We start from the raw sequence: 288,358 nt of genomic DNA on the forward strand, positions 1-288,358 counted from the left end.
TGGTGCGGGAGGAGTGTCCTGGCAGAGACTAGGGCGGGCCGGGGTCTGGGGAAGCCAACCGCGGGCTGGGGGCACCCGGCAGCAGCTTCCAACAGGTTATTCCGGGATAAGCCCGGCGCTGGGGCGGGCCGGGCTTCGCTGGGGGCCGGGCGGCGCGGGGCGGGCCTGCAGGAGAGCACGCCCCCGCCCGCCCCGGGCCCGCCCCGCGCCGCCCGCCAGCCTGCCGGGGAGCCGCTGTCCCGGGCCTGGCGAGTGCGCGTCCGCCGGCTGAACCTGGGCACCGCCGCTCGCCTGGGCACGGGACTGGGCGGGGGCGCTGACCTCGGCCTAGGAGGCCTGGGATCCCGGAGCCGCCCGCGCCCGCGGGGACCTGCGAGTTGCACGCCCTCTCCCAGCCTGTGCTGCTCGCGGCTACTCGGCGGGGCGAGGCCAGGTGCCCCCCTCTTCCCCTTCCTTCCCTCCCTCCCCCACTCCGGTGTCCGCGGGAGATCCCGCCCGTCCGCCCCCCTCCCGCAGAGGTGTAGCCCGCTGCGGAGCTGACAGCGGCCCCGCAGCCACCCTGTCCAAACTCTCCGGAAGCGGCCGGAGCAGACCCGGGGCTCAGGCCGCCGCAGCTCCGGCGGACCCACTGTTGGACCGGAGGCACCCGCCCTCCTCCCGCGCCCAAACTTGGAGCACTTGACCTTTGGCTGTCGGAGGAGGCAGGCCGGCGGCTGGCTGGACAGCTGCGGCGCCTCGAGGGCATCTTGCCTGGGGTTCCAGGACTGTCGGCTATACTTCTGGGCTCCCGGCTTTGCCTCTGGGATCCCGAGGTGTCCACATCAGGCGCATGTTGACTGAGACCTAGAGTCATGGATGTGTGCGCCCGTGTTGCCCTGTGGCTCCTCTGGGGGCTCCTCCTGCATCACGGCCAGAGCCTCAGCCATAGCCACAGCGAGAAGGGTACAGGAACCGGCTCAGGGGCTAGTTCTGAGGAGTCCACTGCAGCAGGTAAGGCCTTGCCACGGGCTGGACTGGGCTGGGGGCGTTGACTCAGAACTGAGGTGCCTGAGTGGGCAGGTGGAACCTTAGGTTTCTACATATGAAGTTGATGGAGGACCCACACATGGCACTGTCTGTTCTCAGTAACCCAAGGAGTTCTTTCTGTTCAGAAGCCACGGCTAATGTTTCTGTCTCTCGTGAACAACTTTCCTCCTCCCTCCCCAGGATGTCTTTTGTCGGTAACCAGAAGAGGCTGGCCTTTGGGGCACCTTGGCCTTTCGGTTTATCAAGCCAGGACCCTTTCTCAGGACTACTTGTCAGGAAGAATGGTTTGGGCAGATGATAAGTCTATTGCTCTTGGCCAGTTTCAGCACTTGGCAGCACAGGGGAGGTTGAGGCCACTTGGGTTGGGCAGGGAAAGTCAGGGCTGGGCCAGCCCTCTTGCCCTATAGCTTGGTGTTGAGGTGTGTCTTTCTGCTCCAACAAGCGTGGGAAACTTAGTCCCACCCTTCCCTTAGGTAATCTTCTGTCTTTAGCTATCCCATTTGAAATATCCACATAGTTCCTTAGAATCCCACTTACCACGAGGGAGTTAAATGGCTTTTTCTTATCATAGGTATGGTATGATTTCTGGGACCACTTGTTGATGTATTCTGTTTCTTCTGACTGATCAGGGTAGGGATTCTATAACATGTTTGATCTGTTTTTCCTTATGCAAATCATGGAGACTTGTCAGATATCGGGAGTTTTGGTGTTCTGTTGCAGAAGGAAAGAGTACTTTTGTAAAATTCATTTGTTTTACACAAGGCTTAGAAGGAATTCCGTTTTCTTTCCCCATTTCTCGCACTCTGTTATTGTGATCTATCCAAAGTAGTGGGGTGCAGAGTGGGGAGGGTTTATAGCTGAGTTCTTGATGAAGATAGGCAAGCTTAAATGAGGGGACTGCTCAATGGATACCCATTGATACAAGGAGGAAAAGGAAACATAGGTCATGGTGGCTGGGAAGTTTCATGGATGGATCCAGATGATGGCTTTGGTGATAGATTCTTTGTTGGAAAACTCCCTTTTTTAACTTCTTTGATTCGGGTGAGTGTGATTCCAGATATCTGAAGGGCTGGGTTCCATTTGAGGTCAGGATTGTCCTGTGTCCAAGCATAGCACCTAGGCTGTTATTTTGAAGATAGGTCTTTCTCACATATTAAACCTCTTTCTCCATATGCTATCTCCTTGGCCCCTGAAATGTAGCTCAAAGCTTGGTTTTTGCTGGGTTTATGAAGGGAAAGACTAGTAGGCAGATGTAGATCAAACTGGAGCATCTCTGCTGTTTCAGTGACATTCCTGTTTATAACTGATAAAATGGTCCTTTTCTCACCCTAAAATATGAGTGCCTGGCATAAAATGAGTTTTTTTTTTTGGGGGGGGTGTTTTATATCTTAGACACAGGCTAAAGGGATAAAGTTTTGAATTTTAGGCATTAGCTTGCTATCAAGATTTGTGTGTATGTGCACGTGTGTGATCACACCTGCCTAAAGTAAGAGGCATTCTAGCATCCCTCAGAACTACCCCATGACTTGGGCTTAGGGGGACAGCCCTCTTTACAACATATCTTAGAGGACTGGCTATGCTGATTATATCACTTAGGCCTCTTGTTTGGTTTGGTTCCTCTCAGTTCAGAAATTAGTTTCTGTTAGGGGCGCCTGGGTGGCTCAGTCAGTTGGGTGTCCAACTCTGGATTGCGGCTTGTGTCATGCTTGTGTGGTTCATGAGTTTGAGCTCCGTATTGGGCTCTGCACTGATGGCACAGAACGTGCTTGGGATTCTATCTCTGCTTCTCTCCCGCTCTCTCTCAAAAATTAATGAACAATAGAGGTGCCTGGTGACTCAGTTGGTTAAGTGTCCGACTTTGGCTCAGGTCATGATCTCATTGTTCTTGAGATCGAGACCCATGTTGGGTTTTGTGCTAATGGTATGGAACCTGCCTGGGATTCTCTCTCTCTCTCTCTCTCTCTCCTTCTCTCTCAAAATAAATAAATAAACTTAAAATACATAAATAAACATTAAAAAAATAAATTAGTTTCTGTTGTCACAATAATACTGAATACTAAGGAGGGAAGTCTCAGACAGATACCCTAGGTGCTGGGCATGGTTATAGTTTGTGGGAGCCTGGGGACCCAGCACTATTGTTCTAGGAGTTTATCCCCTTGGGCCTGGCCTGTCTGGGACTTTGACTCAGGGACTCATTTTTTTGCAAAGAGGTGGTTCATAGACAGGACTCTGCTAAAGGATTTGAGGAGAAGCTTTCTATCCAGCCAGGCACTCTCCTAGCTTTTCCAGCCCCCATGTATTCTTAGAACACAGGAATTTTACTTGTCTGTAAGCTTGCCATTTCTCTAATCAGATTCAGCATACCTAGTCAATTTATGTGTTCTCTACAGTTTATTTTTATTTATTTTTTTAGAATGTTTATTTATTTATTTTGAGAGAGAGTGAGAATGAGCGGGGGAGGGTCAGAGAGAAGGGGAGAGAGAGTATCCTAAGCAGGCTCTGTGATGTCAGTGCAGAGCCTGACGTGGGGCTGAATCTTACAAACGTTGAGATCACGACCTGAGTCAAAATCAAGAGTTGGATGCTTAACTGACTGAGCCACCCAGGTGCCCCAAATTTATATATATATATGTATGTATGTATATATATATATACATATATATATATATATATTTTAATTGATTAACTTATTCATTAAATTTTTTTTAATGTGTATTCATTTTTGAGAGATGGAAAGATAGCATGAGTCGGGGATGGGCTGAGAGAGAGGGAGACACAGAATCTGAAGCAGGCTCCAGGCTCTGAGCTGTCAGCACAGAGCCTAATGTGAGGCTTGAACCCATGGACCGTTAGATTGTAACCTGAGCCAAAGTCGGATGCTTAACCGACTGAGCCACCTAGGCACCCCAAGATTTTTTTAATTTTTAAGTAATCTATATACCCAATGTAGGACTTGAACCTAAGAGTCCGAGATCAAGAGTCATATGTCTACTGACTGAGCCAGCCAAGTGTCCCTTGCTCTCTACAGTTTATATTTTACAATTACACAGCTATTTTTCCTGTAAAAGTCTCATAATAGCCTACTAGAATGCATGGCAGGTGGTATTATCCCCTATTTTATAGATGAAGAAACTGGTTCTGTGCAGTCTTTAGACAAGTTTTAGATTTCTTCCATCTTCTTTGGCTCTGCTTTGTTAAAGGAGTGCTAGGCAGGGCTGAGAGACTGTTACTTTCTTCCTGGTGAATTATTTAGGCAGGCCCTGGTGACTGTAGCTGAGATCCAGATCTTTTGCAGGGGCCAGAGAATTGGATTTTTTTCTCTTGTTGGATGTATATGTTTATCTGAAAGTCCTATTCCTTCAGTGAAGGCAGGTGCTCTGCTATGAGGCTCTCTCATTGGACAGTAGGGAGGCCATTCTTGTCACCTCTGACTCTCTGATGCCTGCACACCCAGCTGTGCTAAGTCACTTTCTCAGTAAAGATATGTGCATCAGAGTGCTACCCTGGGGACTGCATTTCTGAAGCTGTCCTGGAACTGATGCTTGGAACTTCCCATACACTCTGGGCTCATTGCTTCCAGAAACTCAAAATGTTTTCTGTAGAATGTTTGTGGGGGGATCCCAGGTGAGTCAGGTTGTGACTGCCAGTATTGGAGATACTGAGGGTCTCTGATCAGGAACTGTGGTGTGACTCATTATAGCCACAACAGGGCCTTGCAGGATAGGCATCTAGGCAGTTTGTGGACTGCAGGCTGGTTTCTCAATCAATTCCTGATGGTAGTGGGAAGGCAGAACTCTGCCTGCCCACCCGGCTAGTTGCTGCTGCCTCCGAGGCTATAAATGGCCTGGCCATCTTGGTGGCTATGCTAATTTTAGCTGAGGGTAGCTCCCGGAACTGGACTGGGGCCAAGAGCAGGTGGGTGGGACTTGGCTGAGGCTAATATTGGGGCTGAGAGAGGGTCACATTAATCCTGGGGCAGCTAGGACATCATCTGCATCCATACCTTGGCTTTGACAATCACCTCTTAGCTAGGTTAATTTATTTAGCAAACCTCAAACAGTGGCAGGTCGTGTGCTATTTATTCAACAAATATTTGAGTGTCTTCTCTGGACCACACACTATGTTTGGTGGTGGGAATTTAAGGACGAACAAAACAGACATGTTCTCTGCCCTCAAGGAGTTTACAGTCAGTCTAGTGGGGAAATAGGAAATAAATCCATAAATAAATATATTGTGTGGTGGGTGCTGCAAGAGAAAGCATAAGCAGAGTGCTGTTTGGAGAATAGGAGGAGGACAGAGATCCAGCTGAAGTAGCAACTCAGTGCCTAGTAAGACATTAATAACAGCAGCAATAATAGCAACTAGCCTTTGTGAGTTCTTAGTGTGTGGCAGGCATCATTCCAAACACTTTGTTTCATTTATTTCTTACGTGATCTGCTGTGCTAAGTATTAGCCCTGTTTTATATTTGAGGAAATGGAATCATAGAGAGGTTAAGTAACTTGCCCAAGGTTATACAGCGAGTGGGAAGTAGATCCAGTATTTGAATCCAGGCAGCCTGACTCTTCTCCCTGCCTTCACCTCAGCCCTTAGGTTACACACTCTCTCACAACTTGTGATAAATGCTGTGATAGAGGTATTGTATATACACACAAAAGAGTGTGGGAAGCCCAGAGGAGCAAGTGACTAACAGTGCCTGGGAGAGCTGGGGGAGGCATTTCGGTTTCCCCCATAATTTTTTCTCAGATCTTGGGAGATAAAAAGTGGTTGCCTAATTCAGAAGTTAAGAGGTGGAAACATCAGTTAGTTCAACCCACTTATTTTTACAAACGAGGAAACTGACATCCAGAGAAGCATCAAACCAAAGTTTCACAGTGGGTTACTGGTGGAACTAGATGAAGACAATCGAGTCAAGGACCCTGACTTAATTGGTTATTCAATCTGCAAGCCCATACCGAGTGCTTACTGCTTGCTTTGCACTATAAAAGAGACAGGGCTACCAAAGAAGTCTAAGTCTGGGGGGTAGGGGTGGGAATATTTATTTAGAGAATATTAAATGTAGCATAAAGCACAGGCTTAATGAAGCAAAAATCCAGGCAGTGTAGACACTGTAGGCTAAGGATTAAGAGAGCTGTGTGTGGGTTGGGCTAGGCTGAGGTGGCTGGGGAGGGCTTCCTGGAAGGAAGAGTTGGGTAGAGGCAGAAGGGAACGAGGAGGGAGTAGTGGTCTTGACTTGGGGAAGGCTGGAGGAAAGGGGGCATTGTAGATGTCTGGGTCACCAGGGTGAGCACATGGAGTCTCACTGTTTGGCGGCTGGCTGAACAATAACTGGGCAGAGTTGCTTCATACTTGGCCAGTTACCTCGCATGAGGGCCTGTAGACAGAAGATTGCGCTCAGATGTAATCTAGCGGCAGAGCTAAGAACTACCATAATTTTGAAATAATGATGAGTGTAAATAATATTTTGAGATGCCTACAACAGTGTAATGTAATGTGAAAGTGTCTATCATTTCTTTTGGTGACAAAATCATAGGTCCTGTTGGTAATACTGTGGTTGGTTGCCCATAATATATAATAGAAGGAAATATTAACTTTCAGTAAAAGAATATTGGAAATAAAGATGTAATTTCCTTCTCATCCAAATTCACAGTCCCCTCTGAATTCTGTCCATGGTCTCCTTAGGAATGTGGGGCCTTCATGTTAAGAACGCCTGTTCTCTGGCAAGGAAGGGACAAGGTCTTGTTGAGGGGAATGGTTTCCTAGGGCTCCACAGGACTTGGGTTTTGAGCACAAAGAGGCCCCTCATTTCCTGCTGAGTAACTTGGAGATACGTTGCTTAATGACTTCACGGGCATGCTGTGGTACGTTTCCCTTTATGGGAAATGATACTCCAGGAAACCCAGCAGCTCTGGCTGTTAGACTTCTAGGGAGATAGAAAGACACCAAACTGGGCTTCCAACACAACTTTCCCTCCCTTCCTTCCTTCCTTCCTTCCTTCCTTCCTTCCTTCCTTCCTTCCTTCCTCTCTCTCTCTCTCTCTCTCTGGTTACTGCTGATAAAAAATATGAAATATTTTGGGGCACCTGGGTGACTCAGTTGGTTGAATATCCAACTTCAGCTCAGGTCAGGATCTCGTGGTTTGTGGGTTCAAGACCTGTGTTGGGCTCTGTGCTGACAGCTTGAAGCCTGGAGCCTGTATCCCCTCCCTCTCCTTGCCCCTCCCCTGCTTGCGCTTTGTCTGTCTCTCTCTCAAAAATAAATAAACATTAAAAAATATGAAATATTTAAGATATATAACAAACTATAAAGAATAATACATTACATACCATGTGCCCAGGACACAGTTTAAGAAATAAAGTAATAACAATACAGAACTTTCTTTATTACCCCCAGGACACTTTGTATAAATTTCTAATGTAGCACATAACACATTGTATATGTTTGCTCTCTCCCAAGTGTATGCTCTGTGGAAGAAGGGAGGAGGGGTTGTCCTTTATTCATCTCTGTTTTTATTGTGCCTAGCCCTAAAACCTATTTTAAAGTTTGTTGGAAAAAGTGGAATCTGAGCCTGTTTGAATGGCTCCTAATTTCTCTCTTCCTTTCAAACCATCACATTCTTGGCTTTTCCTCAATCTTTGGGGGTGCTGCTCACCCAGGGTACTTGATATTTTCATCCATGCTCAGAACTGTTCATTCCTTTATAATCTATTTTATTTTATCCTCAACTTTGGAAGTTGGTAGGACTGTTTTTATTATTATGCCCTTTTTAAAGGTGACAAATTTACAGCTGAGAAACTTGTGTTCTTGGTCCTATATAGTTCTGACAGGATCAGAAGTATAACTCTGGGGATCTGTGTTCTAAGCCTTTACTGTTTTCTTTCTTTCTTTCTTTCTTTCTTTCTTTCTTTCTTTCTTTCTTTCATCAGAACATAATACCTGTTGATGTGTTCCTCACTGATCTGACACTCAGAGCCCTTTTAGCCTAAGTGGTCTGGTGATAGCTGTATCAACATGGGTGTTTGAATAGTCTAGTCATATATCAGAAAGTACTGCTGTGGAAGCTGGTGGAGTCTACAATCTTAAGAACCATGCTATGCTGTTGGAGTCCTCTGTGTATGTGCTTGCCTTCCTCAGTATACCATAAGCTCCTCGGGGCTTAGGACAGCAAGTTCCTAGCATGTTGCTTGGCATGTAGTATACTTTGTGTTTTATAAAGTTTGTAGAACTAAACTGAAGGGGATTTGTTTTCTGATTCTGATTCTCCTGTAGTTCACTAAGCTGGTTAGAAGTTGAAAAAATTTTCCTTGGAAAGGGTTAGCTAACATTGAAGAAATAAGCTTCACTTACTTAGAAAGTTCACTGTTTTAGAATATCTCACTCTTTGTCTCTGTTAGGAAAAATCATCTAGATCAGTTTGGGTCCAGTAATAGCCTCATTTCACCTGGAAGAACTTTGTGTAGGATTTTAAAGGCACCAGACTCTTATCATTGCAGTCCTTAACAAGAGAATGCAGTTAAGAGTAGCTGGGAAACTGTCTAACTCCACAAGAACCCATGTGGAGTGGGGAGGAGAGGGTTGGCAAGTGAGTGGGTGGGGCTGGATAGAAGCCTAGATGTAGAGTGAGAGGATTGTCTCGGCTTTGCAGAAGGGTCTGAGTTGGCCACAGCCATCAGACATAAATATCTGGATTTAGGGGGACTTTAGAATTCCAGCTCCTTTCCTTGCTAGCTGTGGATCTAGTGGAGGGCAGGTCATCTCATCTCTTTCAGCCTTAGTTTTTTCATTTGTAGAAAGAGAATAAATAACCTTAGTGAACAGATTTCTAGTGAGGATCAAGTGAGATGACTTCTATAGTGAAAAGGCTTCATAAACTCTAAAGTACTACGTAAGTAGGGATAGTTGGGGACTGAAAAGCCTCAGTTAGAATCCAGGTATCTACTCATGGTGTCGCCTCTCTAAGGGTAGTCGCTACCCTGAACCTGCTGGAGATCCATTGTTTACCCTGAGGTGTACCCATCAAATGCGTATAGGCTCAGGGTGTGGCCAAACTAGTCTTTTATTCAGGGTTTATTCTAGGCTGAGGGAAGCTGTTGATAGAATCTGGATGCTGGTATTTGACTTTATTTCCGGCCCATACCCCCTTCCTTTTATTGGGTGTAACCACTTCCCCAGCCCCACCTGCAGACTTGAAATGGCTGACCAGATGGGTCTGGTCCCCACCTGTAATGGTGCATAACAAATTATCCCCAAAGTTAGAGGCTTAAAATAGTAAACATTTATTATCTCATGGTTTCTGTGGGTTCGGAATGTGGGTGTCACTTAGCTGGGTGCCTCTGGCTTAAGGTCTCTCATGAGGTTGCATCAAATTGTTGGGCTGCGGCTGACGGTTCATTTGGGGGGAGAGCATTTGCAAGTTAATTTACGTGTTTGCAGACCTTGGTCCCTTGCTACAGGGACCTTTCCATTGAGCTGCTTCATGACGTGGCAGTTGGTTTCCCCCAGGACAAGTGATCCAAGAGGGAGTGACGAAGATGGAAATGACAGTTTTCTTACTGCCTAATCTTGCAGTTGATGTTTCATGGCTTCTGCCATATTCTATTTGTTAGAAGCAAGTCAGTAAGTCTAGTCCATACTCAAGGTGAAGGGCCTGCACAAGGGCATGAATACCAGAAGGATGGGATCACTGGGGCCATCTTAGAGGATGCCTGTGGTATCACCCTAGGGCCATCATCTTGGGAACAATGGCTTCTGGGTGCTATGCCCTCTTAGCTTTTCTTCGACTTCCTTTGCTTGTCTCCTAGAGTTTTGTGGAGTCTCTCTGTACTTCCTTTGATATTATGTCTTCTTGGTTCACGCATAACTTCTTTGCTTTGACATGTAGAGTTGGCATGGCCCCTTCCTCTATATTCCTCCTATGCCTTAGGCCCAATCCTAAAGTAGCTTTTTATCCTAGGTTCTAGCCCTGCCTCCCACCTCCTTGTTTGATATCTTCAGTTCTGAAGCCCATTTTACATCTACTGACCTTGGAGCCTTTACTGCCCCAGCTTGGCCTCAGAGAGCTAGACTTACAAGTGGCATTGAATTGGGACTTATACAATGACAGATGGAAAACTCACTCTGACCTTTTAGGACATTGGTGTTAGGTGCCAGGACTTAACATCCTATTGTGTCAAAGCTGAAGGGCTTTTAAGGACTATCTCTCCCCAACTCCTCATTTTACATATGAGAGGAATAAACTTGCCAAAGGTCGTAGCCAAGGCTAGAATCTAATTATGTCTGATTCTCCTTCACGTGCTGTTTCTACTCTGTTGTGGAGTCTTCCTACCCTAGTGCAGCCAGTTTGGATTGTTAGAGGTCTGAGACCTACACAGAGGAAAACCAGAAAGTGGTTCACAATATTGTATTTTGTTTACAGAAATTGGGCTGGGCAGAATTGGGAGTATTCAAAAGTCAATGTCAAGCACTGCTTCTGAGGAGTTTCCCCGTACAGCTAGAGAGCTTTCACATAAGGCAAGGAAAGGAGCCAGTAATACCTGTGGCATTTGGTGACTAATATCTGCATTCTGTACCACTCCCTTGGCATCTCAGTTCAGAGCAAGAGAAATCTCTGTCTCTTGGGATGTACAGAGCAGGCTCCCTGAAGGGGGAGCATCAGAGAGCTTTAGTGCATGTCTCACCATTGTTTGGCCCAGCTACTTTCATAATGTATGGACTTGGGGCCTCCACAGCCAGGGTAAATGTATCTAAAACTTTGTGTGGTTACTTGTGGCCACCTGGAAAGTGCCAAGGGCACTCTTTGGGCACTGAGAATTTGACAAAATCTTGCCTATGTTGGCGCAGCTTGCTGGGGCAAGCAGACTTGTGCAGAGATGGCTATGGCCCTGTAATGTTTGTCAGAGTGGAGCAGATTTATTTCATGAGAGGCCGCGCAAAGAAAAATCTCAAACCAGCCATCAGCGTTGTACTTTTGTTTTCTGCTGGGGAGCTTGGAATAGAGATGGTGTAGGCTCTGAAGATCTTCTGTGGGTGGTGGTCTCCTTCCTGACCTAGGGTTCTGGCCCCAGGACATTTTGCCTACTTCGTCTTCCTCTGTTCCTCTCTCTGTCTCTTGGCCCAGCCACACTTTTTCCTTTATCCTGGTCTGCAGGACACACCTTCTACTGCCTCTCTTTCACTTTCCCTTCTGCCCTTGTACTCTCTTCTCAGACTGCCCCTCCCTCTCCTCCTTTCTTCCTACCTAGCCTCTCAGTCCTCTGTGAAGTGTTCCTTGACATTAGTGCTAGCCACGAGTTCCTTCTCATCTCTGATCAAGCTGGTAGCACTTGCTATCTGCAGTACTCTGTGCACTTCACACCCTGCTCATGCCTCTTAAAGCAAGAGATAGCCTGATGTAGAAGCAAGAGCACTGGGCTCTGGCTTAAGTCCTTACTGGCTGTGTGACCCAAACTACTTGAGAAATGAGGTTAAAAGAGAGTTAATTTATACGAAAGGGTTGTATAGATTTTAAAGCCATTTTTTTTGTTTTTGATTTTTTTGTTTTGTTTTGTTTTGCATATTTTCCTCTCTCTTGAGGACAAGAGCCATGTCTATTTTGTTGACCGTAGTACCTATCCTTAGTATCTATCACCGTGCTGGTCAGAGAGTACGTGTCCAATAGACATTTGTTGAATAAATGAATGGATAACAATGAGTTGATCCTTGGGTTGAGTAGGCACGAAGGGAGAGTTCTGAGTAAACTGACATCAGTTTCTGTGAAAAGTTTAGACAAGAGTGCTCTGGGATGAGGGCTAGAATTCACATGGTGGGTTTTCTGAGGAGTTCTGTGAGCGTTATTTCTTTGCAGACTAGTACTTTATCCCTATTTATTGAGCACCTACTGAAGCTGTGCTCAATGACAGCTATTAGTTACTCTGGGAGATGGTTTGGCCCTTGACTGTGGATAGCAGTTTTTATTTGCCACGTCAGGGGCTACCCTGAGCAGCTGGCTGTGGGGGGAGTGCATATGGGCTGCGCTCAGACAGGGCCAACAAGAGACCTGTGGACAAGGCTTCCTGGGGTCCTGCTGTCCCTGTCTTTTGGTTCCACGTAGGTTTACCTCAGTTCAAACTTGAGGCAGCCACATGAACAGAATAACTTTAATTGCTTTTCTTAGCCTGCTTGTGGAATTGAGGAGGGAGACTTCTTTCCTGCTGGGCTTGTTGCATAGCAGGGAGGTAGGATAGTCTGGTGAAGATGACTGGCTTTTTAAATGTTATCTCTGATTCTGGAGTTCCCTGGGCCTCTGAGAACTCCAGCCTGAGCAGACATCACACCGGCTTTCCTTCAGGGCATTTGGGAAGGGCCTCTAGGGACACTTGGTGGAGGAAGCAGAGGTGTAAAAGAGACAGCTGTGCTGCCAGCATGGCCCAGTGAGGACACATCTGTCCCTTGCCTCTGTTAGCCACATACACTGAGCTCCTGGCTGCGTTGTGTGGAGTTCTGGCCTAGGTGATGATCAGAAATCTCACGGGCAGGGAGGCAGGCAAGCTTCCAAATCTCATATGCTTCTGATTCTCTCTCTCCAGGGTGATTTGGTAGCTCTGCTCCTGCTCGGCCTCTCTGGGTTATCTCAGGCCTCTCAGGAAGCTCTCAGAACTCTCATCACTACAGTGTATGTTAAAACAAATGTGTCCATGTTTGCCAAGTTCCCAGAGCCAGCATCTAAAATGTAGTGGCCAGGGTGACGGGTGCCCTTCAGGTAGAATACATACACAGGTTAGAATGCAGTCTGTGTGTGTGTGTGTGTGTGTGTGTGTGTGTGTGTGAGCATGGGTGTTGGCCGGGTAGCCAAGCTTGTGGAGGTTTGTTTTAAGTAACTTTTGCTGACAAGGGCAAAGTTCACTGGAACTCATACTTCATATTGCGGAAGAGATAAATATGTAATTAAGACAACTCAAATAACTTCAATGATAAGAATGATGATGATAGCTACTATTCATTGAGCACCTGTTGTGTTCTGGGCTCTGGGCTAAGTGTTTTACATCTGCACAATACTTAAAGGTGAATATTTTTCTCATTTTGTAGATAGGGAGACTGTAGCTCTGAGAATTTAAGTGATTTTCCCAAGGTTATTAAGCCAGGATTTGAATTTAGGTTTATCTGACCCAAAGGCCAATGATGTTTCTATTTTAGTTTAATAACTTGTGGGGAGGGGAAGAAACTGCTATATGAATTGAGATAGGTGCATTTGGATTTACAAATGTATAGTTTCCCAGATGGTTAGTGGCATAAGTTTGTTCCGTCATCTAAGTGCCCTGGAAGAAACGGGATTAGGAATTTGGAGGTGAGGAAGGGAATGAGAGGGTGTATTTCACTTATAAATCCTGAATGGGAATATCACCCTGGTGAAGTATACTGCTACCGAGTGGTGTGTATTCAGTCTGTATCTTCCCAAACTAGCATTATGGTTGAGATCTTCTGGATATAAGCTTTGGGACAAAGTCTGTATCTTTGTAGTCTTCTTTACTTCTTCAGGCAACATTTAACATGTATGTCATATGGTATATGACAGTTCCTGCCAGTAGAAGTACTGTGTATAATAGGGAAGTTAAGATATGCATTGATACTTTTCCTTATTATAATAAGAGCTCCTATTTATTGAGTACCTACTCTGTACTAGGACTGGGCTATATACTTTCAAGTACGGGATCTTGTTTAATCCTCACAATGGGTCCCCCATTTTATAGTTTATTGTGCAAGGTAATCCAGGTTCAGTGCCCTGTGAATGATACTGATGGTCCTTTTGGAAAGTGAGATAAAGGAAGCTTTGTGGAGGTGGGAGCAGCTTAGTGACTCTTTGGGTACTTTAGGCAGAAATATAAGGTAGGTTGAGGCAAGCATTCCATGTGTAAAGGCATGGAGTGGAAAAAGTAGTGTTTTTTTTTTTTTTTTAAGGGGGGGTGCAGGTGAGTGAGGGAGAGAGAATCCCAGGAGGGGCAGAGAGAGAGAGAGAGAGAGAGAGGAGTGGGGTTCACCTGAAGTGGGGCTCGGTGGGACTCAGACTCATAAACCATGAGATCATGACCTGAGCCGAAGTCAGATGCTTAACGACTGAGCCACCCAGGTGCTCCAGAAAAAAGTAGTCTTTAGGGGACATTAGTTAGTCCAGATTGGCTGGAGAGTAGCATCTATGAAGGAGAGTACTATAAAATTAGGCATAAAAGATTGAGGAAAGATGAGGGAAGGCCTCAATGCCAGGCTAAAAAATTTAGACTTCACTTTGTAGTCAATAAGTTGTTCTTGCAGGTTTTGACCAAGGGAGGACATGACCTGAGCTTTGCTTCAGGAAGATTAATCTCACAGTGTGTACACAATGTACTGATAGGGGTGAGGTTGGACGCAGGGAGCCCAGATAGAGGAGACTTTGCAATTGTTCACGAGAAGGGATTAGGGTCTGCATTGTGGATGTAGAATCAATAGGACTTACAGTTTAGAGGGAGGGAGGGAAGGAAAGAGAAAAGTCAGAGGTATGTCCATGTTTTGAGTGTGGGTAATGAGGAGCCTGGTGGTGCCATTATCATTAAATATATGGCAGTCAGAAGGAGGGTCAGTGCTAGGGGGTGATGGATGACGGGGGTAGTTGACTCTATTTCAAGTGCTGGGCAAGGCGCTACGCTTCACAGTACTCCAGGAACCAAAGACTTCTTTTCTCTACACACTTGTTTCAGATCTGTCCATTTTATAGATGAACTCTCTGGTGCCTAAAGAAATAAAATGATTTGCCTAAGGTTACACAGTGACTCCTTGGTGGATTCCGAGTCTGAGAACCTAAGTTTCTTGTTTTTTAGCTATTAAGCATCCTAACAAAGCTGGGCTTTCACTGTAGGAAAAGTAGAGAGTCTTGGAGATAGAAAAATCTGGGTTCAACTCCAGGCTTTGCCATTTTCTGCTTATAAAATCTTGAAAAGTTTCCCTTTTCTCTCTGAGCCTTAGTTTCCAAATTTGCAAAAAAAAAAAAGGAATATTAATCTCTACCTTATGGAAGCTACGGAAGATAAGATACTTAGTAAAACTCTTAAGTGCTGTGTGAGGGTACTATTCCAGGATAATGGCTGGGGTGGAGCCCATGTATATATTGAGTATTTTGGCCAAATAAGAGCAGACTTAAACTCACAGTTTTTCATGGAAGGTCTTCTTTCACTTTAGGCTGTCCTAGGCTGCCCACTTGTATTTGGGGCTTTCTGGTCTGGGAACGTGCCAAGTTTTCTATAGTCCTGTATCTCCACTTTTCTAGTGGGAAATAAATTTATTACTGAAAGAACACTGAGTGATCACATCCTATCAGCTGTTCTTGGTCTGAGAGAAGATGAATACGACCCACTTTGCCCCAGGGTCTTCTGCCAACCTTCTGCTTCTGCTGGCTTAAGATGTTGGGGCAGAGTGATAGCTGAATTTTAGGCTATGCTTTGGGAGAGACTCCTGCTAGACCAGGGTAAGCCCTGGGAACAGAGGTACTAGGGTGTAGCTACTGCTCAAAGCTAGTGCTTGGAGTCCTCTTGTGGTCATCTTTTTGGTTTAGTTTATATGTTCCCGAGTCCTCTTGAGAAGGGGGAGTAAGCTGCTTGTGTACTGTCAGGTAGCAGGTCTGTGGTTATGAAGCTCTCTGTCATGGAAGCGGGCCTGAAACTGGCCATCTTGTCTGATGTCTCTCCCTCTGAGAGAGTAGAGGGAGAACGTGAGATTTTCTGATTAATAAAATGGCTGCTTCTTGTTTTGTAGCTTTGTCTTTAAAAAAAATTTTTTTTTAATGTTTATTTAATTTTGAGAGAGAGAGAGAGACAGACAGAGCATGAGCAGGGGAGGGGCAGAGAGAGAGAGGGAGACAGAGAATCCAAAGCAGGCTCCAGGCTCTGAGCTGTTAGCACAGAGCCCTATGTGGGGCTCGAACTCACGAACTGGGAGATCATGCCCTGAGCTGAAGTCAGCCACTTAACCAACTAAGCCACTCAGGTGCCCCTTTGTAGCTTTGTTTTAAAGTATTTTCTTTTCACTTATTTCCCTTGAACCTTTATTTCTTTTTCTTCCCTCTTCCTAGCTTGGTTCTCTTGAGTCTCCACAGTTTTCTTTATGGAATATGTACTTTAATAAAAAAGAACACCAGGGGCACCCAGGTGGCTCTGTTGGTTGAACATCTGACTCTTAATTTTGGCTCAGGTCATGATTTCACAGTTTGTGGGTTCAAGCCCCACGTCATGCTCAGCGCTGTCAGCTTGGGATTCTCTCTCTCTGCCCCCCCCCCCAAATAAATAAATACAACTTAAAAAAAAAAAGAACACTAGACTAGGAATTAAGTAGTCATAATTAACATGGGTTGTGATACTCTTGACCATTCTAGGCCTCTGTTTCCCCATACCAGGTATTTTGGGGTTAATAGACCCTATCTCACAAGGTTGATGTGTACAGATCTTATGAAATAATGTGACAAGTCTTACACAAATGTGAGCAATTTATTATTAGTTTTCCTTTGAATTGTCTGGTCATCTGTATAATTCCCATCTCCTTACTACCCTATGTCCCCTAGGTTCTCACTTTTCCTTATGACCTTGCTTTTTCACTCTCAGTGACAACAGGAAAACTTGCAAGGGAGAAGAGCCAGAGCCTTTGGGAAACGTAAAGTTTGTTGTTTTTCAAGTGTAACATCTTGTCATTAACTTGAACTTTACCCCTTCGTGCCTCAGTTTTCGTATTTGCCTCCTGGTTTACCATGTAGCTCAATTCTTTGGAGTCTTGAAGTCATTTCCATTTTGGAGAATCTCCTTTAAAATACAAGCATGACTGGGGTGAGGTTACCCCAGAACTGAGAATCAAAACTAGCCTTTGCTAGCTTTTTGGGTGTGGATCAGCTAGGGTATAGCTACTGGGAGAATGAGTCACAGTAGGACACTGGGGTGGAGGATTGGAGCCTGGCAAGAAGGCAAGGCTTAGTTTACTGATGCTGGAAGGGTGTCAGGGCCTCAGGGCATACTTGATACTGCCTCTCTCACAACCCACACCCAACTGCTCTTCCTGAGCTGAGTGAGTGCCTATACACTCAGCCAGGAGTTAGAGCTTGGTGAGGCCCGATTCCCCCAAGAATTCAGGGCTGGAAATTAGGGCACTTGAGCAGATCTAATTGGCTGAACCGGGTGAAGGGCAGAGGCTTTCCCTGGGGGCTCCTTTTAATCTCCTGTGGTTATAGACTTTTAAGGTTGGACTAATTAAAATGTTGGCAGCTGGACTCAATCCTTTCCTTGCACTAGTACCAGAAGTTGGCACAGGGCTGTCTTTGCGGGGAGCTGAGGAGTGGGTTTCCATTTCCTCATCTAACTAGATGCACAACCATGTGGTGTTTGTCCAGAATGGGTTGCCACATGTCTTGTGGTGGAGAGAGATATAGGCTGAGACCTGGATCCGGGTATGCTTGGATTTGTTACTCTCTTGACTCCTGAGATGTCCTTTCAGGTTGACTCTCTGTTCTGTTAACCCCCAAAAGGCTTTGCTCTGTTAGCTGGAAAGTAATTTTCATTGTCTTGGGGCATCCCTCCCTGATGTGTGTTCCTGTTCTAACCAGAAAAAGGGAGAAAGAAAGGATAGTTATTAGTTCCCACCATGCACCAGGTTGGAGCTAGTGTTTTACACAGCTGTCTTTTGAAATGTACATCATGTCCATTTTACAGATGAAGAGATACTCATGAAAGGAAAATAATTTGCCTGATTGTCATTATAGCCTGTAAGCACCTGCACCAGAATTCAAATCCAGGTCTCTCCCAAAGCCACTGGTTACCTTCCTAAAGAGGCACATATGATTTTATACCCTCCTATGCTTCCACGCTGAGCTGATTTCCTACCTCCAGAAAGACTTCTTCAGTTTCTGTAGTCACAATTATTTTCTTGGCCTGCATTTCCAGAGCCTTCTGCCTCTCTCTCTAATCTGGCTAATATTCATGAGGCATGGATACAGACACACACACACACACACACACACACACACACACACACCTACCCATTTGACTACTACCACTTCTGCAAGGGGTAGCACTCAGGATGTGTTTGTTAGAGAACTGAATGAAGTTATAGTGTTAGAATTTTAGGCATTATGACAAACTGGTAAAGGGAAAGGTTTTGGGCAGTCTTGGCTAGATCTCTGAAACAGGCCAAGCCTGAGTCTGAGTCTTCTTGATTTGCTCAGAGTGTGCTATGTTCTACCAGATGTGGCAGAGCCTTTTACGTAGGATGTCTTTTGGGTTCCCGGAGTGCAGGCATCTGTTCCCTTCGGTAATTTTCTTTGGCATCTGGCTTTAGAGTTTGTTTCTTTCTTGTAGTTTCCTTGCAATGGATAAAGTTAGAACAACGCTACCTGGAGTAAGCAGAATGACAAAGCCCTCAGCCTGGCCTTAGTTGCTGGAATATACCTATTGGCTGTGAGAGGGGTGGGAGTAGGGGATGGAGGTATGGGGTTGGGTTATTTTTGCAAAGAACATACTCAGTTATTAACCTGCATTTGAGGCTTCTGCTTTCTGCAACCTTTACCTAATGGTATGTGTCACTTCAGAGGCTAAAGTCTTTCCTGAAACAGGCAAGCCTGTAAAAGCATTTTCATAAGTTGAATTATGTCTCTAATTTGAAAAAATTATAAAAGTATTTTCAGGTCTTTTTCTATACATATAGCATATATGCTTAGTGTTTCATACCAAAGGTCCTTTGGGGGATAAATGGCAAATTAGAACATAACAAAATACAGTTAAAACACCTTTAATGGGAAAAGTAACAAGGTATTAGTAACAATCAAAAATAAATACCATGATAGGATGAAATGCAATGGTTTTTCTTTATCTCTTCTGTTTTGATAATATGGGGAACCTGAAATCGCTTATTCAAATAGAATGGTCTAGATAGTAACATGACATCCTTTTGTTTTCTCCAGTGTTGAGAATAGATTATAAGATGTTCTTAGGCGAAGGGGAGGAGAACACACTCGGGACCAGGGAGAACTGTGCTTTAGCTCAGCTACAGTTCTCAATTGTGTATAAGGACCCAAGAAACTAGTAACTAAACTTTCTGATGTCTGTTTGTGAAATGGGAACAATATGTATCTTGTTTAAGTTTATGAGGATTAAATAAGATAATGTACGTAAAGTGTTTTGTAAACTCTGAAGTTCTACTCGTGTCAACTCATTGCCACCACTATAAGGAAGCCTTTGGTTTAAGCCTTTGGTTTAAGCCATAGGTGTGAAGAAGGATGTGGAACTGATGAATAAATAACAATGCTGTTTGGGCAGCCTCTGAGAGGAATTCTTGTGAGGTGAGGGCAAAGACCACATTCATTCCTTTAATACATACCTGTCAAGTCCTGCCTGGCAGAGGGGAAGAAATACAGAGATCTGTTATCTGCTTATTAAATATGTGGTGTGCTAAATATGGAGGCAGCTTTGTTCAGGAATGAAATCTCTATAAAGACAGGGGTTCTCGCCTGTCTTATACACTGCTGTATATTCACCCAAGACTAGTGCGTGGCACATAGTAAGCTCTCAATAAGTAATTGTCGAAAGAATTTTGACAATTTTGGAATCGGGCAGACTAGGTTCATATGTGGGCTCTGCCCTTTACCAGCCCCTTTCCTGATTAACTTGTCTGATCTTTCTGGTGCTCAGTTTCTTCATTTATAAAATGGGATGATGATTAGCTATCATACAGGACTATTGGGAGGATTAAAAACATTGAAAAATTTGGGGAGTGTGGGTGGCTCAGTCGGTTAAGCATCTGACTCTTGACTTTGGCTCATGTCATGATCTGATGGTTTGGGAGTTCGAGCCCTGCATCTGGCTCTGTGCTGACAGCACAGAGCCTGCTTGGGATTCTCTCTCTTCCTCTCTCTCTGCCCCTCCCCTGCTCCTGCTCTCTCTCTCTCTCTCAAAAATGAATAAACATTAAAAAAAATTTAAAAATTTAACAAATTTTGTAGAAATTCTAGTAAGTGCTCTATGAAAGATGATTTTCCCTTCCTGATTTACAAAGTGTGATGGAAGCACAGGGGTAAAAGCACATCTTCTTGGGGAAGCGTAGCCAGTGGCTTCAGACGTTTGGTGTGACCGTATCTTCCTAATGCATAAGATGAGAGTTACTGGTGTTATTTCTTCACAAAAGGCATTCCCTGGGATTGAGCAAGGATGTTAGAATTAATATGTTTTGCTTCTCTGCATTTCCCATGGTCTTGGTGGGAAGGCTGGCTCTTATCTCTCAAGGCAAGGTAACTTTGGTGCTACAGGTTTATGCAGAGGCTGTTTGCAGAAAAAGCAGCTTCCACTGGAGAGTCTGGACTCACCTGATTTGGATTAGGCTTTTATAGCCAGCCATCACCCCCTCCGCCATGCCCCACCTCGAAAATTGTTAGTTATAGCTTTGAAAGCGTGTACTCAGCTTGACTTCTGTTCTGGATCAGTTGTAAATTCTCCCAGGACTTGGAGCAGAGCATGTTTGCTTGGGTTAATCAGGTATTTATGAGTTGACCTTTACTAGTGAAAACCTAATTTTTTCCTCATGCCTGAGTGACTCCAGCAGGCTGAGGGCCTTGTTCTGAGACATTCCCGGGACCTTTGGAAATTGCCACAGGTTTGCCTTCTCTTGTCATACGTGCACAATGCCCGTGGGATCTATCTGCCCCTAGGTAAGGGTGCCCAGCATGCTCCCTTTTATCGTATGGTTTTAAGACACTGCAAATACCACTCTCCTGTCTTTCATCATCATTTTAGACTTCAGGGCTTTCTCTTCTGGTTTGGTTTCTTGGGAGAAATTGTCAGGCCATCAGGTAGAAAGGGCTCCTTGCTTGTGAATTGGAGCCACTTGGCAAGAAGTGGGTAAAGAGTATCTTCCCGGATGGGAGTGGTCAGGCACTGGGTAAGTTAGTTTGGGGGTTCAGTGAGCCTGCTGACTTCTAGAGTCAGCACGTGCCCTAGCTATGTCCTTAGTGCCCTCCTTCTGGAGCTGAGCATTGTCACAAGGGAGATCTCAAATGTGGGCCTGAGAAAAGGGAAAGGGGGGAGGGTTAAGGAAAGGAGATAAGGGAAGAAAAGGGAACTTTGCTGAGCTGATGCCTCCTGCTAGGTGCTTTAGATCAGTTATTTCCTTTAATCTTCACAACAAGCTTGTGAAGTTTACTGATGAGGGAAAGTGAAGCCCAGAGAGGGTAAGCAACTTTTCAAGGTCACAGTGGCAGTAAATGATAATGGTAATAGATATCATCTGTTGTACGTTGGGAAGGCACACACCAATTCTCTTTCTTTAATGTACTTTATATAATTTAGTACTCACTACCATCCTATGAAAGATTCTTATTATTTCTGTATTGCAAATGAGGAAAGTGGAAATTAGCTTTGGTTACTTCGTGAACGCCACTCATCTAGCAATAGCAGTGCAGGGATTTGAATCCAGACTCCTGTGATTATAAAGCTTGTTCCTTGATGTTCACGTCACTGCAGACAGAAGAGCTAGGACACCAGTGCACAGTCATGAAAGCACGGTTCATGTCTTTATCTCTCCCAGTATCTCCATAAGGTATGATAGTGCCTGCCACATTGTTAGTGCTCAGTAAGTGTTTGCTGTGAAATCCAGCTCTACTCTCTCCTATTGCTCCCTGTGGCCAGCTGCATCCTGCCCTTGGCCTGACTGTCTTCTCTCCACAGTCTGGCCTTACCTAACTACCCACTGTGTCCTCCCTGCCCTCCCAGCACACAGCATCTGATCCAGCACCGCTGCTGTCCTGCTGCTTCACCCCCTTTGCCCTGGCTACACACTTATTCTGCCATCATCCTTCAGTCCTGTCCATTCTTTTCTATACAGTTTCTCTGAAGAATCCCAGAGACTTCCCCTTTCGAGACTATAATCTTCCAGATCTGTATCCTATAATTAGGCACCTAATTATCTGCTGTTTCACCTTATAATTGTTTCATGGACATTAATCTTCTCTCCAACCAGCTAGTGGTAATCATATCATCATGACTCCGCAGTTGGTTTGTGCTTTGCACTTTACAAAGCACCCTTCTGTTGAAGATGCATCTTTTTGCTCATCACACCCATAGCAAATCTGTGAGATGTGATAGTAGGGGATTATTATTTCTGTACTATAGCAGAAAAAACAAATGCAAAGAAGGCAGGTAACTTCTCAAGGTCATATAACTAATTAGGGGCAGAACTGAGACTATGTCTCAGGTCTACTGATTTCTGGCTTAGTGTTTTATTTGCCATGCCTTCCACATTAGTATTTTTCCCTCGCATTTCCTGGAACCCTACCTTCAAGGGCCATCTAAGGCAGAACATCTACATTTGGGTTTTCAGGAGGCTTGCTTGGTGACCTGGAGAATGATGGAGTAGGCCAGATAGCAGTCTCAGGTACTTCTCAGTGGTGTCTCAGAGGTTGCTACTGTCTGAGAGAGGTTTTGACCCTGTGGCTGCCAGGATTAATGTTAAACGGAGAAGAACTGGTTTATTTTGAGTGGTCAGAACATTCTCTCATAGACATTCAAGAAATAGGGAAGGATGTATGATGCTGGACAATTTCATGTTGTGACAATGGCATGAACTTTGGGAGCAGGCAGATTAGAGTTTAAAATCTGGCTTTGCTATTGTTTATTAGCCTCATGGCCCTGGAGAAACCATTAATCTTTATGAGCTTTATGGCTATTGTGAGAATGTATTTAAGGGCCACATAATGGCCCTTAGTAGTACCACATAATGTACCATATGGGCCATTCATCTTTGTTTTTTCTTTTTAATTGAGGTGAAATTCACATAACATAAAATTAACCATACACATCTACAACTCAGTGGCATTTAGCCCATTTACAATGGTGTGTAACCACCATCTCTGTCTAGTTCCAAACCATTTTCATGCCCCAAAGGGATCCCATACTTGTGAAGCAGTTGCTCTACTTCACCTGGTGGCTGCCAATCTGCATTCTTTCTGTATGGATTTACCTGGTCTGGATATTTCATATGAATGGAATCATGATAAATGTTACCTTTTGTGTCTGGCTTTTTTTCGCTTAGCATAATATTCTGGAGGTTCATTTGTGTTATAGCATGTAGCATGTATAATGAAGCAGTACTCCATTCCTTTTTATGGGTAGCTAAGATTCCATTGTATGTATGTACCACAGTTTGTTTACTCATCTCTCGGTGGATACCTGTTACCGTCTTTTTTTTTTTTTTTTTGGTGTCTATTTATTTTTGAGAAAGAGAGCATGAGTGGAGATGAGGCAGAGAAAGAGGGAGACACAGAATCTGAAGCAGGCTCCAGGCTTTGAGCTGTTAACACAGAGCCCGACGCGGGGCTCAAACTCACAAACAGCCAGATTGTGACCTGAGCTGAAGGGAGACACTTAACCCACTGAGCCACCCAGGCACCCTGACTGGCTGTTTCCGTCTTTTGGCTGTTGTCAGTAGTGCTGCTGTGAACATGTGTATACATGTAGTTGTTTAAGTACCTGTTTTCAATTCTTTGGGGTATATTCTAGGAGTAGAATTGCTGGGTCATATGGTAATTTCATGTTTAAGTTTTTGAGGAACTGCCAAACTGTTTTCCAAAGTAGCTGTACTGCTTTACACTCCCTCCAGCAATGTGCAAGGGGTCCAATTTCTCCACATTTTCACATTTGTTATTTTCTAGCTTTTTTTTTTTTATTATTATAGCCATCCAGGTGGGTGTCAAGTGGTATCTTACTGTGGTTTTGATTTGCATTTGTCTGATGACTAATGATGTTGTCTTTTCCTCTGCTTCTTGGCTATTTGTATATCATCTTTGGAGAAATGCCTATTCAAATTCCTTGTCCATTTTTTAATTGGGTTTTGTCTTTGGTCGAATTGTGTAATGGTTAATTTTATGTGGGCTGGACTAAAAGATGCCGAGATAGCTGATGCAACATTATTTCTGGGTGTGTCTGTGAGGATGTCTTCAGAAGAGATTGTGGATCAGTAGACTGAGTAAAGGAGACCATTCTCACCAGTATCAGTGGGCATCATCCAATCTTCTGAGGGCCTGAATAGAACAAAAAGGGGAGGAGGATGAACTTGTTCTCATTGCTGGAGCTGAGATATCCATTGTCTCCTACTTTTGTACATCGGACCTGCTCATTCTCAGGCACTTAGACTTGGGCTAGGACTTATACCATCACCCTGTCACTCTGCCCAGGCCTCTGGACTTGGTCTGAATCACACCAGCAGCTTTCCTGATTCTCTGCAGATGGCAGATGGTGGGACTTTTTGGCCTCCATAACCATGTGAACCAATTCCTGTAATAAATTTCCTCTGGTATCTATCTATCTGTGTGTGTGTGTGTGTGTGTGTGTATGTGTGTGTGTGTGTGTATCTCACTCTTGCTCTCTCTCTGTACCTATTAGTTATGTTTCTCTGGAGAACCCTAACTAATACAAATTATAAGAGTTCTTGTTATATTCTGAACACTGGACATCCATTTTTTTAAAAAGCATTATTTTGTGGGGCGCCTGGGTGGCTCAGTCAGTTAAATGTCCAACTTCAGCTTGGGTCATGATCTCACGGTCCATGGGGTTGAACCCTGCATCAGGCTCTGTGCTGACAGCTCAGAGCCTGGAGCCTGCTTCAGATTCTGTGTCTCCTTCTCTTTCTGCCCCTCCCTTGCTCGTGCTCTGTGTCTCTCTCTCTCTCTCAAAAATAAAATAATTAAAAAATTAAGAAATGTTCTTTTTTGTTGTTGTTTTTTATTGTTTTATTGTTGTTGTTGTTTTATGTTTATTTATTTTTGTGAGAGAGAGAGAGCACACGGGTGAGTGAGCAGGGAGGGGAAGAGAGAGGGAGACACAGAATTTGAAGTAGGCTCCAGGCTCTGAGCTGTCAGCATAGAGCCTGACATGGGGCTTGAACTCACAAACTGTGAGATCATGACCTGAGCCGAGGTTGGATGCTTAACTGACTGTGCTACCCAGACACCCCAAGAAACATTCTTTTGGGGCAAACCTTCCTTGACTCAAAAATCACTCACTTGGCTTTACATCCAGATGGCCAACTGACACATGAGAAAATGCTCAACATCACTCCTCATCAGGGAAATACAAATCAAAACTACAATGAGATACCACCTCACACCTGTCAGAATGGCTAACATTAACAACTCAGACAACAACAGATGCTGGCGAGGATGCAGACACAGAGGATCTTTTGCACTGCTGGTGGGAATGCAAACTGCTGCAGCCACTCTGGAAAACAGTACGGAGGTTCCTCAAAAGATTAAAAATAGAACTACCCTATGACCCAGCAATTGCATTACTAGGTGTTTATCTAAGGGATACAGGTATGCTGTGTCAAAGGGGCACATGCACCCAACGTTTATAGCAGCGCTATGGACAATAGCCAAAGTATGGAAAGAGCCCAAATGTCCATCGATGGATGAATAGATAAAGAAGATGTGGTATATATATACAATGGAGTATTACTCAGCAATCAAAAAGAACGAAATCTTGCCATTCGCAACTACATGGATGGAACTAGAGGGTGTTATGCTAAGCGAAATTAGCCAGTCAGAGAAAGACAAATATATGACTTCACCCATGTGAGGACTTTAAGATACAAAACAGTTGAACATACGGGAAGGATAGCAAAAACAGTATAAAAACAGGGAGGGGGACAAAACATAAGAGACTCTTAAATAAGAATAAACAGAAGGTTGCTGGAGGGGTTGTGGTTGGGGGGATGGGCTAAATGGGTAAGGGGTATTAAGAAATCTACTCCTGAAATCATTGTTGCACTATACGCTAACTATGTTTCGAAGGAGCACATGCCCCTTAACTAACCTGGATGTAAATTAAAAAATAATAAAAAAAATGTATATATAAAAATCACTCGCTCATCTTTATATATACCTAGATCTTTTATGTCTCTCAGCCTGTGATCATACTTTTTCTTTTGTCTGGAATATCCTTCCCTTATTCTGGTGGCTGAAATTATAATTGTTCTTCCAGGCTCAGATCAACTGGTACCTCCTCTGAGAAGCTATATTAACCCCTTTCTCCTCCTTATTCCACTAGTTAGGTGCTCTTGACTATGAATATCTCTATAATGGTATACTTTTTTTATTGTTTGCTTCAAACCACTAGGTTGTATTTCTAGAGTCAGGGATTATATTTTGATTTATTTCTGTCCTTATCATCTAAATGGCTTGGCGTATAGTGGATGTTAATAAATGCTGAATGAAACAAGCATAGACTGGAGTTTTGAGTGTAGAGTGGAGGTTTGCTTGGCAGAAATGGTATAGAGGGGATGAGTTGGGAGCTGTACCATTTATTCATTCATATAGTATTAAGACCTTACTCTGTGCCAGGTACTCTGTTAGGTACTTGATATGCAGTGGACAATAAGAATAATAGTTTCTGTTGTCTTATATTCAAGTAGGAGGATAGGCAATAAATAAGTAGACATGTAATATAGTTTCATGTAATAGTAAGTTCTAGAAAACAAAATAAAACAGGACAACGTGTTACAGAGTGATGGGGGTGCTATCTTAGGTAGGATGGTCAAAGAAAGCTTCTCTTTTTAATGTTTTTTTAAAAAAATTTGTTAAAGTTTATTTCTTTATTTTGAGAGAGAGAGAGTGCGCGAGAGCACATGAATGGGGGAGGGGCAGAGAGAGGGAGAGAGGGAGAATCCCAAGTAGTCTTGGCCATCAGTGCACAGAGCCCGATACGGGGCTCGAACCCACGAAACTGTAAGATCATGACCTGAACTGAAATCAAGAGACAGACACTTAACTGACTGAACTACCCAGGCACCCAAAAAATGCTTTCTTAAATGGTGAGTAGCATGATGCTTGGCTCTACGTTTTCTAAGTCAAGAGAATGAATGAGCAGTATGGGAGCCAGCCAGATGTTTTCAACACCTGGAAGTCCCTAGGTATTGTACATGAATGTTCATAGTAGCATTATTTATGGTAGCCAAAAAGTGGAGACAACTCAAATGTCCACTGAGTGATGAATAAACAAAATGTGATATATCCATATGGTGGAATATTATTCAGCCATAAAATGGAACAAAGTACTGATACATGCTACAACATGGATAAACCTTGAAAATTTATGCTAAGTGAAAGGCAACATATTATGTGATTCCATTTATGAAAATGTCCAGAATACGCAAATCTGTAGAGACAGAAAGTAGATTCATAGTTGCCAGGGGTTGGGGGAAGGGGTTATGTGGAGTGACTGCTAATGGGTATGGGGTTTATTTTTAGGGTGATGAAAATGTTCTGAAATTAGATTGTGGTGATGGCTGTATAACTTTGTGGATATGCTAAAAGCCACTGAATTGTACACTTTAAAAGGGTGAATTGTATGGTATGCAAATTATATCTCAATAAAAACAAAACTTAGATTTGCTAAAAGCTGTTGTTTTTAACATGGTTGTAGAAAGTTATCATTTATTTTCTTTCTGATTGGAAGTCTTTCCCCAGGACTTCAGCCCAAAGGTGAGGATTTAGGAGCCCATTCCCAGTTTTAAATGTGAGCCTGAACATGATTTTAGGCATGGACCCACCAGTGGCTAGGTAGAGGATACAACATTGTCCTGCTTTGGTTCAAGGGACTTTTCGTGTCTTTAGCTGGGGTAAGTATGGATGAATCACTCCCTATAGTCTGAAAGATGTGGGATGTGAAGAATGAGCTGTCATCTCTGTTCTGATGACATCTTGAGTATCACACAGTTGTAGATCCAAATATAGGTGCTGAACCATTTGCCCTGAATGCTTCATGGATAATTCCCTGGGAACCAGTAGAGGATAGGGAGAGAGATAATCTAAGCCTGTGGGAGCAAACCAGGTAAAACCAGGTAAGAGATGCCAGTGACATTTTTTTTTTCTCATCTTTTTTAAAGATGATCTATCAAAAGCTCAAGGGAAGTTGATTTTTTTTTTTTTTAACTCTGTAAACACTTATTGGTGGACTCTCAGGTGGCTGGTCCATTGACCTTGTCCTGAAGAAGTTCCCAAATACACCCGGGAGGTGAAACAGACATCTAGGCTACCAAAGGTCCACGGAGTGGTTCCGATAGGATGTGCACAGTCAGAGGAGGGAGAGATGGCTGTAAACTTGGTGATAAGAGGAAGCCTGGGAAATCCAGCTTAGGCCCAAGTCCAGAGGGCAGCATGTACTTGGTGTGGGACAACAGGGAGAGTAAGGCAGGATACATTTTTTCTGTGTTGTTTCTGTACCTGCTCACTTTCACTCTGCAACAAACAGACCTTTGAGGACCTGCTCTAAAGCTGCCCTGGTACCGGACAAAGCTGGAGACATAGGCATTATGAGACTTGGGCCCTGCCTTTAGAAGTGCTTAATGTTTTGGGGTACACAGAGCTGGAAACAGTTGACTCTAATGGTATGGATCAGGGTGTGCAATAGATAGGGATGGACTCGGTGTGTAAGACTGCAGACCGACGGACTCTGATTTGGGATTAGGTAAGGCTACCCTTGAGCAGGCATTGAGATAGGGCCTTGATAGAGGAACCTCTTTAGGTCATTGCCAGAAGGGGAAGTAGAGGTACAGAATGCTTCTTTGTCAGATGTGGGCCTCTCATTTTGCCCTCAGGTTTGAGGAGGAATAAAGGGTCTATGTCCAGGAATAGCGCTTTCCCTGCCACCCTTTGAAGCAATGCTAGGCTGACTGTGGAAGGCCCTTCCCTGTCTTGCACTTGTTCTACTGCTGTTTTGGAAAGATGAAGCCTGAGAGGTGCCAGAGCAATGCCAGTTGCTATGGGGCCGGAAACAGGTGAGGCTTGTAGCCCTGCTCGAGTTAAGGAGTGAGGGGTTTGTCCTCTTCAGCCAGCTTAAAGCCTGCCTTTGCTATGAAACTGGATAAGTAGTCTGCACAGCTTGTTTTTCATTTGGGGCTATTTTCAGCCCTGGAGCCCAGCAAGGTGGAATGATTGAGATGCTTTTGTAGGGTTCAAGCTTTTGCCAGATCCTATTTGCCAGGATATGGACCCAGCCATTTCCTGGGAGGTCAGCTTTTCCAAACGCTCAATGTTAAAAGGAAGAAGCATTTTCATTTCCTCTCAATGGGGAGTGTAGGACATGTGAAGGTGGGTGTTCAGTTTAATATTACAACCCAGGTCCTAAATGGAGATGCGGTATAGTTTGGAACATTGCCATATGGTCTCTAAAGCAGTTTTGAGGAACTCATCTGGATCCTTCTTGTATTTTTATGGTTATTGAGATGGCCAGGCCCTACTACAGGAGGGTCTCTCTAAATGTATATACCTGATGCTGGCCAAGGACTTGATGTCTTCTGTGCCTGCCTGTCTCTAGGGCTAACAGAACAGATAGCTCAGCCTTGCTTACTGGCAAGTGACCCATGGTGGTCCATGTCTGGTAGTCTTCTCGAGAGTTCCCTATTTAGTGAGTGCTTATTGTGTGCCAGGCAGCTATGGTGAGCACCATGCTAGATGGTGAGGTTTTATCAGAGATACCTAAGACAATACCATCGTCTTACTCCTAGGACTTAACACAGCACCCTGCATATAAATAAATACTTATGATTTAATAAATGTTGGTCCAAGGACAAACAAAACCAAAATCAAAATAGTTTTTATAGGAACTCAGAAGTCTTGTGAGAAGGGAGACTACTATGTGCCAGATACTGTATAAGTGCTCTCATAGACATTTAATTTTTCATACATCCTTCTGAGATGATTGTTGTCGATATCTTATAGTACAAATAGGAGGTTAATTACTTGGCAAAAGTCACTTTATTATTATTTTTTTAATGTCTATTATTTTGGGGGGGTGGTGGAGAGAGAGAGAGAGAGGCAGAGAAAGAGGGAGAGAGAGAATTCCAAGCAGGCTCTATGCTGTGAGCACAGAGCTATATGAGGGGCTGAATCCCATAAACCGTGAGATCGTGACCTGAGCTGAAATCAAGAGTCAGACACCTCGGGGCGCCTGGGTGGCTCAGTCGGTTAAGCATCTGGTTTCGGCTCAGGTCATGATCTCACAGTCCGTGAGTTCAAGCCCCGTGTCGGGCTCTGTGCTGACAGCGCAGAGCCTGGAGCCTGCTTTGGATTCTGTGTCTCCCTCTCTCTCTGCCCCTCCCCTGCTCATGCTCTGCCTCTCTCTGTCTCAAAAATAAATAAAAACATTAAAAAAAATTTAAAGAGTCAGACACCTTAACCAACTGAGCCACCCAGGTGCCCCCAGAGTGACTTTCTATTAGCATTGTCTAGACTCTTTCTTGAGGCGCTCCATCTTGGCATGGAAGATACCTAATAGACCACACGTTGCCTTGTTTTGAGTATTGTGTGGGTGAGCAGGGCTAGTCTGAGTCTTTTTGAAGTCGGCAGGAGGTGCATCTGTATGCCTAAGTAGGGAGCTGATAACACAGATAAGGATAGGAAACTGGGCATAACCTTGAGGAACTACCATCTAATGGGGGCGATAGGTAAGTCGATATTATAGGATCTACATAAAAAGGAGCCATAAATTGAGGAAGGACCTTTTACTTTGTGAGGGGTATGGTGACCAGGAACTGCTACCAGGAGGCCTTCTGTACCTCAGCTCTTGTTCTTCTTTTCCATACCTGCAGCTCCTCATGGTAATCTTCCTTACTACCTGGACATGCATTTTGACGGTTTTATGAGTCTTACCTTGTTGTCAAGATTGTTATTCCTTGAGACTAGGTGCTCATGTTTTTCTTGCCACCACTTAGACTTGGGTCACTTACTCAGTCCGAACCTCAGCTGTGTTATCTGTAAAATGAGGCCAATGATAGGTAGGTAGATTACAGTCTGAAAGCCGGGACCAATCCAGGTGTTGATCTCTGGAGATTCACCTTATTCTCCCAATTCTGTGATTTCTGTGATCAGACCTAATATAAGGCTGGGCATCTAGGAGGCTTTGAATTAAGGTTATCACAGAGAGTATTTTATGGCACCTCAAAATTCTAAAACTTTTCTCTGTCACCACTGTTAGATCCAGCAGTGACAGAAGCTCTTGGCTTCTGTTGGCCAGGCTCTTGGACTAAATGAGCATTTCCAGCCTGACAGTAAGGCTTTGGCTGAAGTCTCATAAGCTCAAGAAGATATTGTATTCCCCCCCCCTTTTTTTAAATTTATTTATTTTGAGAGAGAGGGAGTGCAAGTAGATGAGGGGCAGAGAGAGAATGAGAGAAACAATCCCAACCTGGCTCTGTACTGGCAGCACGGAGCCCAATGTGGGGCCCGAACTCATGAACTGCGACAAGATCGACAAGATCATAGCCTGAGCTGGTCAACTTACTGAGCCACCCAGGTGCCCCTAGAGGATATTGTATTTAAATATATTTCCTAGTGTGGTGTCTTTCATTGTCAGCTACGTCAGTTAGAGATAGTGGTTTCCTGATTTGCTTCTGGATGGCCTGGCTTAAGCAATGGGATCAGGACCCCACCCTTAAGATATTCACCTTTTTAGGCATTGGGCCAGACATCTAAAGCTCCATGAAACACTCTGTTCATGTACAGTACCCTCTTGAGCTCTAAAACTTGTAAAATAGTCAACTTTGGTATAAAACTTGGGCTGGGGTGGGGTCCTAAGGAACCTAGCAGGAGGTCACAGGAACTCTGAGCTACAGCTAAGTCCACCACTGACTAATCAGACAGTTAATAAAAATCATAATGTTAATTGTTATGATAAAAATGTACTTTGAGTACTTTTGTGCTATGTACAATTATGTATTTACCTTATTTAATCCTCACAGTAGCCAGTGAGATAGATAGATATTGTTATTCTCATTTTATAAATGAGGAATCTAAGGTCACATATCTAGTAATTGGTGTAAGTGGGACTCAACCTAATTAGAAATTTCATGTTCTAATTCTAAGACTTAAGTTTTTAAACATTGCACTATGCTGCCTCCCCAGTGATCTGGATATATGCTTATATTTCTATGGGCCAGGCTGCCTCTTTGGGAGTGGGGGGGATATGGTAACAGGTTGTTTCTTCCTTAGCACCTGAAAGAGTTATTTATTTTTGGAATGCATGCTGAGTGCCAGGTACTGTGTACATACCACAGATACTAATTTTATTAAGTAATATTTTTATTTATTCAATTAAAAAAAAGTTGCATGGCATAAAGTAAAGCACATTGAGCTAGATCCAGAATCCTGGCTCCATTTTTTGCTAGCTTTGTGACCTTTGAACAGCTCTCTCAACTTCTCTTAAATCAATTAATATGTTTAAAGCTCTTAGAACAGTGCCTAAGACGGAGTAAGTGCTCCATAAATGTTAGCTATTATTAATACTGTTTCTAAATTGGGGGCTAATAAATGTATCAGGCTGTGGGAAGACAGTGGTAAACAAGATAATCTCAACCCTGACCTTACAGAGTTTACAGTACAGTGAAGGAGATAGGTTTTTTATTGTTGTTTATTTTTTAAATTTATATCCAAGTTAGATACAATGCAACAATGATTTCAGGAGTAGCTTCCTTAATGCCCCTTACCCATTTAGCCCATCCCCCTCCCACAACCCCTCCAGCAACCCTCTGTTTATTCTCCATATTTAAGAGTCTCTTATGTTTTGTCCCCCTCCCTGTTTTTATACTGTTTTTGCTATCCTTCCCGTATGTTCAACTGTTTTGTATCTTAAAGTCCTCGTATGAGTGAAGTTATATATTTGTCTTTCTCTGACTGGCTAATTTCGCTTAGCATAATAACACCCTCTAGTTCCATCCACGTAGTTTCGAATGGCAAGATTTCATTCTTTTTGATTGCCGAGTAACACTCCATTGTATATATATACCACATCTTCTTTATCTATTCATCCATCGATGGACATTTGGGCTCTTTCCATACTTTGGCTATTGTCCATAGCGCTGCTATAAACGTTGGTGTGCATGTGCCCCTTTGACACAGCATACGTGTATCCCTTGGATAAATACCTAGTAGTGCAATTGCTGGGTCGTAGGGTAGTTCTATTTTTAATTTTGTGAGGAACCTCCGTACTGTTTTCCAGGGTGGCTGCAGCAGTTTGCATTCCCACCAGCAGTGCAAAAGATCCTCTGTGTCTGCATCCTTGCCAGCATCTGTTGTTGTCTGAGTTGTTAATGTTAGCCATTCTGACAGGTGTGAGGTGGTATCTCATTGTAGTTTTGATTTGTATTTCCCTAATGAGGAGTGATGTTGAGCATTATTTTATGTGTCGGTTGGCTATCTGGATGTATTATATGAGAAGTCTCTATTCATGTCTTTTGCCCATTTCTTTGCTGGATTATTTGTTTTTTGGGTCCTGAGTTTGATAAGTTCTTTATAGATTTTGGATACTAACCCTTTATCTGATATGTCATTTGCAAATATCTTCTCCCATTCTGTTGGTTGCTTTTTAGTTTTGCTGATTGTTTCCTTCACTGTGCAGAAGCTTTTTATTTTGATGAGATTGCAATAGTTCATTTTTGCTTTTGTTTCCCTTATCTCTGGAGACATGTTGAGTAAGAAGTTACTGTGGCTAAGGTCAAAGAGGTTTTACCTGCTTTCTCCTCGAGGATTTTGATGGCTTCCTGTCTTACGTTTAGGGCTTTCATCCATTTTGACTTTATTTTTGTGTATGGTGTAAATAAGTGGTCCAGGCTCATTCTTCTCCATGTCGCTGTCCAGTTTTCCCAGCACCACTTGCCGAAGAGACTGTCTTTATTCCACTGGATATTCTTTCCTGCTTTGTCAAAGATTAGTTGGCCATACATTTGTGGGTCCCTTTCTGGGTTCTCTATTCTGTTCCATTGATCTGAGTGTCTGTTTTTGTGCCAGTACCATACTGCCTTGATGATTATAGCTTTGTAATACAGCCTGAAGTCTGAGGAGATAGATTTTTAAACAAATGATTGGAAATATGATGAGTGCTGTGAAGAAGTGCAGAGTGGTATGGCTCCCAGTACGGAGGGACCTAACACCATTTGAGGGCTTGGGAGTCTCTGAGGAAATGTCAAAGTGGGCCCTGGGATGGAATAGGAATAGCACAAACTCTGGGACCGACTGCCCTGCCACTTATCATATCAGTGCCACTTTGGGCAAGTTACTTAATTTGCCTGTGCCTTTTATCTGAATAATGAGGATAATAATAGTATCTCTCTCACAATGTAGTTGTAAGGATTACTAAGCAATATTTGTAAAGTGCTTAGGAGTAGTGCCTGGCACATGGTAAGTACGTATAGGTTAAATGAAATAAATAGATGAAGTACACTCTTCTTAAAGCATGTATCTTGGTATTCCTGTCTTTAAAATCTTGTATTAACTTGTCCTATCTGGTAGGTTAAAGTCCAAGTTCTTTAATATGGCAAATATCATATTTTCTTGGGATGGTCCTTGTTTACAATTATTTTTTCTGTCTCTCTTTTACCTTCAGTAACCCTGTTTAGACCATAAATTACATGGCTACTCATCTGTGGTGACCTTCCTCATGAGGCCTTCCATGGTCTGACCCCTTTGTCTGGCTCCAGTCTCATCTTTTGACATTGATCCACTAGCACCTTACCTAAGTGTTTCTGTGAGCTACTTGCCATTTCCCAAAGCCATGTTGTGTTTTATTGTTTTGGGGTTTTGTTGTTGTTGTTTTTGCATTTCTGAGCCTTTGTATATGCTGTTCTCTCTGCTTGGAATGACCTCTCCTTTTCACCTCCATCCTTCTTCCCCTAGTGCTGCCCTCTTGGCATATATATACTCATCCTTCAAGATATACCTCAATTATCTTCTATGAAGACTTGGCCTTACATACCTAGTTAGGCTATTTTCTCTTTGGGGCCATTACTGTAATTAGTGTAACTCTTCATTGTGCTTCTTATCCCTGTTGTACTGCAATTGTTTACTTTCATGGCTTTCTACCACATTGTGAGTTGCTACAGGGCAGGGACTGAGTACTCTTTGTTTCATTAAAAAAATATTGAGTTATGGCATAAATATGATTAAATGAATTAAATGCTTGAGGAATTTTTACATATGTGTATACCCTTGTAACTATCACCTAGATCAAGATACAGATATATTTCTGCATATTCAGAGTCTGGCATAGTGATCGGCAAACCTTTTCTTTAAGGGACCAGCTAGTAAATATTTTAGGCTTGATGGGCTGTATGTTTTTTTTGTTGAAGCGGCAAGTTGTGCAGGAAAGCAGCCATAGACAGCATGTAAATGAACATGCATGACCGTGTTCCAGTAAACTGTTTGCAGACATGTGTTGGGCCAGATTTGGCCCGAGAACCACAGTTTGCTCATCCGTTATGTAGCACAGTGCCCAAAGATAAAACAGAAATTGAGTAAATGTCTGTTGAGTTGTAGACAAAGATCTTGATCTTAGAAACCATTTTCTTGAGTTTTCCAGTAGTGGAACAGCTTGCACCTACAGATAGGGCCTGTGCTTTTGGGGAGTACATCTTGAAGCAGGTTGCCTTTTCACAAGTTGTTTGTGTTCATAAGGGAATAAAAATGTCACCTCTTCCAGCACAGTTTTGGTGGCCTGTGGTCACTGGCAACTTTGGGGTCCATGAGTGTATTTGTGTAATCCCTTGAGGCCAGGGACTATGTCTTATTCATTTTGTCCTTAGTGTCTACCATAGGGTATTGGACAGGGACACTTAGTAAATTTTGAATGAATAAATGAATTGAAGTTGGCTTTCAGTAGTAAGCCTAATGGAAATTGTACATTTACTTACGATAAAAGTGTCTTTGCTTTTGGTTTTAATTAACACTAGTTTTCTCTTGCTGGTGGGTGCTTTGGCTGGCAGTTGATGGCATCATAGGACATAAACCTGTCCAGTGAGTGAATGACCTTGAACACAAGTATACAGCCAAAATAAGCAACTGGTCCCACGGCCCAGTGCTTGAATGTCTACATGTTTACTTTCACTTTCTTGCTCATTAGTATCAAAGCCAGGACAGTGAGGTGTGTGATCTCAAGATATTGTTATGAAGCCTCGATTATTGTATATGGTTGGTTGAAATCTGGATTAGCATTTTGAAAAGAAAAAGTGGTGATAATAAACACAGCTGAAAACATTGAATTATTTCTCAATAGGTGCACTTTGTTTATAGGCAAAATCATTCAAAACATGAGGGATTGTGGAAGGAAAATAGAATCTAGGTGTTGATAAAAAGGATGGATTTCATTATTTCTGAGTCAGAAATAGGCAGTTAAACTGTCATTAACATAATACTTTTTTTCTCCAGTGGTTGGCCTTCTTCACAAGTATCTTGTACTTTATTTTTTGTCATTTGCGAACACGGTATTTAGAGACCTGGAGCCTAAACTGAGGGTAAATTTTCAGTAATCTCTAGGGAACTTTCTTATTACTGCCCTCCCCCTACATTCTCTCCCCTACACACACACACACACACACACACACACACACACACACACACACACTATAGCTGGCCAGGCACACAGTGGTTGCCCACAGAGTTGAACCTTAATTCCTGCTGCCTCTCATGTCTTCACAGAATTTTATATGTGTTTTCTGAAGATTGGAAGGGATTGGCATGAAGGTTGGGGTGGGATGGGGGTTGAGTAACTTCAGTGTCAGGAATAAAAGGCAAGTTATCTCCTAAGTGGTCCTAATGATGATCATATATACTTTTAGAATACAAAGAATTTAAATTTCTTATTTTATTTGATCCTTGTTGCTATCCTGGGAAGTAGCCCTATTTGCACAAGGGTAAGAAGAAGCTCAGAGGTAACTCTTTAAAGGTGTCACGCTGCTATTAAGGCTCAGAGCCAAGACTTGAAGCCAGTTCTTTTACTCAGGTATCTGTATTCCGTATAATGCAGCCTTAGTTTCAAACTGTGTTCTAGGTATTCTAAGGCTTCCCAAACCGCCTCAGGGATCACTGTGGAAGAAGTGAGTCATTGGGAAGAACTCTAGGCTTTTCTCACATGTCTCAACCATAGCCCCTCCATATTGAGCTTATTTTTTAACTTAAAAAGATCTTTTTTAGTGTTAACTTTTTTTTTTAATTTTTTTTTTCAACGTTTACTTATTTTTGGGACAGAGAGAGACAGAGCATGAACGGGGGAGGGGCAGAGAGAGAGGGAGACACAGAATCGGAAACAGGCTCCAGGCTCTGAGCCATCAGCCCAGAGCCTGACGCGGGGCTCGAACTCACAGACCGCGAGATCGTGACCTGAAGTCGGACGCTTAACCGACTGCGCCACCCAGGCACCCCTTTAGTGTTAACTTTTAACCATATACAGAACTAGAGAGGGCAGTGTAATGAACCCCCATGTGCCCATTACTCCCCATTTACAATTATGTACTCAAGGCCAATCTTATTAATCCTGTTTCATCTTTACCCTCCCATCCTTTTGGATTATTTAAAAAAATGTTTAAAAAATATATATTTTAAATGTTTATTTTTGAGAGAGAGACAGACAGACAGAGTGTGAGCAGTAGAGGGGCAGAGAGAGAGAGGGAGACACAGAATCTGAAGCAGGCTCCAGGCTCTGACCTGTCAGCACAGAGCCGGACGTGGGGCTTGACTCACAAACCGCAAGATCATGAACTGAGCCAAAGTTGGACGCTCAACCGGCTGAGCCAACCAGGCATCCCCTTTTGGATTATTTTGAAGCAAATTCTAGGCATATTATTTCATTCGTGAACATTATTATGTATTTCATAAAGAAATAATAATACATTTGAAAACATTACCAAAATATAATGATCACACTTAAAAATATAACATAATTCTTTAATATCATCAACTAGTAAGTGTTTAAGTTGATTTGTTCACATCAGTGTCCAATGAAGATCTATACATTGGTTGATCTAAATCTTTTTTTTAATCCTTTTTTTAGTTTGATGTAGTTCCATTTTTTAATTTTTCCTTTTGTTGCCCTTTCCTGAGGAGACAGAACCCTCCTGAAAATTGCTCAGATGAATGCCCAAGAGCTTATGCCTCTGTATTCTTCTAGTTTTATGGGTTCTGGTCTTATATTTAAGTCTTTAAACCTTTTGAGCTTATTTTTGTATATGGTGTGGGAAAGTGTTCCAGTTTCATTCTTTTCCATGTAGTTGTCCAATATTCCCAACACCACGTATTAAAGAGACTGTCTTTTTTATGTTGTATGTCCTTGCCTCCTTTGTTGAAGCTCAATTGACTGTATAAATGTAGGTTTAATTCTGGACTGTCTATTCCATTGATCTATGTGCCTATTTTTGTGCCATTACAATACTGTTTTGATTACTATAGCTTTGTAGTATAGTTTGATATCAGGGAATATGATACCTTCAGCTTTGTTCTTCTTTCTCAAGATTGCTTTGGCTATTTGGAATCTTTTGTGGTTCCATACAAATTAAAAACATTTGTTTTAATGTTAATTTATTTTTGAGAGAGAGAGACAGAGTGTGAGTGGGTGAGAGGCAGAGAGAGAAGGAGACAGAGAATCTGAAGCAGGCTTCAGGCCCTGAGCTGTCAGCACAGAGCCCGACGTGGGGCTCGAACTCACGAACTGTGAGATCATGACCTGAGCAGAGTCAGACGATTAACCAACTGAGTCACCTAGGTGCCCCGGTTCCATACAAATTTTAAGAGTATTTGTTCTAGTTCTGTGAAACATGCCTTGGGTATTTTGATAGGGGTTGCACTGAATCTGTAGATTGCTTTGGGTAGTATGCACACTTTAATTGTATATCTTTCCATTTGTATGGAATAATATGGTATATTTTCCCATTTATTCGTGTCTTCTTTTCTTTTTTTTTTTAATTGTTTTTAGTGTTTGTTTTTGAGACCGAGAGACAGAGTGTGAGTAGGGGAGGGGCAGAGAGCGAGGGAGACAGAATGTGAAGTGGGCTCCAGGCTTTGAGCTGTCAGCACAGAGCCAGAAGTGGGGCCTGAACTCACGAGCTGTGAGATCATGACCTCAGCCACAGTCAGATGCTTAACCCACTGAGCCCCCCAGGCGCTCCTATTTGTGTCTTCTTTAGTTTCTTTCATCAATGTCTTACAGTTTTCCATTTTTTAAATCAACAATTTTAATTTCTTTCATCAGTGGCTTACAGTACAGGTCTTTTACCTCCTTGGTAAATTTATTTTTAAATTTATTCCTAGGTATTTTATTCTTTTTGATACAATTATAAATGGGATTTTTTCTTAATTTTTTTCCTGGTAGTTCATTATTAACATATAGAAATACAATAGATACAAATAGGCAACTTTACCTATTCATTTATTAGTTCTAATAGTTTTCTGGTGGAGCCTTTAGTGTTTTATGTGTGTAATATTATGTCACCAGCAAATAGTGACAGTTTTATATCTTTTCCAGTTTGGATGTCTTTCGTTTCTTTTTTCTGGTTGGTCTAAGTCTTGAGTTTCTTCTAATTCATAGCTTCCCTCCCTCTCCCCATTTTATTTCTTTTCCCTGCAATTCTCTATTGAAGAAAGTGAATAATTTGTCCTGAAAATTTTCCCAGTTTCTGGGTTTTGCTGATTCTTTCTCTATAGTGGCATTTAACATGTTCCTGTGTCCTCTGTATTGTACTATAAGTTGGCAGTTGGATCTTGAGCCTTGATCAGATTCAGGTTTGCTTTATTTTCTCTTTCTTTCTTTCTTTCTTTCTTTCTTTCTTTCTTTCTTTCTTTCTTTTTAAAAGTGTTTATTTTTGAGAGAAAGAGTGCATATGAGTGGGGGAGGGGTGGAGAGAGAGAACACAGAGAATCCTAAGTAGGCTCCTTGCTGTCAGTGTAGAGCCTGACATGGGGCTTGAACCCATGATCTGTGAGATCAGGACCTGAGCCAAGATCAAGAGTCGGATGCTTAACCAACTGAGCCCCCCCCAGACACCCTCTTTCTTTTTAAAAAATGTTTATTATAACTGGGCACCTGTGTGGCTCAGTTGGTTGAGCGTCTGACTCTTGGTTTCAGATCAGGTCTTGATCTTACGGTTCATGATTTGAGCCCCTCATCTGGCTCCGTGCTGGCAGCACGGAGCCTACTTGGGATTCTCTCTCTCTGTGCCCCTCCCCTGCTTGCACTGTCTCTGTCTCAAAATAAATAAATAAAACTTTTTTAAAAAGTTTTATTTATTTATTTATTTATTTATTTATTTATTTATTTATTTATTTATTTTGAGAGAGAGAGAGAGCGCACAAGCAGGGGAGGGGCAGAGACAGAGAGAGGGAGAGAATCCCAAGCAGGCTCTGCTCTGTCAGTGCAGAGCCTGACATGGGGCTCCATCTCATAAACTGCAAGATTATGTCCTGAGCAAAAATCAAGAGTCCAATGCTTAGCTGACTGAGTTACCCAGGTGCCCCTCTTTTCTTTTTGAAGGATGTCCAACTACATCTGGTTTTCTCTCTTCTTGTAATGTTAAGATTGCTGAGTGGGTTCAGATATTGTCAATTTGATCTATTTGTTAAAATATTTCCCATCAACTTTTCCCTGATGATTTTAGGAGCCATTGATGTTTTCTACCTAGATCTATTATTTCGTTAGAGATCTAATTAGATATGGAGACTCCTAATTAGATTTAATTTGAACTGCATTTGAAAGAGAGAGTTACACTGTTCAAAAATAAAGTTTAAAAGTTATTGGATTGTAACTGGTCTCTAAGAGCACCAATTACAACAGGAACCAGGAACTGAAGTGGGGACAGTGCCTGTAACAACTTATAATACTTTTTAAACCGTCTTTACTTCCTCGTGTGTGCTGTTTTTGGCCTACATTCTTTCTCAGCTCAACAGTTAAACCCTCACAACAAAAAGAGCCCACATGTTTTAACTTTTAAAGAGTAAAATGGATGGACTGTCTTACTCTAGAGCCAGACCTGGGGGAGGGAGTCCTAAGGGGTGGAATGAGAGTTTTGCTTTAATGAACAAAGGAGGTGGTTAAGTCCCTGGGGCCTGTGTAGCCAGAAGAAGAGCCTGAAAATGGCCTTGGCAGCATCTAAGACTAGATACTTCTAGTTGAGAATGGGAGGAACAGTCCCTTATCCTTATTCCTTATTCCATACCATGAGGGGACTCTTTGATCTAACCAAAGGGCCTGCCTGCTTAGGCTTCATTTCTGTCCCATCTGACGTGTTCCAGGCCCAGGGTCTTGGTAGCTGTGTTTAAGGCTGACTCTAAGGAATCCTAAACTGATAACCGCAGGACAGCCTAATGGCTCCTTGTTTTTGGCTCTGTTCTAAGGAAGGCCAAGGGCAGGAACCTCTTTGCAATAGCTTTGGCTGATCCTTGGCCGGCAATAACTTATGTCATTCTGGCCAAGAGCAGAGCTGCTGTGGAGCACTTGGTGTTCTCTAGCCTTTGCAGAGGTCACAGGCAGACAGGGCAGGGGAGCAAGGCCTTAATTAGCTAGGGACTGCTAAAGCAAAGCCATTTGGCAGTGTCTTACCTCAGCTCCTCAGATCCTCAGTGGGACTGGCTCCTTCTCCTGGTGACAGTGCAAATACTCCCTCCTTTTATAGCTTTTAGGTCTCTGAGAGACCTCTCTTCTTCCATGAGCTTCAACACACTTCTATGTAGTGCTGTTAAAGGCTGATATTAAAAGCTAGTTAGGTGGAATGATAAAAATTCCTTCCATCTGAGCAGTGCTTTTTAACCACTCAAGCACGTTTTACTTCATTTGTTCTGAACCAATAGTCTGTGAATTGTAGATGAGGAAATTGAAGCTCAGAAAGGAGAAATACTCAATTAAGATGATAGCTAATTTTACTCTGGATTCCCAGACTAGAGGTCTTTCTACCAGTCATATGAAGGACAAAGGGAAAGGTGGAGGATGGTAAGTAATATTGGGTAGCTTTATGTGCCAGGCACTGTGGAGGGTGCTTAGCTTAGTTTTCTCACAACATTATATGGTAAACAATTTTACCACTCTGAACTCCAGACTGGTGAAGTGACTTGGCCAAGGTTATAGGTAAAAAGTGGCAGTGCCTGGAATCAAGTCTAAGTCTGTTTGGCTTTAGAGCCTTTGTCTTTCTATCATTATACTATATTCCTTGCCAGTTTATTTGAAAAAATATTTATTGAGCCACAGATGTAGTGCTAGGTATAAGGGATATTAAAAAGTGTAATATTCAGTAATCTCCTCATGGAACTCATAATTTTGGTGATTGTTCACTGCTACATTATTGGGAATGGGGGCAAGAAGTAGATAGAGGGATAGGAGGCAGTGGGAGCTCGGGGGCCTCTAATTTTTCATGGTAGAGGATTCGTCAGAGGAGGCTTCCTAGAGAAGTATGTACCTCAGCTAGTCTAGTGATGAAGAACGTAGGCCCTGGGTCAGTCTGCCTGGTCCCATCACTTGCTAGTAATACTTGGGTCAAGTTGCTTAACCTCTCTGAGCCTGCTACCTTATCTATAACATGGAGATAATCATATTATCTACCTCAAAGGGCTGTTGTGAAGATTAAGATGAGATAATTCATGTTAAACATTTAACAGATTGCCTGACACATAATAAGCTCTCATTAATTGTCAACCATTATGGTTATCATTGTCTAACCTGTGTTTCTCCTGTATTCAGCTCAAGTGGAGACAAATTAAGCCAGGTTATCTTAGGACCTCTTATTATCAATAAAGTGGGGTTTATTTAAGTCATTTCAGAATATTCCATTGAAGCCTAAGATTCTGTCAAAGTAAAAACTGCCATTTAATTGTTTCCAGGAGAGCAGCTGTTTGTATCTGATGGTAACCCAACCTGGCTTGTGCTCCCTAAAGCATCTCTGTTCAGTCCCAGGACATCCAATAAAGACCCCTCTTTCCTCTCCTACCTCTTCATTGGATAGGCCAGAAGCAGGCCTCCTTTAGAAACTAGGTCTATTCCCCTAGAGCCCCTTTTCTTTATCACTAGACTAGCTGAAGTACCCACTTGGAAGCCTTTCCTGGCAACTTCCCCGACCATATTAGCATGCTCCTCAAGCTTCCATCACCTCCTTTCCCTCTAGCTATTCCTATGTTCCCATTCCCTCTATCATAGCAATGAGCCTTACCAAATTATGAGTTCTATGAGGGCAGAGATTACTAAATCTCATACTTCCTTGTATCCCTTGTACCTAGCATTGCATCTGCAGCCCAGTAAGGATTCTTTTTTTAGAATAAACAACTGTCAAGGAATATAATAGTATAATGATAGAAAGACACAGGCTTTAAAGTTAGCAGACAGATCTGAATCTAGGTTAACTTTCTCCCAAAGCTTATTGTGCTGGAGAAAGTAATGTGATTTTAGTACTCCAAGTAGTACAGGCACTCTTTCCTACTTTAGGGTCCTGTCCATTTGGGGAACAGTACCTGTATACATTTGCAATATACCTGTTTGCAATAACAGTACCTGTATACATTTGTATAGATAAGTGCTCATTATAAAATGTACATTTTCAAATAAGTGTTCTTCACGGGCACCTGGGTGGCTCAGTTAGTTAAGCGTCTGACTCCTGATTTCAGCTCAGGTCATGATCTCACCGTGGTGGGATGGAGCCCCTCATCAGATTCCATGCTGGGTGTGGAGCCTGCTTAAGATTCTCTTTGCTCCCTGCCCTCCCACTTCCCATCTCCCTCTGCCCCTCCCCTGCATGTGTGCACGTGCTTTCTTTCTCTCTCAAAAAATAAAATAAGCGTTCTTCAAAAAAAAACGTAAAAAATAAAGTAAATGTTCTTCAGAATATCACTATTGTATGAAAAGAAAATAGGTATTCTGAAAGACCTTTGAGATCAAATTTGGAAAAGCTGGAGGCTTTAATATGATAAGGAAAGGTATGCAGGGTTTCCTACATTTTTTTTAAGCTTAAACTCATGACCCTGGATCAAAAGTCATATGCTCTATGGACTGAGCCAGCCAGGTGCCCTTCCTACATTTTTTTTTTGGTTACAGAATCTCGACCCCCTCCCCACTACTGGCCTCCCTCCCCCCTCAAAACCCCCATCTATTGACATTACACAACACACTAGTGTTCTACGGAACACTTCTAATCAAGTACACAAAGTGGCTTCCTGTTTTTCTGTTAGTAGGGCTTGGAAAAGTAGAATGGCAACCTGTCCTTTGGTCTTAGAGCTACCCTTCTTTTCACAGACTGGGTTGTTGCTACAGAGAGCTGGATCTTGGGTAATCCACCAGTCCTTGGTTATGTCCCAGAATCAATGGGAGATTTAGCTAATCGAGCCTCTACAGATGGCATAGTCTTTTGCTTCTGGAGGGGAAGATAAATGCTCTTCTTTGAGGGAACAACGCTCAGTTCAATCAGGGAACTATCTATCTGCTCTTTTGTGAATTGCAGCTGGCCCAGAAGAGGGTTGGGGGTGGATTGCATTCAGTAATTTCAGTCTTATAGAGTTCTGGGTTCCAGTCCTCACTGTGCTTTGACTGAGGTACTTCGATTTTCTCAACCCTAGTTTTCTAATTTAAGGATGAAGAAGTTGCATTAGATTAAGTACATTTAGTAAATATTTATTAAACATTTAATATATCACTGTTCTAGGATAATGGACATGTAGTGATGGAAAGCCAGACACTGCCTTGTGAAACTTCATCTAGTAGAGATGATGTGAGTGGGGAAGTACATGTTACAGATTAAGACTTTAGTAGTTGAGGATCACTGTAGTTTAGCAGGCTTCCTGGAAATGGTGTGACTTAACTAGTCTCTAAAGCTCTGTTTAAGGTTTACATACTGCACAAGTTCAGGGAGGCACTTGGATTGTAAAAATGACCTGAGTGTCGGTAGGAGTGAGCATAGATAAGAGTGCTCAGGTGAAGGTGTTATCCTGTATTGCTCTTAGGTGTGGCGTCACCCACGGCCACTCTGCTGAGGGAGTGTTTTCCGGGCAGCTGCAGGTAGCACTGCCAGAGAGAATTTGCAGCTAAGGACAGAGGGAGGGCCTGGGGAGATGGAGATTGATATTGTGGGTAGAGGCAAAGAATCATAAGTGATGAAGTCAGAAGTTAAAAGAATTGGGAATTGGTGAGTTGTAGCATATAAAATGGGTCAGGGCAACAGTTCTTGTCTTGGGCTATGAATGACAGTGGGACTTGAAACCTGAATATGTTTATATATAGTTTACCAAGTTCTTACCACAAGCCAGACACTGTTTATTTATTTATTTTTAATATTGCATTTATTTTTTAAAATTTACTTACTTATTTTGAGAGAGAGAGAGAGAGAGAGAGCGAGCGCGCGTGCATGAGCAGGGAAGGGGCAGAGAGGGAGGGGGAGAGAGAACCCCAAGCAGGCTCTGTGCTGTCAGTGCAAAGCCCGAGGTGGGGCTAGATTTCACGAACTGTGAGATCATGACCTGAGCCAAAACCAAGAGTTGGATGCTTACCCACCCAGGTCCCCAAACCAGGCACTGTTATTAGCATTTCTAATGGTAAGCTTATTTAAATTTTTATTATTTAATTATTATTATTAGGGTATTTAATCTCTATACCAATCCTAAGAGGGTAGGTACTATTGTTTTCTTATTATAAAGGTGAGAAAACAGAGGCCCAGAGAACTTAAATAACTTGCTCACACTCACATGGTTAATAAGCAGTGGGGTTAGGATTCAGGCCTGGATGATATGTTTCCAGGGTCCTTGTTCTTAATCACCATGCTCTGCAGCTTTAGGCAGTGAGAAGCCATCATAGATTTCTGGCTAGTGAAGCCACTTGTTGCAAGTAGTGTGGTGCAAGGCAGTTTCCCAAGGAGGGGTGGAACTGAAGGCAAGAAGGTTAGCCATAGGTTGTTGTAGTACTTACCTTACTTACTTTTGGAAGTATGTAAAGGTCTTGAAGATATTTCACACATGACTTCCTGAGGTGAATCTGGCAGTGGCCAGCCCTACTTGTAATGAGCCCATTTTAGAAATCATTTTGTAAAGAATTTTAATCTACAGGAAACTCTCCTATCCCTATTGAACAGGCTGTTCCAGGCAGAAGGGCCCCGGGATCAGGTCAGAAATACCTCCTTTGGGGTCAGAGTCCAAGCAGCATCTGGAAGCATTTGCAAAAGGGGAAATATTAAGACTTCCTGTTGCCACTAGAGTCTGCACTCCTGATAGGGGGATAGTCATGGTTGATATCAGTCTGCTTGTTTATCTTGAGAGACTGGGCAAGTGGGCTGAGTTACAGAGATGTGACAGACATAGTCCTAGTCCTTGAGCAATCCACAGATTACTGAGAAGATAAGCATATAAGCAAGTACACTCCATACAGTGTCACAGGTGCTACAGTAGAGGAACATAGATGATGTAGTGGGAGAAAGGAAGGAGAGTCTAAATGCTTAGCAAGAGGGAGTCAGGGAAGGGTTCAGAGATGTTTAAGGTGGATCTTTAAGAATGACCAGAAATGTACTAGGCAGTGTGAGGAAGTACATTGAGTGTTCAGGGAATGGTGAGTTGTTGGGCTGCTTGGGAGGGATTCTGAATGGCAAAGAGCTTACATCCTACTGGAGTTGAGCTTTACCATAGATGTTTAAGATGCAGAGTGACATGGTCAGAGTGGTGTTCTAGAAAAAGCTCTTTGATACCTGTGCTCAGGAGGCTGAGAATGGATAAACTAGAGGCAAAGAAGCAGTTGCAAATGGTGAGGCTGGAACAAGGGCAGCGGTCATGGGGATTGAAATTTTGTGAGTGAAGGGCAAGGAAATGTTAGGTGATTGGGTATTAGTGTGATGCCATTCACACATGGAAATACAGGCTGGAGAGTGGTGTGGGGAGTTAATGTTGGTTTTGAGATGCCTGTGGGTGACACTGGCTACCAGGGAGAGAAGATGGGAGTTTTGGAGCTCCTGCAAGAGGTAGAAACATAGCTATGAGAATGACTTCTAAGTGAGAGTGGAAGCCATCAGAAAGAGATGAAATCACCTGATAAAATACATAAAGTGGGGAAAAGATGGAGGTTGAGGATAGAGCCCTGGGGAACTCTGATATGTGTAGACAGAAACACCAGGGAAGGAGTCTGAGGAGTAGGAATCAGAGAGGTAGGAGAAAGTTCTGTCTGGGAAGCCAGGAATGGAAAGATTTCTAAAAGAGGGTAAGTGTCTATCAAAGCAGAGAACAAGGAGGGTGAGTCCTGAAATGAAGCTACTGAGTCATTGGTGACCTGGTGACGGCAGTTTCAGTAGTGGGGTGGGGACGGAAGCTAGACGCTAGACCGCCCGTGGCTTGGGGAGGGAGTAGGAGGTGAAGATACAGAGGCAGCAAGTATTGACTTTTTGTTTGAGAAATATAGTGGTAAGGGAAGGAAGGAAAGAAGATGATGAGGAACCAGGGAAGGCAGGTTCAAAGATTTTGTTTTTTCAAAGTTGGCAGAGTAGAGTGGGGAGCTGAGCTGGTGCAGGTTGAGGGAGGAGAGAGAGAAATGCAGCCAGTGAAGGTGCCGTGCCTCTCTCAGAGCTTCAAGTTACTGTGGGAACCCTATACTGTGGTACTGTGTTGAAGCCTGCATCACAAGAAAGAGTGTGGGATAGACACGGGGGACCTTGATGTTAATAATAATTAACGTAGCACCATATATTGAGTAACCTTTGGACGCTAGGCATTTTTCTAGAAACATCGAACAGAATTCTAACGCTAACCACAACTCCCAGAAGTAAGTACAGTATAGTCACCATTTTCCATGTGAAAATAGACAAGTTAAACATTCAGGCAGTTAGAGGTGGAGCCAGTGTTTCGGCTGAGGTCTGTGAACCTACAAGGTGTGTTCTTTCCACTCTGCTGTGCTGTTTTTTTCATTAGAAGTCTAATCCTGAAGACTCTAAAGGGGGCCTTGGAAGGGGGTGCGGAGGGATGGATGGCCCAGAGAGATAAAGGTAGAGCTCTGTAACTGGCCCTACCCTGGAAGGAATGTGACTTGATCTCTGGAGTGAAGGAGAAAGGTCTTGGTCCTGCCTTGCTCTGTTTTCTCTCTGCTAAGCCTTTGGCTTTCACTTTATTTTTCTCCATCTTTCTATAATTTCCTACCATGGCCTGTTGTTGACAATTTACAGAGCCAAAAAGATCAACTTCTAAGCCTAAGCCATTCTTTTTGACAAACTGCCTGTGAGGATTTGCTGAGCTGTAGGATGCCACTCTCTTTGGCACAGGGCACATGATAGGCTTCTTCCTGGTAAGTATTTTTATTGGAATGGAATAATTTTGGATCAGTGGAAAGAGCAAAGCACTGAAAATTAGAAGACATGATTTCTAGTATAAGTGAGCAGCTAGGTTAGCCCAGGCAGGTCACTTCCCTTGCATATTTACTTGACGTAAGGCAGGGACTGTGTTTCACTCATCCCTGTATCCCACATACCTGGCTCGCAGCCTGATTGAACAGGTGTCCTGAGTAAGTTTATTCTGCTCATCTGTTAAAGGAGGGGATTGGACCTTTTGATTTCTAAGTCACCCCAATTCTAAAAGCGTATTGTTCTATGAGGATTTGTATACTTTAATTTAAAAATAATAAGTGTGGTAATTTGCTTAGGGCCTACTACTTGCCAGGCACTGTGTGATGCTCTTTACATATTTATTTTTTTAGATTATTTTTAAAAGTTTAACATTTTGCCTTGGTTGTTTAGAAATATTATAGTCCCTTGGGCTGTCAGCTCCATGAGGACAATGGTACCTCTGCCTGTTTACCATTGTAGCCCTAGTGCTAAACACAGTGCTGGGCATGTTATGGGATGCTCGGTGAGTATCTGTTGAACACATGAATGAATGGATGTATTATTATTACAACAGTCCTAAAACACAGGTACCATTAGAGCCATCTTACTAAGAAAATTCTAGTTCAAAGGTCATGGATCTAGTACGTGGCTAAGAAAGAGGATTCAAACCTGTATAACTATAGAATTAGTGCCTTTACCACTTAATACCACAATGCCTCCACTTATCAGATTTTTTTTTTTTTAAGTAATCTCTATACCGAATGTGGGGCTTGAACTCAGGATCCTGAGATTAAGAGTTGCATGCTCTTACAACGTGCTGTTCAGGTGCCCCTACTTATCTGATGTTTTTTTTTTTTTAAGTTTATTTATTTTGAGAGAGCGAGAGAGAGAGCATGAGCACATGAGTGGGGGAGGGGCAGAGAAAGAGGGAGAGAGGGAATCCCAAGCAGGCTCCATGCTGCCAGTGCAGAGCCTGATGTGGGGCCTGATCTCATGATCCCGAGATTAAGAGTTGCATGTTCTTCCAACATACTCTTCCAGGTGCCCCCATTTATCTGATTTTTTTTAAGTTTGTTTTTTCTGAGAGAGAGAGAGAGAGAGTATGTGTGTGTGTGAGCAGGGAGAGGGGCTGAGGGAGAAGGAGAGAGAATCCCAAGCAGGCTCCATGCTGTCAGTGCAGAGCCTGACATGGGGCTCGAACCCATGAACTGCGAGATCATGACCTGAGCTGAAATCCAGAGTCAGAAGCTCAACCAACTGAGCCACCCAGGTGCCCTTATCTGATGGTTTAAAAAAAAAAAAAAATTTTTTTTTTTAACATTTGTTCATTTTTGAAAGGCAGAGAGAGACAGAGCACAAGTGGGGGAGGGGCAGAGAGAGAGAGAGAGAGGGAGACACAGAATCTGAAGCAGGCTCCAGGCTCCAAGCTGTCAGCACAGAGCCCGACGCGGGGCTCGAACCCAGAAACGGTGAGATCATGACCTGAGCCGAAGTCAGACGCTTAACCGAATGAGTCACCCAGGTGCCCCCCTTATCTGATGTTTTAATCAAAAATTTGAAAGGATGGAAGAGAATGAGGAAAAATGCAGAGCAGAAAGTCAAATTTTCGTGAGGGATTGGTGATGGGGTTAGATGTTGGGCACCAAAGTTTTATTCATGCTAAAAGTTGTTGAGTATCTCTAGCACCTTAAGAAAACAAAGGGTTTGTAAAAGCAGTTATTATTCATTGGGTATTTCATTCTTGTGTAATAAATAAATGACATTTAGAAGCCATTTCCTTTGTTTTAACTATCATCTGTTCATTGAACACTCTCGAAGTTGTGTTTCCAGCTCAGACTTCTCTGAACTTTAGACTTGTGTATCTAACCTCTTAATTGACATTTTGGATGCCTGATCAGCATTTTAAACTTACCAAGTTTACGTTTATGTTCAGTCTGTCAGCAGATCCTATTGTTTTTACCTTTAAAACATATCCGAAATTCAGACATTTTTTATAGTCTCTGCTACTACCACCTTGATCTGAACTCCTGTATTCTCTTGCCTGGAGAGGTAATAGGCTTTTAGTTGGTTTCCCCAATTTTGCCCTTGCCTGCCGACAGTTTGTTTTATATAAAGCAGTCATAGTAATCCTTGCAAAATGTAAGTGTAATCACATAGCTCTTCTGTTCAGAACCATATCTTTCAGGGAAAAAGCCAGAGTCCCCCTTTCTCAGTTCCCTGGTTTATCTTCATCTCCCCTCCACCTGCTCACCCTGCCCCATCGGCCTCCTCACTTTTCCTGGAACAAGACAGATATGCTCTTGCCTCAAGCCCTCTGCATTTGTTCTTCCTCTCTCTCCTGTTTCTGCGTGGCTCCTTAGTTCATTTCTTTCAGATCTTTTGGTCAAATGCCATCTTCGCAGTGAGGATTTCTTTAATCATTCTATTTAAAAATAGCAACTCCTTCCCCATAGCACACTGCAACCTCTTTTTCTATTTTTCCCCATGGCATTTATCATCCTCTGATATATTTATTTCTCAGACCTTCCACCTTGTCCCCGCCCCCACCCCCCACCGTCAGTTCCATAGCAGCAGGGAGTTTTGTTCACTGCTGAGTCCTCAGTGCCTAGAACACTGATGGGTGTATAACATATGCTTTGTAAATATTTGTTGAATAAAATATTTTGGGGCAGGTACATTGCTAGATGCTTTGTATATATTTGTTTACTTTTCTTCACATCCCAGCACGGTACCGCTATTATTCCCATTTTACAAGTAAGGAAAATGATTTGCCCAAGATTGCATAGCTGGAAGGTTGTAAAGCCTAGGTCTGTTCCACTTAATACACTATTAGGCCCAAATAAAATATTATAGAAGGATGGAGTCTAAGTATTATTGCTTTGCTGCTGAATGAAGTGTGTAAACCTTATAGGCCTAGATACCGGAAGAAAGGCAAAGTGTGAATGTCCTGAATTGGGCATTGTTCATTTTGTCACATGGGAACACGCTGCTATTTGTGATGCTGCTACAGCTGGAAACCTAAAACATCCTGGAAAAAGGCCTCTGTGGGAGATCTGCCTGTGTGCCATTTGACACACCTTTGGCTTGTGCACACAGAAAGCTAGAAAGGTTTTGTAACGATTTGGAAAATTTTCTCCCCCACTCTCTGGGAAAGACCTTCTTTCCATAGTTTGGAATAACATTAGAGTTACTTCAGGCCAATTGCTTCACATCACTCTTCTTTCCTGAGGCTTAATGTCAGCCAAAGTCAGAGTGTCAGCCGTTTCCAGGGTATACTGGAGTGTGGCTTTCTATGGTATGGTGGTTAGAAAGACCTAGAATGAGATGAGGCTAGAGTCTGAAATATCTTTAGGGTAAACTGTGGCTGAATTCAAATGAGATCCTAATAGAGGTGGGGCATTGTGTCAGAAAAGAAGGTGAGGGACAATGAGATCAAGATTCAACCCCCCCCCCCCCCCCGCTGGCTGGGATTTATCTATCTCCTGAGTCTAGGGTACCCATAACACCCCCCTCCTCATTTTTTTTATTGTGGTAAAAGACGTATCAGATTTACCATTTTAACCATTTTTAAGTGTGCAGTTCAGTGGCATGAAATACATTCATATTGTTGAGAAACCATCACCACTGTCCATCTCCAGAACGCTTTTCATCTTCTAAAACTGAAACTTATACCCATTAAACACTCACTCCATTTTCCTGGCCCCCCTTCCGCCCCCCGCCCCAAGTCCCCGGCAATCACTATTCTACTTTCTGTCTCTGTGATTTTGACTACTCTAAATAAAACCCAGGGACCAGTAACTTTGAGGTGAGAGACCTGGTGAAGCCTTGGACTTATGAGAGACCCAGACAGAGGGATCAAATGTATTCAGGGTAGGCTGTTCTCAGTGACATGACAGGAGTAGAAGAGGAGGAAGTGGAAAAAAGTCATCCTGGCATCACTTGGTCAATGACAAGTCCAGAAAATAGTTAATTAGTGAAGTGCGGATCAGAGTGATCCCCAGAGTAAAATGAGACTGGGATCAGAGCTGTACACAGGGATTAATGAAAATCAGATGAGAACATTCCCCAGAGTAAGATAAGCCTGGAGGAAAAAGGTATGGGGGTGATAACACCATGCCCAGGGTGAGAGAAAGAAGATAGCATGTTTGAGCAGTTACAAGTAGTAAAGGAAATGTAGTGAGAAGAAAGAATTTTAGGACAATGTGTTTAGGAGATGAGGCTAGGGAGACAATCAGATGTCAGATTGTAGAGAGCCTTGTATGTCATGTTAAGGATTTGAGACTTTATTCTTTTGGCAATGCAGAGCCCTTGAAAAGTTTTTTTTTAAATTTTTTTAATGTTTGTTTATTTTTGAGAGAAAGACAGAATACTAGTGGGAGAGGGGCAGAGAGAGAGGGAGATACAGAATCCCACGCAGGCTCCAGGCTCCGAGCTGTTAGCACAGAGCCCGATGCAGGGCTCGAACCCACAAACCATGAGATCATGACCTGAGCTGACGTTGGACGCTTAATCAACTGAGCCACCCAGGTGCCCCTGCCCTTGAAAAATTTTAAATAAGAGATAGATATGGTCAAATTTTGTGTCTGGTTACTGTGCCCTGTATTCCCAGGAGAGCTGAGGTCAGGAGAGGCTAGAAAAGACCATGGCAACCTAGGGACTGCAGGCAGATGTTTGCTGGAAACCATAAGGATCTTGCTTACTGTCTGAGCTGGGATGCCTGAGGAGGAGCTGGGGTCTGACCTCAGGGAAGTCCTCACTCTAGGAGGCTTTCCTGGACTTTGTCAAAGACTAAGAACCTCAGCAGTAACACAGCATTGTGAATGAGCTAAATGCCATTGAATTGTTCACTTTAATAAAAATGGTCAGTTTTGTGTGATGTGAATTGGATTTTTTTTCAATAAAAAAATCAAAGGGAGTCAGGGATGGGACTAGGCATTGCAGGATGCCAAAGCCTGTCCTCTTTTGGTCCATCCTTCCTATCATCTGCCAGAGTCCTCTAACAAGTCTGTCTAACCATGACCCTTCCCTGATCAGAAGTCTGTTGCTTTCTCATTCCCCACAGATTATAGAAGCCAAGCTTTTGATGGAATCTGGTGTTCATGACATTCCGTTATCTAGCTCCTGCTTATTGCCTTTTCAGCAAGCATCTTTGTGTTCATTCCCGCTCTCCATTTTGCTTGAATGCCTTCCTTCCTTGTCTGGCAACTCCTCATCCTTCAGTGGTCAGCTCCAGTGTCACCACTGTTTTAGAAGCCACCTCTGATTTCCCTGCCCATGGGTAGGCAGCCCATTTCACAGTTATTTTTTTATTATACTTGATGTGTCTCTGTTAGTTACCTCACTGTATTGTGATTGGGAGTTTTTTTAAAGACAGGGGCCCTACTTCATTTTTTTTTTTTTTCTGTACCCTGAGCCCAGTATTGCACAGAGATGGCTGTCACTGATTATATTAAAGAAACTCTTGGGGCACCTGGGTGGCTCAGTCGGTTGGGCATCTGACTTCGGCTTAGATCATGATCTCGTGGTTCGTGAGTTCGAGCCCCGCGTCAGGCTCTGTGCTGACAGCTCAGAGCCTAGAGCCTGCTTCGGATTCTGTGTCTCCCTGTCTCTCTGCCCCTCCCCTGCTTATGCGCTCTCTCTCTCTCTCTCTCTCTCTCTCAAAAATAAATAAATATTTAAAAAAAAAGAAAGAAAGAAAATTTTATTTCTACACCCTAAATACCCAATCACAAAAGGCAAATAATAGGCTATGTTGGTATTGGTCAGTGTGGTGAGGCTAATAGGAGGCAACAATCCATAGTTGTCTTGTATCTCTTTTCTTTCCACCCTAGCCAGCGGGTTCCATGGAACAAGAACTGCAGCTACCTCAAGGTAGCTGGGCTTAGAAATTAGTTCTTTGTTTCATCAGAAAAATAGTAATAATAAAAAATAAAGAATAGCTGAAGTGAGTATAGATGGCAGAGACTGTTAGTTGTCTTTGCAAATATTGTCTCTTTCTTTCTTTTTTTTAAATGATAAGAGCACCTGAATTTTAGCAGGACAGATAGCAGCTTTTTATAACTCTTTTGCAACCAAGTGTGGCCACATGCCCAGGTTGGGACTAGTGGGATCTAAGTGGAAGTGGCGTATCTACCGCTTTTAGGTCATGTGCTTAAAAAGAGTGGCTAAGTGTTTCTCTTGCCCTTTTTCCTTCCTGCCAGCTGGGGCATAATGAGAGCTATGGCACTTTCTGGTTCCAGCGATGAAGTGTCACATTGAGTGAGGATGGCAAAGTTCCACTCTCTGCCCTAGACTGCTCACTGCTAACATACTATATGAGACAGAAATAAACTCCCCATGGCTTAATCTACTCTAAATGGGGGTCTTTCAATGACAACAGCTTTACCTGCACTCTCACCGATGCAGGGAGGCCTCTGGTACTGCAGGCTCAAGTTGCTTCCTGTTGCTGCTCCTGGATGTTTCTTGGTGTAGTCACTGGGTTCTTACCATTTCTTGCCCTGCCTCTTAGTCTAATTCCTGTTGTTAAGATGATTCTCTGAATTCTGTCATCTACTTAAATAATTTATTGAGGTGAAGGTTATATCATTATAAAATTAACCATTGTAAATTGAACAATTCAGTGGCATTTAGTACATTGACAATTTTATGCAATCACCACCTCTGTCTAGTTCCAAAACATTTCTGTTACTTTGGAGTAAAACACCTTATCGACTAATCAGTTTCTTCCCATTTTCCCTTCCCTCCTGGCAGCCATCAGTTTGCACTCTCTTTGTGGATTTAATTATTCTGGATATTTCATGTAAGTGGAATCATACAATATGTAGTCTTTTGTGTCTAACTTCTTTAATTTAGCATAATATTTTGGGAGTTTGTCCACATTGAAGCATTTGTCAGTACATCATTCTTTTTTTTTTTTTAAGTTTTTTTGATTGTGATAAAATATATAACAAAATATGCCATTTTAACCATTTTCAAGTATATAATTCTGTGGCAATATTTACACTCACAGTGTTATACAACCATCACCACTACCTGATTTCAAAACTTTTTCATCATCCCAAACAGAAACTTTGTACCCATTAAGCAATAACTCTTCATTCTCCTCTTCCCCTTAGCTCCTGATAAATTCTAATCTACTTTCTGTCTCTATGAGTTTGCTTATTCTAGACATTTTATATTGCCTGTGTTTCATATAGGATCATACAATAATTTTCCTTTTGTGTGTGGTTTATTTCACTTTGCATAATGTTCATAAGGTTTATCCACGTATGTATCAGAAAACCTCATTTCTTTTTATGGCTGGTATTATATTATATTAGAACACACACACACGCACATGCACACACACACACACACACACACACACACACACTCCACAATTGTTTATCTATTCATCTGGTGATAGACGCTAAACACTTGGGCTGTTTCCACCTTTTGGCTCTTTTGAGTAGTGTGGCTATAGACATGTATGTACATGTCCTTGTTTGACTACCAGTTTTTTTTGTTTTTTTTTTTTAAGTAGGCTCTATGCCCAACATGGGGCTCAAACTCACGACCCTGAGATCAAGAGTTGCGTGCTCCACCGACTGAGCCAGCTGGGTGCCCCTGAGTGCCAGTTTTTAATTCCATTGGCTACATACAGGACCTAGAAGGAGAATTATGATTAAATTATAATTCTGTGTTTAATTGTTTTAAGAACCACCAAACTGTTTTCCACAACAGCTGTACCATTTTATATTCTTACCAGCAATGTATAAGGGTTCCATTTTGCCATATCTTTGCCAATACTAGTTATTTTTCATTTTGTTGGTTTTAGTTACAGCTATCATAGTGAGTGTGATGTGATATCTCATTCTATTATTTTTTTCTAAAGGATTTTATTTCATTTTAATGTTTATTTTTGAGAGAGAGACAGACAGAGCATGAGCGGGGGAGGGGCAGAGAGAGAGGGAGACACAGAATCAGAAATAGGCTGCAGGCTCTGAGCTGTCAGCACAGAGCCCAACATGGGGCTCAAACTCACGAGCCGTGAGATCATGACTTGAGCAGAAGTCGGATGCTTAACTGACTGAGCCAGCTAGGCACCCGTCATTGTGGTTTTGATTTGCATTTCCCTAACGATTAATGATGTTGAGCATCTTTTCATGTACTTAGTGACCATATGTATATCTTTTAAAAAAATTTTTATTTTAGGGGCACCTGGGTGCCTCAGTCGGTTGAATGTCTGACTTCGGCTCAGGTCATGATCTCACAGCTCGTGAGTTGGAGCCCTGCATTGGGCTCTGTGCTGACAGCTCGGAGCCTGGATCCTGCTTCAGATCTGTGTCTCTCTCTGTCTCTGCCCCTTATCGACTCGCATTCTGTCTCTGTCTCTTTCAAAAGTAAATAAACATTAAAAAATTTTTTTTTATTTTAAGTAGTCTCCATGCCCAGTATGGGGCTTGAATTCATGACTCGTAGGTTAAGAGCCACATGCTCTACTGACTGAGCCAGCCAGGCACCCCCTTCTGTATATCTTCTTTGGAAAAGTGTCTGTTCAATTCCTTTGTCCATTTAAAATTAGGTTATTAAGTGGCATCTGGGTGGCTTAGTTGGTTAAGTGTCCAACTTCGGCTCAGGTCGTGATCTCACAGTTTGTGAGTTCAAGCCCCACATTGGGCTCTGTGCTGACAGCTCAAAGCCTGGAGCCTGCTTCAGATTCTGTGTCTCCCTCTCTCTCTGCCCTCCCCTGCTCAATGCTCTTTCTCTCTCAAAAATAAATATTAAAAAGAAATTTTTTTTTAATTAGGTTGTTTGTCTTTTTATTGTTGAGCTGTTAGAATTCTTTATATATTCTGGATACTAGACCCTTACCAGATATATATGATTTGCAAATAAATATTCCTTCCATACCGTAGGTTGACTTTTCATACTCTTGATAATATCTTTTGATACACAGTCATTTTTAATTTTCATGGAGTCCCATTTATCTATTTTTTCTTTTGTTGCTGATGCTTTTGGTGTCATATCTAAGAATCATTGCCAAATCTAAGGTAATAAAGATTGCCCCTGTGTTTTCTTCTAAGAGTTTTATGGTTTTAGCTCTTACATTTAGGTTGTTGATTCATCTTGAGTTAATATTTGTATAAGATGTGAGTCTAACACACTTTTAAATCCTTGAATGTATGCTGTTGGGATTTTCCCAGTCAGTAACGATTTTTGGGTCTTCAGATCCCGAGAGATACAGAAGTTGTGTTAGCTACTATTGGCCGAAGTGCTCCTTTTCACCAGAGGTGTATCTTAGAACACATTTCCTCCTCTTCAGATGCTATCCACTGATGTGCATTTGATAGGTCCAGGGCTGCTTCGAGAGTAAGGCCACTGACGTTTAGTGCTACCAGCCAGTTGATTAACACACATTTTTGTATATGCAGTGAGATGCTGTGCCATGGGCTTGTCTGTATCTTAGGCTTTGCAGAAAGGGAGGAGAGCGAGGCTTGCATGAAGCAAGGCCAAGCTGCCAGGGGTCAGGGAAACAATGCTGTCAGGTTGCAAGTCTGTACTGAGCCCAGTCAGGTTCCTAGTCCTGCTTATGGCTTGTTGAGAACTACGTAAAACAGTAATGAGTAGCAGAAAGATATAATTTGGAGACAGAAGCCTTGATTTCAAATTGGATGATGTCTGGTTAGTCACTTCTGTCTGAATTTCAGTGTCTTCACATATACAGCTTGAATGTTAACTTCATAGGGTTGTTTTGTTTTTGAAGATCAGATGAGATTATCAATGGGAAAGTGATTTGGAAACTGTAAAATGCTGTGCACATTTAGGAATGTAATGAAGTCAAGGGGAAAACTAAGTCTTCTGTGAGTTGTTGTTGTTGCTATTGTTTTAATATTCTCCCCCCACCTATGATTTACAGCAAAGGCTTGAGGCTTATTGGCCAGATGCATGTTTTTCATTTTTTTTTTTTTGAATATTTTTACATTTGTTGTGACTCTTTTTGCAAGTGTGTCTTTTTGCAAGTGACAGAAATATAACTCAGACTGACTTAAGCAAGAGAGGAACTTATTGACTGTAGTAACTAAAAGGCTAAATGTATATTTACCTTCAGAAACAGCAAGATCCCTGGAATTGAATGATGTCATTGGGCTTAATCTCTTTTCCTTTGGCTCTGCTTTTCTTTGTTTTGGTGTCATTCTTAAAAGACTCCACCCATGCAGTGGCAAAGATCAATATCAGCTTTGGGTGTGCATTCTACTAGCTAAGCAACCACTATCAAAAGATAATACCTCTTTCTTGATGGTGCTGGCAGTCCTGGGTATGATTTCGGCTTGGGTCATGTGTCTACTGTAAAGTAATCACAGAAGAATGCTGGACTTTTATTGGCCAACAGAGTTACATTGTTTCTACTCAGGGAACCCAGGGGTCAGGGTCTGCTTCCCTGATACCCTGTGGGCTGAGAGCAGGGAGGAGTGGTCCCCTCAGGGGAGATCAAGATGCTTTTACTTAAGGGCTTGGGAGGTGGGGAGCTAGTTAAATCAGCAAAATTCGTAGACCTTCACTACCAAAAAAAAAAAAAGTGTGTTTCCAGTACTTGAAGCTCAACCAAATACAGCTACTCTGCTTGACGAAGTAAGATATTGCCAAGGAACCTGGGTGAGAGGAGAGGTGTGTAGAGCAAGATTTAAAACTTCTAGACAGTTTATTCAGTACATATTTGTCTAAGGTGTGATAGTCCTTGAATCCTTTCTTCCTATCTATCTGGCCTTTTATAGAAGAGATTGCATTTTTCCTCCAAGTGAGGTAAGTAGCTGAGCCAGTTATTACCTAGAGCTGAAGATGTCAAGGGCCTTGCTTAGCCCTGACACCACACTGCTTTCATTGAAGAAGCCACAAGCCTTTCAAATTTAAATAGGGAGTCAGAGAACAAGAAGTCACTTTACAATGTATTGGTTAACCAGAGGATGAAATATATTTATATCCTCAACATTTGCAAGGGCTTAGTATGCTAGAGTGTATAGAGCTGTGAGCTGGATTCTGTTTTGTAAATTGAGTGAGAGTAAAACCACTCTTATATATCAGCCAGGTGATCATGCAGCCAATAGCCATTCAGTATTGTGTTGTGTTGTGTTTTTTTTTTTTTTTTTGAGATAAAATACATTTAACATAAAAGTTGCCATTTTAGAGTGTACAGTTCAGTGATTTTTTTTTTTTAACAGTTTTGTGCAACCATCATCACTATCTAATTGCACAACATTTTCATCATCCCCAAAAGAAACCCCATTACCCATTAAGCAGTCACTCCCTATTCTCTAAACCTTGGCAACTATAATCTACTTTCTGTCTCTGTGGATTTGCCTATTTGGACATTTTATATAAATGGAATCATGTCTGGCTTCTTTTACTTGGCATAATGCTAATATATATTTATCTTACTACTTTCTTATGATACTTTCTAGAAGTAGAATCATCCCATACATCTACCAAGTAGTCATTTCTTCTATCCTCAAACGTATAATTAGGATGGACATACCTAACAATTGGAGTAGCACCCACATCAGATCCTTGACCTGTCAAATAAGAGCTATCACAGTGGGGAAGGCCAAGTGGAAGCCTTTGAAACTGCTGCATGCTCCCCTGGTCAAGATAGTGAATCAAAACCAATATCACATTCTGTGAGGGATGGTGGAGGTTAGGGCTAGCCTTAAGTATCTTAAAAATGCAGGGGTGATGGTCCCTGTTCTGTCTACATGTAATTCATTAGCCTGTCTTCTTGCAAAACTGGGTGGATCCTGGAGAATGTAGACTCCAGCAGTTTAACCGAATAGCCCTAATTATGGCTGCTGGGATGCATGTGGTATCTTTGCTAGAGCATGTGAATATGTGGCCATTAGTTTGGTGAATGCATTCTTTTCTCAGTCAGAAAAAAGGATCAAAACCAGTTTGTATTCAAGTGGCACAGCTATCAGTATACCTTTATAGTTTTTCCCAGGTCTATATAAACACTTACACTCTTGTACTCTTTGTCATGATCTGGTCAGAAGAGACCTGGACCATCTGGCCATTTCATAGAACATCACTTTGATCTATTACACTGACAACGTCATGCTATAATCAGCATGAGCAAGAGCCCTGGATAAGATATATGCTGTTCCACATGGATTCTGTCCCATTCTTTGCCAAAATGAATGTATTTGGTTTTAAAATATGTCCACAAATTGTTTGATACCTGTCCCATCAAGAGCCTAATTCCCCTCCCCTTGACCAAGCCAGTCCCTGGTGACTTGAATCTAACAAATAGAATAAAGTAAAAGTGATGGTGTATGACTTCAGAGACTAGGTCATAGAGGTAGTGCAGTTTCTTTGTCTCTCTGTCTTTGGGATCACTCATTCTGGGGAAGCCCACTACTGTATTGTGAGGATACTCAAACTGCCTATGGAAAAGCCCACATGGAGAAGAACTGAGGCTTCTTGGTAACACCCAGCACTGATTAGCTAGGAACACCAGTGAGCCATCTTGGAAGCAAATCCTTGAGGCCTAGTTAAGTCTTCAGGGACGATAGCCCTTTATAAACCTTTATGAGAGACCTGAGCCAGTTAAGTCACTGTCTGATCCCTAACTCTCCATAAATGTTTATTGTTTTAAGCAACTTAATTTTGGGGTAATTTCTTATGCAGCAGTAGATATTAATACACAGCCCCACGAGCTATGTATGAGAGTTCCAGTTGTCTGACATCCTTTCCAACACCTAATATTTACCTGTTTTTTTCATTTTAGCCATTCAGGTTAGTGTGTAGTATTACTGCATTGTGGTTTTATTTTTTAGTTTAATTTTTAAAGTTTATTTATTGAGAGAGAGAACTTGAGCAGGGGAGGGGCAGAGAGGGAGGGAGAATCCCAAGCAGGCTCCGTGGTGTCAGTGTGTAGCCTCATGTGGGACTTGATCTCATGAACTGTGAGATCATGACCTGAGCTGAAATCAAGAGTGAGACGCTTAAGCGACTGAGCCACCCAGGTGCCCCACTGCATTGTGATTTTAATTTGTATTTCCCCTGTGACTAATGAATCTTTTTATTCATAAATATATGAATAATATATACATATGATAAATATGTACATATACATATATGTATACATATGTATATATGATATATATGACAAGTCCAGACAGTGTGTGCAGATTATATATCATATATATATTTTAAGCAGTGTATATTTATGATATATATACACACACACATTTATCATATCTATATCTACACATACACATATACACTGTCTGGATTTATTATTTTGTTAATTTTGTTATTTTTTTGTTAATTTTGTTATTTTTTATTTTGTTGCTTGTTATTTTATTACTGGTTTGTTGGAGTTCTTTATGTATTCTGGATACAAGTTCTATATATTGTGAATATTTTTTCTCAGTTTATCAATTTTTTCCTTCATGTTTAGCCCTTTTTGTGTTCTTTTATTTTATTTATTTAAAAAATTTTTATTAACTTTTTTTTTTTATTTCTTAAAATTTACATCCAAATTAGTCAGCATATAGTGCAACAATGATTTCAGGAATAGATTCCTTAGTGTCCCTTACCCATTTAGCCCATCCCCCCCCCCACACCCCCTTCCATAACCCTCAGTTTGTTCTCCATATTTATAAGTTTTGTCTGTTTTGTCCCCTTCCCTGTTTTTATATTATTTGTGTTTCCTTTCTCTTATGTTCATCTGTTTTGTCTCTTAAAGTCCTCATATGAGTGAAGTCATATGATTTTTGTCTGTCCCTGACTAATTTCACTTAGCATAATACCCTCCAGTTCCATCCACATAATTGCAAATGGCAAGGTTTCATTCTTTTTGATTGCCGAGTAATACTCCATTGTGTGTGTGTGTGTGTGTGTGTGTGTGTGTGTGTGTGTGTATACAGATGTATATATATATCTGTATATATATATCTCATATCTTCTTTATCCATTCATCCATCGATGGACATTTGGCCTCTTTCCATACTTTGGCTATTGTTGATAGTGCTGCTATAAACGTGGGGGTGCATGTGTCCCTTCAAAACAGCACTCCTGTATCCCTTGGATAATTAATTTTTTAAATGTTTACTTATTTTTGAGACAATGCAAGAGACAGAGTGCAAGCAGTGGAGGGGCAAACAGAGGGAGACACAGAATCTGAAGTGGGCTCCAGGCTCTGAGCTGTCAGCCCAGAGCCTGATGCGGGGCTTGAACTCACGAACCGTGAGATCATGACCTGAGCCAAAGTCGGACACTTAACTGACTGAGCCACTCAGGTGCCCCAATTTTTGTGTTCTTTTAAAGAAAACTTTTGCCTACTCCAAGTTCAAGAAGCTATTCTCCTATTTTCTCACTTTTAAGCCTTATTATTTCATACCTTATGCATAGTTCTGCAGTGATCTGGAATTACTTTTTTGTGTGTATGGTGTGATGTGGTCAAGGTACATCCCTCCCACCCTATCCCTGTATGGATATCTAGTTGATCTAATAACATTTATTGAAGAGATTACTTTCCCTTCTGTACTATAGTGCCACCTTTGTCATAAGTCAAGTGATCATTATGTGTGGGTCTGTTTTGGAATCTGTATTCTGTTCCATTGCTCATTTTTTTTTTAATTTAAAAATTTTTTTTAAATGTTTTTATTTATTTTTGAGACAGAGAGAGACAGAGCATGAGCAGAGGAGGGGCAGAGAGAGAGGGAGGCACAGAATCTGAAGCAGGCTCCAAGCTGTCAGCACAGAGCCCGGTGCGGGGCTCAAACTCACAGACTGTGAGATCATGACCTGAGCTGAAGTTGGATGTCTAACTGACTGAGCCACCCAGGCACCCCTCCATTGCTCATTTTGTATCCTTGCAGTAATACCATACTGTCTTAATTGTTACTATAATAAGTCTTGATATTTGGTAGTGTAAGTCTGTCAGCTTGTTCTTCAGGACTGCCTTGGCTGTTCTTGGTCCTTTGTATTGCTATATGATTTTTAGAATCAGTTTGTCAATTTCTGCTAAGGAAAAAACCTATTAGGAAGGAAGGAAATTTGACTGGGTTTGCATTGAATCTATATATTAATTTGGGAGGACTGGCAGCTTAACTAGATGTAGTCTTCCAATTCATGAATGTGATCTGTCTTTCCATTTATTTAGATCTTTAAAATTATTTTTTCTATAATAGTCTGTAGGTTTCCTTTTGGTGGTCCTATCTATCTTCCACACCCCTGCCCCCACTGCCACCCTGGGATTTGATGTATTTTTGACACAATAGTAAATGGTACTACTAAAATTTTAAAGTCTTATTTTTCTTTTATAAAATAAACCATTTCAGTGTAATCTTAGCATTCAACACTTCCATCTTCAGTTTCTCTGCTACAGTGCCTTGCTTAAGAATGACTCAGGAGAGGGGTGCCTGGGCGTTCAGTCCGTTAAGCAGCCCACTTCGGCTTAGGCCATGATCTCGAGATTTGTGGGTTTGAGCCTTGCATGAGATTCTCAAGCCCTGCTTGAGATTCTCTCTCCCTCCCTCTCTCTCTGCCCCTCTCCCACTTGTGCATGTACGTGTTTTTTCTCTCTCTCTCTCTCTCTCTCTCTCAAAATAAATAAATAAACTTTAAAAAGAAAAAGAAGAATGACTCAGGAAAGAATTCCATGTATACTGCTATTTCTTTACCCTCACCCAGAAGCCTTTTAAATAAGGATTATTGTTAAATTCAGTTAAATCAGCTGCTTTATCTGTGAGTATACATAAGTTGTTTTTCAAAAATCTTATTTTTAATTTATAAAACTTTATTTTAATAAAAGAAATCTTAGACGATAGAGGATATTTTTTCTCTTGTACATTTTCCCTTTAGTGGTCCTTAAAAGGCAGTTCTTTTGTATTTCATTGTTTAACAGAATGTAGCAAATCCTTTAACTGGCACGTGAAAGAAAACTTACATTCTACCATATAGCAAATCGCCTATGCTCCATAATTTGTAATATTTTTTTAAATCTTAGGAAATATTTTGTATATGTTCAAAAAGCATTTGCTAACAAATGAATGCAATTTGAGAAATAGAAAAATATTGCTTTTCATGTACTATTTAATCTCATTTTTTACTGCAGCGAGAAGGAAATAGTGTTTCACCAATGATATGTGCCTTTTGTTTTTCTCTATTAAGTAAGAAACCCATAAAGAGATTTCTTAACTGGATTGAATATCTCTGGACTTTAAACATCACAGAAAATATATAGAGGCTTATCTTTAGATTTAATTTTTAGATATGTTTTTAATCCTGATAGCTTTATTTCATTAAAAATTTTTTTTTTTTAAATTTTAGAGACAGAGTGCATGAGCAGGGAAGAGGGGTAGAGGAAGAGAGAGAGACTCTCAATCAGGCTCCACACTCAGCACGGAGCCTGACAGGGGCCTCAATCCCACGACCCTGGGATCATGATGAAATCAAGAGTCAGACGCTCAATTGACTGAGCCACCCAGGTGCCCGTATTCATTATTTAATATAAGGGTCAGCAAGCTATGCCTACTTCTATAAATAAAGTTTTATTAGAACACAGCCACATTCATTTGTTCACTTATTATCAATGGTACTTTTTTTTTTTTTTTTAAGTAATCTCTACACCCAACATGGGGCTAGAACTCACAACCCTAAGATTAAGAGTCACATGCTCAACCAACTGAACCAGCCAGGTGCCCCATCTATGGCTACTTTTATACCCTAATGGCAAAGTTATTTAGTTACAATAGAAAACATATGGCCTATGAGCCTAAAATAGTTACTATCTGACCCTTTGCTGAAAATATTTGCTGACTCTGATTTAATACACCAAGGCACAGTATATACCAAGGATACAACTCATTGTTAATAATAGATGTAAATCCATATTTTAAGTAGTCTCTTGATAATTTTGATTTTGGGGGGGACTGATTTATTATTTGAAGCAATTAGATTGTTTTTACCCTGTAATGTAGCTTATAGAAAAGTAATACTAGGAATAGAGGGGTCAGCTGTCACTTTCCTATTATTTATTTTTGTTTGTAATTTTAATAGTTTCTTCAATCCCTGCGTATTGTTTTTTTATTTTTCTTTACTTATTTGCAAGAATTCTTATTTGTCTATGTGGTAAGGGTTGGTTTGGTTGGGAAAAAGGTAGAAGCCATAATACATAAGCTCATTTAATCAGATATGTATTAACTGCAGTATGTCATAGTATCCTAAAAACAAATTAGTGACTGCAAGCACTGATGTTCTCCCTCAGACACCATGGAGCTCCCGCTCTATCCTCAAGACATCTTGCGTGTGGTAGGTGATGTGGAAACATCTGACATACAGACCCAGAGAGGGCAGCATCGTTGGTCTGTACAGTTCATATTAGTAAAGCAGAATTCTTATATTTTAAGATTAATTTTTTTCTTTTTTTCAACGTTTTTTATTTATTTTTGGGACAGAGAGAGACAGAGCATGAACGGGGGAGGGGCAGAGAGAGAGGGAGACACAGAATCGGAAGCAGGCTCCAGGCTCTGAGCCATCAGCCCAGAGCCCGACGTGGGGCTCGAACTCACGGACCGCGAGATCGTGACCTGGCTGAAGTCCGACGCTTAACCGACTGCGCCACCCAGGCACCCCTATATTTTAAGATTAAAAACAAATATAAAATAATTCTTTATGTACTTTCATTGGAAAGTCTTATGCATCCCATTTTGGAGATGACTGTCTTAATATGTATATTGTTTGTGTAAGTTCTTTCTGAATGTAGACATGATTACTGAATATAAATAAAAGTTTGTAGCATAATACAACTCTAAGTCCAATAAAGACTACCTTGTGTAGTTGGCAGCTGCAGTTACAGAATCTGGAAGCCAAGCCAAGCCTCGTTGAGATGCTTCATCTGTCCTTATCCTGTGTGGGCAGCTCTATTCCACTAAGATTTTGTGCCTGCAGCTAATTAAATCAAGGATTTAACCTTAGAATGGATAATATAGGATGGTGACTTCTTGCCAGTCTGCAAGCCACCAGAAACGCCACAGCGAGTAAGACCACCACCTAGCAGGCCTCATTAGTTGGGGATTTGCTTTGTGGAGTTGACAGAAGTTTAAGTATGGAGTCACACTACCTGGGTTCAAAATCTGGACTTCTTGTTTTATTAGCTGCATATTCTTAGACAATTTTACTCTCATCTCTGTAGGTCTCAGTTTCCTCTTATGTTAAGTGGGGAGAATGATACCCAATTTGTAGGGCTGTTATGAAAAATCGGTTACTCCATATAAAGTGCTTAGAATAGTATCTGGCACATGTTAAAGAAATGCTCAGTGAGTATTTATTAGTTCACCTTTTGAAGGTTCAGATTTTGTCAGTACATTGAGAATATTTATCTCTGTAAGCAGATTGTCTTAACCAAGTTCACAAGGCTGGTATATAAAATGAGAATGCCAATTTTTAATTTCACCTCAAGAAATAGAACTATCCCAAGTACTGGAATCCCTGTTTTGGTAGGACCATGTCTCTTCTCCCTTTGGGTAGCACCATGGAACACCAAATCCTCATCAGAAAGGTTATGGTGAACATAGAATCTGAATTAGGGGCATTAGTTAGATGAATCCAGTGTTTTGCATATAATGCCAAAGTGGCTAAAATGGATATTTATTACCCTTTTAAGAATTTCTTCACTTAAAATTTCAGATGTTTACTTCCAGCCTCTTTTGTTGCTTCTTTCATTCTGATCCACTCACCATGAACTTGGACTCTGAAGAGCCGGTGTTGTGAGGAAGCAGACCACAGTGGTGGTGGTATTTGGAGCAAGGTGGAGCTCCTGGAACAGCAGAGGTAGTGGTGTTCCAGGGGCCATGTTACAGATGCTAGGAAGAGTGGAGGTTGGCAGTGGAATGTGAGGTGTGCTGACAGACTCGTTCTGCCACGTGATTTTAGGCATTGTTCTTGGCATCCACCTCTGGTTTTCCACTTTTCCAGGTGGTCTGAGCTTCTCTTTAAGATGTTATTTTTCTGTTTAGACTAGTCAGAATCAATTGAGGTTGTTGAACTTGTAAACTAAGTTGTTCTTGCAACTGGGAACCCTGGCTGATACAGTGGCTACAGTTACCTGATGCAGTGGTCTCACAGTAGGGAAGGAAAGGTCATGGGAAAGCAACTGCAATGTTTGAACTTTGTTGGCTCCCTCTCTCCTTGAGAGTGTTGGGATCACTGTATTCCCAGGGCCTAGAATTGTGCCTGGCATATAGCAGGTGCTCAGCAAACCTTTGTGGAATGAATGAATGATGGGCACATTCTGCCAGTGAACCCAGTTGTGTGTCTGTCAATGTGTGTTTGTGACTTTGCTCTTTCTCAGCTTCTATGGCTGATCAACCTCCCTGATCAGCCTCTGGCCTCTTGGGTCTCTGTTGTATCAGGTCCAGTGCAAGGGTTTAGCATTTAGGAGGAAATAACACCCTTGTGCCCTGGGTGGGATTTTTTTTTTTTTTTTTTTTAATAAACCTATGTTGGACCCTCAGTAAATGAAAGGCATTGTACTAGGCTCTTTACCTGTGTTATCTCTATCTTCCTACAACCTTGTGAGATGGGTATTGTTCTTATTTTACAGAGATTACTAAAACTCAAAGATTTACTAAGTAACCTACTGTCACACAGCTCATGACTTGAATCCAGGCCTTCTGACCTTGTCCTTTCTAAATGACAGCTTCCGTTTACAACTTTCTTTAGTAAGTTTAGTAAGTAGTAAAAGATACATTTTTTTTTAGATATGTTACTACACTTGTTATCATATATAACAGTTAAATTTTACTGGCTTGGAAGCTATTCTGTCTTTTAAACTCACTTGGCTTGTCTGTGCTCTGTGGATTAAAAAAAAATTTTTTTTTTTCAACGTTTATTTTTTTTATTTTTGGGACAGAGAGAGACAGAGCATGAATGGGGGAGGGGCAGAGAGAGAGGGAGACACAGAATCAGAAACAGGCTCCAGGCTCTGAGCCATCAGCCCAGAGCCCGACGCGGGGCTCGAACTCACGGACCGCGAGATCGTGACCTGGCTGAAGTCGGACGCTTAACCGACTGCGCCACCCAGGCGCCCCCCAAAAAATTTTTTTTTATTAATTTTATTTTTGAGAGGCAGAGACAGAGCGCAAGTGGGGGAGGGGCAGAGAGAGAGGAAGCCACGGAATCCGAAGCAGGCTCCAGGCTCTGAGCTGTCAGCACAGAGCCTGACGCGGGACTCGAACTCACAAACCACGAGATCATGACCCGAGCCGAAGTCGGATGCTAATCCACTGAGCCACCCAGGTGCCCCTCTCTGTGAATTTTTTAGTTTAGCTTTAGGATTGGGATTGGGATTGGGGCGTGTGTGTGTGTGTGTGTGTGTGTGTGTATGTATAGAAGGGCATCTCACAGATCCCCCAAAGTACTCACAAGAACTTGAATCCCTTTTTGGTATCACAGCTTTCTTGACATGCTGGAAGCCATAACTTCTTGAGTCTTCTTCATGAGGCTTGTTGGTAGAATAAAGAAAAGACCATGTACCCATAGACTTTTACACACACACACACACACACACACACACACACACACACACAAATACTGAACTGTATTTGAATCTCAGATTTGCCACCTAATAACTTATGATGCTTGGTAAATTTCATATAGATGTCTTGCTTTGCTTTTCCTCTGATGCTGTCTCTGAGATTAGGAAAAACAGAAATACATGCCCTTTATCTCCACTTTTCCTTTTTGGTTTTAAGGCAGGCAGACCTCTGCTTCAGGTCTGCCCTTTAAGGAACCGTATGGGAATTGGCAATTAGCACCCACATTCTGGCGTAGTGAGGTCATTTGCTTCTAATTACTGAGCCCCTTCCTGGGTGTTATGAGATGATGGCCTTCTGAGGATTTTGAGAAGTTGTTCCCGATTCATTCAGTTTCTTGCCTCTCTTCTTGGTAGAGATGCTGAGGGTAGTACACCTGATATCTGTCTCTCCTCATCTCTAGAACACAGTGTTTTAGACTTTGGGTTCTCATAAATCAGAGCTGGGACTTTGAGATGAAGTTCTGTAAGCATGCTAATCAAGACTTAGGGATCATTTATTCTAGGCTTCTTGTATTTCAGGCATAGACACAAGCCTAGAGAGCAGTGTCTTGTTCAAGATGACACAGTCGGTCAGGGATAGAGTGAATATCTGAAGATATTTCCAAGGGCAAATGGAAATCCCTGCAAAGGCTAAGCCCCCTGAGGCCTACGGAAACATAAAGCTAGGAGGGTTGGGGAGGGTGAGGGATTTGTTCTGTGATTTCCTTCCCTGCATCTTGTTAAGAGTGAACACCTCACCTCTGGTTGCTTTGGTTTGCTCCCACGTATCATTACTTAGAGTGGACCTCAGTCTGTAGTGGGTGATCTGAAACACACCCCAGTCCTAAATTGTATGCTTGGGGTTGTAGGTTACCAAGTTTACAGACAACAGTCTTGTGCCTCTGTGGACACGTGATCAGGCTATGAATAGATCTGAAGTTCTGGGAGAGCCTCAGCTCTTCCCCCACCTCTCCATTCCCAGCAGCCTGTCTGCTGGTAATTTCCTCAGTGCTCAGACAGCTAGACAGAGAATGGAAACAGGGCAATCTGCCCATCCCCTTTTAGGAGGCAATGCAGGCCCAAGTCTCTGTGAGTAGCCTCTGGCCTCTTGGGTCTCTGCTGTATCAGGTCCAGTGCAAGGGTTTAGCATTTAGGAGGAAATAATACCCTTATGCCCTGGGTGGGATTTTTTTTTTTTTTTAAATAAACCTATGTTGGACCCTCAGTAAATGAAAGGCACTGTACTAGGCTCTTTACACGTGTTATCTCTATTTTCCTACAACCTGTGAGATGGGTATTTATTACTCTTATTTTACAGAGATTACTAAAACTCAGAAAGATTTACTAAGTAACCTACTGTCACACAGCTCATGACTTGAATCCAGGCCTTCTGACCTTTGTCCTTTCTAAATGACAGCTTCCCTGTTTATAACTTTCTTTAGTAAAAATTGGGCTAGGATAATTTGGTTGGACTATCCTTGGAGCCACGTGTGTTGTTGAATGATCCCATATAACTCGGAGAAATGGGGTGAACCTGAAGGAACAGGAAGAAGACCTGTCAGTCTGTGAGCAGCAAAGGGAGCTAAGTGGATGGCTATATCAGGATGGTACCTGCCAAACACCCATGTGACTTTAGTGAACCAGGTCAGACAGTGGCTGTCCTGCAGGCTACTAACCATATTCCTCAATATGGCATTCAAGGCACTCAGAGGTGGTGTTTCTGTTTTGAAGCCCCTATTTTACCTCTCCTTACCTTCTGTCACACAGACTGTTCTTCATTCTATTGTTCATCAAATCTGCTGTCACCTTCCACGCATGGGCATTTATAGGCTCTATTATGATTCTAGTCAGAAAATAACTGTTGACCACTAGGGCTGAGCAGACAGTTTTGAATACTCAGTCATCCCATAGTCATTTTTTTTTTTTTCAACGTTTATTTATTTTTGGGACAGAGAGAGACAGAGCATGAACGGGGGAGGGGCAGAGCGAGAGGGAGACACAGAATCGGAAACAGGCTCCAGGCTCTGAGCCATCAGCCCAGAGCCTGACGCGGGGCTCGAACTCACGGACCGCGAGATTGTGACCTGGCTGAAGTCGGACGCTTAACCGACTGCGCCACCCAGGCGCCCCATCCCATAGTCATTTTTTAAAAAAAATGTTTATTTATTTATTTTGAGACAGAGAGAGAAAGCGAGCACGTGTGAGCAGTGGGGAGAAGCAGAGAGGAGAGAGAGAGAGAGTCCCAAACTGATGGTGTGGAGCTGATGGCATGGAGCCTGATGTAGGGCTTGATTCTATGAACCATGAGATCATAACCTGAGCTGAAATCAAGAGTCCGATGCCTAACCAGCTGAGCCACCCAGGCGCCCCAACCCGTAGTCATTTTGGTCTGGAGCTCTCTCATTCATTCTTTCATTCATTTGTGTATTCAGCCATTCTAACGTACTGGGCACTCCTTCTATTCCAGGTACTGTGTGAGGCCCTGGGAATCAGTATAATGAAAAGACAGACAGGGTTTGGGTTCTCCTAGAGCTTACAGTGTAGCACGGAAGGCAAAAATGAAGCAGATAATTATAATGAAGTCTGATGAGTGTCATAAAGTGGAAATAAGGGATGTGATGAGAGGGTACATACTGCAAAGGAACCTAATATTGTTTAGAGTGTCAGGAAAGACCTCACATTACCTGAGGAGATGACGTTTAAGTGAGACCTGAGGACTGAGAAAAATTAGCTAAGTAAATGGGGTTAAGAAAGGTGCTTTTTAGATGGCAGGCTGAGTATATGCAAAGACCTGGAAGCCAGGTGGTAGGAAATAAGGCCAGGTTCATGTTGCTTCATTTATTAAGCAACCATTTACAGAAGATGGGTTATATCATGTGCACTGTGCTGGGGGCTAGGGACATAAAAAACAATCAGATGGCCCCTTCCTGCCTGGAGAAATTCAGTCAGGAGCAGTGGCATCACTTCTTGGTAACCAGTATGCTAAGGTCACCTTAGATCTTGGACTCAGTCTCCTTGGTCCCATGTGACAGGACTTAGCACCTTTAGAGAAATGGTCTGCCCTTGAGCATTTGGCCCATCTGTCAAGCAGAGAGGATATGGACCTCAGTTGGACACTTGCAGCATTTGCTCTCATCCCTGGCTTCACACTCACCAGATCCTTGATTGATGGGGTTCGTCTACGGACTCGAGGTTGATGGAGGCCCAGAGATTGATTTTTTACCCCAGCAGGAACATAGTAGAGGCTTTCTGGCTGAGACGAAGTTGCCTTGGTTTTCAGAGCTTTTTATCCCTGGTCTCATACTTGTTATTCGGATTGAGTGGTATCAGACCCATCCATTTTCTTGAATACATTTCTGTTGTTCTGACTTGTGGCACTGCTTATGGACAGAAGTCTTAGGGGCAGTTTGTCTTGACTGTGCACTACATGACTGCAGGGTGCACAACAGACTGTTGTGAATGGGGCTGCCCCTCCCTAATTATGCAACAATGCATCCCTGTGGCTCTGGTTGAAGGGAAGTTATTTAAACACTGACTGTGTGCCTCAGGCTAGGTGGTTTATATTCTTGACTTCACTTAAGAGTCTCAGTAATGCTCTGAGGTAAATACTACTATTATCCTCATTTACATATGAGACACTTGAAGGCCCAGGGAAGCTAGCTAGCTGTGGCTAGGGTTAGAGCTCTGGTTGGACCAAAGTCCCTGCTTCTCTGCACTCCCAGCCATTTCCCAGTGTGGTTACAGACTTTACGTCTTGCTTGTCATCTTGTTGCCATGGCTTCCTTGGCCTTGTCTACTTTGACTTATCTGTCTGTCCTCTGTGTCAGTACTCCATGGATTCTCAGCATCGCTGAGGCTCAGGAATGTGTCTTGTTTGGGAGATACCCTAGAGTATCTAAATTTCTTTTCCCATCTAAATTTTTGTGTGTGTGTGTTTAGCATGAGGCAACATTATATCTGTAGGTAAAGTCACTTTCGAAAAGTAAGTCAGCTCTGGATTTGTCAGGCTGCCTTTCTTGCTCCAGCTTCCCCAGCACTGTCAGTAGGAGGGAAGCTGGGGATGATGGCTCATGAGAGAGGAGTTTGAGTGAAAAAGGCATTGGACCTGGGTGTGGGTGGTAGGATGAGATCCTCTCATTTGTAAATGAGTAGTCCCCTTTCAAGGGGCTTATGGTTCTCCTTTCTGTCTTTTAATGGAGGATCAGCCTCTACACCTGGGGATTCTGGAGCTACTGACCTTAGCATGGGAGGGCTTTTTTTTTTTTTTTTCCTTCTCTGAGCTGTCAGGGTGTAGGGGTGCACATGTGCTATGGGAGAGGGAGGTGTGTGGGGCAGAGTCTGGGGAAAGGGGGCAGGAGGAGGGATGTGTATTCACCGCCTCACCTGCTTCTCTGCACTCTTTCTTCTCCCCTTCTCCCCGTCCCCTCATGGAGGCTTTGCGGTCTCAGTCTTGTTTGAGAAGTAGGGTCCTAAAGAACACGCGTCTCCTGCACTCATCTATCTTGTGTTCCAGATCCACCCGACTGTTTGGAGTTCTTGAAGCATGGCAAGCTTTTTCATATCTCAGGTCTTCGTACATTCTGTTCCCTCTGTCAGGAATGTCCTCATCTTCTCTACCCCAAGTATACCCACTGAGCCTTCAAGACCCAGTTTAGATGTCACCTTTTCAGTGACACTGCCTTTCATCTCTTCTGTCTGTGGAGGTAGGCACACTCACTTTTGTGCCTCCACAGCGCTTGGTACAGGCCTCTGTTGTGCTGTGATTATTCGCTTTACTGTCTGCCTCCCTCCCCATGTATTGAGCCTCTTGAGAATAAGGAACAGAGTCGGTTTCATCTCTTGTTAGCAGGCACAGGGCCTGGGGGACATCAGAGTGTCAATAATTGTTGCTGTGAACTACGCTAACGCCTGACCTAGAAGTAGATGGTTGTGTACAACTCTCTTGTGTGCCTCCATAAACTAAAAAAGGATTCTCTTCCATAATTCAGTGTATTGCACATCTTCCACATTCCCTAGCCCTCCAAACATGCACTGCAGTGGCTGACTTCCAGAGAGAACAGTGCCGTGCTCCACAGATGTTCTCTTTGTCTGCTTTGCCTTACCTTGCTCTTCATCTCACAGTGCTCTTCGAAGCACCTGGGCCTGACCCAGGGAATGAGTGGGGAGTAAATGCCAGAAATGAGCCACTCTTGGCATCCTGAATCCTTGATTTGCAGGTTTGGCCCTGTGGGGCAGTGCGAAGTGAGAAAATGGAAATGAACCCGTTCCCTGTCATAGCAGCCCAAAGGGCTCTCCTCCAGATTGTGAGTACTATCACCAGCTGCAGCAATGAGGCACTCCCCTTATTGCATTCTGGATCTAAGACAATCAATTCTTCTTCTAAGTTGGCTCACTTGGCTCACCCTGAGCTTTCTCACAGGGCTGAGAGCCTGAAACACGTCCTATCACAATTGTTTTTCCACCATCATCAGGCCACAGACTGGGAGATTGTTTATTCTTCTCCCTTCATTTTATAGAGGAGGAAACCAGGGTCCACAGGGGGCATGGGACCAGCGCAAGGTCATATGACTGGTGGCAGCCGAGGCTAGACACTGGTCTTCCCACTCCTGGCAGAGTGCTGCTCCCTTTGCTATACCTCGCTGCCTCTGATATCGGTTTTATTTTTCTGTTTGTAATTCCTGTACACTGTGAACTTGGTGAGGGTGAGGCAGCTGGGAAACTAGGTGTCTTTTTCTTCGGTTACTCCCTCACTCCTATACTGGCTGGACACAGGAGACATTCAGGAAAGACTTGGTGAAGGACTGAATAAAAACCCAAGTTGGTCCAGGAAGACCTCATGAGCTAAGGTAGAAGAAGGCTAAAGTAAGCACATCCCTCCCAGTTTCACTGGAATATCTTTGGTTTTGATGATGATTCCTGTGGTTTGGCTTTCCCAGTGTTAAACACAACCTTGGCTGGAGCATGGAGGAGGTGTGGTTTGTAACACTGGTGTTTTATCCTTATGAAAGCCAGATCTGTAATGAAACTTCTGGGAAAATACCACATCTGGGCTAGCCAAGGATGCCTTTGGGTTTTCAGACCCCTCCCTTGCTCCCCAGCAGCAATCAGAGGACACAGATTGTGTGCAGCATCGCAAATTCCATTACAAATAGATAACATTTGTCCAGTGCTTACTATGATTTCTGGAACTATTTTAGGTATTTTATAATTCTCTTAATCCTTACAATCCTCCATGAGTAGTTACTGCAATTTTTTTAGCATTTCTAATCGACTTTATTGAGATATAACTTACAGAGAGTAAAATGCACTTGTTTTAAGTGTTCGGTTTTAGTGTTGACAAATATATATGACCTGTATGATCTCTCCCTGGTAATCAAGGTATAGAACATTTCCACCAATAAGCACTATTAATTATCCTCGTTCTGTATGGCAGAAAAGTGAGGTATAGGAGGAGTTAAGTGACATTGAAGGGGTGTCCAGGGTCTCATAGCTTGTAAATGATAGGACCAGGATTTGAACTCCAGAGCCCATATTCTTAACTACTGTATTGCTTTCCATCTCTTCTTTTGTGGTCTAGCCATTGCCTTTCTTGCCCTGGTAGATAAGACACTATGGAGTAAGATGACTTAGGCTAAAAGTCTAAGCACTAAAGGGGTCTTGGGCAAGAAGCCCAGAAGTAGGCAGTGGGGAGGATTGAAACAGCGATCTCAGTACTAGAATCCCAGGACCCAAGCAAGCAGAGCTACCTGCTTTTTGTCCAGCCTTTGCCTCTCCACTCCTGGACCAGGGAGCCTCCTAACAAGGTATAAGGTAGTACCTGAAAAAGGGACACGCTTCTCTGCTTACACAACTGAGATAGTGAAATAGAAGAAAAGTCTCATTTGCTCTGAGAGTGCCATCTGTGGTATACTGCATCCAGTTCTGCGCTAGGCACTCTAAGGGCCAAATGGACAGGCCACTCTAAGGGAGGCAAGGTGGAGAGAGGTCCTGAAATCTAGTCCTTTGAAGAGGGGCTAGAGGAACCAGGTTTGGAAGCCCTTAAGAGAAAATGTAGTCATTGCCTTCATATCCTTGAAAGGCTGTTCTTTGGACGAGAGCATCAACTTGTTTTTCTCTGTGGCTTCAGAAGGCATAATTAGAGAGTCCTGTGGGTGGGACAGTATAGCATATTTTGGAAAAATTGAGGTACAGTAGATATGACATACCTCATCAGCTTGTCATCAGCTTGGAGTATGAATAAGGTCAGGTCTCTTTTCAATAGTAAGATTGGTCTCTTGAACGAAGATGAAATTATCTGCAAGTTTAGTATGTTTCTCCTGGGGCCTTTCCTCTTCCCTCTTTCTCTTTATGAAGTATTATTGAAGAACTTCATAGGCTTATTTAGTACAAAAGAGTCAGGCTTAGTTCAAAACAGAGAACTAGAGGATCTTATTGGTGTGTTAGTGGGCCCTGTTTTCAACTTCTATCATTGGCACACAGTGTGGCTTTTATGAACGCATTTCTCACAGTGTGCTCTTTCCTTATTTAGTGTAGCCATAAGGACTTGGTTCTATACAAGGCACAGTGGTTCTCTGACGGAAGATGACAGCACTGCTTCAGTGTCACACTTGGCCTAGACCTAGGTCTATGCTTAAGCTCTCAAAGTGAATGCTCTTCAGTTCATATATGTATAAGCTCATCCATTGGAGGAGGGAACCCCTATAGTCGTCATTTGGCAGGTCTAGAAGTGTTTCTAGATTTAGCCACATTTCAGTTCCAGAACCAGCCTTCTTCTACAATTATTTTGGTTACTGTATTAAGCTTGAAACACCCATTCAGACGTTCTGTTTCCTTGGTGTGAGTGAGCACTTACTGTAGGCTCTTAACATCCCTTTCTACCTTTAATTTGACTTAGGATCTCAGTCTGTCGGGGAAATTCTAACAGCATTGACTCTACAAGAAAGGGGTGAAGGCTTCAGTCTTTGGTCCTGAAAGGGCTTTGATCCTGTACATATTTGTGTTCATTCACTTGTGTTCTGTTCCCCTCGCATACTAAGGGGTGTTGGGAACAGTTTTGCCAAGTCACAAAAGATCACACTGTTTTCTTTTCCCCATGGGTATTGTGTGTTCTTTTGTTTTATATTTATATGGTTAAAAGGGGATTTCCCTCAAGAACAAGGGTCTGCTCCAAGGTGACTTGATGTTTCTAAGGCAGAGGGGGCTGACAACTTTAAAATGGCAGTTTCCATAACTGAACTAGTTTGAATTGTTGTTTAATCTGGTCTCCTGCTATACAAGGAAGATTTTTCAAACTACTAGAACTCCCTACCATTGGAGTGGGCCACCCAGAGATATGAGTGCTTTGACATTACAGCTGTTAAACAGACTACCTGCTTAGGGCCATTGTGAGGAAATGCTGAATTTCTTTAAAAAAAATTTTTTTTTTAATGTTTATTTATTTGAGAGACAGAGAGACAGAGCCTGAGTGAGGGAGGGGCAGAGAGACAGGAAGACACAGAATCCGAAGATAGGCTCCAGGTTCTAAGCTGTCAGCACAGAGCCTGACGTGGGGCTCGAACCCACAAACCATGAGATCATGACCTGAGCTGAAGTCGGACACTTAATCGACTGAGCCACCCAGGCACCCCAGAAATGCTGAATTTCTTAATAAGACCACCATCCAGAATGAGTAAGGTTAGCATCAGAAGATGTGAAAAGGGACAATTGGACCATGTAGGCTGAACCTGGATTGTGAAACTCTTTCCTCCATGGAGCGACCCTTACTAATTATCTCCACTATATCATACTAGCTTCAGCAGGGTAATGCTCTCCTTTTATGTTTGTGTCCAAGTTGGGCACAGGAACTTTTCTTTAGTACTATATAACTGTGCCCTGCATAGAATGTTTGGACAAGACTCAGGGACAGCAAGAGGGAAATAAACACAGTCATTGAAACTAGTTAATCTGGCTTATAAAATGTTGCTTGATGTCTGGGACACCCAGAGGATATACACATAAGCAGTGCCATCATGATTATTGGGTGATGAGCTGGAAACAAGATGAGTGATGAATATGAGTGAATGAGTTGGCCTCTGAAGGGCCGTCTATCTCTGAGATTATATGATTCTTCTAGGCCTTCAATCTTGAAAATTCTAGAACTGACTTTGTGCTGTGATTCCTAGAAATCTTATAGACCCAACAGTGGGTCAGGAAAGTGGGTGACTATAATGCAGTTGAGGTTACCACTGATCTCATTTCCACATTTCTCCCAACCACTGCTCTCCCCTTAGGCCAGAGAAATACGGAATAAAAGACAGCCTCTTATATTATATATGCCTGATCACAGTGAAAAAAGAAAATAGCCTTATTCTTTGTCCTTGATGTTAATCTGTCCTTTCTCATTAGACCCTCTCAACACCTTGTGATATGGGCAAGAAAGCGCTTACTAAGCTCTTTTTAGAGGTGAATAAACTGAGGCCCAGAGGAGTTAAGTAATTTACCTGTCCATATTATACACTGGATTGACTGGTATCCTAAGTGCTCTCAAGAACTAGTTGTTAAATAAATGAAGCCCAGATTCTGTCTGTCCTTGGCCAGTATTTTGCTACCACATAATTCTGAACCCCGTAGGGGCTTCCTGTGAGCATCTGCAGGATTGGCTGGTTTTTGCTGACCTTCCCTTTGGGATTCCCTCATTCTGTAGCTGAAGCTGTGTGCACTCTTTAGAGAGCATCAGCCCAATTGTGTTCCCTACAGAGTGGGCTGGGAAAAAACATTCCACCCACTGTGATTCTTTTTTTGTTGCTTGTTTTCTGGGATCTTCATATCATTGCCGACAAGAGTGACTCATAGACTTCACTATATGATTTTCTTGGTTAAGAGGACTTTTTTCTTAGCTCTAGAAGAAATGAATTATAGTTATATGGTTGTATGGTTATGGTGCCGATATTCGGCGGCTTTACCCAAAACACTACAGATCTCTCTTCTAACTAAGAAGAAGTTAGAAGTTACTTTGGCTCGGTAACACTGTGCAGCCACTGCGTGCCCAGCCATGTGTTAGGTGTCTAGAGGAAGCTCTTGGGTTGAAGGGCTTATAGTCCAGTTGGAAAGATAAGACGCACACATAAATAGGAAAACAGTTTGACACAATTTTAAATAAAACACAAAATCAAATGGTATACATGTAAACATTTAAATGTGGGGAGTAGGTCATAAGGGGCTTAGAAGGTATTGTGGAAAGAGTGTAGTTTAGAACTGTGGGCCACTGACAAGTTAACTCCCTGCACTACTTTTTCTTTATCTGTGAAATGGGTATAGTAATAGCAGCCTCCCGGGGTTGTGAGGATTAAATGCGGTAACGTGTCTAAAGCACCAGCATAGTGACTGATGCTTGGTAGGCATGAAGCCAGTGGTGATTCCCGCCCTCCCACCCCCTTTTCTAGGAGCTTTCCTAGAGGAGCTAAGCCCGACAGGTTGATTAGGATTATGAGGAGGGAAGGAAGGAGGATGGCAAGCCAAGAATGAGGGGCAGGTCCTGTGAGTATGTCAGTCTGGTGGGAATGGAGGGTACATGGGAGAAGCAGCGAGAAGTAAAGCTAAAGAGACAGAAGTTTGGACTTAACTGAAAAGAGATGTTACGATGGGAGGTATATTTAAGCCCTGTACACATGTGTATGTATGTATATAAAGGTCCTTATCGCACTCTGCAGCATAGCATAGTAGCTAAGAGCTTGGACTCTAGAGCCAGGCTGCCTGTCTCTAGCTGCTACCACTTAGTTTACTTCTCTGGGCCTTCGTTTCTTGATTTGAAAAATGGAGTTGATGATAATGATACCTTGTAGGGTTTTCATGAGGGTGAATGAGATAAATATGAAGTGCTTAGAGTAGTGCCTGACACATAGTGCTGCCTAAATGTTAGCTGCTATTATCATAATTATTTAAATGGTACAAAACTTTTATAAAAAGTGTGTGCCCTTACTGATGAACTCTAACAATAAACAAAAAAAACTGATCCATTAGCTGAGGGATGTCAGTTGACTGGCGTTTACAGTTTGAAGGCCTCTGCTATAGGTTACAGGGTCATCAACACGGGGAGTGAGGTGAGGCCTGTGTGAAGTGGTGGTAAACAAGATCTGACAGGAAGGTGCAGGATGAATTGGGGGGTACGTTTGGCAGGGGGCTCTTGACATGGGGCATGTCCGTGTTGAATCATCTGGTATAGTACATTTGTTGCATGTGGAGGTGATTCCTGGTAGGTCTTAGGCAGCCTCGTCAAAGGACTTGAGTTCCACTGAGGGGTGTGTGCCACACTACCACGGTAAACAGTGCTGCCATAGAAAAAGCATTACTACATACTTTTTGAGTGGATACATGTTTTTCAAATAAAATAGAGTCATCATTGAGGAGGAGGCCGAAAGTTCCCCACGGGGTGGAAAGTACGAGGATTGGACTTAACAGTAGGACAGGATTTGGTCATTGGGAGGAAGGCATGGGGATGAGAATGGGTTTAGTGGATGATCAAGTTAGTAGCCAGACTTTTAAACCCAGTTTTTCTGTTCTAGCGAGTTCTGCAGAACGGTGTTCCTTAAACGGCCATATAATATCTAGACTGTACGTGGCAATTTCATCATGTGGCCTGCAAAAGTAGCCCCCTTTTCCTGGGAAGAGTGGTCTTTGTTTCCCCAGGTGGCACACTGCCAGCTTCTTTACTGATTTGCAAGTCCCACAAGGGCCAGGCTGAGCTGGTGTTCTATGGGGTTGGGGTTGGGGTTGGGGATGGGAAGCTACTCTCTTCCATTTTGATAGTGCTTCAGGAAAGGCTCCCCTACCCTTCTTTGCAGTGCTGCTTGTGCTCTGTGCCTAGGCTGAGCCTAGCTGGGACATGGGTTTAGTGATGGGTGGGTAGGGTGGCAGGGACTGTTGGATTTTCGGCTTCCACTAAATGAACTCCAGTTTCTCATGATCTACTTGCTTTGCTCTCTATTTGTATAGCATTAAAGGATTTTTGTCTTCATCTTGGCCAGCTCAAAGTTAAACCATGAGAGGTTTTCATTTTAACCGAGCTATTTCTCATTTTAGCTGGCTTTAGGTTTTAAGTCTTAAGACCATTAATGGTGGTATCCCCCAGCAGAGCTCTTTGTGAGATAAGGTGGCTCTGGCTGCTGGGAGCCAGTTTGCAAGGCAAGAAGCAAGTGTGTGAGTGCCAGATAGAGGAGTCTCTTGTAGAGTCTCTAGCTTATGCTCAGTACTTTGGGTCTGTTTGAGTGCAGAGCAGATTTAGGTGCACTACAGAGTTTGATGGATTTTACCTGGAGCAGATGCCCCAGGGGTATAATAAATATGATTTTTGAGGCAACTAGGGCTATAGCATATTTCTTTTATCCTAAGGCAGCTCTCGTGCTAGGAACCTGGGACTCTTTAGTCTGCCTTTAGAGACCTCTCCAACCCTGTCTCTGTGGGCTCAGCATTCTAGCATCCAGATGTTCCATATTCCCTAAGACTAAGCCAATGGCATTTTCTCTGGGAAGCCTTTCCCTGACCCTTAAGAGAGAAGTAGTCATCTTGCTTCCAGGGAAGTTGGTATATCCCTTGACTGTAGCTCTTTCCTTGTATCCTGATTACCTGTCTTCTCTACTAGAAGGTAAGCTTCCCTTCCTGCCCCCCCCCCAACCCGTAAAGCTATTGTGCTGTAATAAACAAAGATTATTTACTGCCAAACATAGCTGTTACCAAAAGATCCACAGGCCAATTCAGGTTTCTAAAAAACCCAAAACTTCCTGAATAGAGGAGAGAACAAACACAGTTTTCCTTCTTTCCCCTTTCCACCTGTCTCCCACAGTCACATGACTAAGACTTGAAGAAAATGAATTGTCACATATATATATGCAAGGTTCCACATAAGTGATAGAAACAAATGAATTAGTGTAAAAAAAAAAAAAGTCTTCATCTACAACCAGAAGTGCAAATTAAAATGTAAGCTTTTTGAAGGCAGAGTTGTTTTTTGTTTTTAAAGTGTGTGGCTCTAGTACCTAACATAAATTGTATACAGAATAAACATCAGTAGCCAAGAATGATGAATGAATGAGTTAATGTGGGAATTTAGTACTTTTCCTTCTTATCAGGAGTTTAAGACCCCAGCTGGGTTGATTTGGTGGGTGGACCTCAGGCTGGTTCAAATTAGCTGTCTTGTGTGCAGACTTAAGAGCGTGTGAAATGTGCTCCTGCTGGGGTGTTTCCCCCTGGCCTTTCCTTTTTGAGCACTCCTCTCTTCTCTGATTGCCATTTAAAGATCTGCGTGCTGAGGACGAGCTGCTGGAGGGAATGTTTCCCTGAGGACATGGGGTCTAATGGCAGCCAAGGCTTTGTGGTTGATTAACTCCCTGATTGAATCACTGATTTTGAGGCACCCAGGGAGGGAGCATGGGTATGTGTAGACCAGATTAAGAACTCTGCAAGTATGATGAGGGTGGACGGGGGGGAGTGGGGACTGGGTGGCGGTGGGATGAAAACAGGATGGCCAGAGAGTTTTAAACTCTTCCTCAGTCCCACGTTTTAGATTTCCCTTTTTGTGGTGGAGTCAGAGCAGTCTAGTAGAAAGAACAGAAGCCAAGGGGCTTGACTTTTTTCTGCCACCAAATCACCGATGTGTTGGTCTCATTTCCTTCATTTGTCGAGTGGGGTGAGGAAACTCTGCCCTGCCTGACTGCCTTGACTGTAGTGAGGTCTGGTGAAGTGTTGGATGAGAAAGCTCTGACCAGAGTGGGAGAAGAGTACAGTGACACTGGTCACTGGCCCATCTTTTCTCACCAGAGTCCTCCTGTCTCTGGAGGAATCAGCCATCTGAACTTTCTGTTCTTTCCAGCCTCTAGGTCATCACTCTTTATTCAATAATGTGGGTGACCCAGAAAGCATTGACAGTTCCCTGACTGGAATTCCTGTAGACCAGGGGCCATGTTATTTCTCCGTGTATTCCTCCGTGTCTCCTTGGGACAGGTTTGGAAGAGCAGGCACTTGCTAAACAATTTCTTGAAAGAGAGTTTAAGTTTGAATACTGGATCTGCCATATACAGTACTAACTTTATGACTGTGACCAAGAGACTTGGCTTCCCTAAACCCTAGTTTCCTTTATCTGTTAAATGGGAATCATAATCCTTGTCTTTCAGGGTGAGAATTGAATATATACGAAATTCCAGGTGTACGTGGGGCCCAGTAATCTGCTAACTACTATACTATAGTACCTCCATAGTGACCTGCTGAGCCCAGAGTTGCTCCTGAGGTGATGTTTTCTGGATATTTAGGTCTCAGACAGAAGAAGAAAGCAGAACCTTGGGGTTTCCCTTAGCATTTCCGCCCTTTTCTATCTGCCTGCCCTGCTTGCTTGTTCTTCCTTGGATTCTGTTCCTAGAATAGCCAGAATATTTTTCTGCCTCTTCATTTTCCGAAGCGTCTTCACCAGCCAGAGCACTTTTGTTTTGGCTCTTCCAGGCTTGCTCTGTTTGGTCTTTGTTATTCTTCATTAGCTGTTACTATTCCCGCTTATTTTCAGTTTCCCGACTTGTTGTGCTTTGTCCACAGCTAACACAGCATCTGAGGAAAGTCACTTGGTTGGGCTCCCTCTAGCCACACAGGTCTGTGAGGTGGAAGAGCTGAGTTCCTGTGCTGGCTGTGCTATCTCTAGCTGTGTGACCTTGGCCGAAGATCTTGCCCTCTCTGGGTCTCACACCTCTCATCATTAACATGAAGGATTTGAACCAAATAAGTGGTTTGTAAGGGTCCTTAAATTCTGAGTGTGAGTTTGGACAAGGCATTTTTCTTTTTGGGGGGTTCTTAGCTTCCTCATCTGGAAAACCAAGTAGGCTGGACTAGATAATTTATACTCACTTCTAGGCCTAAATATTTTCTCCTCGTTCTTTTTTTAGTTTTTTTCTTCTTTTTCTGCCTTGTATTGCTTTCTGGAGCATTTCTGTGACAGTTAACAGCTGTGGACAGGAAACCCTTGAACACTTCTAACTTGGCAAAGGTTGCTGCTCCCTCTGAACCTCATCCCAGCCCATTTCCTGTGTTTACAGCGTTTGGGTTTTTTGCTTAGTGACAGGCCTGACAGGTCATACTCCAGTTCTCCTCCATGGCTTTGTGTGGGGTAGACCAAAATGAGCACCGATTTGGGAGTTTGGGAGACAAGGTTTCAGTCTCCGCTCAGTTGTATGACCTTATGTAAGGTACCTGCCTTCTCAGAGTTCATTGTCCTCATCCGTAAAGCCAGAGAGTTTAACTAGCTCTGATACTATAGGATGTTAATATTTGCCTCCCTTTTATTCTCCCCGCAGGGACCTCTGTTTATCCTGTTTCTTCCACATACTCCAGTGTGGAAGGGACCCAGGGTAGCTGCCTTTGCATTTCCTGTGTGGGACAAAATAATAGGAAGAAAGGAAGTGAAATAGCTATCTCAGGCCCAGATTGGCAGCAGAGAAAAGTTGAGGTACGGAGCTGGTGTGATCAAATTGCCCAACATATCAGCTATATAGTTGGTAACCAGGTGGACACCAGTCTGCATTTATTCTTATCAACACTCTGGAGAGAGACAGTATCCCAGTTCCAGCCTTACTTTTACCATTTATGTGACTTGAGCAAGTCATTTAGCAGATCTGGGCCTCAGTTTCCTCATTTTATATTAGGGATAATACAAGTACTGACTTTAGGGTGCCTGGATGGCTCAGTCAGTTGAGTGTCTGACTCTTTTTATTCTTTTGTTTTTTTTATTTTTGAGAGAGAGTGGCAGAGTGTAAGCGGGGGAGGGGCAGAGAGAGGGAGACACAGAATCCGAAGCAGGCTCCAAGCTCTGCGCTGTCAGCACAGAGCCCAACACGGGGCTCGAACCCACGAACCGTGAGATCATGACCTGAGCCGAAGTCGGACCTTTAACCTGCTGAGTCCCCCAGGCACCCCTGAGTGTCTGACTCTTGATTTTAGCTCAGGTCATGATCCCAGGGTTGTGGGATTGAGCCCTGAGTCGGGCAGAGTCCTGAGCATGGGGCCTGCTTGAGATTCTCTCTCTTTCTCTGCCCCTCCCCCACTCATGTGCATGCATGCGCGTGCACACACACACAGGTGCGTGCGCACACACTCTTTCTCTCTAAAATAAAAAATAAAAGGACTGACTTGACAAAGTTGTAAGAGAGTACAACTTTTTATGTACAAGTCCCAACACAGTTCCAGACATATTTGTCCCTCCTTTCTCCCTGAGACAATAACAATGTACTTAATTCTGTTCTTGTGTAGATAACAGGAGGACACTCAGGTCCCACCGCAGAGTCCCTAACATGCCAGCTGGGGACAGAGTCCAATTGTGGTTGGAAGAAACCTTGTGAGTTTGTGCTTGAACCAGACTGAGCTCAGTGCTGTGACCTCAGAGGGGAGACTCATAGGGCCTAAAGTGGTTAAAGAAGGCAGGTGGGCATAGGACTTTTCCTGGACCTTGAAGGGCCACCAAGTCTTGCCCATGAGGAGCTGGAGGGAGAGTGGCTCCAGGTGCCCGTTCACCCTTGCTCAAGCTGGTGCTTAGTATTCATGTGTATTGGCATTTACGTCTTCCCTTCCCTCCCTCTTCATCGGGGAAGTTACTATCCAAAGGACTTCTCCTTTTTCCTCTTACATTTTTGAGAGAAAGAAAATTTGAAGGCACAAGGATGGCATAACATTTATTCAGAGCAAACTAGTTTTACTTTAATCAATGGGCTAGATAGTTTGCTTGCATAATCTTAAATACTTAGAAAATTACAGTATTATGCCACGTTTTACAGCTGAAGTAACAGTGCCTCCAAAAGGTTAAGCAGTTTTTTCAGCTCAAAATTAACAAGTTATAATGACGAATCAAAAGAGCTCTGCACAATAATTCAGTACGACTTCAGCCAGTTTATTCACCCAGGTTCTTAGTAATCTGTAATAGTCGTCTTGTGCTTATCTTTTTGAGATGGCTATCTTATTCCTGGCTCCTACTATACTTAGCTCTTGTTCTTAGCAATAATTCTCTATTCTGTAGATCTCTAGTTCTACCGTTGACTTAGATTCCACCTCATTATGCCAACATTAGCTCCCTCAATTCTTTTTCCAGATATTTACCAAGCACCTAACTATAGGCCAGACCAGAGGTGGATACAAATACCAGTTCCTGCTTGGATCTTTCAGTGTGATGGTTAGACAAATGATTACAGTAAAAACAACTTGGTAGTAATTGAATACTTACTGTGTGCCATGCTTTATTTGAAGTACTTTATATATTTTCATTTCATTCTTAAAACTCTATCAGGTAGATACCGTTTTCTTCTTATTTTATAGATAATGAAATCCAGGCATACAGAGGTTAATTGGTCTAAGTTGTGATAGAGAGAAGCACAGGCACCATGTGGGCACAGAAGAGGGGCTCCTAATCTAACCCAAAGAGTCAGTGTAGAGAATACTTCCTAGAGGAATTAGAAAAAGCCTGAGTAGAATCTTGAAACTTGAGTAGGAATTAGTCAGGTGTAAAATGGGGCAAGGATATTGTAGGCAGAGGGAACATTGTGTACAAAGCCACAAAGTGAGTCTTGCGTATTTATGGAACTCCAAGTAGTTTAGTGTGGTGGCAGGGTAAGGTGTGTGTCAGTGACTGGTATGGGGTAAGGCTGGAGAACCTGGTAGGGACCACCTCCTGAAAAGCCTGTATCCTTTGCTACATTATATTTGTTATACCTGCTAGTGGTTCCCAACTTGAGGATTTAGAACTCTGAAAGGGGCCCTTGAAGGGTGTCTCGTGAATCCATATTATTTTCTTAGTTGTTTTTCAATCTGTGGATACTAAAAGTATAACTATTATTAATGGAGCTTTTGGAATTCCTCACTGAGAAAAAGTTAGGAATCACTGTTGTAAGAGTTGGGGAGCTTTGCAAAAGATTTTTTTCTTTAAATTAGAATATTTATTGAGACAATTCTAGACTTACATGCAATTTTTAAAAAATGCAGCATGGCGCTCGGGTCTCAGTCTATTAAGTGTCTGACTTGATCTCAGCCCAGGTCTTGATCTCAGGGTCATGAGATCTCAGGCTCCAGCATGGAGCCTACTTAGAACAATAATAATAATACAGAGAGATCATTGGGAAACTTTGCAGTTTTCCCCACAGGAACATTTTGACAAACTGCAGTATAATATTATAACCAGAATATTGACATTAATAAAACCTACCAATCTTGTTTAGATTTCCCCAGTTTACTTGTACTCGTGTGTTTAAGTTCTGTTCCAACACTGTAAGTATCCTTTATTTGCCCTTTTATAACCACACCTTTCTCTCCCACCCCCTTCCCTGTTCCTAACCCCACTGTTCTCCATTTCTAAAATTTTATGACCTTTCAAAAATGTTGTATAAATGGAATCAGAGTTTGTAACCTTTTGGAATTGGCTTCTTTCTTCAGCCATAATTCCCTGGAAAATCATCCAAGTGATTGTATGTATCATGACTTTGTTCCTTTTTATTGCTAAATAGTGTTCCATTGTGTATAATGTATATAACCATTCCCTGAAAGATGTATGGACTGATCCCAGTTTTGGGTTATTAAACATAAAGCTTCTATGAACATTTGTATACAGATTTTTTTTAAGTTTATGTATTTATTTTGAGAAAGAGGGCATGTGGCCAGGGGAGGGGCAGAGAGAGGGAGAGAGAGAATCCCAAGCAGCCTCTGTGCTGTCAGTGCAGAGCTTGATGTGGGGCTCAAACTCACAAACTGTGAGATCATGACCTGAGTTGAAACCAAGAGTCGGACGCTTAACCAACTGAGCCACCTAGGCGCCCCTATAAACAGGTTTTTATGTGAACCTGTGAAGGATTTTATTCAGGAGCATGGAGAGTGGTCTAGTCAGATTGGAGTTTTAGAAAAATTGTACTGACTGCTTTAGTAGAAGATGGGTTTGAGAGAAACGAGCAGAGACAGGAAGACCAGTGAGGAGACTGTAGTAACCCAGGCAAAGTACATGGAGATCTGAGCTCAGATCTCTGTGAGCTGGAGCATAGAGGCCTTTCCTCAGAAATCATACCTGGCTCGTTCCCATGTGGGAGCAGGACCAGGGAGCCTGGGCTGTCAGGAGGCTCAGGCACACTCCATTCTGGATAGTTAGCCACCCTTCTGGGGAGATGTTGTCTGGATCCATAGCTGAGAACTGCATCAGGTGAGGAAGGGCTGCAAACCGAGTCCTTGGAATGACCATCCTGACTGCAGGGTTTTTCAGTAGATGTTCTTGGTTATCTAATCTCAAGAAAAGAAGAAAGGGGGTCAGTTATCTTCTTTGTATTGTTTGAATGGAGGCTTATTTGGGGCAGAAAGATGGTGAGAAGCTCTTGCCTGGTTCTGGTCTCTGGGAGCCCAGGCATGTGTTCTCTGGTAGGCCATCCAACAGTGGCCTGGGTGACCTGAGGATGAACTCCTGCTGCAATGGTCCCTGGAATCAACATTGTTTTTACCCCGTGTGTGTGCCTGGCTCCCCAGTGTTTATATCTTCCAGGCATTTATCACTGTGCTCTTGGGGTCACTGTGATCAGGACTGATTGTTGAGAGCCAGCTCCACTCCTGAACCAAAGGGTATAATCCTAGAGGGTCCACTAATGGATTGGACACCTCCCCTGGGCACTGTGCAATGTCCTTATCTGGACAAGTCCTTGGATGCCCACTCAAACACTTTTAGAAAACTTTTCCCAGCAGAAATCTGTTTTGAGTTGTTTGTAATTATTTTTTTGGCCATCTCAGACCCTGACAAGTGCTGGCCAGGATGCAGGAATGTTTGGGTCGGGTGCCAGGTCAGAGAATTTGGGGCAACTTTTGAACAAGCGTGTGTTGATTTAATTTCTCTGGGGTTGTCATGCTTCTTGGCACAGATACCTTTAGAATGTAAAGACCTGTGGTATGTGGGACCCCAAAGCTGAGAAAGCAAATCTTCAAAATCTGTAAGCAGCTCTCAGTTGTCCCTAGACCGGGTCTTGTGTTGTCCAGTGCCATGCCTGACACAGGGGAACACCAGAAAAATCAGACTCGTGTATAGTTGGGAAGATGAGACTCAGATAAAGCAGAGAATAGAGGACCAACAAGCAAATGACTAACACTTACAGGGCTTCACTGTTTTTCAAAGGACTTTATGGATTTTTCTGATAAGAGAATTAATCCTTAGGAATAGTCAGAGTATAGGAAAGTTGAAATTTAAGTACCTGCACCTACCACTTCTGTGATTCAGTATATATTTTAATTGAGAAGAAGGGGTGGGGGGACCCTGGAGAGCAGAGAAGTGTATCTTACCTCTTTTTGTATCCCTAGTGCCTTTGGCTAGTTCAGCCAGCTAGTTCAAGGTCAGCAAATAGGTGATTGAAAATCAGAAATGAGTGTTGAAATGGTAGCATGTGAACACTGAACAGGGGGCCAGAAATTTTTAATTTAGTTAAAAAGGTGATAGAAATAAAAGGGCAGGCAGATAGGCTGTTAAGCAGATGGACAAGTGTCCAGAGCCCTGTAGATGTGGGAGGAGGCATGGGCAGTCAGAACAGCTAGAAGTCCCCTGCATCAGAAGCCTGCGTTATTGAGGTCATGGCCTGCTTGGTGGGGACTAACTTTAGGAATTAGCCACCTTCTTCTGGAGGGAAGCTTTTTGTGAAATCAGTATTTGAAGAAAAAAATACTGAGAGGAGGAAGAAGGTAGAAATGGGGTGGCTGAGTGGAGAGAGGAGTGAGGGCTGAAGATTTCATTTCTTCTAGCAGGTGATTATGTTTCATATGCTTAAATAGAAGCATATTCTTTTGCTCTTTTTGTTCCTCCCTGCAGAGCATGCTAGGGACTCAGTACTCTGTCTCTAGTGTCTTTTTAACTTTGTTTCTAAGTCTTGATAAGGAAGGTGTCTCTGGCTAGTGCTGGACCTGAAGAAGTTAAGGCAAAACCAGGAAATTCTGTTTTACCCTGCTTGGGGAACGGCACAAGACCAGTTATGACTTCTGTGTTGGCCCTTAATAGGCAAGCAGAACCTAATTAAACTTGCCCCTATTCGTGACTCTTGGAGGGTAAGGGTTAGAAGTTTTAGGGAGCCCTCTTGAACACTCATCTGGATCTCCCAACCATATAGCCTTGCCATAGGAAGTTAGTGAGACTTCTAATCTGGTTCTGCCACTAGTTTGCTGGCCAACCTAGTGCAAAACAACCCCCTTTCATAGTCTCAGTTTCCTTCTCTAGTTGTAAGGTAGGCAGTGATCCTTGATGCCCCCCAAAGCCCTTCCAACTTTGCCACTTAGAGTTTGAGTACAATGGGGATCTCAGCCTCCACTATTCCCATTCTGCGCCAGGAATTTTGTAAGATTGGTGAAAAGTACATTTTGACTTTGAGTTCTTTTACAAATCAATCTGTGTGAGATGCTGTGCCCCTTCCTCTTGGGCTTGCTTTGTTAGGTTGCCCTGCCTTCCACCCCTACTGTCTTTTACCTGTTTTCAGACTTGTATCTCCTGCTGCTCTGGTCTCTTGTGTCATACTGTATTCTATGTTGTGTCTTTGTCGTTCATACACTGTGTTCATTCTTGTACTTTTTGTGGGCCAGGATTATGTTGCTTCATCTCTGTTTGAATTTGCTCTTTCATGCAGCTAAGTTCTTCTGGGCATTCATTTGTTCAGTCAGTGAATATTGATTGGAGCCCAAGTGTTGTGCTAGGGACTTCGCTAGGTCCTGGGTGTTGGTTCAAAGCCAGGATTCAGCCATGAAGGCAGCCATGGCTCCTGCCACTGTGGTGCTTACAGTTTAGTGGAGAAGAAAGATATTAAGCAAATTATCACACAGATAATTATAATTGTGAAAAGTGTTATCAATGTTGGAGAATGTATAATGTGGGCCTAAACCAGTTTGGCAGGGAAGACGATCAAGGAAGATTCTTTGAAGAAAAAGTATTTAAGTTCAGACCAACAGCATGTGTCAGAATCTGCAGGTCAAGAAAGAATGAAGAAGCTTCCATACAAAAGGAATTCTAGGTCATTCTCAACCTGGGTTGCACATTAACATCACCAGGTATAAGAGAGTATATGAAGCAGCTAGACTGGTGCTTCATACTGGTGCTTACTGGTGAGAGTATAAAGCAATGCAACTACTTTGGAAAACAGTTTGGCACTTAAAAGTTAAACATAACCCTGTCATATAACCCAGAAGTTCCACTCCTACTGGAACTCCAGATGAAAAACTTATTTTCACTCAAGAAAAATGAAAACCTATGTCCACACAAAGACTTGTACATGAATGTCCATAGCACTTTATTTGTGCTAGCTAAAAACTGGTGGATGGATAAACACATTGTGGTATATACATTCAGTGGAATACTACTCAGTGAGAAAATGGAGAAAAACTACTGATTCATGTGATACCATGGTTGAATCTTTTGAATGCTGAGCAAAAGAAGCCAGTCACAAAAGAGTACATACTGGTGATTATATTTCTTTGAAGTTCTAAAGCAGGCAAAACTAATTTATAATGATAGAAATCAGATCAATGCTTGTGTGAGGAGGGCAGTGCGGTTTGGCAGTGAAGTACCAAGTGGGAACACTTTGGGGTGATGAAAATGTTCTATATCTTAATTGGGTGGTGGTTACACAAGTGCGTATGTTTGTCAGACACACTGAACTATGCACTTAAAATGGAGACATTTTATTGCGTGCAACTCTGCCTTAAAAAATATCCATGCTCTATTTTTATAAATGTCAAGGAAAGGCAAAACTCATCTATGGCGATAAAAGTCAGAAGAACAGTTATCACTGTGGGGTGGGGTGAGGTGTAGTGGTCGTGATAGTATTGATTGGAAAGGGGCAAGAGGGAGGAAGTCTTCCTGGAGTATTTCTTGATTTTGGTGGTAGTTACTTAGATATATACATATGTAAAAGTTAACTGATCTATATATTTATATACTTTGCTGTATATATGGTATGTCTCAAAGAAAAACAGAAAACCAAAACTCCCCTAAAACCAAACCCGTGCCTAAGTTCCATCCATTGAGATACTGATTTAATTGGTCTGGGACGGGGCTTGGGCCTCAGCAGCATAAGTGCTCCCTAAGTGAATCTAATATGTAGCCAGAGTTGAGAACCAACGTGCTATGTGAAAGGAAGGGAGAAACTTGGAACATGAAAGAAGGATTGCACAAAGCTAAGGGAGTTGTTGGATAAGAGACCAGAAAGGTGGCAGCTGGCAAATCATTCTGGGCCTTACAGGCCACTTTAAGAAATTTGAACTTCATCTTAAGAGTAATGAAAAGCTTTTGAAGGGTTTTAAGTAGGGAGATGACTTGGACAGATAATCAGCTGGTGTGCAGTAGCATTGCCTATAGTTAGCATTCCTGTCAATTGCTTGTTAAGTATTCAGAATATCTCTCCTGTGAGGAGAAGAAGGTTTGGAATAGTTGAGGAGTCTTGAAGGACTGGTGCTTGATTAGAGGTGGGGAGTGAGGGAGAATGAGATGTCAAGGTTTCTGACACCAGCAACTGGAGAAGTGGGAACTTTGGCAGGGGGTGGGGGCGGGGAACTAATGAGTTTAGATTTAGACATTATGCATCCGTTGATGTTCCTGTCAGACATCTATGTGGAGATATTTAGTAGGTAGTTGGATTCTGTGTGTATCTGAGGGTCAGAAGGGAAGCTTGAAGCAGAACCATCATCTTACTTTTTTGGGGGGAGATGGCAATAGTTTTTTTGGGGGGAGATGGCATTTTTTTAAATGATAATTGAAGCTGTGAGAAGAGGTCAGATCCCTCCTGGAGAGAGTCGTCTGAAGAGAAGAAAGCCCGGGACCAAACCCAGATTCTTTAAAACTCCAACATTTAAAAGTCATGTCTGGAGGAGAAACCTGCTTTGTACACTCAGAAAAGCGAAGATTTATTCATTCATTCAGCAGATCTATATTGAATACCTACTGTGTGCCAGGCACTACATGAGTCCCTGGGGATACCACAGGGAACAAAAAAGTTCCTGCTTTTGTGAGCCTTACTTCCACTGGGGGGAGATGGGCAGTAAACAAATCAACAAATAAGTGCATCATATGCAAGGTGGTGGTAGGTGCTATGAAAAAATGAAAAAGATATGACCTCTGTCCTCAGATACCCTCAAATAACTACAGTTGTAAGCTGACTGAAGTGAGGCCAGAAGAGGTACAAAGTCAGAAATGCTGGTGGAACTCAGAGGTGTATCTCATTATGTTGCATATTGGAGCTTTATACGTAGTCAATGCTGTGAATTTTTGTTTCCACTGAGGGCTTTCTTTAATTTTATTTCATGTGAATTAAAAAAATATTCAGATCACAGGTTAGAGCGAAAATATAATTATCTAGCATTATAATAAAGATATAATATTTTTTAATGTTTACTTTTGAGAGAGAGAGCGAGTGGGGGTGGGCCGGTGCAGGGGGACAGAAGATCTGAAGTGGGCTCTGTGCTGACAACAGTGAGCTCTATGTGGGGCTTGAACCCACAACACATAATATTTTTATTTTTATTTATTTTTTTAATGTTTATTTACTTTTGAGAGAAAGAGAGAGAGAGAGAGAGGGGCAGTGTGCAAGCAGGGAGAGGGGCAGAGAAAGAGGGAGACACAGAATCCAAAGCAGACTCCAGGTCTGAACTGTCAGCACAGAGCCTGACGCAGGGCTCAAACTCACAAACCAGAAGATCGTGACCTGAGCTGAAGTTGGATGCCTGACCAACTGAGCCACCCAGGTGCCCCACAACATATAATATTTTAAAGCATGGTGGTAAGAATTATAAAAGCCTTTACTGACCACACACATATTGTAGGCCAGGCTTTTTTTTTTTTTTTTAAACTTTATTTTTAGAGCAGTTTTAGGTTTACAACAAAATTCAGAAGGAGGTACAGAGATTTCCCACATATCCTCTGCCTCCACACATGCATAGCCAACCCCATTACCAGGGTTACTTACCAGAGTGGTACATTTTTTACCAAGGATGAGGCTACATGAATACGTTATAATACCCAAAGTTCATAGTGTGTTACCTTAAGGTTCACTCTTGGTGTTATATGGGATGTTATTATTACTTTTTTCACATGTTCTCCCTGGGAGGGGAGACATGGGAAGTCTTTGGGGTAGTCTTTTGTTGCCTGTGTAGCTGAAACCAGTGCCTGCTTCGTCCACAAGGAAAACTCTTCTGAATTCCTGCCCCTGCTGAGAAGAGTCGGACCTCTTCTTGGATATGAAGACATGATGTTCCAACAGGGGCAGGACCATCCCTCAGGAGGCTGGATTTCACTCAGTGTGGGAATCTGACTCCTCTTTCCTCTGTGGCTAGACCTACAGTGTGCTGTATTCCACGTGGGACCTTTCTTGCCAGAACTTCCTAGGTCCAGGGAACTAGTTTAGTTCCCTTTCTCATTCTTTACCCTTTTGTGTAGAGGGTACTTTCCCCTCCCACACACCCCTTCCCTAGACCCCCCCCCCCCCCCCCCCCCCCCCCCGCTCAGCCTCATTCTGCATTCTGTGCTGTTTTATCTCTGGAATCTAAAGGCCCTTGGTCCTCCATCTTCCCAGGGCTGGTACTCTCAGTCTTAACAGTCTTTTGAGTCCTTTCTAAGGGTAAGGGTGGATTCTGATCCCATCTAGAGTCACTGCAGAGCTTGCTGGTTGTGCTTGGGGGGTGGGAGGTCAAGTGGGAGAAATTAACAATCAACAAATGAGACCCCTGCTGGCAAAATTTATCAGTTTTCAGATTCCCCTCAGGTGCCAGCCAAGTGGTAGGGAACAGTCTGACCAGCACCTTTCTTTACTCCTCATCTGTACCTTCTTCTTTGACTGCTGTTTGTCCCACTTCTTTACCTTTGGGTTTGTGTCTCACATCAGACAATCCATGGTCAGGCTCAACTGCAGTGACTCTGCTTTGCATGCCTATAAATACGTGTTCTCAGGGGGATAAGTTACTGTTTGGTGACGAGAACGTGGCTGGAGGAGAATAGGCATCAGGTAGATGATGGATATTGGTGGTGGGAACTGGTGGGTTGTACTCAGGAATTCTCTTGTCTTTGGGGGAGATATGGTTATGAATCCATTCATGCACTCATTCATTCATTCAGCCAGTATTTGCTGATTACATATTTGACAGGGTGGATGTAGGCCCTGAGGGTTAGAGTGAGTCAAACTTAGTCCTTGCCCTTTTCTGGATATGGCATGCAAACAACTTAGAGCATGAGAATTAATACAACAGAGTTATGTATAAAGTGCTTTGGAGCATAGAGCAGTAAATGATTAGCTCTGCCTGGAGAAAGGAGAGGAGATTCAGACGCAAAGGAAAGACTTTGTGGTGTTGGCTGCTAGTGGTTAACAAAGTGTGGTCTGCAGACCGTTGGGGGTCACCAAGATCTTTTCAGGGGTCCAAAAGGTCAAAGACATCTTAATAATAATGCTACGATGTTATTTGTCTTTTTCTGCTGTGTCTACATTTGCAATGATGGCACAAAAGCACTTAGGTAAAGCTGCTGGCACCTTAGCAAGAGTCAGAGCAGTGGCACAGAACAGCACTGGTGGTCGTGGTATTCCTCATCAACATGCATTCTGTTTTAAAAAATTTATTTTTAATTTTTTAATTATTAAAAATTTTTAAAAATAAATATAAAATGTATTAATTCTATTAAATTGTGTCCTGTTGAATACATATCTCTTTAGTATTCTGTGTGATGAAACAGGAAGTGTGCATAAACCACTTCTGTGTGTAGAAGTTTAATGCTTATTTCTTTCTCTAAATTTTTTAAATTTTTATTGAAAATTTTTTTAATGTTTATTTTTAGAGAGAGAGAGAGAGAGAGAGAGACAGAGCACGAGCGGGGGAGGGGCAGAGAGAGAGGGAGACACAGAATCCGAAGCAGGTTCCAGTCTCTGAGCTGTCAGCACAGAGCCCGTCATAGGGCTCAAACCCACGAACCTTAAGATCATGACCTGAGCTGAAGTTGGATACTTAACCCAGTGAGCCATCTGGGCGCCTCTGATGTTTATTTCAAGAGAGAGCATTCGTACCACTGAGCTGCAAGTTGAACTGCCTTTTTTCAGGGAACACCATTTTTATGTGAAAGAATAACTGACAGGTAAACTATACTTACTCAGACTCACGTATTTGGCACGTATTTTCTTAAAAATGAATGAAGTGAGTCTGCTATTAAAGGAAAACAACTGGTAGTATTTATTGCCAACAATAAAATTCTAGTTTTCATTTAAAACTTAGAATTTTGAAAAACTTGGATCTGCCACTGTGAGCTTGACAGCTGCCCCAGATTTAAATCTTTTCTGATGTAATTAGTGGTGATATTAATAACTGATTATTTTGATATGGTAGAGATGAAATGGGTCAAATTTGGAAGTTTCCATGTGACCAGTGCATCATGTTACAAAATCACTCCTGGATAAAAGATCAAAGTGCAAGATAGACCAATAGATTTTAATATAATAGAGTACAAACAGTTCATTTATATAGTTTCAGATTTCACATTGCAACTAATCTTTAATAAACCTACTACTTGTCGATTTTGATGTAATATCAGAGAAGAATGTTCACAGGTATCTGGAAGATTATTAAAATATTCCTGTCCTTTCCAACTACATATCTGTTTTGCTCTGTGATCAAAACAACACATTGAATGTGGAAACAGATACAATAAGACTACAGCTGTCTTCTATTAAGCCAGACTTAAAGAGATTTGCAAAAATGCAAAAACAATCCCACTCTTCTCAGAAAACATTTTTTTCCAGGGATGCTTGGATGGCTGATTTGGTTAAGCATCTGACTCTTGATTTCGGCTCAGGTCATGATTTTACAGTTTGTGAGATTGAGCCCCACATTGGGCTCTGTGCTGACAGTGCTGAGCCTGCTTGGGATTCTCCCTTCCTCTCTCTCTGCCCCTCCCCACTCGCACGTGCATGTGCACACACATGCTCTCTCTCTCTCAAAATAAACTTTATTATTATTAATTTTTTTTTAATGTTTAGGTTTGAGAGAGAGAGAGAGAGACAGAGCATGAGCAGGGGAAGGGCAGAGAGAGGGGGACACAGAATCTGAAGCAGGCTCCAGGCTCCGAGCTGTCAGCACAGAGCCCGACACAGGGCTCGAACCCATGAACTGTGATATCATGACCTGAGCTGAAGTTGGATGCTTAACCGAGCCACCCAGGCGCTTCTCAAAATAAATAAACTTAAAAATTTTTTTTCCAGAAAACAATTATTTTTCATAAAAAATCCTATTAAATTAATGTATAGGAGATTTATTTGTCTAAAATGAATTAATTGCTATTATTAGAATTTGCGTTTTAATTTCTAATATGGTAGTGGGGTGCCTGGGTGCCTCAGTCAGTTGAGCGTCCGACTTCGGCTCAGGTCATGATCTCACAGTTCGTGGGTTTGAGCCCCTCATCAGGCTCTGTGCTGACTGCTTGCCCAGAGCCTGGAGCCTGCTTCAGATTCTGTGTCTCTTTCTCTCTCTGCCCCTCCCTGCTCATGCTTTGTCTCACTCTATTTCTCAAAATAAATAAATAAATAAATAAATAAATAAATAAATAAATAAATAAATGTAAAAAAAATTAATTTCTAATATGGTAGATATTAGTTTTGGGATTTTCAATTTTTATGTATATAAAGGGGCCCTGGCACCAAAATATTTAAAAACCTACTCCTGTGCTACTCTTTTTACTTACAGTTCTCTTTTCTGCCTGAAGAAATCCTACACATAATTGTTATTTAGTTATTTGTTCAAAAAACGTTGAGCATCTATCAAGAACCTGGCTTTTGCTTGCTGCTGGGGACATGGTCCCAAGCCCTTATGGACATTGTTTGATAGGGAAGACAAATGAAACAGAGAACTGAAACACAGTATGATAAATGTTATTGGTGATAGACACATAAATGCTGTGGGAATACAGGCTATTGTCGGAATCACTTGCTAACTCATCTAGAACATGTGACTGATTGATTTTTCAAACACAGTAGGGAGAGTGACTGAAGTTAGCAGGAAACTGTTCACATGTTGCTCTGGGAGGAAAGAAGGAAACTACAAATGTATTGATTGTCATCTTTTTGCATGCCCTATGCTATGCTAGGCGTTGGAACAAATGTGGTCTTAATTTTCATAAAAACCCTGTCAGCAGAGATAATTATCCTCATTTTGCAAATGAGATATTGGGGGCTCAGAGAAGTTGAACATCCTGTCCAACATCATATAGATGTAACTAATGGAGCTGGGATTTTGACATATGTGTTCTGACTCCAAGTCCAGGGCTCTTTTATTAATAATGCATTGCTAAACGGGTGGATCTTCTAAGGTATTTCCAGGTGGCTCTGGGAAACCTTGCCAGATTGGAACGAAGGTATAAGAGAAGATAGAAGAGGTGTCAGGAAGGAGAGAGACAACCTAGGAAATGCTTGGTAGAAGGAGTCATTTGTGAATTTTGACTAACATGGTTTTTCTGGATAGGATTCTATGGCCTTAGGAGACATCAAGGTTTTATACTCCTTTATTCTCAATCCCTTAAATCCTTCTCTATGCCAGATGATGCCAACAGCAAAGGTCACCTGTCTGTCTGATCAGTTTACAAACCAGGGCCTAGCATTTGAAGCCTAAACTTCTTGCACCAGCTATAGGCTTTTGGGAGAGAGGCTGGCTGACCTTAGGCCACTTGTGCCCAGCCTGGAGGCCCCCAGTCCCTAGAGCTCAGCATTTAAACTTTTTCCAGTATTTAAAAAAGTTTATTAGAGGCTTCTGGGTGGCTCAGTCGGTTAAGCGTCTGACTTGGGCTCAGGTCAGAATCTTGAGGTTCGTGAATTTGAGCCCTGTGTTTGGCTCTGTGCTGACCCTTCAGAACCTGGAGCCTGTTTCAGATTCTGTGGCTCCCTCTCTCTATGCCCCTCCCTTGCTCACACTCTGTCTCTCTCTCTCTCTCAAAAATAAATAAACTTAAAAAAAAAGCTCATTAGAAGTTGTGCTTTATGATAAACCTGTTTGTGGATACAGGCTAATGAAAAGATTGTATTTCTTTGCTTTGAGTCAGAAATCTGTCAACTTAATGTGGTTCAGGTGTGCTACCTAAGGTTTTCTAGAACAATGGTCAGCAAACTATAGCCCTGGGGTCAAATCCAGCCCACTGCATGTTTTTTTGAATAAAGTTTTATTAGAACACAACTAAGCTCATTTACTCATATTTTGTCTGTGGCAGCTTTTGTGCTCTAAGACAGAGTTAAGTAGTTGTAACAGAGACTATATGGCTCATAAATCCTAAATTATTTATTTTCTGGCCTTTTACAGAAAAAGTTTGCTGACCCCTAGGGTAATCCTGATTCTTTCTGTCATGGTACTTAGCACATGGTGTTTTAATTGCCTCTGTCCCCTACTTTTAATAATATATATATTTAAGTTTATTAACTTATTTTTAGAGAGAGAGAGGGAGAGCGCATGTGTGTGCGCAGGTGTGCATGCATGTGCAAGAAGGGGAGATGCAGAGAGAGAGGCAAAAAGAGAGAGAATCCCAAGCAGGCTCCGTGCTGCCAGGGCTCGATGCGGGGCTCAATCTCATGAACTATGAGATCATGACTTGAGCTGAAATCAAGAGTCAGATGTTTAACCACCTGAGCCTCCCAGGAGCCCCTCTTCCCTACTTTTAAAACTAAGCTCCTTAAAAGCAGGGGTGAGATCTGACTCATCTCTCTTTATGCCCCATTCTGATTACAGATCCTGACATATTAAGAGTACACAATAAATGTTGTTTAAATGGGCACATCATGTGCTGATTAAAAAGCTCTGATGGGCAATTTTTTTTTTCTCATTCTGATAGGCAATTATATGTGCCTCTGATTAAGACAAAAACAGGGGGTGCCTGGGTGGCTCAGTCGGTTAAGCGTCCGACTTCAGCTCAGGTCACGATCTTGCGGTATATGAGTTCAAGCCCCACATCGGGCTCTGTGCTGACTGCTCAGAGCCTGGAGCCTGTTTCAGATTCTGTGTCTCCCTCTCTCTCTGCCCCTCCTCCGTTCATGCTCTGTCTCTCTCTGTCTCAAAAATAAATAAACGTTAAAAAAAAATTAAAAAAAAAAAGACAAAAACAGAACTAAGGGAAGGAAAACATTATGTTGGTTATGCTAATCCCAGTGCTGTGTGCCTCACCTATGAACCAGTCATTACTTACTGCAATTTTTTTTCGATAGGTAAACGACACAATCATGCCAAGAGCTCTTGTTGGTGAGGAAGTTGAGAAACAATGCCTTAATCTTTGGCTGCATTCTACCACCACCGCTTTACCCCACCCTCCGCTCCCCACTCCCAACTTAGCAGGACAAATGTAGTAGAATATACAGTTACATGGAGATATTTCTTCTTCATATATTGTATTCTTCTTACTTGTCTTTTTTTAAATGTTTATTTTTGAGAGTGAGAGCGCGTGCGTGTGTGTGAGTGGGGGAGGGGCAGAGAGAGAGGGTAACAGAGGATCTGAAGTGGGCTCTGTGCTGACAGAAAAGAGTCCAGTGTAGGGCTCAAACTCCCTGAACCTCGAGATCATGACCTGGGCCAAAGTCGGACACTTAACTGACGGAGCCACCCAGGCACTGCTTACTTTTTGTCTTCTATAAAGCCATTTCTTCAGTGTGCTTCTTACCATCTGTGACTAACGGAAGATGAAACCACACTAAAGCTGTTTGGTCACCTTGGCATAAAGATAGGTGAAGTACCCACATGGGAGTCAGTAAACCTGGGCCCTTGCTGTGACTCTTCAGCTGTCTTTGATTTGGGGCACATCAGTTAACATCTGTGAGCTCCAGTATCCAACATGTTTTTATTGAGTCACATCTGGGACACTTGACACATTTAATATTTACATCTCTCCCTCATTTTGAAAAGGATTTGAGCAACTCGTGAGTGACAGAGAGTTGACTTGTCCTGTCTGTTCCCTGTCTCTGACCAGAAGTCAGCTGAATGATTAAAAGGATTGGAGTGTTTTGGGACTTTGATCAGTGCCTCGGAGAAGGCCTCACAGCCACAACAGCCTCTTTACCCTGTCCTTGTTTTCTCTCCTGTGACAACTTCTTCCTTGGGAGTAATCTGAGGAGTTTTTGCTGGAGAGAAGGAATCAAGATCAGGGTCAAAGGGAAAGAGGAATTTTAGAAGCTAAGAATTGGAAGACATACTAGAAACTTTACTTAAAATATCTTTTTCAGATAGTGAACTTGAGGCCTGGAGAAGGGACGTGACCTCACTTGGTAGAGCTAAGACTAGATGCCAGGTCTGCCTGCTGTGTGTGCGCGCGGTGTTTTCCAGGGTTCTAAGAGAGGAGTAGGTGGCCTCGGCTCTCGTGCTGGTTTTTGTGTCACATTAACGACTGTGTCGGTGGGTGGGGGAAGCTGTACTGCAGACCTGCCACGCTGTTGCACCCGGTGTGCCCAGGACCTTAGATGTCTGAGAGCTATTTGCTGACCGTAGCTGTCAGTGGACGGGCATAGCATGTGAAGGGTTTCTCCAGTTAGTTTGTGACTGGCATTATGTTATTATTACCAGCGGTGACAAAGTGAACCAAAAGGAAAACTACATATTATCTTGGCATTGCAATGAATGGGCTGTCTTCCTGTTTCTGGAAAGATTGTATTCACGTGCATTTATTTATTGACTGATGAAAAATGGTATTTCACTTGAATATGTATTTCTTTGCTTACTGGTAAGGCAAAAGTTTTTTTTCTGTGTTCATTGGCTATTTATATTTTCTCTCATTTATATTTTTTCTTGTGAGTTACCTATTCACGTTCTTTGTCTAGATCTCAGGGTATTCCCAGCCTTATGCTTGACTTCCCTGCCAGGGAGCCATCAGGATAATAGGACATTGTCCCTAAATGGGGGAACTCAGCACATCCTGGGGGGAGAGAGTTGAAGACTGGATGAAACACTTTTCTCACTGTACAAATAGCTATTTAAGTGGCTACACGAGGCTTGAGGTGCTAGAGGCTAAGGACACTGAGACAGGTGGGTAGCAGAGGCCAGCAGTGCCCACAGCAATGTTGTCTCTTGCTTTTCCTGTACAGAGTTTTGCCGGATTGACAAGCCCCTGTGCCACAGTGAGGATGAGAAGCTCAGCTTTGATGCAGTCCGCAGCATCCACAAGCTGATGGACGATGATGCCAATGGTGACGTGGATGTAGAAGAAAGCGATGAGGTGAGCTCTCTCCCCCTGCCGTGGCTCCCTTCTCTTCCTGTTTGGACAGTCCCTGAAGGCTGCCTAGACACTCTTCCCTTTGGAGAGATGTTCTTGGTATTGGCTTGTTCTCTAGGAGCTCCTTCCTGTCAAAGGGAGTGATTCTCAGCAGAACAGCCCTGTAGGAGCCAGCCTGTCCGAGTGCAGGCCTGCTGTCTGTATGCCTGGACTGGCTCCCATCTGCCTACTGGCTAGAAGTACAACACTGACTGAGCTGTGCTGTTTGAGAGGGAGAGAGAGTCCCGAGGTTGGTTTCTATAGTTCCCCTGAACCCATATTGTAATCCTGCTGCAGATGGAGGGCATCAGTCTGTACTTGCTATGTACTCAGCCCTGTGTTGGCATGTAGGAGAGACATCAAAACAGTCATTATCTTGCCCTTTGGGAGTTTATAGTCTGTTCAGGAGGAAGAAACACATGTTCCTAGAAAGATTATTCTGAATTCCAGGCTGCGGTTGCTGGGAGCTGGTTGAGTGGTCCAGATAATAGGAGCGAGAGGAAACTCTAGATGGAAAAAGCTCTGTTATTGTTTCACCTTTTGGCATTACTACAGTTCCAATTCCACAGAGCCCAGAGTGCAAAGTCATCATGTGTGCAAAGATTGAAAGGTTTTAGTTGATTTCAAGCTCAACGTGGGCCGGCAGTTTGGTGAAGCTGCCAAGTTATGCCAAATCTTTAATAGTGATATGGTGCGTGTCATGAGATAGAGGTAAGCCTAGTTTTGAGTTCAGTCTTGGATCTCACATTGTCCAAGGTATTTGGAACAGTGCGAGCCTCTACAGAAAAGGGTGACCTGAATGCTGAAGGGTATGGACACTATGAAATGGAGAGCATTCAGTAGAACTTAGTATTTATAGGTATTTATTATGTATGTGCCAGGCACTATTGTAGACATGGGGATGTGGCAGTAAATAGGACACACACATCTGTCCTCCTGTCATTTACAGTCTAGTGAAGAAACTTGAGCCTGGAAAAGAACAGATCCGGGTAATATAATTTATATCTCACATACATTAGAAGTGGAGGAATTAGATTTTTAAATAACGACGGTGATGGCGATGAAAACTGCAGCACCAGCTCTCCTTTATTGGATTCTTATTCTATGCCAGGCATGGTGTTAAGCTCATGGTGTTAAGGTAGTTACTCTTTTACCTTTCATAACAGCCTTTTGAAGTTGGTATTATTGTCAAGGACTGGAGCCTTGGAAAGATGAAGCATTTTGTTCAAGGACACATTGGATATGAGCACAGATCTGATTTCAAAGCTTGTGCTATTAAGTACCGCTATATTGTTTCTCTTAAACTAAAGGCAGGACCAGGACCAATGTGGGAAAAGTAAAATATGGCCATATTCTTCTAGAATGAAGAATCGTCTAATAGTGCCATCTTGTCTTAGGAGAGGCTTCCTTGGTAGGTATGTAGTAAACTCCCCATCACGGAAGATGGGCAAGTAGAATACAGAGCTCTATTGATTGGTTAGCAGAGGGGATCCTCGCATTAGGTTGAACTGGGTAATGTCTAAGTAATTTATAAGAGGAGAAAAATAGACTTCCTGGAGCAGAAGCAGACATTTGGGTGGAGTGGAAGGGGTGGGGCTGCCTGAGTGGTAAGTAGGGAGCCAGTGTGAACACAGATGTGGCGGGTGGGGGGGGGCTCTGACTAGAGCAGGGTGGGTGGGTTTGGTTGGATGGAGTGACTGTGGTGGAGGACTGCAGGACAAAAACCTGGAAAGGAAAGTGGGGCCCAGGCGACTAGGCTGAGAGATGAGTACTTATTGAACCTGGCAATTGTAGGTTCTTGAGCAAGGGCAACAGGCGTGATGAAAGTTTTGGTCGCATCTTGAAGTGGCACTGGCCCTCAAAGGACCCAGATTTTATTTGTCCACGATGGGAAAAGGACCATGTTCTTGGACGCAAATGAGGACTAGAGGTTTCCCTCTCTCAGGGGGCCTGGCCACAGGACTGGGGGATAGGTGGCACACCAATTAAGAAGGTGATATGATCTAAGATCCACAAATTCCTGGATATCCTTGTCACCCGCTCCTCCTTCTTTTTTCACTTTCTGCTGAATTGCTTTGTCAATGAGGGGAGGAAGAAAATGTTCTTTTTAGAGGAATGTTACCACAACAAAAAGCTCATCAGCACAAACTGTTCTAAAATAACACAAAAGCTGTCACCCTGCTCTTCTCTGTGCCAGTGGTGAGCTGTTCTTTTTCAGTGTAGCTTCTGCCTTGCTTTGGCTTCAACTTCTCTCCCGGCAGGCTCAGGCCTCTGGTGGTGAGAGGGGCCTGCCAGTCTGGGTTTTCACCATCGGTCACAAGCTATTGTCTTTGAAAGAGAAGGTAATGGTGGCAAAGTATGTGTGCTTAAGTCAGTCTAAACATGTATGAGACAACCTTGGAGTTCAGGTTCTAACTAGCATGTTGGGTGGACTGCTCAGAGCTTAGAATATTGGCTCACGGGTACTGAGCAGAGATGAGACCCTGGTTGTGCTGGCTATGATGGACCTGAGCTTTTTATGACCATTCGAAAGCACCACTGATTCCCCAAGGATTTTAGAGGAAGTCTGAAGGGATATCTTCAGGCTTCATTTGTTCAGCCTCATATCAGCAAGCTTTCCAGGTGACTGAACTATATAACCTCAGTTCTGGATCTTGTAAAATTTTAGCCATTTTTGAAATAAGTCTTTCTTTTTATAGATTATTGTGAACAGAGTGTTAACTTTCTTTGGATCATTCAGAACATGTCATCAGGCCTCTTCTATAACTACCCCAGGGCTTAGATTCCTATGTGCATTGTTGTGATTTCTTCTTATAATTTCCCTGTCTCTTCTTTGATTCATCCCCATTTCTAATTTCTGTTTACTTCTCTGTGAGCTATGAAATTAGACGTATGGTAAACTGAGACTCAGCAGGCATTGTATAGGAAATATGTAATCATTGGCATGTGGGGCAGCCAGTTTGGCTGCTCCAGTACTGTCTTTGTTTGCTTCTGTCCTAGTTAGCGGAGCTATGGATTGTGGGCCCTTCAGATGAGCAAGGTGGCATTATTGGTGATGGTGCCCTTCTTGGCAAAGCTGGGAGGGAGTTCTACCAGGCCAACAGCATGGAAATTCATGACCTGTGTTGTACTGAGACTTCTGGTGGGGACACTGCCTGTGGGCAATGGATTTGCTACAGTGGGATGGTCCTGTCAGGTTGTTATGACAGTCTGAGGTGGACAGACAGAGGCTGTCTAAACCTGCTGTCCCTTCATGAGCACTGGGTGTTGTATGTAAGCGATAAACCACAGTAATCTACCCCAAAAACCAAGAGCACTTTACACACTGTGTGTTAGCCAATTTGATAATAAGTTATATTAAAACAAACAAACAAACAAACAAACAAACAAAACCATTGTCCCTTCAACTGGATCCCTACAAGGAAAATCAAGGGCATTTATCCAGCCATTAAACAAATTTTTGTTGAATACCTGTTGTAGGACTATGGATTCCGTAACAAACAAAATGGATACGACTTTAGTTTTTATAGAGCTTGCATTCTAGTGGTCTGTATGTCACAGGCAATTAAATGAGAAGGAAAATTCTGAAATTAGGAAGAACTGTGATTATAGTAGTTTAGTGACTTCCCCTTTAATTTTCTCAGGTAAAATGGTGGTTAATGATTCCTACCCTTGCAGGGCTATTGTCAGAATTCAGGGAGAAAAGTGCTGGTAAAGTTTCCAGCACAAATAACTCCCAAACTCTACAGAAACCAAACAAGTCAACACAACATGGGAAAAAATTTGAACAGACACTTCATCAAAGAAGATATATGGATGACAATTAAACACATGGAAAGATGCTCAATATCACTAGCCATTAGGGAAGTACAAATTAAGACCACAGCATGATAGCACCACACATCCATCAGAATGTCTGAAATTAAAAAATGGACAACACCAAGTGCCAGGCGAGGAGGTAGAGCCCCAGAACTTTTGCTTATAGAGTTTCTTAGAAAGTTAAACACAATTCACTACATGCTCCAGCAATTCTGCTTCTTGGTATTTATCCCTATAGATAAATGAAAATTTATATTCACACTAAGACTTGTACACAAATGTTCATAGCAGCTTTATTCATAAGCACCAAAAACTGGACAAAAGCAAATGTCCTTCAATGTGTGAATGGATAAACAAACTATGGAAAACTGCTCAGCAATGAAAAGGAATGAACTATTGATGCACACAACATAGATGGATCTCAAAGGCCTTATATTGAGGGAAAGAAAGCAGACTCAAAAAGTTAACGTGCTGTATGATTCCATCTACATGACATTCTGAGAAAGTAGGGATGGGAGCTAGGCCAGTGGTTACTAGGGGTTAGGAATGTGGGGAGGGTTTCATTATCAAGGGGCAGAATGACAGAATTTTGGGGGGGTAATAGAATTTTCCTGTGTCTGGGTTGTAGGACAGTTAGAAGAATCTAAATATGTTTCAAAACTCATATGACTATATACCCCTGACCCCCCCCCCCCCAAAGTTAATTTCATCATGTGTTAGTTAAGAAAAAAGTTGCCAGTATAGTACCAGACACACAATTCAAGCTCAGTGAATGCTGGTTATTTTCCCCTTTCTGTTTCTTCTGTATTTCCCAGAAAGTTACCTGTATCTGACAGTTGTATTTTAATGTTTGTTTAACTGATGTGTTTCTCTCACCAGACTGTGAGACTTTTCAGGGCAGGGACTGGCCTTATTTGGTTATTTTGCCTTTGTTTCCCCAATGCCCAGCAGAGCCCTGTACAGAATATGTGCTTAATTTAATCATTGGGTGGAATGACTGGCTGATATCTGGGTAGCAGCATATAGTGTCTGGCTGAGAAGGGAGGCTTGAGCAAGGGTGTGATCACACATTTTGAGGGGGGAGTGGATGGTTAGGTAGCAGTATGAGCCCAGGAAGCTGCAAAATCAACTTATGCTTTTGTTAGTGTCTGTGCAGTGTGGCGTAGCAGCATAGCACAGGGTTGAGAAGTGGTGCTCTGGAGCCACACAGACCTAGGTTTAAACCTGGCTCTGCCTTCAGCAGCCATGGAAACTTGAAGAAGTTACTTCATCTCCTTGAGCCTCAGTTTCTTCATTGGAAGTGGAGTGATAAGAGTAGGCATCCCATGAGTTTGTTGCTAAGATTAAATGAAATAATGCATACAGAAGGAAGAGGCTCAGTAATGGTTAGTTTTTGCTATTATTATTATTGTTATTGTTTTCATCAGAAAGCACACACATTTTAATTCAGACAGGCCTGTATTCAAAACTTGGCTTTGCCACTTACTATGTGACAAAAAAGCAAGTAACTTCACCTCTCCAAGCCTCAGTTTACTCAGCTGATTGAGGAGATCTTTGCAGGGTTGTTGTAAGAATTTAATGCACGCAAAGGGCTGACGCAGGATTTCATGGTTTTTCCTCCCTCGGGGTGGTGGTACAGATAGTGAGGGCTGGCCTATATGGCAAGACTTCCAGATCAGCTCTCTCATCCCACGGCACCGGCACCACAGTGTTCAGCTCTGGGAGCCACCCCCAGCAGCTTGGCTGACTTGACTAGGACCAGAGCGCCACAGGAGGCAGTTCTATGTGCGCCCGAGTAGCTGCTATGAAGGGGGTGGGGCATGACAGAGCAGGGCCACACTTTTCTAGGGGCTGCAACTCCTCTAGCCGCTCCCCCTAGCCTCCTGTCTGTATGCCTGTGTGCTTTAAAAAAGATTTATGTGAGAACTTCTCATTTCCCCCCACCCATGTGGAAGGCTAGAGGAGTTTCGAACAACAAAGCCGTATTATAGTACTGTCACCAGATCTGTTTGACTTTAGCAGGGTAGGAGTTGACTTGCTTTCCACCTTTTTCACTGCCCCACCAAGAGGCGTGCTTGGTTGTGGGAGGCTCTGTGAGTCGGGAAGGATGGAACCTCGCACTAAGTGGAATCAGGGCTGGGGGAACTCAACTTTGAGAGGAGCGCCTCCACTTACAAACCCCAGAGGCCAGCAGGAATTGGACTTGGTGGAAGGTGGTATATAAGGAGGGAGGGAGAAGCCCTCTGTGCTTCTTGCATATAAGCAGTGCTGTGGCCAGGCTGGGCTAATTTGGATGAGGGCGAGTAACTGAGTTATGCCCAGAAGTTATCAGCATGGTTAATAATAATTGCTTTCCCTCCTCTGCCTTTGGGCCTCATTTCCTTACATCCAGATAGCTGTAGACACCTCCAAGTGCTCTCTTGCCTCTAGCATCCCTTTACCAGCCCGTGTTGTTCATGCTGCCAGCGGTCTTCCTAAGTTACGTTTTGGTTTCATGTGTCCTGCATGATTTTCTTTTCTTATTCCTTCTATCTGTGTCTAGCACTCCATCCCTTCAAATCTGGCCTTGGTCTTTCTTAAGACTCTCTGCACCTACCTCCTACCACTCTGGTCTGACCCTGGTCCTCACTGTCTCGTAGCTGTTCCATGCTTATTGCAGGCCCCTTTCTCTGCTCAGCTAGTTCTCCCTAGCTGGAGTTAACTTCTTATATCCCTCCCTTCAACCCTTGGCCCTGTCCGTATCTGTCTTAGGTGTCCTCTGGAATGCTCCAGACTCACTTTTCGTGTGTGAACTTTCCCTGATTTTCCCACCCCCACTGATTTCTCTCATCCCCGTACCAATTCCCATAGCACACATTCTATATCAACTCAATTTAGCACGTAATTAGAATGTCTTGCTTTGTGCCCTAATGATTTTGATTGTATTATCTTACCTATAAGTTTGTCTTTTTTGCACTATTACTGGAATTACTGAAGTACAACTCTGATCATTACTTCTCCCTTGTAAAGGGAATGCAATGGAAGAGGACCATCCTTACCACGTGTCAAGCCATGTTCCAGCTGATGGCTCATACAGTGTCATTTAATGCTCAACCACTCTATGAGCTAGGTGTTATTAATCGTCTTTTAGAGGCCATTTAACTATAAGAGTGGCCTGCCTTTACTTACTAAATTAGTCTTCACTATCTAAACCTGCCTGTCGGTGCTCCCACAATCTGCCTTTAGCTCTCCTGACTAGTTCATGTTACACTGCATTCCCCTACTTTATCCTGCAACCACTTCCAATATGTTCTCTCTATCCTATCACTGTGCCTTTGCTTTAGATACATTTTCATCTCAGCATCTCTCTGCCTCTCCTCTTGCCTGTAAAAATTCACTCATCCACCAAAGCCTAGATCAGGGTGTCTCAACCTCAGCATTAGTGGCATTTTGGGCTAGATGATTCTTGGTTGTAGGGAGCTATCTTGTACACTGTGGGATGTTTCGCAGCATCCCTAACCTTTATACACTAGATGTTGTAGCAAACCTCCACCATCACTCCTTACCCCAGAAGTTGTGACAACCAAAATATCTCTATTGCCGATTGCCCTGGGGGACAGAAGTGCCCCTGGTTGAGAACTGCTGGCCTAGATTAAATGTTTTCTTCTAGAAATCTTATTGTTTCTTTATGTGGGAAGTAATTGGCATGAATCTCTCATTTGGCATATCGCTCTGCTCTGTATTGTAATTAGTTGTCTGTCTGACTAGATTGTGATTGCCTTCAGGGGCAGGAACCAGGTCTTATTTATTTATCACTGTGTCTCACACAGTGCTTGGTACAGGGCCTTACACACAAAGGTGATGAGTTAAGTTTTTTTTTGAAATTTGAATTTGAAAGCAGTGATCCTGTCTTATCACTGAGTGCCCCTTAAATTATTTCCTTAGGGCAGAGCTAGAGTCCAGGGTTGGCTGGCCAGTGGTAGTGGGGCAGGGTGCTTTGGATTTGTGAGTTCCTGGCCAGGATGGTGGCCGGCTCAGTGGTGGGATGTTTCTAGGAGAGCTAGGGTCTAGGATACAGATATGATATTGCTTAGTGTATGATGTGTGTGTCTGACCTCTGTGACCCCTTCCTTATCTTTCTACCCTATGCTGTGAATCACATACAGAATCTGGGCGGAGGTGAAATCACTGTAGTTAAAATAATAGGGAAGACTTAGGGGCACCTGGGTGGCTCAGTCGGTTAAGTGTTCGACTTTGGCTCAGGTCATGATCTCATGGTTCGTGGGTTCGAGCCCCGCATCGGGCTCTGTGCTGGCAGCTCAGCCTGGAGCCTGTTTCAGATCTGTGTCTCCCTCTCTCTCTCTCTCTCTCTCTCTCTCTCTCTGCCCCTCTCCTGCTCACACTCTGCCTTTGCCTCTCTCTCTCAAAAATAAATAAACATAAAAAAATAAATAAAATAATAGGGGAGACTTAGAGAAAAACATGTACAAAGAGGGCAGAGATGAACACAAGAAAAAAAGACACAGAATGCTGAAAGGCTATGTGACTGAGCAAAAGTACACACGGGCTTTGGAGCAAGAAAGATGAGGGTTTTAGGTGTACTTTCATCAACTATGAGTTGCGTGACCTTGGAAAGTTTCTTAAATCTCTGTGAGCTTTCATTTTCTCATGGTCACATGGGGGCAGTAGTCTCTGCCTTGAAGGATTATAGCCAAGATGAAATGAAATCATGTGTAGAAAGTGCCCAGCCTGTGGTTTCGTTCACAGTGGTAGCACCACTGTGTCTTCTCCTCCTGCTACTGCTTCTGCCCACCTGGCCTGAGTGGCTGCTTTACATATACTCTCTCATGGAATCTTTACAAGAAACCTGTGGGGCAGGTATTAATCTTTCCATATAACCAATAAGGAAACTGAGACTGAAATTAGCACATAGTTACCTGTTTTGGGGGTTATTGCAACTCAGATCTGCATCAGGCTGATGAAAATTTTCTTTTTAAAAAAAATTTTTTTTTAATGTTTATTTATTTTTGAGACAGAGACAGACAGAGCATGAATTGGGGAGGGTCAGAGAGAGAGTGGGAGACACAGAATCTGAAGCAGGCTCCAGGCTCTGAGCTGTCAGCACAAAGCCTGACATGGGGCTCGAACTCATGAACCGTGAGATCATGACCTGAGCCGAAGTCGGAGTCTCAACTGACTGAACCACCCAGGCGCCCCTGATGAAAATGTTCTAAACTTGTGGTGAGGTTGCACACCTCTGAATATGCTAAAAACTCTTGAGTTGCCCACTAAATTGGTATGTAAATTATATCTAAATAAAGATGTTAAAAAAATAAAATTGTCACTACAACATTTGTTGGTGTTACAGTCACCTCCCACTTGCCTTGCTATATAGCCCAACCCATAGGAACCCCTAGGACTCTATAGAATAAACACTTTGAAAACCGTGTTGATTTCTGTCTCAGTGTCCCCCACTCCTAACTTTGACAGATATGCAGAGGTGCTTCTAAGTCTGAAGTGCCATGGTTTCTGGAAGCAGAGATCCATGGTTAGTTAGCTAACTGATAGCTAGTTTGCTTGCTTCTGGGTAGGTATGGATGGCTTTTGAGGATACCAGACTGAAGAGCCCTGGGACATTCTCTTTGGGAGAATCCTTCCTCTTTTTTTCTCCCACCCTCCCCGCTTCCCTCCCTCCCATCCTCCCTTCTCCCTCCTCCTCCCTTCCCACCTCCTTCCTGTCCTCCCTTTTTCTTTTTTGTAGCTGTCACTTATGGGAAAGCTAAGATGGCAAGAAAGCTATGGGGAGAGCCCAGGTGGTAATTCCTTCTCACCCACATACCAGGAACCTGAATCAGATTCTTGGCACTTGCTATATGGAGCTTCAGGAGGGGACATGTCAGAGGCACTTGGCTAAGTAGCCCTGGTATTATTTTTCCTGGATTCACCTTGTGCTCCAGGCCTCCCTCTGACTCCCACTGCTGCTGCCATGCTGGCCCATGGGAAGCAGACCTCTCCTCTTGGTCTCTGGACCCAATCCTGAACGTAGATTTCCTGGCTTCCTCTTTGAATAACTTTGACAGCCTGGAGCTTTTGCTTTTTTTTTTTTTTTTTTTTTTTTAATGTTTACTATATGCAGCAAGTAGGGCAGAAAAGAAATAATTGCAAACAATTTTTTCAGATAACCTCAGCATAGGTTTCTGTGTATACATTTCTGTTGCCGCAGTAATTCTTCTTTGACCTGAAGGATTGTTACAGTTTGGAGGCATCTCTCTGGTTTTTTGCCTTCCAGCTTCCTGCTGGTCTCCTGGTGCAATCACCATCTTATCTCTTTCCCTGCAGAACATTCTGACCTCCTGCCCTTAATGTAGGTAAAGCACAGTTTGAAGTCTGCTCAGGCCTTTTGGACAGAACAGAGATGAGTGATACTGTGAATGACATCATTCTTCAGGTGAAACCTGGTCCTTAGGCTAAGGGAATGACCTGTCCCCCATTTTTTCTTGTAAATACTTAATTGTAGGGCGGCTGTAGCATTCACCTACCAACCCCCACTGAGTTCAAATTCTGTGGCCTTGCTCATGCATTCAGTCCAAACTCTTGTGAGTTTTTTAGAATAAAGTATGTGGACATTGACTTCTTAAAAGTCTAAGCATAAGCTTTGGCGTCTGACCTGAATTCAAATCCAAACTTTGCAATGTAGATCTGTGAGTAATTTGGAGCCTCACTTTCCTCATCTGTAAAGTAGAGATGAAAATAAGATACTCTTTGCTATTGATAAGCCCTCAGGCTGGTGAGAGAGGCAGACATGTAAACTGGCAACAACAATAGCACGTTTTCAGGACTGTAATGGTGGTGTGCACAGGGGCTGGGGGGTGGGTAGTGGTGGGGGCTGCGGTTTGCAAGAGAAATAAGGGTGAGGTCAACTAACGTGCTGGTGTAGCAGAAGATACATTGTCAGCCAGCACTCAGGGAAGGGTACCAGTTGCTACACAAGCTGAGCTACACATCAGAGGGAGTAGGCCTAGTTTGCAATCTGTCCCAGTGCCTTAGCCAGATACAGGATGAAGCAGCAGCTCCCCCAGATGGTACCGCTCATGTTTCCAGGAAAACCCAGACGGTTTGCTTTGACAGGGGAATTCGTTCTCACTACGCAGACTGTTGTTTTCCTTCCCCATTCTTTGTTGGTGAGTCGGCTTTGTCTGTTCTGGATTGCAATCCTGTTGATGACAGAGATTAGGTAGATTTGTAAGACTCCTCTGTGTGTGTGTCTATATATGTGTATGTGTCTTTATGTGCCTTTGTGTTTGTTTCTTTGTATGTGTGTGTACATCATTTTATGCCTTTTTGTATTTGTGTGTGTCTTTTTGTATTTAGACGTGTCTGTGTGTATGACAAGAAGTGGAGGGAGGGGAAGGGTGTCTGGGTGGCTCCATTGGTTAAGTGTCTGACTCTCAATTTCAGCTCAGGTCGTGATCTCACACTTCCTGAGATTGAGCCCCTTGTTGGGCTGTGCGCTGACAGGTAGGAACCTGCTTGGGACTCTCTCTCTCCATCTCTCTGTCTCTGCCCCTCCCTGACCTCTCAAAATAAATAAACTAAAAAAAAAAAAAAAAAAAAAAAAGGCAGAGGGAGGGAGGAAACCAAGCTGAGGAAATAGGACTTGAGAGAAAGCCCATAAGCCAGGTCAAAGATCAAAGAGAAGGTTAGGAACAAATGGTTAGGCAACAGTACAGTATGCGGGACCTGGAGATAAAAACAGAGTTAGAAGTACAATCGGGAACCCAAAGACGCAGTTAATCTAGGCTGGATCTGGACTCTGTAAAGTGGTAGGCAGAGTGCAGGGGTGGGTCATCTAGCAGCCAGAAATGGTCAAGCCAGCAGAGAGAGGACAGCCCTGCTGCAGGTATCAAGCTTCTGAATCTTCCTGTCGAAGGAGGAGTCAGCGGCTGGCTTGCAAGGCCGTCAGACCTAACTGGTGTTTGTGTTTGTTTATGCAGGTCTCTCCGTACATGTCCGTGCATGTGTACCACATCCAGTGTCCTCTGTGGCAGTAGAAACAACGGGTTTTCAGTGCGATGTCTGATCCACCTGAGGACTCGTGACCCCCCATTATTTGTTCTCATGTCCTCCCCTACTGCCCCTTCTTTCTCTTTTTCTCTCTTCCTTCTCCAAGCGTATTTTGTGTCTGCTGTCTCCTGGACGCTGGAGATGCAAAGACTTTCTACCTGCAAAGAGCTCATATAACTAGTGAGGCAGAAGAACATACGTGTCCTAATAGGTGTTGTGATGAGGGATTGGTACTGCATGCTCTGGAATTTTAAGAAAAGGGAATTTAATTCATCCTAGGATTCCAGGAAATACAACCCAGAAGAGGTAATGGCTGGGTTTAATTCTGGCAGATGAATAGGAGTTAACCTGGGACAAAGGGGAGAAAGGTATAGCAAGTGAAGGAACGTGAGTGATGTCCTTGGATCTGTGAAGTCACAGGTTCCTTTAATTCAAGCATAGAATGTCACAGTGGGACAGGGAGGGAGAGGCTGGAGATGAGTTGAAGTGGAAATGGCAGGCATTAGCCAGATTCTTAACATACTGAGGAACTTGGATTTTATCCCAAAGATGATGAACTACAAGGATTGTAAACAGAGATGGGGCTCATTCTAATTGACAGGATGTCTGGGGTGGGCTTTGCAGAGCAGGTGAAACTAGAACTTGTTTTATTTATTTATTTATTTATTTATTTATTTATTTTAAAAGTTTATTTATTTTGAGAGAGACAGAGACAGCACAAGTGGGGAAGGAGCGGGGAGGGGGGGGAGTGGGCACAAACAGGCTTTGTGCTGCCAGTGCAGAGCCTGAGCCCGATGCGGGGCTCAAACTCATGAAACTGCAAGATCATGACCTGAGTTGAAACCAAGAGTTAGACACTTCACCTACTGGGCCACCCAGGTACCCCTTGACCTTGATTTTTAAAGATGAACAGGGCTTACTGATGAAAAGAAGGAGAAGCAGAAAAGAGGAACTTATGAGTAACGGCAGGAGGCAAAATACATGACAAGTTTGGGAGACATCAAGTAGGGAGGTGTTTAGACAAAAGTTTCTTTATAAGAAAGGGGCATCTTCAATGGCTGGTATATGGCTCCAATAAGCTAATGAATGTTAAGAATCCTTTGTAAACCATGATGCTGCATGAAAATGTCCCTAGTGGTGTTGTTATCCAGCTTCTTCTCTTTCCCTTCCATGCCCGGCAACGCCAGGCTCTCCCAGGTGTAGGTCAGGTAGGTGTGAACAAGGCAGTGTGGCGCAGTGTGGCGCTGACTAGGTCCTCTTTCATCTCGCCACCTGGCGTCTTGGGGAGGAGGAGGAGCTAAGATTAGAAGTCTCTGGGACTCAGAGGCCGGGTGCTGGAATGAGCCCTCCTGCCAAGGGATCTGGGTTCAAAATAGTCAAACATTTATGAAGCACCTCCTATGTATAGGCGCTGTGGGGGACTGTGCCTTACATGATCTCATTTTCTCCACATTGCCACTTTGAGGTCTGCATTTTATAGGCTTATGGTGACATTGTGAATAAGTAGTAGAGATGGGATTATAGTCTGTATCTGTGAGATTTTTTCCTATTTCACTTCACAAGCCTTGTGATGTCTCTGGGTGGTGAGCAATCTCGCTGATTAGTGCAGGGTGGAAAACTCTGTGGGATCTAAGGCAGTGTGGGTTTGGGAGGATTGGAGAGAGAGTTTCTGGGCTCTGTGTTTGGGATTGAGCCATAGCCCCTTCCTCCACATACAACAGTGGTTCTTGCTTTCAAGGACTGACTCTCCTCTCTATATCTGTCTTACCTTGGTGCTTTCCACAGGTCTGATTAATCTCTGTGTCCTTGGATCCCAGCACAAGGAATGTCACAGAGTCATGCCCAGTAAATGGCTGGTTGGGCAAATGAATGAATAAATGACTCCTTTTTTGTTTTTGTTTTTATTTTTTTTTTTTAATTTTTTTTCAACGTTTTTATTTATTTTTGGGACAGAGAGAGACAGAGCATGAACGGGGGAGGGGCAGAGAGAGAGGGAGACACAGAATCGGAAATAGGCTCCAGGCTCTGAGCCATCAGCCCAGAGCCTGACGCGGGGCTCGAACTCACGGACCGCGAGATCGTGACCTGGCTGAAGTCGGCCGCTTAACCGACTGCGCCACCCAGGCGCCCCTGTTTTTGTTTTTAAAGTTTATTTACTTTGAGAGTGAGAGTGCAGTGCAAGCAAGGGAGGGGCAGAGAGAGAAGGAGAGGGAGAGAATCCCAAGTAGGCTCTGCACTGTCAGCACGGATCCGAATGTGGGGTTTGAACTCACGAACCGGGAGATCATGACCTGAGCCAAAATCAAGAGTCAGATGTTTAACCTACTGAGCCACCCAGGCACTCCATGAATAAATGCCTCTTAATAAAGGCTTCTAGAACCCCTAATGTCTTCACTACTCCCTCTGCCTTCTCTTGTGGTACTGTGATGCCCTAATAGATTTTGTTCTTAAGGACAGTTTTGTTTTTGTTTTTGTTTTGGTATTGTTGTTTGACACATAAGCCTAAATTCTCCCTTTTACAGTTGATTAGGAGCCAGAATGTTGTTAAAGAGGAACACGAGTTTGTCTTGCTCTTTTTTTTTTTTTTTTTTTTTTTTTTAAGTTAGATCTACACCCAGTCTGGGGCTTGAACTCTTAACCCCAAGATCAAGTTGCGTGCTCGACTGACTGAGCCAGCTAGGTGCCCCCATTTTACTCCTGTATATTCTCTGTTCCCAAGCCTTTCCCCCTATCCTCTCACTGCCTAAAGGTAAGTGGGATTTAAAAGGGACACATGGTGAACCCTCAACTCTTTTGTCAGGTGTTCTATTTTGGAAATGGAGTCCAGGAGGTTTTCCTGCTATTAAGTGCTTGGCTGGATGCATGTCTGAGAATCTTGGAAAGCCATGCCTAGGGATAGTAGTATGGAGAAGAGACTGAGAGAGGAATCAAAGTTGATTCTTCTTTATGGGAATTGTAAGGGAGAGAGAGTTCCTTAATACCTGAAGCTGTAATAGAGGGAGTAGGTGCTAGTCCAGGGATCAGCAAACTATGACCCCTTTCCTGTTTTTTGTACAGTCTATAAACTAACAATAGCTTTTACATTTTTAAATAGTTGGGGGGAAATCCAAAGAAGAGTTTTGTGACATGTGAAATTTACATAAATTCAAATTTCAGTGTCCATAAATATAAAGTTTTATTGGTTCAGAGCTACTCTTACTCATTTACATATTGTCTATGACTATTTTCACTTAAGAACAGAGTTGAGCAGTTGTAACAGAGACCGTATGGTCTATGAAGTCTAAAATATTTACTGCCTGGTTCTTTACAGAAAAAAAATTGCCTGGTCTCTGGTTTAACCCATCAAGTTTTTAAAAACAGATTTATTAACATATAATGCATATACTATATAATTTACCCATTTAAAGCATACAATTCAATGGTTATGAGTATATTCATAGATATGTGCAGCCATTGCCACAGTCAAGTTTAGAAACTTTTCATCACCTCAAAGAGAAACCTTCATATACTTTGGCTATTGTTCCCCTATCTTCCTATTCCTCACAGCCCTAAGCAACTACTAATCAACTTTATGTATTTATATATTTGCCTATATTGGACATTTCCTACAAATGGAATCACATAATATGTGGTCCTTTGTGACTGGCTTATTTCATTCATTCATAGTGTAAGGTTTTCAAGGTTCATCCATGTTGTAGTACATGTCAGAACTCTATTCCTTTTTATGGCCGAATAATATTCTATTGTATAGGCACACTACATTTTGCTTTTTCCCTCATCAGATGATGGACATTTATTATGCTTTTACCTTTTGGTTGTTATGAAAAATGCTGCTATCAATATGTACAAGTTTTTGTGGGCATGGGTTTTTATTTCTCTTGGGTATATACCTAGGAGTGTAATTACTGGGTCATATGGTAACTTTGTGTTTACCTGTCTGAGGAACTGCCAGACTGTTTTCCAAGGTGGCTGAACCATTTTACATTCATGCCAACAATGTGTGAGCATTTCAATTTCCCCATATCCTTACCGGCACTTGTTATTGGCTATTTTTTAATTACAGCCATCCTTGTGGATGTGAAATAATATTTATTACGGTTTTGGTTTGCATGACTAATGATGTCAAATATCTTTTCAAGTGGTTATTGACCATTTGTATATCTTCTTTGGAGAAATGTTTTATTCCTGTCCTTTGGCCATTTTTTAATTGGGCTGTTTGTCTTTTTACTATTGAGTTGTTAAAGTTCTTATATCCTAGATATATACAAGTCTCTTATCAGATACATCATTTGCAATATTTTCTCCCAGTCTGGAGGTTGACCTTTTGCTTTCTTTTTTTAAAAAAAAATGTTAATGTTTGTTTATTTTTTGAGAGAGAGCACGTGCGCATGAGTGGGGAAGGGGCAGAGAGAGAGGGAGACACAGAATCCGAAGCGGGCTCCAGGCTCCGAGCTGTCGAGCTGTCCGCACAGAGCCCAACGTGGGGCTCGAACTCACCGACCTCGAGATCATGACCTGAGCATGCTCAACCAGCTGAGCCACCTAGGGGCCCCTACGTTTCACTTTCTTGATGATGATCTCTGAAGCACAGATGTTTTTCATTTTGATGATGTCCAGTTTATTTGTTTATATTTGTCAATGCTCAGGCTTTTGATGTCCTAAGAATCCATTGTCAGATCCAACATCATATTTTTCCTTGTATTTTCTTCTAAGAATTTTAAAGGCATATGAAGCTTAACATGCCCCAAACTGGATTCTAAGTATCACCTCATCTAAAACCTACTCTACCCGCAGCCTTCCTCATTTCAGTTGAAGGCAACTCCATTGTTTCAGTTGCCTGGGCCAAAAATTATCCAGCCATAATTTCTTTGACTACTTTTTTTCCTGCTCCTTTCTCCTTGTTGTCTCCTTTTGATTTCCCCATTATGCATATGAGTTTAATGGTGTACCACGTTTCTCTGAGATGGTTTGTTTTTCTTCATTCTTTTTTCTCTTTGTTTTTTGGATTATATAATCTCTTTCAATCTCTCTTCAAATTTGCCAATTCTGTCTTTTGCTGGTTCAGATCTCCTGTTGAGCCCCCTCTCCTGAAATTTTCATTTTAGTTATTGTACTTTTCAACTTCACAACATCCATTTGGTTCTCTTTTGTAGTTTATATTTATTGATATTCTTTATTTGGTGTAATGTCATCACACATTCCTTTAGTATTTGAACATGTTTATAATGGCTTCTTTGAAGACTTTTTCTGCTAAATCTGAAATTTGGTTGCTCTCACAGTTTTCTTTGCTTGTGTTTTTTTCTGGTGTCATACTTGCCTATTACTGTGTATGTCTCATATATTTTTGTTGGAAACTGGATGTTTCTGTGATATATTGTAGCGACTCTGGGTATTGGTCCAACCCCCTCTGGGCCTTGTCATTATTTGCTTGTTTATTTGTTTGGTGGCTGGCAAGATCATTTTAGTGGTCCATTACCACCCTCACTCCCTACTCCTCTATACTGTGTGAAGCCTCTCATGTTGCTCCTCAGAGCTTTAGGTATGGCCATGGTCACCTTTGGATGACAGTGGTTTGGGCAGGGCTCTCATTGACTGTGTCTTTTTCTGGCCACATTCAGGTGTTAAGTTCCATTAGTTGTCATCTGATTACTCTGTTGTTTTCAGCAATGCTCTGGGCATAAATTTGCTCTGATCCAATCATATTGGGACTCCTCTGAAAGGATAGTTCCTGAGATAAGTGTTTGAGATTTGTTCTTACCCCAGGAGGGCTCTTCCTAGCCCTCTCCCCAGTTCCCACCAGCAAATTCTCCAGCCTACAGTTAGCTTCTATCTCTAATCATCCACCAATCTCCTCTCAAATGCCTTTTTACCACAGCTTTCACTGTGTTTGAGAATGCTCTAGGTCTTGAACTCCTTCACATTCTGTTGCAAACAAAATAATTTCCTTTGGGAAGAGGTTTGAAACTCTGTGTAAGCCTGCTCCCCACCCAGGCAAAATCTCTGAGCCATGATTCTAGAACTGGAGGTGGGGATAATGATGTGCTTCTCTTTGAGTGATACATCGACTTTAGGAGCTGAGCACTCAGCGGAGGTGTGGCAGTAGCTTCAGGCTGGCTTGGCTTGCCTCTCCCAGAGGATAATTGCTGTCTTATAAGCCAGGGCCCCAGCATCCTCAGTGACTCTGCATCCAGGGTGAAGTCCCTGCTTCATGAGTGGGCCTGGGTGGAAGAAGGGGGGCCCACTTCTTAGTTGGACTCACCTAGAACATAGCCTTAACAACAGGTAACTGGAGACAGGATGAAATATGCTGATATCCTGCCTTCTGTCAGGCAGATAGCCTTCCAGTCAGGAGCCTGGGGAACAGAGAACCCTGTTCTTGGCTGCTCTAGTCTGGAGTGGAGTTCCTGTTTTACCAATTTGGAAGTGGGGAGGGAGAGAGGGAGCAGGTGTTAATTCAGGTACTATAGACTCTCACAGTTCTTACTGAGTTTTAGTAGATGTTCTTGAGCAAATGTTTCTTCATTTGCTGTATGCTCTTAGGACTATTCCCAGAGACTTTAAACAGTGCTTTAAAAAAATAATTTTCACTGTTTCACTGGAGAGTGGGTCCATGGAGCTTCTCATACTGTCAAGCCAGAAGTCCCCTCTAATTCATCAATTTTCAAAAACATGCATACCCATAATGTATTCTGTCTGGGCTGTGTATTCATTCTCTGAAAATATGGCAGTATTGACCTCAATTAAGAAGATGATCCTCTTTCTCTGGGGAAATATTTTTAAATTAGTGACCTATTTCTGTCCTCCTTTCATAAGACAAAGATTCCCCAGCGAGTAGTTCTTGGCTAGCTTGTATACTTTGGTCCCAAAAGTCTCCCAGTCTTTGCCATTCTGGCCAGGTACCTAGAAGGCTACAACTTGAGATGCTACCTTTAGGATTTGATCTATGTCATGTGCCCAGTGCCATGGTCTGAGGACATCAAGGATGATGATTCCATGACAAGGACTCAAACTGAGAGGGATTCTCTGTACCTGCATATGTGTTGGGTGCTGGGTGCTGGGTGCTGGATATATAGGAGTAAAAGGAAAAGCATCGTTGCTGCCTTGAAAGAAGTTCCTCTTGTGGTAGATGTAGGTAAGAATATGTCAACAGATGAGAATACTACAGTGGGATGAGTGAATGCTGTGATGGAGTCACAGAAGAGGCAGGCCTGTTAGTTATATCCACACGTAAAGTTGCTGACATGTAATTTGGGTCTGGAGAGATGACTGGAACAACTGGGAGAAGAAGGAGAGTGTTTAGGTAAGGAAATAGCATATGCAAAGACGTTAGACTGGTGAAGAGCCTGGTAACTTTCAGAGAATTTTGAGTAATTTGTTATCACTGGAGATGGCAGGAAGTGGCAGTTGATGTGGCAAAGAAGGCAGGTGGGTCTTGCATATCGTTGTGAAATTTTAATTTTAATTGGAGTTAATGCTTTCAAAATAAGAATCATAGAGTAGGACAGAAAAGACCTTCAAGGTCAGTCGATTACAAGTGCTGCGTCTCAATTATCTCTATTGCTGATCTCTTGGCACATGGCCTTTATATAGCAAGCACTTAGGAAATATCTATCTTTTACCTCCTTCTGGGATGTCCATTACAAGTGAGAGATCAGCATCACTGTAATAGTGGGCTCCACGGTTGCACATTCTTAGTATCTTTATATTCCTTTTACAATATGTTAAATATATTCATATTTAAGAGAGAGTTTCATTCACACATAGAAGAGCATATTTTGTGCCAGGCACTGTTCTGAGTTTGATATGTGAATTAATTCATTTGTAATACCCTCAACATGAGGGTATTATGAAGTTTTGTACTACTGTTACCCCTATTTTACAAATGATGTGCATGATACACTCAAAGTGATAGAACTGGGATTCAAAACCCAGGCAACCTGGCTCTAGAATAAAGCTCTGAACCATCATCCTACACTGAATCCAAGCCAATGTAAGTAACCTCCTGGCCCCTAGCTGAATATCTGTATTTTAGATTGGCTGACAATTTGGGGACCTTTTTCTTTCTTTTGTGTAGGGGACAAAAGACACATTGACTAGTTATGGTAAGCTAAGCACCCTGCTGGGTGTTGTAGGGTGAGAGACATTTATTCACTTATTTTTTTTTTAAGTTTTTATTTTATTTTTTAAAGTTTATTTATTTATTTTGAGAGAGATGGAGACAGTGCAAGTGGGGGAGGGCAGAGAGAGAGTGAGAGACAGAAACGCAAGCAAGATCCACACTGCTAGCTGTGGAGCCCAGCATAGGGCTTGAACCCACAAACCACGAGATCATGACCTGAGCCAAAACCGAGATTCGGACACTTGATCGACTGCGCCACTCAGGTGCCCCTAAAGATTTTGTTATGTTATGTTATGTTATGTTATGTTATGTTATGTTATTTATAAATATTTACTTTTGAGAGAGAAAGAAGACAGAGCATGAGTTGGGGAGGGGCAGAGAGAGAAGGAGACATAGGATCTGAAGCAGGCTGCAGGCTCTGAGCTGTGAGCACACAGCCTGATGTGGGGCTCGAACCCATGAACCGAGATCATGACCTGAGCTGAAGTCTGCCGCTTAACTGACTAAGCCACCTAGGTGCCCCAAGATTTTATTTTTAAGTAATCTCTACACCCAGTGTCAGGCTCAAACTCACAACCCCGAGACCAAGAGTCTCATGCTCCTCTGACTGAGCCAGCCAGATGCTCCTCATTCAGTTATTTAATAGCCACATACCCTGCTGTGTGCCAGGCCCCATGCTTGGAGGTGGGCTTATGAAGCTAAATTAATTATTTGTTTAGGTGTTCCAGAGAATGTGTAAGACATTGGTTAGAGATAAATGACAAATAAAACATAGTTTCTATATTTGAGTTGCTTAGGGACAGCAAGGAGGAGGGTAATTAAATAGTAATTATAGTGTAATGGGATAAGTACTGCCATAGATATATACCCTGAGAACTAAGAGAACAAAGAGAGTAGGGCAATTAACTTGCTTGGGTGAGGTCTGGAAAACTTCACAGAGGCAGTGGCTTTTTCTTTAGCAGATAAAGACAGGGAGAAAATATTTTAAATGGAGCACCTTGTGTAAAGGCTTAGAGTTATACTGAGCATGGTTTGTTTAAGGAGCCTGTAGTAGCTGGATGTATCTAGAGCAAATGTTAGCAAACATTTTCTATAAAGGGCCACACAGTCAATATTTTAGGCTTTGTTGGCCATACAGTCTCTGTCACAGCAACTCAGCTCTGCCTTTGTAACATGAAAACAGCTATAGGCAGTACATAAATAAATGACTGTAGCTATATTTCAGTAAAGCTTTATTTATAAAAAGAAGCAGCAAGCTGGATTGGTCCATGGCCATAGTTTCTTGACTCCTTGTCTGAAGTGTAGGTGCCTGGTAGGGAGGGAAGATGGCCAGGAGGCTGCCTGGGAAGCTAGTCTATGACTAGATTGTAAAAAGCCTTGAATGTGAGGCCAAGAAGCTGGGGCTTTATTCTGTAGGTAATGGGGAGCCATGAAATTTTAAGTAGTTTTTAAGTTAAAATTTTAAGTAGTTTTAAAGTTGGTATACTTTATGGATTTGTACTTTACAAAGGTCATTCTGGTGACTAATATGGTGGATGGAGTGGCAGAAGTGAGACTAGATGTACAAAGGTGAGTGAGAAGTGACTCTCATCTCCCTGCCCTTGGCAATAGCTTCTGATCTCACTGGGGACAGATACTTCATCTATGAGACATCCAAGTCCCAGCACTTTGTACAAATGGCATTTAGAGCTATTGTAACTAAAATGTGGGACCTTGGTGGACATTGAAGAGATGAACGAGAGTTGGGAAGCATCTTAGATCTGGGGCATGTGTCTTGAGGGTTCTAAATATTGCGTGTGGGGAGCGGTGAGTGAGAGTGGAGGTGGTGAGGTTTGGTCTGGGAGATGTGGAAGGTGAACAGTCGGAAATGAAGTTGGAAATGGGAGGAAGGAGTAATTGGTTCTAAGGAAATACCCAGGAGACCTGCCTGGACCCCTGTGCCCAGAGATGCACTGCTCTGCTTCTAGCTTTACATCAGTGACTTCTACTCACTGATGAAGCTGGCTGGGCCTGTTTTGTTGGGAATTCTACAGAGATGTTTCCCCTCCTGTCCACTCTCACCCACATCTCTTTACTCTTGCTTCACTTGGGGTGGGGATGGGGTTGCATTCTTTGTGCCACCGCCAAAGAGATCACTTTTCTGAGCTCAGAGCTAAATATACTTAGTGACAGCTGCTCCCTGCTCTTCAGATTGCTCCTGAGCTGTAGCTCTGGCCAATGCTGCATCCCCATGCTAAGGCAAGACTTGTAGGGAGCCTTCTTAGGCCTTTCTGAGAGAAGAGCTGCTTGTTCTGAGTCAGAAATAGTAAATCTTTGTTGTGGGAATCAAAAGTTGCCTCTGGGTTTGGTTTTGTTTTTGCTTTCCATTGCTCTTAAACTTCCTTTTAAACCAGACTTCACCTATTAGTTGGCTGTGGGGTGGTGTGCAGAGTAATCTGTGGCAGTGCCTACCCCAACTGCGGTGGGCATTGGAGTTTTAGTTCAGTACAGCATTCTTGCTTGCTATGTTTATGGCTGGATAACTGGGACCTTCATCAAAGCATAGATGGTTTGGCAGGGGGATAGACACATAATAACACTGGTAAGGGTATACACAGCACAGAAGCATCACCTTTGACGAAGAAGCTTTTTCTCTTACTTTCCGTATCCTTATCTCACCCTCCTGCCAATAACAATAACTAACATTTGAGTTGTGCTCTACAATTTACAGAGAGTGCTTTTGTGTGCATCAGGAATCACAAGCTCTCTGCTCTCACGCTAGAGAGTACTTGCCTCTTCAGAAGGAGACAGCTGATGCTCAGCTCTCGCACATTGTTGCCAGGTCAGTGTGCAAACCCATGAGTGGTGCCCTGGTGGTGGGGGTTGAGGCCCTCATGACCTCCCTCAGCACCAACTCCCCCATCTCCACGCTGCCCCAAATGACAACACACACATAATGTCCTTTGATGTGGACAGTAGATTTTTTCTTAGCTTTAAGTAAAATGTGAATAAAAACATCTTCATAAAATGTTGCATTTTGAAGTTAATTTGTAATGGACAACCTACATAAAAATGATGTGCTTGCCATGCGGACACCAGTTTATGACAGGTCCCTAAGCCACTTTTTCTCTTCCAGTCAAATTGCAGTCCTTAAGCCCTTAAAATCTAGGAACTCAGGTGTTTCTAGATCTTTAGATTTTTTTTTTTTTTAAGGTAGACTGAAAAGCTGAACTTTCTTGGTGTGAAATTTAGTTTTTAAATATGGGTTCAGTTTAGAAGATACTCTGTGGGCCACTGAAAGACAGGTGCAAAGGCAGCTTATGGACTTCTGCAAGCATGTCTCATTTACAACTTGTCACACTCAGATGAGAGGGAGGCCTAGTCCTCACTTGTTCTGAGCGGGAAACAGGCTCAAACAGGCGAAATACCTTGCCCGAAAGTCACACAGGAAGTAAGGGGTCTGTTTCTATAGGTTGTGAACTCTTCCTCTTTTTAGTATACTGCCTTAGCTACTCTTTTCTGCTTGTTTTAGAGAGCGTGCGTGAGAGTGGGAAAGGGGCAGAGGGAGAGAGAGAAAGAGAGAGAGAGAGAGAGAGAGAGAGAGAGAGAGAGATTGAGAATCTTAAGCAGGCTCCAAGCTCAACGTGGAGCCTGACGCTGGGCTCAATCCCATGACCGTGGGATCATGGCCTGAGCCAAAGTAAGGAGTCAGAAGCTCAACTGACTGAGCCGTGCAGGCGCCCCTGCCTTTCCTACTCTTGAGGCCTGATTGTTCCACTCAGCATCAGGCCCTTCCTTCAGGCAGAACTTCTGTCAGCGCATAGTCCTCATTTGGCACCTCTTCTTGCTGGTCTTGTTTTCCAACCCCATTCCTTCTTTGCTTGGTTTGTGGCACGAATAGAGCCTGTACATGAGCCCTGTATGTGCAGCTCCCCCTTACACTTTCTTCCCATGAGCTTCTCTGTTCTCCATATACCTCAGTGATCAGACTTGGCTATAAAAAGCAGTCTATTTCTCATTGGTTCCCAATAAGCAGCTGGTATGTGTCATCCGCTGGTTTCCTAGAGTTAGCTGGGAATGGCAGAAAATCCCCTTCTTTGGATATTTTGGCATTTCTACTCCTGAGGCATGCACATGATGTGTGTTTCTGTAGTCTTAGATTAAGAGGGTCTGGATTAGAACCTTGGAGGACCAACACAGGGTATAGCTGTATCTGTAATCTGAGGATTACAGATTTGATTTCTTTAAAATATGTGCGAAACTTGACAACTTTTCATTATACCCACATTACTACCTCGTTTCAAGTTAGGTTTTTGCAGTAGCCACCTGACTGGTTTCCCTGCCCTTGCCTTCCTATAGTCTGCTCTCTAGCACAGCATTTGGAGCAATCCTTTAAGAGATGCACATGTGATCATGTCACATCTCTGTTCAAAGTCCCCTAACAGCTTCCTTCTCAGAGTTGAAATCCAAGCCCATATAATGGCCTACAAGGGTGTTTATGATCTGGACCCCTGATTTCTTCCCTGGATTTGTCTATCACTAGTCACCAGCTCTCTCATTTCTCTCAGCCACACTGGCCTCCTCACTGTTCCTTGAACAGGCCGAGCATGTTCTTGCTTCAGGGCCTTTGCATTTGCCATTCCTATTCTTGAGATACTCTTGTCCCGGTTATTCTACTTGCCTTTCTCCAACATCTCCTTCAGGTACATGTACCTCCTTAATGAAACCTTCCTTGACTCCTCTAAAATGACAAGCCACCAATACCAGTACTCTTGGCATTCCATACTCCTCTTTCCTGCTTTCTCTCACCCAAAGAGGATATTAGCTCAGTGAGGATAAAGATCTGTATCTGTTTTGTTTACTACTCACTGAATTTCTTGTGTCTGGAACTATGCCTGGTACTTAGAAATCTTATGTTTGTTGACTAAGTGAATTAATGAATTTCTGTCCCCAGACTGGCTGTCTGACTACTTGTGACTGTGTCCCCCCTGAGATGTCCCAATGTCTGTTGTTTAAGGCCTAGTGATCTCATCACTTAGGCCTCCAGTGAGAGAAGCCTCTTAATAAGTTAATAGAATTGTTCTAAAATTAATTTTGAAAAATAAACAGCTGAGATTGACAAGAAATATTCTGAAACATAAGAGCCATGGGAAACAGGGGGTCCAGGCATTAGAAATTACTATTAAAGTACAAAATAAAACAAAAAGTATAATAAGATAGTCAAGGGCTAGCACAAAAATAGAAATATGATTGAGGTGCCTGAGTGACTCAGTCGGTTAAGTGTCTGACTGCAGCTCAGGTCATGATCTCATAGTTGGCGGGTTTGAGACCCGAGTTGGGCTCTGCACAGACAGCTCAGAACCTAGAGCCTGCTTTGGATTCTGTGTCTCCTGTCTCTCTCTCTGCCCCTCCCACACCTGTGTTCTCTCTATCTCTCAAAAATAAAATAAATAGACTGAAAAAAACTAGTTAAAAAAAAGAAATATCATTTAGTGCAGAAGAATGCAGAGCCTAGAAATATACTCAACTATATATAAGGACTTAATTATTACTAAATAGCATTTTTAAAAATGAATAAAAGATAATTTATTGAATGGGGTTGGGATAACAGCGTGGCAACTTGGGAAAAATTGTTAAAATTCACAATTTACAGCATATAATGAATCAAAGGTCAGGTGCCTTAAAAGGCTGACTATTAAAAAATCATAAAAAATACTTTAATCAGTTTAGTTTTTCTAAGAATCAACAAAATCTTTTTGCTCTGGGCTTTTCACCATGTCACTTGCATAATCCTTATTAAAAAATAAATTGTCTCACCAATTACAAATAAGAGGTTGGGGGAGCTGGAGAGCCTAACCCTTGTTGTCAACTGAATTTAGATGAGGCTGGAGGGCACGAAGGGCTGTCTAGCCTGTGCATGTGAGCACTGCCTTTACCTCCTTATCTCACGAGACGTCTTGACTTCCTAACACCACTCCAGCCTCTGTGGGAGTGTAGCCAGGCCACACCCAAACCACAGGTAGAAGAATGGGTTAGAGCTGCGCCGCAATAGGTGGCCATTAGCCACATGTGGTCATTTAGCTCTACATTAATTTTTTTTTTTTAAATCTCAGGGTTTGTGTGTGTGTGTGTGTGTGTGTGTGTGTGTGTGTGTGTTTGTCACACTAGCCACATTATGAGTGCCCAGTGGCCACATGTGCCTAGTGGGGACTGTTTGGACAGGACAGATATTGAACATTTCCATTATTGCAGAAAGTTGTATTAGACGGTGCCATGTTATAGTTGTAGACACTCTCAAGTTCCTTGTGCCCAGCAGGCTATATTCTGACTCGGTTGAGAGTGCACCAGTGTGGACTTGCTTCAAACTTCTCTCCTGAGTCATTAAGACTTAGATGTCTTAATATCCCCAAAACCCAGGGGGAGGAAATCACCTCTTGATTATGGGTCTAGGTAATCTGTCAGTCGTCTGTTTGTTTAGATAGTAACATTTACTGATGTTACGCTGGGTCAGACCCTTTCCTAGACACAAAGGGTGAGAAAAGAAGGATAAGAGACATTTCCTGAAAATCCTACTAAACTATGTTTTAAAAACATAGTGATCAAAATTGCATATTTCTTTGATGTTTGAGGCTCTAGGGAAAACCGGGATCAAGTGTTCAATCTTGTACATACTAATGAGGTTAAGAATCTGGCTGAATGAGTATCTGTGAAGTTAATTACCAGTTAAATTTCTAAAAGCTTTGATTTGTTTGGCTTTTCTTCTTTCTTATAAGGGTGTATATTATGAAAAGAAATACCAGTAATTTAAAGGACAGCGTATATAGTGCTGGGGGAAAATTTGGACTGTAAAGTCAGATATCTTGGGTTGGAATACAAATTCATCACTTGAGCAAATGTTTGAGTTACCTAATGCTGTATAACAAACTTCCCCAAAACTCGGTGGCTTCAAACAGCAACATTTATTTTGTTATTTATCTGCAATCTGGGCATCGCTCAGTAGGGACAGCTCATCTGTGTCCACTTGGCATCAGATGCAGTGACTCAAAAACTGGGGGCTGGAATCACCTGAAGTCTCAGTCACTTGTCTGAGTCCTGGGCTGGGGAGACAAACAGCTGGGCTGCTCAGATATCTGTCTATATTTCTATGTAGTCTTTCCATATGTTCTCCCCATAATGGTGGCTTTGGGGGTAGCCAGGCTTCATGTATGTTAGCTCAGAGCTCTCAAGGCATGTGTCCCAAAATGGAGAAGGCCAGGTGAAATCTGTATTGCCTTTTCTTTTTTTTTTTTTTTTTTTTTAATTTTTTTTTCAACGTTTATTTATTTTTGGGACAGAGAGAGACAGAGCATGAGCGGGGGAGGGGCAGAGAGAGAGGGAGACACAGAATCGGAAACAGGCTCCAGGCTCCGAGCCATCAGCCCAGAGCCTGATGCGGGGCTCGAACTCACGGACCGCGAGATCGTGACCTGGCTGAAGTCGGACGCTTAACCGACTGCGCCACCCAGGCGCCCCTGTATTGCCTTTTCTAACCTACCCTTGGAAGCCACTCGACATCACTGCTGCCATATTCTGTTTGTTAGAAGATGAGTCATAAATGTCAGCCTATATTCCAGGGGAGGGGAATTCTCCTTTTGTGGGAGGATTATCATAGAATTGTGGACATATTTTAAAACCATCATAGCAAGTAATTAAACCTCTCTAAATTTAATGTGATTTGGGGGTAAGTTGCATTATCTTAGCGTAGTTCTGTTCTCGTTTGTAAAATAGGTGTGATAATTCATTGGTTGTGGGGGTTAGATGAGAAAATATTGTAGAAGTTCTTGGAATATTGCTTAGTATATAAACAGGTGATCAAAAAATTGTTAATTCTTTTTCCCTATCCTTCTTCCTTTTTCTAGTGTATTGAATTCCAGTTAACTATCATTTATTATCTTTCCATAATTAAAAAAATACGAGGAAGAAATTGCTTATTCTTTTTTTTTTTTTTCAAGTGAAACATACAACAAAGAAGAAGAGGTAGTCTAGTTGGCAGCTAGGACATATACACATGAAGGACATAAGAGTGATGTGGTACACTTATACATTGGGTGGATGGAATGTGCTATGGAAAGTTAGATGGCCTGTGTGGAGATCTCGGTGGGCTGACCCTAGGTATCCCTTGTGACTTGTGTGCTTTTTCCTTGCAGTTCCTGAGGGAAGACCTCAATTACCATGACCCGACAGTGAAACACAGCACCTTCCATGGTGAGGATAAGCTCATCAGTGTGGAGGACCTGTGGAAGGCATGGAAGTCTTCAGAAGGTAATAGGCAGCTTGGTTATCGATCCTAGTTGCTGGAAGGTTTAGAGAAGACAGAAGAAGATGGGCAGCAACTTGGCCTTAAAAGTACATGAGTATAAAATGCTTTGTAAAGAGCAAATTATTAAAATGGTTCTACATACAGTCACTGAATAAGACTGAATCTAGTCACCATGTTGGGAAAGGGGGAAGATGCTTCAAATAGAGTTGGAGCTGCTCTTCATTAGAATTCTAAATGGTTCTATCCTATCCCCACCCGTCTCCTTCCTACCTACCACAGTCTCTGCTGCTTCTCCAGAGTAGGGAGCTTACTGGCCTTTTGAGGCAGCCCCTTCCTTCTATCAGTCTCTACTTGGTCTCAGCTCTGCTGAGTCCTAGATGATTCAAAGATTGGGTGGAAGTAAGATGGAATCTCCCCTGAGTCTTTTCTTTTCCAGGTTAAATAGCCAGGTTCTTTGAAGAAAACATGTTTTCTCAGCCTCTTCCTCCTCTTGGTCTCCTGCCTGTGAACATTTCTGTTAATATCTTTCTTAGATCATAGTTTTTAGAGTCAGACACAGACCCGCAGGAATGGTTTGACCAGCACAGAGTTGAACAGGATCGCCAGCTTCTTAGTTCTGGACTCTGCACGTCAGCTAATGCAGTCTGATTTGATACTGGAGCCTTCAGCACTCACATCACTCTGCTAACTCATGTTGAACTTATTAAATAAAAACTTTAGTTATTTTTCATGTATAAAATTGTTAAACCAGGACTACCATTTTTTTTCCTGAAACATTTGCTTCAGAGCTGTGAGTGAAAGAGCATATCTAATAGTGTGAAGCTTGACAAGGAAGGGAAAAACAGGGTTTTTGCGTCCTCTCCATCTCTATCTGTGGCTAGAGTGTCCTTTGATACTAACAGGATTGAAAGCGGTCTCTTTGCAGGGTCTCATAAGATAGGTCTTGATGCTAAGAAGGGTTAAACATAAGTGACCATCAGGGCCCTTCCTTTGCAGATGAGGAGACTTAGGCCTAGATTTATAAAGTTACTTGTTCATTGTCATGCATTTAGTACATTGTAAAGCTAGGACTCAGACCTGGACCTTCTGCTCACTGGATCAAGGCTTTTCCATGCCATCTGGGTTGAAAGCGCTGGTCTGGTGGTAGAGAGAAACCAGTTTGGGTAGGAATAAGGCAGTTTTTATTTTTGTTTTAATCTTACCTAGGATTATAGAATTTTAGATCTGGAAGGGATTATCTATAAGGTAGGTTGAGAACATTAAATTTAAAACAAGAAGACCTGGGGGTGCCTGGGTGGCTCAGTCAGTTAAGCTTCCGACTCTTGGTTTCAGCTCAGGTCATAATCTCACAGCTTCGTGGGTTAGAGCCCCACATCGGGCTATGCTCGGACAGTGTGGAATCTGCTTGGGATTTTCTCTCTCTCCCTCTCTCTTTGCCTCTACCCCACTTGAGCTGACTCTGTCTCTCTCAAGATAAATAAATAAACTTAAAAAAAAAAAAAAGCAAGAAGACCTGGATTCTAGTCCTATTTCTGGCACGGACAGGCTGATACCTCTTATTAACTCTGTGTTTTTATCAATCTAGAAGAAGCTTAAGTTAGCTTTACAGACGGCTTTCTGGAAATCTTTAAAAGCTGAGTTCCTTGTGGGGGCTTTGTTTAATAGCTCCTGAGCAACTCAGGCTGTTTACTGATGAGAAGTCAAGCAGTGAAGTGATCTTTGGAATTATACTGGCACTGCCAGGAAAAATCTTCTACTAGTACTGTTTAATTTTAGTTTTCTTCTTTTTCTGTAACAACATAAGGACATGGCGCCTGGGTTTTAAGAGTGGGTTTCATAAGTGGGAACTTGGAATGAAAGATGGCAGGGAGAGCATTCCTGGCCTTCTCAAAGCTCATACACAAGTAGCTGGGAAGGGAAAGTGACCAAGAGAGGGCAGAAACAGGAGTAAATCATAATACTAAAAAGTAGCCAAGACAGTTTTCTGGTAAGAACTTTATTCCTGGACTCAGCAACTATTTGGAACACTTCCAAGCGTGTTCTAAATGACAGGAAGATGGAAGACAATGGAATGAGTTTTGAGGAGTTGGTCCCCATTACTGATGAGCAAGGGATATTCCAGTGCACTGTGATGTAGCTCACAGCTAAGCTGAGAAGTGACATGTATGTATCATTTTAGGGTTTTCTCACTATGTGTCATGCCTGGTGGTTTGACAAGCTAAAAGTAAGAATCTTCATGGGTACTGTTCCTCCCAACAATTTGCTTCATTATTTAGAGCAAGGCCCCTAATCTCTGGAGTGATGATTTCCAGAGCTACAAAAAGCATGTAATACTCTGGCAGTCGCTCAAAGTGGCTGGTCTGAGTTTTGCTAGATGATATAGATATCAGCAGTGTTCATTTGTGTTCAGAACATTAGCTGACTAATGTCAGTACCATCTATGTGATTAGTTGTTAACATTTTCTGACTGATACTGAGAGCCAGTCTTTCCTTCGTGTTGTTTAGATTTTAACAGAAAAGCCTGATAATTGCTACATTAGCCAGTTCTGGACTTCAATAATAAAAACAGCAACAACGAAGAAACTACTCTGATATTTACATGATATTTGATGTGTGCTAGCCACTGTTCTGAATGATTTATATATGTTAATTCATTTCTCACGAAAACCCTTTGAAGTATAAATACTATGATGGTCTGCATTTACAGATGAGGAAAATGAGGCAGAGAGTGTTTGATGAAATAATGTAATGCACTTCTTTCTAACCAGAGTTAGTACAGACTTCACAAATTAAGAGCGTAGTCCTCAGTAAGACTGCTCTCACTTTAGATACCAACCAGCCATAAACCCTGGGTGTTCCCAGCCACCTCTGCTCTGACCGACTGGCTACAAATCACAGTTCCCACTATCCCCTCAGGTTTGGTAATTTACTGCATGACTCACAGAACTCAGGAAAGTGCTGTACTTCTGATTACAATTTTATTAGAATGGATAAAAGTTAGGACCAGCCAAAAGAAGAGACCAATAGGGTGAGGTCTGGGAGGGTCCTGAATTTGGGACTTCTGTGTCTTCTGCCCCTGGAATCAGGACATATCACCCTCCCTAGCACATTAATCATGGATGTGTTTGCTAACCAGAAAGTTCATCTGAGCCTCAGGATCCAGAGGTTTTATTGAGGTCCGATTACATGGGCATGATTGATTGAATCACTGGCTGCATGACGGCTCTTCATCTCGAGCCCCCCTGTTCCTTTCTGATGGTTGGGCTGATAACTCCTGGCCCAAAGCCCCAATCCTCTAGTCAGCTGGTTGGTCTTTCTGGCAACTAGTCCCCATCCAGAGTCATCTCATTAGCTCAAACTCAAGTGTGATCCAAGGAGCCCCACCATGAATAACAAAGATATTCCTATCACCAGGGAAATTGACACCAAATTGACACCAAATTTGAAGTGTCTTTGAAGACAAAGACCACCAAATTCTTTGTTGTACAAAATTAAATAAGAAGGAGCTGAACAAACAGGGCTGAGGAAGGATCAAGAACAAGGGGGAACTCCAGGGATCCCAGCAGCAGGGTCTAGGGGATTGGCTTTTTCTAATTGGCTACTCTTGGATGTCTCCACTTCGTTCATTTTTCATCTAAGTATCTTTGCTCAACAGTGAGATATGGTGGAGGGAAAATCAGATTGGCATAGTTTGTATCACAGACTTATTATGTAAGGTAGTGGTAGTGAGAGCTTAGACTGTGGGGGAGGGGGCAGCAATTTCCAGTCCCTCTAAGGCCCTGTGAGGTAGGGGGGAGTGGTAGTTTTTTTAAAGGAAGGGATGCCAGGTAGATTTTGTAGAATCTTTGAGAAATAGAATTGTTTACATATTTGAGCTAGGGGAAATAGTAACAGTGTCCTTAGAAGGGTTGCTGGGAGGACTGACCTAAGAGGACTCTCTTCTAAAGCATGGCTTCCATTCTTCTAAACAAAGTACATCATGTCTATTTTTTCTCCCCTTTCCTGGACATGAGATTTTAAAAGATGCTATCTGCCAAACTTAAGGAACAATTTCGTTCTCCATTTGTATAGATCAAAGACATATTAAACTATCAATTTTGATTCTAACTAAAATGATTCCAGCTAAAAGCAAAAGTACTTGGTATTCTAGTGTGACTCTGAACTTTGTCTTGAGAAAATGTTTACTTTCTACTGGAAATGATTTGGAAATAATTCCAAAGAATAATTTAGAAATAATAAACTCACAGATCTCCAGTTCTGTCTGTGCTATTCTTTGCAGGATGGGATTTTTCACAGGAGGCAGTGGAGCAGTACTGGCAAACCAGGAGGGTTTTAGAGAGAAACCCAGCAGAACTGGCCTTTCTCTGTTGATATAGCACAGCAGGGGCAAGTGGCATTGGACTTCTGTCTAAACCATTTCAGAAGTCATATCAGTATAAAAGAGTTGGCATCCCCTTTTTGCTTTTACATAAACCCAGTGAGACATATGTTTCTTCTGTTCCTTTAGCTCTATAAAAATTACTTTGCTAAGTGAATCTTCAAGTCATTTAGTTAACTGCCTTAGCCATTGTTGCTGCATTTTGGGGGAGAAAGATACAATTGGCTTTTTATTTCTCTTGGATTCTTTTAGATACTTTTTTTCCAATAACAAAAAACAATTAGCATCAATGCAGTGATTTAAAACTTATCACAGGCATTTTCTATTTATATTAAGTAGCTGCTTGAGGGTGAACGTTCTTACTTGTATCCCCATTTAATAAAGGAGCATCTCTCACCTATTTCTGTTACCAAGTCCTGAGAATTCTCTCTTATATATATTTTATATGCATCTCCTATGATACTGCCTTAGCTTAACTTCATCTTTTTGAAAGATTTATTGAGTTGTAACTGATAATACAATCAGGTGTAAATATTTAAAGTGTATAATTTTTTAAAGTTTTGACACATGTATTCAGATGGCTATCCTTTATGAGATACATGCTTTGCAAAGATTTTCTCCCAGTCTGTGGCTTATCATTCTTTTAATAGTATCTTTTGAAGAACAGTAAGTTTTAATTTTTCTGAGGTCCAGTGTTTCAATTTATGCTTTTAAGAATTATACTTTTGGTGTCATATGTAAGAAATATTTGCCCAGCCCAAGGTCACACAAGCATTTTCTCCCATGTTTTCCTCTAGAAGTTTTATAGTTGCAGGTTTTACATTTAGGCCTCTAATCTGTTCTGTATTAATTTGTGGATGTTAGTGTTAAGTATGAGTCCAAGTCCTTCTTTGTGCTTATGGGTGTCTCAGTTGTTTCTAGAACCATTTGTTGAAAATTCTGTCCTTTCTCCCACTGCATTGCCTCGTCTTTTGTTAAAAACCAGTTGTCCATATAAGTATGGGTTTATTTCTGGTCTTTGTATTCGGATCCACTGATCTATTTGCCTGTCCTTATGTCAATACCATGCAATTTTGATTACAATAGTCTTATAATAACTCTTTTAGTCAGATAGTGTTAGCTCTCCAACTTTGTTTTCTTTTTTCAAGTTGTCCTGGCTGTTTGATCTCGAATCAACTTGTCAATTTCTATAAAAAAAGCCTACTAGGATTTTGACTGGCATTGCATTGAATCTATAGCTCAGTTTGAGAGAACTGACATCTTGACAATATTGAGTTTTCTGATCGATGTATAAGGTATATCTCCCCATTTAGTTAGAATATATATTTTGTAGTTTTCAGTGTACAGGTCTTTCATACCTTTTGTCAGATTTATCTCTAAGTATTTCATAGATTTTGATGGTATTATAAATAGTACTTTTAAAATTGTGGTAAAATATATAAAAAAGTTGACCACATAAATGGTATTTAATTCCTGATTGTTGTTTATATATAGACATATAATTGATTTTTATATATTGGTCTTGTATTCTGCAACCTTGCTAAACTCACTTATTTGTGAGATGCCATCAGAGTTTAAACTGAGATAATCAAGTCTTCTAGTAAAGAAAGTTTTGGTGTTTTCTTTTCCAATCTGGATGCCTTTAAAAAAGTCTTCTTCTTGTCTGATTGCCCTGGTTAGTATCTCCAGTACAGTGTTGGGAGAAGTGGTAAGAGTAGGCATCATTGTCTTGGTTCTGATCTTAAGGAGGAAAGACTCCAGTCTTTCATCATTAAATATAAACATTAAATATAAATATAAACATCATTAAATATAAAATATAAATATAAAATATAAATATTTTATATAAATATAAAATGTTTATATAAATATAAACATTTATCAGATTGAGGAAGCTATTACTAATTTGCTGAGAAATTTTTTATCAGGAATGGATATTGGATTTAAAAAAAATTGTTTTTAACGTTTTATTTATTTTTGAGAGAGGGAGAGACAGAGCATGAACGGGGGAGGGTCAGAGAAAGGGAGACACAGAATCTGAAACAGGCTCCAGGCTCTGAGCTGTCAGCACAGAGCCCGACGCGGGGCTCGAACTCACGGACCGCGAGATCATAACCTGAGCTGAAGTCGGCCGCTTAACCGACTGAGCCACCCAGGCGCCCCGGATATTGGATTTTTATCAAATGAGTTTTCTGTGTCTATTGAGATGATTGCCTGGTTTTTCTGTTTTTGTTTGCTAAGATGGTGAATTACATTGATTAATTTTTGAATGTTAACCCTGCATCCTTGGGATAAACCCCACTTGGTCATCATCCTTTTACTATATGATTGGATTCTATTTGTTAAAATTTTATTTCATATTTTTATACCTTTGTTAATGAGGGATATTGGTTTATAGTTTTCTTGTAATATCTTTGTTTTTGGTATCAGGATTATGCTGACCTCATTAAATTAATTGGGAAGTAGTCTTCAATTTTTCAGAAGACTTCATATATAATTGGTATTACTTTTCCTTAAATACTTGGTAGAATTCACTAGTAAAGCCATATGAGCCTGGTGTTGTCTTTGTAGGAAGGTTTTTAATGACAGTGTCAATTTCTTTCATAGGTATAGGACTGTTAGGTTATTTACTTCTTCAGTGAGCTTTTGTAGTTTGTGTCTTCAATTTGTCTATTTCATTACATCGTCAAATTTATAGGCATACATTTATTCATAATCTTTTCTTATTATTCTTTTAATATATTGATATACCCAAAGAACCAGTGTTTGGTTTCAAGGATTTTCTCTATTGTTAGCTATTTCATTGATTTTTACTTTGATCTTTATTATTTTCTTTCTTCTGCTTACTTTGGGTTTAACTTGTTCTTTTCTAGTTTGTTAAGGTGGAAACTGAGGTCATTGACTTGAGACCGTTCCTGTTTTCTAATATTGGCATTTAGTACTATAAATTTCCTGTAAGTACTGCTTTAGCAGCATTTCACAAATTCTGGTGTGTTGTGGCTTTTTGCTTTTTCCTAACTGATTTATAGGTAGCATAGACAGAGTAAAAATACCTAAAATGAAAGCACAACTGGTGGTAAATCCTTATTCTTTTTTTTTTTTTTTTTTTTTTTTGGTCTGATACAGTCTTCAATAACTTGATATCCCTCAATAATGTATTCCAAATTGAGGAATTATTCTGGCCCTGGAAATTCATGCCTCTGAAATCTGTCTTGTATCTTATATTCATCTAGTATTGGCTCTTCACCATGTTAGATGATATGTTTTATTTTTCTTTTTATTCAACTCAAATATTCTATTTACTTTCTATTTCCTTTTTGATATCTTCTTTGATTCATGAGTTTTTTTTTTAGAAGCATGGTATGTAGTTTTCAAATGTTAGGGGATTTTCTAAAGATTTTTCTGTTATTGATTTCCAGTTTAATTCCATTGTGGTTTGAGAACATACTTTGTACGGCTTGAATCCTTTACAGTTTTTTAAAACATTTTATTATGTTTCTGAATATTATATATCTTGGTACATGTTCCATGTGCATTTGGCTGTTGTTGGGTGGAGTGTTCAATAAATGTCAATCAGGCCATGTTGATTGATGGTGTGGTTCATGTCTACTAGATCTTTGCTGATTTTCTGCCTAGTTGCTCCATCAGTTATTGAGGGGGAGTATTTAAATTTTCAACTATAATATTGGATTTGCCTATTTTTTCTTGCAATTAGTTCTGTGAGTTTTTGCTTCATGTATTTTGAAGGTATGTTACTAGGTGCATACAGATTTAGGATTATTTATTTATTTATTTATTTATAATGTTTATTTATTTTTGAGAGAGACAGAATGTGAGTGGGGAAGGGGCAGAGAGAGGGAGACACAGAATCCAAAGTGGGCTCCAGGCTCTGAGCTGTCAGCATAGACCGTGATGTGGGGCTTGAACTCACTAACTGTGAGATCATGACCTGAGCTGAAGTCGGACGCTTAACCGACTGAGCCACCCAGGTGCCCCTGTTATTATTTTTTAAAAGTTTATTTATTTAAGGGGTGCCTGGACGACTCAGTCAGTTAAGCATCTGACACTTGATTTTGGCTCAGGTCATGATCTCATGGCTTGTGAGTTTGAGCCCTGCATTGGGCTCTGTGCTGACAGTGAGGAGCCTACTTGGGATCCTCTCTCTCTCTCTCTCTCTCTCTCTCTCTATTTCTCTCTCTCCCTCTGTCTCTGCCCCTCCCTCACTTACCCTGTCTCTGTCTCTCCCAAAATAAGTAAATAAACTTAAAAACAAAAAAACAAAAAAAAGGATGAAAGAAAGAAAGAAAGAAAGAGAAAGAAAGAAAGAAAGAAAGAAAGAAAGAAAGAAAGAAAGGACTGGTTGGCTCAGTCGGTTGGGCATCCAGCTTTGTCTCAGGTCATGATCTCACGGTTCATGGGTTCAAGCCCCACATTGGGCTCTCTGATGATCGTTCAGAGCCTGTAGCCTGCTTTGGATTCTTTGTCTCCCTCTCATTCTGCCCTTCCCCAACTTGTGCATGTGCGCTCTCTCTCTCTTTCGCTCTCTCTCTCAACAACAACAAAAAAAAAAATTAAAAAAAGAAAAAAGAAATGCATTAAATATAAAAACACAAGTATATTAAAAGTAAATACAGGGGCGCCTGGGTGGCGCAGTCGGTTGAGCGTCCGACTTCAGCCAGGTCACGATCTCGCGGTCCGTGAGTTCGAGCCCCGCGTCAGGCTCTGGGCTGATGGCTCAGAGCCTGGAGCCTGTTTCCGATTCTGTGTCTCCCTCTCTCTCTGCCCCTCCCCCGTTCATGCTCTGTCTCTCTCTGTCCCACAAATAAATAAACGTTGAAAAAAAAAATTAAAAAAAATAAAATAAATAAAAAAAAATAAAATAAAATAAAAGTAAATACATGGAAAAAGATACACAAAACTAATAATACTCAAAATAAAGCTATATTTATATTAAAATATCAAAATTATATCAAAATCTGATAGCACATAGCCTGATGTGGGGTTGAACGTATGAGACCGTGAGATCATGACCTGAGCCGATACCGAGTCAGACCCTTACCTGACTGAACCACCCAGGCGCCCCTAAATGCATATTTTTTTTGTTTAATTTTTTTTTCAACGTTTTTTTTTTTATTTATTTTTGGGACAGAGAGAGACAGAGCATAAACGGGGGAGGGGCAGAGAGAGAGGGAGACACAGAATCGGAAACAGGCTCCAGGCTCCGAGCCATCAGCCCAGAGCCCGACGCGGGGCTCGAACTCACGGACCGCGAGATCGTGACCTGGCTGAAGTCGGACGCTTAACCGACTGCGCCACCCAGGCGCCCCTTCATTTTTTTTTTTTAATATATGAGATTTCTTGTCAAATTGGTTTCCATAAATGCACTTGTTATAGGCAGTTTATGATTGGGTCTTATATTTTTTGGCAATCTGATAATCGCTGCCTTTTAGTTGGGGTATTTAGGCCATTTACATTTAATGTGGATATTAATATGAGTAGATTTGAGGCTACTATCTTGCTATTTGTTTTCTGATATTTTTCCCTACTGTTTTTTCTTCTCTTTTCTTTTTTTTCTGCCTTATTTTGGGTTAATGAGTAGTTTTTTATAATTCCATTTGATCTTTTTTTTCTTGTTTTAACCCTGTTTTGTTATTTTAGCGGTTGCTTTAGGCGATAAAATATGCATCTTTAATCTTTCATAGTCTTCTTTCTAGGGATGTTATTATTTTATTTGTTATTGAAATATAGTTGACAATATTTCATTAGTTTCAGGTGTATGACATAGTGATTCAACAACTCTATATATTATGTTTTACTCACCATAACTGTAGCTACTATCAGTTACCACACAATGCTATCTGTAACACCATTGATTATATCTCTATGCTGTACCTTTCATCACTGTGACTTATTCATTTCATAACTGGAAGCCTGTCCATCCCACTCCCCTTCACACATTTTGCTCTTTCTCTAGCCCCCTCTCCTCTGGCAACCAACCACTAGTTTGTTCTCTGTGTTTGTTCTCTGGGTCTGTTTCTGCTTTGTTTGTTTGTCAATTTATATTGTTTTTTTAGATTCCACATATAAGTTAAATCATATGGTATTTATTTTTCTTGAACTTCCTTCACTTAGCATAATACCCTCCAGGTCCATCTGTGTTGTTGCACATGTTAAGATCTCATTCCTCTTTGTGGCTGAGTAGTATTTCAATGTATATATACCACATCTTCTTTATCCATTCATCTATCAATGGACACTTAGGTTGCTTTCATGTCTTGGCTATTGTAAATAATGCTGTAATAAACAGGGGTGCATATATTTTTTCAAGTTAGTGTTTTCATTTTTTTAATGTTTATTTATTTTGAAATAGAGACAGAGAGAGTGAGAGAGAGAGAGAGAGAGAGAGCGAGCATGGGGGGCGGGGGGAGAGGCAGAGAGAAAGAGAGGGAGAGAATCCCAAGCAGGCTCTGTGCTGTTGAGCACATGGGGCTCAATCTTGTGAACTGGGAGGTCATGACCTGAGCTGAAATCAATAGTGGGACACTTAACCAGCTGAGCCACCCAGGCACCCCAGTGTTTTCACTTTCTTTGGATAAATACCTAGTGGTAGAAATACTGGATCATATGGTAATTTTATTTTTAATTTTTTGAGGATCTTCCATACTGCATTCCACAGTGACTGCACCAATATACATTCCCACCAACAGCACATGAGGGTTCTCAAGAGCTATTATTACACCTTGTCACATATAGTGTAAGAACCTAACACTAGTGTACTTCCATTTATTCCTAAATCTTAGTTCCACTCTCTGCACTGTGGCCTGGAAATTCTTTCAGAGCCATAACTAGGACAAGTATATCACCTGCCTCATTTGTTTACCATCTCTTAAGGATCAATGTCCATTATAGCCTGATGTCCAGTGTCTTTAAAACCATTGTTTCATATATTTTGTCTTTTCTCTTTTTTTGGTTGTTTCAGGAGAGAGGGTGAATTCCATTGTAGTTACTTCATCTTAGCCTGAAGCAGAAACCTCAGCTTAATCACTTTGCTTGGATGCTTTCATACTGTACTTCTTGGCCTGTCTAGCTCTACTGCAGTTTGTCCTTCAATTGGTTCCAGAGGGATCTTTCTAAAGTAAATATCTGACCAGATCTCTGCTTAAATTTTTCAGTGGCTTCTTATTTTTTATTTTTATTTTTTTAATAGTGAAACAAATATGCCAGAACACCAAATTTCTAGGTGGAAGAAATATTCTTAATTGGAACCTGGACTAATAAAGGTATTGCTAAAGATGTTACAAGTAAATTCCTGTGTAATCACATATGATAATCTTATGTTACTTGGAGGAGATAAATATTGGCTTTTCTATTCATTAGGTAACACTTGAGTTTGTGAAGAATTAGCAGTAAGCTTAGGTTACAACTGCTGTCTCATTTGGGACTTAACAAAATGAGGTACTTGAAAGCTTAGTAGTTGTTGATGAAACAAATTTTTATAGAAAATGCCATTGACTTTTTTTAGTGTTTATCAATGAGATGTTAAATGCTGAAATTAAATGTCCATTTGTAATCTCAACTCAATTATTTCAGTTGGGGGGAAAAGTTCAATATGTATATATAAATAAAAACCTGGTGACCTTTTATATCCTGAGAGTTTCTTTATATTTTAATGCCATGTTTCTCCATCATGCCTTATTCACCTCTGTAGTATTGGCCCCCAAAAGTACTGTTTCCTCCTACAATTTGTGTAAACATGCCTTCATTACAAAAAAAAATAATAATAATAATCAGGGTGCCTAGGAGGCTCAGTTGATTAAGTGTCCAATTCTTGATCTCAGCTCAGGTCATGATCTCATGGTTTATGGGTTTGAGCCATGCATTGGGCTCTACACTGACATCATGGAGCCTGCTTAAGATTCTCTCTTCTTCTCTCTCTGCTTCCTCCTTCAAAATACATAAATAAACTTAAAAGAATTACTTGAAGAAATTACTTAAAAGAATTATAACTTCTATATACCAGGCATTGTGCTAGATTAGTTCAGCATGTCAGGCCCATGCTTATCTCTGTGATCCACTTATTTTCTTCTTTTTTACCACTCTTCATCACATCTACTCTATAGCTACACTAATTTATTTGCAGTTGGGAGGATATGTCGTTTCTTTTCATCCCATGTTGCTTTCATAGATACTGTTCCCTCTGTCCCTCCCCCTTGTTGATCTGATTAAATCCTATTTGACAAGACTCAATTTAAGTCTTCTTTTTATTTTCTCCTTTTATTCTCTTTATTTTCCATATTCTTTTCATTCTTTCTTTTATTTCAAGATTTTATTTAAATTCAAATTAGCTAATGGATAGCATATAGTATAGTATTGGTTTCAGGAGTAGAATTTAGTGATTCATGACTTACATATAGCATCCAAAGTATACCCTTCTTTAGGAAATCTTCCCTGGAGACCATAGTTTAGGTTAGGTGCTTTCTGTGCTCCCACATCTCCTTACCCTTATCTCATCACAGCATTTAGTACACTAATTGCAATCATCTATTTCCTTGCCTGTTTTCCCACCAGATTGCTTGAGGACATTACCTTATATGATTTTATATCTTAACGCTTTGCACAGGGTCTGGTCCAGCATAGGGATGTGGAAGACAGAAGTTTGTCCTTGGCTCTACCATTGTGAGATCTTACACAAGTTGTTTGGCTCATTCAACATTCCAAAGCCTAGGTTCTCTTACTGCTCTGCAGCCGTGTAGACCAGGTTTGTGCTGGGTAGCCTAGTGGGCCTGTCACATGAGGCCTTGGCCCAAGTGCCAGATTGTCTTTACAGTGATGATTCAGGAGTTGAGGTTGACACCACATCAGAAAACTAAGACCCCTGCCTCCCTCTAGGTGCAGGTGGCAAACTGCTAGTGAGAGCCAGAAGGAAACCACTTAGAGAGACAATGGGCAACAACGTGTCTTTGCTCACATTTCTTCCCTCTGGTGAGCCTATAGGTGTATCCACCCAGATTCTAACCAGTTTTCAATATCTATCGCTTGTTGAATGAATGTATATTTCTTCATTCATATATATGAATGAAGAAGAAATTACTACTGAGTTTGTATTAAATCCTAGGTGTTTTCAAACATATGAACTCATTTAATTCAACAACTTGAAGAGATCAACATTGTTAGATGGTAAGCTACCTGGGTATCTGTCTCAATCACTGCTCTGTTTCCAGTGCCTGGCACAAAGTAGTACAAAATAAATGTTATGAATGACTGGAAAGAAATTTTATAGAAGGGGAAATTGAGGTTCAGAATGGTTAAGTGATTTACCCAAGGTGATCCATGGCCAATAGGATGGAAATCAAAGTCTTCCAGCTTCAAATCTAGTGCTTTTTCTGATAAATTTGACAATTAAAATCCAGCATTCTAACATGGCCAGGTATTTGGAAATCCTGAATGACTTCATTTTTTGTGGCTATTCTAAATTAAAGTAGGAGAGTTTACTCATTTTACATAAAAATCTTTCTCAAAGGGAAAAGGCCTTTTCCTATGAAGCATAGTGTGGAGGCTAGGATAGATCTTTACTATCCGAGAAGCTAACTGATCATCAATTTATAGAGTTCTCTGTTGATATGTATAAGTGCTTAAAAAAAAAATTATCTCCTTTACTTCCATGAGAAGTCTGTGGGGGGCAGTGATGCTGTTGGTGGGAAAACATAGTGGAAATCCTGATGGGATGTGCTACAAGTGATCCAGGACCTACAGATTGCCTTCATTTGTTAATTAATTAATTAATTAATTAATTCATATTGATTCTCTTGTCCATTCAGTAAACTTTACAGAGTATTTAGAATGATCTAGCCCTGTGTTAGACATTGGGGAATACAGAAATAGAAAAGACATGTTCCCTACCACCATAGTGCTTATATATAGCACAATGGAGAAGAGAGACATGTGACTAATAATAACAATATAACATACATGTTAGAAAAGAAGTCCGAATAAAGAAAGTGCTAAGTAAGCAGAGAAGGGAGTGCTAGTGCTCATATTTTGAAGGTTTTAGAAGAGAGGATTTAGAAATGAGCTCCAAAGCATTTCCACAATGAAGAGCTGGAGCTAGGCTTTAAGGATTAGTTGGTGTTTGGCAGTCCACAAAGAGGGAAAAGAGCTTTTCTGGAAATAGCAAAGATCTAGAAGTCTGGAGCAATGTCCAAAGATGAGTAGCAAAATAGTGCAAGACACTGATTGTAGATCAGGTCTGCTAAATTCAGAGCAACAGCTGAGGCAGCATCCAGGGAAGAGCTGTGAAGTTCAGGTCATCTGTTTGGTATGAGTTTGGCTGTTTACCCAATGGTTTCCAGCTTCATAAGATAATCAGCTAGGTGCTAGAAGAGAGTACTGTAGCTTATGCTCATATTGTATTTATTTCATTCTTTAATTTTTGTATATGTTTTACAGTATACCTAATGTCAGTACATGAGTCTGATTTATAAATAGATAGTCCTGTGTTGGCAATGTATGCTCCAAATACAGGTAGGTTATGTCATTAAAAGGGTTGGAGACTACAAAGTTAATCACCTTATACACTTGTCTTATGAAGGACTCTTTGGTGCTGAAAACACCAGAGATTGGCCTTCTCTGACGCTGTGTAGTATTGTCTGTCATTTTGCCCAGAGAGGTAGTTTTTGATCTCTCTAGGGGCCTCATGGACAGGCTTAGGGTGATGAGAGGCTCATGACTTTAGAAGACTGTCTCTTGCTTGCATATCCTCCTGGAATTTGGGCATGTGAGTCATTTGGAGACTATCTGTACTAAGCTCTCCTTGCCAAATTCTGTGGCCTTCTAACAGCCACAGCTCTCTGTACTTGCTATTACCTTTGTCCTCACTTTGGCCTGGATATTCTTCCCATTTTCTCTTTTGGAATGAGAAAGTAGAACAAGCCTTTTAACTTTTAGGTACTTGAACCTTAGGGGTAAGGGACCCTGATATCTTGCCTTGGCTATTGATTGGGACACAGGGTCACTCTCAGATAAGGATACAGCCCATCCTGGCTTACTTTGCCCAGACTGTAGTGACTCTGGGTGGCCAACACCATGCTGCCAAGCTTACCTAGATAGCGTGTGTGCCTAGGTAACAGAATGATGTGTAGAGCACATGCACACACACACACACACACACACACACACACCAAAATAACTACCTCGAGGTTTGTCCTGATATGCTAAAGCCATTATCCTCTTCCCAATAGCTTAGCCATGTAGGGGCTGACTATGTTAAGAGTCCATCCTCATTGGAATGCAGTGGCCCCCTTACCTTATAGACCTCCATCTCACTTAATGTCGTGTTTACAGCAGTGGTTCTCGGCTGGTGGGCAATTTTATCCCCCAGGGAACATTTCACAGTACGCAGAGACATTTTTGATTGTCATGACTGGCAGCATGCTACATCTCGTGGGTGGATGCCAGAGATATTGGTTAATATCCTCCTCTGCAGAGGACAACCCCCCCCCCCCAACAAAGAATTATCCTATCCAAAATGTCAGTGGTGCAGAGACTGAGAAACCCTGGTCTAGAGTGACTCCTGCCCATCTGCACTGCAGTGTAAGGTGCAGATAGGGCAGTTCCTGCATGCCAAGTGTCTATGTTTGGGCTTGTAGTAAGGCATCCTCCCAAGAGACAAAAGGCTCTTGTAGCACAGTTAGCCTCAGGCCTTTCTAGCAACAGAAAAGTGGCCTTCTTTCCACTCCACATGCCAAGCAGAAAGGCCCCATTGTGCTGGACGTGGCTGAGCTCCCTTGGCAGCAGTGTCAGGAGTGTGTTGTTCTCTGTACTTCACAGGCTGGTACTTGTCCATCTGCCTCGTATCTGTGTGTCCCTCTACTACACCTTCATTAGCTGACGTTCTAGACCATAGTAAATGAGCACATTTGTAATGTCTACTAATGGATACAAAGGCATACACATCCCGCTTTTTTTTTTTAATTTTTTTTTAACGTTTATTCATTTTAGAGACAGAGAGAGTCAGAGCATGAATGGGGGAAGGTCAGAGAGAGAGGGAGACACAGAATCTGAAACAGGCTCCAGGCTCCGAGCTGTCAGCACAGAGCCCGATGCGGGGCTCGAACTCACGGACCGCGAGATCATGACCTGAGCCGAAGTTGGTCGCCCAACCTACTGAGCCACCCAAGCGCCCCAACATCCCGCTTTTCTAACTCTGCTCTGTCATCCCTCCTTTCCCAAACCCTAGGATTTCAACATAGCTCTTGGAAATTAATTTCTCTTCTCTTTCCAATATATTCTAGTCTGGGAATTAGAAATTTAACCAAGCAATGACCAAGGATTAGGAAAATCTAATCCTCTGGGATCTTGTCTCCTAGGATGCAGTCTAAGTGCACTAGAGTGCCCCTCATTTCCTCCCAAGGCACCTTCCTTTTCTCACCTCCTGTGCCTCTGCAGACAGTTCAATGGATATCCAAAGTCTCAGCTACAAAACTTCCCTCCTGAGCTCTAGTAGCTTCTTGAGGACATCAAGAGTTCAGAGCGTTTTTGCCTCCAATTTTGTTTCATGCAGGATGTCTCAGTGTCTGCTTTGTACCACGTGCTGGGCTCCACTGAAGGGGAAGTAGGTGAGTGAAGGGACAGGTCCAGCCTTCCAACTTCTCCAGCTTATCTGAGAGTGACAGAAGTAATCCAATATCTGAGGCGTGTTTACCAGAGGAATGCCTATTTTTCTGACAGGGATTTCAGAAGTTAACCATCCACATGAGCTGTGTATTTGTTTAAGATGATTGTTTCTCTTTGGAGGCCCACAATCAGACCATTTCTGGAATTCCTTGTTTGGGGTGGTTATTCCTTGAGTAAATTCTTATTGATGCTACTGTATAAGAAGCTTTACCTCAGAGACAGTGGGGTGAGCAAAAATGAACAGGACATACTCGTGTCTTTGATGTTTCCTGACTTTCATATTTATTTATTTATTTATTTAATTTTTTTTTTTTAACCTTTATTTATTTTTGAGACAGAGAGAGACAGAGCATGAACAGGGGAGGGTCAGAGAGAGGGAGACACAGAATCTGAAACAGGCTCCAGGCTCTGAGCTGTCAGCACACTGCCTGACGCGGGGCTCGAACTCACGGACTGCGAGATCACGACCTAAGCCGAAGTCAGACGCTTAACCGACTGAGCCACCCAGGCGCCCCTGTTTCCTGACTTTTAAAGGAAAATTGGACAGCACTCTGATGAAAGGCAGTTTTGGGGAAAGACATGGACCTTAAGAGAAGAGGGTGATAAATCTCACCGTTTCATTCTCTTTCGGAACATTTTTTGGCTTCTTGCTGCTTGCAGCAAGTAGTTTTCAAACTTGAGGAATGTACAAATTCCTTTTAAGGGAAATAATTTATCTTGGACCTACAATGCTGACTTAAACTGTTTTTATTATAACAATGATTACTCAAATTATTATCTAAATGTGTACAAACATAAAATGAGGTTTAAGGTGCTATATAAAATTTGTATACAAATATAAACAAAAACAGGCTTATACATTAAATGAAAGCAAACTTTAAATCCAATAAAATGACATCTTTTTTGCTGCAACTCAGTTGCTCCCAGTCTTTTTAAGTTCAGTATGCTGGTATTCCTGGGTGCCATGTGATACACATATCCTATATGTCATTCGTCTACCTGTCTGTCTGTCTGTCTCTGTCTATCTGAGAGAGACAGCAAGAGCACAAGAGTGCATAATGGCTTAGAGCAAGGGTTACGGAACCACACTGCTTGAGTGCAGGTGTTTGCTTTGCCAATTTCTAGCTGGGCAACTTTTGGAAAGTTATATAACCTTTCTGTGCCTCATTTTCTCCATCTGTAAAATAGGGATAAAATAGGACCTATCTTTCACATGGTTGTTGTGAAGAACAATGTGTTAATGTATATGAGGCCTCTAGAAGAGTACCTGTCATATAGTAAGTGCCATGTAAAGGATGGCATTTGTTAGTATTATTATCATTATTATATTATAGTTGAGGGTTATTTCACCCAAATACCGGTAGAGGGAAAGAGCAAGGCCATTCCCTGTGTGTCAAACAAAAGGTACAGTATGTACCCCTTTTATACTGAGGATTTGTAGGAGAGGGGGATGGTAAACACATAAACATGTGGTCAATGAGAAGGCCAATGTGACTGATGGTAAGTTCAAGTAGTTCTTGCATTCTGGAGTCAAAGCTTTGCTTGTCTCTTCCCACAGTGTACAACTGGACTGTGGATGAGGTGGTGCAGTGGCTGATCACGTACGTGGAGCTGCCTCAGTATGAGGAAACCTTCCGGAAGCTGCAGCTGAGTGGCCATGCCATGCCGAGGTCAGGAGGAGACTGGATTCTCTCACTTGGGGGTGTAGGGAATGGACTGGGATCGGCCCAACATCAGGTTTCTCTGGCCAGTTAAATGAGGCTCCACTTTTTTCAGGGCATACTCTCTAGACCTCTCCTCTTCTCGCATCCATTGTGCACTTGCTCTGAAGTGTGATGGACGCTTGGCATCCGTTCTCTTATTTAACATTTCTGTCGATCCTGGGAGTAGTACTAATGGCTGTCGTTTATTGAATGCTTAGTACATGGCAGGCACTCCTATGCACCACTTCATATACAGTATGTCACTTAATTCTTACATCAATCCTGTAAGGTAGGTATTATTGTATATAGACAATGAGACTAAGTAACTTTTCCAAGGTCACATGGCTAGTTAGAGGCAAAACTGATTTGAACGTAGATCTGGGTAGACTTCAAAGCCTGTGGTATTTCTCTTTTCTTTTGCTGTGCTCCCAGCAGCTGCCTCTTTTACTGCCCAGGAGCCTTGGGGCTCTGTTAGCCTCCCTTGAATTATCCATATAGAGTGTGTCTACTCTAAAGACGTGGTGTGAGGTGGGGCTGACTCCCACTGGCCCCGGCCTCCTCTCTGGGATGACTCTTCCAACAGCTGTGGTACCCTAACTCTGCCTGCTTCACAGGTGCAGTAGGCCAGGGCCTGCGGGGGGTGGGGAGGGGATGGAGTACTGCATGGACTTCTTGTTATGTCAGACTAGTACCATGTGTCATGCAGCCATTAATCCATTTACTTATTCATTCGACAAATATTTACTGGGTACCTGCTCCATGCCAAGCACTTGTGCTGGGTGCTGGGGATAAAGATGACAACAGCCTGCCCTTGCCCTCCAAGGGCTTACTATCTGGTAAGTGCTGATTGTGTATAATCTGTCATCCCATTACGTAGGTGCATCTGGTTATGAGCTTCAGCAGAGGGGAAGGGGGGAGGTGAAGCTGCTGGTGCACCCACACTTTGCAGCCTGCAGCCGCAGAGCTACTGGGCGCTGCTGCCCCCGCCCCCTGCCTGCAGCCTCCTTTTCACAGCTTCTCCCTACTCTGGAGAGAGTAATAATCTTACTGTTTGTACAGCCCCTTCTAGAACACTTTCCTGCCTATTATTTCAGTTGGTTCTCACAATTCTGGGAGGAAGGAATTACTACCCCGGCTTTTGGGTGAACAAACTGAATTTCAAATATTTTATGATTTATCCAAGCTGGTAAGTGGCAGAGCTGGGATTTGAACCCAGGTCTTTTCATGAAACTTTACCAATTATCTACCCCGTGCCGGGTTCTCTCCTGGGCCCTGAGGACAAAGAAGTGTATCAGACCCCATCTGCCTTGAGGAATTCCATGTTTAATGAAAGAGACAATTAAATAGATGATTGACCATGAAACTCCAGGATCTAGGTTTCTTTCCGGTTACCCATGGAAATTGCAGTATCGCCTTGGCCCATTCCATCTTGAGGAATAGCTATGGTTCCATTAGAGCGAAAACATAGGATGAGAAGTCAGTTCTCAGGTCATGGGCTCTTGGTGCCTCCCTGTAGCTAGACCAGATCCAGCCAGGTCAGGCGGGGGGTGGAGGAAGCCAGGCTGTGGCACCTTAGTGACAGCAGGAAGCCTGGAGCCTTCGGTACACGGAGTGTGGGATGGAGTGGCAGTGGTTGTAGGCCCACCACTAGGCAGCATGGTGTAATGGGAAGAATCCAGAAGATTTGAGTTCATTTCCTGCCTTTGCCACTTACGTGCTATGTACGTGACTTTGGGCGAGTTGCCCAACTCTGAGTTAAGTCAGTGGTGCAGTGAAGTGGAGCTAGTGATGGAACTGTGTCCTTCCAGTCAGAGGACTGAATGAGGCATTGTATGTGAAGCGTCAGAACAGGATGAGAGATGCAGTAGCTGCTTAGTAAATGTTAGCTCCTTTCTCGTTTCTCTCATTGCTCACTTCAATAGGTTTCATTGACAAATAGACTGCAGAAAAGATGACACATTGATCAGTTAGATGAAGGCCAGTGCACTGGGTGGAAGTGCTCTGAGGAGGAACCCCCAGAGCTCCTGGGCCTAGAGGAAGCATCTGATTTCACAGAAGGTTACACAGAAGGAAAATGGGACCCCAGAGGAGAGACCGAGTAGTTTATGATCAGACAAGTGAGTTGCTGACTCAGCTGGGACCAGAAGCTAGATCTTCTGACCCCTTCAGCCCCCATCACAGTGTCTCATTGCTTCTCTTGTAGAGGGGTTGATTGCTTCCCATGGCTGGAGAGGGAGGTAGCTGCCCCTGTGTGCCCAGGCAGGAATATAAATCACACACAGATGTCAGAAGCATTTTTTTCTACCTGGGGAAACAAAGCTATGCATCAGCAAAGAACACTAACTTTATGGAATATGACAGTAGTAAAGGCTCATGTGTGGGACCCCAACCACTGGATTTATAAGCTTTCATATCTTATAACCGTCTCCTCCACACCCCCTGTGTTCTAGCAGAAGAAAAACAAAGTCCAGTTTGTTTCTGGGTCATTTTCTCATTTGCAGGCCCTTTCTTACTAGAGTTATCATTAACAGTATGTTGAAGGTCATAAAAAGTTACAATAATCTGACTGGGAGTAAATGACAGTGACTCAAATACAAGATAATAAGACTAATGCACTGTTTGTCATCAGCAGATTTGTACTTAATGGCAGTGGGTTAGGATTAGAGGTCCTCAGAAAGCACTGGGTCACGTGGCATTGTGTTTTGACCTGGGTTGGACAGGAGAATGTATTTGCAGATGGTGGGAGTGTGGGGATAGGTGCACAGTTGATACTCCCTGGAAGGAGAAACACAACAGAAAACTTATAGTTGGGTGTGGGCATGCTCACAGAGGGATAGTCCTCAAAGAGCAAGGTTCTCAGGAGATGGTGGACATGGGGAGAAGGGTGAACATATTCTTGGTAAATGTTATGTGTCCCTCCTTACTCCCTGTTGAGTTCCACTGGTATGGACTCTGTTCTAGAGCACACAGGGGAGCAATCACCAAGAGCTAGAAGTCATGGAAGTGTTCCTGGAGGAGGTGGGTAATCCTTTCTGGTTTTAATGGCAGGAAACTGAACCCTTCCTCTTTGCCTCGACAGGCTTGCTGTGACCAACACCACCATGACAGGGACTGTACTAAAGATGACAGACCGGAGCCATCGGCAGAAGCTGCAGCTGAAGGCCCTGGATACAGTGCTATTTGGGCCTCCTCTCTGTGAGTCCTGTGGAAAGAAGGGCTGCTGATTTGCCATGGAACCTGAGGCCATTGTGGGGGCTAGGCTGAGGTCCTGGGTCTCCTAGGTACACCTGCAAGGCAGCACCTCCACTCTTCCCACTGAGAAGTGAAAATATGAGACATGAAATAGTCTTATATTTCAATCCAGTTGGATGTCAAGTTCCGTTCATTAGATACATTAAGACCTACTTTGTGCCAGTGCTGTACTGGACCCTGTAGGAAGACCTGGATGAATCATATCCTTCCATAAAGGGATAAAATGAAAGTTCCAGAGAGGTACACCATGCTTCTGAGGTCCAGAGGAGGGATAGAGAAAGCATCTGATAGAAGAGGTGGCATGTGACCTCTGCCTGTAAGGATGGGTAGGGCTTTATTCCATGCAGGTAGCAGGAGAGGGCATTCTAGGCAGAGGAAACAACCAGAGCAAGAATACAAAGGCTAAGATATGAAAGGAATGCTCAGGGATAACATAGGGTCTGAATGCCAATTAGCTGTTCCCTGCTTTCACTGTGGACATGCAGAGAGTATGAACTGATGGCTGAACATCTTATGTCCTTGGACCACCAAAGAAGACTAAGTGGGCTTCCCTGGAATCATAGAGACACACTCAGGGCTAAGAAAGGGTAGTCTCTTCAGCCAGGGGTAACTCAAGAGAAACAGGCAGTTCAGCTCCTGAAGATCTCTACAAGGTGGGAATGGCCAACCCTGCCATCCTTTATCTTATTCCCCATGAACTCAGGGGGAACAAAAGTGGTAAGATTTCTGAGAAAATTAGCCTTGACCAAGCATGATCTTAGGACCTACTCTCTGCCCGTTGGGAGCTGTTGGCATCGGTTCAGGATGCCAGTGGCAGAATGTTATAAGGCCAAGAACCAGTCCAAAGAAGCAGCTGGCAGGCAGAGTCAGAGGCTGTATAACATTTTCCCATCTGTGCATTCGGCTTGACAAGTGCCTGAGCTGATCCATCATCTGTACGTGTTTTTTAAATTTTTAATAAACTTTATTTTTTAGAGTAGTTTTAGGTTTGCATCAAAATTGAGTGAAGCTTGGGGTGTATGGGTGGCTCAGTTGGTTAAGTGTCTGACTTTGGCTCAGGTCATGATCTCATGGTGGGTGAGTTCGAGTTGGGCTCTGTGCTGACAGCTCAGAGCCTGGAGCCTGCTTTGGATTCTGTGTCTCCCTCTCTCTCTGTTCCTCCCCTGCTTGTGCTCTCTCTCTGTCTCTCAAAAATAAATAAACATTAAAAAAATTAAAAAATAAATAAATAAATTGAGTGAAAGTGCACAGATTTGCCATACACCCTGCCCCCACACATGCATAGCCTCCCCCATGGTTAGTGTCCTCCACCAGAGTGGTACATCTGTAATGACTGATGACCCTGCACTGGCACATCATTATCACTCAGAGTCCATAGCTTACATTAGAGTTGACTGTTGGTGTTGCACAGTCTACAGGTTTGGACAAATGTACAATGACATGTATACATGTATAGAATAGTTTCACTGCCTTAAAGATCCTCTGTGTTCCACCTATTTATCTCTCCCTCCCCCTCAACCCCTAATATAGAATTACCATATAACCCAGCAATTATAGGCCTAGGAATGTATCCAAAGAATTGAAAACAAGTACTGAAAGAAGTACATGTTCACATTCATAGCAGTGCTGTTCACAACAGTCCAAAGGTGCACACAACCCAAATGCCCATCAGTGGACAAATGGATAAGTGGTAGTATATAAATACAATGAAATATTATCCAGCCACAAAAAGGAATGGAGTTGTAATACATGCTACAACATGGATGAACCTGGAAATCATGCTAAGTGAAAGAAGCTAGACGTAAAAGGCTACACATTATATCATTCTATTTATATGAAATATCCAGAATAGATACATCCATAGAGACAGAACGCAGATTGGTGGCTGGCAGAGGCTGGGGGAAGTGGAAAATGTGTAGTGACTCCTAATTGGGTATAGGATTTCTTTCTGGGATAATAATAATGTTCTAAAATTAATTGTGCTGATGGTTGCACAACCTTGAAAATATGATAAAACCACTGAATTGTACATTTTAAAAGAGTGAATTTTAGGGTATGTGAATTATAGCTCAACAACAACAACAACAACAACAACAATACATATGCAGCTTGATTTTTGGCAACTCCTGGACTTCCATTTAGAGAACTTCTTATCAAATTTAAGAAAGTAAAGTACCTTGGTCCCTTTTCCAAATTTCCACTCACTGTGTGACCTTGTGTAGGTCACTTTTCTCAGGATGTGTTTTCTGATTTGTATTATGAAAAAATTGAGCTAAAGGATCTTTGATTCCTTTCAGGTGAACATTCCATAGTTTTTGAGAGGAAACCCTTTGATTGGTAAGGGTCCTGGTAAAAGGATAAAAGATAGGAGTTCTCCTCCTCTCCGCTGCTGTCTGTTTCCCGTACTTTTAGGAATCTGTGCTTGGCCCTTGCCTTATCAAGTGACCTTTGGCAATTCAGTTCTCCTGCCTAGATTTTGGGTTCCTTATGTGTAAAATGGGCTTGGTCAAGGCTCTTACTGGCTCCCTGATTCTAGGACTCTGATAGAGCTTGGGTGTACTTCTGGGAGATAAGGTTTTGGAATCCAGCAGCTGTCCTGATGGCAAATACTGTTTTTATACTTTCCTACTGATGGCTCGTTAAAGAAAAGTTTTGAAAATTGCCAGATGGAATCTGAGGAAAATACTAGGAAGCTCTTTGCCAGGAGACATCTGCAAGGGTGGGGCTGTGTCTGGGGGGTACCTGCAAAGAATCCCTTGGTCTGTGTCCCTCTAGCTCTGTGTTTCCATCTGAGCATGGGCTAAAATCCCTACTTGAGCTCTGTTCCCTGTCCAACACTCACACAGAACTTAGAGTGCTAACCTGTGCTGCTGACCTGGTTCTGTACTGAGGGTGAGTTCTTAAGGCTGTGGCTCTTAGGTGGTAAACACCCTGGAGAGCCTGGGCCAGGTATAGCTGCAAACTTTGGCTGCCTTGCCCAGCCTTAATGAAAATCCTGCCATCAGTCTGAAACTTGAGAAATCTCAAATCAAAGTTTGTTGTACAATAGCCGGGAAGGTCTGCTGACTGATCAGGGTCCATCTGTCTGAGCAGCCTCAGAGCTTGGGAATGGAGAAGAAGGATCAAACAGGCTCAGCACGGAGCTACTCAGGACCCATTTTCTGACAGTAGAAGACGTCTCAGCCCTCCCACCATGGCTGCAGAGGAGCACATGGCCTTTTACAGTCTTTCCGACCTGCGGAGTTGGCTCTAGGCTTGCAGGTCTATCCGGGGCTCTACTAACAATCCCACAATGAGGTGTTAGTTGTGTTCTGACACACGAAGTCCCAAGGCAGCTTGCCTTGGAGACCTATGCTGATGTCTCACTCTGGCAGCAGATCATTCACTGAGAGGGCTTTTCCTGATCTGCAGATAATTTGTCAGAGAAATGGAGACTCAGGAGATGAGGTGAGTTTTTAGAGGTCATTCAACTTTTAAATGGCAGAGCCATGACTCAGACCCAGTAACTTACATTTCAGTGCTCTTTCTACTATATTATCTCATCCTCTGCTTCTGACAGAGGAAGCAAGATAAAACATAAAGAATTCCAATATGAAATGAAGCAAATTAAATTAAAAAAATGTTTATTTTTGAGAGAGAGATAGAGTACAAGCAGGGGAGGGGCAGACAGAGAGACACAGAATCTGAAGCAGGCTCCAGGCTCTGAGCTGTCATCACAGAACCCGATGTGGGGCTCACACCCATGAACTGTGAGATCATGACCTGAGCCAAAGTTGGACACTTGAGCCACCCAGGTGCCCCAAGAGTTGGGTTCTTAATGGGCTGGCTCCCTCAACTCACTTTTGAAGCTTTCTCCAGGATGCCTTTCCAGACTCTTCCTGGGCATGTTCAACCCTTTCTCCTTACTCTCTTCTGGGATCCTATAGCCCTTTGTACCTGCTTTTTCTTTTCTTTTCTTTTTTTTTTTTTTTAATAATCTGTTTTCCTGTCTGTTACCCTTTAAACTGGGAACTCATGAGGGTAGAAACAGCTTTGTTCATCTGTCGTCGTAACTCAGCATATGGCCCAGCAATGAGTAGGCGTCAGGAAATGTATGGTAGAAGTTTTACAGAAGGAGGCTGGGTGTCCTTAGAGCTCTAGGACAGGGGAGATGGGAGGAGACTCTGGCCCAGCTTGGCTGTGGGGAGAACACTATGGAATGTCTTCTGTGGATACGTGAGTCAGCTAAAGCACTTCTTGGGCTAAAACCAGAAGGCAAGAAGGTCCAGGAATAGTTATTATAGGTTAACCACACACCTCAGCACAGAAGGCTATGTAAATGACAAAAGAAATTCCAAGCATGTATTCTGGCAGTAAGCAGTGAATAGGTGTATCTCCCAGGGACAGGGTATTGTGGACAGTAGAGAAGGTGGCAAGAATAGATTGGGAGAGGGGGTTCCAGAAAGTGGTAATGATTGGAGGCTCACTTTCTCAATGCTAACTGTACTATAAAAATTCTCACCATTATTCCTGACTCTGTTGTTAACATGTCAGCATCTCATTTGTTTATACCCTCCTCCCTTGCCTCAGGCCTGATTGTATTAACAGTTGACCTCATTTTGCTAAAATCTATTTGTAGCACTCGGGCTGGGAACTCTGCCACACTCTGGCTCCCCAGGTCCTAGCCAGTTTCCCTGGGTTAGCTCTGTTCACCTAGCAAGCCACACCTGCTCTCATGAAAGCTCCATGGTCTGTCGCCCTAGCAGTGCTCGCTGGGCATAGGGGTAGCTTCTGAGAGCTGAGCTTGTGCAGGGGCTATGCGGGACGGCCAGCCATGCTTATCCTTGTGCTTTCACATGCACTTTCTATCATAACCCCTTCCATGTGAAAACCGCCTTTCTTCTTCCCTTTGTCTTTCCTTTCCACCTTTGCTGAGTACCTGTTTCTGGTCAGGCTCTGTGCTAAGTATGGGGCTATAGAGAGAAATAAGGCTTGTACCCTGGCCCTGAGGAACTCACAGACTATCAGAAGGTGACTAGTATGAAAGTTGAAAAACACACAAGGCAGTCCCTGAGATGGCAGGAGATAATCCATGTTTACCTGTCCAAAGAGTGGGTTAGTTGAGGAATCCTAGTCAGAGGAGAAGGATTGGAAATATCCATGTAGACTGTTGTGGGCTGGGAAGGTGGCAGGAAGCGAAGAATGGGAATGGAATTATGGGGAAAAGTACATCGTTAGTAAGGCACAGATGAGACTCTTCATTTCTCTTTTTCTGGCACAATGGTTTATAGATTCTGTATTACGATTCTCCAGAGAAACATAATTATGTATGTATGTATGTATGTATGGATGGATGGATGGATGGATAGAGATAGATAGATAGATAGATAGATAGATAAAAAGGGAAGATTTATTATAGGAATTGGCTTACATGATTATGGAGGCCAAAAAGTCCTGTGATATGCCATCTACACCCAGAGAACCAGAAAAACCAGTGGTATGATTTAGTCTGAGTTTGAAGGTCCAACAACTAGGAGAGCTGATGGTATAAGTCTGAGTCCAAAGGCCCGAGAATCAGGGGGCTGATGCTATATGTCCCAGCCTGAGTCCGGAGACCTGACAACCAGGTGTGCTGATGTAAGAGGGTAGCAGAAGATAAATGTCTCAGCTCAGGCTGAGAGAGCACATGCATCCTTCCTCCGCCTTTTGGTTCTATTCAGGCACTCAGAGGCCTGAGGATGATTGAATGACATGTACTCACATTAGTGAAGATGGTCTCCTTTACTCAGTCTACCGATTGAAGTACTAATCTCTTATTGAGGCAAGAAAGCTCTCTCGGCATCCCTTAGCCCAGTCAAGTTGACACATAAAATTAACATCACAGATTTGCTTTGGACTATAGGGTTCTGCCCAGGGTTCCTCTGAAAGGGCCTGATAATTCTCACATCTTCTTCTCCAGCTACTACCTCTTATTTAAACTCCACATCCACATTCTTAATTACCTAGTGGATATGTCCAGCTGAAGATTTCCAGAACACCTCAAAGCACTTTCATTCATAACTATGCACTTGATCTCTTTAGCAATTCTGTGACAATGCATTTTAGAGTTGAGGAAGTTGAGATCCAGATGGAGCAGAGGCAAGCATAGAACCCAGACTTCCTAGTACTCAGTGCAGGATGCTGCTTTTGATGGCACAATAATTTCTCTACATGAGGCCTTACATTTAACCTTAAAGGCCTGGCCATTTGACCTTTGGGTATTCACTCTCCGGATGGCCTGTGAGCCACAGTCAGCTCTCAGGATATTGTCTGGGAGAAAAACTCAGGTTTTGGAACTCTTATAGCCACACTGTGGCTAGATCAGGGGATCATCTCCATGGTGAGCAATGTTTGGATGTAACAAAGCAGAAACAACACCTGCTGCACAAGTAGGAAAGTTGTAATGAGAAAGTGGGGTGTAGCAGAAAGACCATGTGGTCAGGCAAGTCTGGATCTGAATCCCAGCCCTGTCACTTTTGATGAACTCCAGGAAGTCAGTTCTCCTGGGGAGACTCAGTTCCCTGGCCTATAGAGTGAGAACACAAATACCTGCCTTCTAGAGTGGCTATGAGAATTCAAGATGGTGGATATAAATGCCTAATGTGTTATGTATCTTCTCTTTTCCTTCCTCTCCTATGTGGGGTAAGGAGAGAGAGATATCATACTTGGAACTTATCAGTAAAGGTTCAGTTCCACAAATATTTACTGAATCCCTGTGTGAGCTGGTCATCGCTGTGCTGGGCACCGGTATACAGACAAGTGATGATCACTAGGGGCCACAAAGTGAGTCAGCCAGATTAGAGTCATTCTCTTCTTGACAAGGTGGTGGCTCATGGGATGGGACAGGCAGTATCTCTGAGCTCTAACTATGCACTTGACTGGACAGAGGGGTGTATGGATGCTTATATATTTAAGTGGAGTTAAAGTTGGTTGAAGAGATCCAAAGGGTACTGGTAGGTGGAACAGTATTGCCTTAGACGAGGGGAGGACTATCAGATCCTACCCTCGGCTCTGGTCATTCAGTATTTTTATTCATGACTTGGATGAGAGTATTAAGCTGGAAAAAATAATAGAGTCTTGTTCCACATCAATCTGGACAAGGTGGGATAGGGACTGAATAGAATATATAGGTGCCCAATCTGCATGTCCATCTTGAGAACTTTGAAGTGTTGGAGGTAATAGGGGGCGGGCATTTCCCAGAGTCTTGTTTGAACAGGAGTGCCTCTGACTTTTGGTAAGAATATAAAAGGGATGTTGGAGTTGGGAAACCTTGGGAAGCCAAGATTAAAAGTCTGTAACAAACAGGGGAGACAAAGAGTACCCCGGCCTCTGGAAGAGGTGTGGAGGAGGCAGGTGTGTTCCAGAAAGAAAGGCAGCTCACCGTGCTGCAGAGATATCTCTTCCTGGGACCCAAAGGACAGGAGAGTGAGGATTGGTGTATGGTTGGAAGGGTAGGCCTGCGTGAGGGTGGAGGATGGCTGCCAAGGGACCCTCGGTTTTCTCTATGAGAGTCTGGCCTAAACATGTAAAGGATAGGGCTGCCACCCCAGACCTCGTAACTCCCCTCCCTTGGATGGAAATAGAATGTGCTAATCTGTGTTTGATCCCACACTGTCCCCATGTCCTGCTGCTCAGCTTTCAATCAGGAATTATGAATATAACCATTTGTCAACTGGGCCTCAGCTTCACACAGTTTCCAGCTACATGTATCTTTTCCTGTTATCTAGACCCAGCCTCAACTTGGTGGCTCCACTGGGGTCCTTTTGGATTCCCATCAGCCCCTCATCCTTACCAGGCGCTGGGGTCCTGTCGACCCTACTGCCCCCTCCTCAACCTGAGGCTAAACTGCTGTGCACAGGAGGGCATTCCTTCTTTTCTTCCTTCCCCGCCCCCCACGTCTAGGGCTCCTCTGAGCCCACTGTTACTCTCTCCTGAGTTGAGTCCAGCCCAAGCAGGGGCCACAGTAGCAGCCGTGTTCTCCTTATGGTGTCCAGGTTTCCTGTGCTGTGGCTTAGAGCTGAGACCTGGTGGACTGGGAACAATGGCAGGTTCCAGGAGTGGCCCTCTTCTGGTTGGCTCACTTCTGAGGACATGGCTTTTGTACTTACCTTCCGGTGTTGCTCCTTGTTCAAGCTTTTCAGTTTTGCTCTGGAGACTGAGCATTGCTTTGAACCCCAGCCACCGCACCGGCACTTTGCCAAATTGCCGCCAGGCATTCTCTGGAGGTAGATCTGTCCCTGGATTCCTGGCAAGGGCAACGTCCTGTATATGCCAATCTCTTGGTGTTACTCCTGTTGTACTTGGTCTCTGGATTGAGCCACAGCCTAGAAAGGCTCTCCATTGGTGAGACCTTTACCTGACCTGGGCTCTGTAGCTTGTACCTGGAATAGCCTGGTTGTCCGGGAGACCCGGCTCCTGCAGGAACATCAGTCCCACAGCCAGGCCTCAAGCTCTAGTGATGTTGCTTTATACTCTTACCAGCTGTCCCCTTCTCCCTACTCTAGCATTGCTGATCCAGTAGCACAGAAGCCACTGCGTGTGGGCACATGTGCTCATTGCAGTCCAGAGGTAGCTGGGATGTCCTGAGAAGGCACTAGTTGTCTCCTATTCACTGCCGAGTAGGGAAGTATGATTTAACAAACTTCCTGCACAGCTCTCAGGCCTCTCATCTTTTCCCAAGTAGGCAGAGAGCTCACTATACTAGTATGTGGCAAATGTGTGTCTAAGAAGCATTCTGCAGTGGGAGGGCTTCATGCAGGAGGGGATGCATGGAGTTGCAAGGCTAGGTGTCCAGTGGGCAACCTGTCTCACCATGGCCTCCTCTCTGGCAGTGACCCGCCATAATCACCTCAAGGACTTCATGCTGGTGGTGTCGATCGTTATTGGCGTGGGTGGCTGCTGGTTTGCCTACATCCAAAACCGTTACTCAAAGGAGCACATGAAGAAGATGATGAAGGATCTGGAGGGGTTACACAGAGCTGAGCAGAGTCTGCATGACCTTCAGGAAAGGTAAGGCCCTGCCCCTTCCCCACAGCCCTGATGCTGCCAGCTCTTGGGAGCCTCCTGTTTCCACCAGGGTTGTGGGCTGTCTCGCCCCCAAGATCATGCTGGCGTCACCTCCCAGGCTGTGCCATACTTCCCAAAACTGCATTGGGAGCGTAGGCTCCTGACATTACAGTTGCACAGGCAAACATTCCTCCCCAGGGCAGAAGCTTATTTCTGTCTTTCCTCCCTCTGAGTCTCAGAGGGAGAAATGTGTAGCTGTCAGAGATCTAGAGCCTCCCTGGGTGGATGGCTTGTCCGTTCTATCCTTCTCGCTGCCCCTGGACTGTTATCTTTCCCATAGAAATAGACGTAATTACCTGTTCTTCATTGTTCGCCGAAGAAACCTCCCAAATCTGTCTTTCTGATACCTTTAGTTCTTGAAAGATGGTAGGGAGGTCCTGGTAGTTAAGGTTGAATGTATATAGAGTGAGGCCAGATCCCTGGCACCATAAGACTCTCATGGAGCAGTTTTAGAAAGATGCAAAAGTCAGGAGGGAGTCAATGCAGGTAATTGGTTTTTTGCTTTGTTTTGTTTTTGAGAAGAGGAGGGACCTACTTCAGGACTCTTTTTTAGAAAATTATTTTGTCAGCCTCAGAATTCCCATTGAGAAGTCTTTGCAGGAATCCATGTAAAAGGAAATGACATTTGGCCCTTTTCTGTTACTTTTTAATGATAGCTACTATTTTCTTTGGAGGGTGGGCAAAGGATTTCTTATGAGCTAGGTATTGTTAAGTACTTAAATGCATTATTATTTCTTTAAATCACCACAACCATGTTAGGTAGGTACTATTACTATTTTAGAGTTGAAGAAATGAGGGCTCAGAGAGGATGAGTGCTTTGTTTGGGTCACATATCAGTAAGTATGAGCCAGGAATTTTGACACTTACAGGTGCTGCCTCAGTAAAGGTGGCCCTATCACATTCATTTCCACTGGCTGGGTTTCTCGGAGATAAGTGAAGTTTTATCTCTGAACTGATTTCTGGCTACTTTTCTGGGCCCCTTGTTCCTGGGCCCTTTGCCAGCTAGGGGCTAAATGCTGCTATCTGGGCAGCCCCCATTCTTCATTTCTCTGAAAAGCATGTACTGTTTTCGTTGCGAAGCCAAAGAATCTAGGCAGGAGACATTCCAAGTTTGAGGATAAAACTAAGCTCCCAGTTCTCCCTGCTCCCCAAGGCCTCCAGAGCTTAATGACCACTGTGGCCCTTAGAGAAACGACTGCATGCACACACATTGACACATGTGCACACACATATTCTCCTCTGATAGTGTCCAGAGCCCACATGCCGCCTTGTCCCTTCTTCCTTTCACAGGCCTGCACTGCCAGCCACCACAGAGCTTTTCTTTTTTTTTCCAGAGTTCCTGATACTTTGGGTGAATAAATGTAATGCTACATGTGCATTCCAGGTAGGATTTCACTGGGTTTCAAGAAAATTCTTTGAGGCAAGGATTTTGATTCCCATTTAGGATTGAAGAAACAGGCCTGGTACAGGGAACAGACTTGTCCTTGGTACAGGGAACAGATTAGTCACACAGCTGCTTAGAGTCAGGGCTTGCGGTCAGGTAGCCGAATTTTCTTACTTGTAATGCTAACTGACTGCTGCTTTCAAGATGCTCAGTCTTCTGTGGAGGAGATGGAGTGGGGTGAGGCTTGACTGTACACGTATTTGCTCATGTCTGCACCCAGTAGTATTTATTGATCTTCATCTCTGCTAGATCCTGTTAGGACTATAAAAGTGGGTCAGTTTTGATTCTACTTTAAAGGAGTTCCCTACTATCTGGGCAAGGCAGACAGATCATAGGCTTTTCTGAAGAGGCTGCTTTCAGAGAGGATTATATTCAGTGAATAAATGAATCCCCAGTGGTGTAATTTCAGGCAGTTGGGTCACGGAAGAATACAATAAAGAGGGTATTCAGCAAGGGAAGCTGATGGGGGCAGGAAATGGCGCCTCTGATTTGTTTTGAGCCTTGCCTGTAGTGCCACCTAGTGTGTATCTTGAGGAGGCTGAACTGCCTTTCTCTCCAGGGACAAAGTAGACTGCCATTTGTCAGCAGGAGGCTTGCAGCCTAGTCCTTTTCTGCTTGTCCCACCACATCTCTTGAGGTTTCAGCCACTGACAGATCTGGACTTGAATTGGCAGTTTTTATTTTTATTAAAATTTTTTTTTAAATTTTATTTTTGAGAGCAAGAGAGACAGAGCATGAGCAAGGGAGGGCAGAGAGAGAGGGAGACACAGAATCTGAAGCAGGCTCCAGGCTCAGAGCTTGTCCGTGCAGAGCCTGATGTGGGGCTTGAACTCACAAACTGCGAGATCATGACCTGAGCTGAAGTCGGACACTCAACCGACCGAGCAACCAAGGCGCTTCATGGACGTGACTTGGCAGTTTTTAGAGGCTGAGTTCTGTCTCTGCCTCTTCTGTTTCACCTACTTAATTAGCTCAGTGGTCAGTACTCTCTTCTGAGGTCCCCTTTTGTTCTGTGGCTTTATCCTTCTGTATCTCAGGTCTAAGCTATATATCACTGTCTTCTTCATCATCCTTTACCCTCCTACCCTGGTCTCCTGTGACTTGGTGTTTCTTACTCAGATAGGAAGGCCCAACAATGACTAAGTCCTTCCCTTCTTCCAGAGGGATTAGCAAACTCTTACGCTTTCTCCTGGGTCTAGTTACCTTCCCTGACTCCTTTCAGGCAGAGTTGGTCACTCCATCCTTTGGGCTCATCCAACACCTTGTATGTCTCTCTGTTGTAGAACTTATCACACTGTGTTTAGGTATCTGTTTATTTGTCTATATTGGACTAGATCATGAGCTCCTAATTGGCAGGGACCAATTTCTCATTCATCTCCATGTATCTAGGACTTAGTGCAAGGCTTGGCATTCAGCAGACACTTGAAAGTATGTGTTGAATGAATGGATGAATAAATGAATGGATTAACATAGATATGTGGAGGAAGGAAGGAGGCTGGGTTGGATGGCTGGAAGGTTTTGTCAGTGAACAGAGGGAATGTGTGGGTGGGTACAAAGGTATATTTTCATTATAACTGAGCCCTTGAGATCTTACCTACCATGGAAGATACTTAGAAAGGAAAGTCAGGCCTGGGGGCAGCAGGGGCCCTCCCCAGACCCTTTGTTATGAATTTCATTTTCTGGGAACAGGTACTCAGGACTCTATGAGGTGCTTCTCAATGGTTCCTTTCTCATCTTCCCTAAATACCCCCAGGATCCCCACCCCAGTCGCATCTCAGCCATTGTGCCTTCTCTGGATCTTTGGGCTAGCTTGCAGGGCATTCTACATTCATTGAACCTTCCAGATACCTGAGGATATGGGGAATGACTGTGGGGTTTGGAGTCCTACAGATTGGAATTCTAGTCTCTGTTCTACCTGCAATGACTTCCCTTTTCTAAGTCTTAAATCCATACCTGTCCTAGGCTGATAATGATGCAACATATCATTATCTGCAGGGAGGACACATGGAAATACCCTGTAAGCTAGTAGTTGTTAGGATCTTAGTATGTGAGATCCCTCAGAGGAAGGATTCAGATACCCAGGAACCTAGCATGATTACTGGCAGCAAAATGATAAGAAATATGGTAATCACTGTGGTTTCTTTTGGCCCTGAGCTAACTCAGAGCCAGTCAACAGAGTAGGGAGAATACATTCTGAGTGCCAGAGCCCTCATTTTCCTCTTTGATGCCGTGACTCGTGGCGTGTTGGCTGGCACCCCTTGCCTGGCCTTCTCCAGCTCCCTGCATCGCTCCCCAGGCTGCACAAGGCCCAAGAGGAGCACCGCACAGTGGAGGTGGAGAAGGTACATCTGGAGAAGAAGCTGCGTGATGAGATCAACCTTGCCAAGCAGGAAGCCCAGCGGCTGAAGGAGCTGCGGGAGGGTACTGAGAATGAGCGGAGCCGCCAAAAATACGCAGAGGAGGAGTTGGAGCAGGTAGGAGAGTGTACTGTTTCCTGGACACCCTGGGGTGGGGGTGGGAAAAGTGCAGGGCCAAAAGCCTGGCTGGAATGCTTCATGTGCGAGGACTTTGAAATATGCCTCAAAGAATATCTTTAGGAGTTACTAGACTCTTACCAATAATAGTGGAAAAGTTGTAAAAAAAAAAAAAAAAAGGTCACTGTGATTTTCAAAGACTAGGGGATAACGGGTGATAACAGTTATTTTGTTCCCTTTTTATTGAACTATTACATAAAGTGTACCAATCATAAATCTACAGCTGGAAAGCTTTCCCATAAGCATGTACCTGTATAACCAGCATCCAGATCAAGATAAAGAGTATCTTTTAAGCACCCTAGAAGGCTCACTTTTGCTTCTCTCTGCCTTCTGTCAATATTCCACCAAAAGGTAACTATGGTCATGATCTGTAAACCGGACTTGTTTTGCTTGATTTTGAACTTAATATAAATGGCGTTATATGGTATTTTTCTTCGGGTTTGGTTTCTTTTACTCAGCATTATGTCTGTGAGAGTCATCCATGTTACTGTGGGTAGTGGTAGTTGGTTTATTTGCATTGCTAAGTAATTATTCATTGCAGGAGTGTTCTTTAAATTATTTATCCATTCTCCTGTTGGTAGACATTTGAGTTGTTTGCAGTTCTTTTTCTTTTCCTTTTATGAATAACACTGCTATGGACCTCCTGCATATTCTCTTAGCATAAACACTTATTTCTGTTGGATATATAATAGGGAATTTATAAATTTAGCTGTATCAGAAACCTCTAGTTTTCCAAAATGGTTGGACCAGTCCATATTAGCGCCAGCAATGTGTGAGAGTTCTGGTTGAGCTACAACTTTGGTATTTTTAGGCTTTTTAATTGTATACACTCCGGGATCTAGAGGTATTTCATTGTGATTTTAATATTCATTTTCCTAATGGCTAATAATAATAAATACCTTTTGATAAATTTATTGACCATTTTATTTGGGAATCTCTTCTCATTTTAAAAATTGTGTTACTTGTCTTCTTCTTAGTTGATTTGTAGGAGTTCTTTATATATTCTGGATGTAAGTCTTCCTGTATATATATATATACATATAACGCAAATCTTTTCCCTGTCTGTAGCTTGTTTTGCTCTCTTAATATTGCTTTTAATGAACAGAAAGCCTTGATTTTAATGAAGTCCAATTTAATCATTTTTTTTAAGTGGTTGGTACTTTTTGTGGCCTCTTTAAGAAATCTTTCCCGATCCCCAAGATATTTTTGTAAATTTTCTTATAGAAGTGTTCTTGTTTTACTTTTCACGTTTAGGTTTGTGGTTTATTTCAAATTAGTTTTTGTCTATATGAGTAGGAAGTCAAGGTTCTTTTTTTTTTTTTTTCAAGTAGATAATTCTGTTCTGTAGTCTGTCTGTCCTTAAAGCACATTGTCTTCTACTAAGTCTCAATATCAGTAGTAAGTTCTCCAGCTTTGTTCTTCAAAATGGCCTTGGCTGTTCTAGGTTCTTTGCATTTCCATAATTAAGCTTGTCATTCTACCACTTCTCCCTACTCCCTCTGCCCCCAAAAAAGCCTTGCTGGGATTTTTATTGGTTTTATATTGAATCTATAGATTAATGTTGGGGAAAATTGACATTTTAACAAAATGATTCTTACAATCCATGAGCATTATTTATCTTGTCTCCTATTTAGGTCTTTTAAAATTTCTCCCAGCAATGTTTTGTAGTTTTCAGTGTAGAAATCTTGCACTTTAAAAAAAAAATTTTTAGGGGTACCTGGGTGGCTCAGTTGGTTAAGTGTCTGACTGTTGATCTCAGTTCAGGTTTTGATCTCAGGGTGTGAGTTCAAGCCCCGCGTGTTGGTTCCATGCTGGGTGTGAAGCCTACTGCTCTTATTTTTCTAGCTTTTTTAAAATTTTTATGTTTTCAGATTTTATTTTTAAGCAATCCGTATACCCAATGTGGGGCTCAAAACTCACAACCCCCAGGTCAAGAGTCGCGTGCTCCACTGACTGAGCCAGTCAGGTGCCCCTTATTTTTCTAGCTTCTTGAAGTGGAAGATTAGGTTATTGATTTTAAACCTTTAATATTTTCCAACAGAGGCATTTAGAACTATAAATTTCTAGCTCAGCACTGCTTTAGCTGCTGCATTTACTAAGTTCTGGTATTTCATATTTTCATTATCATTCAGTTGAAAAGATTTTTTAATTTCTATTGCAATTTTTTTGGGGGGGTGCTCATGGTTGTTTAGGACAGGTGTGTTGATTAATTTTCAAACACTTGGGGACTTTTCCAGTGATTTTTCTCATTGATTTCTAATTTAATTTCACTGTGGTCAGAGAACATATGCTGTATATTTTCAGTTCTTTCAAATGTGTTGAGACTTGGTTTATGTAAACAGACCAAACAATACAATGGAAAGGTGAAGAGTGTCAGATTGGATAAAAAAACAAAAGCCAGCTATCTGCTGTTTACAAGAGATATAAAATGGTAAGGATATAAAATGGGTAAAAGTAAAAGGATGAGAAAAGATATACCATACAAACGCAAAGCAAAATAAAACAGGAGTAGCTATATTACTATCAGACAAAATAGGCTTTAGAGCAAGAAGTATTACTAGAGACAAAAATGGACATTTCATCATGATAAATGTGTGAATCCAACAGTAACATAACACTTAATTTGTATACATCTAATAATATAGTTTAAAAATATATAAAACAATGAGGCACCTGGGTGGCTCAGTCAGTTAAGCATCTTGCAGTGTAGGTCATGATCTCACACACAGTTCGTGCATTCAAGCCCTGCATTGGCCTCTGTGGCAGACAGCTCAGAGCCTGGAGCCTGCTTCAGATTCTGTGTCTCCCTCTCTCTCTGCCCTTCTCACGCTCTGTCTGTCTGTCTCTCAAAAATAAATAAACATTAAAAAAAATTAAAAAAATATATATATATAAAGCAAGAGCTGAAGGAACTAAAAGTTTAATAGACAAATTTATGGTCAAAGTTAGAGATTTTAAAACACCTCTGTCAAAAATAAGAAGCCAAAAGTATCAGTAAGGATGTGAAAAATGTAAACATGATTAATCAATTTGACCTTATCAACATATATAGAGCATTCTGCCTGACAACTGCAGAATACACATTTTGTTTCATGTCTACATATTGCTTCTGTTCCAATCTCTCCTCTCCTTCTGGGAATCCAGTATTTATGTAAGACCTTTTAACTGGATTCCACTTGTCTCTTATGCTTAGTTGTGTCTTTTTTTTTCTCTTCGTGCTTTGGTTTCATTATTTTCTGTGGATTCGTCTCTGAGTTCTCTAATCCTATATTCTGCTGTGAATATTGTGCTGTTTTGTTCAACCCATCCAGTGGAATCCTACTCTCAGATAATGTATTTTTCAGTTCTAGAATGCCTGTGTTACTCTTTTATAGATTCCGGTTTCCTGCCCAGAATTTCCATGTTTTCATTTATTGTGTCCATCTTTGTATTTTCTTCACTCATAGTTGAAGTCCTTTTCTGGTGCCTCTCACATTTGGATCACTTATGGGACTGCCTATTTTTCCTTTTGATTATTGGTTATATTTTCCTGCCTCTTCTCATGTCTAGTCATTTATTTTTATTAAATAGTGGACAGTGTGTATAAAAAATAATAGAGGCTCCAGATGATTTTATCTTCCATCAAATAGAGGCTCCTCCCTTCTTCTGTTAGGTATGTAGGGTGAGGATCTAATCACCTGAAGCCAATCAGAAATTGAGCCATGTTGGAGCTGGGTTGTAGTTTTAGAAAGACTTGGTCTAGCACTCGTTTGTCCCTGTTTCTCAGGCATGTTCCTTCCTTTTTCTTGAGAGCTTGTGGATTTCTTTCTCCTGAGCCCTGAAAGACTATGAGAGATTCATTTCTGCCACTTGGAGGATTTTAACTTAGCTCTTTGGCCTCCTGCTCCTCATAGCTTCAAAATTTTGCAGCTGTCTCGAGGGGAGGACCAGGGGTATGTGTGAAGCAGGTCCCTTCCTTCCTACAATGTTTTGTCCCCTAAGTATTATGAAATTATGGGAGATTTTATTCCACCCTTTGACCTAGCTATGTGTTCTCCTGCACAGCCCCAGAATTGAGTAAATGCTCAATGAAGAAAACTGGATGTATGTTTCCAATCTCAATTTCCAATCTGTCATACCAGTACTGTACTACCAACAAAAGCTGGGCTGGTTTCTCTAGGCTCCAGTGGAGTCCCCACTGCCCTGGGCCATGCCCAATTATCAGCTCTCACCCAGAACCATCCAATGGCTCCAAGGAAGAAAATGGTTGACAATTATCAACTCATCTTAGAAAGGCTTTTTCCCCTCTTTGGATTTTCAGTTCATCTAGTCCAGTGATTCTCAGACTTTTTGATCTCAGAACCCTTTGACTCTTAAAAATTATTTAGGACCTCAAAGAACATTAAAAAAAATTTTTTTTAAGTTTATTTTTGAGAGGTGGGGGAGGGGCAGAGAGAGACAGAGACACAGAATCTGAAGCAGGCGCCAGGCTCTGAGCTATCAGCACAGAGCCCGATGTGGGGCTGAACCCACGAACCATGAGATCCTGACCTGAGCTGAAGTCAGAGGCTTTAACCGACTGAGCCCACAGGCGCCCCATCAAAGAACATTTTTAAAGGGGAAGTCTGTTGCTGTTTACCCTGTTAGAAGTTAAAACTGAGAAAATTAAAGAGTATTTATTAATTCAGGGGTGCCTTGCTGGCTCAGTCAGAAAAGCATGCAACTCTTGATCTTGGGGTCATGAGTTCAAGCCCCACATAGGGGGTAGGGATTACTTTAAAAAAAAATCTTAAGGGGTGCCTGGGTGGCTCAATCGGTTAAACGTCTGCCTTCAGCTCAGATCATGGGCTGATCTGACAGTCAGGTCAGATCTCACAGTTCATGGGTTGAAGCCTTGCATAGGGCTCTGTGCTGACAGCTCGGAGCCTGGAACCTGCTTCAGATTCTGTGTCTCGCTCTCTCTCTGCTCCTCCCCTGCTCATGTTCTGTCTCTCTTTCTCTCAAAAATAAAATAAAACATTAAAAAAATCTTTAAAAAATTTACTAATTCATTTTAAATAAGTGTATTAAACTCCTTATATATCGACACAATATTTTTTTTAAAAATGACTGCAGGGGCGCCTGGGTGGCTCAGTCGGTTGAGCGTCCGCCTTCGGCTCAGGTCACGATCTCACGGTCCGTGAGTTCGAGCCCCGCATCGGGCTCTGTGCTGACTGCTCAGAGCCTGGAGCCTGTTTCACATTCTGTGTCTCCCTCTCTCTCTGACCCTCCCCCGTTCATGCTCTGTCTTTCTCTGTCTCAAAAATAAATAAACGTTAAAAAAAAAAAAAAGACTGCATTTTTCAAAATAAAAATAATTTAATGAGAAGTGAGTTTTTTTTTTTTTACAGTTTTGCAAATTCTTTTAATGTCAGGCTTAATAGACTGCTGATTCTTATATTAGTGTCTATATTCAATCTGTTATGATATTACTTATCATATAGCCTCTGGAGAAATCTACAGTTCAGTTGTGAGCAAAGGGGAGTGAAAAAGGTAAATAATGTCTTAGTACAATTATGAAAATAGTTTGATCTCACAGATGCTCTGAAAGGGTGCACTCAAGGATCCCTGGATCATACTGGAAAAATTGTAGACGTAGTCTTTATAGCTCTCTGATGACTTTGAAAATTTTTCATAATTATAATAATTTGTCTTTCAAGAATTTTGTAATTTTTGTAGCTTAGACAGCTTTCCCCAGATGCTGTGTTGGGTCAGAATTATTCTTCTGGCATGACCTACTGCATCCTATGGGGAAGTGGAAGTCAGGGGTAACAAAGCACGTGGTCAGTGGTTATTAACTTTGCTGCATAGTAGAAGCTATGTAGTAGAACTTGCAGAACATGAGAAAGTATTGATACCTAGGCCAGCGCCCCAGATCTGTGAAATCAGAATCTGGGTTTGGGTCCAGATACCAGTATTTTTGAAGTGTGATTCCCCAGGTGATTCCAGCGTGTGGCAGGTTGAGAACCACAAGCCATAGAATAAAAGAATACTGTGACTTGCCCCCCAGCTCTATCTCCTTCAGGCATTTATTCCTTGTGTGTGGCAGGATGGGTCTGTCTCTGTCTCCCTGCCTCCCATCCTCCCCACCCCGTCCCCCACTTCCTTTTCCCTATTTTGTAAGTATTTCTCCTGTTAAACCATTTTGAGCCTGTTAGACCAGCCTTTCCCAACTGTCCCACTGCCCTCCCTTTCCTCTTTTTTCTTTTTCTCTCCATCCTCCCTTGCTCTTAGCTTATCCCATTCCTTTCTCTCCCTTCAAGGTAGAACTTGATAATACATTTTCACACTTGGTGTATTAGACTCTAAGGCATCTGTTCTCCATTTTAAATCTACAAAGCCAGGAGTGGGCTAAGTTATAGTTTCTTTTTCCACTTTTTCAAAGACCGAAAACCAAGTGGGGATTTGTCCTCTCATTGGCTCTCTATGGAATAAAGGTGTTCTGTCCTTAGCTAAGGCCCTCCCAGTCTATCTCAGGCCACGGAGAGAACCTCAGGCCTGCTCTGGGATACTTGCCCCATTGGCAAGTTGGGAATAATACAACTGCCTCTCAATCCCTTTTCTCTGGGATTCTGACCAGCTAAAGGTCAGTGTCTAGGTGGGGAAATTGGGGGTCACTTCTACTGTAGACTGGGTGAGATACCAAGGGATCCAGTGTGTATAATGTCTGCATGCAATCTCAGACCTTCCATGTTTAGTGCTTCCATGTTTCAGCTTCATTGGATGCTCCTTGCTGAGAAGTCAGTGAGATCTCTGCTTACACATTGCTTCTCTCATGTCTTGGCCTCTTTCGGCAATGCCCATGTTCAAAGTAAGTGTGCTGGTTTGTAGAGGGTGCCCTTCAAAGCCTACCTGCCCTGCTCAATGGGAGAATCATAGACAAAACCTCGGGACTACAGGACACTTTGGAGAGCATTCAGGCTATCCCTTTCTGGAATAGCGATCATTTTTAAGGGCTCTCTGACCTGAGCTGTTCACAAAACTCCTCCTGAGATCACCCCTTTACTGTGGTTTGGATTTGCAAGGGAGAAAGTCTTTCCTCACACTAAATTGAGATCTGCTATTGAAAGCACAGGGTCACAGGGCCAGGAGCCGGAATCAGAGTTTTGGATTCCCAGTCAAGTGCTTTTTCTGCCACATGGTGATGTCTTGAGGTCTGAGCATAGACCCCCACCTCTCAGAAAGAAGGTGGCTCACTGAGCTGACCTGAGCCTCAAGAGAGCAGGGAGGATTATGGAGATTGGCTGCAGGCCAGGAGAGGCAGCTAATGTGTGGGTACACAGTGCTCTAGTTTGGCAGCAAAAAAAAAAAAAAAAAAAAAAAATCTCAATTTGAGATCTGGTTGACACTACTGACTGTGTGACCTTGAGTAGATTACTTTCCTTCTCTGAGTTTGCCTCCTTGTAATATATAAAACACAGAATAATCCTTGCCCTTTCTGCCTCTCGAGAGGGCTGGAAGCTCATACGAGATAGCAGATAAGAACTCAGAATTCTGTGCTATCAGAGGCATCGGAGAGGGTCATGGCAGCAGTAATGGCTCACATCCTCTTGGCTGCACAGGTTCGGGAGGCCCTGAGGAAAGCAGAGAAGGAACTGGAATCACACAGCTCATGGTATGCTCCAGAGGCCCTTCAGAAGTGGCTGCAGCTGACCCACGAGGTGGAGGTGCAGTACTATAACATCAAGAAGCAAAATGCTGAGAAGCAGCTGCTGGTGGCCAAGGAAGGGGTGAGACCTGCCTTCCCACCACTCTCTTCTCTCCTCCTTGCCCCCTCCCCTCACCTGCCCTTCTTCCTCCTCTCCACCTCTCCTTATCCCTCCTGTTGGACAAAGAGATATCCTGGTGCTGGGTTCTGTTTCTTTTCCTGAAAAATAGTTCCTGATGATGTCCTCAAGTTTCTGGAGGAGGGGCTGAGGGCATGGGTGTACTCCCACCTGCCTTCTGGAAAGATGAAGCAAGTGGAGGCAGGTAGAGGGAAAACTCTGCCAGCCCCAGCCCGCTATGGGGCAGAACCCTTCTGGGGCTGGGGGACTGTCAGGGGATCCCACTGCTTCTCTCTTTGCCTTCATTTTCTTTCCTCCCCTGCTGTTGTCCTTCCCCCTGCCTTCCTTTCCCTTCTTCTCTTCCTTTCTCTCATGCAGCCTAAGCTGTGCTAGGAGGAGGAGGACCCAGCCACTGAAAGGCATTTCTCATTGTCCCACCTCTAATCCCTGCTCTGTTTAAGCTAGGGATCTCATTTTTGCAGGCTGAGAAGATAAAAAAGAAGAGAAACACACTCTTTGGCACCTTCCACGTGGCCCACAGCTCTTCCCTGGATGATGTGGATCACAAAATCCTCACTGCGAAGTAAGTAGCACCTGATGCCCAGCTCTGGCGGTGTCCACCCCATCCTCGGAGTTGGAGGGTGTGCGGAGTCTGCAACCCCAGTTCTGCTTCTTCACTGGTAGAGGGGCAGCTCTGGTGTCCTGCCCCGGCCTTTATCCAGCTCCCACCTTGCTCTTGAATTTATGATTTAACTGTGTTTCTTATTTGCATGTATTCCCCCAACCTGTTCCTCTAGGAAGCCTCGTTCCTACCGGGGCTCCCACCTGCCCATGGCTTCAATTCTCTTCCATGTGCTCCAGGCAAGCTCTGAGTGAGGTGACGGCAGCACTGAGGGAGCGCCTGCACCGCTGGCAGCAGATTGAGATCCTCTGTGGCTTCCAGATTGTCAACAATCCTGGCATCCACTCCCTGGTGGCTGCTCTCAACATAGACCCCAGCTGGATGGGCAGCACGCGCCCCAACCCTGCCCACTTCATCATGACCGACGACGTGGATGACATGGATGAGGAGATTGTGTCACCCTTGTCCATGCAATGTAGGTGACCTCTTGGGTGGGGGTGAGGGAAGGAGCCTTTGATGCACCAGTTGAGAAGTGGTTGGCCACTGCTGTGCCTAGAACAGCATATGGGGTGGAGACCAAGGAAGGTAGTTGAGCTCAGGGCCTTGGTTCATAAAGCACAGTTCATGTCAGGATATTCCTCCACAGTTGTGCTCTTGGTGTTGTTTCCATGCTCTATGCTCTGTCTGCCCCTCTGGGTCTATTGTGTTAAGTGTGTCTCCCTTCACTCTTTGTGTTTCTTAAATCCCTTTATTCTCCTTTTTCTCCCCCATGTGCCTTTATAAAAACAATCTCCTTTAGTGGTTCATTATATCAAAATGATATTCATTTTGGCTCTTTACTGCTATTATCTGTTTTCATTTTTATATTTGTTCTTAATTGCTAAAGTGGACAAATGGAATGATATCTTTTTCTGTTTTTGTGTGAGGCCCCATAAAGCGGTAGTCCCTTAAGGAGACATAGCCCTAAATTCTCCAAGCCAGAAAGACATTCTTGTCCTGGAGGGATCTCCTGCACAAGCATGTCCCCCTGAATTCTTGGACCTCTGCACCCTTTCCTGGGCCTTCCCTCTCCCGTTCCTCCCCTCAAGTGGTGAGAGCTGAGTAGAGCAAAGTCAAAGAGACAACTCTCTGTGGGAAATCTTCAGTGAATGAGGGACTTACCCCTAAGGGGCCCAGTTAAAATTTTCCCTGGATCAGAGGCTATTTTAGATAAATAGAATAGACCTTTACGGAAAAGCTGTTGTCTCGGGCCCACATCCCATGGGCCTGGCTTAGGGGCTCACTTTCAGAAAGCCAGATTCTTTCATCAGGCTGGACTCCAGCTACAGACAGGATTTATTTGTAAATTTGTTCAGCAGTACTTTGCCTCTGGCCAAGCTGCTTTGTCACCCTGGTCTGATATCCTATCAGGGCTTTAATCAAAGGCCCAACAAGGTTAGGATCACTGGCAGGCAAGTCTCCCATGTTCCATGGGTTGGGAGGGATCTTCATTAGCTCTCAGCTACCCAATCCTTGCCCTGGCCCTCCCCTTATCCCACTGAAAGGTGGGCTGAAGCCCTCTGTAAATCAGATTCTCTTCTCCTTTTGGCCTGGCTGTTGGAACCTAGATGCTGCCTGGCTGATGGGGCGTAGGTTCAGTGACCGCTCTCTCTGCTCAGCATCCGCCGGCTCGGATGATCAGTCCCTCTGGAAATACCCGGGTTTGAGGAGCCCCTTTGGGGCTTTTGTTTTTCCAACTTTTGGGACTAAACCAACACTCCCACCCCTGAGCTCCTTCTCCTGCCTGCCTCACTCCCCTGCCTGCTCCCTCTATTCCCTTGGCACTATCCCTACTAACTGCAGGGAGAGGTTCAGGGGTGAGAAGAATCAGCCTGCTCAGCTGAGGGCTGGAGAGAGAGCACCCATAGTGAGGGAAGGCTTGGGCTTCTCCTTCTGGCCCAGCTAGACAGAAGTCCTGGGTGGCCCTTCTTCTAGCTGGGCTGGGATGGAAAGAGAGAAGGAAAGATCCTTTCTTTTCTCTTTTTCATGTTTCTCCCTTTTCCTCTCTTTCCCCCTTACTTCTCCCTTTGCCTCTTCCTTTTCCATGCTGCTTCTTCCTCTTCTGCCTCCCTTTCGATGCCTTGAAAGCCACCAGCCATAGAAGCCCTGCCTCCCCAGCTCTCCATCACTGTGGACCTGTGTTCTCTCCCTTGAGGAGCCTCCATGGCTTCTGGCACCCATGTCACGTGGCTCATTCTCCCATCTTTAGGGAGAAGGCGGGGAGGCCCACCTCTCAGGGTAGAGGAAAAAAAACAAAGGTAGAAATTCTGTTTTCAGCTGGAGCTGGAAGTGAGCCCAAGGGGATGCTCTAGCACATTCCCAAGTTACCTGGTGCCCGTATACCCCTTCCCTGGGCATGGTGGCCATTGTCTTCCAAGAGCCTGATTTGTAGCATTATTCCAGGAGCTGGCTCTGTGTTGTCTGCATGCTTGTTAGAAGAAATTTGGAAAGTGAAAAGTGAAAAAGTGCAGAAGAAAAAGGCACACCTAGTCCCACTGTATTTGAACAGCTTTTTTCCTACAGTCTCCCGTCTGAAATTTTTAATAATTTTTTATGTGGTCAAGATAATAATGACCACTACCATTTGTTGAGTGCCATGAACTGTGACAGGTACTTTAAATACACTCTCTTGAAGCGTCACAACAACCCTGCAGAATTTTATAAACTAGGTCTCAAACTAGGGAAACTAGTTGCACAAGGTCGCGGCTACAAGTGGGAAGGCCTCACTTCAAACTCGAGTCTTTTGTGTTCCGTAGTTCAAGGTATTTCTTTTGTGTATCCTTTTGTCTCCCCTGAGCATTTCAGTAGGTATTTTTGTATGTTTTTCAAATCTTAAGCAGAATTTTTAATAGCTGTATAGTCTTCCAACAATCAGACATATTATCATTTTCAATTTTATGTGTATTTTCATACAATTATTAATACTTATGTGATGAGCATGTGTGTGTATAGATCCTTGTCTGAACTGTGAATTACTTCCTGAGGTTGGCTTTCTAAAAAGGCTGGTTCTTAGTGCTCTCCCGGACCTCGTCCCACACCCCCTCCCACCCTGCCTGGCCCGTTTCCTCCCACTAACTGCCCTGCCTCTCCTCTCTAATAATATTGGCCCTCGGTATCCTTCCATTGCAGTTGCCACTAAAACTGACCTGGGCACCTCATCTTCAATGTCCCCTTCCTTTTAGGACCCCTGGTGGGAGGTTTTCGGGAGGAGGTGCCCCGTTCTCCAGATTGGGCACCAAGGGCCGAGCGGTCTGCAGCAAGCCTTTCTCCAGGGGCAAACCTGCTTGGCTGCCAGCCCCGAGGAGGTCGGCCCCTCCTGACCCTTTCTTTACTCTCCTTGCAGCTCCCACCCTGCAGTGCAGTGTCCGGCAGCGCCTGACAGAACCACAGCACGGCCTGGGATCTCAGAGGTTGGTAGAGGGCGAGGCTGGCCACTTCTTGACAAGCCGGGTCTCTCTGCGGCGAATGCGCAGCCTTTCATCTGGACAGTCTTTCAGTTCTGAAGGCCACGGGACCAGCTCTCCACCTGCCTCTGCTTCTTCCTGTTCCTCTACCACCACCACCACCACCTCCTCCTCCACCACCACCACCACCACCACCTTCACCACCTCCATCACCAACGTCCATGTTCACCCTGTCTATTACCACCACAGCACTTCCTATTTCCTCCAGATGAAGCCCTACCCTGACCCATCCCCTGCTGACAGCACCGCTGTGATGCCTGGGCATTCAGAGAGCTTGGGGTATCGGCTGTCTCTCTTCTCTTCCTTGCCTTTCTGCTGCCTTTACCTTGGCCTCTGCCTGCTGGCTGCTGCTTGGTCAGCTGTGGGGGTGTGTGCAGTGGGGCATCTTCTCCTGGTCCTGCCCTTTCCCAGCCCTGGGCTCCTTCTTAAGTTCAGCCTAACTCCCCACAACTTTGTTCCCTTCTCTGTTTGGGGTTTTGCTGACTCTAAAAATGAGTACAACGCCCCTCCCTCACGGTCCTATTGCACTTTTGCCTAAACTTTGCACTTTCACATACGTTGTTTCCATGGAGTCTTTACTTCCTTTACTCCTTCAATAGAACATTTATTGATACCTGCTCTGGGCCAGGCTCTGCTGGGCATGGGGATTCATAGATGATAAGATACAATCCCAGCCATCAAGACTCACAGTCTGGTCCGGGAGAGGTACATAAATAATTATGGAACAGTCTGAGAAGTGCTATGGGGTGCTGAGGAGGGAGTGACTAACAGTGTGCACCTGGGTGGAACGCTTCACAAAAGAGGTGACATCTGTGCTAACACCCTGTGCAGGAAAAGGAGGAAGTATAGTCTAGGCAAAGGAAGGCTTAATGTGCAGAGGCGTGGAGGTTCAAGAGAATATGATGTATTTGTGGTTAGAACCTTGGGCGTGCGTTGGTGGGAAAGGGTGGTAGATGAGGCTAGGAGGAGGAAGGGCTCCAAGACGCTTGGGCATTGCCCTTTAGGAGATGGAGAATTGCAAAAGGGTTTTAAAAAGGAAGAGAATCATGGGGCGCATGGGTGGCTCAGTTGGTTGAGCATCTGACTCTTGATTTCAGCTCAGGTCATAATCCCAGGGTCATGGGATCCAGCCCCACATCAGCCCCACATCCATGCTGAGCATGAAGCCTGCTTAAGATTCTCCCTCTCTCTCTGTCTCTCCCCACCCCCTTTCCTTTGCCCCTCTCACCAGCTTGTGCGCTCTTTGTCTCTCAAATAAAAATAAAGGGAAGAGAATCAGATTTGCACTTTAGAAATAACATTTTTGTGGCCTGTATAAAGAAGAGAAGGGGAGACTACAGAAATCTGGAAGTCACCAAGGTAGACCAGTAGGGGAGGTAGTGAGGTCTAGGCATTGGAAAGGAGAGGTTTAATTTGGTAACTGGCTGAGATGGGTGGAGGAGAAGGAGGAGTCTAGGATGACACCCAGGTTTCTAGCTGGGGTGGCTGCATGGATATGGTAACCTTCACGGAATTAGGGAACTGAAGAGGGGAAATGGGTTCAGGGGTTTTAGACAAGAAAAGTTTATAGGTGGGGCCAGCATAAAGTACTCACTTTCAGAATAGGAATTTAAGGTTCTGAAAAGTTAAGTAATTTTCCCCACGTCCCACAGCTAATTAGTAACAGAACAGAGTAGAACTTGACTTTCCATTCCAGGGCACTCTAGGTATTTTTGTCCTTCCACAAGGTCTCAATAACTGCACTGTGTAAGAGTTGGTGAAAGGCTTTCTCCCACAGCCTGCTCTAGCAGCTACCTTAGGAGATAGGCTAGGGTCAGAGATAAGAGAATTCACTTTGCCTGGAACAAGCTTAGGGGAGACTCAGAAAGTCCCTCTCCTTTGGAGGGACCTCTCATCTCTGAAGTTGAGACATGACCAGCCCTGGCCTCGGGGCTGCAGCCTGCTGATGCCGTTGCTGACTTCTGGCTGTGCTTTACTCAGGAGGTCAGTCTCTCTCTGTGTTAGCCTAGAGGGCTGTTCCTTTGTCTTTTACAAAGGGACTGCCTTTGCTAGCACTTTCACCCTGCAGAGTGGCTCATATTCATCCTCATCCTCATTTTCATCCAGAAGCCTAGGCTGGGAGACTGCCCCTCCCAATACAGGTGGAGAGGGCTGGATGGGGTCTGGGGCACTAGGGGATGCTGTGGATCTCAAGCTCCAAGGCCCAAGCTGAGGGCAATGGGGAGGGGCGGGTGGGGAGGTACCTGCACCCACCTGGCCTGTTCACTACTTAATTTTCTTTTGCACCATGCACCAGAGGATCGTCTCTAAAGACAAACAGGCTCTCTAGTAAGGTTAGTAGCTTGGTATGGGAGCCCAAGGCAACCCAGCCTTTGGGGAGGGACACCTTCTGGCGCCTGAGTGTCTCAAAGATCCAGGGAGGGAAAGTGAGCTTTGCCTCAGCAGGGCTTTTACCTCCAGGGTGTGACACCTGGGCTTCCTCCAGGCTTTTTTCTTGCATTGGAAAGTCTTAGCCTATAACTGATGACAAGGCATGGGGGGACGGGAATCATGGCCAACTGGAGCTGTAGGCCACGAGGAGTGAGGCTGGGAGGTCCCCCAACCCCCTGACCACTCTTCCTTGGCATTAGAAATGTAGGCTTCTGGGGTTCTCACCTCATCAGCATAGATGGCCCCCTTTCCAGTGCTGCTGCCCCCCAGAACTGTGTCGGCACCTTGCTCACTGGCTCATTATGTGTGTGGAAAAGGCAGGATATGGAGAGGATCATCTTGGAACTTAAGGAAACAAGGGCATATTTAGATGGAAGAAAGGACAGTGTCTGATATAGGAAACCAAATATGAGACTGAATACTAGTAAACAGTAGAGTATGTGGCTGAAACAGGATTTGTAGAATGGAATTGGAGCTGGGATTGTTCTCTGCTGTTCCTTGTCTCCGGGAAGATACTGGCCCATGGGGTAGCTGCTTAGTTAGTTGTTTCCTGTTGAGAATTAACCCTACACTAGCTATGAGCCAACCTTCTGCTTTTGCCTATTTTAAGGGCCTGGTGCCTTCCCTGATTTTTGACCCCCAGCCTCCTCCTTTCCAGATCCTGTGGTGCTCTCCCCTACCACTCCTGACTCTTTCCCTTTGGCTTCCTGACCTGGATGCTTAAGCATTTCCCTTAGCCCTCTCCTCTGCCTCTACCGTGGTTGTCAGGCCTCTGGAAAAGCAGAGGGAGGGTTAAGGGACTGACAGGGGACCCCTCATATTTACCCTTTTGTCTGTAGAGGCAGGAGAGGAGGCATAGGGAATTGGTTCATGGGCCTTCTTAGGAGTAGCCAGCCCCTTCGGGGTCTCAGCTTTCTGGACTAACCTTGGCGTGTGCATGTCCAGTGTGCGGTGCCACATCCCCATAACAGCCTTGCAAAGAAGCCTCTTGTGACTGGCCCACAATGGGTCTTCCAGCTTGATTGGCCTCATCATCTTCATTCCCACATACTTCCTACATTTCCAAGTGATTTGCTAACATACCTGATCCTCCAAACAGCCTTGCAAGATCACTCAATTGGTATTATCTTCATTTGGCCCAAACTGAGGACCAGCAAGGTTAGATGACTTAAGTTTAAGGTCACACAACAAGCCTCAGGCAGAGATGGAAATCGAAACAGACCTTCTGACATCTAGTGGCAGCTCTTTGGAACCACTGCTACTTAAAAGACCCATGTGCTGTGTTTCTGCACCTGCCTGCACTGTCCCTCTCACAGAGCTCTGAAAAAGACCCCACCTTTCCAGCTGCCAGCCGACTTTGGTTTGAACTCAGAAACACTTCTCTGTGACCCACTTTGAATCCTGTGAGAGGGTTGAAAGAGGCAGCATCCTGACCTTTTGGGGTGGATAAGGGATTGTTTGCAAGGCTGTTCTAACCTTCTCCTCCCCAGCCTGGGTCAGGCCCACTTACTACTGCATGTACCCTGTTCCTTGGGGCTTGGCCCAGACTGGATGTATCCCAGGGTGTGACAGGAGTCCGTGGGGGAGAAAGTCATGGAAAATGGTGACCCAGAGCAATATGTGGGCTCTGGGTTGGCTTAAGGTTGAGTCCTAAGAAATCTAGCCAGCTGTGGGAAGGAAGAGCTTTTATTGAGGATGCCTGGTGAATTTAAGCCTACAGTTGCAGCAGTTTAGGGCCTGGCCACTCAGCAGGGTGGGGGCCCGTCACTAGAAAGCCCTTTGCCAGACAGATGATGGTATAATGATGTTTGGTTTTGCTTCTTGTTTGTCTGTTTTCTCTCTACCACTCTTCCCTTTCTTTCTTTTTTTTCTCCCCTTGTCCTTCTTATTTCTATTTGTTCCTCCTTTTGCCTTTCTTTCTCCCTGCTTTTATTCTCCCCTCCGTGTCTCTTCCCCATCCTGTCCCCATTCCCTATTCCTGCTGCCTCTCTTATCCTGTACTTAATGGCCTACTCAACTTCCTTCTCTTTCTCATCCTTCTCTCTCACCCACCTGTCTGTTCATCCTCTTTTCTCTCTCCTGCCCCTCTTTCCATCCCCATTCCCTACCCCCTCCTTGTCTTCTCATGCTGTTCCTCTCTCCTCTTCACCTTCTCCCCATTCCCCTATCCTGTATGTGTCCCCTTCCTCCTCTCTGCCCTGTCTTGCAGGGATTTGACCCTTTCCGATTCGGAGTCCTCCCTCCACATGAGTGACCGCCAGCGTATGGCCCCCAAGCCTCCTCAGATGGTCCGTGCTGCAGATGAGGCCCTCAACGCCATGACCTCCAATGGCAGCCACCGGCTGATTGAGGGGGTCCACCCCGGGTCTTTGGTGGAGAAACTGCCTGACAGCCCTGCCCTGGCCAAGAAGGCACTACTGGCGCTGAACCATGGGCTGGACAAGGCCCACAGCCTGATGGAGCTGAGCCCCTCAGCCCCACCTGGTGGCTCTCCACTTTTGGATTCTTCCCGTTCTCACAGCTCCAGTTCCCCAGACCCAGACACACCATCTCCGGTTGGGGACGGCAGAGCCCTGCAGGCTAGCCGAAATACACGCATTCCCCATCTGGCTGGCAAGAAGGCTGTGGCTGAGGAGGATAATGGCTCCATTGGTGAGGAGACAGACTCCAGCCCAGGCCGGAAGAAGTTTCCCCTCAAAATCTTTAAGAAGCCTCTTAAGAAGTAGTCAGGATGAGAGTGGCAGTGGCGGGACAGCTTGCCCTTCCCTGGTCTTCTGCCTCTCTTTCTTCCCCTTCCAAGATCCCTGGCCCCTAGAGTGGGGCATGGGAGGGGCTGGCCCAGGGGCCTTGGCACTGTACATACCTGCCCCCCTCATCCTTGGGTCCTTCAACATTATTTATTAACTGACCACCATGGCCTGCCTGCCCTGCCCTCCCACCCACGGGCTGCCGCTGCCACTCCCTCTCTACTTCAGTGCATGTCTTAGTTGCTGTCCCCTCAGCTCCCAGCTCCACTTCTGGGGTCCAGCTTCTGTCTCTGCTGTCCCAGTTTTGAAGTTTGGTTTCTTGTTTCTCTGTGTTTCCTGCTTTCAGGCTCCTCCCTCCCACAACTCCGCAACTTCCCCTAGCAGCTTGGGGCGGGGGGGGGGGGGGGGGGGTGGGGAAGATAGGAGGAGTAACTTCTGACATCTGTGCCTCAGACCTGTTCCACCCCATCTACGATGGTTCTGTTTGCCTCAGACTGGGGCGGGCCTAGGGTCTATTGCTTGAGGTTTGTTCTTTGGGAGTGTGGTGGGCCAGAAGGAAACTTGGCCTGGAGCTCTCTTGAGCCTCTAGGGGTCCATGGGGGAGTGGAACACATTCCCAGAGAATAAGCTACTAGAGAATTTTGAAGAGAGGCCAGGCTAGGGGGTAGGTTGGGAGAGACTCCTCTTAGTTGGAGCATGAGTAGATGCCAGAGTTGTGGGCTATAAGGTAGTCACCTTTTCTCTCTTCTCTCACCCACACCTGCGTCTTTCTTATCCCTGCTCCCCCACACTGCAGGAGGGTTTGACTATAAGAGGTGCTGCCCAAATGCTCCCCCAAGCATCAGTACTCCTGGAGCTCAGGACAAATGGCTCCCCTGGCCATGGGAGTCTCAGCCATGATACAGGGCTCAAATGGGGCCCTGAAGTGGTTGGGCAGGATATTGTTGCATTTGAACCAAAAAACATTTTTAAATTGAAAAAATAAATCTCCTGAATTTCCCAAGTGCCTGCACCACATACTCCCCTTGTCAGACCCCATTTTCATGTTACTGCATAGCTTGGGCCAGAGGCTCAAAAAGGACACAGCTGGTTTAGGGAAGGGGGTGGCTAAGGAAGATGTAGGTGAAGGCAGCTGTGTGACCTCTTCCCCCACACCCTTCCCACCCTCTAGACAAGTCTCTCCCTTACCTGTTTTTGCTATGGCTGTAAAGGTATTTTTCTGTTGCCCCACTCCCTCCCATGCCTTTACTCTGGGATCCTATTTGGGGCCTGGGGTGCAGGCACCTGGGGCTGGTCTTAGGAGGGTGCTAGGCTGCAGACTGCCTTGTACCCCCTGGGCACCCTCACATGGGTTTTTCTGTGTTATTTCATAAGACTCTTTGAAGTCCAATAAAGCATGTAGGAGATTTTAACCTCTGCTGGCTTTGACTCTCATTATGTTCTCTGGCATAGCAGACAGGATGAAGAAGAGACTATTTCTCCTTGGCCAAGGAAAAATGAAACTAACACACGTACCCAAAAGCTCTCTGGATAGGGTTACCAGATGAAATACAGGATGCCTGCCTGGTTTAACTGGAATTTCTGATAAATAAAAACGTTTTTAGTATAATTATGTCCCCTGCAACATTTGGGACACGTTATTTTTGTTTGCTAAATCTGGCAACCCCATCCACCCTTAACCTATCTATCCCATGGCCTTGCCTATCACCTTTGTCTTTTTTAATTACTTCACAGGGAGCTCGGGGTGTATCTGGAGGGCAGTGAAAAACCAATGAAAGGTTTTAGAAATCGATGCCACGTGAGCTTTCACAAAAATTAGTTTGTGTAGCCTAATCAGAAGCTTTTACATCAGTCTTGTATATTTCGTCTCTTACCCATTCTTACCCCCCACATTCAGTCACCAAGCACAGTCCATTCTGCTTCCACAAGGCCTTACTGCTGACCCTGTTTCTGCCACCACCCGCTGGAGAATTATAAAAGCCCTGCCCTGCTCAAACTCCTCCAGAGTTCCCATTCCGTCAGGATAAAATTCAATGCCCTTGGCCTAGCAAGGCTCTCTTCCAAGGATTTAGTGCCAGATTTCCTCCGACCTGGAGCGTGGGCCTCCTGGCTGCCTCCAGCTCTGGATCGAAGGCTACAGCCCACATTGGACAGCAGTCGGGTTATTATATTCTAACAGTCCTCAAGACAAGAAAGGGTTTTTGGATGGTTGGGTTTTTATTTCAAAAACACCTGAACCATCTTGTTCTCGGCGGGGGCGCGCCAACGAGGAGGGCGGGGCCAGGCCTGGCGGGTTCTGCGCGCAGCGCGGGGTTCCTGTCCCAGATTCCTCTATGCCCACACTCAACATGGCGGCGGGAGAACCGCGTTCCCGCCGGGCGTGCCCACACGCAATGTGGCCGCGGGAAAGGCGCAGTATCCAGGGCCCTGCCCATACCCAAGATGGCGGCTACTGGGGCGAGGCTTACTCGGGCTTTACTAGCCCTGCCCACCAGCCAGGGCGCTGGCAGCGTCGAGTAACGTCATTCGAGCTCCGTCGCGCCGCTTTTGCGTCTTGGGTGGCGGGAGCGGGAAGGGGATTCGGATTGTCGCGCCTCCGCTCCGTGGAGGAAAGTGCTCTGTGGCCCCAAATCCAGCCCCTGCACTTGAGTACCCCCAGGAACCCGACCCTTCGCACCCTACTACCTTCTCGATCCCGCCGGCGCCTCAGAGCTGCAGTCCCGTCTCGAATCCCTCAGCGCCTCAGCCACTAGCCGCGATGCATGTGATCAAGCGAGGTGAGAAGCCGGGGAGGGGGCGGCGGGTTAGTGGGGGGCAGGTAAAAGGGTCGCGGGCTGCCGCCGCCCTTGCAGTCGGCGGCGCCCGCCCGCCTCCACCGCTTCCCGCCCTGCCCGCAGAGGCTTCCCGCCCTGTCAAGCCCGCTCGGCCTCTGGCTTGCGTCAGTCTGACCCTCCCACCCCCCACAAGGCCTTCAGTATGAGCCCCCTCGGCTTTGTCATCCTGGCGCCTTTCTAAAGAGTAATACCTCCCCTTTATCGGGTGGTTCCTGTGTGAGCCGAGCACTTTCCAGGCAGTGTTTATTAGCTCCTCTTCTCAGGTGAAGAATCTGAAGTGCAGAGAGAGGTCTGGTGACTAACGTAAGGCCACCCAGTTAGTTGATGGTGAGGCCAGGGTTCGAACCCATGGCTAACATCGGAGTTGTATTGGAAAACCCTGGGGCTGATGAGCTGTCCTAGGGACTGGGAGGAGCCGGGAAGAAGGGACTCAGCCCTAAACGGGCACCTACCAGTTTCCTGATCTCTTTTGTGGGGTGAAAAAGAAAAGATCTTAGACACAGACAGACACCCCTGGAATTTGCCCTTTGCACGACGTGTGTTGCCACTTGCCCCAGGAGTAGTCTCGGAGGAGTTTGGGACTGGGACTAGTGATACAGAATTAGAGTAGGGTGGCAAAGACAACTTCTGACAGGATGAGTACTGGGAAGGGCCTGGGACTTGTGTTCTTCCTCAACAGTTATTTCCCGTTAGACTTGCTGAGTTTCTGCTTTGTGCCAGCCCTTTGCTTGGCAGTGTGAAATTGTAAGAGGAGACGGTCCCTGCCTTGCCAAAAGGTTTAATCGGTTTGGAAAAACAAGAGCAAAACATACATTTAGCAGAGAACCGTATGAGGCAGGTATGAACAAGTTTCAACTTGAACCTACTTGCCCCTGTTAAAGCAGTAAAGTTATTTCAAAATTGTAGGCACTTAGTAAATACTGGTTGACTGGATATTTTGTCCACTAGGCTGTGAGTGTTTCAAAGATCGGGACTTTATGCCTATACTTAGCACAGGATTTACCATGAATAGGAATTCAAAGAATGAATGAGAATTATTTTAAAATATAGGATGGATATAGGGGTGCCTGGGTGGCTCAGTTGGTTAAGCGTCGGACTTTGGCTCAGGTCATGATCTCATGGTCCATGGGTTCGAGCCCTGTCTGGCTCCGTGCTGACAGCTCAGAGCCTGGAACCTGCTTCAGATTCTGTGTCTCCCTCTCTCTCTGCCCCTCCCCCGCTCACGCTCTGTCTCTTTCTCTCTCTCTCTGAAAAATAAATAAACATTAAAGAAGTATATATGATATAATAAATGCTAGGGGTAGGCAGGTGGTTGATTTGGTTTTGTCTGGGTAGTTTAATAAAAGCCAAGAGATGGAGAAGTGGACAGTGGTGGTCCATCTTCTAATCTTTAGTATCTTGAGAACATCATTCTCTGAAATTCCTAGTCTTCCATTTTAGCTCACAAAACCAAAGACCAAAATACACAGTGCACTTTTATTGGTCCTTTCCTGTGAATGAGAAGAGCATCTAGTTTTTTAGACCTTTAAAAAAAGGAGGATGAGGATCCCCTTATGGTAAGTCTGTAACAAATAGGAATTGAAAACTTGTGAACCTAAATTACTGGAGTAGGTAACACCTCTATGTTTTATTTTTCAGCTTTGGGCCCACTTTAAAATGCTGTAGTTTAGATGGTACTTCCTACAACAAGCTCTGAAAGGCAGGGCTTATTTTGTTTCTCATTCCTTCAGAGAACATAATTTGATCCAGATGAGTCTCTGCTAGATTCTGCCAGTGTAGCATTTATCAGGGCTTGTTAATATACAAAGTGGTACTTTGGTTTCTTTTATTTTTGACTTTTATGGCCTTAGGGTTTTTCTTTTTCTCTCTCATTTTTGCCATGCCAGTGAGTAGCAGACTGACTTATGTAGTTTTTTTAATTTTAATGTAATTATCCAGGAGGGCAGCTGGCAGTCAACCTACTAGTATAGTAGTCCTCCCCCACTTATCCGGGGTTTTGCTTTCCACGGTTTCAGTTACCCGGACATCCGTGATCTGGAAGCAGATGATTCTCCTGAGTATTGTCAAAAGGTCAATAGTAGCCTAACTCTACATCACAATGCCTATGACTTTCACCTCATTTCATCCCATCATATATTCATTTTGTCATCCGACATCATCCTGGTACCACAAGGTATTTTGAGAGAGAGAGAGAGAGAGACCACATTCACATAATTTTTATCATAGTATATTGTTATAATAGTTTTATTTTATTATTAGTTATTGTTTATCTTTACTGTACCTAATTTATAAATTAAACTTTATCATAGGTCTGTATGTACAGGAAAAAACAGTATATATGAGGCCCAGTATACTTTCTGTGATTTCAGGCATCCATTGGGGGTCTTGGAATGTATCCCCTGCCACAAAGGGGGTACTACTCTATTTACTCAATGTGCTTATATCTTGCTAAGCACTGTGAGGGAAATAATAGAGGAAGAAGGCAGCTCCATCTTCAGAGATCTTAGGATTGTTAGGGACATAGGATTAATCATATGAAAATTGCTAGGTAACAGAAGGAAATAGTAGATGAGTATTTCTCTTGCTGTCTTCAGCTATTTTTTTTTTTTTTCCTAATGGGAGAGTATTGTATTCCTCAAGGAGATTAAGGTTAAAGAATAAAAGTTGAGAATCATTGCAATAAATGCAGTGTAGCTGACTGAGTTGTAAAGTGTGCTTTGGAATGCAGTATAGGGTTTTCAAAACATTGGGTTGTAACCCATAGTAAAAATTATATTTTACATCATGACTGAGAACATGCCAGTCTGTGTGTGTGTGTGTGTGTGTGTGTGTGTGTATTCATGAAATGAAAATGTTTTTTTCAAAATAATTCCTTTTAAAGCATCCACTTGTACTCTGATAATCACTCTTCTATTCCAAATCTGTTCTCTAGCTCTCCCTCTCTTTTCCCTGCTTATCTCCCTCCCTATTTGCTCCCTTCCTTCTTAATTCCCTTTACAGCCCACTGTATTATTTTGCAAGTCTGTGTGGATACTCTGCTGGGCACTGAGATTAAGGCTGAGTAGGCAGACATGGTTCCTGTTTTCAAAGATCTTACAATCAATTGATAAAGATAGACACATTTATTTTCATTATTTTTGTTTTAAGTTTATTTATTTTGAGAGCAAGCGAGCGTGAGCTGGAGATAGGCAGAGAGAGCGAGGGAGAGAGTCAGCACAGAGCCCAAGACACAGCCTGACCCAGGGCTCAGTCTCAGGAACCATGAGATCACGACCTGACCCGAAATCAAGAGTCAGACTCTCCATCAACTGAGCCACCCGGGCGCCCCAAAGATAGACATGTTTAAGAACTTAATATAATAAAATATGATACTCTGAAAGGTAAAGTAAAGGCTGTAGGAGGCCATTCATTCAGTTTTTCAGAAAGCATTTATTTAGTACTTCTTTGTGCCAGGAACTGTTTTAGGTAATAGAGATTACAGCAATGAACCAAACAAGGTAAATCCCTTTTCTCATGGCATTTACATTCTGGTGTGGGTGAGAGTGGTATGTATATGTAAGAAACAAGTAAATATAAGAATCAGTCAACTTCAGATCATGATTAGGGAGATGATGATAGTAAAACAGTAATGTAATAAAGGTGATTGAGAAGGTAATCTTAGGTTAGATAGTCAGGGAAAAGTCTCAGGAGCTAGCATTTGAGCTGAGCTCTGAGTAGTATTAAGAGCCAGCTGTGTGAAGATCTGTGGGTTAAACATTCCAGGTAGAGGGGATAGAAAATCATACCTTGTAGAAGAGGCACATTCTTGGTTAACTTACAGTATAGCAAAGTCTTCCTGAAGAGAGAATTAGAGAAGTTTGTAATCAAGAGGACATCAGACAATTAGTATTCTAGAGGATTTCAGAAGAGGAAGAGGTCAGTGTAAGTTTGAGTGCTTGGGGCAGGTCCCATGGTATAAGCATTGATGTGGGTGTGGGAATGGGAGGCGCTATTGGAACTTAATGTTATTTTCACAGGGAACAGGTGAAAAAGTGATAGAGGGCCAAATTAAGGAAGATTTTCCTTGAGAGAAGAGGATAATGTAGGCAGTGAGAAGCAGGGATTAATGATGTGATGAAGTCAGCATCTGAGTTGCAAAGCTGACCAAGTGGAATGATAGGCTAGAAAATGGGCCTTTAGACTTCCCCTTCCAGGGTGAGTCGGTATAATTGCTGTTGTACTTTTTGTCAGTTTCCTGATTAACTTGGCAGCTGCAGAAATCTGTTTGCAAATATTGCTTTGTGATCATCTGTCTGCTTAGTTAGCCAGTTGGTAGAGCATTGAGGGCCTAGTCCCAGTGTGGGCCAGTAAATTAACTCTGTTGCAGGGTTAAACACTGCATATGTGAATCTGGCCAGAACAGGAGATCACAATGGTGGTCGGAAAGAGGGCTGTCATAGTGTTCAGATATTAGTGCAGAAGAAAAAATATCCTGTTTTATTGATGAAAGGTTAGTAGTGGTGTCTTAATTTTAATTTATTCTTCATCCAACATTTGAGAACTTACCTTGGGTCAGCCACTAAACTAAGTTTTAACATAAAGATGTGAATGAGAAGGCCAAGTGTAAACATATAATTAACATGTTGCCCTTTAGTTACTAGTTAAAAAGGATTGGGGATGGGGAACAGAGAAGATAAACCAAATGAATCAGTTTGGGGTACTAACATTTATTGCGTGCCTCTTTTGTATCATATACTGTGATCAGTGTTTTCCCAATAAGAGCAGCTTTTTAAAAAAAAAATGAGATATAATAATTGTAGTTATACCAAAGCTTTTAAGACAAAAGCACTTTTTTACCTAATCTCATTTTGTTGTTATAGTAAACTGATGTAGTAAGAAGAGGTATAATAATTATCCTCATTCTGTAAATGAAGATCTGTAATGTCTGGTCATATTGTGTGGCTTGCCTAAGACAAGCTATTTAGTGATTGGATGTATCTACTATTCTTGACAGGAGTAAATAAATAAAGGTTGGATGAACTACTATTGAAGTTAAACTAAGAATAATAGGACTTTGTCTGGAAGGACAAAGAGGATATATTCTGAATACAGAATCGTAAAAGGACTAACTAGATAAGGTCTACATGTATTTGCTTACCATATCCCAGAAATATGAAAACTAAGAGGTTGGAAAAAGCAAAACAAAAACTAAGAAGCCTCTGGAAGATTGTCTTGAATTACAAATAGAAGTATGTCTTTACATGGTATGAAGTACATTCAAAATCATAAATATGTAAGACAAATTTATCATGAAGATGTTGGACAGGTTTTAAATCATTTAACATTTCCTAAATATTTGAGTACCTTGCTAGGCCTCGGTTCTTGGTTGGGGCACTGGACAGTGTATTGGTAAATAAAACTTGCAAAAATATTTTTTCCTTTTGGAAGTTATATTCTAGCAGATGAGTGGGGAGCTCACACGGTAAACAAATACATAAATAAAGTACATAGTAAGTCAGATGGTACTAAGTGCTGTAGAGAAAAACTAAGCAGAGAAGGAGGAGGGGGGTAAGAAGAGCAAGGCTGTGTTTGGAGCATTGCAGTTTATTTATTTATTTATTTTTGTTAAAAAAATTTTTTTTAGTTTATTTATTTTGAGAGAGAGCAAGCAGGAGTGGGGGAGAAGCAGAGAGAAGGAGCGAGAGAATCGTAAGCAGGCTCCACACTGACAGTGCAGAGCCTTACACAGGGCTTGAACTCACAAATCATGAGATCATGACCTGAGCTAAAAACCTAGAGTTGGCCGCTTAACTGACTGAGCCAGCCAGGTGCCCATGGGGTATTGCAGTTTAAAAACAGGGTGATCAGGGGCACCTGGGTGGCTCAGTCAGTTGGGTGTCCGACTTTGGCTCAGGTCACGATCTCACTGCTTGTGGGTTTGAGCCCCACGTCGGGCTCTGTGCTGACAGCTCAGGGCCTGGAGCCTGCTTTGGATTCTGTGTCTCCGTCTCTCTCTGCCCCTCCCCTCCTCATGCTCTGTCTCTGTCTTAAAAATAAATAAATGTTAAAAAAAAATAAAAATAGGGTGATCAAAGAAGCCTCACTGGGAAGATAGCATTGACCAAATACCTAAAAGAGTATAGATAGCAAGGAGGCCAAGGTTGCCAGGGTTGAGTAAGTGAGGAAGGTTGGAAAGAAGAAGGTAAAGTTAAGGAAGGGCGGGGGCACACAGGATGGATTGTGTAGGATTCTATGGACTATAATGATTGTACTCGTAATGATTTTGACTTTTATTCTGGAGGAGATTTGGGGGGGATAATGTCATGATTTTGACTTAAGTGTTTTTTTTTTTTTTTAGCGTTTATTTATTCATTTTTGAGAGAGAGAGCGCACAATCAGGTGAGGGGCAAAAAGAGAGGGAGAGAGAGAATCCAAAGCAAGCTCTGAGCTGCCATTGCAGAGGCCAGTGCAGAGCTCGAACTCACGAACCGAGAGATTATGACAGGAGCTGAAGTCAGACGCTTAATCGACTGAGCGACCCAGGCATCCCTGGACTAAAGCTTTTTGTTTTTTTGTTTGTTTATTTATTTATTTTGAGAGAGAGAGAGAGAGAGCGAGCAGGGGGAAGGGCAGAGAGAGAGGGGGAGAGAGAATCCCAAGCAGGCTCCATACTGCCATTGCAGAAGAGCCTGACATGGGACTTGATCCCATAAATGGTGAGATCATGACCTGAGTTGAAAGCAAGAGTTGATGCTCAACCGACTAAGCCACCCAGGCACCCCGACTTAAGTTTTAAAGAATAATTCTGACTGCTATCTGGGATAAAGGGAGAAACATCATTTGGGAAGTTATTGTAAGAATACAACTGATTTTTAATGTAAAGGAAGAAGGGAAGACTTTCAGTATAAAATCCCTACTTTTTGAAGACACAAAAAATTTTTTGATGAATCTGTTGGGGTCTGAACTTTTTATCTGTGAAATAGCATCTCATGTTCATCAATATTCAAAATTCGTGTGTTAATTACCTTTGATTGACATCGCTATGTTATTAAGTGCTAACGTGAATTGCATGGTTTGATTCTTCAGATGGCCGCCAAGAGCGGGTTATGTTCGACAAAATTACGTCTCGAATCCAGAAGCTATGTTATGGACTTAATATGGATTTTGTTGACCCTGTAAGTAAATATGGTTTATATTTAAACCTTGTTTCATGTGATTCTTTTTACTAGTCTCTCTTATCTCTTATCATTCACTTGATACATATTTTGGTTTGATATTTTGGTTATGGCATTGGATATAAAATGTGAATTCATTGCTTAATGCTTATTTTCTAAAAAACAAAAACAAAACAAAACTTACTTTCTAAAACTGGGTCCTGTGAGTTCTTTTCAGAGAACTATGAAAAGAACTCACAGAACTCACTCTCTGGAAAGAACTCACAGGACCCAAATTAGAAAGACTTCCTTGAGTAAATTGTTGTATTCATAAGTGGAAAAGCCTGTAGAAAAGCTTCTTTTGGAGTTATGGTCATTTGGATAGGAACTGGTTTGAAATTTGCTTTTTTGTTATCTATGTAGAAAGAATACATTTAAGTAATATAAAGTGGATTTCATGGACAACATTTAAATTAAGGAGAACTATTCATAAGCAAGTTTTTCTGTTTTTCTCATTTTTTGTAACTTAGCTACTCTAGACCCTTATCAACTCTTCTCTGGATTGCTGTCTGTAGTGGTCACTTTAGGTGTCCTCCTGGCCTTCCTCTAATCTTGCCCTCTTCAGATGCATCTTACACATAGCTTCCAAGATGATCTTTGAAATAGAATCTATAAGAACCCTTTTTCCAAACCCATTCATATTGCCCCAGCTTTATTTAGGCATTTTATCTGTACTGTTGTGGCGCTGGTGCTGGCCTCATAGCATTAATTACGTGATATGGAAATTCGTTATATGTCTCTGTCCTCCTCTAGAATCGAGGGTGGGCTGTGTCTTATTCTTGTGATATCCAACAGTGCTTGGCATATATGTAATTAGACACTTGATAAATATTGAATTGACCAAAATGTTCAAAAGAAAATAATTTTAAATAACCTTAGAACATGCATATTATAAATTCTTTTATATTTAACAATATAAATAATATTATAAATAAATAGGAATGTAAGTAAAATATACTTATATTTTACATTTGTTTTTATATTTAGGAATTCTAAATAATAATTAGAATAGTTGAATATTTGGGGCGCCTGGGTGGCTTGGTCGGTTAAGCGTCCGACTTCGGCTCAGGTCATGATCTCACGGTCCGTGGGTTTGAGCCCCGCGTCGGGCTCTGTGCTGACAGCTCGAAGCCTGGAGCCTGTTTCCCCCTCTCTCTGTGACCCTCCCCCATTCATGCTCTGTCTCTCTCTGTCTCAAAAATAAATAAACGTTAAAAAAAAAAAAAAAGAATAGTTGAATATTAGAGTTGGAATGAATCTGAGAGATCAAACTATTTCATCTTCCTGGTTTAGAGATAAGAAAGTTCCAAAGACAGGGGAGTGAGATGTACAAGTGACTTGTTGTTTTATCCTGAGTTCTGATTACTTGCCATGTAGCACCAGAAGCTATTCAGAAGACTTCACTACTCTTTTACTGAACATAACTTATATCTTGGATCTGAGAAGAAAGTGATCAGGAGCAACTTGGGCTTAGGTATAATATAAGTAGAATTGATTATAAACTAGTGATACACACACACACACACACACACACACACACACACACTTTTTTTGAAGGGGGCATGCTTTGGTTAACTGGGAAGTGCATTGATTTTCTGTTGGATTAAGGTGTCTTAAAGATTCAGTCAACACCCACATATATACAACTTAGAATTTGTTTTTTCTTTCCTTTTCTTTATTTTGTTTTTAATGTTTACTTATTTTTGAGAGAATGCGAGAGACAGTGTAAGCAGCGGAGGGGCAGACAGAGGGAGACACAGAATCTGAAGCGGGCTCCAGGCTCTGAGCTGTCAGCCCAGAGCCCGACGCGGGGCTCGAACTCACGAACCGTGAGATCATGACCTGAGCCGAAGTCAAGACACTTAACCGACTGAGCCACTCAGGCGCCCCTAGAATTTGTTTTTCTTAAAAATATATGGTAATAACTTGTGCATTGTGTGTTTTAAAAAGGGGAACCTCTTACAGTATGGTCTTGAAAACAGTGAAATACAGTGAGGTTGAATGGGATGTGGAGCAGAAGACTTAGTAACTGTGGGCAAGTCCCAGTATCCTGAGCCTTAGTTTCTCATGTAGAGTGGTGATGGTAATAATGTCCATCTCACATGGTGACTGAAATGTCAGAGAAGATTATGAAAATTGAGCTACTTTGTGACTACTTGTGAAGTGCTAAAGAAAGGGTAGTCATTAAATTATTTGATGAGTCTGCCTCAACCCTAATTTATACCTTTATCTCCTTTAATTGGAATGATTAAAGTTTGATTCATTTGTTTTCTCATACTTGTCCTTAGGTAGAATTGGGGGGAAATGGGTAAGTATATAGCTCAAACCCTGGTCACAGAGGGAGAATTTGAGTGAAAGATGAGGAAATACTTATAAAATCACTGGTTTGTTTTTAGCTATTTTCCTGTGAGACTATTAATCTTTATAAAAGCTATACTTGGATTTTCTGTTTGTTTGGTGACACCTCTTCATAGCAAATGTAGTATGCATTGTCTGGTGGATCTATTGGTTTATGTGTTCTTATTACTAAGTTTCCCATAGTTTATTCTGAAAGATAATTTTTCAGGAAAGGTAGTTGTCTATTTTGTTTTGATAACAAATTTGATGGCTTTATTCATTGCTCTTTTAAGGAGGCTAGTGGTTCTTGGAGAAGCTCAAGTAATTCTTGGTTTTGTTTTTATAGGCTCAGATCACCATGAAAGTAATCCAGGGCTTATACAGTGGGGTCACCACTGTGGAACTAGATACTTTGGCTGCTGAAACAGCTGCGACCTTGACTACCAAGCACCCTGACTATGCCATCCTGGCAGCAAGGATTGCGGTCTCCAACTTGCACAAAGAAACAAAGAAAGTGTTCAGTGGTGAGTCTCCAGGAAAAAGTTTCTCAGAAAATTTATAAGGCTACTAAAATGAAACCTTAAATATCAAAAGTTACATCTTACTTTAAAAGTGTGCGTATTAGTGGCAGAGAAGAGACTGGAACTTCTGTTTCTCCATGCTGCTGACCTGCATGAGAAAGTCAGTGGATCCTTTTCTTCTCTCTCTCTCTCTCTCTCTCTCTCTTTTTTTTTTTTTTTTTTTTTTTAAAGCCCATCAGTGGTTGGTGGTGGTTTGGTTGGTAAAATGAGTAATATTTATTGGCAAGTTCTAGGTTGAACAAAATGTCTTTTGTCACCATTAGCAAGCATTTCATTCCATCACTCATTTTATAGCTCAGGGAATGTGGGCAAAAGAAGGTTAAATAATTTGTTCAGTGTGTAAAAAGTGATATATGAAAAGTCAGCTGGTAGCCTGAGAGTACAAGTCTTTTGGCTCAATTGCAGATTATTATTATTTGGGGCTCAAATATCACCCTCTTCATTGGATTTATTGTATATATATTAGTTTTCCGAAAATTGTTCTATAGATTCAAGATAATCCCAATCAAAATGTCAGCATTGTGTGTGTTTATATAAGTTTTATATGTAAATGCAGAGAGCCACACTCTGCTATCTGCTGTGATGTCTTGAAGAACAAAGTGAGAGGGGTAACTGTTTATAGAAATGAAATGCTTGTTGGGGCGCCTGGGTGGCGCAGTCGGTTAAGCGTCCGACTTCAGCCAGGTCACGATCTCATGGTCCGTGGGTTCGAGCCCCGCGTCGGGCTCTGGGCTGATGGCCCAGAGCCTGGAGCCTGTTTCCGATTCTATGTCTCCCTCTCTCTCTGCCCCTCCCCCGTTCATGCTCTGTCTCGCTCTGTCCCGAAAATAAATAAAAAACGTTTAAAAAAAAAAAAAAAAAAAAAAAGAAATGAAATGCTTGTGATGATAAATTATGAATTTAAAGTTGAGTTTCTATTCTGTTGGGATAAAAAACAATTGAGATAATAATTTCTGCTTTTCTGTATTTTCAACCAATAATTCTCAGTGAGGTTGGTCATCAGAATCACTGGGGAATCTTTTTCACATTATAAGAGCCTATGTTTACTCTAACTCTGGAAGATGTTTCCTTTACTGAGGTATTAATCTATATTTATTCAAAATGTATACGTTTATTGAGCACTTTCTATGCTAGGCAGTCAGATAGGGTGGCATGAAAAAAAGGGTTGAAAACCCTTAGACTGTTATCTGAGGATTGAATTTGCTGTTAAGTGATTTTGATATTTATTTATTTATTAAAAATTTTTTTTTTTAGATGTGATGGAAGATCTCTACAACTACATAAATCCACATAATGGCAAACACTCTCCCATGGTGGCCAAGTCAACACTGGATATTGTTTTGGCCAATAAAGATGTATGTATAATGCTTTTCTGGTGAAAATTTTTTTATGGATTCCTTTTTTTTTTTTTTAAAGCAACAAGCATATTTTTAAAACTTTAAACATTATAAACAGTATAGGTAAAAAGTAATTCTCCTTCTCTGAATCCTGTTTTCTAGAGCAAGAATGTTTTATCATTTTTAACCATATTTTTCTAGAGCTGTTCTATAATATATATGTGTATGTGTGTGTGTACGTGTACATATATGTTTTTCCTTTTAGTGGTAGTATACTATGCATACTGCTCTTGCTGATACTTTTTTCACTTTAAGTTTATCCTGGAGATAGTTTTATATCAACATTTATGAACTTACCCTATTCTTTCTAACAGCTGCATGGCTTTCCAGTTTATAGATTTATTATCATTGTACATATATGTAAGAATTGCTCTGGTGATGAATATTTGTTTTCCATTTCTTGCTGCAGCAAATATCCTTGTATGGTAGGTGCTTCGCTCATAGATGAGTATATCAGTAAGATAAATCCCTTCAGTGGAGTTGCTTGGCCAAAGAGTATGTGCATTCAAAAATTTAGTAGACATTGCCAAACTGACTCCCAGCATAAAATCTTTAGAGATCTTGCTCAGCAACTTAAAAGTTGTTCACTTGTGTTTTAATCCCTTTCTTAACTAGATCCCACAGGACAAAAAAGGGAAAGATGTGTAGGTCTAGCCAGCCCTTTTGTACATGGATTTATTTACCATGTTTTTACCTTTGGTAATAGAATGATTAGTCAACTGTCTCTCTAAATGTGTATCTGATGTTAGAGTGAGAGAAAACTGAGTTGTTGTGTGTTGTTCATATGTGTAATCTTGAAGACAGGTTAAAAACAAAAATAGGGGCACATGGGTGGCTCAGTTGGTTGTATCCATCTCTTGATTTCAGCTCGGGTCATGATCTCACAGTTGTTGGATCCAGCCCTGCCTTGGGCTCCACGCTGAGCATGGAGCCTGCTTAAGATGCTCTCTTCTTCCTCTGCTCCTCCCCCCTCTCATGCATGCTCTCTCTCTCAAAAACCAAACCAAACCAAACCAAACCCCAAAAATAAAGAACAGCAAAAACCTATATTTATAAAATAAATACTGATAAGCAAGTATTTCAGTTCCCCATTACTTGGGCTAGGCACCTACCTGCCTTTGACAACAAAGATGCCCTTAAACATTTAAGAGTAAAGGAGGAGTGTCATATAGATTTTTCTAGTTCTTGGGCATGGATCATTATACAGAAAGCATTTCTCTTTTGTGTTTTGAAGAACAATAATAACTCCATTTTTTTCTATCCAAAATGACTATTTGTACCTAGTAGCTTTTGTTTTCCTCTAAACAGCTTTATAGCAAAGAAAAACTCTGTAACAATGACCAATTTTGCTATAAATCTCATTGTCATGACACTAGTTTATTTAAAACCTGCTAAAGGACCATGGATTTTGAAGAGCCTTAGAATTGATGTAATCCTACCCTCTGTCGTTCTTTATTAAACTGTTATGTGCGGTTTAAAATGGGCTAATTTTGAAATAAAAATATGTAGTAGTAAATATGTGGTACTAATACCTTTAAATTAACAGGTAGTCTAAAAACATGTTTAAGGATGATAATGTCTCTTTTATGCTTATGTTCTTTCCTTCTTTAATTACAGATTAACTGTAAATATAATAGGGGAAGTTTGGAAAATCCCATTTATATTTTTACTTATGTACAGCTTACATGTTCTCTTTTAGTCTTTTAATATACATGTTTTTAAACTTAATCAAGATACTCTATATACTGTTTTACTTTCCTAATGTTAGATATAAATTTCTAGTCTACAACAATACTTAGTGTTCTTCCTTTGTATCCTATGTCAGTTTTAGTTTCAGGGCTGAAAGAAATCAGATTTTGTGAAAATCTAATTATCTTAATTATGGTTTTTTGTTTGTTTGTTTGTTTTTTAACCTCTATTAGCGCCTGAATTCTGCCATTATCTATGACCGAGATTTCTCTTATAATTACTTTGGATTTAAGGTAAATAATGGGTTTTAAATAAGTGGGAATTCCTCATTAAATCAGCAAACACAGGTTTTTGTTTGTGTTTTAATGATACAATTATAAAAGCAATAAGTTTTGGGAGTTGGGATGGACCTGGGGGATTAGGTTAGGGTGGCAATGGTTGTTTGAATTCAGGAAAGATAGCTTAATCCACTTGCAGTTTTTGAATTTTACAGGTATTACTTGTGGATTACTTAAAGAGATATGTAGATACTTGGCTAGAATTACTCCGTATTATTCTATTTATGTAACAACTATTTATTGAATCCCTACCATGTACAAAGTGCATTTTAAGGTACTTTTGTGTTGATAAACAGTATTGTGCAATGATTGAGAACGTGAATGTCAGGCCGTCTGGGTTCAAATCTCTGCTCTCTTATTTAGCTGGTTAATTTTTTTTTTTTTTTTTAGCTGGTTACTTAATCTCTCTGTGCTTATTTCCTCACCTTTCGAATGGGGATAATGATAATAAAATTTCAACAATAAATTCTCTTGAGAATTAAATGACTCTGTGTGTGTGTGTATTGCTTACATCAGTGCCTAGCTTTACAACAGCACTTTGTAAGTATTAACCATAATGATGATGATGACGGTGAATACCACGACTTCTGCATTTAACATTTTACACATTAATATAGAGCTGGCTTTTTCTAGAAGTTTTCATGTAGTCTTTTCCAAAACAGATGGCCAATTGATAATGTTCCAGACTGAAGCTAGTAAAAGTATATATGCTGTTATTCTCATTTAAAATAATACAAAAACTGAGAATATTTCAATAGATTGCCTTATTGGGAAAGCTGTATTGTGTCTTTAAAAACTGTGCTCTGGAAGTTTTTTGGTTGCTTTGCTTTTTCTAGACTCTGGAGCGGTCCTATTTGTTGAAGATCAATGGAAAAGGTGAGAAATGAACATGTTTGTTATATTTTCTGTTTATTATATTGAATATAGACCTTTGAGCTATTAGCCTTAACATTTCTATTTGAGCACTAACATTTTTTTTTTTTAGTTTTTTAAAATTAATTATTTTTTAATTTACATCTTAGTTAGCATATACTACAGCAATGATTTCAGGAATAGATTCCTAATGCCCCTTACCTGTTTAGCTCATCCTTCCCTCCTGTAACCCCTCCAGCAACTCTTTGTTTGTTCTCTATATTTAAGAGTCTCTTATGTTTTGTCCCCCTCCCTGTTTTTATATTATTTTTGCTTCCCTTCCCTTATGTTCATCTGTTTTGTATCTTAAATTCCTCATATGAGTGAAGTCATATGATATTTGTCTTTCTCTGATTAATTTTGCTTAGCATAATACCCTCTAGTTCCACATAGTTGCAGATGGCAAGATTTCATCCGCCATATGTATGTGTATATATATATGTATACATATATACATATATACATATATACATATATATATACACATATATATATACACATATATATATACACATACATATATACATATATATATATGTATACATACATATATACATATATACATATATACATATATATATACACATATATATATACACATACATATATACATATATATATATATATGTATACATATATACATATATACATATATACATATATATATACACATACATACACACACACACACACACACACACACACACATACACACATATTCTTTATCCATTCTTCTGTTGATGGACATTTGGGCTGTTTCCATACTTTGCCTATTGTCAATAGCACTACTATAAACATTGGGATGCATGAGCCCCTTCGAAACAGCATACCTGTATCCCTTGGATAAATATCTAGTACTGCAATTACTGGGTTATAGGGTAGTTCTTATTTATTTATTTATTTATTTATTTATTTAATTTTTTTTTTTTTTAATTTTTTTAACGTTTATTTATTTTTGGGACAGAGAGAGACAGAGCATGAACGGGGGAGGGGCAGAGAGAGAGGGAGACACAGAATTGGAAACAGGCTCCAGGCTCTGAGCCATCAGCCCAGAGCCTGACGCGGGGCTCGAACTCACGGACCGCGAGATCGTGACCTGGCTGAAGTCGGACGCTTAACCGACTGCGCCACCCAGGCGCCCCATAATTTTTTTTTTTTTTTTTAATTTACACCCAAATTAGTTAGCATACAGTGCAACAATGATTTCAGGAGTAGATTCCTTAGTGCCCCTTACCCATTTAGCCCATCCCCCCCCCCCACACCCCCTCCAGTAACCCTCTGTTCTCCATATTTATGAGTCTCTTCTGGTTTTGTCACCCTCCCTGTTTTTATATTTTGTTTCCCTTCCCTTATGTTCATCTGCTTTGTCTCTTAAAGTCCTCATATGAGTGAAGTCATATGATTTTTGTCTTTTGCTGACTAATTTCACTTAGCATAATACCCTCCAGTTCCATCCATGTAGTTGCAAATGGCAAGGTTTCATTCTTTTTGATTGCTGAGTAATACTCCATTGTGTGTGTGTGTGTGTGTGTGTGTGTGTGTGTGTGTGTGTGTGTGTATACACTACATTTTCTTTATCCATTCATCCATTGATGGACATTTGGGCTCTTTCCATACTTTGGCTATTGTTGATAGTGAGCACTAACATTTTTAACTTTAGATTTGGTTTATGATTAATTGTTGGTGCTTATTGGTATAAAGTTTTTTAAATTGTCTTTGGTGTTCCTGTTTTGATTCCAGTACATGTCTCAGCCTAGTTTTTCTGACATGTCCCATCATGTGAAACTCCTTTTGTTTTTAGTGGCTGAAAGACCACAGCATATGTTGATGAGGGTATCTGTGGGGATTCATGAAGAAGATATTGATGCTGCTATTGAAACATATAATCTTCTTTCTGAGAAGTGGTTTACCCATGCCTCTCCCACTCTCTTCAATGCTGGTACCAACCGCCCACAGCTTTCTAGGTAAGTGCCCTGTATGTTTGCTTTTAATGTTCTGAAATGGTTTTGATTAGGGAAGTAAACCTTGACCTGAAGAAACAAGGCAGTTAATCACATACAAATTAATGCAAATGAGGGAACAAAGCTGTAGTGATTCACTGATAGTATGATTTTTACATAGGAAATTCAAGAGCATCTACAGATAAATGATCAGAATTAAAAAGAGATTCTGACAAAGGATCTAGATATAAGTTCAATATTAATTAATGAAGTTTCCTATTTTAGCCCTTAGAAGATTAACTTTTAACGTGTATCATTTATAATACTGGAAGGTACCTAGGAATAGATCTAATAAAAGATGTGTAAGACTTTTAAGGAGAAAATTCTAAAACATAATTGAGGGACATTAAAACAATGGAGAGTGATTTTATATCATAAATGGATTTAATATTATAAAGATGTCAATTTTTCTCAATTTATGGATCCAGTCAAAATGTCAACATGCTGATTCCAAAATTTATTCAGAAGAGCAAAAGACTAAGAACAATTTAGTAGGCTTTTCAAAAATACCAGGTCCTAATCCCTGGAACCTGTAAATGTTAATTTATAAGGAAAAATGATCTTTGTAAATATGATTAAGAAGGATCTTGACATAGGAGGTTGTCCTGAATTATCCAAGTGGTCCCTAAATCCGATCAGAAGTATCTTTATAAGAGAAAGGCTGAGGGGGATAAGATACATACAAAAGAGAGGAGGCAATGTGAAGATCAAGGCAGAAATTGGAGTGATGTGGCTATAAGCAAAGGGGCTACCAGAAGCTGAAAGAGGCAGCGAATATTTCCCCTAGAGCCTCTGGAGGGAGTGTTCTTGATTCTGGCCCAGTGAAACTTATGTTAAACTTCTGGCCTCCAGAACTGTTTCAACCCAGCAAGTTGGTGGTAATTTTTTAGGGCAGCCACAGGAAACTAACATAAATAGCAATAGCAGGTTTTGAAGAAAAAGCCCTACCAGATTTCAAGACTACTCTAATGCTATGGCAATTAAGACAGTGTGGTATTTACCCTGAGATAAGTAAACCACAGGAATATAACAGAGAGCCCAGAAAGAGATTCAGGCTTATAAGGGAACTTGATGTATAATTGAGGTGTTACTGCATTTCACTGGGGGAAACGGTGCTAGGGAAATTGGTTATCCTATGGGGGAAAATTAGATTTCCCGTTTTCATTCCATATACAGAAATAGGTTAAAAAAAAATCTAAATGTGAAAGTAAAATCTTTTAGAACATTAGAGAAAATAGATAAATATTTTTCTTCCTACTTTTTACTATGAGTTTCAAATATTCAGAAAAGTTTTTTTTTTTTTTAATTTTTTTTTTTCAACGTTTATTTATTTTTGGGACAGAGAGAGACAGAGCATGAACGGGGGAGGGGCAGAGAGAGAGGGAGACACAGAATCGGAAACAGGCTCCAGGCTCCGAGCCATCAGCCCAGAGCCTGACGCGGGGCTTGAACTCACGGACCGCGAGATCGTGACCTGGCTGAAGTCGGACGCTTAACCGACTGCGTCACCCAGGCGCCCCAAATATTCAGAAAAGTTTGAAGGAAGGACAGTAAATGTCTATACACTCACCTCTGCCTAGATAAAAAAACTATTACCATTTTATCATATGTATATGTATGTATTTTTTACCTTTAAAATTTTTAAAAATTTTTTGATTTTTTTGAAAGTAAGTTGTAGACATCATGACTCTTAATACTTCATCATGCATCTTAATGGGAGATTATATGTGATCTCAGAATGATGAAAGATTTCTTAAAGTAGGTATACTAGATAAAACATCATAAAGGAAAAATTGACTACATTAAAATTAAAAACTAATGTGAACCAAAAACAAAATGGAAAAACAAGTTTCAACCTGACAGAAGATATTGGCAGTGTATGTTAACTATCAAGGGATTACAAGAAAAAGACGGTCTCCTGGGTGGCTCTGTCAGTTAGGTGTCTGACTCTTGATTTCAGCTCAGGTCATGATCATGTTTGGTTAGTTTGAGGCCTGCATCAGGCTCTGTGCTGACAGTGTGGAGTCTGCTTGGGATTCTCCGTCTCCCCTTCTCCCTGCCCTTCCCATGCTCATGTGTTCACTTGCTCTCTCTCTCTCTCCCTCAAAAATAAATAAGCATTTAAAAAATTTAAAAATCAAAAAATATTTGTTTATTTTTGAGAGAGAAACAGATTGAGAGTGGGGGAGGGGCAGAGAGAGGGAAACACAGAAACTGAAGCAGGCTCCAGGCTCTGAGCTGTCAGCACAGAGCCTGACGCAGGGCTCGAACCCATGAACCGTGAGATCATGACCTGAGCTGAAGTTGGACGCTGAACTGACTGAGTCACCCAGGTACCCCAAACATTAAAAAAATTTTTAAAAAGTTGGGGAAGCACCTGGGCAGCTCAGTCAATTAAGCGTTCGACTTTGGCTCAGGTTATGATCTCATGGTTTGTGGGTTCGAGCCCTATTTCAGGCTCTGTGCTGATAGCTCAGAGCCTTGAGCCTGCTTCGGATTCTGTGTCTCCTTCTCACTGCCCCTCCCCTGCTCACACTGTGTCTCTCCTATCTCTGCAAAAATAAACAAACATTAAAAAGAAATAAAAAAAAAAAGAAAAAGACCTAAAACTAAATAGAAACATGGGCAAAGGATAAAATAATTCACAGAAGAAACTTGACTGGCCAGTAAACATGTGAGGTGATAAATAAACTTTGCTAGTAATGAGGAAAATGAAAGTTAACATAATGAGATATTTCATGCCTATCAGACTGATAAAAATTAAAAGGCTGGTAATACCAAGTGTTGGTAAGAATGTAGAACATAGGGAACTCTCATACATTGCTAAGTGAGTATACTTACCCATCCACTTTGGACAATCTTTAGTATAGTGGAACATAATGCATATCTTTTGACCTAGCATTTCCTGTTGTGGGTTTATTTTCTACAAAAATCCTTACACCTAAGCCCCAGGAGATATGTTCCAGAATTTCCACAGCAACATTGTGTAGAATAGAAAACAAATTGGAAAATCCAAATGCCCATCTACAGGCAAATGGACAAATGTATTGGAATAGCCATACAGTGGAACAACTTATAGCAAAGAAAGTAAACTAACTAGTGACATGTACCAGTAGGAATGAACAATATTGAGTTAAAGCAAGTTGCAGAAGGATAAATGAAATTTAAAAATGTAGAATGTATATAAATGTTTTTAGAAGGTAGAAATGCATGGAAATGGTATGGGATTGCAATTAGACTATATATGTAGTGTCGGTTTTCTTGATGTAGGTGATAAGTACAAAGTATATGTCATATTCTCTGTATCTTTTTGAATGTTGTCATATTTAATGGAAAAAGTCAATGGATAGAATTCATTTGAGTGGATGTATATTCAAGATAGTGAAGGGATCCTTGGTAGAGTAAGTAAAGTTCCTGAGGTAGGGAGCAGGATGAGATCCAAAGCACTAGTTGGAGGGGTTGTCTTCCAAAAGACTGTAAAGCAGCTAACTTTTGGAGGACCTGTCAGAGAATTGACCATTGGATAGATGTTTTTTTATTTCATAAATTTTTCTTGGCTTACTAATAGGTTGGAAAGACCTATTATTGATCTATGCTTAGGAATTTGCAGGAGAAAATGTGTTAAGGCACATCTGCAGTCTGATAAACATGTGAGTTAATATTTTTGACTTTATTGTAAGACTTCCTTCTAGGCTTAACATCTGGGATAGGCAGCAAGATATTTTTAAAATAATAGGATATGTTGATATGTCTTGTGTCATATCCAGTAAAAGTTTTTTTAATTTTTTTTCTAAAATAACTAGGAATTTTGTAAACTTCAAATCTTATTTGCCCAACTTACTGTTTTGGGGGTGTATAGTCAGTGTTGTTTCTCTGCTTTGTTTCATTTCCTTGCTGAATTGTGACTTTTTTTTCCCCTGTAGCTGCTTCCTTCTGAGTATGAAAGATGATAGTATTGAAGGCATTTATGACACTCTAAAGCAGTGTGCATTGATTTCCAAGTCTGCTGGTGGAATTGGTGTCGCTGTGAGTTGTATTCGAGCTACTGGCAGCTACATTGCTGGGGTAAGCTTCTGTTTTATGACTAAAAGATTGTAGGGTAAAAAGATAAGCAGCCAGGCTTATCGTTGAGAGGGCATACGCTGGAGCTTGGGAGACCTGGGTCTCTGTTAAGTGCTAACTGGCTGTGTGACTTGGAGGGAGTCATTTCACTATTTCTAGCTTCTGGTTTAGATTAGATGATCTGTCGGATTTTTTTGGCTCAGATTTTGGAATTTGGATTTGGTGCGATAATAACAGCAGCTATCATTTATTGATTGCTTATTATATGCTAAATTTGTTATAAAAGTTTAACTGAGTTACTCATTTAATCCTTGCTACAAGCCATACGATATGAGTACCATTAGAGACACATGGTAGGAACTTTACTCTTTACAATAACTTTGTGATTAAAGGCAATATCATCTTCATTTTACAAGTGAGGAATCTGAGGCTTAGAAAATTAAATTACTTCCAGAGATCAGTCACTTAACATGTAGTAGAGCCAGGATTCATGTTTTACAAGTTGGCTCTTTATGATGTAAATTTAGCCCTTTGCTAGTTCATTATTCATTGGGAGTCAAGATGAAGATATTGGATAAGAAAGACCTGGATTTAAATCCTATCTCCTCTACTTAGTAGTAATGCAGCCTAGCATAAGTTATTTTACATCTCTGGGTTTGTTTCCTCACCTTAATGTGAAGAAAATATCTGACCCTACAGAAGAAAGTTAGGGAGTCCAGAAGGAAACTATTCTATTACATAGTGTTTTGGAGCACTTAACACACAATAATAGGGTGAGCCATTGCTCACTTATTTTTCTAGTCTGTTTAAAGGCTTACCTTAGAGTTAGAAGGATTATTTTAAAAATTTGATGAGGTATCTTTTAGGAGTCTTTGTGTTTTCTTATCTTCATTCTAGAATCCATTTATTGTTGAGAATCTCCATATATCTTTATTGTCTTCATTTATCCACTGTGTATAATTCTTACTGTAAGTTGCCTTTTGGGAAAAAGACACTGTAGTTGTGTTTTTATTCTACTCAAAATATATCTTTATATAATGACCATTATAAGGTATGGAGGTTAAGTTCAGCTACCCTCGTTTCAGATTCTTTTGACTTGTAATTGTAAATTAGAGATGCAACAAGAACATTAAAACAACAATTAGGGGAAAACAATATTTTGTTTATTTTATATTGGGTATTCTGTTTATAAAGGGAGAGATGGAAAGCAGATAAAACTTTATATAGACTGGGAGAGCTCTTGTAACATATTCACTGTTGAGCCAATTTGTTCTTTTCCATGCTTACTTAGTCCCACTTTTCTCCTCCAGATGCCTTTATTCTTGGTCTCTCTTTCAGACTAATGGCAATTCCAATGGCCTTGTGCCAATGCTGAGAGTATATAACAACACAGCTCGATATGTGGATCAAGGTGGAAACAAGGTATGCTCTGTTACTTGGAGTCTTGGAAATTAGGACTAAAAATCTTTAACCATGAATGCTTAAAATAAGGTGATTTAGCGTGTATATTTGTAATTACTTTGCTTTTTTTTTACTTTCAAAATCAGTTTAATGAGGTGTAATTTACTTCAAAAATGCACACACTTTAAATGTACAGTTTGATGCGTTTTGACAAACGTGTATACTTATGTAATCACTATACCAATCAAGATATAGAACATTTCCATTACTCCAAAATGTTTCCTCAAGCACCTTTGATTAATCACCCCATCACTCCCACCCATACATACTTTACCTTTGGCTCCAGGCAGCAAATGATCTAGTCAGCTTTTTATTATTTTTATTTTATTTTTTAAGTGGGCTCCACACTCAGTGTGAGGCTTGAACTCATGACCCTGAGATCAAGAGTAGCATGCTCTACTGAGTGAGCCAGCCAGGTGCCCCCAGTCAACTTTTTTTATATGACAGTTTATTGGCAAAGAATTTCTAAAATTGTAACTTATATTGATACTTAATCTTGCATAGGAGTTGTAATAGTCCTGTAGGGGTTTTTTTTGTTGTTTTTGTTGTTTAACAAAAACAAAACTCTGCCTGTTTCACAGAGGGAGAAGTAGAATTGAGAGAATTGGATTGTTTGCCCAGTGTTATCAGCAGGATAGTTTGCCACTTGAGGCTGCCTCTTACATATATGTAGACACACTAATTACCTGGTAGTTGATGAATTTCCTTTGATGGACTTTAAAAACAATCTGTGGAGATCTTGATATAAGACATCACTTTTTTGATCTTTGGTAAGAGCACAATTTATAATTGTCAGAATTAAAGCGATTTTCTTTGGGGTTTGCATACGTGTCATATAATGTAAAGTAGCTGGATGACAACTGAAAGAAGCTCCGTCTGTAGTTCACTGTGTCACTCTGGACAAGTTATTTCATCTTTCTTGTTCTTTCTTATCAATTGCTCTTTTTCACTCCTAGAATTATAAGAAAAATACTAGTACTTATATTTATAGTACTTTTATTTGTATTAGGTCATTTAATTCCTTACTTGTAATGAAGATCCAAGGAGATATTATAAAAGTGCCTTGGAAAATATGAAGTTTCTTTGTTTCATTCTGATTTTGAAAAGAATGATGATGTATTTGCCTTTAGCGACCTGGGGCATTTGCTATTTATCTGGAGCCTTGGCATTTAGACATTTTTGAGTTTCTTGATTTAAAGAAGAACACAGGAAAGGAAGAACAGCGTGCCAGAGACCTTTTCTTTGCCCTTTGGATTCCGGATCTCTTCATGAAACGAGTGGAGACTAATCAGGTGAGAAATAGGTACCTGTTGGTAAGAACAACTTTATTCATATCAGTTTTCTTTTTTGTCATCTTAAATCATGCTTGGGGAGAGCCCACCTGCATGTTATGCTATGGAAGAATTTTAAGCAAGTTAAGAGATGCCATTCCTACCTTCTTGGATTTTTGTTTTCTTTAAAAAAAATTTTTTTTAATGTTTATTTATTTTTGAAGGAGAGAGAGGGTGTGAGTAGGGGAAGGGTAGAGGAGGGGCAGAGAGAAAGGGAGCCACGGAATCTGAAGCAGGCACCAGGCTCTGAGCTGTCGGTACAGAGCCTGATGTAGGACTCAAATTCAAGAGCTGTGAGATCATGACCTGAGCCGAAGTCGGCTTTAACCGACTGAGCCACCCAGGCACCCCTTGGATTTTTATTTTCTAAAGTAGATGCTATCGGACCTAAATGCTTAAAAGATCATGTATAAACAGGTAGAATTAGATGTTTGAGCCCGAGTCCAAAATGATCATTTCTGTAGCAGATTTCCAAGAGAGTCTATAGAAGTCACCCTGTCCCTTGCAGTGTTCCTAATGGACTATGTGTGGTTGGTTATTTGAAGTTCGTATGGGTTCTTCCCTTTGTAGGACTGGTCTTTGATGTGTCCAAATGAATGTCCTGGTCTGGATGAGGTTTGGGGAGAGGAATTTGAGAAGCTATATGAAAGGTATGGGAAAAATATGAAAGTAATCATTTTTAACCGTATGTTTCTTTTATTTGGGGAATCCAAGTGTCAAAATATCATCAATCATTAGCCAGTTTCTAGGAATCTTCAGAAGCATCCAGTAGAGAATGTGATTAATAATATATTTTGGTCAGATTTGCTATCTGAATCTTCACCAAAATTGAGTTTCTATCTTCTTTCTTAAAACTTTGGGAGTTATAAAGAGGTTTTTAACTGATCCTTATAAAAATTAAGACAGAGAGTATTATTTTTGTCAGTACATTTGACAAAAAAAGAAAAAAAAGTTATGCTTTATATTGCACCCAGGAATCAAGAACAGTTAGGACACATGTCAAGAGTTTATTAAATAATAGTACAATAGTAGGAGATTTGACCACTTGAGGTGTTATTCCTTTTCCTTATGAAGGGTTTTGTTGATTTAGTGGAATTGGGGTATATTCAAATAGGTCCAGAGCTGTCTGATTTTCCTCTGTGGCTTTAGCTATAGTAAAATAAAGATCATATTCCTTCCCCCGACTCCCACCCTTTTAGCAAAACATAGTAAACAATTTAAGAGTTTTTGTAATTTTATATTTTAGTGTCTTCAAGTTGTCTGCAATAAAGATTTTCTTAAGGAATATTAAAATAATATTAGCTTTGCCTTTCAGTTATGAGAAACAGGGTCGTGTCCGCAAAGTTGTAAAAGCTCAGCAGCTTTGGTATGCCATCATTGAGTCTCAGACAGAGACAGGTACCCCGTACATGCTCTACAAAGATTCCTGTAATCGGAAGAGCAACCAGCAGAACCTGGGAACGATCAAATGCAGCAACCTGTGCACAGAAATAGTAGAGTATACCAGCAAAGATGAGGTAGGTAGAAAAACTTCTGCCCAGAGTACTGAGAGAAGAATCTTAGGCAGTTATTGTTTGTGCATCCCTCACTTGATTTCACTTGAGGTGGGGGAAGGGAGTTTTTGTAGTTTGTTGTAAATAGAAGGGCACTAAAGTAGAGATTGTAAGGGAACAGGTGTGATCTGTGCCCTCAAATATCTTACAGTCTAAGCCATGTAGAAAAGATTTAATCACCTTTTTATTACACACACATTGTTGTAATAATCTTTACTCAGTGTTCAGTCATGTTGGTTTAGGACAAACACAAAAATGTGTCAGGATGTTCATTCAGTTTAAAGTATGTAATAAGCAGGTGGAGAGTCTTTTCAGTGAATGGTGAGACAAAATTCTAATCTCAGATCTTTAAGGCAATTCACAGAAGAGGTAAGGATAGAAATGGGACATAGATTTGGTTTCTTAAAAAAGAAGTTTATGGACAGGCTTTCCATTTGGGAAGAATAGCCTGTCAGATCAGAGACAGGAATAGGTTTTATGCAGTGTGTATCAAATAAGTTTGTTCTGATGGAACAAATACATTATGGTTTGGTATATGGAGAGATGGCTATAGCTGAGGGAGGGGAGATAGTAGGTGAAAGCTGGCATGTCGCAGAGGTAGGAAGCCCTTGTAGGTTCCTGGAAGGAAAATAGCATCAAAATGCTAGGATGAGAAGGATGGTTCTTGTTTCTGGTGATAGAGTGTTTTGGTGTGAGAAGAGGTTGGAGGTTAGCCTAAGGAGATTGTTGTAGTGGTTGAATGACAGGCTGCTTGGATGTTGGATATAAACTATGGAAAGGAGGAGGAAGCCTCCTTCCCTAGCCCCTGGCAACTTCTACTAATCTGTTTCCTACCTCTGGATTTGCCTCTTGTGGGTGTTCCATATAAACAGAATCATATAATATGGTGATCTATTGTGTCAGGCCTATGTCACTTAGCATGTTTTCAAGGCTTATCTGTGTTGTAGTATGTATCAATACTTCATTCATTTTCATTCATAATCCTCACAATGCCCCATGAGGTCATGCACAACTGGGGATGCCCATCTCATCTACTGTTACTTTCCCTCCTTGCTCATTGTGCTCCAGCCCTACTAATTTCCTTGCTGTTCCTAAACATATCAAGCACACTCCTTCCTCAGGACTTTTGCTGTTTACTTTACTTTGAATATTAAAATGCTCTTCCCCCCCACCCCCCAGATAGCTACATGGCTTGCTATCTAACCTTTTCAGTTTGTTCATATGTCCTATTCTCAGTGATGTCTTCCTTGACAACCGTATTTAAAAATGGCATCCTTCTGTCCTTATTCCTAGAACTCTTTTGTCTTTTCCTCCCTTATTTTGCTCCCTAGCATTTATCAGACTCAATTACCGGATTATGTGATTTGAGTTATACTTTATAAATGGGTACTTAGGCAACTTGTGTAGAATTGAGTAGATATGAAGGGCATGAGGGAGTCTAGGTGAGAGGAGTTGAGAGTTTGGGTTAGGATAGTCCTAATCAAAGCGGAAAAGAAAATATTCATCTAACATTATTTAGCATTTATTATATGCGAGATGTGGTACCAGAACTAAAAATATAAGGGTAAATAAGATATGATTCTTTCCTGGAGAAGCTTATCACCTAGTGTAGTGTAGTGGAAAATCACCTGAAGAGCTTTTTCAGAATTCACAAACTTGGATCTCCTGTTGTTAAAGGCTTATCAGAATCTCAGTTAGAGTAAGGTAGGAATGTGTAATTTGGAAAAACGTTCTATAGTGATGGAAGTGTTCTGTACCTGGTGGCTGTTGAGCTAATGATATATGATCATTGCAACTGAGAAACTGAATTTTTTATTTTATTGAAATAGCTACATGTGGCTAGTGGCTGGTATATTAGACAGCATACATCTCCTGACTGAGACGAATATACATAAAAAATTATAGCACAATGGGATGTATGTCTGGTCATAGAGCCATGGAGTATGGAACACAGATTCTCTCTCCTTCTTACTTATTTCACTGGTGCGTGTTATAACTCACATGTGAATAGGTATTGGGATTTAGAAATGAACGATGAAGAGGGAGAAGATAAAGATAAAAATTTTATAATTTAATATCATAGAGCATTAGAGGCTTACATGTTGCTGTCATTGACATGGGGAAGAAATAAAAATTGTGTGATTCTTGACCCCTTTTCTTTGCATTCCAGGTTGCAGTCTGTAACTTGGCTTCCCTAGCCCTGAATATGTATGTCACGTCAGAACACACATATGACTTTAAGAAGTTGGCTGAAGTTACCAAAGTCATTGTCCGAAACTTGAATAAAATTATTGATATTAATTACTACCCTGTCCCAGAGGTATGAATAGATTTTTTGCTTATTGGTAATTATCGAAATCCAAGTTGGAGGGAGTGTATCACGGTCTGCCAGTCATCATTTAAATGTCTGTCAGTGGAATGGTGTGAGAAAATGGAGATAAAAAGAGAGAGGGTATCATTTGGTGCAGAATGTTGCCTTTTCTATTCAGTAATGTCTCTTTCTTCTCTAAATCTGTTGGCACAAAGGCATGCTTATCAAATAAACGCCATCGCCCCATTGGAATCGGGGTACAAGGTCTGGCAGATGCTTTTATTCTGATGAGGTATCCTTTTGAGAGTCCAGAAGCCCAGTTACTAAACAAGCAAATCTTTGAAACTATTTATTATGGAGCCTTGGAAGCCAGCTGTGACCTGGCCAAGGAGCATGGCCCATATGAAACCTATGAGGGCTCTCCAGTCAGCAAAGGAGTAAGTATATGGATGAAATTTCTTTTTGCTTATAAGTTCCTGTAGTAGGCTGAATGGTTGCCCTCAAAAAGATATGTTTACATCTTATTGCTGGAACCTGTGAATGTTATCTTTTTGGTTTAAAAAAGTCTTTGCAGATATAATTAAGGATTTTGAAATAAGATTATCCTGGATTTTCCAGGTGGGTCCTAAATCTAGTGACAGTATCCTTGTAGGAGACAGAGGGGAGGAGGAGGCAACATGACGATGGAGGCAGAGACCAGAGCAATGCATCCACAACCCAAGAATGCTGATAGTCACTAGAAGCTGCAAAAGGCAAAGAACAGAATCTGCTCTAGAGCCTCTGGAGGGAGTGTGGCCCTCCCAACATGTTCATTTTGGGCTTCTGGATTCCCGAGCTAGAAGAGAATAAATTTTTGTTATTTTAAGCCACCGAATTTATAGTAATTTGTTATACCAGCCATAGGAAGCTAATATGGTACTTTTGTTCTCTAGAGTTAAAAAGATACTTTTTTTTTTTTAAGATTTAATTTTTAAGTAATTTCTGCACTCAACATGGGGCTCAAATTTATAACCCCGAGATCAAGAATTGCATGCTCCACCAACTGAGCCAGCCAGACTCCCTTTATCGTAGGCAAAGTTCTTTTATTTATTTATTTTTTTTATTTTTTAAGATTTTTATTTTAAGAAATCTCTATACCCAACGGGGGCTCGAACTTACAAACCCGAGATCAGTAGTCCCACGCTCTATCAACTAAGCCAACCAGACACCTCACCCCTTTGTTTATTTAAAAAAATTTTTTTTGACATTCATTTATTTTAAAAGAGATGCAGAGCATGAGCAGGGGAGGAACAGAGAGAGGGAGATACAAAATCCGAGGCAGACTCCAAGCTCTGAGCTGTCAGCACAGAGCTGATGTGGGGCTCAAAGTCATGAGCCATGAGATCATGACCTTAGCCTAAGTTGGACGCTCAACTGACTGAGCCACCCAGGCGCCCCTCCCTTTTATTTTAATGTTTTATTTAGAACTAGTCATTGGTAAAAGTGACCTAAGAAGAATGCTAACTGTATTAGTTTTCTTTCGCTAAATTATAGTACATTAAAACAACATATGTTATCATCGTTTCCTTGAGTCAGGGTTCCAAGCTTGCCTTAGTTTGGGTCTCACAAGGCTATAGTCAAGGTGTTGGTAGAGGCTGGAGTCTCATCTGAAGCTCAGAGTCCTCTTCTAAGCTCACCTGGTTGTTGGCAGAATTCATTTTTTTTGTAGCTGTAGAACTCATGGCATCTTGCTTCTTTAAAGCTAGTGAGAGAGAGTGTCTCATTTAAAGAATACCCGAGTCCAATTGCTCTTTTGAGGGCTTTTATCTGATAAGTCGGGTCTACCAAGGATAATTTCTCTTTTGTTTATCTCAAAATTAACTGATTGGTGACCTTAATTACATCTGCAGTGACTTTTCACCTTTGCCATAATCATGTAAGTGACATCCATCATATTCCCAGGTCTTGCCCACATTCGGGAGGAGGACATTGTACATGGGCTGTGCACCAGGGGGTGAGAACCTGGGAACAATTCTGCTGTCCACACTGCCTTTATTATTGGTAGAATGATTTTCTTCAGTGTAAAATAAAATGTTATGTTATTTTTAGTCTTGATGTTCCTGCTGATTTTGGGGAAGTCTGATATGCAGTGATTTGAAAATAGATGTCTAGTAGCTAAGCAAATAGATCAAGGGGCAGATCAAAGCAATTAAGAAAGATGAAAATAGAGTAACACTTTACTATACAAAGAGAATGCATCTCAGCAAGATACTTGTGTTAATGTTAGGATTTCCTGGTTTGTAGATATGATATGGATTCTAGATATGATAAAGGGAAGAGGTAAGCCTTAACCAGTTTTTTTAACATTCTTTTAATCAGTTAGACTGCATGGAAATTTGGCCAGGGGAATCTCTGGACTTTGAATTCCTCACACAGTTCTATTAGAAGACATTTGTTGGGATGTAGGGCATGGCAGTCATTCGGTTTTTGTCATGGTTTTAAATTGTTGTAGGGTGGTTTGTCATAAATTTGCATTGTTTATTCCCTAGATCCTTCAGTACGATATGTGGAATGTTATTCCCACAGACCTATGGGACTGGAAACTTCTCAAGGAAAAGATTGCAAAGTAAGTAAGGAGATGTAAGGTAGCTTTAAAGTAAGGAGGGTTTAACTCTCATGTGGCTTTCAGAAGTTAGGTATGTTTTATTAACTTCTGAAACTTATTTTTCTCTTTTAAATGGGGTTTACATGACCTATTTACAGAACTGTTTTTGTAAAAATACTTTGTAAGATAATATATGAATAGTAACCTGCAAATTGCTTGGTACACTGAAAACATTTTAATAAATGGTAGGTATTATTATTAACTCATCTTGTTTTAGGGGCTTAACTATCAGGATTAAGCAATTCTTTTTCTCATTAAACCTTCATATTTTCCATTGTGCTTGCTTTTTAAATGTTTTTCACTTTTATTTTTTGCTTAACCACCTTGGTGATTTGTCAAAATGGCTTTTGCTGAATTGATGGTCATAGGAATAAGTTAGGGATTTTGGAGAGGTTTTGGAGGGTAATGTGTTAAACTGTGTGAAAGAAAAACTGTGAAACTTGAGGTTTTTTAAGGCCTTTCAATCTAAGAAACATAAAAGATTTAAGGGCAGGTAGAATGTTTTGCTTAGTGAATAATAAGTTGTTTTCATTTTCTTCATGAGTCTCATCTGTGGGTTAATGCATATGCAAAGTGTTTAATGTTTACAGAAGGAAGTAATAGGTTTAAAATACTCTTTAAAAATATCTGTTCACCTTAAAATTGTTTTATTACTCAAATAATACATATTAGAAAATCTAGGAAAATATATGTGTGAATGAGAGTAAAATGAAAAGTATCCCAGTACCACCTCCCCCAAAAACCTGTTTGTATCTTCTTGTCTCTCATCTTTCAGATTTTCTTTTGAACATGTGTGCATGTGTACATTTACATGCAAATTCAACTTTTACAAACATGAAGCTATAGTTTATTTTTTGTGTTTTTTTTTTGTCAAAATGCTATAGATATTTTTCTATACACAACTTTTTAAATTTTCAAAATTAATACATGAATAATAAAATTCAAATACAGAAATAAAATGGAAAGTAAAAGCCCTTCCTTTTTTTATTTTGAAATGTTTATTTTTGAGAGAGAGCACGCAAGCAGGGGAGGGGCAGAGAGATGGGGACAGAGGATCCAAAGCAAGCTCTGTGCTGACAGCAAGCAAGCCGATGTGGGGCTCGAACTCACGAATCATGAGATCATGACCTGAGCTGGAGTCAGGCCCAACCGACTGAGCCACCCAGGTGCCCCAACAGCCCTTCTTTTTATACATCTTCTGCCAACCACTTGTTCCACAGAACAAACAAAAACCAGCTTACTCCTTTTTCCAGAGATAACCATTGTTAATAGTGTGTATTTTTCTAGACCTTTTTCAGTACGCTTGCAGATGCATACAGTTTTGTTCCAAAGATGTGGTAAAACTTGACATTCTTTTTTTTTTTTTTTTTTTTAATGTTTAATGTTTATTTATTTTTGGGAGAGAGAGGGAGAGAGACAGAGTGCAAGCAGGGGAAGGGGCAGAGAGAGAGGGAGACACAGAATCCAAAGCAGGCTCTAGGCCCTAAGGTGTCAGCACAGAGTCCGACACAGGGCTCGAACCCACAAACCGTGAGATCATGACCTGAGCCGAAGTTAGATGCTTAACTGACTGAGCCACCCACGCACCCCTAACTTGACACATTTTAAGACCTTTAGGGATTTATTTTGGACATCCTTCTTTTTTTAGTCCATGCAGATCTGCCTAATGTTTTTAATGATTACAGACAATTCCATAGTTTGGTATGTGCCATATATATATATATATATATATATATATATATATATATATATATATGACTCTTCAATACATTTTCCTATCTTTGGACAGGAAATCACTGTTCACTTTACTGAGTAAGTAAGACATGAGGTCTTTTGGTGGTTTGCTTGATGCCTCAAAATTACAAAGTGACAAAGTGAGATTAAGATTCCATTAGGATATGAAGCTTTAAGCTAAGTACTGTGTAAATCCAGAGGTATAGAATGTAGTAAAGACAAACTCTTTGAGAAACTTAAGACTAAATAAGGTAAGACATGTAACACAAGTAGTTAAAATGTACATAAAGGTACATGTCATAGAAAATGTTTGCAGAAGAAATGTTTATATTTGGCATTAAAAAAAATTTTTTTTTAATGTATATTTTTGGGAGACAGAGTAGGGGAGGGGCAGAGAGAGAGGGAGACACAGAATCCGAAGCAGGCTCCAGGCTCTGAGCCTGTCAGCACAGAGCCTGATGCGGGGCTCGAACCCATGAAGCATGGGATCATGACCTGGGCCAAAGTTGGACGTTCAACCAACTGAGCCACCCAGGTGCCCTTGTATTTGTCATTTGTATTCAGCATTGTCTCCCTGGTTGGGAAAGATGTTCTAGAGGGGTCATCTCTTAGGCTAAGCTTTGAAGAACAAGCTAAGGGCAGTGTTCAGATAGTGTACTCTTCCTTAAGCACTCTGTTTGGCAGTGAATAGAGTCAAAGATGTTAACCTTCCTCTAGGAACGTTATGATTAAAGAGGTAATAGAAGAAGTCAGGAATATACATAATCTGAGCATAATTTTTTCCTGTGGAGAATTTTGGTGATAGATGTCTGATTGTGACCACTTTCACATCATTATTTTTCCTTAAAGAGCTTAGCGCAGTGATCATATAGGTACTTAGAAAAGAGTGAGGGTTGAATGAATGTACCCTGATACAGGTGGGGACTCTCCAACAGTCATTTGAGTATTTCCCTGAGCAAGCTAGTGTATCAAATGCTAATAAATGGGCATAATAAGAATTGCCAGCACTAAAAATTGTGCTAATTGAGTTGAGGATTCAGGCATTTAGGAGAGGGGCAAGCTATACCATTCATACGGTGAAGTTGCATCTGTACTGGGGTTGCATGCAAAAGTCATTATATGAGTCTAATGCATGTATGGTGTCACTCACAGCATCTGCATTTACTACAATGATACAAAGTAACTGCCTTCCTGGCAGATTATAGCTTTAGGACCAGCATCTGATAATCTCCTTTTCTTTAGGTATGGTATAAGAAACAGTTTACTTATTGCCCCGATGCCTACTGCTTCAACTGCTCAGATTCTGGGAAATAATGAGTCCATCGAACCTTATACCAGCAACATCTATACTCGCAGAGTCTTGTCAGGAGAATTTCAGGTGAGATCACGACTAGACCTACAGGAGATCGTGCAAAAGCCCGATGTTGGGAGTAAATGACAACTCCTATTTAGTTTGCCCCTTTTTGTTTAGTACAGGGCACAGCTTTGATAAAGTGAGTCATCTTCATCTCCAGTGTTACTCTATTTCAGCACATAATAGACATTTAATAAATATCTGTCAAAAGAATGAATTTTTGAGGGTTACATAGGAAAGTAACTTGTTGATGTTAGAGTTCACATGATATTTAGCCATCCTGTAATGATGGTTACAATTTACAAATTTTTACAAATAACTTGTTTACAAATTAGAATTTCTGGTGGGTAGGACTAGTGTTTTTTTTTACGGTTCCCAGGTAATTCTAATATGCAGCTAGGGTTGAGAACCACTAATTTAGAAGATTTTTATTTGTGAATTTCCAGATCTCCTGAAATCAATTTCTGTAGGTTTGGAGTGGATGCATTTCTAATTTTTAAGTATTTATTGTATCCTTTCTTAGGAAAAAAAAAAAAAAAAGAGTCCACAAAGATTTACCCATCTTAGGCAATGCTGGCTCTTTTCACCTTTGCAAATATTACGTTTCTTGAATAACAGGTCAAGATTTTAAAGGAATACAGCTTTTGTTTGGTAGGATGGGCCTCTCAGTTTTATAAAATACAGAATTTACGAAGTAATCTAATGTTAAATGCTTCTTTAAATGATCTTATTTACTTTAAGTTCCAGGCCTGTGATCCTGTTTAGCCCTGTCATTCTTAATTATTCCTTGGCATGTTTTTTGCTTTTTCATTCAGATTGTAAATCCACACTTATTGAAGGATCTTACCGAGCGGGGCTTGTGGAATGAAGAGATGAAAAATCAGATTATTGCATGCAATGGTTCTATCCAGGTACAGAATGAAAATGAAGTGTGCTCTTTAGTAGCTAAGTTGGACATTGGTACCTTCTCACTTATCCCAGGCAGTGGAGAGAAAGAATGGCTATTCACTGTGGTCATATAGGCTTATGTTCACCTCTGCATTGTTGTGCTAGGATTATATACATCTTCACATAGCTAGGCCTTTCCCTCTTGTTTGTGCAATAATATAAAGCAGTAGTTTCCAACTTCTCTGTACATAAGAATCAGTTGGGGAGCTTTTAAAATTCTGAAGCTTAAAAAAAATTTCGGAATTTTAGGTTGCATAACAATTAAGTTGGAATATCTGAAAATGGGAACCAGGCATTAGTATTTTTTAAAGACCATCTGGGTCATTCCAAAATGCACCAAAGTTTGGGGACCACTGATAAAGTGTGAAATTAGAGAGTCAGACCTAATTTAAAAGTATGGTGGCGATTGAGGACTCAGAGTCCAAAAAACAGAGCCGGAAATAGTATTTAACAATAAAATATTTGCATATTTGCAGCCGAGAATCAAGAAGCATTTATTTAAAAAAATTTTTTTTTAATGTTTATTTATTTTTGAGAGAGAGAGACACCACGAGCCAGGGAGGGGCAGAGAGAGAGAGGGAGATACAGAATCTGAAACAGGCTCCAGGCTCTGAGCTGTCAGCATAGAGCCCGATGTGGGGCACAAACTCTGAACGGCGAGATCGTGACCTGAGCCAAAGTCGGACGTTCAAATGACTGAGCCACCCAGGTGCCCAAGAAGCATTTATTTGTAGATGGAGGCCTCTGTCTAAACATTTGTCTCCTTGGTAACACAGATAAAGATTTCTGTAACAGTTCTATTTTTGCTGGAAGAAATGGTAACACTATTAGCTAGTCTGTATGTTTTGATGCAGATTAACCCTATACCTAAGAAAATGTTCTGTTGACTCCAAAAGGGGTTTGTTTCATTGCTTCCCTTGATCATGTACCTGTGAGTTATAGCCCTGATTATTTGTGTTTTCTGTAAAGCTCAAGGGTCATTTATTGCTGCTTGGTTCCTTCCTTTTTTAAGTGCCTCTAGAACAATGAATATTTTGGCTATAATCCAAATAGAAATGGATCTTTAATCATTACCACCAGCCATATATTTTGTTGGTTAAATGGAGTTTTGTTGGACATTCTAATCCAGAGGTAAGCAGTCTTGGGAAACTTGATAAGGGCTTATATTGTATGATACTGAACGGTATGGGTCAGATCTGGCAGGAAATAGAACTGAGGCCAGACCCTGGTATCATTAATTATGTTAATTAAAGGGACACCTGGGTGGCTCAGTCAGTTGAGACTCTGACTTTGGCTTAGATTATGATCTCACGGTTCATGAGTTCAAGCCCTGCGTCAGGCTCGCTGCTGTCAGTGCGGAGCCTGCTTCAGATCCTCTTCCCCTTCTCTCTCTGTTCCTACCCCACGTGCTCTCTCTCTCTCTCTCTCTCTCTCTCAAAAATACATAAACATTAAAAAAATTATGTTAATTATGCTGATTTCTTCAGCCAGAGTGCAATAAACATTTGTTTTTCCTTCTTCAGAACATACCAGAAATTCCTGATGACCTTAAGCAACTTTATAAGACTGTGTGGGAGATTTCACAGAAAACCGTTCTTAAGATGGCAGCTGAAAGAGGTGCTTTCATTGATCAAAGCCAGTCTTTGAACATCCACATTGCTGAGCCTAACTATGGCAAACTCACTAGTATGCACTTCTACGGCTGGAAGCAGGTTGGTGGAGGAAATCATGGACTTGTTGCCAGCTTGGGATATTTTGGAATTGGAGCAGTTTTACCTTTTAGCTGCCTATTTAAATATTGCCACCTAGTTCTTTCATTTCAAATCCAATATGTTAAAACCAAACCATGGTTTTTGTGCCAGATTAAGCTCTCACTTTGGATTTTCTTGTTTCTTTTAGGATTATTTCATTATTAGTTTTGAAACCTTGGAGTAACCTACGACCCTCCCTTTATTCTCCATACAATTACTCACCAAGTTGTGGTGGTTGTACCTTTGTACTGTTTCTTGAATATCTTTCTTCCTGTTCCACTACCATTATTCTTAACTTGTTAACTGATCTCTTTGCTTCTAGTAACTGCATTATCTTGTGCACTGCTACCATTTCTAAAATAAAACTTTACACGTCAGCCCACTCACTGTTCAAAAACATCCATTGTTTCTCCACTTTATGTACAATCTAAAAGCCAAATTACTTAGCTTGTCATTGGCAACTGTAAAGTCCTGTGATTCTGGATTCTATCCTTATTAACTGGCAATCACCTGGGTATTTATATGGAATTAAATTTTTTTCTTTTTAATTTAAGAGACATTTATTGAATACATACTATGTGCTAAGACTGGGGATACCAAATAGAAGATGATGGTACTTATCCTTGAAGTAGTCATCATCTGTTCTTTACAGAGACACAGTCTAGCTCTCTAAATAATTATAAGGCAGACATTGTTTTAGGCAAACATGGAAGTCATACACATAAAAACAAAAGACTATAGAACAAAAATGTTTGACATTTCCAAAAAGATAAGCTTTTTTAGGGGTAAAATGAACACAATGTACTGACTCTTTGTCTTTAAGCATTTTTGAGAAGGCTTCCTACAGGAGATGGAATTTCAGGTTTAGAAAACAATCTGATGTGGTTTATGGAAATGTATTTTAAACATTGGTTTCAAATGTCTAGTGTTCTTACAATTTCTAATTGTTGTATTTGCTTCCTTTGTGTAGGGTTTGAAGACTGGAATGTATTACTTAAGGACACGACCAGCAGCGAATCCAATCCAGTTCACTCTAAATAAGGAGAAGCTGAAAGATAAGGAGAAGGCAACAAAAGAAGAAGAAGAGAAGGAGAGGAACACAGCAGCCATGGTGTGCTCTTTGGAGAATAGAGAAGAGTGTCTGATGTGTGGGTCCTGAGGAAAGGCTTGGAAGAGACCAGCACTTCCTCACAGCCAAACTACTTCTTGAGCATAGATAGGCACAGTAGGTTTGCTTGAAGTGCTAAGGTTTTGCTGGACCTTACTGCAGCAAAAGGAGCAATTGATTTCAAGTACTGTTTCTATATAATAGTGTGAAAGTACTGATATTTTAAATCAATATATTGGGAATCAAAGTAGAAGTTTTAGGAATGCAAAAGAGGTCATCTTGCAAATAGGAAGTAACTGAATAGGGTTTCATTGCCCACTTGGCACCCCTTTTCTGGTGACCTCAGTTTTCATAAGAAGACTTAGTTTTACTGCTTTGACTGGTGGGTCCATAGAAGCAAAACTGAGTCATAACCTGTGAGAAGTGTTGGCAGGACCTTTATCTGGATAAGGTCCTATTGGTCATTCTGAAATAAACTTTCAAAGCGATTATGTGAGACCAAATTTGTCATTTATTTTCATACAAAGGTCAAATTTGAAAAAATATTTTCTGTTCTTTGAGAGTTCAGGGAGAAAATTTTAAGAAAAATTACTCAGATGCCTTCTACAATTCTGATCTTAACATATGCCTATTTCTTCTTTCTATTGTAAAATATATTAGCATAAGTGTTACCATTTTACCCACTTTAAAGCATACAATTTAGTGGCATAAAGTACATATACAGTGTACAACCATCATCACTATCTTATTTCCAGAAATTTGTCATCATCCCAAACAGAAACTCTAAAACAATAACTCCTCATTTCCTTCACCTCTCAATCCCTGTTATCCTCTATTCTACTTTCTGTCTTTGAATTTGCTTATTCTAGGTACCTCATATAAATGGAATACTATAGTATGTGACCTTTTGTGTCTGGCTTATTTCACTTAGCCTGTTTTCAGGTTTCATCCATGTAGCATATAGCAGACTTTAATTCCTCTTAAAGCCTGAGTAATATTCCATTGTATGTATATATCACATTTTGTCTTTCCATTCATATGTGAATAGACATTGATGTTATTTCCACCATTTTGGCTATTGTGAATAATGCTGCTCTGAACATTGATGCACCAGTATCTGAATTCCTGTTTTCAGTTTTTCTGGGTATATACCTAGAAGTGGAATTGTGGGGAATACATCATAATTCATGTTTAATTTGAAGGAACTTGAGGAACTGCCAAACTTTTCTGTAGGCTCAAGCTGCACCATTTTACATTCCTACCAGTAATGCATGAGAGTTCCAATTATTCCACATCTTTGCTGACATTTGCTAATTTTTTGTATTTTTCATACTAGCTATCCTAATGGCTTTTGACAGTTTGATTACAATGTACCTTGGTGTGGATCTCTGAGTTTATCTTTCTTGATGTTTGTTGACCTGCTTGGATCAGTAGATTTACATCTTTCATTAAATTTGGGAAGTTTTCAGCCATTTTTCTTCAGATAATCTTTTTGCCCCTTTCTCTCTTTTCCTTCTGGGACTCCTGTAATATGTCGCTCGTTCCACTGCTTATGTCCCCCAGGTCCCTTAGGGGTCATTCACTTTTCTTAATATTTTTTCTGTTCCTTAGGCTCAGTAATTTAACTGTCATATCATCAAGGTCACTGATTCTTCTTCACACTCAACATCTGTTTGAGCCCCCTTGGTGAATTTTTCATCTTAGTTATTCTTTTCAGCTCTAAAATTTGTTTGTTTCCTTTGAACGATTTCTGTCTCCATGTCGATATTATGATTTTAATGCATTGTTTTTCTGATTTCCTTTATTCATGTTTTCCTTTAGCTCTTCAAGCATTTTTTTTTTTTTAATTTTTTTTTTTCAATGTTTATTTATTTTTGGGACAGAGAGAGACAGAGCATGAATGGGGGAGGGGCAGAGAGAGAGGGAGACACAGAATCGGAAACAGGCTCCAGGCTCTGAGCCATCAGCCCAGAGCCTGACGCGGGGCTCAAACTCACGGACCGCGAGATCGTGACCTGGCTGAAGTCGGACGCTTAACCGACTGCGCCACCCAGGCGCCCCTCTTCAAGCATTTTTAAGACAGTTGTTTTAATATCTTTGTCTAGTAAGTCTGGTGGCTGGGCTTCCTCAGGGATGGTTTCTGTCAGTTTTTCTTGTTCCTTTGAATGAGCTATGTTTTCCTATTTCATTGTAATGCCTGTAATTTTTTGGTTGTTGAAATATTGTTTGATACTTTTCCAAACTACTTTTGCAGAGACTATTCCCTAGTGTGTTTAATCACTGAAATCTCTGTTCAGTTAATGTTTTGACAGATATACTTGAATTTCAGGAGCTCTCTATGTAGACTGGCTCTGTGCTAGGGCACTTTCTCCACATATGGGTAGGCTTTTTTCTGAGCCTAGGCATCTGTGATTGTTAATTTTATGTGTCAACTGGCTAGGCCGTGGTACACAGATACTTGGTCAAACACTAGCCTAGATAGCTGTGAAGATATTTTTTTAGATGACATTAACATTTATATCAGTAGACTTTGAGTAAATCAGATTACCCTCCATAATGTGGGTTCCTCATCCAATCAGTTGAAGGCCTTAAGAGAAGAAAGATTGAGGTCCCCTAAGAAAAAAAAACTTTTGTCTTCAGACTGCCTTCGGACTTGAGCTACAATATCACTTCTTTTCTGGGTCTCCAGTGTGCCAGCCTGCTCTGCCAATTTTAGATTTCCTAGTTCCACAATTGTGTGAGACAGTTACTTAAAATCTCTCTCTCCTTTCTCTCCCTCCCTCTCTCTCATGCTCTCCCCTCCCATTTTCTCATTAGTTTTATTTCTCTTTATAGAGAATGAGAACACTGACTGATACAGATTTTGGTACCAAAAGTGGTTCTAGAGGAGTAGAATCTTAAGGATGAATCTTCTGAATTGGTTCTGGAGTTTCTGGAATTGATTCTCTAATCTGATTAGATTTAAAGGCACTAATGACTATTTCCAGTGGTAAAGGAAGTATTGATAGTTTATGGTGTGATGTGGTAATAGAGACACTCAAAATACCATCATTGGATGCTCCTAATCAAATACTTACAAGAGGCAAGGTTCTGGGTGATTGTGTGTATGTTCCACCTCCAGGGTGTATCAACTCTCCAGCCCTTTGTCATAATTTAGTTCATCTTGACTACCTTTTCCACACTGCTCCAATACATTGATGACGTGCTGATTAGACATACTGAGCAAGAAGTAACAACTACTCTAGGCTTATCGGTAAGACATTTGTGTGTCAGAGGGTGGGAAATAATCTGACAAAAATTTGGGGGCCTTCTACCTCTGTGAAATTTCTAGGGGTCAAATGGTATGAGGCATATTGAGATATTACTTCTATGGTGAAAGATAAATTGTTGCATCTGGCTCCTCCCACAAGCAAAAGACTGGCACAATGCCTAGCGGGCCTCTTTGGATGCTGGCGTCAGCATGGCAGTGTATTCCTCATTTAGGTATGCTACTCTGGTCTGTTTACCAAATGACCTGAAAAGCTACTGGTTTTGAGCAGGGCTTGGAACTAGAGAAGGCTCTACTATAGGCCTAGGCCCGCCCTGCAGCTGCTCTGCCACTTGGGCCATGTGATCCAGTAGGTCTATGGTGTTGAAGTGGCGGTGGCAGATAGGGTTGCTATTTGGAGCCTCTAGCAGGCTCTTTGGATTTTGGAGCAGAGCCCTGCCATCCTCTGTCAATAAGTATTCACCTTTTGAGAAACGTCTTTTGGCTTGCTACTCAGTCTTAGAAGAGACTGAATGCTTAACCATGGGCCACTAAACTACTGTGTGACCTGAGCTTCCCGTCAGGAACTGGGTGCTGTCTGACCCACCAAGCCATAAAGCTGCACCTGCGCAGCAGCATTCCGTCATCAAATGGTATATACATTGAAGTGGTATATACAGGATTTGGCTCGAGAGGCCCTGAAAGTACAAGTAAGTTATTGAAGAAGTGGCCCAAATGCCCATGATCCTCACTCTTGCCTGCACCTTTGGGGAGGTCCCTATGATCAGTTAACAGAGGAGAAAACTCAGGCCTAGTTTACACATGGTTCTGCATAATACGCAGGCACCATAGCTCCTTTCTGGGACAGCCCTGAAGGACGCTCCATCTTATTGACAGAGCTGTGGAAGACTTTTAAGCAGGGAGTACTTTTAGATAGCTCACTCTGGCTACCGTGGGAAGAGTGACCTAACCTATGGGTTTGGGTCAGACTTAAGTACCATATCAGGGTCTAGTTTGGTCTTTGGAACAGACTGGTTACTGGGCGAAGAGTTGGTCTGGGTGTCTGTCAGACTTGATGCCCCCGGGGGGGCAGGACCTGATCTGTTTATGTGGGCTAGACTGGATATTTGGAGTAGGCCTGACCTGTGTGCCTATGTCAGATTGGGATATCCAGCCTGGGGGCTCACCTGTGTTTGGGACTGTTAGACTCTATAACCCAACCTGTGTGCTTGGGTTAGACTAGAGAGTGCAAGGCTGACCTGTATATTTGGTCAGACTGGGCTTCATGTCAAGTCTTAGGCTATATTTGGGAGAGACTGGGCCCCAGGGAAGGGCCTAGCCTATTTGTTTCGGACAGGATGTTCAGAGTGGGTTGTGGCCTGTATGACGCTCTGTACAGCTTCCAGGGGGGCTCTATACATCCAAATATTAACTGGGGTTTTCTCAGGAGTCAGGGGGAAGAGGACAAAGAAACTAAACAGAAAGATAAATAGGGAAAAGCAATTTTATTATTGGAATGGAAATAGAAAAAGCATTCTAAGAATTTAAAAAGTGGTAGTTGGCTAGCAACGGTCCTTCCCTTGAGCCTATAATCTCACGATTTCAGCCTGTCCTTCAGTGATGCCTGCTTATTTCTTATTCCCAGAAGTCACAAGCCCAACTTCCCAAGTTGATAAAGTCCTTTCACTCTGGCAGTTGCCCCTCCACTCTCATATTCTGCAGTCTCTGGCTTCTCCCCAACCTCCTGGGCTGATTTATTGCCATAGAGCATCTTTTCCACATGTTGCCGGATCTCCCTGGTCTGTACTCCATAAATGATAGGATTCAAGGATCCTGGGAGTAGCAAGTAGATGGCACTGAGCAGGTTCTGGACATCTGGAGACACAGTCTTGGCCACTTGGAAGACAATGGAGGTGGAGAGACCAGAGAGGTAGATAGTGAGGATGACCAGTAAGTGGGAGCCACATGTGTGCAAGGCCTTGGCTCGGGCTCTCCCAGAAGAGATCCAGAAGGCAGCATAGATGATGCGTGTATAGGAGGTCCCTAGCAGGGCTAGATCCAAGGTCACAGTGACCAACCGCATGGTCAGTCCCAACCCATTGTTGAAAGTCAAGTCTCCACAAGCTATGCTCAACAGTGCAACGTACTCACAGGCAAAGTGTCGAATCACCATTGTCTGGCAGAATCGACCTTGTGACGTTAGCACCACTAAAGGCACTGCCACTTCCAGGCTCCGTGTCAGAGCAAGAATGGCCAGCACTCCCAGCAGGCGGGAGGTTATCAGGTCAGTATAGTGGAGTGGGTGACAGATGGCCACGTAGCGGTCTAGGGCCATGGCCAGCAGGATATTGTAGTCCAGGAGAGTAAAGTAGATAACATCTGGTCCAGGCAGCCATGCAGTGACATGGGGTTAGCATAATGCACAAAGCCCTCCAGCATTTTGGGCATCACGGCTGTGGCAGCACAAATGTTGACAGCCAGGAGCAGGGCGATGAGCATGTACATGGGCTGATGCAAACTCCGTTGGGCCACCACCGTGTGGATGACCAGGACGTTTGCAGAGATGATTGTCACATAAAGGAAGGTAAGAGGCAGGACCAGGAGGGGCTGCCACTCTCGCAATCCAGGGAAGCCCACCAGGAAGAAGTTGGTGTAGGAGATGTTGAAGGCACTGGTATCTCCATCCTCACCCATCAGCTTTGGCCTTGGGTTGGCCCCAGGAGTGGTGATCAGAGACTGTTAGAACAAAATGGTCAATGGAAGAAAGCCAATTTCTATTTTAGGGCCTGAGGGGTTTGTGATGAAGGTCCACCTCTTCATGTACATATGTCTACTCCTTTGGGGCACAGATGGGTGCTATGCCAGGTGCTACGGAAGCTACGGAGGTGAACAAGGCATCCCTTGTTCTCAGGGAGCTCTTGGCCTGTGTGTGTGAAATGTAAACTTACAAGATCCTTGTTTATCTGTGATGTTCCAGGTATTTGATTGCTGAATAAAAGATTAGGAGGAAAAGTAGGTGTGGTACATGAGGGAAAATAAAAGGTAATGGGGGGCACCTGGGTGGCTCAATCAGTTAAATGTCCGACTTTGGCCCAGGTCCATGGGTTTGAGCCCTGTGTCAGCTCTCAGGGCACAGCCTGGAGCCTGCTTCTGATTCTGTGCCTCCCTCTCTCTGCCCCTCCCCTGCTCACACTCTGTCTCTCTCAAACATAAACATTAAAAATAAAAATAAAAAAGTTATGGGCCAGAGGTAAAACTAGAAAGCATGAAGAAAACGTTTGAAAGGAGGAAATATGAGGAATTTGTGGTCCAAGAAGTGTGGAAGAGCCAGGTGGGGTTTATCAGGAATGATGGCCTCACTTTTGTGCCTGGGGTGCACTGTGGCAAGGCCAGGGGAAAGTTGCTTCCTAAGCCTCTATAGACTGACTCTGAGGCCTCCTGCCTGGCCTTGTCCTCAGTGTCATGGATGATGATTTTGCTTTCCTCTCAATGTAAGCTCCCGGAAAGCCAGCAAACAGCATTCTTCCCGCGTGCTGCTGGAGCTGCAAGTGCTGATTTCCGCCCCCAACCCCCCCCAAGCCCAGGCATCGAGGACGTACTTGAGCACTGCTTGTTGAGCAGGCCAAGGAGGAATAGGAAGAAGATGGGAGGAGGCTGAACATTTAGTTGGGCTCTGAGAGCAGTAATTTCAAAGTGTTGACCAGATTTTTGTGTAATTAAGGGAGCAGATAGGAAAAGATCCAGAGTCCTAGGGTTTGAACAACACAGATTACATGAAAATAGCTAACACCTATTGGACATTTACCATATGGCAGGCAGTGTTTTCAATGCTTTCATGGATTCACTTTTTAAAATCTTCTTAATTGTGCCAGTGAAGGAAGTAAGGCACAGAGAGGTTAAGTCTAGTTCCAGGTCACACAGCTAGTAAATGGCAGAGCAGAATTTGAACCCAGACAGTCAGACCCTAAAATGCATGCTCTTAACTTTAGGATGACCAACTGTTCCCTTCCCGGCTTGCCTGAGACTTCCCTGGAGTTTGCACTGAACATCTGGTGTTCCAGGAAACCTTTGGGGCAGATCACTTCACTCTTACTACTAACTACATAGAAGATTGGAGAAGCCTTATAGATTGTGGAGCAGCTAGGAAATGGTCTTCCTTCTTATCAGTGTATTGTCTCTGAAAACCACATTTATGTTGGTGTTCCTATAACCACCTTCTGAATACTTAGAAGAATAAAGAGGCACAGCTGTAAATTCACAGGGAGACTTCCAAAGGAAGTGGCTTTGGATTTCCAATGCCCACCATGGAATGTCTTTTTGAAAAATCTTAGAGCATTATTTTATACAGAATAATCCAGACTTTGGGAAATGTGCCATTAGTGGGGTTGAGCAAGGGCCAGATGACATTGTGGGAGGGGGTAGAAGTCCTTAGAGTGGGGGACTTTCATAGCTGGAGGGTGGGATTGAGAAGCTGAGAGTGAGGTGAGCGGTGGTCCATGATAGGACAGAGGGGCAAGAAAGAAATGCAAGCTGGAGGAGCACTGGCCAAGAAGGTGGTTAAGGACCAAGCTTCTTGCCAAATGCCAGAGTGTGTTCATTGTTAAGGGGCTTAACAAGCTGTCACGTGAACTGTAGTTTGCCCTCCTATTTTGTATTTTAGGATCACTCAGGTAAGTTCCTCAAGGGGCTCTTAGACCCTAAAGCAGTCAAGAAAGGAAATGGCAGAATAACAACCCCCTTGAGGAGAGGCAGAAGGGATGAAAAATACCGTGAGGGATGAGCAGATCAGTTAACTCGCTGATGAAAGTCTTGAGAGAGATGAAGAGGTGTTGCCAGAGTCACATCAGTCAGACTTAGGAACCAACTGGAAGTGGGGAAAGACAGAGGAATGGATAGTAATTTCAGGGTTTTTGTTAGCCAGGATGACTGCACTGGTGCTCCTAAAAGCTGAGCAAGGAAGAGCAGGGTTGGGGTTCTAGGAGGCCCGATTAATTAATTGAACTTGGATGTGGGGAGGACTCCCAGATGAAGAGGTCCCCAGTCAACAACCTGAAGTCAGATGGAGAGCTCAGATGAAAAATTAAGGCTGGAGGTGACTATGTGAGGATTAGAAATTTATAGAGGGCATGAGACAGAGTCTTAAGGAGCAGATGGCAATGAAGGAGACCGAGGAAAAGAGGGGAGGGAGGGAGTGTGAGAGCCAGGAGCAAATGGAGTTCTGGAAACCAGAGGAGAGGCTTGGTTGCTCTGGAGGCTTCGAGGTAAAGGGCTTTACAGACAGCAGAGGCCAAAGACCAACGGAGCCAACTCACCCTACAAGTAGCAGAGGAGGGGACGGAGAGGAGGTTGAGGATGATGCCAGAGCCGTGTGCTCTCTGCAGAAAGAGCCTCACCTCCACCACTGGAAAAGTCAAAACCACACACAGAGCTGCTTTATCTCTGCCCTGTCCTCACAAACTGGCAACGGTGTTCGTCTCTCTTCCTTCAGTTCCCAGGGAGAGATGTCTCTTTTGTTCTTAGGGCGTCTTGTACTTCTCACTCTCTCCCCTCAGCGTATGAAAAAGTTCATCTCTGTTAGGAGAAAATAAGCTCCACCTTAACTTCCTATAACCCTCTAGCTTTTCATCTTTCTCACATTTATTTATTTATTTATTTTTAAAGTTTATTCATTTATTTTGAGAAAGAGTACGAGCAGGGGAGGGGCAGAGAGAGGGGGAGAGAGAGAATCCCAAGCAGGCTCTGCACTGTCAGTGTGAGCCTGACGCAGAGTTTGAACTCACGAACCGTGAGATCATGACCTGAGCTGAAATCAAGAGTCAGGCACTTAACAGACTAAGTCGCCCAGGCACCCCTCTCCTCATCTTTAAAGCAAAGCCTTGGGCATGTCTTTATTGAGCAATAATCACTGGCTCACTGATTGAGCTCCTCGATGGATGGAAAGTGTTGCTTTCCAGTGGGGAGACCATGTCTTTTTCATCTCTGTCCCAGTGACCAGCTCTGAGCCCACAGCCAAATATGTGCTCGGTAAGTGTTGTGTTGAAGGAATAAATGCATGCACAAAGGGATTTTAAGAAACATTCTCATTTGCAACCTAGAGCAGCCCTTGGAAGTGGAATGAAGGAAGGAAGGAAAAATGAAACCCATTAAGGCTCAGAGATCCCAGGTGATTTGCTTAGTCTCACTTGACAAGAAGAGCCAGACCTGAAATTCAGGTCTTCTAACACTCTTCCATCCACACCACAGTTTTCTCCCTCACCGACTCTGCCCACCCCTCCTCCCCAACACACACAAGAGGCAACAATGGACAGGCTCCAAACATTCTTAGTCTCAGCAGTAATACTAAGAGTTAGCATTTATTGAGCACTTACTACATGCCAGACATGATTCCAAGGCTTTTTTCTTTACTGTTCACAGCAACCCTAAGAGATGAATACTGTTTATTAACCCTGCTTATAGATGAGGACACTAAGGTTTAGAGAAGGTAACTCATATTCTTAAAGTCTCATAGATATTAAATGATAGGGCTGGCATATGAGTGAACCTAGGTTGTTGATGATAATTGGTGGAGTTCAGGTCCAATCTCAGGTTTTCCTGCCTCCAAATCCCCATCAAGCTCTGGTCTTTTCACCCCCAACTTCACCATGGAAACCTGTAGTGGTGTCCTGTCGGGGTGCAGCCTGCTGTGGCTCTCGGTTCACCTCTGAAAAGGTAAGGCACCAAGGCACAGATCTATGAGGCTGAAGGGGAGGGATGGATAAGTAGACCCATGGTTCCAGAGGAGGAACCTGAGGAGATTCCCAGTGGGCAGTCATGTCCACAGACACCAAGGAGGAAACAGTGAGAAACCCAGAACTCAGGGAGGACCCCAGGGAGAGAGGCTGGGTGGAGGGGACAGTGTATGAACATTTTTATTTCTATGGCTCTTGGTGTTTCTCAGAGAGCAGTCACAGCTGCTGAGGGATTCATTTTACAGATGACCCGTTAGAAGCTTAGAGAGAACAAGTCAGGGTTCAGGTCAGATTTCATCCCAGGGGCACCAATAGGCAGAAGCTGGGTATTGCTGACTGGGATGACCAGGACTCAGCTGAGGGGAAGGGACTCTTGTGATGTGGGGGTTATATAGGCACTCAGGGATCACCCAAAGGAGGGAAAGGGCACTTGGGTGACCATGGGAGAGCCAGGGATCTGATTCAGGAGCGGGTGTGTGTGTGTGCGCGCGCGCATACATACACACACACACACACACACACACACACACACACACACATTGCTGAGGTACTTACTTGTCCGGTGTGGGTGGCTCAGGATCTGGGACAGGAGGTGACTCCAGTGTGGACTCTGCTGTGAATAGCCGAGACCCACAGAAGCGAGGGTTGTCTCCTCCAGGGAGGTATCACTGCTCTGTCTTCTGGAATCTGGAAATAGAGGAACTGGAAATCTCCTCTTTTCCTCTTTTGCTGCTTTCTTTGGATTTAATGTTTTTTCTTTATGATTCAATTCTTCTTTCTTTTAATGCTCATTTGTTTTTGAGAGAGCAAGAAAGAGAGTGAGCACATGTGCGTGTGGGAGAGGGGCAGAGAGTGACAGAGAGAGAATCTTAAACGGGCTCCATGTTCAATGAGGAGCCTGATGTGGGGCTTGATCTCACAACCCTGAGATCATGACCTTAGCTGAAATCAAGAGTCAGACACTTGACTGAGCACCAGGTGCCCTGATTCGATTCTGCTTCTTAGCTTATTAGCTGTGCCTTATTCCTTGTGTCATTTTACAGGTTGCTTTAGCATTTATGATGCATATCTTTAACTTACCACAGTTTATTTTAAATTGTTATTATGCCACTTCAACAAACAGTATGAAATCCTGACAGCAAGGTTCTTTTATTTCCTCTCTCCCAGTATTCATGTTACTGTAGTTCTATGTTTTATTTCTACATAAATTATGAAGTCCACAATACATTGTATATATTTTTGGCTTTCTGCAATCCATCATATCCTAAAGAGATTTAGAAAAGAAAAAAAATTATGGTTGAAAAATTCATTCATGTTGCATGCTACTGTATTTTATTGTTTTTAAAATTTTTTTAATGTTTATTTATTTTTGAGAGACAGAGAGATAGAGCGTAAGCAGCAGGGGACAGAGAGAGAGGGAGACACAGAATCTGAAGCAGGCTCCAGGCTCTGAGCTGTCAGCACAGAGCCCGATGTAGGGCTCAAACTCATAAGCCGTGGGAACATGACCTGAGCCGAAGTCAGACACTTAACCAACTGAGCCACCCAGATGCCCACCCCTTTATTTTTAAAAATTTTTTAATGTTTATTTATTTTTGAGAGACAGAGAAACATAGTGTGAGCAGGGGAGGGACAGAGAGAGAGGGAGACATAGAATTTATTGTTTTAAATTTTTTTTGTTTATTTTTAAAGTTTGTTTGTTTGTTTATTTAATTAATTAATTAATTAATTAATTAATTAATATTAGATAAAGGTATTCTTTAATCCCCATTACCTATTTTACCCATCCCCCTGCCTATCTCCCCACTGGTAACATCAGTGTTTTCTCTATAGTTACGAGTCTGTTTCTTGGTGTATCTATCTTTTCCTTTGCTCATTTGTTTTGTTTCTTAAATTCTGAATATGAGTGAGATCATATGGTTTTTGTCTTTCTCTGACTGACTTATTTCATTTAGCAAAAATACACTCTAGCTCCATCCATGCTGCTACAAATGAAAAGATTTCATTCTTATTTATGGCTGAGTAATATTCCATTGTGTATATATACCACAATTTCTTTATTGATAGGCACTTGGGCTGCTTCCATAGTTTGACTATTGTAAATAAAACTGTAGTAAATATAGGGGTGCATATATCCCTTTGAATTAGTGTTTTTGTATTTTTTGGGTAAATATCAAGTAAATATGCAGTACTGGATCATGGGGTATTTTTTAACTGTTTGAGGAATCTCCATACTATTTTCCACAGTGTCTGTACCAATTTGCATTCCCACCGACAGTGCATGAGGGTTCCTCTTTCTCCACATTCTCACCAACACTTGTTGTTTCTTGTGTTTTTGATTTTAGCCATTCTGACAGGTGTGAAGCGATATCTCATTGCAGTTTTGATTTGCATTTCCCTGGTGATGAGTGATGTTGAGCACCTGTTCATGTGTCTCTGTTGGCCATATGTATGTCTTCTTTGGAGAAATGTCTGTTCATGTCTTATGTCCATTTTTAAATTGGATTATTTGTTTTTGGAGTGTTGAGTTGTATCAGTTTTTTATATATTTTGGATACTAACCCTTTGTTGGATATGTCATTTGCAAATATCTTCTCCCATTCTGAAGATTGCCTTTTAGTTTTGTTGATTGTTTCCTTCGCTGTGCAGAAACTTTATTTTGATGTAATCTGAATAGTTTGTTTTTGCTTTTATTTCCCTTGCTAATGTTAGAGAAATTACTGCCTGTGCTCTCTTCTAGAATTTTTATGGTTTCAGGCCTCACATTTAAGTTTTTAATCCATTTTGAGTTTATTTTGTGTATGTATAGAAAGTGGACCAGTTTCATTCTTTTGCATGTAGCTGTCCAGTTTTCCCTATAACATTAGTTGAAGAGACTATTTCCCATTGGATATTATTTGTCCTTTGTCAAAGATTAATTGACCATATAATTGTGGGTTTATTTCTGGGTTTTCAATTCTATTCTATTGATACAGGCATCTATTTTTATGCCAGTACTATACTTTTTTAATTTAATTTTTATTTAAATTAAAAAAAATTTACATCCAAGTTAGTTAGCATTAAGTGCAACAATGATTTCAGGAGTAGCTTCCTTAATGCCCCTAAAGCATTTAGCCCATCCCCCTCCCACAACCCCTCTAGTAACCTTCTGTTTGTCCTCCATATTTAAGAGTCTCTTATGTTTTTGTCCCCCTCCCTGTTTTTATATTATTTTTGCTTCCCTTCCCTTATGTTCATGTGTTTTGTATCTTAAAGTCCTCAAATGAGTGAAGTCATATGATATTTGTCTTTCTCCAACTAATTTCGCTTAGCAAAATACGCTCTAGTTCCATACACGTAGTTGCAAATGGCAAGATTTCAATGGCATTTTTGATTGCCAAGTAATACTCGATTATATATATATACCACATCTTCTTTATCCATTCATCCATCGATGGACATTTGGGCTCTTTCCATACTTTGGCTATTGTTGATAGTGCTGCTATAAGCGTTGGGGTGCATGTGCCCCTTTGAAACAGCACACCTGTATCCCTTGAATAAATACCTAGTAGTGCAATTGGTGGGTCATAGGGTAGTTCTATTTTTAGTTTTTTGAGGAACCTCCATACCATTTTCCAGAGTGGCTGCACCAGTTTGCATTCCCACCAGCAGTGCAAGAGATCCTCTTTCTCTGCCTCCACGTCAACATCTCTTGTTGCCTGAGTTGTTAACGTTAGCCATTCTGACAGATGTGAGGTGGTATCTCATTGTGGTTTTGATTTGTCTTTCCCTGATGCTGAGAGATGTGGAGCATTTTTTTCATGTGTCAGTTGGCCATCTGGATGTCTTCTTTGGAGAAGTGTCTATTCATGTCTTTTGCCCATTTCTTCACTGGATTATTTGTTTTTTGGGTGTTGAGTTTGGTAAGTTCTTTATAGATTTTGGATACTAACCCTTTATCTGAAATGTCATTTGCAAATATCTTCTCCCATTCCACCAGTTGCCTTTTAGCTTTGCTGATTGTTTCCTTCGCTGTGCAGAAGCTTTTTATCTTGGTGAGTTCCCAATAGTTCATTTTTGCTTTGGTTTCCTTTGCCTCCAGAGACGTGTTGAGTAAGAAGTTGCTGTGGCCAAGATCAAAGAGGTTTTTGCCTGCTTTCTCCTCAAGGATTTTGATGGCTTTGCTTCCTGTCTTACATTCAGGTCTTTCATCCATTTTGAGTTTATTTTTGTGTATGGTGTAAGAAAGTGGTCCAGGTTCATTCTTCTGCATGTCGCTGTCCAGTTTTCCCAGCACCACTTGCTGAAGAGACTGTCTTTATTCCATTGGATATTCTTTCCTGCTTTGTCAAAGATTAGTTGGCCATACGTTTGTGAGTCCATTTCTGGGTTCTCTATTCTGTTCCATTGATCTGAGTGTCTGTTCTTTTGCCAGTACCATGCTGTCTTGATGATTACAGCTTTGTAATACAGCTTGAAGTCCGGGATTGTGATGCCTCCTGCTTTGGTTTTCTTTTTCAAAATTGCTTTGGCTATTCGGAGTCTTTTGTGGTTCCATACAAATTTTAGGATTGTTTGTTCTAGCTCTCTGAAGAATGCTGGTGTTATTTTGATAGGGATTGCATTGAATATGTAGATTGCTTTGGGTAGTATGGACATTTTAACAATATTTGTTCTTCCTATCCAGGAGCATGGAATCTTTCTCCATTTTTTGGTGTCTTCTTCAATTTCTTTCATAAGCTTTCTATAGTGTTTAGTGTATAGATTTTTCACCTCTTTGGTTAGATTTATTCCTAGGTATTTTATGGTTTTTGGTGTAACAGTAAATGAGATTGATTCCTCTGGGTTTTCCAGGGCATCATGTCATCTGCAAAGAGTGAAAGTTTGACCTCCTCCTGGTTGATTTGGATGCCTTTTATTTCTTTGTGTTGTCTGATTGCTGAGGCTAAGACTTCTAATACTATGTTGAATAACAGTGGCAAGAGTGGATGTCCCTGTCTTGTTCCTGACCTTAGGGGGAAAGCTCTCAGTTTTTCCCCATTGAGGATGATATTAGCGTTGGGTCTTTCATATACAGCTTTTATGATCTCGAGGTATGCTCCTTCTATCCCTACTGTCTTAGAGGTTTTTATTAAGAAAGGATACTGTGTTTTCTCCGCATCTATTGAGAGGATCATTTGGTTCTTGTCCTTTCTTTTATTGATGTGAAAAATCACACTGATTGTTTTCAGATAATGAACCAGCCCTGCATACCCTGTATAAATACCACTTGGTGTTGGTGAATAATTTTTTTAATGTATTGTTGGATCCAGTTGGCTAATATCTTGTTGAGAATTTTTGCATCCATATTCATCAGGGAAATTGGTCTATAGTTCTCCTTTTTAGAGGGGTCTCTGTCTGGTTTTGGAATCAAGGTAATGCTGGCTTCATAGAAAGAGTTTGGAAGTTTTCCTTCCATTTCTATTTTTTGGAACAGCCTGAAGAGAATAGGCGCTAACTCTTCCTTAAATGTTTGGTAGAATTCCCCTGGAAAGCCATCTGGCCTTGGACTCTTGTCTATCTGGAAGATTTTTGACTACTAATTTTTCTTTGCTGGTAATGGGTCTGTTCAAATTTTCTATTTCTTCCCATTTTAGTTTTGGTAGTGTATATGTTTCTAGGAATTTGTCCATTTATTCCAGATTTCCCATTTTATTGGCATATAGTTGCTCATAATATTCTTTTATTATTGTTTTTATTTCTGCTATGTTGGTTGTGATCTCTCCTCTTTCATTCTTGTTTTTATTTATTTGGGTCCTTTCCTTTTTCTTTTTGATCCAACGGACTAGGGGTTTATCAATTTTTTTAATTCTTTCAAAGAACCAGATTCTGGTTTCTTTGATCTGTTCTGATTTTTTTTTTTTTTTTTTGGTTTCGGTAGCATTAATTTCTGCTGTAATCTTTATTATTTCCTGTTTCTGCTGGTGTTGGGTTTTATTTGCTGTTCTTTTCCCAGCTCCTTAAGGTGTAAGGTTAGGCTGTGTATCTGAGATCTTTCTTCCTTCTTTAGGAAGACCTGGATTGCTGTATAATTTCCTCTTGTGACCACCTTTGCTGCGTCCCAGAGGTTTTGGGTTGTGGTGTTATCATTTTCATTGGCTTCCATATATTTTTTAATTTCCTCTTTAAAAAATTAATAATAATTTCCTCTTTAACTTCTTGGTTATCCAATTCATTCTTCAGTAGGATGTTTTTCAGTCTCCAAGTATTTGTTACTTTTCCAAATTTTTTCTTGTGGTTGATTTCGAGTTTCATAGCGTTGTGGTCTGAAAATACGCATGGTATGATCTCGATCTTTTTGTGCTTACTTAGGGCTGATTTGTGTCCCATTATATGGGCTATTCTGGAGAACATTCCATGTGCACTGGAGAAGAATGTATATTCTGCTGCTTTAGGATGAAATGTTTTGAATATATCTGTTAAGTCCATCTGGTCCAGTGTGTCATTCAAAGCCATTGTTTCCTTGTTGATTTTTTGAGTATATGATCTGTCCATTGTAGTGAGTGGGGTGTTGAAGTCTTCTACTATTATGGTATTACTATTGATGAGTTTCTTTATGTTTGTGATTAATTGATTTATATATTTGGGTGCTTTCACATTTGGCGCATAAATGTTTACAATTGTTAGGTCTTCTTGGTGGATAGTCCCCTTGATTATGATATAATGCCCTCTTCATTTCTTTATACAGGCTTTATTTTAAAGTCTAGATTGTCTGATATAAGTATGGCTACTCCGGCTTTCTTTTGTTGACCATTAGCATGATAGCTGGTTCTCTACCCCCTTATTTTCAATCTGAAGGTGTCTTGAGGTCTAAAGTGGGTCTCTTGTAAACAGCATATAGATGGATCTTGTTTTCTTATCCATTCTGTTACCCTATGTCTTTTGATTGGAGCATTGTGTCCATTGATGTTTAGAGTGAGTACTGAAAGATATGAATTTATTGCCATTATGATGCTTGTAGAGTTGGAGTTTCTGGTGGTGTTCTCTGGTTCTTTCTAATCTTTGTTGCTTTTGATATATATATATATATATATATATATATATATATATATATTTTTTTTTTTTTTTTTTTTTTTTTTTTTTCTCTCCTCAGAGAATCCGCCTTAAAATTTCTTGCAGGGCTGGTTTAGTGGTCACAAACTCCTTTAACTTTTGTTTGTCTGGGAAACTTTTTATCTTTCCTTCTATTTTGAATGACAGCCTTTCTGGGTAAAGAATTCTTGGCTGCATATTTTTTTCTGATTCAGCACATTGAATATATCCTGCCACTCTTTTCTGGCCTGCCAAGTTTCTGTGGATAGGTCTGCTGCAAACCTGATCTGTCTTCTCTTGTAGGTTAGGGACTTTTTTTCCCTTGCTGCTTTCATGATGCTCTCCTTGCCTGAGTATTTTGTGGATTCGACTATGATATGCCTTTTTGATGGTTGGTTTTGTTGAATCTAATGGAGCTCCTCTGTTGCTTCCTGGATTTTGATGTCTGTGTCTTTCCCCCGGTTAGGAAAGTTTACCGCTATGATTTGCTCACATAACCCTTCTACCCCTATTTCTCTCTCTTCCTCTTCTGGGACCTCTATGATTCTGATGTTGTTCCCTTTTAATGAGTCACTGATTTCTCTAATCCTTAAATCGTGCTCTTTTGCCTTAATCTCCCTCTTTTTTTTTTTTTTGCTTCATTATTCTCTATAAGTTTGTCCTCTATATTGCTGATTCTCAGTTCTGCCTCATCCATCCTTGCCACCGCTGCATCCATGCATGATTGCAGCTCAGTTATAGCATTTTTAATTTCATTCTATTTTTTACTTATTTTATCTCTGCAGAAAGGGATTCTAATCTATTTTTGAGTCCAGCTAGTATTCTTATTATCGTGATTCTAAATTCTGGTTCAGATATCTTGCTTGTATCTGTGTTGGTTAAATCCCTGGCTGTTGTTTCTTCATGCCCTTTCTTTTGGGGTGAATTCCTTCACTTTGTCATTTTGAAGGGAGAAAAGGAATTAATGAGGTAGAAAAATTAAAATTAAAAAAATTAAAATTAAAAAAATATTAAAATGGGGCACGTGGGTGGCTCAGTCGGTTGAGTGGCCGACTTCAGCTCAGGTCATGATCTCGCGGCCCGTGAGTTCGAGCCCTGCGTCAGGCTCTGTGCTGACAGCTCGGAGCCTGGAGCCTGTTTCAGATTCTGTGTCTCCCTCTCTCTGACCCTCCCCCATTCATGCTCTGTCTCTCTCTGTCTCAAAAATAAATAAACGTTAAAAAAAATTAAAAAAAATTAAAAAATATTAAAATTAAAAAATTAAAAACACACACACACAAAATCTAATAAATGATGCAAAATCCTGGGTGTGTTTTGGTCTGTGTGTTCAAAGTGGTTTGATAGATTAGAGAAAAAAATGGGGGCGAAAGGAAATTGAGAATTTGAGAAAATGAGTACACTGAAGTAGACTAAAACGATGGGAGTAAAATAGAATTTGAAAAAATTTACACAAAAGTAAAGAATATAGTAGAAAAAATAAAAGAAAAACATTTTAATATAAATTTAAAGTAAAAATGAAGTTTTTCTCTTTCTGTATTCAAGAAAAAGAAAATAAACCAAAAAGAGAAAAAAGAGGGAAAAACAGGAAATCATTTGAAAATTTGAAAAAGTGAATACACTGAAGTAGACTCAAAATAAAATGATGGAAGTAAAATATAATTTGAAAAAATTTACACAAAAGCAAAAAATATAGTAAAAAAATTAAGGAACAATATTTTGAATAAAAATTGAAAATAAGAATGAATTTTTTCTCTTTCTGTATTCAAGAAAAAGAAAAGTGAAAAAGCGAAAAAGAAAAAGAAAATTGAATAGATGGACCTGCTAGCAGATTGAAATAGGACTGAAATTACTTCGTTTTCCCCTAGAAGTCAGACTATGAATCGATTTATAGTCCATAAACTAAGCAGGCAGTGAGACTTGTGTTCTGAAGAGCAAGGTTGGCCCAGTTGGGCAGGGCTTAGTGTAGTGGCTCCGTCCTCCACTAGATGGCGCTGCTAGCCTATCGGGGTTGAGTGTTGTAGCGCTCGCTCGTAGGTGCATATGCGCATGCGTGGGAGTGGTGAAAATGGCGTCACCCAGCCCCACAGTCTCTAGTATTGGGATTCTGTTCTCCCTGGTTAGCAATTGCTCACCCATCCTCTGTCTTCAGCTTTTGTCCACTCCCCTCTTTTTCACTGTCCGTGACCAAGCCCCAGGCAGTACTTGTCTCCCGTGTTTTGTCTCAGGTGTGGCTGTTTTCCCTGGCCCCTTACTTCTGAAGGACTGCAGCTTTGACCCATTCTGCCCCTCTGTGGGCGGGTCTCACTGAGCAATGGCTGAATGCCGGCTGCACCCAGGAACGCTTGCTGGACCCTGCTGCTGCCTGTGCCCCGAGACTGCAGCCGGGTGCCAGCCCACCCCAGAAAAAGTTTGCGAGATAGTGTAGCAGCAGCATCTCAGGGATTATGGAAAATCACAACACACATCTGGCACCAGGCTTCACCCTCAACAACCTTGCCCCAGCACCAGCGAATGTGGCTGCCTTCCGGGGTCTGCTGGGACCAGGTGGCTTCAACAGTCTCTACCAAATGTCTTTCCAGCAGTGGAACCGCTTTTCCCTGTGTGGCCCGAGAACCTCCTGGACCCCACTTTGCTCCTGGGGATTTGCCCTTCCCACCAGAGCACCACCAGGTATGGAGCTGCAGAGTTGCAGCCTTTGCGCTCCCCTTGTTTACAGTCTTAATGGAATTTAAACCCTCTCCTTTCTCCTTTCTCCCTTTTTAGTTTAGTCCCTGCGGCTGTTTCCAATTTTCCACTTTCTCTCCAGCTGCTTTTGGAGAGGAGTGCTTTTCCCATATTCTCTCCATCCGGCTCCCCCCCCCCCCCCCCCGCCAATCTCTGTCCTCTCTCCACCTGCAAAAGCGGCTCCCTGCCCACTGCGGCCCCTCGCTCCCCAAGTTCACCTCTCTGTGCCACGTACCTGCTGAATTCTGTGGTTCCATTTGTGCAGATTGTTGTGTTAATCCTCTAATCAGTTTTCTAGGTGTGTAGGATGGTTTAGTGTTGGTCTGGATGTATTTCATGGACCTGAGACACACAAAAAACTTCCATGCTGTTCTGCCATCTTGGCTCCTTCCCTGTGCGTAGAGTCTTAATGGAATTTAAACCCTCTCTTTTCTCCTTTCTCCCTTTCTTGTTAAGTCCTTGCAGCTGTTTCCACTTTTCCACTTTCTCTCCAGCTGCTTTCGGGGTGGGGGTTCTTTTCCCATACTCTCTCCTCCCCTCCCCCCAGTCTCTGTCCTCTCTCCACAAGCAAATCAGCTCCCTGCCCTCTACAGCTTCTCTCTCCCCCACAGTTCACCTGTCCGCACCACGTACCTCCTGAGTTCTGTGGTTCAGGTTGTGCAGATTGTTATGTTAATTCTCAAATCAGTTTTCTAGGTGTGCAGGATGGTTTAGTGTTGATCTGGCTGTATTTCATGTGCGAGAGACACAAAAAAGACTTCCTTGCTGTGTCACCATCTTGGCTCCTCCCCTCCAGTACTATACTGTTTCAATTATTACTGCTTTGTAATAGAGCTTGAAGTCTGGAATTGTGATACTTCTGGTTTTTTCTTTTTCAAGATTGCTTTGGATTTTCGAGGTCTTTTGTTGTTTGATACCAATTTTAGGATTGTTTGTTTTAGCTCTGTGAAAAATGCTGTTGGTATTTTGAGAGGAATTGCATTAAATGTGTAGATTGCTTTGGGCAGTATAGACATTTGAACACTATTTGTTCTTCTAACCCATGATCATGGAATGTCTTTCCATTTCTTTGTGTTGTCTTGAATTTCTTTCATCACTATTTTGTAGTTTTCAGGGTACAGGTCTTTCACCTCTTCAGTTAAGTTTATTCCTAGATATTTGATTGTTTTTGGAGCAACTGGAAATGGGGTTGTTTCCTTAAATTCAGTTTCTGCTGATTCATTATTAGTGTATAGGAATGCAACAGATTTCTCTACATTGATTTTGTATCCCACAACTTTACTGAATCCATTTATCAGTTCTAGTAGTTTTTGGTGGACTCTTTAGGGTTTTCTGTATTTAGTATCATGTCATCTACAAAATGTGAGTGTTTTATGTCTTCCTTCCCAATTTGGATGTCTTTAACTTTTTTTTTTTAAAGTTTTCTGTACTTTAGGGAGAGAGAGACAGAGATTGAGAGAGAGAGATCGAGAGAGAGAGAGACATCGAGTGCTTGTGTGCAAGCAAGGGAAGAGCTAAAAGAGTGGGAGACCCAGAATCTGAAGCAGGCTCCAAGCTGTTAGCGCAGAGCCCAATGTGGGGCTTGAACTGGAGAACTGTGAGATCATGATCTGAGCCGAAAGTTGGACACTTAACTGACAAGTTAAGCCCCCCAGGCACCCTGTCTTTTATTTCTTTATGTTGTCTCATTGCTTCTAGTACTATGTCGAATCAAAGTGGTGAGTGGACATCCTTGTCTTGTTCCTGATTTTAGGGGAAAATGTCTCAGTTTTTTTTTTTTACCATTGAGTATGATGTTAGCTGTGGGTTTTTCATATATGGCTTTTATTATGTTGAGGAATGTTCCCTCTAGACCTACTTTGCACAGGGTTTTTATCATGAATGGGTGTTGTACTTGTGAATGTATTTTATTGTCTATAGCATTCTAATGTATGAATGTACCATAATGTATTTACACATTTTATTGCCAAAGGACATTATATTATTTCTAGTTTTTCACAATTAGGAACAATGCCACTGTGAATATTCTTGTACATGTATTTTGATGCCCATGTGTCTGAGGATATTTTGGGGGTTAAGAGGTATGCATATCTTTAGTTTCACTAGATAATGGCAAATTGTCCTCAAAGTGGTTCAGCAATCTACAATCTCATTAGTAGTGCATTGAGAGTTTTCGTGGTCATCTTCTGGGAAATTTTGAAATACATATACAAATATGGTATGTTTATACAATAGATGTGTGAAGTTGTACAGTGCACAACCTGAACATCTATATGTGAGAGGCTGGAGGTCAAATGCCTTTTCTTATGCTTATTTTCTGAAGTGACTGTGCAAGTCTTCTGCCTATTTTACTATTGTCTTTTTCTTACTGATTTGTAGTTGTTCTTTATATATTCTGGATACTAGTTCATTGTTGGTTAAACCACCTACAGGTCCTCTGATGGACTTCCCTTTGCTGATCATTAACCTTCTTAGAACAGTCTCCTCTCTGGGCTTTGGTGAGGCCACTCTCCCTTTAGTTTCCTCTTGCCTCTCTAACCCTCATACACAAACTCAATCTTCTGGAATCTCTTGTGTCTGTCTTCCACTCCTCATTTCTGCTGTTACCAGTCAGGCCCAGGCCACCGTCAGGTCCAGGCCACCGTCATCTCCAGTATCCCAGCCTCCAGGCTTGTGTCCTTCTGATCCACATTCTACTAGGGCTGCAGAGCCATCGTTCCAAAACACAGGTAGGATCTTGACACTTTGCTGCTTTGGACTCTTTAAATGGCTAAATACTGCATGGAGTAAGCACTCAAACTCCTTATCACAACAGATGAGGCCTTCTATCACTTGGCCTCTGCTTATGCATTCAGCCTCCTTCCCTGCCAGGCCCCCACCTGCCCCTGTGCCAGGGAAACTGGGCCTGGCTGGGAGTTTCCCACTCAGCCGTGTACCCATGCCTCTGTGCCTTTGCCTACCCTGCTGTTATGGCCTGGAATTCTTTTTCTTCTATCTCTTTCCTCTTCAGTAAACACCTTATCTTGTCTTTCAAACATAACTCAAAGTGACCTTCTCTGTGAAGTGTTCTTAGTAATTGCCTTCCTCTATGTTCCCACAGAGTTTTGTACATAAAGGTATTATTGAACATTACCTGTCTTTATAGTTTGGAAGCTTTATAGACTAGAGCCTCCTTCAGGGAAGAGACCAGTTTCTTTTTCTTTGCAATCATGGGGTTAGCATGATGTATGTAAAATAGATGTCTGACGAATGAATGTGAGAATGCATGAATATCACATGCAGAAAGAAGGGGAGAAAATTTAGAAGCTAGAGACACAAGCTTCCTTTAGAGTTGGTTACTGTATAATTCTGGATGAGTAGCTATTTTCAGAAAATGGATAAAAAAGATTTTCAAAGATGAATGCAGATAGTCAAAGCCAAAATACAGCAGGGATGACTCATTTGCACATATACCCACTTGATAGTGAGAGTACTTGTAGGACCTACAAGTCCCAAAGAGTCAGGTGGGAAGCTCCCTGTGTGAGGGCAGGGGCTGGGGCTTCTCAGGGGGGCTAGTAGCTCTGCCTTTTGGAACAGAGTTGGAACAGAGTTGCCAGGTGCTGCCTGATTTCCTTGGTCCCGGCCCCGTAGATGACAGGGTTAACCAGACATGGGAGCAGCAGGTAGAGGGCGCTGAGCGAGTTGTGCATGGCCAGGGAGGCGGTGGGAGCCACACGGTAGATGATGGATGAGGACATGGTGGAAGAGTAGACGGTGAAGATGACCAGCAGGTGGGAGCCACAGGTGTTCAGGGCCTTGGAATGTGCTCTGCCTGATGAAATCCAGAAGGCAGCATGGATAATGCGAGAGTAGGAGGCTCCAGGTAGCAGCATGTCCAGGACTCTGTTGAAGATGTGGACAGTGAGACCCACAGTCTTGTTCGGGGAGATGTCCCCACTGGAGAGCTTCATGAGGGCCATGTGCTCACAGGCAAAGTGGTGGATCAGGTCTGAGCAGCAGAAGTGAACCTGGGAGGCAAGCCCCACGAGGGGGGGCAAGAATGCAAGTGCTCCTGGCAGCTGCCGCCCCCACCAGGCCAGCCAGCAACTGACCCGTCACTATCTCAGGGTAGCACAGAGGGTAGCAGATGGCAATGTAGCAGTCCAGGGCCATGACCAGGAGGATGTTGCAGTCAAAGACAATGAGGAAGTAGATGCAGAACATCTGGAGTAGACAGCAAGGCAGGGAGATGCGGTTGAAGTGGGTAGAGAAGCTGAACAGCATGGTGGGCATCACGGTGGCGGCAACACAGATGCTGACAGCCAGGAGAAGGGAAATGAGCAGGTACATGGGCTGGTGCAGGCTCTGCTGTGCCACCACCATGTGGGTGACCAGGGCATTGGCAGAGATGATCACCAGGTAGAGGCTGAGGAAGGGCAGCACCAGAAGGGCGCGAGTGCTCCTGCAGCCCAGGGAAGCCCACCCAGAGGAAGCTGGTGTAGGACCCGTTGGAGCTGCTGTTGCTCCATGCCAACATCTTCCTTGGGAAGCAGAATGGTCTGGGAGCAGGATGGTCTGGTTTCCGTACCTTGACCCCTACTAGGGCCTGCCCCACCTTCACCAGGCTTTGGTCTTCATGAGTCAATATTCCTGGAGAAAAAAATGAGAAGCTAAGGGTCATAATTTAATGACAGATGAATCTTTCAATAAGTTTTTGCATTTCAAATATATTTCTTAGGGTAGATTTCGGATGTAGGATTATTGGGTCAAACAATCTGAACATTTTTGAGCATGCCAAGTGGATTTCTGAGAAAGCTGTATCAGTCTCATGTCTGAGTCACTGGTGCTAGTATTAAATTAATATGATTTAATAATTTTTATTTTCGTAATTTGATGATTGAAAAATACTATCTCTTTGTAATTTGCAGGTTCTTGTTTGTGAAATATCTGTTCATTATACTTTGCCCATGTGTATAAGGTGTTAAGTATTTCCCTTAGCAATTTAATTATTATAATTAATTATTCCTCTTTCATCCACTGAAACAAAATTTTCAAATATCGTATTTTTATTTTGTTTCTGATATTAAGACTAAAAGCTTTAAATTTATAAAATGAAATCTATGAGCATTTCTCCTTATGAGTTGGTTTTAAGCTTGGCAAGTCTTTTCTCATTCAAAGATTTTGTTCCCCTTTAAAATATGGCATGATTTTTTCATATTAAATTTTGATCCACAAGAAATTTGTTTTTGTCACAAAGTGACAATCTAAGTTGGTATATTCCTCCCCAGGTAACTAAATACATTGTTCTTGTTTCAGCTTCTCCATTGCTTTGTGTTACTATCTTTATCCTAGATTAAGTTCTTGTATGTCATGGGGTTGTTTTACAGGTAGTGATGCCTGATTGTTCTTGTGCCAATACCATACATTTTTTTAAAAATAAAAGCTTTATTGAGGTATAATTTGCAGACCATACAGTTTACCCATTTAAATGTACAATTCAATGTTTGTTTGTTTTTTTTTTTAGTAAATTCACAGAGCTGCACAACCATCACCACAATCAACATTTTCATCACATCAAATAGACACCCTTTACCAACTGACAGTCACTCCCCGTTTCTCCCAATCCCCTCAGCCCGAGGCAACCACTTTCTGTGTCACTGGACTGGACTATTCTGAATGTTTCATATAAATGGAATTATACAGCATGTGGTCTTTCATGGCTGGCTTCTTTTACTTAGCATACTGTTTTCGAGTTTCAATATGCTGTAGCCATGAGTATGCCATTTCCTTTTAGTGGCTGAATAGTACTCCATCATGTGGATAAACCTCATTGTATTGATCCACTCATCAGTTGATAGATATTTGGGCTGTTTCCACTTTTTGGCTCTTTTCAACAATGTTGCTGTGAACACTAATGTACAAGTTTTTATGTACACATGTTTTCATTTCTAGGAGTAGAATTACTGGGTATCTATATACTCTCTGTTTAATCTTTTGAGGAAGTACCATATTGTTTTCCAAAGCAGCTGCACCATTTTACTTTCCCACCAGCAGTGTATGAGGGTTATAATTTCTTCATGTCATTGTCAACAGTTATTATGATCTTTTTAAAAATTCTAGCCATCCAAGGTGTTCTGATTTGTGTTTCTCTGGGGGCTAATGATGTTGAACATGTTTTCATGTGCTTTTATTTGGAGAAATCTCTATTCAAATCCTCTCCCTGTTTTTATGAAAAAAAAATTTTTGAACATTTATTTATTTTTGAGAGAGAGAGAGGGAGACAGAGCACAAGTGGGGGATGTTCAAAGAGTGAGACATAGAATCTGAAGCAGGCTCCAGACTCTGAGCTGTCAGCACAGAGCCCGACTTGGGGCTCAAACTCACAGACTGCGAGATCATGACCTCAGCCAAAGTCGGATGTTCAACTGACTGAGCCACCCAGGTGCCCCTCCTCTGCCTATTTTTAATTGAATTGTCTTATGCTATTGACTTGTAAGAGAGTACTCTACTATTTTAGCCACTATAGTTTCATCACTTATTTTTCTTTTTAATGAAACTTACCTTTATAAGTACTTTGATTAAAATTAATTTTTGTTATTCTCAAGTTTTATTCTTCCAAACTTTAGAAACATTTAGCCAATTTTCAGAAACAATCCCATTGTGATTTTTAAAAATTGGGATTTCGTTAATCCTATAAATTAATCTGTGGATGACATTGATAACATTCAGTCTTTCCATCTACTATCAAAGTACGGCATTCTGAAAAAGTCTTGATTTACATCTCTCAACAGTTTCTTAGTTTTATTTGTACAGGTCCACGGCAGCGGGCACTCTATCTACTTCACTCACAGTTATGTTCCACACACTGAATGTAGAATTTGACACATAAAAGATACTCAGTATTTTTTGAATAATGAATAGGTCCCCCTCATTGCTCTTAAGTGTATTGTAAGTGTTTTGCTATTTGCTACCATTGAGAATACAATATTTTCTATCATTTTTTTGAATTGGCAATAATTTTATATAGAAATTTCTTGATTTTGTACATTTGTACATTTATCTTCTATATTATATATATATTACATATTGTACTTTTAAAAATTCCCTTATTAACTGAAAACTATTTTCAGTTGATTTTATTGAATATTCAAAGGAGAATTATCCTTTTTCATCTTTTTTTAAACTAGATTTTTGTTTCTGTTTTATATTGTATTTCATAAAAAAGAACTTCCGGAACAATATTAAAGAATAACGATAAGAAAAGGTATATTTATTTTTCCCCAATTTTATTAGAACCCCTGTTTCTAATGTTAAGTACAAAGTTGCTTGTTCATTTGAGAAAAATATTATTTTTTATGTTAATAAGATACTGTTCTGTTTCTAGTTTTTGATAATGAACAAAATGGGACGTTGTGTTTAACGTTTTCAAATGTTTCTTTTTTGGAAGCAACTATAATGAGCCAATGTTTTTAAAATTTGACTTGTTGACAAGTAGATATCTCACACAGTGTTTATATTTTTAAATTCTGCTGACATTCTGCTAGTATTTTATTTAGAATAGGTCTACAAGTTTCTTTTTCAGAACAATTTTTATGAGGTTTTAGTATCACAGCTATGCCAGCTTCATAATGAATTGACTCACTTTCCTTTTTAAGTTCTATTTTCTAGAATAGTTTTTATAGCACAGGAATTATTCATCTCTTAAGAGTTTGGAAGGAAAATCACCAATAAAACAATGTGGGGGCAAATCTTTTTCGGCTGATAACCATTTGGTAGCCCTTTCTGATTTCTTCCGTGGTAATTAATCTATTTAGGCTTATCGACTTAATTAATTATCTTAATTATCTTAATCTACTTAATCTTAATCTACTTAATTAATTATCTTAATTATCTACTTAGGATAGGTCATCTGACCCAAACTGATTCTCTCCACTTTGCCCTGTCTCATCAGTGTTCTGGACATGGTGGAGGAGCAGATGGGGGTCAGGTAAGGCTTCGTACGGCCTTACCGTGGAGGAGGGGACATATGCGTCAGCCTGGAAGGTCCAGAAACAGCCAGAGGCAGAGAGAAGGAGGGCCTCAGATGGCTAAGCTGAGGTGTAACAGGAGGGCAGGAATGGCGATGGTGGGTGTGGTTGAACCCAAAGCCTCGGCGGGGGGGGGGGGGGGGGGGGGGGGTGGTGGTGGTGGTAAAGGTGGGAATCAGTGAAGATCATTGTGGTTTGGAGCCCTGGAGTGTCCCCTCTCCACCCAAAGGCATCTGGCTTGGACCTGCTCCAGCTCTGCTGTGTTGAGGTGGCAGCAGGGTGGTCAGAGGTGGCCGGCAGGCTGTCGGGGCTGGAGGATCTCAAACGCTGCTTGTGCCTCAGGACCAAGTGTGAGGTTTGCCTGGAGGAGGGGCTTTCTCATGTGCACTCCCCTGCTCATTGAGGCTCTTCTGTCCACTACTCCCTGCCCCCCACACAGGGCAGTCCTGGCAACATGGTCCCCAGTGAGTGCCCTTTTCACCAGGCTCTGTCCAGTTCATCCATGACCCTCCCTTGGGGTGGGACCTGGGCCAGGAGGCAGAAGCCCTGGGGCAATGGCGGCTCTTGCTGGACACAGAACTGGGTCAGCTCACACTGTGCGGGCTTAGACCTCTGAGAACTGCTTGCTGGCTGCTTTAAGTCTGTATTAGTTTCCTGGGGCTGCCATACCAACGGCCACAAACTGGGTGACTTACAACAATAGAAATTTATTCTCCCATAGTTCTTCAGGCGAGAAGTCTGAGATCAAGGTATGGGCAGGGCTGGGCTCTCTCTGAAGCCTCTGGGGGAGAACCCTCCCTCACCTCTTCCAGCTTCTGGGGTCTTATGCTGCAAAACTCCAATCTCTGCATTCTTCACAAGGCCTTCTCTTCTGTCTCTTATAAGGACATTTGTCGTTGGATTTAGAGCCAACCTGGGTAATCCGGGATGATCTCATGTGAAGATCTTTATTTACTTACATTTGCAAAGACCCTTTTTCCAAATAAAGTCACATTCATAACTTTGAGGGCCTTAGACATATCTTTTTGGGGGCCACCACTAAACCCACTACAGCCTCCATACCTGTGGCTCAAAAGAATGAAAGAGGGACAGTGAGGGTGGCTTTGGCCTAGGCAGGCGGTGGGTGCAGAGGGGTGTGGTAGGGGAGGGTATGGGTGTGTGACACCCATGATGGGGGGGGCAAGGGGCTGCTCTCAGGAAGCCCATCTAGTCTGGGCTCCAAGAGTTCAGCTCAGAGGAGTGGAAACTCAACCCTGTGTATGAGGCAGGGCTAAGCCAGGAAGGCTTCCTGGAGGACATGTACTTCTAGCTTTGTCTTAGAACAAAGAGATCAGTTGAGGGGAGCTGAGTGAGCAAAACAGGCTGAGGAGATATTAATCAAGTTTCCTTATTATACCGGGAGCTCCCAGCCATGCCTCCCCTCATTCTGGGGCTTTCTGGGGCAGAGATGGGCTGCCTCTGTCAGACTGGTGCACGTTCCTGCTGGCCAACTTTTAGTGACAAGGTGAGATGTTGTGGCTGTAAAGCACAGACAGGAGTATGGTCCTCAGGGCACTGGGGATGCCTCTGAGGCCTTCCGGACTGTCACCAGGACTCCACATCAGGGGTGACAGGGGAGCTGAGACATGAGGAGGGTGCACACACATTCCGTGCAACCTTCCCACAGCTGACTGCGCCCCTTCCCACCCTTGTGGTTTGCCTCTCAATCCCCTTTCTCGGGGGGTCCAGCCACTGCCCCAGCCAAATTCTGGGACATCACCCTGCTTGTTCTCTCCCTCACATCCCTTGTCTGGTCTGCCCCCAAGTCCAGCCCATCCCACCACCTGTCTCCTCTCTGCTCTGGCTCTTGAAGCCAGTTCCCGGCTGACCTCCAGGCCTTGAGTGGGGGGCTAGTCTGTCTCCACCTCTGCTGCTAGAAGGATCCTCAGGAAAGCAGACCTGACCTCGTCAGCCTTAGTAAAACCCTGCAGAGGCTCCCCAGTGCCAACCAAGGAAAGGCTGGCATTCGAAGCTCTCATCTTCTGTTCCTCCTGGAGGGGCTGCTGCCCTCCAGCAAGGCCACACTGGGCTTGCACTTTGCCCACCAACCCCCTGCCCACCAGTCCTTCCTGTCCTCTGCATCCGGCTCTGCCTGTGCTTGCTCTCGGACCTCAGGTGCCACCTGCTGCAGGAAGCCCCTGCTGACTGATCTTGCCCCAGCTGCTCTGAGTTGCTACAGGGTGAGGAATCTTTGGGTTCAGGACTCCGTTAGCATTCCACTGTGGAAGGCACTGTGGACAGCCCAGCTGCCCTGGGACCTCCCTGACAGCTTCCCACTCCTCCGCAGGACTCCAGGGCAGCCCATTTGTCCACTGTCTCCCCTCTCTTCACCCTTTTATGGCCCCATGACCCCCCTCTGTGCTAAACTCTCCTCTCTAGACTTTTCTTCCTGTCAAGGTGGTAAGGATTCCCTATTTCAAAATCTGCTCTCTGATGAGATCCAAAGCACACACTGGTGAGTAAAAGCCTGATGATGGCTTGGATCTCTGAGGATTGGTGGTGATATCTACCACATGGAGTAGATGGGGAGGCTTTTTGGGCATAGGAATCTCACTGAAGTCCCTGAAATCCATCTCAGGTCATCATCTGCTCTGAAGCTCTAACCTGTGCCTCTCTACCCACCACCGCCCCGGCCACTGGCACCAGATGGGAGGCAGCGTGGAGAAGCAAGTCCAGTGCCTTGAGATCTGACTCAGACTCTGGCAGGGTACCCTTGGGCCTCTGTTTCCCCTTCCATAAAAGGAGGACGGGGTGGTCTCTTACAGCCTTCCCTTCCTAGATCCAACTTCTGATGATTCTAACAAACTTCATGTGATTATAGTTTAGGAAGCTCATTTTTTTAATGTTTTTTTTTTATTATTATTTTTGAGAGAGAAAGAGGGAGCACACAAGGAAGGGAGGGGCAGACACACACACACACACACACACACACACACACACACACACACACACACACACAGAATCCAAAGCAGGCTCCAGACTCTGAGCTGTAAGCACAGTGCCTGACATGGGACTTGAACTCACAGACTGTGAGATCATGACCTGAGCTGAAGTCTGACCTCAACCAACTGAACCACCCAGGCTCCCCTCTGTTTTTTGTTTTTTTTTAAATACCACTTTATGGTCTTTGACATACAAAATGCTGTACATATTTATTGTATACAGCTTGATGAGTTTGGAGATAATAAATACCCATGAAACCCCCGCCACAATCTATGCCATAAACATACCATCACTTCCAGAAGTTTCCTCCTGCCTATTTATTATTAGTGATAAAATACTGAACGTAAGATCTACCCTCTTTCATGTTTCTCAGTTGATTTGATTTCCACATCACACCTGGGAGGTGGAGGCACCAGCCCACTTTGCAGGTGAGGGAACTGAGGCTGGCAGCCAGCAGTCTTGCAGCCACTGTGCACCAGAACAGGCCCTGGAGCTGCCCCTGCCTCCTAATGTCTCCCAGGCCCATCCTGCTGCTGGGGTTTCAGAGGGCCTCTTGGTACTGGGAATGTTGGGTGATTCTTCTCTCCATGGGAGGCAGGCATGGGACAAGGACTAGGCAGGCCTTCCCGCTTTGTACTCTCTCCTCCCTCAGCCTGACATCCCACCAGTCTTGCTGTGTCCAGTCCTGAAAATGGGTCTCTGTCCCTTCAGCAGACCCCTGGCCTCTCCAACCTTATCTCCTGCTCTCGGGAGGGGGCTGAGGATGCCTTTCATAAAGAGCAGGCCAGTAGGCCCTGGCCCTGATGAGGGGGCCCCATGAGGCCAGGGGCCAACCCAGTTCTGCCCACACTCCCTGCTGAAAGACCTTCCTCAGGATCCTCCCTCTAGCCTAGACAGGCAGGGTCGCATAAGACTGTTAGGATGGATCTCTTTCCTCCCTGCACGGAAATTTTGGAGCTGCCCCACTGGGAAAGGAAGCCCCCTCATGGGTTCCCCCCTGGCCAGGGGCTGTCCCTCTGGGTATCATGTACATTAGGAAGGAAGGAGAACTCTCTACTATGAGGGTCTTTTGGGTTGAACACCCTAGTCCTAGAAAAGCAGATTGTGGACCCAAAGACCTCAGGCTGTGGGCAGTGGGAAATCTGGCAAGTGGCCTGATATGGCTCTTGTGTGTGTTTGTGTTGTGTGAGAGGGGCCTTCTGGGGTTGGCATTTCAGAAAGCCAGGAGGCCGAAGTTCCCTGTTGGACTCATGAACACCCCCTGCCCCCATCTCTGCCTTCACTGCCCATAAACAAGTTATTTGGCTCTGAGGGCCCTTCAGTCTCTGAGCAAAGCTTTTAGAGAAGCCTGACCCTCTCTATCCATGTCTGGGCTGTGGACTGGTGGCTCCCTGGTGCAGGGCTGACTTACCTCACGCAGAGGCCTCCAGTCCAGGCCAAGTGCAGCCTGCACTTCCAAGAGGAGCCACAGAGTGGCACCCAAGCACCATGTCTGGCAGAGGCTGCCAGGGATTGTGCCCTGGGGCTGGTGCCCTCTAGGCCTGGTGGAGATAGAGATGCCTCATCTTTGGACATTCCTGGTGTGGCCTACCACTCTCCCAGCCTCCCACCCTACCCCCCAGACTGTGAGTTTGAGTCAATCAGAACATGCTGGTGTCAGGCCCCGGGGCAGGAGACCTGGTTCTGTGTGGTCCTGGCAAGTTGCTTTCTGTCTTTGAGCCTCAGTGTGCTTTTCTGACTAACAATAACACCAACCTTATTTCCATTCGTTCATTCATTCGACACATATTTATGGAGCACCGAGTAGGCTATGTGTAGTATAGTTGTGAACAAGCAAAACTTCACAGGGCTGTTACAAGCATCAAATGAGTTTACGTCTGTACCTTATTTAGCACAGTTACTAACACACAATACGAACTCTATATAAATTAGCTAAGATGATCTCTCTAATCCTTATGACAACTCTACGTGGTTGGCCCTAGTATTATCCCCATTTTATGGAGGAGAAAACAGGTAAAGGCCACACACTTGTCCAAGGCCATGCAGCCAGTAAGCGGCAGAGATGGGACTTGAACTTGGGCTGTCTGACTCTAAATCCCACTGCTGATGGTTCCCACATTTAGTGTGTGTGTGTGTGTGTGTGTGTGTGTGTGTGTCCTCTGAGCTCTCTCCAGATCTTCCCCAGGAGAGCTTGGGCCAACGTGGGTCATTTCTTCAGAACTTCCCCATCCAAATCCTCAGTCTCCTCCCTCCCCCAGAGTCTCTGCCTCCTTTTGCAGGTTTGGTTCTTTCTGACAGGGAAAGTCAGTGGCCACCAATGATTCAGGGGCTTGAAGAAGGACCCAGGCCCAGCTCCCTTCTGCTGCCACCAGGGGTCAAAGCCTGCCAGGGAATGGCGGTCAGAGCTATCTGGCCCTGGTGCTGGCTCCATCGTGATCGTCCATCACACTGAGCTGGGACTGCTGAGCTCAGGCCTTTCCTGAGGGGCAGAGAGCACCTAAGAATTCTGTCTCGGGGCTGTAGGACACGTCCACAGCAAGCTCTCCATTTATGCATGGGCCGTGGGTTTCTCTGGAGGCAAAGGAAGCAGAAGAGAGAGGGTCTTGGGGCTCACAGTTTACACCTGATCAAGGAGAGGCAGGAAAAGGTGTCTGTCACCCCATCCTCTCAGGATGCCTCCCCTTCTCATGTATTTTGAGTACCTCTTGCTTGTCTTACTGACCCACGGTTGTGAGCTCCCTGGAAAGAGGCAGGGTCTGCCCCACACATCCCACCCATTGGCCAGGGTATCTACCCTGGTGTGTGCAGGGTGTGACGGGGGCCAAAGGCTGAGGAAAGCTGCCGTTCCTGCAGGGTGCTGAGTGTTCCCTGGGAGGAAAAGCCCTGGGATTCTTTCTAGGTTTGGCCTCCACCAGCTGGGTGACTTTGGGCAATGACTTGAGGTCCCAAACCTCAGACAGTGGGGCTATTTCTATACTGTTCTAGAATTTGTAGGCCATGCTTAATTACATTGAGGCCCTCAGGCCTCACAATAACCCGAGTTATTGTGGGGCAGGCACTGCCCACCACTTACCAAATGATAAAGCTAAGCTTGGAGACGTTAAGTGACATCTCAGACTGACCGCTGACCTGTCCTGCCACTGCACTTATTTCCTGTCTCATCCTGCGTGAGGAGGGCAGGGAGAGCATCTAACTGACACCGGAAGCTCCAGGGCTGGTACAGAGCCTGGAACAATCATATTTTTTGAATTGCTGGCTCTAACCCCTGTGCTTTTTTTATTCCACCATGCTACAAAATAGTATCACCAGTCATCGAATGAACATTTACTCTGTCAGGACCACGTTCGGCATTTGATTTTATTATTTTTAAGTTTATTTATTCTGACAGAGAGAGAGAGTGCATGTGAGTAGGGTAGGGACAGAGAGAGGGAGAGAGAATGAATCCCAAGCAGGCTCTGCGCTGACATTGCAGAGCCTGATGCCGGGCTCGATCTCACAAAACACAAGATCATGACCTGAGCTGAAATCAAGAGTTGGACGCTTAACTGACTGAGCCACCCAGGCACCCCTGATAGGCCTTTTATAAACATGGTCTTTAGCCTCCCACTCTCATGAAATAGATATGATAACATCTCCATTTTACGGATGAAGAAGCTAAAACTCAGAGAAGTTAAATGAATTGGGGCAGTTTACACAGCTGGTTGAGTGGCAGCGATTTGAACCTAGATTAATTTCGCTTCAAAGCGAGTATTTTGTTTTTTTCTTCTATCTTAATGACAAATCGAGTATTCTCTACAGGGAAAGCCTGCAGGAGGTGGGTGAACTCAAAATCTCTGTGCCTCAGTTTCCTTATCTGTGAAATAGGGATAGGACTGGCACCTCACAGGGCTTCTCTGAAGAGTAAACAGGCTGACGCATAGAAGACATTTAGCTCTGAAGTAACAACCTTTTGTTTATGGCCATCGTCATCTTTACATCACCCTCCCGGGTCCCTCCCTCCTGTGGCTGGTGTGAGAGGAAATGGGCTAAGGCAGGGAGCGGCCTCTGTGAACTGACCCTGGCCCAACGTCATGTTGACAACCAGACATCTTCGCCCCTTCAGGGAGGTAGTGGTTGGCCCGGCAGTGCCCAGGTCCTGTTCCCGGATGTGGAGGGGGCTGCTGCCCCCCTAGGTGTCCCGGGATGGGGTGGAGAAGTGGAGGGTAGAGCTAGAGCCCCTCTTGCACCGTGGAGGCTCTGGGAGGAACCTCAGACAGCCAGTCCCAGTGGTGACAGCAGTGTATCAGTGGTGCAGCTGGGCCTGGGCAGCCTGGAGAAGCCTGGGCACCGGCAGGGACCTTGGCGTCCCCCAGGACTGGGAAAGTTTGGGCCATCGTGGAGAAAGTTGTGGCTGCTCAAACTTTTCTCACTGTGAGCTCATCACTCTCTGTCCCTGAGGCTGGCTGAATGATTTGCCACCAATTAGGCCATAATGAGCTGGGCCTTAGTGGCCTCAGAGGCTCTCTGGCGGGACACAGGCTCAGCAGGACACCTGGGGCCCAATTACAGCAGCCTGGGCCTGACGCTGGGTCCAGATACGGCCAGAGCCCCAAGGAGATCCACCGTCCCCAAGTGCCCACTTTGCTCGCCTGGCTAAACTTTTAATGAGTGGAAATGGCTACTCTCTCACTTGACTGTGGCCCAGGCATGCCACCTGGGTCCTGCTCACTCCCTCCTTAAAGGGCCAGAGCAATTTCTAGAGCATGGCTTGCTGCAGTTTTGAATTAATTGGTCAATCAATAGCTCTGTCATGTGGGGTCTAGATGTTGACCCGCTGTGTGACCCTGGGCAAGTCCCAGACCTCTCTAGGCCTTAGTTCTTAGGGGTAGTAGTCACGGGGTGATGTGAGAGTCAGGTGAGGTAGCAGAAACTGTAAAGTGCTAGCTACTTGTGAATGATCATTATTGCCCTTAATTATTGTATCACATGATTCTGGCTGGGATCTTGACCCTGACCCCCACTCCTAGGTGAATTACAGCCCACTCTGACCTGGTTGTTCACAGAGGCAGTGATGGGGCCCCTTCCTGCTTTGTTGGCCCCTGGCCTGGCCTCTGCTCCAGGCTGGGCCCATCTAGCTACTGTGCTGTTCTTATGTTTCTCTTGGCTCAAGCTCCCTTTTCCTTTCTCCTCCCTTCCACCATGAGTGTAAGACTCCTGACATTATTATTTTTTTTTTTATTTATTTTTTCAACGTTTATTTATTTTTGGGACAGAGAGAGACACAGCATGAACGGGGGAGGGGCAGAGAGAGAGGGAGACACAGAATCGGAAACAGGCTCCAGGCTCTGAGCCATCGGCCCAGAGCCCGACGCGGGGCTCGAACTCACGGACCGCGAGATTGTGACCTGGCTGAAGTCGGACGCTTAACCGACTGCGCCACCCAGGCGCCCCGACTCCTGACATTATTAAGTCCAACCCTTACTTCACAGATAGGGAAACCGAGGCCTGGGCGAAACAGGCCTTCCTTTTCTGGGGTTTAGTAACAAACTTTTGTGCATAGATAGGGCTTTTAGTATATTCTGGCCTTCTCAGCAGCCCTGTGAAGGCAGGTAGGCATCCATCTGTTCACTTGGTTATTGTGGCTAAGCTTGCAGGATCAAAAGCCAGACTGCCTGGGTTCAAATCCTGTCTCCACTATTTACCAGGCACATTTCTGTGCCTCAATTTCCTCAAATGAGAAAACAGTAGTACTTACCTAACATGGTTGTTGTATATTAGGTTGAGTTAGAATCCATGTTAAATATTTGGAACTCTGCCTAGTGCACAATGGGTTCTCAATAATCACTAATAGCTTTCTTGTCATAATGCACCTGTTCGCTCAGCAAACACTGACTGGGTTGCTGGTGTGTGCTGAGCTTGATGTGCGGGGCCCTGGGGGTGCAGCAGTGAATAAGAGCAACCATTAGGGCTCAGTCTTGTAGGGAAGACAGACACATAGAACCATAATTTCAAGACCAGGGGCTGTGACAGGCAGAAGTGGGGACAAGCCAGGGACCCAGAAGAGGTGGGAGTGCTGGGCAGGTGCTGAGCCAACATTTACTGAGGGCTTCAGATGGGTCAGGTCCTGTGTTAATTGCTTTACATCTGTCATCTCAGTCCTTCCTCACACACACCTGTGAGGTAGATGATGCTGTCCTTTTACTGATGAGGAAACTGATGGTTAAGTTACTTGTATAAGATCATCCAACCAGGAAATGGCAGAGCTGAGATCCAACCCAGGATTGTATAACCCCAGATCCTGTCCCCTTTCTTCTCCCACTTGCGGTGGTGGTTATGACTGGCAGGTGGGATGGGCAGGATAGGGGGGTGGTGGCCCTTCATAGAGAGGAGATATTCTCACAGGGAATCCTGGCTTTGCTGACAGGCCCAGATCTGGGGTTTCCCCTCCACCTCTGGCAGAGGCAGAATGTACAATATTTCCTAGCATAGGCCCTGTCCCCGGGCTGCCTGGATTCCGATTCACTGACCAGCAGTGTGGTTACCTAATCCTTCTGTGCCTCAGTTTTCTCTGTAAAATGGGAATAATGATAATAGCAAATGCTTGTAGTAATGCTTTCTTCTAAGAATTTTGCATCTATTATTCATTTAATTATGATCCTATATATTTTTTCCAGGTGGGGCTAACACCTGTGAAGTTGTAAGGTATAATTTAGTTAATACACGCAAAGCAGTTAGAATGGTGCTGGGCACTTAGGAGGTGCTCAGCAAGGCCACAGACAGGATTCCCTGAAAGATAATGAAGGTGACAATGACCACAATAGTGATAAGAATAAAACATTTCCTTGTGGCTCCATAGCACTTTTCAGGTACAGTGGCTTACACAGCTATTCTTTCATTTGAGACTATGAAGGCCAGTGTGTCCCAAAGTGTATTTCACAGAACACACTTCCACAGGAGGCTCATAAGAGTGTTTATTATTTGTATTATTTTTTTAAATATTTATTTAGAATGTGCGTGCAAGTGGGGGAGGGAGAGACAGAGAGAGACAGAGGGAGACAGAGGGAGAAAGGGAGAAAATCCTAAATCCTAAGAAGGCTCTGTGCTGTCATCTTAGGACCGGATGCTGGGCTGGATCTCATGAACCCTGAGATCATAACCTGACCTGAAATCAAGAGTCAGACCCAGGTGCCCCAAGACTGTTTTTTTAAAAAAGAGATTCTTCATTCAAGTAAGTTTGGAAAACACTGAAACCAAGGTAAACAGTTTTCTCCTGAGAGACTCCAACTCCCTAAAAATGGGTTGTCAGCCTCCACAAATGCAGAGCTTCTCCTAATAATTATCCAGTTTCTCCATGGAATCCCAGGTTCTGAATAGCATCTGTGTGGGTTGTGAGGCCTAGAAAACACGAAAACACTAAAGAACATTCATTGGCTTTGCGCCACTCACTGGCTGTATGCCTTTCGGTGAAGTTGTGTGACCTCAGTTTTCCTATCTATAAAATGGGAATAACGTGCGCATATGACAGGTCCCATCAGTGTTTTGAGGCCTAAATGAGGTAAACGGTGTAACTGTGGACCCAAGCATAATTCCTGGCAAGTGGTAAACAGGGAACAAATGTGTATTATTATCCACATGAACACTGACGGAGTGGATCCCATTATATCCCCAAGCAGATAAGCCGGACTCAGAGAGGTTGGCAGGTAGCTCCCAACACCCCACCCGGCCTTCTGGATTTTAGGAGGATCGGTAGAGCCCTCATAGTGCAGTCTGGGTGGTGAGCCCTCGGTCACCAAGGATTCCGGCGGGGTGGGGCGGGAGGGTGCGCCACAGGTGGGCCGCAGTGCTCCAGGGGTGGGCTGGAGCCTCGGGGCAGCCAGGCCGTGGGCGGCGCGGGGAGGGGGGGCGGCTGGAAGCGCGCGGGGCCCCCGGGGACACGCGAGGCGGGAAGCGGCGAGGGTCGCCCCTGCGCTGGCAGCGGGCGGCGGGGCCGGCCGCACGGCCGAGCTAGCCCGGTTGCCACGAGCGGGCCTCTCCGCCGCCGCACTCCCGCGGGGCTCGTTAGCGGCGCACGACCGCGCAAACACCGGATCCGCCGTGCGCTGACGAGCCCTGGGGGAGGCTGAGGCTGCGCGGGCGCGCCGGCCTCGCGGGAGCGGCCGCCAGGACAGAGTGCGCCAGAGGCAGCGCCGCGAGCCGCGGCCGCGCGGGGGCGCCCGAGTCCACGGAATGAGCTGGGCACCTGGCCGAGGAGTCGCAGGTTTACCTGCCTGCTTAGTGGTTGGGGGCCTAGAGGACCTGGGGCAGAGGGTGGTTCTGCGAGAGGAAGCACCGATCCCGACTCTTGCTCACACAGCTATTTTAAGAGGAACGTCGAAGGCTTGAAGTCATGGTCCAAGGCTGGTAGAGCTGTGAGAGACGGTCTTCGCTCTAAGATTTTTGGATGCCTCCTTTTAGTTTTCACTTTATTGCCTGGCAGCAGCCTTTTTTACTCCATGACAGTTTTCTGTTCTGGTCTTAAACCCACTTCATCTTTCTCCTTCCCTTACCAGAGGAAAAAGAACACAATTAACCTGGGATGTCTCAGTCGCAACTTGAAGCGTGTGCTTTTTCTTGTTAGCCGTATCAGTGAAAGTAGCTTGGGGTCTCAGGATGTTCACCAGCTCTCCTAGTAGCCTGTTTTGAGAAACGGAGCCTCTCTGCCTCAGGGCCAGCCAACCCTCACAGGAGCATGTACTCGTGACTTAATAGACCAGGGCTATATGCCTGTGATGCTCTGTTGGTCCAGAATGTGGACCTGGCGTTGGCTGTCTTCCCTCTGTGTTGTATCATTATCCCCCTGGTCCACAAAGCTGTAATGCTACCTCTTCTGCAAATAGCTGGTCTTTGCTTTTACCTAAGTCCCCACCTCCTTCTACTGTGTAGCCTCTGGACTGTGGTGCCCACTGCCTGCACTGTTAGATGGCATTGGCCAGTGAGGCTGGCTGTGTGAGGATGGCTCCTGACAGTAGTAATATGGCTGCACTACTCCCCCACTGTTTGCAGGGTCACGTCTGACTGCAGTGGGATGGGGAAGGTTTGGCTGCTACATAGAAAAGGCCAAGAAGTCTTGGCTAAGAGTGAAATTTGGCTAAAAAGTGACCTCTTCTGGCTCCTCAAAATCCCGTATTTTATAGTATTTTCTATTTCCCTTTCAAATGTGCAGGCCAACCTTAACTTGTTACTTGAATGACAAAGAGACTTAATTCCTTTCTAACACATTACCAGGTTGGATCAGAGCTGGCTGGTGAGGATCCCTCCTGAATTTGTGAGGAGAGTGGCAACCGTGAGGGGACACTTCTTAGGAAGGCCTCCCCTAGGACCGGACTAGTCATTGTGCATGGAGGGGGATGGCCTCACTTTTGCGGCTCCCCACAGAGATCTGTATAGATGGATGGGAAGGCAGTTCTGTGTGTCCTGTGCTCCCCTCTGCACCTGGCCTGCCTTCTAAGGTTACAACTGTCATTGTAACTTTTGACTCCATTTAGATGAGGTTGACTTGGCCATATTGGGTGGCAATCATGGCTACTGTGTTCCTGAAGATAGAGAAATGGCATGAAAGCCAGGCTGCTGTCTGGAGGCTAGGGGACACTCACCTTGGTGGCACTGTCCTTCTGACAACTCCCTCCCATCCCCTTGCATGAATAACAGCAAGCAAACAAACTCTCTCAGTAGGCTGTTGTGCCTTTGGGTCTGCCCAAAGTGATCTTCTCTGTAGTCTATATTATGTCCCAAGGCCTTGCCTGGCCTAATGCTTAGTAAAGACCCACAGGCTGACAAGAGCTGAGAAGAAAGAGGGTCCCTTCTGGGTCTGGAGGGCAACAGGGAAGAAATCACCAGACGGGAATTGGGTACTGGTTCCATCTCTCTGCTCAAACTCTGACTCACCAGAGCCTTGGAAAAGTCATTTCTTTGTCCTTATCAGAATCTTGGGCAGAATAATCCTTAGGGGATCTTTCAGTACTTGAGTCTCCTCCTTCCACATCCAGGCCGAGGTAGGAAAAGGGGAGAGGTCTTGGTAGATTGTATAAGATTCTTTATAGCAGGGCCTGTAGGAGGGAGGCCTTGGGTAAGACACGCTGAGATGGACCTGGGGTTGGGGCAGAGAGATCATGATTCTGGGGCTGGAAGATGACCTTTAGGTTCTCTTAAGGCTTTACAGAGGTGAGAGCTGGGCCATGGGTGGTTGGCTACAGCATGCCCACCTGTGCCAGGTGTTAGTTTTCCCATTTCCTAATACTTGTCTGGCATCAAACTTGGCTTTTGTTGTGAGGCTCATGTGGAATCATGGCCGTGAGTATGAAGCAGGAAGTACAAGGAGGAGGGCCATTTTGTCACAGGCCAGTCTGGGAAGCGGGTCACAGGGGTGGGTGGATGGTCCATCCATATTCCAGTCCTCTGCCTTGGGACTCCCCATGCGGGAGGTGGGCAGTGGGGTGTCAGGAAGAGCTTGAGACTGGGAAGGGCAGGACTGATATTCAGCTTGTGAGCTCTGACCCCTGTCTCTATGTGTCCTCCCGACCAGGGCCTGGACCCTGGTGGGTAGACAAGTTCCCTGGGGACAGTTCTGGAATTCCAAGATGCACTCATGAGGCCCTCTGGCTGTGGCTTCTGGATGGTGCCAGTCACCTGCATGTGGCAGCTTGTGGGAACTCCCGCCTCCAGTGTGAACTGTTTTCAGTTGTTAAATATTTTGACAGTCACTCCTGGATAGCGTAGAGACAGCAGGGTGAGGAATTCTGTTCTGGGCATCTGGTCTCTCCTCTGTGGGCACAGAGTGGCAGCACCTGGCTGGCTTGTGGTTCTCCTCAGCTGTGGTGGAGCCCACAGGGGCTCCCAGAGACTCTGGTACCTCCTCCCCTGGGCAGGGTCATCAATTTGGCACGGCAGATCCTGTCACCTACCCTCATTCCTGGCACAAGCCCCTTGCTGCATTCCTGGGAGCAGAATCCTGCTGGGAGCCAGTGCCTGCCAAAGGCTGGGAGCCATTCTGCCTCTGCCCTCTGTGGGCAGTTGGCAGTCTGGGTCTCTGCTTCCCTTGGCCAGTTCCTGCCACAGCTAATCTCCTCCCTGTGGCCCATGCCTGGCAAGGAGCCCTCTCTGGCAGAGCAGGCTGCATGTGGGGTGTCTGCCAGGCAAGCCTAGTCCCATTGCTTCCCCATTTCCCTGGAATCCTTCCTGGGGGGCACTGTCCCTCACAAAGTTCTCCTGGGAGTCTGCAGGTGTTCCTCTTGCTGGTCCAGCAGCCAATCACTTTCCTGGAGTTTTTCCTTTAAACTCTTTTGGTGTTTTCAGGGTGCTTTACTGTTTCCAAAGCACTTTGAGATTTTATCTCGTCAGATGCTCAGAAGCCCCTCAAAGAGCACGTGGTACCCTTGAGATGGAGGGCCCAGGAGTGGGCAGAATTCCTGAAGGATTGACTCAGACTCTACCTTTGGGCCCCGGGACAGGGCTTTGTGCAAGAACTCATCCTCAGGGTCTAAATGGGGCAGGTGTCCAGCAATTTTGCAGGGGGCAGCTGTGAGTCTACTAAATGGGGCAGACATCAGAGGGGTCAGGAGAATCTGGAGCCTGCTGTGGCTCCCAGCTTGCCGGTCTGAAACCAATAGGGAAATTCTCTCACAAGAGCAGCAGCTTTGGGGTTAGTCTGTAAGGGCAGTGAGAAAGGGTTGATTGGTTGCATCACTAGGCCACATGGAGACATACTTGGCTTAGAGTGGGCCCAGGAAGCTACCTGGTGTGTGTGTGGGAGCTCACTAGGGAGAGATGTGGGTGCTCATTATGTCTGCATGATACCTTGAAGGTCTGAGTTTGGGCAAATTGAGGTTTGTAAGAGCTGGTGAACTAGTCTTTCCTTCTTGATGGTTTATAGCAGTCTGCTGCCCAGGCCATTCAACTGGCCTCCGTGACAACCCGGGGATTGTCCCTACTCACTCACCTTGGCCTGTTTGTTCCTTCAGTGGGTCTGCCTGGCCTCAGGGCGGAGGAGGGCTTTGTGCTGTGGGAGTCCTTCCCCTGTAGCCTGGTGTGGCCTTGTGGCTTTGGCCCTTCTCTTTCACCCCCCCCCCCCGGCAATGGCACTGGATTCCAGTGGTGAAATCTATGAATTCTGGGGTCTACTTCCGGAAGGTAGTCTGCCTCCTTACTGTCACTCCTGCTCCTACCTCAGTGCCTGGGAAGAATTTCTCCTAGAACAACAATGTTCTTTACCTGGGAGAGGGGAACAGCATCCTTGCAGACTAAGGTTAGCTGCTGAGGGGCTGGGGGCTGTGGCCCAGGCAGGTGCTAATGTCCAGGTTGAGAAGAACACTCCAAAGTCCAGAGGACTTTGTGAAGGGGGCTGGGAGCAGTGTGGTTGGGGGTGACAGCTCAGGGGAGGTGGGATAGTCAGGATGCAGTTCTTTGCTGGATAGGCTTCCTTTCCATGGGGGTGCTGAGCCCAAACGAGACCCTTGGTGCTCATTTGAAATATGGTTAGGTTCATTTGCTCTCCTGTGTATTCTATGTTAAGGTTTCTCCCATTTATCCTTGATTTTATTCATTAAAAAATGGAGTACATGAAATGTTAACATGGCTCTAAGAGTCAGACCTGAACAAACCTGTAACTCTCCTGAGTCACTTCCTTCCTCCTTCTACTCTGTGTCCACCACTCATTCTTTCCACCCTCACCCTGGGGGTATAACCAATCTCACCAGCTTCTGGTTACCTTTCCTGTTTCTTTTTGTGCAGACAACAAAATACTTTCTTTATTCCCCCCTCTTTCACAAGAGGTGCCATCCATTAAAGACTTTCTCACATTCTGCTTTTTTGTTTAACAATACATTTTGGAAGGCTTTCCATACCAGTGTATAAATATTGTTCTCATTTTTTAAAAATTTATTTATTTATTTTGAAAGAGAGAGAGAGAGAGAGAGCGAGCACATGGGAGGGGCAGAGAGAGAGGGAGAGAGAGAATCCCAAGCAGGCTCCACTCTGTCAGCTCAAAGCCTGATGAGGGCTTGAACTCACGGACTGTGAGATCATAACCTGAGCTGAAACCAAGAGCCTGATGCTCAACCAACTGAGCCACCCAGGCACTCCTGTTCTCATTAAAAAAATTTTTTAAAGTTTATTTTATTTTTGAGAGAGAGAGAGAGAGAGGAGAGAGAATGGGAGAAGGGCAGACACACACACACACACACACACACACACACACACACACACACACACAGAATCAGAAGTAGGCTCCAGGCTCTGAGATGTCAGCACAGAGCCCAACACGGGGCTTGAACCCATGAACTGTGAGATCGTGACCTGAGTCGAAGTTGGACGCTCAACCGACTGAGCCACCTAGACGCCCCTGTTCTCATTTTTTATAGCTGCATAGTATTCCACTGGGTGGAATGACCATGGCTTGTTCAGCCATTCTGCTGTGTATGTTCCTTAGGGTTTCTAATATTTTGCAATTGCAAAGAATCTTACAATGAATTCCCTTGGGCATAAATATTCTTGTACAGATAGAGATGTCTGACCAGGGTAAATTATAATTAGTGGGGAAAGCATGCATCATTTTGTTAGAGAATGCCAAATTCTCGCTGATTAGGGTTGTACCAATTTGCATTCTGACCAGTGATGTATGCAAGTGTCTGTTTCCCCACAGGTTTGCCAACAGAATGTGTAGGTGTGCTTTTCAATGCTTGCCAATCTGATTTGGTGAGAAATAGTGCTCCAGTGTTATTTTAATTTACGTTTCTCTTATTACAAGTGAGGTTGAATATTTTTCCATATGTTTAAAGGACATTTTAAATTCTTTTTTTTGTGAACTGTACACATCTTTGTCCTTTTTTTCTATCAGGTTTTTGAAACTCCTGTCCCCCATTTTTAAAAAGTTCTTTGTATATTAGAGATGTTAGACATTTATCTGTGTTACATGTTGCAAATATTTTCTCTCAGCTTGTCACTTATTTTTTGGCTTTCCTTTTTTTTGGGAGGGGTAATAAAATAATTTTATTTTCATAAAGAGCAATTTATTAATCTTTTATTTGTTCTGGACAGGTTTGCTTTCATTAAACCCAGGGACATTAAATTATAGTAAACTCTTTAGTATAAAGAAAATACCGAATAAAATATTTGAAATTTATGTGAGTTTTAATAACCTACTTTTCAACTTTTCAATATTTTTCACTTAAAAAAATTTTTTTTTAATGTTTACTTTTCAGAGAGAGAGACAGAGTGCGAGTGGGAGAAGGGCAGAGAGAGAGGGAGACACAGAATCCGAAGCAGGCTCCAGGTTCTGAGCTGTCAGCACAGAGGCTGATGCGGGGGCTCGAACTCATGGATGTGAGATCATAACCTGAGCTGAAGTCAGATGCGTAACTGACTGAGCCACCCAGGCGCCCCAATAGTTTTCACTTTTTTAAAACATATTCTGGAAAAACTGAACCACTTAACAAAATACATAAAGCATGTACCTAAGGGCCTAGGCTCCAGTATGGCTCAGCATGGGGCTGATGAGGGGCCTTTGCTTAGTCTTCCATGAACTTCAGTAGCCAGGCATACATAGCCACCTGTTCAAGAACTATACCAGCCGTGGCGAAGCTCACAGAAGCCTCGGCTGACTTGGTTCTAAGGATTCCACTAAATTTCATGGTTTCCCATGTTGAACAGACTTACAGAAAACCCTCACCGCTTTTCCATAGTTGCCTAGTAAAACACGGCTTTCCATATTGTTGCCTTCCCCTTCACATATTACTGTAATGGGGACTGCAGTACCCTAAACTCAGCCCCTCTTTCCCTTATCTCTAGTAGGGCAGCCCTGGATCACTCTACCTCTGTTAAGGAAATATCCATCTTGCCTGTAGATCTTTTAGACACTCCTTTAGACATATCCCTTTTTCAGCTGTTTGCAGATGATTCATATCTAAAAAGAAAAAGTAAAGTGGTGTCTGGGTAGCTCAGTTGGTTAAGTGTCCGACTTTGGCTCAGGTCATGATCTCGTGGTTTGTGAGTTTGAACCCCGCATGGGGCTCTGTGCTGACAGTTCAGAGCCTGGAGCCTGCTTCAGATTCTGTGTATCCCTCTCTCTGACCCTCCCCTGCTCACATTCTGCCTCTCTGTCTCTCTCTCAAAAATAAGCAAACATTTAAAAAATTAAAAACAAAGAAAAAGTAAAACTTCCCAAGCAGACTTTAATTTACCTTTAAGCTTCTCACAGAAACAAAATCAGTTCAGATGGCTAAATTAATTGCCTTTGCTCACATCTGCTAACCAATGAAAGGTAAAAAAGCAAATACTTGTACTGATGGTAGGTAAAATTTGGGGTTAGTCCATGATTTTGAAATACTTTAAAAACAAAGAGATTTCCTGTTATAGGAATTCCTATAAAATGGACAGCAAATAAAAGAATCTTGAGAGTAGTCAAGACAATCTTTTTTTTCGTTTTGCAGTTCAATTAATTTTTATTTATGAATACAGAGCTACGGTGTCTAAAGTTTTACTATAGGGCGTCTACTAATGAATCATCTTTGTGTCTTTTTTTTCTTTTTCTTTTTTTTTCAGATTTTAACATTTTATTTTTATTTATTTATTTTTTTCAATATCTGAAGTTTATTGTCAACTTTGTTTCCATACAACACCCAGTGCTCATCCCAAAAGGTGTCCTCCTCAATACCCATCACCCACCCGCCCCTCCCTCCCACCCCCCATCAACCCTCAGTTTGTTCTCAGTTTTTAACAGTCTCTTATGCTTTGGCTCTCTTCTACTCTAACCTCTTTTTTTTTCCTTCCCCTCCCCCATGGGTTTCTGTTAAGTTTCTCAGGATCCATATAAGAGTGAACACATATGGTATCTGTCTTTCTCTGTATGGCTTATTTCACTTAGCATCACACTCTCCAGCTCCATCCACGTTGCTACAAAGGGCCATATTTCATTCTTTCTCATTGCCACATAGTACTCCATTGTGTATATAAACCACAATTTCTTTATCCATTCATCAGTTGATGGACATTTAGGCTCTAGTTCTATAATTTGGCTATTGTTGAGAGTGCTGCTATAAACATTGGGGTACAAGTGCCCCTATGCATCAGTACTCCTTTATCCCTTGGGTAAATTCCTAGCAGTGCTATTGCTGGGTCATAGGGTAGGTCTATTTTTAATTTTTTGAGGAACCTCCACACTGTTTTCCAGAGTGGCTGCACCAATTTGCATTCCCACCAACAATACAAGAGGGTTCCCGTTTTTCCACATCCTCTCCAGCATCTATAGTTTCCTGATTTGTTCATTTTGGCCACTCTGACTGGCGTGAGGTGATATCTGAGTGTGGTTTTGATTTGTATTTCCCTGATGAGGAGCGACGTTGAGCATCTTTTCATGTGCCTGTTGGCCATCTGGATGTCTTCTTTAGAGAAGTGTCTATTCATGTTTTCTGCCCATTTCTTCACTGGGTTATTTGTTTTTTGGGTGTGGAGTTTGGTGAGCTCTTTATAGATTTTGGATACTATCTCTTTGTCCGATATGTCATTTGCAAATATCTTTTCCCATTCCGTTGGTTGCCTGTTAGTTTTTTGGTTGTTTCCTTTGCTGTGCAGAAGCTTTTTATCTTCATAAGGTCCCAGTAGTTCATTTTTGCTTTTAATTCCCTTGCCTTTGGGGATGTGTCAAGTAAGAAATTGCTGCGGCTGAGGTCAGAGAGGTCTTTTCCTGCTTTCTCCTCTAAGGTTTTGATGGTTTCCTGTCTCACATTCAGGTCCTTTATCCATTTTGAGTTTATTTTTGTGAATGGTGTGAGAAAGTGGTCTAGTTTCAATCTTCTGCATGTTGCTGTCCAGTTCTCCCAGCACCATTTGTTAAAGAGACTGTCTTTTTTCCATTGGATGTTCTTTCCTGCTTTGTCAAAGATTACTTGCCCATATGTTTGTGGGTCTAGTTCTGGGGTTTCTATTCTATTCCATTGGTCTGTGTGTCTGTTTTTGTGCCAATACCATGCTGTCTTGATGATGACAGCTTTGTAGTAGAGGCTGAAGTCTGGGATTGTGATGCCTCCTGCTTTGGTCTTCTTCTTCAAAATTACTTTGGCTATTCAGGGCCTTTTGTGGTTCCATATGAATTTTAGGATTGCTTGTTCTAGTTTCGAGAAGAATGCTGGTGCGATTTTGATTGGGATTGCATTGAATGTGTAGATAGCTTTGGGTAGTATTGACATTTTGACAATATTTATTCTTCCAACCCATGAGCATGGAATATTTTTCCATTTCTTTATATCTTCTTCAATTTCCTTCATAAGCTTTCTATAGTTTTCAGCATACAGATCTTTTACATCTTTGGTTAGATTTATTCCTAGGTATTTTATGCTTCTTGGTGCAATTATGAATGGGATCAGTTTCTTTATTTGTCTTTCTGTTGCTTCATTATTAGTGTATAAGAATGCAACTGATTTCTGTACATTGATTTTGTATCCTGCAACTTTGCTAAATTCATGTATCAGTTCTAGCAGACTTCTTTTGGAGTCTATCGGATTTTCCATGTATAATATCATGTCATATGCAAAAAGTGAAAGCTTAACTTCATCTTTGCCAATTTTGATGACTTTGATTTCCTTTTGTTATCTGATTGCTGATGCTAGCACTTCCAACACTATGTTAAACAACAGTGGTGAGAGTGGACATCCCTGTCGTGTTCCTGATCTCAGGGGGAAAGCTCTCAGTTTTTCCCCATTGAGGATGATGTTAGCTGTGGGCTTTTCATAAATGGCTTTTATGATCTTTAAGTATGTTCCTTCTATCCCGACTTTCTCGAGGGTTTTTATTAAGAAAGGTTGCTGAATTTTGTCAAAGGCCTTTTCTGCATCGATTGACAGGATCATATGGTTCTTCTCTTTTTTTTTGTTAATGTGATGTATCACATTGATTGATTTGCGAATGCTGAACCAGCCCTGCATCCCAGGAATGAATCCTACTTGATCATGGTGAATAATTCTTTTTATATGCTGTTGAATTCGATTTGCTAGTATCTTATTGAGAACTTTTGCATCCATATTCATCAGGGATATTGGCCTGTAGTTCTCTTTTTTTTACTGGGTCTCTGGTTTAGGAATCAAAGTAATACTGGCTTCATAGAATGAGTCTGGAAGTTTTCCTTCCCTTTCTATTTTTTGGAATAGCTTGGGAAGGATAGGTATTATCTCTGCTTTATTTTTTTTTTTTTAAGGTTAAGTAAAACTTTTATTCTGTTATACATTTACATTTGTATGTGTGCTGGTTCGCAGTTAAATACTGTATTTCTTTTTTTTTTATATGAAGTTTATTGACAAATTGGTTTCCATACAACACCCAGTGCTCATCCCAAAAGGTGCCCTCCTCAATACCCATCACCCACCCGCCCCTCCCTCCCACCCCCCATCAACCCCTCTGCTTTAAACGTCTGGTAGAACTCCCCTGGGAAGCCATCTGGTCCTGGACTCTTATTTGTTGGGAGATTTTTGATGACTGATTCAATTTCTTCACTGGTTATGGGTCTGTTCAAGCTTCCTATTTGCTCCTGATTGAGTTTTGGAAGTGTGTGGGTTTTAGGAATTTGTCCATTTCTTCCAGGTTGTCCAGTTTGTTGGCATATAAATTTTCATAGTATTCCTTGATAATTGCTTGTATCTCTGAGGGATTGGTTGTAATAATTGCATTTTCATTCATGATTTTATCTATTTGGGTCATCTCCCTTTTCTTTTTGAGAAGCCTGGCTAGAGGTTTATCAATTTTGTTTATTTTTTCAAAAAACCAACTCTTGGTTTTGTTGATCTGCTGTACAGTTTTTTTTAGATTCTATATTGTTTATTTCTGCTCTGATCTTGATTATTTCTCTTCTTCTGCTGGATTTAGGCTGTCTTTGCTGTTCTGCTTCTATTTCCTTTAGGTGTGCTGTTAGATTTTGTATTTGGGATTTTTCTTGTTTCTTGAGATAGGCCTGGATTGCAATGTATTTTCCTCTCAGGACTGCCTTCCCTGCATCCCAAAGCGTTTGGATTGTTGTATTTTCATTTTCATTTGTTTCCATATATTTTTTAATTTCTTCTCTAATTGCCTGGTTGACCCATTCATTCTTTAGTAGGGTGTTCTTTAACCTCCATGCTTTCGGAGGTTTTCCAGACTTTTTCCTGTGGTTGATTTCAAGCTTCATAGCATTGTGGTCCGAAAGTATGCATGGTATAATTTCAATTCTTGTATACTTATGAAGGGCTGTTTTGTGACCCAGTATGTGATCTATGTTGGAGAATGTTCCATGTGCACTCAAGAAGAAAGTATATTCTGTTGCTTTTGGATGTAGAGTTCTAAATATATCTGCCAAGTCCATCTGATCCAATGTATCATTCAGGGCCCTTGTTTCTTTATTGACCATGTGTCTAGATGATCTATCCATTTCTGTAAGTGGAGTGTTAAAGTCCCCTGCAATTACCACATTCTTATCAATAAGGTTGCTTATGTTTGTGAGTAATTGTTTTATATATTTGGGGGCTCCTGTATTTGGCGCATAGACATTTATAATTGTTAGCTCTTCCTGATGGATAGACCCTGTGATTATTATATAATGCCCTTCTTCATCTCTTGTTACAGCCTTTAATTTAAAGTCTAGTTGATCAGATATAAGTATGGCTACTCCAGCTTTCTTTTGACTTCCAGTGGCATGATAAATAGTTCTCCATCCCCTCACTCTCAATCTGAAGGTGTCCTCAGGTCTAAAATGAGTCTCTTGTAGACAGCAAATAGATGGGTCTTGTTTTTTTATCCATTCTGATACCCTATGTCTTTTGGTTGGCGGATTTAGTCCATTTACATTCAGTGTTATTATAGAAAGATATGGGTTTAGAGTCATTGTGATGTCCGTAGGTTTCATGCTTGTAGCGATGTCTCTGGTACTTTGTCTCACAGGATCCCCCTTAGGATCTCTTGTAGGGCTGGTTTAGTGGTGACGAATTCCTTCAGTTTTTGTTTGTTTGGAAAGAGCTTTATCTCTCCTTCTATTGTAAATGACAGACTTGCTGGATAAAGGATTCTCGGTGGCTTATTTTTTCTGTTCATCACATTGAAGATCTCCTGCCATTCCTTTCTGGCCTGCCAGGTTTGAGTAGAGAGATCAGTCACGAGTCTTATAGGTCTCCCTTTGTAAGAGCACGTTTATCTCTAGCTGCTTTGAGAATTTTCTCTTTATCCTTATATTTTACCAGTTTCACTATGATATGTCATGCAGAAGATCGATTCAAGTTACATCTGAAGGGAGTTTCTGTGCCTCTTGGATTTCAATGCCTTTTTCCTTCCCCAGATCCGGGAAGTTCTCAGCTATTATTTCTTCAAGTACACCTTCAGCACCTTTCCCTCTCTCTTCCTCCTCTGGAATACCAATTATGCATATATTATTTCTCTTTAGTGCATCACTTAGTTCTCTAATTTTCCCCTCATACTCCTGGATTTTTTTTTATCTCTTTCTCACCTTCTTCTTTTTCCATAATTTTATCTTCTAGTTCACCTATTCTCTCCTCTGTCTCTTCAATCCGAGCCATAGTTGTTTCCATTTTATTTTGCAGTTCATTGATAGCATTTTTTAGCTCCTCCTGGCTGTTCCTTAATCCCTTGATCTCTGTAGCAAGAGATTCTCTGCTGTCCTTTTTACTGTTTTCAAGCCCAGCGATTAATTTTATGACTATTATTCTAAATTCACTTTCTGTTATATTGTTTAAATCATTTTTGATCAGTTCGTTAGCTGTTGTTATTTCCTGGATGTTTTTTTGAGGGGAATTCTTCTGTTTCGTCATTTTGAATAGTCCCTGGAGTTGTGTGGGCCTGCGGGGCACTTCCCCTGTGCTGTCTTGAATAACTGCGTTGGTGGGCGGGGCCACAGTCAGACCTGATGTCTACCCCCAGCCCACCGCTGGGGCCACAATCAGACTGGTGTGTGCCTTCTCTTCCCCTCTCCCAAGGGCAGGACTCACTGTGGGGTGGAGTGGCCCATCTGGCTACTTGCACACTGCCAGGCTTGTGGTGCTGGGGATCTGGCGTATTAGCTGGGGTGGATCGGCAAGGTGCACGGGGGTGGGAGGGGCAGGCTCAGCTCGCTTTTCCTTCAGAGAACCGCTTCGGGAGGGGCCCTGCGGCACAGGGATGCAGTCAGATCCGCCGGAGGGATGGATCCGGAGAAGCACAGCATTGGGTGTTTGCGTGGTGCAAGCAAGTTCCCTGGCAGGAACTGGTTCCCTTTGGGATTTTGGCTGGGGGTTGGGCAAGGGAGATGGCGCTGGCGAGCGCCTTTGTTCCCTGCCAAGCTCTGCTCTGTCATCGGGGCTCAACAACTCTCCCTCCCGTTGTCCTCCAGCCCTCCCGTTCTCTGAGCAGAGCTGTTAGCTTATAACCTTCCAGATGTGAAGTCCTACTTGCTGTTGGAACACACTCGTCCAGCCCCTCTGCTTTTGCCAGCCAGACTCAGGGTCTCTGCTTGGCCGGCAGCCCGCCCCTCCGCCCTGGCTCCCTCCCGCCAGCCCGTGGAGCGCGCACTGCCTCTCCGCCCTTCCTACCCTCTTCCATGGGCCTCTTGTCTGCGCCTGGCTCCGGAGACTCTGTTCTGCTAATCCTCTGGCGGTTTTCTGGGTTATTTAGGCAGGTGTAGATGGAATCTTAGTGATCAGCAGGACAGCCCAGCGTCCTCCAATGCCACCATCTTCCCAGGATCCTCAAGACAATCTTAAAAAACAAAAACAAAGTTGGAGGTATCACAATTACAGATTTCAAGTTATAGTACAAAGCTATAGTATTCAAAAGAGTATGGTACTGGCACAAAAATAGACACATCGATTAATGGAACAGCATAGGAAGCCCAGAAACAAACTCATGATTATATGGTTAATTAATCTTTAACAGAAGAGGCAAGAATATGTGATGGAAAAAAGACAACCTCTTCAACAAATAGTATTAAGGAAAACTGGACAGCTACACGCAAAAGGGTAAAACTGGACCACTTTCTATACCATACATAAAAATAAACTCAAAATGGATTAAAGACCTAATATCAGACCTGATACCATAAAAATCCTGGAAGAGAGCATGGGCAGTAATTTCTGTGACATCAGCCATAGCAACATTTTTCTAGAGATGTGTCCTGAGGCAAGGGAAGTAAAAGCAAAAATAAACTATTGGGACTGCATCAAAATAAAAAGCTTCTGCACAAAGAAGGAAACCATCAACAAAAATAAAAGACAGCCTACTGAATGGGAGAAGATATATGCAAATGACATCTGATAAAGGGTCAGTATCCAATATATGTAAAGAACTAATACATTTCAACACTGAAAAACCAAATAATCCATTTAAAAATTGGCAGAAGACATGAACAGACATTTCTCCAAAGAAGATATCCAGATAGCCAACCCGACACGTGAAAAGGTGCCCAACATCACTCATCATCAGGGAAATGCAAATCAAAACTATGATGAGATATCATCTCTCACCTGTCAGTCTAAAATCAAAAACACAAGGAACAACAAGTGTTGACAAAGATGTAGAGAAAAAGGAACCCTCTTATATGGTTGGTGGGAATGCAAGCTGGTGTAGCCACTTGGAAAACAGTATGGAGTTTCCTCAAAAAGTTAAAAACAGAACTACTCTACAATCCAGTAATCACATTCCTGGGTATTTACCCAAGGAATACAAAAACACTAATTCAAAAGGATATATGCATCCCTATGTTTATTGCATCGTTATTAACAATAGCCAAATTATGGAAGCAACCCAAGTATCCATCGATAGATGAATGGATAAAGAAGAGGTATATATATATGTGTGTGTGTGTATATATATATGTAAGATTTCATTCTTTTTATGGCTGAGTAATATTCCATCGTGTTTGGAATATTACTAATATTCACAAACACACAATGGAATATTATTCAGCCATAAAAAGAATGAAATCTTACCATTTGCAACAACATGGATGGAGCTAGAGAGTATTATGCTAAGTGAAATAAGTCAGGAAAGACAAATACCACTCGTGTGGAATTTAAGAAACAAAACAAATGAACAAAGGGGAAAAAAAGAGAGACAAACCAAGAAACAGACTCTTAAATATAGAGAACAAACTAATGGCTACCAGAGGGGAGGTGAGTTGGGGGATGGGTTAAATAGGTGAAGGGGATTAAGAGTACACATATGAGGATGAGCACTTGTAGACAGACTGGTCCTAAAGGTGCGGTGACAAGAGAATTACAAGGCAGGGGGTAAGTATCTCCAGGAGCCAAAGCTTCGGTCCCCTGGCTCAAGCCTCTTTTATTTTTTGCAATTTGTCTGATAACAGCAAGCACATACAACATAGTATTTGGCATCTTGACAGGTCACCCACCTGCAGTGTATTCCATAGTGGGTCATGAGTACATCTGGCACCAGACAAAACACAAAACATTCTTATCCCTGGTCTCGTGCCCCTGTGAAGTCCTTCTGGAGAGAATATGCAGTCCCGGTAGCTTTCTGCCTAGGAATGGAACTTCTTTCAGTTCCTTGCTGCTCCCTCCCTTTCCTTCAGGACATTCTTACGGTGCCTCTGGCTTCTTGTTCTCCAACAAGCATTGAGTAATGTATAGAATTGTTGAATCACTATGTTGTACACCTGAAACTAATATAATACTGTATGTTAAATATGCTTGAATTAAAATAAAAAAATTAATAAAATTAAAAAGAACTAAAAAAAAAAGAATCCTGAGATATTTTTCCATTAACATAAGCAGATGGCCATTATAAAAGTGGAAACAAATGAAAGTGCTTGATGATATTACCTACGATAGAAGAGATAAACTGGCCATGATAGTGAACCAACATTGATGGGATAGAGAAGGGAGTCTGAAGGGGCTTTATCATTGTCATCCTCTCCTGCTGCCCCATACCTCACTTATCACTTTTATAATGACCAATTAATATACACCACAAAATGTAAAAGAACTAGGAGCGCTGTGACCTCATAGTTGCCCAAGAAATTTGGTTCTATGGTTGTGTAAGTGAATCCTCATGATCACCGAACCAGAAGTCTTTTATGTACCACTTCAGATCAGCTTGGCCCCATCCCTCTTTTTCCCATCACTGCTGTGGCCACCAGCTCCGCCCAGCTTCTTGCAGCCAGGCAGCACCTCTCCTCCAGCCTGTACTTCCAGCCTCCTTCCTCTCCTCTTGGGGCCTCCCCATTGAGGCTGTTGTCCGATTGCCCCTGGCACATGTGCATCAGTGGCGTGCAGGGGATTCATGCCCCACAGGGTAACCCTTTAACTAGTGGGAGATGGAGCCAGTGGATACAGTTTTTACTGTCTCCCCCCATGGATGGTCTTGAGATGCAGCTTAGTGAGATCACACAACACTCACCCTTGCTCACTCTCACTGCAGCCACACCTCCCAGCTGGTTTTTGAGTAATCCACGAGTGATTCCTCATCTAGGCAGCTTCTGTGCTCATCTTTCTTCCTGATCTCTCTTCCAAGAGTTGGAATAGGCTTGGCTAGTCCCTTCCTACTATGGGGCTCACACCTCATATTCATAGGCTAACTATCCTGACCTGTTACCCCAATCCTCTTACCCTCTACAGTTTTCTATTTCCACAGCTCTTCTTCTAACATATGATACCATTGCTCATTCATTGCATTTATGGTTTATTATCTCTCTCCCTTGGCCACACTACAAGCATTGCAAAGGCAGAATCTTTGTTCAAAATGTCCCATCTTCACCAATGCATCTCATATGACTAGGACAGTCTTTGGATCATCGTATGGACTGAATTAATTTTTGCTAAATGAATACATATTTATAAAGTGATTAGAACAGCTACTGGTGGAAATACAATTTGTTTCTGAAACAAATATCATGTGTAATGTAAGAAAATCGTCCATGTGGCCTCAGAGCTGAGGCTTTTGGGGATTCTGTAGGTACGCCAGGCTCCTCCAGGTCAGATGCACTATGGGAATAACAAGGTAGCTTCCTCCCGCAACTCTACATACATGACAAATATCTCCTAGAATTAATCATCTGGCAAAGTTCTTTCTAGTGAGGAACAAAACTACTAGATTTATATTTCCACGGTGTCATGGATGCTTGGTAACTCAGAGATCCCCATTATGGATAATCACAGCAGACCGTTTTTCTAAGTTATGGAACAGTTATTTCCTGTATTCCTGCCCTCCTGTATGTGGTGTTAGATCTATATGCTACTTTTTTGTTTTATTCATTCTCTCTCTCTCTCTCTCTTTTTTTTTTTTTTTTTTGAGGGAAAGGGATGTTCCCTCAAATACTTTTCAGAAGTAGCAGGGGTATGAATTATAATTAAAAATTGACATTTCTCTCCCTAAGAGATAACCTACCCCTGGGTACATGGAGTCCTTTCCTGCCAGAGGGAATGGAGCACTCTAGAGGTAGCAACGTGACCCAGAGATATGAGCGTGAGATCTCTGTGCAGATGCTTTAGGGATGGAGACCTGGCTGTGTTCCGTACTAGCCTCGTGATTCAGAGCAGTTTAGGTTGCTTTGCTAAGCCTCAGCCTCCTGTTTTACAAAATTATAACAGAACAAATACATTATTGCAATATTGACAGAATTAAATGAGAACTATGTAAGCCACTGTTCTTACATGGGTCCATTTCATGAGTTGAAAGGGTTTGCAGGCTGTGAAGAGACCAAGAAGGACAGTGGGACACTAACATTGGCCCTTTCCAGCTCTTGGGAACAGAAACTACGTGGCTCATGTTCACCTTCCCTTTGTGCCTCTCCTTGGTCACTTCTGCAGCCTCAAGATTCCCCATGGAATGACTTATCTCCAAGTAGATATCTAGTCCAGAGGGTGGTGTCAGTGGATATGATATTCAAGGGGTATTTATGAGAACATCCTGAAGGAGGGAAAGATTGGACAGAATAGGCTGTCCATGGAGAACTCCATTACTAGGCTCTCTGGTCCTAGGGCTACAGTGGTGACAGTGGCTTACCAGAGCATAGGCCCTGCTGCACTGGAGCCTTTCCCAGTGTCTGGAAGTCTCACATTCACTTTGCAGGCCACAGGGGGAGATGATCACACACCATTTCCCACTTTCATTCCTTTCAAGCTTCCCCCTTTCAAGGTACCAAACCAGATACCAAAACCTTATAAACCCCAAACACTTTAATACATCCTTGGTTAAAAATTTAATTGAAAACAAAGGATACAAAATAAAATACTATTGGGGTGCCTGGGTGGCTCAGTCAGTTAAGCATCTAACTCTTGAGTTCGGCTCAGGCCATGAGCTCACAGTTCACGAGACAGAGCCCTGCATCAGGCTCTGCACTGACAGTGCAGAGCTTGCTTGGGATTCTCTCTCCCCCATTCTCTGCCCCTCTCCCACCTTCTCTCAAAATAAATAAGCATTACAAAAAACTTAAAGGAAAAAACAAAATAAAATACTATTTCACCAAAAACTTAAAAGGGAGAAGTGATAGATATAAGCAGTGTTGAAATCCAATCCTAATAGGCTAACTATTGGGCTAACTAATGGGTTTCCTATTATAACAATAAGGAAGTTACAGATTATTTTAAAAATCATAAAAATGACTACAACATTACTGAAGTGGAGCAAAGCTCCTATTTGTTAGATATATGCATATTCTCTACTTTGTCATAAAATTGATTCTTAGATTATTTTTTCTGAGGTTTTCCTGTACTATTTTATAAAATTAAAGAACTTATTATCTGTTGTGAAATACAACACTTCATCCTAGGATTCAAAGCTTGTATGTATGTCTAGAGTAGTAAACTACATTCATTAAAAGTGCATGATAGAGAAAATAAATTGTCCTGGAAAATCGAACCTGCTCACTATTCAAACATTTTTTGATCTGATTATAATGACTTCTTTAATATTATTAAAATCAATCTGGCTAGCCTATAAATTGTGTATATTGTGTTTTCAGTGAGAAAATGTTTTTTAAAAATTCATTTTATTTTATTTATGATTATTTTTTATACTTTAGAGAGAGAGTTCAAGTGAGGGAAAGGGGCAGAAGAAGAGAAGGAGAGAATCTTAGGCAGGCTCCACACTCGGTGCAGAACCTGATGTGGGGCTTGATCTCACAGCCCTGGGATCATGACCTGAGCTGAAGTCAAGCTGGATGCTTAACCGATTGAATCACCCAGGAGCCCCTCATTCTTTTTTGATGGCTGAGTAAGATTCCAATATATTTCTGTGTGTGTGTGTGTGTGTGTGTGTGTGTATGGGCTCTCTTCATAGTTTGGCTATTGTTGACAATGCTGCTATAAACACTGGGGTGCATGTATCCCTTCAAATTAGTATTTTTGCATCCTTTCAGTAAATCCTTAATGAAATTGCTGGGTTGTAGGGTAGTTCTATTTTTAACTTTTTGAGGAACCTCCATACTGTTTCCCATAGTTAGTCCTTGTCTTTAAAATATTTACAGAACTTCTCCCTGCCCTCTTCAGAGAAGCCCGGGATTTCTAGATGGTGGAAATCCTTCCAAGGGCCAAAGAATTGCCAGGCAATAAGTCAAGTGGTGAAAAGGTGGGAGGTTTTGGGAAGCAGAACCCTCTGCAGTAAACTGCTCAGCAGGAGAGGTATTGGCTGCTGCTCCACCCAGTCTTAATGAATCATATGTGTGAGCCTTACAGGATAATATCAGTTCATTAAATCAATATAGGAAGAACAAGAGTGTCTTAGGCTGGGCCAGGATCTCTGGATTGAGACCTGGGGGCCACATCAATAGTGGGCGATCACATCAGCAAACTGTCTCTCAGCTTGTTCAGTTCTCTGAAGCTTCAATTGAGAACTTAGTGGAACCTCTCCTGGAAGTGCATTCCTTTCACCCAGGTCAATGCCCACTTCCTGGGCAGCACCCTATAGCATCAGAAGCCCCCTGAAGCACCAGAGCCCAGGACTGGGCTGCTGTCTCCTCATAAGGACCAAATAAAGCAGAGAGCTTTACCAACTGTCCTTGCTGTGTTTCCTACCAGAGGCCAGGAGCTCAAGTTCCTTGTTACTGGTGACGATACGCATGCAGAAGAAACAGCTTTATGAAGAAAGGATGAAAATTTTTGCATTCCCCAGGATGAGAGTCCCTGGTATTCATAAGCTGGAACTTCTCCATCATATGTTTTCTGTACTTTCTTGCTTTTTACATCAGCAAGAGACAGAATGAAAACACAAAACAGGAGACAATCAGCAGCCCCTCTTTATTACGGTGTGAAAAAACAAGGGTCTCTTCATCACAGAGAATCAAGGCACTTTCCCTGGGCTACAACCCATGGACACTGCAAACATGGATGTTAATTCAGTGACATGAAACCAGTTAAATATCCGGTTAAATATATATAGAGATCTGTTTTAATTCAACTTTGCCCATGAATGACCTGACAAAGTCTCTAATAACACTTGTCTTTAATTCCATAAAATAATGCTGAAGTGATTATGTGCAAATGGGGATTTTTATTTGTGTGTGTGTGTGTGTGTGTGTGTGTGTGTGTGTGTGTGTGTGAGAGAGAGAGAGAGAGACAGACAGACAGACAGAGACAGACACACACACACACACACACACACACACACAGAGCGCACAAGTGGGAGAGAGGGGCAGAGGGAGAGAAAGAGAGAATCTTAAGCAGGTTCCACACTCAGTGTGGAGCCTGACACAGGGCTTGACTGCACAATGCTGGCATCATGAACTGAACTGAAATCAAGAGTTGGATACTCAACTGACTAAGCCACCCAGGAGCCCCAGTTGGGGTTTTTCTAAATGGTGATGCTTGATGTTGAGAAAGTCTGGTACTATAAGTCTACCACATATATGACAATTGAAGTTTGTTTTTGTTATGTATCCTCTGATGTCTGGTAAGAGATGGGTTCATTGAAAGGTTTTCCCACACTCGTTCCAGTCATAAGACTTCTCTCCACAATGGATTGATGTTTAGTTAAGATCTGAACATTGACTGAAGGCTTTCCAATATCACCTACACTCAAAGAGCTTTCCTCCATATGGAGACTTTGATACACTTTAAGAATTGAGCTAACACTGAAGGCATCCCCAGAATGGTTATGCATATAGGGTTTTGTTCCAATGTCGATTGACTGATGTATAAGATTGAGTTTTTAGTGAGGGTCTTCCCACATTTTTATATTTATGGGTTTTCTGGCTTCCACAAGAAGACCTTCCCCCCACTTTCTCCTGTACAAAATGAATTTGCTTATGTTTAATGAGACTTGGGCTCATACAGAAGACTTCTGACACTGAAGATATCCCCAAGGCTTCTCTGATGTGCAAGATCATTCTAGTATCTGAAGGTTTTCCCACATTGTTTACTTTCATGGGACTCAGCTCCAGGAAGGCTTCTCTGTTGTGTAGTATAATGGGACTTGGATTTATACTGAAGATTTTTTCCAGCTGAAGATACTCCGAGGGTTTCCTCAAGTTTGGACATGCTGGTGCTTAGTCAGGGCTGCTGTTGTACCAGGGTTTGTTTGATTAGGGAGAGACACTTTTGGACCAATGACTTTTCCACTGTTTTACATTAAGCAGCTGCTTCATACATTACAGTTGAAGTTGAAAAGTGTGTATAGGCTGAATGGAAAATTTGTTAGTCCCAGAGTACTGACAGGACTGAACTTCAGGGCAAATTCTACCAGGTGTCTTAAGTCCCTTTATCAGAGTGATACTCTCTTTGGCTTGAGGTGATGTAAGCTCTGCTTCCTCCTGTACTTGGCTAAATGATTCAGAGGCTCCTCGACTTGTCCATTGCAGAGGCCCTCAGGAACGTTTCCATTTAGCCCTCTGGACATTGACCCCTGTATTGGAATTCTGCAAAACTCTGCTTTGATAATGGACTTCTTGTTTAAGACCAGGATTCAACATCCCTCTCTGCTTAGGATTCAGTTTGGGGTGGGATACGGTCATCACTTCAGTGCTGATCCCAGAAGAATGTTCTCCACCCAGAAGATTTTGTTTGCAAATCTCCATCCTTATGAGGTGTAGAACTGCATTCTCAGAAGCAGGTGTGATTTTAGAGATTTAACCAGTCATCATTCTGATGGAGTCAGTTTTTACTGATCTCTCACTTCTTCAATATTCTAAGGGACCAAGTATCAGAACATTAACTTAAATATACCCTTATTTTCATAGTAACTTCTGATACAAAAAAAGGTCTTTGGAAAATCTTCATCACATAAATCACTGATGATACTTTCCTTTGGCATGTATTTTCTTGTGTTTAGTAGGATTAGAGATCCCATGGAATCTTGTATGTTTTCTATACAGTTTGGATTCTCTGGTGATGAATAGGGTTTAACCTTGACTGTATGCTTTCCTGAATTCTCCACATTCAGAAGGCTTTTCTCCAGAGTGAATGCTCTGGTTATTAATAAGGGCTAAGTTTACATAGAATGCATTCCCACACTCCTAACATTCATAAGGTTTTTCACCAGAGTGGATTTTCTGATGTTTGAGGTCTAAGCTCACACTAAATGCTTTCCCATGACATTCATAGGGTTTCTCTCCATTGTGGATTCTCTGATGTATAATCAGGTGTGCCCTCACACTGAAGCCTTTCCTACAGTAGTTACAAGTACAGGGCTTCTCACCAGATTCCACAATCTTTCATGCACAGTGAGGGTGGAACGCACACTGAAGGCTTTTTGGTAGTGATTACATTCATAGGGTTACTCTCCAGTGTGGATTCTCCAATGTTCAACAAGGCCTGGGCTCCAGGAAAACTTCTTTCCACATTCACTACATGCATAACTGTCTTTCTCCTGTGGACCTGCCCTCATGCTTTTCTACCTGGTTCATATGCTGGTAAAATTTTTCATACTCCTATGTGATATACAGATATAATATATCCCTATTACATATGCTGACAATCTAAGTGTCCATCCTTGCAAAAATCTTACCTTCAGAATCAACACCTTCTTTGTACTTTAAGCCTTGACTCTGGATATCCGGAGCTGGAAGGATGGAGGCCAGGAGGGTCCAGGGAGAGGTCGACTTCTGTGGAGGGCACGTGTGGGGCACCTGGTGGGCCACTCTAAGGCCCTGGAGGCTTCCCTTTCTGTGGTTTCTGAGCTGGCCACAACCCTCCTGTAGGGAAAAGGACCCCTATGTAATTGATATTTCAATGGTGCATTCCTGGGTAGGAGTGGGGGAGACAGTGATTCTCCCTTTGCTCCAGAGGGAGGGCGTTTCTTGCTAGATTACTTCTTGACTGTGTGCAAGAGCTGGGATCTGGCATTCCTCAGGCTCAGTGGTCAGGAGCTGGCCTCAGCCATTGTCAACTGAACTGCTGGAGCCGGCTTGGGGCGGAGAGTTTTTCTGGTTAACAGAATTCCTGAAACCAGCAAAACCAGCTCCTCTGAAATGCTGCCGTGCAGTTTTCCAACTGGAGTCTGAGATTCAGTAAGAGTCCCCTTGCAGGCCTCTTCTTCCATTACACTTCAGGGGTGCACGTTGTTGTAACTCAGTAAGACTCTGGAGGCTGTGGCAAACAATAGGCTTACAACCGGAAGACAGAACAGCGTGGATATGTGAGAAAAACCCTCAGCCAGGCACATCTGAGCGCTGTCCCGCTTCGGCCAAGCAGTACCCACCATGCCCGCCCCAGAGAAATTCTTAACAAGAGTTCATAATGTGACAGGTATGAGGATATGTGTCCCAGAATTTTTCGTGACATCTGGGAACTGGGTGTGTCCAGCATTGGGAGAGTAGGTAATTAAGGGAATATAGGAGGTAAAAATAATAACTAGATGTAAGTATTAGCAGGTGAGAGATTAAAAAAAATTTTTTTTTAATCTTTATTATTTATTTTTGAGAGAGAGAGAGAGAGTATGAGCAGGGGAGGAGCAGAGAAAAAGGGAGACACAGAATCGGAAGCAGGCTCCAGGCTGGTAGCACAGAGCCCGATGTGGAGCTTGAACCCACGAACCGTGAGATCGTGACCCGAGCGGAAGTCAGGCGCTTAACCGACTGAACCACCCAGGCACCCCAGCGAGAGAGATCTTAAACATGGTGATGAGTGAAACGCAGTAAGAAACAGAATGACATTTTTAGAACAACACGTCTTATAATTAAAACAATTCAAACAACAGTTATATATGTTTTATAAGAGTAAAATGCAAGCTTAAGTTAATATAGTAAATGCATTAGAATGAGAATGTATGGGGGGAATGGGTACTGGGAATAAAATATAGATGGGCCTCATACACACTGATGATGTTTATGTGCTCCAAAATGAGGATTATGACTAATTCCATACTCTGTACACTAGGTATAATCGAAGAAAAAAATTGTTAATAATTGATTCAGATGTTTTTGAGTTGATAAGACAGAAGAAAAATCCTGAGTTAAAAGAGTAGTGGCTTCCCATAAAAATATTATTGATATGAAGTACAATGGATTAGAATAACTCCACAAAATTCAAGTTTTATTAATGTCCCGTGTTTACAGAATGGCCTCTCCTTATTTCTTCCAATTACCTTTCTCCTCTCTGTACTACAGTGGCCCTTTTATTTGGGCCTGGTTCTTCTCTTTATGGTACGTCAAAGATGTAGGCTAAAGATTTGTAGTAGAATGGAGTGCCAAAACTCTGGAAGAGTTAGGAATACACAGAAAAATATGATTGAATTGGTGAACTTGGACACTAAAGGGTGTCAAAAGAAATGGGGGTCTCAGGGTATTTTGCTAAGTGAAATAAGTCAGTCAGAGAAAGATATCATGTGTTTTTACTCATATGTAGAACTTGAGAAACTTAACAGAAGACCATGGGGGAGGGGAAGGGGGGAAAAAAGTTACTGAGAGGGAGGGCGGCAAACCATAAGAGACTCTTAAACACAGGGAACAAACTAAGGATTGAGAGGAGAGGGGAAAATGGATGATGGGCATGAAGGAGGGCACTTGTTGGGATGAGCACTGGGTGTTGTATGTAAGTAATGAATCACGGCAACCTACCCCTGAAACCAAGAGCACACTATATACTGTATGTTAGCTAACTTGACAATAAATTATATTAAAAAAAAAAAGAAGTGGGCCTCAGAGAAGCAGACATCAGAAACATCCCCCTCTCCCTGTGCCTTTGTGTTCTGATGGGGTGTTCATTTTTAGGGTGCTGGGCAGTGTGAAGAAGAATTCAGGTCCTTGTGGGAGGCATGGAGGCTGAGAAAGAGTGTGAAGGGGCTCACAGAATGATGGCAATGATGGATGGCACGGGCTGTTAGGGACAAAAATCCCCTCCTTTTCTGCATCCCCAACCCCACCTGGTGCTCCTGAGTTGTTACTCAGGTAGGAAAGGAATCCCTGAATGGACAGTGTGAACCTGACTCCGCTCTGCCCTTGTGTTCTCTCTTCTCTTTTTCTCCTGGACTCAGTATTCCCTGGTTAAGAGGCTTCATTGCATCTGGAACATGAGGGAGTAGGGTTGATTTTACCAGGAGTCTAGGAATCTTCTGAAAAGCATTGAAGAGTCTTGGAATGACCAGAGGAATCATCCTAGCATAGAAGCTTCCATAACATACAGGGTTCTTAAATTTGCTCAAGAGACAATATGTCTCCCCTTGGAATAAACACAGGAGTTGGCAGTAGGGACACATTAGGGATTGTTAGGCTTTGTGGTCTGACCTAGAAAAAAGCCTGTCAAAAAGCAAGTAAACTTGCTTTCAGGATCTCGGGAACCCTCTGCCCCATGTTGCAGAGGGGATGGCTCTCTGTGTCTCCTGACCCTCTAGATTGCTCAGAGTGGCGTCCTTGGATGTGGCTGTCCTGTCCTGCCTCTTCCCCATCTTATTGTGGGGCTCCTACAATAAATGGCTGTAAAGAAAGTCACTTCAGTTCCATCTAGATTCATATCACCTGGGGAGGGGTTGGCCTCTTTCAGTCAGCCAGAGGAACATTTTCTCCTTATTAATTAAGCTTCACAACAGACTAAAACCCAGTCCAGAAAACAGTAGGCAAGAACACTGAGATGGGTGTGAAATGTGCCACTCACTCCCCAGGAAAGTGGTGCTAGAGACCTTTACCTCTGAGCTCTATGGTATGCGTTGCCTCTGGCTGAGGAGGAGAAAGTTGTTCATGTCCCCCTTAAAACTCTACCACAGAGTCTCTAAAAGTAGTATGCACATCTTTTTGGTCCCCTTCAGCTTTACTCTGGTGATACCAGTGGGTCACTGACTCAGAACATGGCCCCTGAACTTTGGTCTTGGGGTGGTGGGTGTTTACGGTTCACTGACTTTTACTTCCTTCCTAGGTAAGGTCACTGAAATGTGAAAATATGTCAGATTTCTGTCCAGTCAGGAACTACCTGAGTGGGGATAAGGCAGTCTACTTGTCAGATGAGTAAATAGAAATGTTGGGGTGGGTGGAGGTCATGGAGGAGAACCAGGCTGGTGGGAAGTGGAAGGAACATTGATGGTGGGCAAACTGCGGAGGAGCAGCAAAGGTGTGGGTGGTGAGGGTGGAAGGGAAGAAACGATGAAGGGTGGGAATACTAAAAGAAGGCAGGAAGAAAGGGAGGTACAGAAGAGGGTGGTTTTCTCATCCTCAACTAACTTCTCACACTTATCAAGCTCTGTATTCAAACTGTAGTATCTTTGTTGTATCATCAAAATAGGAAGGCATCAGGTGTGCTCTTTTAACCTCCAACCACCCCAGTTTCCAACTTAGAATCATCAACACCTATGATCTCCATGGGGGCAGTGGGACCTACTGGCCAAAGGCTTAGGATATTTTAATCATATTAATTGGGTACAAGTGGTAATGACCTTAGGAAATGTCTTGATTTCTCAGTCCCTCAGTGGATAATTCTATGCCCTTAAGGTTAAAGAGGATAAAATACCTAAAGTCTTACTATGCTTACCAGCTAAGAGTGCCAACACAGTAACCATAGTAATTGTTATTACCTTCCTCTTGGCTCAGGGACAGAGTGTCCCTATTATTCAAGATCACTGCATCCCACACTGCCCTTCTAATAACTTCCTTTCATCTCATCTAGGACCTTGCTATAGCAAATGTCTTTGATCTCCTGGATGGTTGTTTAAGTCTCCTCAGGATGAAACAGTTTAGTACCTCCTATTTTCGAAACAAACCTTCCACTCATGTGTTGGGCCTTTTTCAAGGCCAAATCTCAAGTTAAAACCCGCCCCCCTCCCCACCTCCCGCCCTTCACAAGCCAGCTGTCTGTCCTTATTCCCTCTACAGCCTGCTGCCATCTGACTTACACCTTAGCTTATACTTTAGCATTCTTGCAGAGTTCCCTGAGGGCTTTTCTGTGCCAAATTAAAGCCTAATTCCTCCCACACTGGCACTCTCCACCGAATTCAACATTTTTCTCAGTCTCAACTTCTTAAAACTTTCTGAATCCTTTGCTTCAATGAAACAAAACCTGAATTCCTCTTATTGTGTCTAAGACAGTTCCTCTTTCACCCTAAATTTAAAGTCTGTTAGGCAACTATCCTCAGATGATTTTTATTCTTGTGCAACATGCTCTCCTGCTGACTCAAATTGGTTTTTGAAATGAGATGAGATATAAACAAATACTTAGCAGATACATTTTATATTTTATTTTATTTTATTTTATTTTATTTTATTTTATTTTATTTTATTTTATTTTATTTTATTTTTTTATTTTGTTTTTCCTTTTGGTTCATCTACTCTCACCTGAATACACTGATGCCACTGAAATCTAAGTTCCATCTAAGGCTTCTTCTGTAATCTTCAGAGTTCAATATCTAAACGGCATCAGCATACCTTTTCCTGTTTATGCTTTAA

At 42.6% G+C, this 288,358-nt stretch overlaps 3 protein-coding genes, 1 long non-coding RNA gene and 1 pseudogene across 5 annotated transcripts; 2 read left to right on the forward strand and 3 right to left on the reverse strand.

Moving 5' to 3' along the window:
• The first annotated feature begins 225 nt into the window (after window positions 1-225).
• STIM1 (stromal interaction molecule 1) lies at window positions 226-182,706 on the forward strand. Of its 2 annotated transcripts, XM_047072482.1 has the most exons (13): window positions 226-990; window positions 101,732-101,862; window positions 130,045-130,159; window positions 148,766-148,877; window positions 151,990-152,105; window positions 161,012-161,189; window positions 164,987-165,164; window positions 172,805-172,972; window positions 173,491-173,591; window positions 173,870-174,105; window positions 175,238-175,330; window positions 177,013-177,079; window positions 181,773-182,706. In XM_047072482.1, exons 1-13 carry the CDS (start codon window positions 852-854, stop codon window positions 182,287-182,289), a joined length of 2,151 nt encoding a protein of 716 aa, XP_046928438.1. In that variant the 5' UTR covers window positions 226-851; the 3' UTR covers window positions 182,290-182,706. The 2 variants fall into 2 exon arrangements, with proteins under 2 accessions (XP_046928438.1, XP_046928439.1); XM_047072483.1 differs by lacking the exon at window positions 175,238-175,330.
• On the reverse strand, window positions 23,851-45,760 carry LOC124506414 (uncharacterized). Its single transcript, XR_006960752.1, has 4 exons — window positions 45,733-45,760; window positions 41,398-41,540; window positions 30,696-30,797; window positions 23,851-24,071 (listed from the first exon to the last, which is right to left on the reverse strand). It is a non-coding gene; the product is annotated as an uncharacterized LOC124506414 (long non-coding RNA).
• Window positions 182,707-184,896: 2,190 nt separating the features above from the next.
• Window positions 184,897-222,337, forward strand: RRM1 (ribonucleotide reductase catalytic subunit M1). Its single transcript, XM_047071107.1, has 19 exons — window positions 184,897-185,087; window positions 192,210-192,298; window positions 195,021-195,198; window positions 196,510-196,610; window positions 198,575-198,634; window positions 199,516-199,555; window positions 201,393-201,555; window positions 205,515-205,656; window positions 206,992-207,075; window positions 208,245-208,406; window positions 209,016-209,095; window positions 209,761-209,962; window positions 212,169-212,318; window positions 212,525-212,746; window positions 214,838-214,914; window positions 217,930-218,065; window positions 218,857-218,952; window positions 220,513-220,701; window positions 221,711-222,337. Exons 1-19 carry the CDS (start codon window positions 185,069-185,071, stop codon window positions 221,897-221,899), a joined length of 2,379 nt encoding a protein of 792 aa, XP_046927063.1. The 5' UTR covers window positions 184,897-185,068; the 3' UTR covers window positions 221,900-222,337.
• A 4,406-nt stretch (window positions 222,338-226,743) lies between these two features.
• Window positions 226,744-227,858, reverse strand: LOC124504728 (putative olfactory receptor 52L2). The gene is given in 2 exon segments (XM_047070222.1): window positions 226,744-227,471; window positions 227,474-227,858. Coding segments are annotated over 2 exon segments (1,044 nt in total). The 5' UTR covers window positions 227,790-227,858.
• Window positions 227,859-245,096: 17,238 nt separating this feature from the next.
• On the reverse strand, window positions 245,097-246,113 carry LOC124505932 (olfactory receptor 52K1-like; annotated as a pseudogene).
• Window positions 246,114-288,358: the final 42,245 nt, after the last annotated feature.

Source organism: Lynx rufus, unplaced genomic scaffold (assembly GCF_022079265.1).
Source record: "Lynx rufus isolate CCGP_SWC_20201006 ecotype Redwood Valley unplaced genomic scaffold, mLynRuf1.p SCAF_9, whole genome shotgun sequence".
In the NCBI taxonomy this organism is placed as follows: domain Eukaryota; kingdom Metazoa; phylum Chordata; class Mammalia; order Carnivora; family Felidae; genus Lynx; species Lynx rufus.

Coding starts and splice junctions, on each gene's coding strand:
- STIM1 (XM_047072482.1), top strand. CDS start 852: ATGGATGTGTGCGCCCGTGTTGCCCTGTGGCTCCTCTGGGGGCTCCTC. Junction 165,165..172,804: donor CAGAGGAGGAGTTGGAGCAG/GTAGGAGAGTGT, acceptor TTGGCTGCACAG/GTTCGGGAGGCCCTGAGGAA. Junction 173,592..173,869: donor CACAAAATCCTCACTGCGAA/GTAAGTAGCACC, acceptor CATGTGCTCCAG/GCAAGCTCTGAGTGAGGTGA.
- RRM1 (XM_047071107.1), top strand. Junction 199,556..201,392: donor GTTGAAGATCAATGGAAAAG/GTGAGAAATGAA, acceptor TTTTGTTTTTAG/TGGCTGAAAGACCACAGCAT. Junction 218,953..220,512: donor CATGCAATGGTTCTATCCAG/GTACAGAATGAA, acceptor TTCCTTCTTCAG/AACATACCAGAAATTCCTGA.